Raw genomic sequence first — 264,849 nt, 5'->3', positions numbered from 1 at the left:
TCCGTCCCCCGTGTCCCCGTCTCTCCCTCATTATCTCTCCTTATCTCCTTCCTGCCTCTCCCGTCGCTCCCGCCGGCGCTGTCTCTCTCCCGGCGGGTCCCGAGACCCCGCGCGCCCCTCCCCGCGCCACCGCGCCCTCGGGTCTCCCTCCTCACTGGCTGCGTCCGGGCGCCGGTGTCACCGCCCCTCGCCCGGCCCCGCGCTCCCCCGCTTCCTGGCACTGCGGGCCAAGGAGGCTCCGGGCGGGGACGGGCTGGGGGAGTCGCTGGTCCCCTCCCGACGCCCTGGGCCAAGCGGTGGCCAGGGTGAGGGGCGGGCGGGCGCCCGGCCGGATGGGCTGCACGGTGAGCTTGGTGTGCTGCGAGGCGCTGGAGCCCGGGCCCCCCTGCGGCCCCCAGCCCCCGGGGAGTCCCCCGGCCCCCGCGCCGTGGGAGGACCGAGAGCCCCCGGGCTCAGTCCGAGCCCAGAGCAGACGGCTGCTGCTTCAGGTAGGGCGCTGTGCGGGTAGGTGGCAGGCACAGCCTGGTTCACCTGAGACAGGTAAAGAGCCTCGCAGGGAAAGCACCCAACATGGGTCAGGGCGCGCTGGAGCCCGGACCAGGTGAAGGGCAGCGTGTTAGGTCTCATCTGGCTGTCTTGTGACCCTGAGAGAAGGGTGATGTAGGACCTGACCCTTAAAAGGGCAAATAGTTCAGGTGAGATTTTAGGCGCCATGCAAGGGAGGCAGGGCTGGGCTTGCTGGGAAAGGCACTGAAAGAATGAATTTTCCCCAAGCTAGTCCAGCAGTTGACTGTGTGTCCCCACCCGTAGCTGGACTGTTGTCTCTGACCAGGGCTCCATAGTCAGGAGGGAGGGGGCCTTCTGAGTCAGGGAGGGTCTGGTTAGAGCCAGGACTGACTTGAAGATGGTGGGGGAGCTGGACCCTCACCTCTGCACTCTCTGTTCTGGGTAAGCCTTAGAGCCTTGCAAGTGGGAAGCTGACCCAGGTGGGTGGGAATAGGCCGGCATAGGGAGGCAGGTGTCTGTTCTGGATGAGGCCTCTGTCCCCTGAACTAGAAAGCTTGGTGTAGGTGTGGGCATTGGATTTCTCCAAGGAGGAGGAGGGATACTTGGACTCACCTGGGACTAGACAACCTTGCTATAGGCTTCCTGCACAATCCCAGCCTACCTCCCTGTTTGGGGGCTGTGAAGGCTGCAGCCTCCTAAGTTTCATTTGCTGTATGGGGTTTGGATTATGCTGGTGTCTTTTGTTCCTCCATCTGGGGCTCACAGAGTATGGGCAACTCAGAATGTATGGTGCGGGTAATCCCTGCTCCCTTATCCCCCTTTTTTGAGGCAACCAGTGAAGCCAGGTGTGTGCATGTGCATATGTGTGTGTGTGTGCACCAAAGTGACTCCTCTGCCTCACTTGACTGGATGCCCCTCCAGGTCTCAGATCTGGCATATTCGTGGTTTTACTCACAATGCCAGGCATAGGGCTGCGCTTATAAACCCTACTCTGTCCTTCCCAAACTCTAGCGCCAGTCATCACCGTAATGACCAACCATGGTGAGGGACAGGCTTGGTGGGGTGTAGATATTTTCTGGGTCCTACAGTGACTGGTGGCCCAGGGATGATCCTGTTGGAAGCCTGAGCCCAGCTTTGGGCCCTGAGGATAGGGTGAAGCCTGAGGGTGTGCTGGGCATCCCAGACTACCGCCTCTCTGTCCTGGAAAAGGGGCAGAAAGTGAAGGTGATGTGGCCTAATTTTTGGACTCTATATCCCCCTCCCCAGATGTCATCCAGTCTTGTCCTGGCCTCAGAGCCTCATGAACCCTCCTCTGTCCTTGGAAGGTTTCAGGGGAAAGTGAGTTCACAGTTTCCCTCCCCTGTCCGTTCCTATTGCAGACCCTTTCTGACTTTTCCCTCTGTCTCCCGTCTCCCTACCTTCTCTACTCTGCATGCGGTTGCAGGGTGGAGGGTGGTGGGTGGGAGCCAGGGGGCCACCTGAGGGTGGGCAGGGACAGGCAGTCAGGGCAGCTCAGATGAAGGAGCCAGGGGCACTAGAGGAGGGTGATCAAGGAGAGGGGAGAAGGTGGGGGCAGGGAGAGTGGGCTCATGGGCCTGTGGACGCCCACGTGTGACAACCACGGGGACGGGCATGGGGACGAGTGACTGTCTGCATTCGGATGAGCTGGTTTCTGAGTGGCCTCTTGAGAGAGCCTGGCTCTCACCCATGACTCAGCCTGCCTTCATCTGCAGGATGGAACTGTCCCAGTCCGAGCTCATGCCCACCGCTCCTCTGGCTCCAGCGGGTGGGGGTGGGGAAGGTGCTGTCGCCAGTGTGCTCTCCCCTCTCCAGGCGCCCCATTCACACTGCCACCCTCAGGAGACTTCGGTCACCCTGGAAAGGGCAGCCGGGCTGCTGATCGCCTGCCAGAGGAGGTGTTTTATCACGTTCCTGTGGTGGATAAACATCTCTCGGGCTCTCAGCCTCCCTTAGGAGTCAGGGCTTAGAAGCTACTCAAGCATTTGGGCTCCTGGCCAGGGCACTCCTACCAACGGTCTTGCCACTGAAATGCCACCCTCCCTGACACAGGACCCCCTTCCCCTCCACCTCCTTCTATAGACTGAACTTCTCTCCTTGGGCCACAGGCTGTGCTCACATCATCTGTCCCCACCCGCAGCCTCGCTCCTCCCCTCTCCCTTCTGGCAAGTTCCCTTCCCACCAGGCCATCTTGTCCTCTAGTTCCTGCATGCTGGCCACACTCACCCCCCTAAGCAGTCTGTCCTCTACTCAGGCCACACTGCCCTCCTCGCTCTGGTGGCCTCTTTGTCCCCCTCAGGCCCCATTGCCCGCACCTCTCTCCTCCCCTGGCCGGAATCTGTGACCTACTCCTCTTCTTGGCTTTAAGGAAGCTTGCCCTCGCCTTGGTACCCACAACTCTGAGCCTCAGCTCTGAATTAGTGGAGCCTGGCGGTGTAGGCCTTGCACCCTTCAGGCGGCCTCCTTGTGGTCCCATGACTGCCCTACACCGGGAGCCCTCCCTTAGTCTTATACAGCAGCCTGCCAGCCTCTGGAGAGGGGAAGGTGGGGCTTGGCATTCCTGCGGAGCATTCCCGCCAAACCTTCTCTGACCTGGGCGCCAAGGGGCCTGGAGGGCATCTCCAGGTGCCAGCCTCGCCTCCTCACTCTCTGCCATATCCCAAGACAAGTGGCTGCTTGTTGGATGCTGGTGGGAGTAGAGGGGAGGAGACTCTGGGCCGCCTCTGCCTCCTCTCTCTGGAAGCCGGCTCCTGGGGTCAGTTCATCCAGCCTCTGCCCAGTAGCTCAGAGCCCTACTGAGTTTAGGAGATCCCCAAGGGTAAAAGGTCCTGCAGCCCCCCTGCATTCCTGTTATGGGGTCCTACATCTGTGATGGAAGTTCTGGGGTCTCATCTAACTCCCTCTGCTCTGGGTTGAATTGCTTCCTCTATTTCTCTAGTCATATATACTCATAGACCCCACAGCTTGAAGGGGTTTGGTTAGTGGTTCTGAACTTTGAAAGGTCATAGATTCCTTTGAGAATCTGATGAAAGCTATGGATTCTCCGGCTAGGGAAATGTGCACAGGCGTGTGCACACACAGATACACATGCAGACATGCATGCACACACACACTGCACCACTGTAGGATCACTCTCGCACAATATCAGGTCCTGATCCATACCAACCCCAACCCTGCACTGCACAGATGAGCACACAGAGGCCCACGGAAGGGAAATGACTCGTCCAGGGCCACACGAGGGATAGCAGAGCCATAATAGAGGGATAGACAGGACCATAATCTGTGTCCTGACCCTGCATAAGTGGGAATTTGGTTCTCAGACTGCCTGCAAGGTAGGTGGGTCTGGTCATTCACCTATTTAACAAACTTTTTTTTCTTTAGTTTTGGGATATTCATTGCCCCAGTTTGTAGTAGAATTAACTTCACTGTAAGTGTATGCATTGAGCTTCCCAGGTGGCTCATTGGGGAAAGAGTCTACCAGCAATGCAGGAGCCGCAAGAGACCCAGGTTCGATCCCTGGTTTGGGAAGATCCCCTAGAGGAGGGCATGGTAACCCACTCCAGTATTCTTGCTTGGAGAATCCCATAGACAGAGGACCCTGGTGGAGTACAGTCCATGGGGTTTCAAAGAGTCAGACACGACTGAAACGATTGAGCACGCCTGCATCCAGGTTTATGTATTTCTTAAATTTATTTTTATTGAGATATAATTGACATATCACATTGTGTAAGGTGAAAGTATACAACATTTTGATTTGTTGCGTTTATATATTGTGATGTGATTACCACTGCTGTATTGGCTAACACCTCTATCATGTCACATGATTATCACTTCGTTTTTAGTGATGGGAGCAATGAAGACCCGGTCTCTTAGCCCGTGTGCACTTTTGAGCACCTGCAGTGAGCTAGCCATGGAGCTGGCAGCTGAGGCCAGAGCAGGAATGCAGGCAGTCCCTGTTCTTTTTTTTTTTTAACTTTTTAATTTTGTATTGAAGTGTAGCTGATTAACAGTGTGGTGATAGCTTCAGGTGAACAGCGAAGGGACTCAGCCACACAGATCCCTGCAGGCAGCCCCTGTTCTTGGCTTCAGAGTGGGTGTCAGTCCAAGAGGAGAGGGAGAACCAAGTGCAGACAAGTAATTGCACAAATGCATTGTTGGAAACAGTGCAATAGAGGTAATGGGGGCTACCAGAGGGATTGGGGTTAGATCAGGAAGGCGGAGGAAATAGCATTGAAACAAGGAGCTGACGTGCTGGTAGCAGTTAGAGGAGAAGCGTTCTAGGTGGTGGGACCAGCACACGTGAAGGTCCTCAGATGGAGGTGAGTTGGGAGCTCCTGGGGAATTCTACAAAGGCTTTCTCCAGCTGCTCCCCCTGAGCCCTGTGATCCATGCAGTGTGTGTGTGTGTGTGTGCGCACGCGTGTGTACTGGAAGCAGGGAGAGGCAGAGCAACAAGACCTGGGGAGGTGGTCGCTGTTACCTGGGGGAGAGATGATGGTGGTTTGGGTTAGAGAGGTGACAGGTCATGGGGAGGGGTCACGTGGGGTGGGTGAGGCCAAGACTGATTCCAGAGAAGGGACAGGACATGGAGGCTTGGAGGTGGGGTGAGAGGGAGCAGGAAGGAGGGTGTGAGGTGAAGATTCCCCTTATAATAATGGAAGGTGGTGATGTTCAAGCTGGTTTTAGAAAAGGCAGAGGAACCAGAGATCAAATTGCCAATATCCGCTGGATCATCGAAAAAGCAAGAGAGTTCCAGAAAAACATCTATTTCTGCTTTATTGACTATGCCAAAGCCTTTGACTGTGTGGATCACAATAAACTGTGGAAAATTCTGAAAGAGATGGAAATACCAGACCACCTGATCTGCCTCTTGAGAAATTTGTATGCAGGTCAGGAAGCAACAGTTAGAACTGGACATGAACAACAGACTGGTTCCAAATAGGAAAAGGAGTACATCAAGGCTGTATATTGTCACCCTGTTTATTTAACTTCTATGCAGAGTACATCATGAGAAACGCTGGACTGGAAGAAACACAAGCTGGAATCAAGATTTCCGGGAGAAATCTCAATAACCTCAGATATGCAGATGACACCACCCTTATGGCAGAAAGTGAAGAGGAACTAAAAAGCCTCTTGATGAAGGTGAAAGTGGAGAGTGAAAAAGTTGGCTTAAAGCTCAACATTCAGAAAACGAAGTCATGGCATCCGGTCCCATCACTTCATGGGAAATAGATGGGGAAACAGTGGAAACAGTGTCAGACTTTATTCTTCTGGGCTCCAAAATCACTGCAGATGGTGACTGCAGCCATGAAATTAAAAGACGCTTACTCCTTGGAAGGAAAGTTATGACCAACCTAGATAGCATATTCAAAAGCAGAGACATTACCTTGCCAACAAAGTTTCGTCTAGTCAAGGCTATGGTTTTTCCTGTGGTCATGTATGGATGTGAGAGTTGGACTGTGAGGAAGGCTGAGCGCCGAAGAATTGATGCTTTTGAACTGTGGTGATGGAGAAGACTCTTGAGAGTCCCTTGGACTGCAAGGAGATCCAACCAGTCCATTCTAAAGGAGATCAGCCCTGGGATTTCTTTGGAAGGAATGATGCTAAAGCTGAAACTCCAGTACTTTGGCCACTTCATGCGAAGGGTTGACTCATTGGAAAAGACTCTGAGGCTGGGAGGGATTAGGGGCAAGAGGAGAAGGGGACGACAGGAGATGAGATGGCTGGATGGCATCACTGACTCGATGGACATGAGTCTGAGTGAACTCCGGGAGTTGGTGATGGACAGGGAGGCCTGGCGTGCTGCAATTCATGGGGTTGCAAAGAGTCGGACACGACTGAGCGACTGATCTGATCTGAAGGCTTCATTGGGCATTCCTCCATTTTAGTGAAGTATTTCATAAATGCATTAAAGTGCACAAACTTTCCACAAAATGAACATACTCCTGTGGCCATGTAACCAGCACCAGTCAAGAAATAGAGCCTTGCCCACAACCAGAAGGTCCCCTTCCCTGTTCCCTTCCAGGTATTAATTGCCCTTTGAGGGTTATTCACTGTCCTGACTTCTACCAGCATAGATGTGCCTATTATAGAACTTCTCAGAAATGGAGCATGTGTGTTCTTTGATGTCTGACTTCTGATCAACATGATGGTTGAGAAGTTCATCCACGTGCTTGTGTCTGGTTGTAGAGCATTCCTTCTCACTGCTGCTTAGTGCTCCACTGTTTGAAGCTATCAATTCTGCTACTGACAGGCATTTAGCTTGTTTCTAGTTTGGGGCTATTGCACATGAACATGAACATTTTCACACATGTCTTTCGGCGATCCTGTGTTCTAATTTCTGTTGGGCAGACTCATCCATCTATCTTGATGCATGTCTCTTTTCTGTTGTTCAGTTGTTGAGTCATGTCTGACTCTTTGCAACCCCGTGGACTACAGCACACCAGGCTTCCCTGTCATTCACTATCTCCAGGAGTTTGCTCAAACTCAAGTCCATTGAATTGGTGATTCCATCCAACCATCTCATCCTCTGTCGTCCCCTTCTCCTCCTGCCTTTAATCTTTCCCAGCAACAGGATCTTCTCCAATGAGCTGGCTCTTTGCATCAGGTGGCCAAAGTATTGGAGCTTCAGCTTCAGCATTAGTCCTTCCAATGAATATTCATTGAATATTCATTGAATGAGAGTCTTTTCCAGCACCAGAGTTTGGAAGCATCAATTCTCGGCACTCAGCCTTCTTTATGGTCTAACTCTTACATTCGTTCATGACTACTGGGAAAACCATATCTTTGACTTTACGGACCTTTGTCGGCAAAGTAACATCTCTGCTTTTTAATATGCTGTTAGCTTAGTCATGCTAATGGTGTGGTGGTCCTGCTTGGAGCATTGGGCTGACTCTACCTGGCCTGTGACACTGCTCTCTGTTCCCCTCCCCATCTTCCCTTTCTGTTGAGGTCCCCCAGTGCTGATGGGGAACCTGAGGCACAGATCCACTGGGCTGGTGTGGGTTCCAGATGGTGGCACTCAGGAATCTGTATTGCACTGAATGGCCTCCCCTTCACCCCTGGATGGAGCCATCTGCTTCAAAGTTCATCCTAGGAGAGTCTGGGCAGCCTGTCTCTGCTTTTTATTTTTTAATTTTTTTTCTGCTTTTTAATACGCTGTCTCTAGAAGGCTCAAGTATCTCAAGAGTCTGAGGCATCATTCTATAAAGGGAGACCTTCACTGTCTTGACAATAGGCACGAGAGACATCCAGGGGAAGGGGAGAACATTATCTAGCTCCCTAATATGTCCCTTTGTGGTGACTCTTCTCATCTTGCCACCCCTCGCCCCCAGTGTGGGGCTCACGTATCAGAGAGGAAGGAGGAAGAAGCCCTGGAGGTCTGTATTCGAGTCAGGGTGGGTGGAGGGCAGCCGACCACCTCTTTCAGTTTCACCCGCTCTCTGGGGGCAGGCCCAGGTCCCTGATGGGTCAGGAGTATACAAGGCTGAGGACTGTGGCCTCTAGTCCTTCTCTCTTTGCCGAGGGCAGGAAGCCAGCCACTGCCTCCTTGTTTGATGTATGAACTTGCAGGGAGACCCTGGCACCAGTAGGGAGCACAGAACCAAGGGCAGGCAAGCCAAGGCAACCCCTGGAGGGACAGCAGCTGGTGAGTGGGAAGCCAAGGCTGCCATCTGCAGAGAAGCCCAGTGGTGGGGAGTGAAGGAGACCCAGGCGATGCCGAGGGTCCAGGTCTTCTTGCTGACTGTCCCAGCTCAGAGCCCTAAGTTGAACCTCTCCTCATCAAGATACCCCAGCCCTGGTGCTTCTGGCCAGCCCCCCTCTCTCTCAACCTGAATAGCCCTAGAGCCCACGTCAGGACACTGGATCTCCAAACAGACCCCAGGAAAAGAGGGTGGAGAGGCCTCAGCTTTAGTGCTGCTTTCTGGACAAGACAAGGGGAGTGTTGGGTGCTTTGGGTGATGTCTATTCACTAGCCAGTCTCCCCTGTAAGTCTGTGAGCCGGTGTTTGGTGGATTAGATATCCCAGGATGTAGATCAGAGAGATGCTCAGTAAGGGCTATTCAGTGGATAGATGGAGAGGGTGGGCAGGTGAAGACCCTGGAGAAGGAGAGAGAATCCAGGTGGAGGCCTGGCACAGGGGACAGTGATGGGCAGGTGGGCCTGCTGCTTTTGTGCCTGGAAAGCCACCTTCTCCCCTGGGTCGTAGGCTCCTCTGGACACCCACCGGGTGGTGGCTGGGGCTGGAGTGGGGACGGAGCTGGGATAAGACAACCTTGGTCAAGCTCAGACCTGATTGGGAGGGTCAAATAGGAATGTGTGCAGGGTCAGAAGAGCAGGAATTTTGAAGGTTTGGAAGGAGTGGGAAGGGAGCTAAGACCCTGGTGTTCGGTGGGACCAGCAGTGGGTGGCAGTCCCAAGGAGGCCGGTGGTGGTGAAGGGGTTGTCTTCTGCTGTCAGCTCAAGCTTTTGCCTCTGCCTACCTCCTCTGGGCATTCCTGCCAGGATCTCCCTCTCAGGAACTTCTAGGGGCCCCCATCAAGCCCCATTCACCCCCTTCTTCTTGCCGCAGCTGAAATCAGAGTTGTCAAGAATGGCTGAGTGGGTCCTTGGACTCAATTTTCAGAGCCTTCTGGCAAAGCTTGGTCTGATGTTCCATAGGCCTTGGTGCCCTGGATGTGACATGTTGGCCCTGTTCTTCCCTGTTCTCATTTGTCTTCTCACCTCTCAGCCCATCTGCCTCTCCACCTGCCTGCTGCTGCCTCCCTCTACCATCTTCTCTATCCCACCACCCTTTGTCCTTGTCACCCTTCTCTCTCACTCACCCACCCGCTGCCCGGGCGCACACACGTTGTCTTCCCCAGTGAGTCCTCACTCTGTGGTGGGAGGGGCCCTGTGGGGGTGGGGGCAGGTGGCGGGGGGGCCAGAATGCAAACACCTCATCCTGAGACAAGGTGCAGGCAGGCCTGTGCAAGCTGGCACCTGGCTGTAGGGCAGGGAGTGGCTCTTCTGCCGGGGGCTGTCTGGAAAGCTCTCCCAGAGGAGGTGACATTTTGACCTGGGTCTAGCAGGTGAGTAGGAGTTCACAGAGGGGAGCCAAAGCCACTTTTTGTCAGGCCTGGGGGTATGAAAGTGTGTGGTGTCCTTAGGGGGCTGGAGTAGAGGGGAGCGGAGGAGAGGCTAAGAAAGAGTGGGCCAGCATGGGAAGGGCCTTGAATGCCAAGCTAAAGAGTTTGGACCTTGGACTTCTGTGGGTCACAGAGAGCCTCTGGAAGTCTCAACCAAGGTTGGAGGGAGCCTGCATTTTAAACTACGGGGTAGGGTAGGGGATAGGTGATGTGTGGGTGTGAGCTAGCTGGTGGGTCATTCTCATGTGACTGTGGCTGGACCAAATGGGGCCGTGTGTGTGTGTGTGTGTGTGTGTGTGTGTGTGTGTGCAAGTGTGTGCATGTGCTTGTGTTTGTGTATGTGTGTGTGCTAAGGGGTGCCCCTGGAAGCTGCTCCCCTTCTTCGTCCCTGACTTCACCTCCACCCACCCCTTCCTCCCCTAACCAACAACCCCAAGAACTCGGATCTGGCAAACCAGGAGTTAAGCTGCAGGCTCACCTAGGGGAGGTAGTTCCTGGCTCTTTGCCTCATCCCTTTGGCTCAGTTTCACCTGCTGCCCAGCCCAGACGTCACTCCCACGGAGGCTGGGCAGGGGACAGGCCTGGCTTTGTTGGGACCCCAAGACCTGGGCTGGGCCTGTTGTGTCTGCCCTGGAAGGGCTGGAGGACAAGGAATGCAGGGGGCGGGAAGGGACGGAGGTGCCTGGACCTGGGGCTGTGAAGAGTCTGACTGCAGACTTCCTAGGCTGCCACCTCTGACATACTCTGGTCACGTGCCCGAGGGCGCAGTTGGGGGTGCTTGGCCAAGGGTGGCAAGAGGAGGGTGGGGTTGGAAAGTGCTCCAGGGCCGCCTTCTCCTTCCTCCTCCGTTTCTCTTGGTCCTACAGCCCAGCCCAGCCCTGCCCCGGGGACGTGAGGCACTGTTGCTTGTAGAATCAGGATTCTTTGAGGCCCAGCCCTGGCTCTCTTCCTGGTCTCCTCTGTTTCATTTCCGCCTTCTTTCTCTTCTTAAGTCTCCCTCAAGCTCTATCTCTCTGTTTTTCTCTCTGGCTCGTAACTTCCTTAGGAGTTTCAAGTCCCTTTCCCACCTTTCTTCCTCCCCACGGGCCGGAGATGGGGATGGATAGATGGCCTCTCTCTGACCGAAGAGGCACTGTGGCATTGTGGTTACACCAGTGGCCTTCTGGGGTGAACTAAATTCAGTTTTGGGCTTTGCCACTGCAGGGCTGTGCCTCCCCGAGTGACTATGTAGCCTCTCTGTGCTTCCGCTGCCCATAAGAGCACTTAGCGTGAAGCATATCGATAGCATTTAATAAAGAGTAGCTGTTGTTGTTGCTGTCGTTATGGTTATGGAATGATTGTATTAGCCCAAGTCCTCCGAGAAACAAGATGGGATTAAATGTGTAAAGATTTTATTAGGGGAAATGCTTGAGTGAGAGTAAGGAGCCAGGGAAGGCTGAGAGAGCCTTTAGCAGGCAGCAAGAGCCTGACCCCTGGCGAAGGGGAGACAGGGAGCTAGAGAGGGGCAGAAGTGTCCCATACCTCCCCATCCTCTCAGGACAGGGAATCCAGGAGACACAGTTGGCCGACAAGCCTTCTCATCCCCAGTAACTGATCGGCCTTAAAATCAACGGTGGGTAGCAGCCTGAGGGAGACGTGGATTTCAAAGCACAGCTGGGCCCCTGCTCCTCCCACGGGAGGCCTGCGAGGTGCCCCCTGAGGCCTTGCGACTCAGAGGAGGACAGGGCCTTTGGTTCTGGAGTCTGAGGTGGGGTGGGACAGGTGGAGGGGGTGACCCAAGGAGCTGGAAGGGGGCAGAGGCCTGGGTCCCAGGTTGCCATGGAGCATGAGCCCCGGGCCTTCTTGGCCTGGCTGCCAGGCCTCCTCACTCAGGGCCTGGCTTCAGGCTGAGTCCTGGGTGTTAGCTTCATTGTGCTAATGATGTGGTGGTCCTGATTGGAGCAGAGGGCTGACTGTACCTGGCCTGTGGCACTGTTCTCTGTTCCCCACCCAGTCTTCCCTTCCTGCTTGAGGCACCTCAGTGCTGAGGGGGGAAACTGAGGCACAGATTCACTGGGCAGGTGTGGGTTCCGGGCGGGGGCACTCAGGAATCTGTATTGTTCTGAATGGCCTTCCCTTCCCCATTGGACAGAGCCATTCACTTCCAGGTTCATCCTAGGAGAGGCTGGGCAGCCGGTAACTACCCCTACGCTAACCTTGAGTGTCCTCCGGGACTGGCCTGAGTGTGGCACAGGGGTGCAGACACCCGAGCCAAGCTGCGACACCATTAGGGGAATGAAGTTGGAGCAGGAACAAGCGTTTTTTGGGTATTGAGCTGAGGCTGTCTGTGGGCAGTCAGACCAGGCCCAGTCTGGCCAGACTGTCCCCCGTCCACTGCCCGCCTCAGCTCCCCGCCACTGCAGACTTCATTGAGATGCGTGAGCCACCCAGACGGCCTCTTGAACCCCAGCCACTGGATATGCTAAGCAGGGCTAATTTATTCCCTTTCTCCTTAATGGAACTGCAGCAAAGCCAGCAGGGGCTGAGTGTGTTGGAGGCGTCTGATGGGGCTGGGGGCGGAGGGTGGTTCTCCACAGTTCTGCTGTAAGACCCCAGCTCCCTGTGTGACTCAGCACTGTCCCTCTCAAGGCGGTCAGCTCAGAGAGGAGAGCCTGTCGTGAAGGGAGCAGGGACTTGCGGACAGGCACCTGAGGAGTCCTTGCTTACTGCTTCCTAGCTGGGAGCACTGGCCAACCTAGTAGCCTCAGCTTCCTCACCTGTCAAATGGGGACAATAGAGCCCACCTTGCCAGCTGTTGTGAAGAGTGTATGCCAAGCCCTGGGACACAGCGGGCAGAGGCACAGTTGGAGCCTGTCCACACTCGATTCTTGTTGGCCCCTCTTTCCCTCTTGTATCACCCTCTGCTGTCTGGACTCCTGAATTCTGAGGTCAGCTGGGGATGGGTGTGCAGGGAGGAGGCTGTTCTGGGAGCTCTGCTCTGGGGTTCAGGGATTAGAGGTGGGATGTGTGGGCTAAGTCGATTCAGTCATGCCCGACTCTTTGCGCCAGGCTCCTCTGTCCATGGGATCCTCCAGGCAAGAATACTGGAGTGGATTGCTGTGCCCTCCTCTGGAGTATCTTCCCGACCCAGGGATTGAACCCGTGTCCCTAACATCTCCTGTATTGGCAGGCATGTTCGTTACCACTAGCGCCACCCCAGATACCAACAAAATGAGGGAGGGTGTGTGGTGGGAAAGTGTGGAACCACTTTCAGTGGGCCAGGCTGATCTGGTTGCAAGTCTGTGCTCTGCCACTGACTAATTTTGTGAGCCTCAGTTTCCTAATCTGGGAAATGGGAATGATAACACCTACTCACAGTGTTAGGTAGGAGGTTAAGTTAGCTGATGTAGGTAAAGTTCCCAACACTTTGTAGGCCCTCAATACACATCAGTTTCCTTCTCCCCCTGGAAGGGGCCTTTGAATCATCTGGTCCACCCCTTCACTTGCTGGCTTGGCCAAGGGCCTCACGTCTGAGCCCATTTCAGAAAGAGGGATGGCTGGGGAGAGCCCTGGGCTTGGGGTCTCTGACTTGGCAGACAGGTCAGAGGTCATTTAGCAATAATAATAATAAAAAATGTCCTTCATACCAACCTCACATGATGCCACAACAACCCTGAAAAACAACGTGAGCAGGCATCATCACCCTGTTTCACAGGTGGGCATGCTGAGACCCAGTGAGTGACTTGTCCATGGTCTCATCACTGTCAGTGCGGTCTTAGGGTCCCTGGCTCTCTGCACTTGCCCTGCCACCTGCCTCTTACCCATTCTCTTCCTGCTGAGCAAGACAGCCCCCCTTAACTGTGCTGGGGAGGGGTGTGTGATACGAGTAGAAGGGAGGTTCCTCTTGTTCTCTGCAGTCTCTTGGGAGTAAGAAGTCAGTGTTCTGTTTGACCAGTCAGTCCTTCTGGGACAGACATGCCCCCACTTCCTGGTCTGGCCCTGAGCCTTGAAGGCACCCACCTTCCTCCCTGCCAGACCTGAGTCAGTGTAGGGGGTACGTGGGGGTTGGTCTGGTGCAGCGACCATCTTTGGGGTTGGGGTAGGGTTAGGCCTGTTGCCCCTCTCATTCAGGCTGGGCAGCCACCTGTCTCTTGATTGCCTCCAGCAGGCTGGCCAGCAGGCTGGCATTTCTGGCTGCCTCCTCCAGGAAGCGGCCTCTTGCCCCAGCTTTCTCCTCACCCTCTGGGCACATGAGCCCCACCCTCACCCCAATTCCCCTGCCCTCGGTGCTCCTCAGCGGCCTCCGTGGCTGTGAGAACAGCCCCCATCTTGCTTCCCAGACCCACTGACCGGGCATTTCCAGCTCCAGGGTCTCTCCTGTCCTCCTCTCCTCATTTATCTCCCGCTCTGGGAGCCAGAAGCCCTTTGTGAAGCTCTTTGTGTGGATCTGAGCTCTCAAGGCTGGGCAGGGGTGGGGGGTGTGGGGTGGACAAAGGGACACCCCTCTCCCCTCTCCATTGTCCTGTCTCTTCCCAGGAGGCTGTGTGTGTGTGTGTGTGTGTGTGTGTGTATACACGTGCGTGTGTTCACATCCCAGCTTGGCCTCTCTTATATGGGGTGACAGGGAGGAATCTTGAAAGGATTTAGAGATGCAAGCCTATACCAAGGCTGAGAGACCCTAGTGGGAGAAAGAAGACTGGGTGCCTTGAGGAGGGGGTGATTGGGCCTGGAGTGACCCTGGGTCCAGTTGGGTGCTGTCACCCCTCCCCACCCCGAGACCATCATTCGCCTCCCTCTTTTCCCTTCCCTGCTCCTTGTCTCTTCTTACAATCTCTCTCCATCCACTCCCTTATTCTCACCTTGGCATCTGCCCTCCTTGGCACTGACCCCCTTACTGAGGAGAAGCCAGGAGGGCACCCCACCCGGCCCCTGGATGTTAGTTCCAGGGAGACCCTGTCACCTGCTGCCATCCCAGTATTTTAACCTTTTCTTGACTTCTGTCCTGAGCTCAGCCCTTCTGGCCATGACTCCCTGCTCTGGGATCCAGCCCTCCAACCTACAGGGTGCCTCCTCCCAGGGGTGCTATTTCCGCAGCCTCAGCCTGGCTCCCTTGACCCTGGCTGGCCTGCTGACCCCAGAGTCTCGAATAACACTGGGTGGCTGGCTGCCTGCTGGGGCCTGGCTAAAAATACTCCCTTCTGTGGTGTGCTTTCGGGGCAGTCTGGGGCAGAGGGAGGGTCCAGCCCACAGGCCCCCTCATGCTGTCCTTGGGGAACTTATTCCTCCAGGGCCCTGGGGCCTCCCCACCATCTTGCTGCAACCAGAAGCTCTTGGGTGGAGGGCCTCAGGCCCCAGCGACACCTGGGAGGGACTTTCTGTTGCTGGTGGGTGACATGTGGGCAGAAAGAGGCAAGCTGAGTGCCGAGATCAAACCAAGATCCCCAGTTGGTAAGTGTGGGTGGTTGTGTGCTTCATAGCTCAGTTGTGTCCGACTCTGTGCAACCCTATGGACCGCAGCCCGCCAGGCTCCTCTGTCCATGGGGATTCTCCAGGCGAAAATACTGGAATGGGTTGCCATGCCCTCCTCCAGGGGAATCTTCCCAACCCAGGGATCAAACCCAGGGCTCCTAATTGCAGGTGGATTCTTTACTGTCTGAGCTACCAGGGAAGCTGGTTAGGACTTGAACCCAAGTCCAGGCTCTCAGACTGGAGGCAGTACCACTCTAGCCGTAGCTGGTTTTGTTCACGTGCGTTGAATTAAGACGAGTTCTCATGCCCAGCTTTTCACTTCTCTTGCTTTAGGCTCTGAGCGATGACTTGGGCTCTCCGAGCATCAGCGTTCCTATGTGGGTGATAGGGCCGTCACTAGGCCCGTGGCTACTGGCTCAGTGGTTGACAGGGCTCCCTGGGGATGTCCACAGGCTCACCAAGGTGGTGGCCTCTGTCCTTTTCAGCCTCAGCCCTGGGCCCTCCGTCTCCTCCTGGCCCTTTGGGTCCCTCCCTGTGTCCGGGTTTTCATTCCTTCTCTGGTCTCCAGATGGTTCCCATCCCAGAGGGCCCCTCCGGGGTCTGCAGAGCCGCTTGGAGAGGAGAGCCAGGCCCCTGTCAGTGTGTACGGAGTGGGTGAAGGGGCAGGTACAGGCCGGGCGCTCGGTGTGGGCCTCAGTCTGGGCTCCATGCTTTTAAATTTCTGAGGTTTTGTTATTCTTCTTCTTGCTCTCTGAATATTCTTTTTATGTTATTACCTGCTGTTCTTGTTTCACGGATGCATTTTCTTCTCTGATCTCCCTGAGGATATTGATAACTTTTTCTTACAGTTTTCTCCCCACTGAATTTCACTTACTTTCTCTCAGTTGCTGTTGGCCTCTGTTATTTCTCTGCTAAGCTTGCCTTAGGGAGGCTCCCCTGGTGGCTCAGATGGTAAAGAATCTGCCTACAATGCAGGAGACTAGGGTTCCATCCCTGGAGAATGTGGTGGTTCCATCCCACTCCAATATTCTTGTTTGGAGAATTCCACGGGCAGAGGAGCCGGGTGGGCTACGGTCTGTGGGGTTGCAAAGAGTTGGACACGACTGAGCGACTAACACTAAGCTTTCCTTAAATGCCTGGGAACCTGGGTTTTCCACTTCTATTTCAAGTGGGAGATTTAAAGGGTGGATCCTTTGCACTGGAGGTGAGGGTGGACACACCAAGGGCTTCTCCAGCTCTCAGGTGTCCGGCTGGGCTGCTATTTTGGGGAAACTGCTGTCGGTATCTTTGGGTTTCTCTTCCTGGGCTTGCCAGATCTCCAGAGAAGTTTTCACTTTTCTGCCTGGGGGCAGGTAAAGGCCTGACTGCCTGTTGCTCAGGAAACGCCCAGCTGACTCTGTCTTTCCTATTAGTACTTGTGTTCTTAACTGTGCCTGCTGGCCCTGGGGCCAGAGCTCACTCTCTTATCCTTTCCAGGGAATAAATCTGTCTTCTGCTGGGGGTCAGGGAGAGGATCTAGAAATTTAACCACTTCTTCGGTGTCCTACCAATCGGGTTCAGATTTACATTCACACCCTGCCCCTCCCGCCTCCCTCCCCCATCTCCTCCTTGGCTTGCACAGGGATTCCAAAGCCACTGATCCTGAGCCTTTGGGGGGTCTGCGCGGAAGAATTGGGTGGCTTCTTGGCTTTTTCTGCAGCCAGCTCAGAGTTTAGTTTTCTCAGGCTCAGGGTTCCCACGCATCCGTCTGCTGTCCGCCTCCCAGAATTTTGACACTGTTGTCAGGGGTGATAATCAAAATATTTAACACGAGATCCTAGGGACTGCACTGAGAGTCTGGAGAGGGTCCTGAGGCCCCTTGTGAGCCAAGAGTTAGCCCTTTTGGGTCCAGAGGAGGGGCTAGAGCTTTGGGAGGGTGGGTGCACTGTAACTACTCACTGGACTCATTAGTTTTTAGCAACCGCCATGGTTGTGCTGTGCTGAACATCGCTCCTATGGTCTTCTCTCCCCTGTTTTGGTCTTTTTTGATCCTCCAGGCTTTATGCTTTTAAAAAAAATTATTTATTAAAAAAATTATTTATTATTTATATATTTTTGGCTGCGCTGGATCTTTGTTGCTGCACACAGACTTTCTCTAGTTGCACTGAGCGGAGGACTTCTCTCTGGTTGTAGCGGGTGGGCTTCTCATTTCAGTGGCTTCTGGTGCTGTGGAGCACAGGCTGTAAGTGCGTGGCTCCATCGCTGTGGCCCACGGGCTTAGGGTCCCACGGCATGTGGGATCCTTCCGAACTAGGTATCAAACCCGTGTCCTGTGCATTGTCAGGTGGATTCTTAACTCCTGGACCACCAGGAAAGTCTCTGTACTTTCATTAAAACAAAAAAGTTTTCTGTTGCATTAGAGGCGTTTTGAGAGGAGAGCAAAAGTCCACAAGTATGTTCAATCAGCCAGCTTCCCCGGAAGTGTCCACCTGGGGTCCTCTGGGCGGGGGCCTCCCTCAACCTGCAGTGGAGTGAGGCTGGCAGGAAGGCTGAGCCTGGCGAGGAGGGCTGCAAGGTGCGGGACGCAGATACAGGGTCTCCTCCACTCTCTTCCTCCTAGATCTGCTGTCTTAGTTGTGGCCTTGAGGCCACTGACGGGATGTGAGGTGTGAAGCCACCAGCAGGTGTGAGAAGAGCAGCAGAAGGGCAGGAGGTCAGAGTTTAGGAAGCACTTCCCAGTAGTCAGGGCTGTGAAGCTAGAGAACAGGATGGTCTGGGGAGGCTCTGGAGTCTCCCTTCTGGAAGAACTTTAAGCCAGGAGGGCCCCTTATTGACCCTGGCTGGAGGGGATCTGCGGGAAGGCAGGGGGCTGACTGAGATGATCCTTGCTGCCTGTCCTGCCCCCATAATTTTTAAAAAATATTTATTTATTTATTTGGCTGCACTGGTCTGAGTTGCAGCACATGGGATCTTTGATCTTCAGTGTGGCATGCAAACTCTTAGCTGTGGCATGTGTGATCTTGTTCCTTGACCAGGAATCAAACCTGGGTGCTCTGCACTGGGGAGCACGGAGTCTTAGTCACTGGAGCACCAGGGAAGTCCCTCCTATGATTGTTGATTTCTTGACTTCCCTTTGCTGCCTTCCTTCCTCTTTTCATCAGTAGAAAGCTTTTATCTAGGGGAAGCAGAGTTCCCTCTTCTGCAGGGTTAAAGGATAAACCCCTTGTGGAAGAGGAAGTTTGGGGTGTGAGGGGCAGAGATATAAGGACGTCTGGGGATCTAGAAAGAGATGTAAGGGTAGGGAGAGGCCCCAGGAGGCTCCCCTCCCTGGGGCCCAAGGCTGGAGGGAGAGGGGCCACCTCCAAGGAGATGAGGGTCTTGAGGAGGAAGATTGGAGTGGTTCTTACCTCCAGGGCAGCCCTACATCAGCATCTCCTTATAGTGAAGCAGGACAGAGATAAAGAATTCTCTGTGAAGCAGCCTCGTTTGCAGACTCTCCTGTATCCAACTTGCATGTCATTTGGGGCCCAAAATGGCCAGAAGTTTCCACTGGCACCTACATTTCTCTTTCTGGGGGTTCTCAGCTCCATCCCCTTCCATTCTTTCCTGTCCCGGTCCCCCTGGCCCTCCTTGTCTACCGAGTTCCAGCCGTAGACCCTTCCTTCCAGCACCCTCACCTTGCCTGAGGTGTGTTTTATTTGTGTCTGTGTATGCTGTACACAGTTCCTCTCCAGGCTCATTTTTGCTTCTTTCCTTTGGCCCCTTAAACAAAACATACCCCATTTCTAACCAAGTCCCAGCCCTTACTTACAAACTTTCAGGAACAATAATGTGGTTCCATCAGCCTGTCTTGCAAGTTGCTTCACCACTTCTACCATCTCTGTCTCTATCCTCAGCCTCTGCACACCTTCCTCTGCCTCCCAGAGATGCAAACATCAGGAAGGGGATAATCTAGTGCTAGACAGAACCAGGTGTGAGTGGCCTCAGCAAGGCCTGATTGAGGAAGATGTTTCTGATGGATGAGGAGTAGCTGTCTGGATGGGAAGTGGTCCCCTGCCCCAGGGATCTAAGATGGCCAGGAATGGTGGGACTGGTTTTTGGTTTTAGCAAGAGAGTCCATACAGAAAGTGCTGGGCTGAGTAAGGCTGGAGATTTGGGGACCAGGGGAGCAGGGCAGGCCAGCTTTTTTGCTAAAGTGAACAGGAACTTTTATTTTTATTTTTATTTTTTTTCTTTAAAAAAAAAAAAAAAACAGTCCAGCAACAGTATTTACTGCCAACTTAGGTTGTTTATAATTTGATCTAGAATCACCTGAGTGCCGCCATCTTGCCCCGCTGAACAGGAACTTTTAATACTGAGGTTTCATGCTAAGTCATATGAAATTGAAGACTCAAACCTCATTTTAGAAGAGGAGAGTAGGAGAACAGTACGGTAAGAGCAGAGGCCTCTCTGGCAGTGTGGTGCCTCATTGGAAGTTCTGCCTGTTGTCTAACTCGAGTATCTCCTGACCACTTCTTCCTTATTATCTTCAGTGAGGGGCTTCCCAGGCGGCACTAGTAGTAAAGAACCTTCCTGCCAGGGCAGGAGGCTCGAGAGATGTGGGTTCGATCCCTGGGTAGGAAAGATCCCCTGGAGTAAGAAATGGCAACTCACTCCAGTGTTCTTGCTTGGAAAATCCCGTGGACAGAGGAGCCTGGCTGACTACAGTCAGTCCATGGGGTTGGAATCTCAAAGAGTTGGACACGACGAAGCACACACACACACATCTTCAGTGGGGACGGGAAGCTCAGGACCTCCCTGCTATGCTTTCCTTTCTGTCTTCTTTACTTGAGAGGCATCCTTCAGATCCTCCCTCTTCCTGAGTTCCAGCCTCTTCTGGGCTCATGTGCCCCCATTCTACCTCTCCTCTGGCCTGCTCCCAGCGTCTTCCTAACCATGCTGTTTTGGCTTCATCCTGCTGGGACTCCTGGCTCCTCCTCCTTTTGGTGTCCACTCCCCAGATGGCAGTGTGAACTCCATGTTCCAGACAGGGTGCTCTTGCCCAGGGCTCTGGCGGGGAGCTTCTGTCTGGTGGGGGCTGGGTGTGCAGTGTGGAGCTAGCAGACCCAGGAAGGGTTTCAGGGCAGATGAACTTGCTTTTACAGTCACCTTAGGGTGCCGTCCTGGTCTCAGGTTCTGAGATGGTTGTCCGGTAGCTCCTGAGGGTGTCTTGATGAGTCAGGTCTGCTGCCAGGCGTTTTCACAGTTAATTTAATCCTCATAGCTACCAGGAGGCTAGGATCCCTGTCTCCATTTTACAGAAGAGAAAAGAGGTTCAGAATAGAGAAATAATCTCTTCAAGGTCACATAGCTGGAGTATCAGGGCCAGGATTTGGACCCTGGTCTCTGCTGGCTTTGTACCTCAACCCTCCGCTTTGGCAGGTAAGTGTGGGAACGATGGAGGTGACACTTCGCATATGTGTCTCCTGGTGTGCTCTCAACTGCACTGGGAAGTCAGAAAGGCAAATGCAGTGGTGCCTGCTCCCCAGACGAGGACACGGGGGCTCCCAGAGGGACTGTGCTCCAACACTAGTCTGCAGTGCTCCCTCTGGCCCTCTGGTCTGGGTCCCTACCCCTTATGGCCTCTGTTCATCCATCCAGGGCCGGGCTGGGGCTGGGCAGGCTGCATCAGTAAGCTTGTTCTCTCTGGTCTGTCTGGGGCTGGGCCTGCCCTGCTCTACCCTGAAGCTCCCAGACGGAGTGAGAATAGAACATACCAGAACCAGGATCCAGGGGATCACAGAGGAGGCCTGGGACCCTTTTGGGGTTGGCGGGGGAGAGGAAGCCGCATGATACCATTCAGGGCAGGGGAGCAAATGGAAATCTGCCAGCCCAGGAGAGCTGCAGCCTTGATTTGAGGGGATACAGGGATTTTGCTTGGGCATCCCAGGTGACACCAGTGGTAAAGAACCCTCTTGCCAGTGCAAGAGATGTAAGAGACGTGGGTTCAATTCCTAGGTCGGGAAGCTCCCCTGGAGGAGGACATGGCAACCCACTCCAGTATTCTTGCCTGGAGAATCCCATGGACAGAGGACCCTGGTGGGCTACAGTCCACGGGATCTCAAAGAGCTGGACACGACTGAAGTGAGTTAGCACTCATGCAGGGGTTTTACCCACATCTGACACAGGGTCCATCCAGGGCACACAGTTGCTTCTGTGGAGGAGTGAAGGAGTCATGTCTGGAGGTGCTTGAGGCCCTCCCAGGAGCTTTTCCCCAGCCCAACCCCCTGGACCAGGCGTGCCTTTCTCCTAGTCTGGAAGCAAGTACCCTGAGAGCCTTGGTCCAGACCTGGCTCCTGACTGCAGGGGCTGCAGCCAGACACTTGCGGGTCAGCTTGGACTCGGCTCTGGGTCTGCCCTTTGGGTTTCTGAACCTGGGGTTGGGAGCCCCTGGAAGCCCTGGGCCCTGCTTGCTTCTGGAGCCTGGAGATGAGGCCGTGTCACTCCGTTTCATGCCTCAGTTTCCCTGGCAGCCTGGCTGGTGGCATGCCATGCTTTCTCTCCCCCTTCTTTATTCTTGCCCATCGCCCACCCCTTGCCTGATGCTGGCCCTTCCCTGCCGCTCTTTGTGAGATGGTTAGAGCTCACCACCTTCCTCCCGTCTCCTTGCCCCCATTTCCTCCTCCCTCTGTTTGCTGGCTTCCTCTCCACCCAGGCCGGCTTTCTCTCACTTGTCTGGTCTTTGGCAGCCTCGGCTCCACTGCTTTTCTCATCTTGGATGTCCCTTTTGGAGGCTCCATTTTCCCCCTCCTGTCCTCCTCTCCATCCTGGGGTCCACCTGGCATCTGTCTCAGTGCCCTGGCTCTTCCCGGCCCTCCTCCCTTCTCACACCATCCTGGATGCCTGCACGGCACAGGCTGAGGGCCCTGGGATGAGGGGGACCGGAGAGACTGAAGGTCCCATTTCCTGGCCTCTCTTCCCATTTCTTCACTCTGTAGGAATAACGTGGGAGGTGGGCCCAAGAGAGGAGCCCAGCGTGATGTCCTGGCTGGAGAGGGGCGAGGGGTGCCAGGGAGTGGATGGAGGAAGGTTGTCAGGTGAAAATGGAGTGGGGGAGTAGGAGGGGTTTGCTTATCTGTCTGTGTCCATCTCCATTTGTCTCTGTCTCTGATGTCCCTTGCTGTCTGCTGTCACTGTCAGTATCTTTGCCTTTCTGGGTCATCTTGGTTCCTTGGACTGTGGGCTTTAACCCAGCTCCTTTCCGTCTGTGCCTCCCATGCCCAGCTGCCTTCTCTGCCCAGTTCAGGGGCAGACAGTCAGTGGGCTGGTTTCCCAGGAAGAGGAGGGGGTTGTGTTTGGGAGGAGGGAGTGGGGTGGACAGTAATTGTATTAGGTGGTTCTGATGCAATTGGGTCTCCCAGATTGGACTCTCCCGGCCTGCCTGCCCGCTCCTTCCACCCTCTCCTCCTGCCCTCTCCATTCATCTCACTCCCCCTCCCAGTTCCATCAGAATCAATTAGACAGTCCCTGCTTTAATCTCATTGCTGGAACCTGGGCTCAGACCCAGCAGCCCAGCTCCTAGGTCTGCAGTCTCCATGATGGGCCCTGCCATGAACACTCTGGGGGCAGAGGGATGACCAGGATGACCTCAGAGCCCCTATTCTCACGTTTCTACCCCTAGATGCTATGGCTTGCCTGGAAAGGCAGCCCCCGGCCCCTGGGCTCCCTAATGGATCAATATGCACCATCACTCCAGATCTGTCCCCATCCCTCCCCCACCCATTTATCATGTCAGCTGCTGGGTGGTGATGGAAGTCACTTGGAAAGGGGCCCAGAGGACCCAGGATTCTCAGCCTGCAGAATAGAGAGGGCTGGGGGTGGGGTGGGGATGGGGGCGTGAATAATGAGTCGCCAATGTCTGAAGGCATTTATTGTGCAAAGAGAGTGATCAAGTTGTCCTTCCCCAGGCAAAGCAGTTTAAGAGGAAATGGTCTGGAATTTGAGAGTGGGGATGAAGGTTAGGTATCAGGAGGAACTTCCTGCCTGTCGGGGGTCACAGACCTGGGTTAGTAGTGGTAAAGAGGAGAAAGAGAATTTATGGACTCACCTCCTTGGGCTATCTATAAGAGGGGGGACCTTTCCTCTTCTCAGCCTCCTCCCCTCCATCCGCAATGTTGTGCTATGGAAAAGCAAAGAGCCGGAAATGTGTGTGGGGGAAACCTTGATTCATTCTGGGTCTGCTACTTCTTAGCTGTGTGACTCCTGGCAAGTCACTTTCCCTCTCTGGATCTCGAATCCTATTCCTAAATCACATGTTGGGCTTGGGGGAGGGAGCAGAGAAGGTGTTGGTTCACTCTCAAGTTTAACTGGAATCAGTACAGGATGTGGCGGAGCAGAATAAGGAGGTGCCCCCTGTCAGGGGTGGGTGGAGTGGAGAGGCACAAAGATCCTACCCTCCTGGTGCAGTAGCACTTAGAACCTGGAAAATGATACTGCCCACTGGCTGTAATCCAGGGCTGGGGCAGGGACTCTGGGTTTAGAAGAAGGGATGGCCTGCCTTCCTCCTCTCCTGTATTCATGCAGCCAACCAACCAATCTACCAAGTAACTCATGTTCATGGACCATGTGCCCTGAACCATGCTGAGTGCTGGGTGCCGGGTTCTGAGTGTTGGGAGTACAGCCCTGAATGACTGACAAGGTCCTCTGAAAGCTGACAATCTGGTGGGGAAGGGGGTGAGGGAGTGAGCGGATCTGTCAATAAGAGTGCTAAGTGCTCTGAAGACATGAACTGGCTAGGGGTCACACAGAGACTCGGGACTAAAGGGATGGAAGAACTTAGGTGGGGGCATCAGAGGAGGAAACCTTGGAGCCCATATGAAATGAGACTCCATCTCTGCAGGGACCGGAGTTCTGTGGCTATGTGGAAGTCCTGGACCTTGAATATGGTTGGGTAGTTTAACCATTGAGTGGGGCTGGGGAAGGAAACCCACCCTTGGTGAAAGTGCTGAGGCTCTGGGGAACCTGGTCTTGGAGGTGAGACCCAAGTGGGAGCCCCAGGGAGGAACTGCTATGGCTGGGAAGATTGTGACCAAGCACACGGAGAGCGGGGTCTGCTCCCATCTGATGGAGGAGAAAGGCTGGGGGCCTCCAGGGAGCAGCCTCTATGCATCTCTCTTGGTGTGAAAGCAAGACCCAGAGCCTCCGATCAGATGCCCAGGCCATTCTCCCCTCACAGGAGCAGCCTTTGTCTCCTAACAGACAAAACCAGTGGGGGCACTGTGGCCCTGGGGACCTGGGACAGAGGAGAATCTGTGCTTACCCTGTCCCCAGGGAGCTGGAGGCTGTGACCTGCTCTCTTGTTTCCCTGACACCTCCTCTGGATGCCGCTGGGAAGTTTCCCGTTCTTCTCCCGATTCGCAGGGAGTGGGGGTGTGGAGGCTGGTGGGGTGAGGGGAAAGCAGCCCCCTTTCTGTGAATGTGGCTTCTATCCTGCCTGGCTCTAGACTCTGGAATCTCCTCCCTGGCCTGGCCTCAGAATTCGGGTCTCTGGGCTGTGTAAATAAGAGTGGGGTGTGGAACAGAAATTTCTCCTCTTTCAAGCCATGGCCAGACCCACTTGGCTGTCTGGACTCTAGCTGAGGGGAGGAGGCAAAGGAAGGGTGGGCCCAGGGGCTGGGAGGGCTGGGAGACAGGCCTGGGGGGCTGTGGGAGCCTGCACAGGACAGGAGAGACAAAAAGTCCCCAGAGAGTTGGTTAACCCTCCAAGGATGGTGGCCAGCTTTTCAAAAGCTTCAATGTGGAGGCCAAGGTGAGGAACTGGGGGGTTGTTGTCAGGTATCCACATGGGGGCTGCAGAGAGGTTGGAATCTGATGTCAGGTCCCTTTGACAGACCAGGTCTGCCCAGGCTCCTCTTTATCTGTGGTCCCCTATATCCCCTGCCTCTGATCCATTCTGTGGAATCCTGCATCTCTATCCCTGACACTCGGGGGGCCTGGAAGGAGAGACGGGGGGGTGGGATACACATTAGAACCTACCAGATGCAGTTTCTGGTGCTTTGAGGAGAAATGGATTGAAATCGAGAGATGGATTGCTGGGATTGGACCCCTCCATGCATCCACAAAATTTGAAAGAGGAAGCATAGGGAATCCCTGCTAAAGCTTCCCGGGAGGTTCTGGGGATCCTGTAGCTGTTGTCCCTGGGGTTCTGATCTCCTTTGGTGATGAAAACAGAACAGAGGATGTGTGACTTCCCATGAGGCACCAAACCCCCAAGGACACATTTCTGTGTCTCAAGGGCACGCACAAGGGGGCAGGATTTCACTGACTTTCAGGAGCTGAGAAACCAGGCATGAAGCTCAGTGAGGTGTGGTGGAGCCAGGGGCTGGGAGGGGAGAGCTTGGAGATGCTCCAGGCAGGGCTGGGTCTGGCTTCTTATCCCTGTCAACCATGGTCTTTTCCTTCCTCTCTGGAGGGTCATTGGCTTAAGGACACCTCCTGCTGGCCGGTGGATGAAATTAAGGACTCTCCACTTTCTGAGCCCTATTCGTCAAGATCTCCTTGTCCAGAAGGGCTGAAGCTTAGAAATAGCTTTCTTTTCTTTCTTCCCATCCTCTCTTCTTTCCTTCTGTTTGATGAGTACCTGTCATGATCTTTGGTGTTGAGGTGTTAAGAATCCTCATAAGGAAAATCACCTTGTCCTCCTCTCTCAGTCTAGGCAGGGCCAGGCTTCAGCCTATCTGAAGAACTTCCTTCTGTTTAACAAATTCAACCAGTGATCCCTTTCGATTAAACTTAGCTCCACTTGCTCAGTTTCCTCACATCTCACAACATATCCAATTCCTTTGGCGCCAGGCTGGGGGGCCTGTGGAGATTATAGGACCCGTGCCCCCCCACCCAACCTCTGCCACCAGAGAGAAGGAAGGCCCGCTCTGCAGCCTGGCAGAGATTTCGACAGTGCCAGGCACTTGGCTGGAGGTCGTTGGCAAGAGCAAAGGCAGGGTCTGCTAGGGATGGGCTCATATGCTCTATTTCCACCTAACTTCCTTGGTACCCCTTCTCCAGCTTTCATCCAGGGCCTCCTTGGTGATGTACGCTGCGGGGGCAGGAGGCAGCTTGGGGTCCCCCCTTGTTTGGAGATTGTTGGGGGCTGAGGTTTGTCTTTCTTCTCTCTCTAGCCAGGCCGTGGCAGGGCCCCCTTCCCTCTCCTTCATTGTGTTCACTGTGCTCCTGCCAACCTCCCCCAAAGCGCTTGTCTCACAGTGGGGAGCTGAGCTGGGGATGTAGGGGGGCCTGACAAATTTGCTGAGTGGGGGAAAGCTTGGAGGCAGGAGTGAGCTCACTGAGAAACTCGGTCCTCAGGCCGCAGGCTGGGAAGGAGACTGTGTGATGTTGTTTCTGTGTCGCCATCCTCCCTTGAGGAGGAGGGGGCCAGAGAGACGGCATTGCCATGGGGAAAAAAAACCGGCCCTGAGAAGGTGCCTAGGGAAGCCCAGGCGGGGAGTGCAGGCAGCGGTGGGGTGCGGGGGCGGGCCCTTGGCTGGTGCTCCAGCGGCCTGTTACTGTGGGGAGGCCCTGGCAGGGTCTGCTCTCAGCCGCAGCTCTCCAGCTCTCCCACCCCTTTTCTTTCTGGGCTTGGCTGGCTGGCTCCCTTCCCAGTTTCTCTGCAGCGACAAAAACCAGGGGCAAAGCTCACTGCTGCCTCTCCCCCTCCCCGAAATCTGTCTGTGGGTCTCCCTCTGCCTTTGTCTCTCTGTCTCTTTCCCTCTCTCCAGAGTCCAGCACCTCCTTCTCACCCCCTCTTCTTCCTGCTGCCTAGTGCCAGGGACATAGTAGGGCGACCCCCCCACCCCAAGCAATATTCCCGAGAGGCCCCCAACCCCCATTCACATCCTCTGAGCACAGCAGAGGCAGAGAAGTGTCCCTGGTGGCTGATGGCGGCCATGTGACACTTGGCGATGGGAAGGGGCGCACCCTGAACCCTGAGGGGTGGTTCAGCCATAGCTGTGGGTGGCCCACCAGCTCTCATCCGTCAGAGCTGGTTCAGCCTGGGAGGCAGGGGCCTTTCCAACTCATGGGGGCGCCTTTGGATGCTCAGAGCTCCTTCCCTCCTGTAGTTGTCTGGAGAGGGATCCAGGCAGCGGAGTTGGGGTGTGGCCAGGGTCAGAGGTTGCTGAGTTGGAACAGCCCTGTCTGGGAGGTGTTCTCACGTGCATGCCAGGCCCACGGATGTTTCTGCTTCAATCAGGGCAGCTGGAGGCCTCCGTTTAAGTTAATCACATTATGCTCTGGGGAGCAATATGGAAATTGGAGTGAGGTCTGGAGGGAAATCCGCACACACAGGCACACACACGCACACTCACACACTCACTGCAGCTTGGAGCACAATGCTGCCGCCACCGCCGCCCAGGCTTGCGCCGCCGCTGCTGCGCCTTCCCCGCAGGTGGACGCTGGGTGCCTGGCACCGCCTCTGCTCTGCCCGCTCAGCCTCGCCTGCGGTCCTCTCCCCGAGCCTCCTACGAAGTTGCTGTGCCCGCCCCCCAGCCCGCCTGGGAGACCGGCAGGCGGAGGCCGTCAGGCCGAGGGGAGGAGAGAGGCAGCAGCTGGAGGAGTCCCCCAGGGTGGAAGCGCCCCGCAGCCCCCGCGCCTCCCATCGGGGCTTCCGGGCAGATGGACCTACGTCGGGGCGGCGCCGCGGGGGCCCCATCGAGCTCCTCCCGCTAGAGGGGCCGGGACACCCGGGCTGCTCCTGCGGGGCTAAGCGTCCCGGAGAGCCCGGGGCGGGGCTCTCGCCTTGCTCCTCACCGCCTCTCCAAAGCAGCCGGTCCTCCTCCCCCTCCCCCGAACCCTAACCCTCGTGCCCAGGGTGGGGGGGCACCCACCTCGGGGGTCAACATGACTCGACTGAACTGGTGCTTCTCTTGCGTGATTCGATGGAGCAAGTACCTCTTCTCCTGCTTCCTGCCCCTGCGCTTCTGTCTCCGAAGACAGGTAAACTCACCTGACACCTGCTCCACTCTTCCCTACCGGCACTCTCCTCGGGTTTATCACCCTCGTGCCCTTAGGGACACCTACCTTGAGTGGGTCAGTGTGGCTTTCGTGAGACTTTGGGAACTCCTGGGGAACCCCCTCCCACGCATGGATCCACGTCGGGGAGTGGACGCCCCTCTGCCAGGGGACAGCATCTGGGGTTCAGGTCAGAAGTCTAAAGGATACCACTGGAGTCTGTGCGAGGACGCTGGGGACCTGGGCACAGAGGAACACTTCTGGGGGTCGTTCCGCATCCCTCTGAAATTTCTGTGGAAAAGGAGGGCAAGTCCCTGGAAACGCATTCCCCCCGCCCCCGCACTGGACTCAGAGGTTTCAGAGTTAAGGCTGGGCCCTTAACAGAGTGAGGCTGTTAAGACTTAACAGAGTGAGACTTGACAGAGTGAGACTGTTAAGGCTGGGCCCTTAACAGGGCGAGAAATGAGCCTGGTGGATGTCAGGAGGGACTTCCTATCTCTTCAGGAGGATGGAGGGACCTGAACAGAGGTGGAAAGGATGGGGGCTGGGGCAGTAGCTGGGTTATTGAGGGAGGAGGGGAGTGGTGGGACCCGCAGTGCTGTGGGTGGGCGTGCCATGGCTGAGCATCTTTCTTCCAGAGATCCTTACTGTCTTCAGGGTGTGTGTGCTTGTGTGTGTGTGTGGGTGTGGGGTGGGGGGAGGCTGGGGAGAGGGAAGAGGTGGGGGCCTAGCTGGCCAGCAGAGTAGGGAACTGGTGAAACTGCCTATAACCTTAAATCCTCCCCTGGAAGCACAGAGAGGAGAGAATTCCGAGAACGTGACCTTGAGCCCCCAGAAAGGCTCCAGTGAGGGGAGGGATTTCAGGGGCTGGGGGTCTGGCTTTTGATCTACTCCCCTTTCCTTAGGGAAACTAGAGAGGGCCCTGTCATATGGGGGAAGGGGCTCAGTGGTATTCAGGTTAAGAGTCAGTAGAGCTGGTCTGCCTGGATTTGAATTCTGGGTTTACCATGTCTTAGCTGTGGACCTTGGGCAAGTGACTTACTCTGCCTGTACCTTAGCTTTCAAACATGTGGAATAGGGATTATAAAAATGCCTATATCACTGGCTTGTTGTGAGGATTAAATGATGTAGGGCATTTGGAATGGTTACCAAGTGCTTATTCCATAGTAGGTACTCAGTAAATATTCAGGGTTTATTCTTGTGCCTTTCCAGCAGGCTCTCCCTCCGTGTAGACCTTCAGGCAGGCCAGACATGGGATATGTGAGGATGGAGGGATTTATCTCTGCATCCACTCTTCCCATCACATGCATAGGGAAGGATTTTTCCACTCCATAAGAAGCCTGAATGTTCAGCTCCTCCTCCCAGGTGCTGCCTCTGGGACTCAGTTTCCCCCACTGCTACTCCGCAGTGAGGAAGAGGTGCCAGCAGGCTCCAGTCCCTCCAGTCACCCAAGGTGTGCTTTGAAATCTTCTAGCAAAATGCATTGTGTCCAGGGATTGGCTGGGAGGCACACGCTGCGGACCGCGGGGCCAGAGCCCCATCTACGTTCCTGTGGGCTCTGAGTTCAGATGCTGTGGAGTCCAGCTTTGCTGACTGGGGAAAAGGCAGCCTGCAGCAGGAATGGCCAGCCAAGACCAGGTCAGTTGGACCCCAGGCTACTTGGCAACTCCCCCTCCTCATTTGCAGAGGTTGAGGATGACCTCAGTGCTCCTGAGCTAGGATAAGAGTCGGGGGCTGGGGGTGCGGGACTTGGTGATCAGCTGCAGCTGTCTCCCTCCAGCCTCTGAGAGTCCGAGTCAGGCAGGAAATTAGAGCTGGGGAAGAGATCCAGATCACCAAGTCAAGCTCTGGGAAGGGTTTTATTAAAAATTGTTAAGATTTGGCCCAGACGCTGTCCCCACCCAGGGTGCTTGTGGAGGGGAGGTAGGGGAAGGGTGCTGGTGGAGGGGAGTGTGAGGAATGTTCCTTCCTAGGTCGGCTGGGCCCAGGCAGGGCCTGGTTGGAAACTCACTTTCCTTCTTAAAGAGCATTCTGATTTCTGGAGTGCAAGGAGGCAACTCCGTCTCATACTAGAGGGGTGGTGGACATGGGGGAAGGGGCTGGACGTCCCTGGCCCATAGGATACTTTGGTGGGCATTCAGATGAATGCTCCATTCTCCAGGCTGATGTGTCTCAGGTCAGGCTTGATGAGTAGAGCATGGCTGGGACTTCAGACCCCATGCACCCTTTGGTTGCAACCTAGTTCAAAGAACATCCTGTCCAGTGGTACATGGAGGCTCTGCTAGGGCCCTGAGCCCCCCAGGACTCAAAGGCCAATTTTTTGGGGGGTGGGGGCCAGGGAGAGGTAGTGTGGCTTATCTGAGCAGAAACCCTGTGGCCTCTGTTCTCACTCAGAACTCAGGCCCCAGGGCTTACCAGCTGTTAGTCACTCAGTTGTATCTGACTCTTTGCGACTCCATGGAATTCTCCAGGCCAGAATACTGGAGTGGGTAGCCTTTCCCTTCTCCAGGGGATCTTCCCAACCCAAGGATTGGACCCAGGTCGCCCGCATTGCAGGCAAATTCTTTACCAGCTGAGCCACAAGGGAAGCCCAAGAATACTGGAATGGGTAGTCTACCCCTTCTCCAGCAGATCTTCCTGACCCAGGAATTGAACCATGGTCTCCTGCATTGCAGGAGGATTCTTTACCAACTGAGCTATCAGGGAAGCCCCAGGAGCCAGTCAGTCTCATCCTGACCCAGGTGGCAGCACTGTCCTTGGCTTCCCTCTCTGTGTCCCCTTTTCCCCCAACCCAAGGTAGTCCTGGGCCTGGGCAGCTGACCTTCTCCTCGGCCAAGGAGTGGGGAGGACAGTTAACATAGGGACCATAAGCCCTAGTCTCTGGGTGACACCGTTGCTAGAGGAACAGCAGGAAAATTCTTGATACCCACAAGATGTGTTATCAGACGCCCTGGACTCCACTCTCACACATGGTAGCTATGTGATGCTGAGCAAGTTGCTGGATCTCTTTGTGCCTCAGTTTCTGCATCTGTAAAACAAGAGCTGGTAGGAGGCTTAAATATGATACCACAGTTACATGTATGATTAGTTAATATTGCTCTTTCCAGGGGCACGGAGCGAAAGGCCATTGCCCAAGGGGGCCAAAGGGTATAACGCAGTTACCGAGGGCTTTGGTGTCAGATTCCTGGGTTCTGTGCTGTTGGAATCTGTAGTTGGACGTTGGTGGAGAATCCCAGCACCATCTCTGCTCCTGTCTATTGAACGGGAGGCCCCTGGGACCGGCTGGGAGGAAGGTTGTGGTGTGTGCGGCCCCGTGTGGAGGCAGCGGGTTGCAGGGTTGGCAGGGGAAAGGCAAGAGCATGACTCTGGTCCTACAGTAGCTGGACAGCAGGTGCTGGGAGCCACAGCCCTGTGACACCGGGCGATCCCACCCCTCCCTCCGTTGCAGTGCTGTCCTCTCTCAGATGAGGGGGCTGCTTAGGTGAGCGGTGCCCGAAAGCCAAACCCTCCTGGCAGACTTGTTTAATTTAATCTGGCAGAACAGCTTTAAAAGAAGAAAAAGCCAGCTCTTAAAAAGTGCACTTTTCATATTTTGTAGAAAAGATTTTGTTAGATAATATAGATCTGGGGCTTCTCTTGACAGATCAAAAGATCTGACAGTGTGGGCCATGTCACTGATCCATAGCAGCTGTTGACGAGGAGCGGGGTCCCCTTTAGCTGAGCCTGCCAGCTCTCTGGGTCTCTGAGGGACTCCTTGCCTGCTCCTTTCATTTACCTTCTGTCGGGGCCCTTAAGGTTTTGATTGTGACCCCTAGAAAGGCTCCAGGTCTTTCCAGCTCTGACGTTCTGTGACCTTTGAATTTTGTGACCCATGGTGACCAAGAAAAGACTTGATGCTCCATTAGGAGATGGGCTGACAACAGGAAGAACTTTCTGATGGACAAGTGTGGAAGGAGAGGAGGAATGGGTTGGAGGGAGCGGGGATCTTGGCCTGGGAAATCGGTGGTCTCACACCGATTTGTGTGGTCTCACCCCACAGCACCTGTGGGGCCGGCAGGGACCTTTGAGACCATCAGCTCTGTCATTTTGCAGGTGAGGAAACAGGCTGGGATACAGGCGTGCCAGGCTCAGGCTTACGAGGCCTGTTAGCTCTATTCCTGCCCTCACTCACCCTTCCCTCTGCCTCAGTTCAGCGCCGGCCCCAGAGCCTGCAGTCCTGGCTCTTTCCTCAACTGACTGCTGAGCTAGAGGCTGGAGGGCCATGGGCAGCGAGCAGGAAGGCTGGGCCTGCAGAGAGGAGAGTGGGGTTAAACACCAGCCGCTGCAGAAATGGCCGGGGCAGTGGGTGTCATGGCACAGGGTGGGGGCAGGTGCTGAGGCTTCTGGGATCTCAGCCCGGAAGACCCAACCAGCCCACAGCTTCTGCCTGTGAGTCCCTGGTCCAGGCATGGGGTCAGGACCCCAGGAAGGGCGATACTGGTCCAGCCTCTGGAGACTCCCCCTTCTGGGAGAGCTCAGAGATCAGCATGTGGCAGGAAGATATGGTGCTGAGGAAATTTGGGTGTGTTGGCAAGGTATGCCAACATCCTTTCAGGGGGTGCTGAAGTGGACCAGGAGGAGGGTTTGGGAAGGGAACGTACATGTGTGTGTGCCAAGTCACTTCAGTCGTGTCTGACTCTGTGCGACCCTACAGACTGTAGCCCGCCATGGTCCTCTGTCCATGGGCTTGTCCAGGCAAGAATCCTGGAATGGGTTGCCATTTCCTCCTCTAGGGGAATCTTCCCAAGCCAGGGATCAAAACTATGTCTCCTGCAACTCTTAGATTGCAGGCAGATTCTTTACCACTTGTGCCATGTGGGAAGCCCCTAGGAAGGGGATGCATGCTTGCTGTGTGCGTGCTAAGTCACTTCAGTCATGTCTGACTCTGTGTGACCCTATGGACAGTAGCCTGTCAGGCTCCTCTGTCCATGGGATTCTCCAGGCAAGAATCCTGGAGTGGGTTGTCATGCCCTCCTCCAGGGGATCTTCCTGACCCAGGGATTGAAACTATGTCTCCTGCGACTCTTGGATTGCAGGCAGGTTCTTTACTGCTGAGCCTCCGGGGAAACCCTGGGAAGGGGATAGTAAGTGGTAGAAGTAGGAAAATATGTCGGGACCTATTGATTGGTAGATTGATCCATTGTTTCTACAATCATGTCTGATACCTGCTATATGCCGGGCTCTCAGGATACCAAACACAGGACAGATCCTTGCCCAAGGAACTCTCCTTGTGTGGGTGGAGCAGGGGAACCAGCTGGGAAGGATGAATAATTGGTAACAGGGTCCTGAAACAGGGTCATCACATACAGTTTAGAGACACTTCTGGTGGCAGAGTTGAACCTGCAATGGGGAAGATGGTGATTGGGTAGGAGGAAAGACTTTCCGACTGTGAGAGATTAAAATACAAGAGAGACCCCCGTAGTCTCAGAAAAGAGGGATGGGGGAATTCTGGGGGCCGGATTCTTCCAAGAAGACCCTCAGCACTAGGGTTCTCTACTCCTGTCTTTCAGTCCCAGCTCAAGGGACTGCAGAGGGAGCTGGCCTGGGGGCTGCAGGGTCCCCTTGGGCTGCGTGGGAGGCCAGACAAATTGGTGTCACTGTGACTTGGTCTTTGGCCTTGTTCAGCATTTCTGGGAAGCTGCAAGGTGATTTCTCAGAACTCTTGAGATAGCCGCCGGCAGGCACATCTAGTGATGCCAGCTGTAAAGGGCAGGGCTGTGGGAGCAGGGCGGGGGGAGATGGGGTGGGAATGAGTGCGGGGATGGCAGGGCTGAGCTGGCTGAACCCTTGGGAGGGCTGGCAGCGCTGGTGGTGGTGGCTAGGGGTGGGCTCAGGGGCTCCCAGAGAGGCCCCCTTCCTATATTGCCCTGAGCTCCAGCCAGTCGAGACGAAGGGTTGGCAGGAGTGTCTGCCTGTGGCCATCCCCAGCGGTGGCTGCAGGGCCCACTACATGTGGGACTCTGTTTCATTACAGTGTTGGCTAAACTGTCATTTGAGCCCTGGCAGGCTTGGGAGGGGATATCCAGGGGCACTGTGGTTCTGGAAAGGGATATAGGGTAGAGGCAGAATCCTTGATTGCTCCACGGCTCTGCAGAAGGGCTTGGAGAGATGTGAGAAGGGCCCTGATTTTTTTACCTTATCATGTCGTCATCAGAGCAAAGACTCTTAACTCAGGCACCTGCCCCAGGAGGGACCGGAATGAGACATCTTGCTATAGTGTCCTCCCCTGACCTCTCGGAATTGCCAAGGAATAGAGTCCTCTGTGCAGTACACAACCTGCACTTCCGCACATGGCAGCCCTTCCCCAGACAAAGTGTGAATGTTTCCCTCTCATTCTGGGGTTTCCTAGGTAGATGTCCTGACTGGACTGTGGGCTGGAAGCCAGTACACCTGGCTGGACAGGTCCACCTGAGGGGAGAGGCTGGTCGTATAGACGCTACGCTGGGATGGCACCGCGTGTGGTGCTGACAGAGAGTGGTGAAGGCATGTTCTTGGGTGAGTCGGGGAGAGAGGCAGGGGATGCACAACCTTTTTTACATGTGGCCCAGGGCATGTACCACACGCTGGTGTGTACATAAGTCCTCATGCAAGAGGACTTTCTTGCCAAGTTACTCAATCCAAGAAAATGGTCTCAGAGTGCCTACTCTGGGTGGGGCCCTGTCCTCGGCATTCTGTGTGTTTGTGTGAGTTGGACTGTGTGTCCTGGTGTGTGTGTGTGTGTGTGTGTATGTGTGTGTGTGTGTGTCTACAGAAGGGGGTGGGGCTGAGCCCTCTTTCCCTCCCCTGGAAGTCTCCAAAAAAATAGTGTGGGTGATTCACCAGCCCCACCCACCCTCGCTTGGTCCAGCTGTGGCCAGAGCTCAAAGAGGAAAGTTTCTGGGGGAACAGTGGAGGGGGGAGTTGAGACAATGAAGGCGCGGGGCAGATTTTGCTGGATTCCCCTGCAGCGAGCCCTGGGAATGCATTTGGAATCTGTACCCCTCGTCTTCCCCCCTACCCTGGACCCCAAACTCTAGTCCCTGGGCTAAGGTGGTGGGGGGCAGGGAAGGGCTGGCAGGAGTGAGTAGGGGGGACAGTGTTCGGGAGAAATAGGCATTGGAATGGTGGGAGGTGAAAACGGCCCTGGGAGGGGGAGCCAGGGAGGCGGAGGAGGAAGTGGGGAAATGCAAACCAAATGTTGGCCCAGGGCACAGTCAAGAAAAACAGACTCTCGCGGGAGCCTGGAGCGGGGCTCCTTTAGGAAGGGCAGGAAGGGCTGGGACAGATGTTTGGAGAAAAGAAAGAAAGAAGGGGAAGAAAAAAAAGTAGGAAAAAGTTGGAACGAAATTCACAGCCCCGAGGGCAGGGCCATTTTCCAGCCATCCCAGGCCTGGTTTCTCTTGAGTCAAGCGAGGTGCAGGCTCAGAGCTCACTGAATGGGCACCAGAGCCCGACCTAGCTAAGTGTGTGCAAGGGAGTGTGTTCCCAGGGCAGGAGGGCATGTGTGTGTCCTTGGAGATGGGACGGGCCTGAAGAACCACAGTTCAGGCTGTGCCATCACTTGTCTGTTTGTCCCTCCATCGGGGTTCTGGGGGTAGGGATCTGTGGGGAGTAAAGCAGACTCCTGGCCAGTAGTGCTGGATGGAACCAGAAGGCAGGAGCAGAAGGCAGGAGCAGCCCGGTAGCTCACAGGGCTTGGGTGTCTGGGATTGGGGGTACAGGGGAGGTTTGGGTGGGGAGGGGCCGTCTCCAGTAGCTGTCCCTTTGTTCCGCCTTCTGCTTACCCCTTGCAAAGCAAAGGCTTCAGACCCTGCAAGCCACCAGTGGAGCTGGGAGGCGGGAGGAGACAAGAGGCTGGGACAAGGGGTGGAGTGGGGGGAGGAGGGGGAGGGAGGGTGAGTTGGAGGCAGGCAGGGCGAGCGATGCTGACTGAGCCAGAGCCGAGGCCGCTGCGGACTCAGAGCTCCCTTCTGCCTGCTCTGTGGGGGCTGTGAGCTCGGGGGGGACCATCCGCCAGCCCCAACGTGGCCCCAGGGACAGCACTCAGCGAAGATGACATGGATCTGTCTATCCTGCATGCTCTGGGTACGTGTGGTTGTGTTAGCTAGGAGGTCGAAGCCCCTACCCTGGTCCCTTCAACCTTAGCCTGATGCTGAGAGCCTGGGGTGGGGGGAGTGCTGGCTGTGAAGGAGGGGGCCTTTCTGCCTCTGAGGGACCGAATTGAGTAGACTCTCAGCCTGAGTCCTTCCCCATCAGTGGGGGCCCCTCACCCCAGTTCTGCCGGTTGGTCCAGTCCCCCACCCCCCGCCTTCTCCCCCAGCTGAGCCCAGGAGCTGTGAGGCGAAGAAGCCATCACAAAGTTGGTTTCTTTTTGGAGCTTCTCCTGTCTCCATTCCCACTCCCACACTACCCCTCCCCTGCACTGGGGGCGAAATTAATCACCCCTCAAGTTGCTCAGCCTCAGAGTTTGAGGAAGGCGCGATGGTAGGGGGCCTGGGGAACAAGGGGTATTAATCTAGAAAATGAAATCTGGAGAAGCCCGGCTGGAGGGAAGTTCTGCTTGGATTCTGTCACTTTTACCCCAATTTCAACTGCTAACCATTGCCACTTCTTCCTCCACAGCCCTCCCACCCTTACCAAGAACCACCCCCACGCACCCCCTAGTCCCAAGGAGGAAGACAGGCCTTGTCTTTCCCCTTTCTTGGCCCCAGATTCGGGAAGGTGTGTGTCGGGCGAGTGCCTGAGGGGTAGGCAGGCAGGTCTGGGGCCACACGGTGAGGGTTAAAAGTCTTGAGGCCTGTCAGAAGGAGAGAGGGGGCTGACGGCTGCTGGAGGGGGCAGGGGCTGGAGACCCTTTCCTCAGAGGGGCTTGGCTAGGCTGTCGGGCTGGGCGAAGGCATGCAAGGGTCAGGAGGGCGAGGAAGTCTTCCCTGGCCGAGGTTAATGTTGGTCTCTGAGAGAGTGCCGGCTGGTTTGGGGGATGGCGCTTCAGTCCCGGGTCCAGATGTGGTCTTCCCTTCCCTTTCCCTGTTCCAGCTGGCCCTGGGGAGGACCCTCCTGAGCTTAGGCTGGAGCCCAGGCTGAAGGACAACAGCGGGACGTCAGACCTAGGCAGAGAGGGGAAGTGAGGAGCATTGGGATGAGGGTGTTTGGGTGGCGTGTGGGGCTCTCAGTAACAGACTGAAGGCGTCTGGAGCGTCCTGCACAGACGGGGTTCGCTGGGCTGCTGTCCACATCTGTATAATGGGAGCCATGGCCAAGTTCATCTCTCCAGGCCCTTCTGGCTCCCTGGGCCCAGCTCTGGAAGAGCTCTGTAGACGGTGCTGAGGATGGAGCCGGGCAGGGAGGGAGGCCTGTGGCGGGAAGGTTGGTGGTTAAACTTCCGGGGTGATGCTATTGTGGATGGAGACAAGGCCACGTCAGCAGAGAGGCTGTGGGAAAAGTGCCTCGTGGCTGTGAGCCTCAGTTTCCCTGGGGGGTGAAATGAGGGTGACGGAGGGGAGGTGCCAAGAGGTGAGCATGAGTGCCTTGTCCAGGTGACTCCTCTCCCCGAGAGCTGGGAGAGGGGACTGGAGACCAAGGGCTGGTGTGGATGCTACGATTTCTCTAAGGTTCTCCCCCCTCCTTTTCCTGTCCTCTCTCCTGTGACTCCCCGCCCCGGTCCCTCTCCAGCTTCATGGGACAACCCAGTGGGCACCTTTCTGTGGTGGAAGAGGCTGGTGGAGTGGACTGGGGAGGAGGATGTCTTTTCCCCATTCTGCTCTGGCATGGATGCCCATCGCCAGGGTGGGCCCAAGTCTGGGGGGAGCGGCGAGGACTGGTCCCGGGGCACAGTCCTGATCCCATCAAACTTCTTGTCCCGGATCCTCCCTTGCAGTTGTCCCAGCAACTTTCCTCTTTTTTGCATGGACCTCTGTGGGTTGGGGTATGAGTTTGTAGCAGGGAGGGGAGGACTAGCTGGTGCAAATTATGGAGAGGAGATACAGAGGTCTTGGAGACCTTGACAAGGGGGCTGCTCCCACCTTGAGAGGCACCTGCTGGTGGGAGGTGGGTGGCCTTTGTCACCAGGCAGGGCTGGGCTTAGATCCTCCTCCTGTCATTTATCAGATGGGCAGCCTTGGCTATCACAGTTCCCTCCTTGAGCCTCAGTTTCCTGATCTGTAAAATAGGGAGAAGAACACACACCTTGTTTGGCTGGGGTGAGGCCAGAGATGACATGCGTCAGAAAACCAGGTACCCAGCACATAGTAGCTGCTCAGTAAATGTGGGTCCCTCATCCCACTCCACAAGACCCTGCTTGGCTTATAGGATGCCCTGCATCCCAGGTCTGATATGTGTTGGCGGCGGGGAATCTCCCCAGGAATAGCTGCACACATTTCATCCACGGAGTCATCTGTCCATAACACATAGTTTTAACAAGCTGTAGGAATAAAAATCACTTTATTAGCTGAGGTGCGTAGCTGTATATCATGCGTAACTTGATTTTCTCATCAAATGCTCCCATTGTTTGCTATTACATATTCAAGTATGGTTTATTTAGAAAATAATTACATGCCTATTAATTGAGGTTTTTTGGTGTTAGAGCTGCAGGCCCTGGGAGAGGGCTTATTAGGTGGGGCTGAGAGAGCCACAAGGCACGGCGGCCAGGGGCCAAGTACAGCGCTGGGCCTGTGCTGAGTGAGCCGTGTGGCCTCTGGCTCATCAGTTGACTCTTCATCCTGAGTTTCTCACAGGAACTTGGATGCTGTCCTCTGAGGCTGCTTGCAGCTGCAGACAAAGAAGTGTTCTCTCTTCTGGAGCCCATGTCCCTCCCAGCGCTAAGCACACATTTTTGTCAGAGGGTCCTCGTGAGCTCCCGGTTGCCTGGCGTGCACTTCTGCCCTGTGAACCCGACTCAGATCCCTCGGTCCTGAACTCGCTCTCTTTGGAGTTTCATTGGCTTGTAGGGTTGTGCCCACCGTGGGGCCTCCTGACTGTGGGCTTGGGAGCTAGGCTGGGTGGTGTGACACTAACAAGGTCTGAAATAAAACAGACCCCTTTGTAAAATTTTTCAACATGACATTCGAGGCCCACAGTCAGGGAGCAATACGGTACTGTTTTTCTGTGGTGCTCAGAGGAAGGATGGCAGGCCGGCCAAGAGAGCAGAGCCTGGGTTTCATCCTGCCTTGTCACTTGGGAGCTCTGTGACCTTAGGCAGGTGACTTCAAATCTCTGTTTCTCCATTGGTTTCCCCACCTACCTATAGGGTTGTTAGGTTTTAAAGGAGCCAATACATTTTAGAATAGTGTCTCTCCCTCAGTAAGGGCTCAAGAAATGTTAGCTCCCTTTCTACGACGGTGCAGTTCAAGGCCGCACAAGGTTAGAGGCACAACCAGGGCCTGGCTCTCCCGCCTCCCCATGCAGGGCTTTCCATTCTGGGGATCTCCCGGGAAGGGCAGGTGGAGTGTGAGGACAGTGTGAAGGCTCAGAACACGCAGGCTTTCTCCTGCAGGCAGCATGCATAGTCAGAGCACGGATTCCGGGGACAAATCCTGGCTCAGCCACTTACTAGCTGTGTGGTCCGGGCAGCCAAGTAGCCTCCCTGTGCCTTCCTTGTCTCCAGGTCCTTGACTTACACTATGTTGTTTGAACCTCACTGTAATTCTGTGAGGTAGGAAGGGCAAGGATGGCTAGTTCCAGTTTCTGGCCAAGGCGAAGGGGTCCCACAGAGGGCAAGTGGCCTGCCCAGGGGGCCATGGTGGGTTCAGTGCTCCTGAAAAGTGGAAGGGTATGGGCTGGGGGTTTTGCACCTCTGGGTTGAGGGGTTGGTGGCCAGCAGCCCAGAGATGGGAAATGATGTTAGGAAAGCACTGTGCTGCCATCTAAGCACCACCCACCCATATTCCCTCCACCTATCTCGCCACTGATCATGGAGTGCCCACTTTCTTCAAGAAGCTGGCAGATACTGGACAAATGATTGCAGTAAGATGGATATTATCCAAGAGGGAATCTGTAAGGACATTTAAGGAGAGACCTCGCCTAGACTGAGGGAGAAGGAGGGACATATCAGGAAAGAGATGTTCTCCTCTTGGGAGGTGAACTTTAAACTAGATCCAAAGATGAAGCTGAGACTGCAGAAACCCAAGCGCAGGAAGTAAGGATAACTGAGGAAAGATAAGATGGGGTAAACTGGCCAGAAGATGGCCTTTGCGCAGAGGAGTCCTGACAATGTAACTGCCAAGGCTTCTCCAGATAATACAGGCGGCAGCTGTTGACACACCTTCGGAAGTGGTGGTACTGCCATGCTTAGGGACTGGGGACCCTATCTCAGACAGACATGAATCTGAATCTTCATTCCATCCTGGCTTCCCTGGTGCCCCAGAGCATCCTCAGCCTCACTAGGATGTTGCGGTGAGGAATTAGTGAGGGAAGCCGTGCCAGGCCCTCACCATCAGGCCAGGCCCGTTAATGGGGTTTCAGACCACCCACATCTCTGTGCCTGGTGTCTCAGATGGTAAAGAATCTATCTGCAATGCAGGAGATCCAGGTTTGATCCCGGGGCTGGGAAGATCCCCTGGAGAAGGGAATGGCAATCCACGCTGGTATTCTTGCCTGGAGAATTCCATGGACAGAAGAGCCTGGAGGGCTACAGTCCGTGGGGTCTCAAGAGTCAGACACGACTGAGCGACTAACACTTTCACCTTCACTGTGCCCTCCCACTCCAGGAGCTGATTTTTTTCAGGTTAGAGCACAAAAAGGGACCCGGGGCTTAATGCTCAAAAACGTTGGGACACGGTTTATAAAGCAGCCAAGTGGGGAGAGAGAGAGAGAGGCAGGCCAATGGTGAGAGATGGGCCAGCTCAGGAAGCCCTGTCAGGGGCCGAAGGCCACCAGGCAGAATCCAGGCTGCCCAAGCGTCTGCGTGCTCCTCTGTCACATGGGGAGCTCAGTTACAGCCATTCTCTGCATCTTTCCTCCCTTGGAGACCCAGGGCTGCTTGGCATAGGAGAGCTCGCTCCTCAGCTGTGAGGACCCCCTGAACCCGTGTTCTGTCCCCTGAGGGCAGGACAGTGGCAATGGGTGAAACCACTGCAGGGAATGAGGTCAGGCAGCAACTCCATTGGATTTGCTCCTTCTGACATGTTTTGGGCTCACATTGTTCTGGACACAGTGGACACGGAGCAGAAGCCCATGCAGGTGCGTGTGCCTGGTGGACAAGTCCAGTGCACACCCAGGCGTGACAACACAAATCAAGAGTCCACATCTAAGTGAGTGCTTACCATGTGTCAGGCGCTGTTCCGGTGGCTTTTCAGGCCTTGTCACAATCTATAGATGGTTGCTACGATTAGCCCACTTAACAGATTAGTAAAGTGAGGCAGACAGGGGTTAATTAACTTGCCAGGGGTCACCTTGCTAACAAGTCGGATTGAACAGGGCGCTGTGACGGGGCGCCAAGCACGAATGACTGAGGAAAGGAAGGGGTGCTGGGTGACCCTTAGCCCGAATCGAATCATGAGGAAATGATCAGACACATCCAGATACCGAGGGCCATTCTGCAAAACAGCCTGGGCTCTTCAAAAAAGTCCACGTCATCAAAGAGAAATCATAAGGTGGGGTCATGTGTCCACGTGAAAGAAGAGGAAGGAAACCCAGCAACTAAACGTAATACAAGATCCTGCCTGGATCCTGAGTCCAAAATAAAAACAAAGGCAAAGACCCAGCTCGTATGGGTGTCATTGTGGCAAAAGGGGAAATCAGAATATATTACTGAATGTTGGATAATGCTATTGTCGCGAGGTCGAATTTCCTGAGGGTGGTGATTATATTGGATTGAGGTAGGGGACAGAGACAGAGGGTGGATAGAAGTGGCAGAATGCTCACAAGCAGTGAGTCGGGGCCAAGGGCATATGCATGTCCATCTTTTCCAGAGCTTTTAAACTTTCCACAATGAAAAAAGAAAAGTAGTATGGAGAGACCGATTTTGAAAGGGATGGTGGGGACGTTATTTGGGAAGATTTCCCTTCGGGGATGAGGTTTGAATGAAGCTTTCAAGGATGCCTAGAAGCCTGACATGCTGAGAGGCAGGAAGGACATTCTGGGAAGAGGGAACGGCAGAACCAGGTCTCAGGTATGGATCCAAGGCAGGGAGTCAGGGAATGGGGCATGTGGACTGAGATGGCTGGGTGGGCCGGGTATGGACCAAGGCTGCTCCCTGCTGATTGGAGGGAACGCACGTTTTATGGTGGATGCTCGGGAAGGCATGGAAGCCTTTCGCAGTGAGTGGGGGTGACCCCAGAAAACTGTGTACCTTAGAGGCTGTGCAGGGCGGAAGGAGACCAGGAGGCTGTTGCCACAGGCAACAGTGCCCAGGCAAAAAAGTGACAGGGCCTCTAATAGGGCAAAGGCAATGGAATGAAAAAGCACAGGAGGGCCAAGAGAATATTTAGGAAGCAAAATTTACAGAGTCTGGCAGCTGGTTGGATTGGAGGGTGGAGGGCTGGGAGGCGTTGAGAGTGACTCAGAGTTTTCCACCCGGAGCGACCAAGAACACGGTCAGCGCATTAGCTGGCTAGGGGCTGGGGGGTGATGGTGAAGAGGAACTTTGGTGGGGTGGTGTGTATGTGAAGGTGAGATGGGGCTGGAGGGAGCTTGCATTTGTGGTGCTGGTGGTGGGGAGTGTCCCAGACTCCAGCCTGTAGCTCCACTGGGAGTCCCAGTCTTCCTCACAGAAATAAGCGCTGATGCCAACCAGGTCCTGGTGTCCCAGCCGACCGTGATGAGACACGGAGGGGTGGATTGCTGGGAGAGGACTGAATGACACTCCAGGTCTGTCCGGGGCCTGCTTTATCGTGATTTTCTTTCCCAAGGCTTACCGGCTTGCCGACTTCTGTCCTCTGGCCTCGTCATCCATGGCTCCTAGTATGGGGCCCAGGGAGCCCAGTGGGGCAGGGCTGGGGATGTTTTTGGGGTCAGGAGCTCATGAGCTGAGGACCTCTAGGGTTATCAGTCCCCTTTCATCACACCCCCACTCCACTGCGCTCTGCCCCATGGGGCCGGGAGGAGCCAGTAAACAGCCATTCCCAGCCCAAGGCCAAGAACTCCCGCCGAGGCTGCCCAAGCCAGATGTGCCACACCCCTCTGGCAGGCAGCTTGACTGAACAGTGGGGAGGAGGGCAGGGAGAGATTCCCCCAGAGGGCCAGAACAGCCCTCTGACGCTGGCTGGGCTTGTTGCCGGGCTAGGGCTCTGGGCTTGGAGAGGGGAGAAGAATGACTTCAGCTGGGACCCCTTCCCTTTCTGAGTTCTGGCTCTCAAGAGAGGTGGACTGGGGACAGACCAGGCAGCTTCTGCCATGGCCGGGCCTCTTCTGCTCTGAATTTTCCCTAGATCCGTTAGAAGCTAATCCGGCAAGGGAGGGGCCAGTGTGCTTTGTGAGGCTGTCTGCCACTTGTCAGGGAAAATGATGCTTATTGTCATAACAAGCCGTTACCCTTGAGCATGGTGCTTTATGGGCTCCGTTCTCATCCTCTGCCTGTACCTGGGGAGTAACCGTGGGCGGGGCAGGGGAGGTGCTAGACCCTCGTTTATCTTCTTCCTCTGGATTTTGACCTATGATTGTTTGAAAGTTCTTTTCCCCTTGTCTAATCATGAGTTCTGGCACCTTCTACCCACTGGGGTTTTGTTTTGCCTTTAGAAACTTCACAGCCATGACAGCTCCTTCAGATATTTGAAGATATTCTACCCTATACTTCCTCCTCCGTCATCCCAGGAAATCTTCAGACCTCTGTGGATGACTCTTAACAAGATTACCAGACACCCCAGTGTATATAGCCAGAGATGCTGGCAGAGTCAAGGTTATGACCTGGGGTCACTTTCCTGGGCATGGCCCAGCTGGTCTCCTCACTCCCACTGGGGTTGCCTAGCCCCTCACGGAGGGGTGATGCCCCATTAGACAGCTCTCTCTCTGTAAACGTCAGCAAGTCCCACCCCCTAGATCCCACAGTCCCTTCCTCTCAGACTGGCCCATTGTTTCCCGGATACTGTGTACACCCAGGCTGTCTTGTCCAAACCCCTCACTTCCATCTGGGGACTATGAGGCCCAGAGAAGGCCACTGATGGTCCTAAGACTGCCAGTCTAGAAAGCTGGTCTCTAGACTTCCATCCCAGAGATCCCAGAGATCCTTTAGCCAGAGAACCAGGATGGGGTGGATATAGGGGACAGGTGTGTGACGGACCATCACCCAGGGCAGCTCAAAGATGCCGTGACCAAGGCCGGAGAGCATGTTTTCTGAACCTCATGTCTGTTCTCCAAGCCCACGGGGGAGGAGATTTTGTAAACCAGACTTTATGGAGTTGTCCAAGCAGAGCAAGCAAGCCCAGGACCCAGGGGAGAAGCCTGGGTGTTTGCTGGTCAGCCTGGAAGGCCAGTCTGCTCCTCTTCTGTTTACTGGGCAGATTCCACTGCCCTGACTTTGCTTTAGTTGGGGGGGCCTCTTTCCCCGGGCTTTAGGGGAAGGGCTAGATTTGGGGTCGTAGGCAGATAAGGCTGGAAGATAAGCTGGTATGGGGAGCTCTGCTGACTTAGTAGGGTGGGAGAGGCAGGCTTCCGGGGGCAGAGTAGGCTTGAGATGACTGGGCTTTAGGGCTTCCTGCATGCCCCTTCAAACATGCCTTAAATTGAACCCCAAATCCCTTCCCTGTTTCTCCTCCCATCTAAGCCTTGGCTACTGCAGTTGACAAGGGACTGGGTCCCCTCCCTGGAAGGTCAGTGACAGAGATAATTTGGAAGGTCGCCAGCAGGGGGCTGAGATGGGAAAACACGGGAGGTGAGACCTCAGAATAGGAGAGGACTCACCTGCTCCTCCTGGTGTGGGATAAGAGGTACTGGGTCAAGTCCAGAGCTGGGCAGTGCCCAGCCCCCACTCTCAGTCCACCCCCTCACCCCCAACCTCAGCTGAAGCTCCCAGAATAAAGTGTCTGGAATATCAGAACCTGGGTCCTGCTGCCTGGTCCAGCCAACAGGGGCACGGCTGGGCTCCTGCACCTGCTGGCTTCACTACCCTCTGCTCTCTTTGTCTCGGCTCTGGGCTTTATCTCTGCTCCCTTCTGCCTCCCCACCATCTCAACATATAGTCTGTCTCTCTTTGAATTTTGAGACAATCTAAAACTTCAGAAAAGTGTCAAATACAGTGCAGAGAGCCTTCCCCGCTGCCCCTGAACTATTTGAGAGTAGCTGACCCATTGCTGTACCCTCTCTGAAGGCTATGCTATGCTAAGTCACTTCATTCGTGTCCAACTCTGTGTGACCCCATAGACAGCAGCCCACCAGGCTTCCCCGTCCCTGGGATTCTCCAGGCAAGAACACTGGAGTGGGTTGCCATTTCCTTCTCCAATGTGTGAAAGTGAAAGTGAAGTCGCTCAGTCAGGTCCGACTCTTAGCGACCCCATGGACTGCAGTCCACCAGACTCCTCCGTCCATGGGATTCTCCAGGCAAGAGTACTGGAGTGGGGTGCCATTGCCTTCTCCCACCCTCTCTGAATACGGCCCTATTTTCCTACAAGGACTTTTCCTACCTAACCCAGCACAGCCATCCAAGTCAGAAAATTGCCACTGATGAGTGACTACCTTCTCATCCTTGGTCTCCGCTGAAGATCGGCCAGTTGTCCTCCTGATGTCCTTTAGGGGAGTGGAAAGAATCCAGTTCAGAATCAGTGGTGGCATTTGGTTGTCAGGTCTCTTTAGTCTCCTTCAGTCTGGAAGTCTCCTTAGCCTTTCCTTGACTTTAGTGACCTTGTCACTTTGGAAGATTATAAGCCGCTTCACTGGTAGACTGTCCCTCCGTTGGGGTCGGTCCGATGCTTCCTCTTGATTAGATTCAGCTTGTGTGTCTTTGGCTGGAGTATCGCAGAAATGATGTTCTGTTCTCATTCCATCCCCTCCCTAGCGCACGATCTCCACTCATCCCCTTACCGGTGACGTTAGCTTTGATCACTTGATTAAAGCGGAGCCTGCCAGGCAGAGTTACTTTTTTCTCCTTTGTAATTTATAAGCATGATGTGGGGAGGTGCTCTGAGCCTCGTAAATGCTCTGTTCCTCACCAGCCTTTCAGTGTTTTCACTTATTTCACATATCAGTATGGACTGCCATTACTGTCAGCATGTATTTTGATGAATCACTACTATCATGATGTATTGATGCTCACGTCTTCCCAGATCTGAGCAGCCCCTTCAAGCTGGCTCCTGTGTCCTTTTTGTCTGTCTGTTCCCCTTTGAGACTCTGGTTCCCTTTATAGTCTCTGTGTTTCCATCTAATCATTCTCATTCTCTGTATGTGCTTGCTTGTCTCTGCCTTTGTTTCTGCCTTTATCTTGATCCTCTTTTTTTTTTCTTCTCCAACTGTTGCTTTTCTCTTTGTCTCTGTCTCTCTTTGTATTTTCCTCTTTTGTTTCTGTCTCTCTCTCCCTCTGCCTCTCTCTGTCTTTCTGCCTCTTTCCCTGCTGGCTTTCTGCCTCTCCTTTCATCTGTTTTTCTCTGTGTCTCTCGTGGCTCCATCTCCTTTACCCAGGACTCAGCACTACAGGGCTCTCAGCTGCAAGCCCTGGACATGCTGGGTTTGTATTCCAACCTACAGGCATTGCACACATTTATGTATGTCTATTTGCTATCAAAACTTTCTGGGACTCTGCCAGCCGTCCCCTGAGCACCTAGAGCTGGGAGGCTCAGACTGGGGTGCTGGGAGGGGGACTTGGAGAAAAAGAATCTTCTCCCTGGAATGGTGGGGTGTGCAGTCGCATCTGTGTGTGCCCATGCGTGTGCCGGGGGCTTTGGAAAGTTCTGTGCCTGGGGAGCCAGTGGGGCAGCTCAGTGTCTATGCTCTGCTGGCCCCTGCTGCCTGAGCCGGGGAATAAATCCAGTCAGACACCAGGGGGAGGTGCCTGGGAGAGGAGCAGCGTCTGCACTCAGGGCGTGGTTTCCTGGGGTGTCCTTGGAACAGCCTGTGCCTGGGCTGGGGGCTGCGGGTGGGAGGAGGGAGGGGGTCTTAAGCAGCGTGGAGGACTTTGTGACTTAGAGTGTGTTTACATCTGTGGTCACAAGGGGGTGTGGAGCCCAACCTCGCACTGTCTGGAGGGGGCAACTGAGGCCCCGTTAGTGGTCGGCTGGCGGCTGGCCCAGAGCTCACAGAAAGCCAGACATAGAGAAGGCTTGGACTGCCAGCCTGTCTCTCATCCCATGTGTGTGGTGGTGTCATTTTAAAAAGGATATTTAGGGACTTCTCTGGTGGTCCAGTGGTTAAGACTCCACACTTCCAGTGCAGGGTGGAGGTTCAGTCCTTGGTCAGGGAACTGAGATCCTACATGCTGCATGCAGCTAAAAGAAAATTTTTAAAAAAGGGTATTTAACCTATTGATATTTTCATAATGTAAAGAAGAGGAAATAGAAATAAAGATGGAAGAAGACTTCTGGGCTGAGGCAGGGAGTAATAATGAGGATTCGAGAGAGAACTGAGGGGCAGTGCACTCACAGGGGTGAGACGTTGAGGGCCGTCAGCAGGGGTGGATGAAGTTAGCTGCATGCGCACGGGGAGTACTATGCAGCGGCGAGAAGGAGGGCGCTGCTGTTCTGTGTGACCACAGGGGTGAATCTCACAGGTTCTTGCGGAGTCAAGGAAGCAGACAGAGGAGTATATACGGTGCCATTCTATCATATGAGGTTTAAAAACCTGGCAGAATGGGTCTTTGGTGACAGAAGCCAATAGAGCTTACCTTGGGGTGATAGTGACTGAGGTCACCAGGGAGCCTCCAGGGGTGTGAACCCAGGGGGCATACATGTGTCAGATTGTATTGAGCAGCACGCTTAAAATCAGTGCACTTTGCTAATACAGAAAGAGTGGTTAAGAAACCATGGAGGAGCCTGTGGTGCCTGGATGCTGGGGTTTTTGGTTGTCTGAGCCCCACTGCCGTCTGGGAGTCTGGGTCACACCCATAGCTTTCTCTTTCCATGGGCACCTCCTTCCAGAAATGGGCTCAGGCCCTTCACGGCTGAAGGGGCTCTCACTTCTCCTTCCCCCAGTGCTGGCCTGCTTCTCCCTCGGTCTCCCAGCTCTTTCCCCAGGAGCCCAGCCTGACCTCTGTGCCTCTCCTCCCACAGCCAGAGGACCTGGAGGCCCCCAAGACTCACCACTTCAAGGTGAAGACCTTCAAGAAGGTGAAGCCCTGTGGGATCTGCCGACAGGTCATCACCCGAGAGGGCTGCACCTGCAAAGGTGAGTGGCTGGCGGGGCCGTGGGGGAGGGGAGCGTGTCTTTGTGGAAATGAGAGGCTTGGGGCCCTGGCGGGGCTGGGATGTCCTTGGGGTTCCAAGTGGGTGCCTGGTTCTCATTTGGGAGGAGAGGCTGAGCACACGGATGGCGAGCATGTAGGTGTGTGTGAATGGCACATGGCAGGTGATGGATGGCATGGAAATAGCATGTAGTTTGTGTGTGGATGACATGAAGAAGGTATGTGGGTGGCCTACAGATAGCATGTGAATGGCATGGGGAAGGCGTTTGGATAGTACGTGGTGGCAGGTGGGTGGTGTGTGGCTGGTGTGCGGCTGGAGCGTGGAGGGTGTGTGAAGGGGTGTGGTTGGCCTGTGGATGTCATGTGGTTGGTGTGTGGCTGGTGTGTTCAGGGCGTGTGGAAGGTGTCTGGGGGTGTGTGCCTTGGCACTGGGAGTACTGCAAAGATGCCAAGCCACAGTCCTTCCCTTGTGGCAACTGAGGGGAGAGTCTAAGAAGCCCCCGGCTGGCCTCGGCAGAGGGCCTGCTGGCTGGCAGGCTTTTGCAGTCATTGTTTTCACATGTTCCTGGAACCGCCTGGGCTCGGCTGTCACTGCCACCAGAGGAGTCCGTGTCTTGTCTCAGATCACATGGTGAAATCAGCAGGAAGCCCCTGTGCCCGGTCTCGGCGACTGACACCATCACCCACATACTTGCCACCGGCTGCCTCCCTCTGTCGTCTCCCATCAATTGCCAGCACCTCTCCCCGCTCCCATACAGCTTGAGTCCCTGAGCTTCTCATCTTATGTGACTTCTCTCGCTTGGGTGACTGACAGAAGCCCTTCTGCCTCTCGCATCCCCACCCACCCTCTCAGCTCACCTCCATGCCAGCTTCCCTGGGACTCGGCGTCAGTTCCCTGGGTTTCGCCTCGGGAGCCCCCACGCCCTCAAGGCAAAGCGCAGACACCTTCCTGCAGCCGTGCAGTCTGGTGGACTCGCCCCTTGCCAGCTCCCCTGCCCCCCAAGTGCACAGTGAAACCAGCTGCACCTCTTGTACTTCCCGAGTACGCCAAGTATGTCAAACATGCCAAAGCGCCAGGCTCTTTCTTTCCTGGAGCCTTCTTTCTAGCCGGGCTCTCCCCCTCCCTTCCCTCCATGCCCGTGTCCCAGTGAGACTGGGAAGATGGGTGTCAGACCCTAGGGAACAGTGATGAAAACAGTAGTGAAGCACACAGACACGTGATTTCATGCAGGGCTCATGGCATGTGGGAGGTGATCGTGTCATCTCTGTGCTACAGCCGAAGGAACTGAGGTTCCAAGTAGTCAAGTCTCTTGCCCAGACACGCAGCTGGCTGGGTCGGAGTGGTGTTTCCAGCCTGTGTGCTCTCTGGGCAAGGAGCGCTTCCTAGATGAGGAGTTTCTGCTGGTGTTGAAGTTGGAGTGGATGGATGGAAGTGTGTGAGTGTGTGCATGCATTTGGGGTGCATTCCAGGCAAGCCTGATACAGGCCAAGGGCAGAGTTTTATGATCCTTAACTGCAGGATTGGGACACCCAGACTCTGGGGGCCAGCAGGAAGGAACATATGTAATACCCAAATTAGCCGCATGGTGGCACCCTCCTCCCAAGTGGTCTGGCTGGGATGTGTTTAGTCGCTTGGTGCTGTCCGACTCTTTGCAACCCCATGGACTATAGCCCACCAGGCTCCTCTGTCCATGGAATTCTCCAGGCAAGAATACTGGAGTGGGTTGCCATGCCCTCTTCCAGGGGATCTTCCCAACCCAGGGATTGAACCCAGGTCTCCCGCGTTGCAGGTGGATTCTTTATCTTCTGAGGATGGATGGTGCTTAAGAGTCAGAGCTGGGAGAAGTCCATCACCAGCTCCCGGAGCTTGCTCAAACTCATGTCCATTGAGTCGGTGATGCCATCCAACCATCGCATCCTCTGTCGTCCCCTTCTCCCATTTTCGATGCTGGGAAAGATTGAAGGTGGGAGGAGAAGGGGACAACAGAGGATGCGATGGGTGGATGGCATCACTGACTCGATGGACATGAGTTTGAGTAAGCTCTGGGAGTTGGTGATGGACAGGGAAGCCTGGGGTGCTGCAGTCCATGGAGTCGCAGAGTTGGACATGACTGAGCAACTGAACTGAACTGGGAGAAGTCAAGGAGGTATTGCCTAAGGTGGGGTCTTGCATGTTGCTTGCATCATAGCCCCCACCTCATCCTGTCTCTTGAACCTGCTCCTGTTAACCTCTGGCCCACCCCCAGTTCCCTCCTTCCTTTCCCAGTGCTTCTTCCCTTCACCCCAGTGACACACAACACTGCTCTGATAGGAGGCAGCACAGGGCTGGGAGTAGAAGAAGTCCTGACACGCTCACTGGATGACCGTGGGCACTCCGGCTGCATGTTCTGTGATAGTCTGTGGTCTTAGGTTCCCAGGATGACCTGGCTAGAGGGCCTGGGTGGAGCAGGGGCTTTGACCCCATGTGAATGGAAGGCTCCCACAGTGTGCAAAGATGTCCTGGGTCTCATCTGGTTTGGAGCCTGGCCCTGCCAGTGTGAACCAGACTGGAGGGCGGGTAGCCAAGAGGGCTGCCAGGCTGGTTTGGTAGCTCTGAGTGAATGAGTGGCGAGAAGGAAGAAGCCGGGGCCACTCTCCAGAGGCACCAGCAGGTGTCAGAACTGGGCCACGGAAGGCCCAGGGGCCTCCAGCCCTGCAAGGGAAGACAGAAGACTCCTCGCTCTTCAGGCCACATGTACACCCCCAGTGAGACAGGTGAGGTCACCAGGTTTGGGGGCAGGGTTGGGGCCACTAGGCTTAATGGCAGGAGATGCAGAAGTGGACCGACTGTCTGTGGTTTAGAACCAGGAGGTCATGGTGGCATGAGACTCACTTATCCATCCCTTTCTCCCTCCCTCCACCCACCCATTTATCCATCCACCCACCCATCCATCCAGGGTCACCAGAAACGGTTGCACAGGTCATTCACTGGCTGAGGGGTCAGTTCTCCAAGGCCAAACCAAAGGATTTGTTGTGCTCTCTAGCTCATGGCAAATAGATGGAGAAACAGTGGAAACAGTGGCAGACTTTATTTTGGGGGGCTCCCAAATTACTGTAGATAGTGACTCCAGCCATGAAATAAAAAGATGCTTTCCTTGGAAGAAAAGTTATGACCAACCTAGACAGCATATTAAAAAGCAGAGACATTACTTTGCCAACAAAGGTCCGTCTAGTCAAGGCTATGGTTTTCCAAGTAGTCATGTATGGATGTGAGAGTTGGACTATAAAGAAAGCTGAGAGATGAAGAATTGATGCTTTTGTGGTGTTGGAGAAGACTCTTGAGAGTCCATTGGACTGCAACCAGATCCAACCAGTTGGATTTAGGGTTGCATCCCTAGATCCAACCAGTCCATCCTAAAGGAAATCAGTCCTGAATGTTCATTGGAAGGACTGATGTTGAAGCTAAAACTTCAGTACTTTGGCTACCTGATGCGAAGGGCCAACTCATTTGAAAAGACCCTGATGCTGGGAAAGATTGAAGGCAGGAGGAGAAGGGGACGACAGAGGATGAGATGGTTGGATGGCATCACCGACTCAATGAAAATGAGTTTGAGTAAACTCCGGGAGCTGGTGATGGACAGAAAGGCCTGATGTGCTGCAGTCCATGGGGTCGCAAAGAGTTGGATATGACCGAGCAACTGAACTGAACTGAACTAGCTCTTCTTCCTGTCTTCAAGTCTCAGGCTGCAACACAGTGATTCTCTGGATTAGTGGTTAGGGGTTCAGGGTTGAGTGTCAAGGCCCTGCATGCACTATCTCCATAGGGCTTGCAATGTTGAGGGAACTTTTGCTGCAGGCAGGGGCAGTGAGGACACCAGCCCAGACCTAGAAAGATGGGGGCTCTGGGTCCTGTCTCCCACTGGCTGCCCTGCCCCATAGCTCCCCACACGCGCCTGCCTTTCACTGTTTAACAGACTATGGCTGAAGGAGGTGGGGTGGGAGACAAGGTCGGGAAGAGAGTCAGGGAACCCGGGGTCTAGTTCTGATTCTGAGAGGCTCAAAGGTGAACGAGGCAGACAGAATGGAGGTGGGTGGACATGTGAGTGCCAACATGACGGATATACAGGCAAAGTGGTGGCCATGAGACCGTGGCCGGTCTTCCTCCCAGGTATCAAAGAGTTAATAATAAACCCAGTCCTCTCTCTGAGGGGGTGATTGTGAGGAGCACTGAGATTCTTTGTGTGGCTGTAAAGGGAGGCCTGGCGTGCTGCGATTCATGGGGTCGCAAAGAGTTGGACACGACTAAGTGACTGAACTGAACTGAACTGAAAGTGACCCCTGGTGTCAGGACTAAGTCTCCCCATGGGGAGATGTAGGTAGATGAGACAGCGGGAGAAGAGGCCTCTGGGGCCTTTGTCAGTGGCCTATCCTTGACTTCTGGGGCTGGCCATGCGTAGGCCAGGTGAGCTCAGATAAATCTCTTCCCCTGTTGGGCATCAGTTTTGTCATCTTTAGAAAAAGGGTTGGACCAAGAATATCCACTGAGGCCCAGACCGTGGGAGGCCCTGGAGAATTCCCTTGTTGGCATCTGCAGAGTCTGGAAAACTCTCCCAATGTAGGCCGACCCTCCACCACCTGCGTGCAGGCGTGCACCCATCTGACAGTCGTGAACTGGGCCCCTCTGGGCTGTATGCCATGCTGGAGCCAAAACCCAGCTCCTAACCTGAGAAGACAGACGTGCTGTTGGGCAATTCCAGAGCCCAGTGTGTGTGAAAGGCTGCCTCTGACTTAGCAGATTTTCCTGTCAGTCTTCAGTAGGGAATCCATATGTTGTCTGGATCTTGAAGAATGTGTAGGAGTTCCTCAGTCCAAACAGAGGATTTCCCACAGGTCCCTGGGGGGCAGTGCTCTAGGGAGTCTAGGGCCTGGACCAATGGCCTCAGCCTCCCACCAGGCTGATATCCAAGGGAGGAGACCAGAATGGCAGCTCAAGAGCCCAAGACTGCCATCCAGCCTTGAGTGGGGCCCAGACTTAAGAGCCCTCCCCTTCTTCGTCAGCTTGCAAGGTGAGGGCTGTCATCTGCAGTGTCCCCGAGAGTGGGATGTACCTGGGGAAGATGCTTCAGCCCTTAATGGGACAAGTCCACCTAGATGCCCTCACTAGCTGGGTTTGGGGAAACCTTGTTTCAGGATTTCTCCTCTTTCCTGGGAATCCCAGCTTCCAGCCTGTGTCCCAGTCACTCCTTGGAGTCATTGGAAGCAGCCTGGTCAAGTGGGAAGACACTGGGTTCTAGTCCTGGCTTCCTCTTGCCTGGCTGTGTGACCTTGAGTGAGACGCTTAACCTCTCTGGGCCTAGTTTTCCTGGTTCTCCAAACGAGGGGTTGCACTAGATCTGAGGCTCTAAACTGAGTTCCAGAGGAACTATAAGGTTCTTCAGGGCCTGAGAAGGTGGGAAAAAGGGGGAAATCAAGGGTAGGCTTAAGGACCTGGGGCCCTGGAACCTCTGCCCACTTTACTTGGAGCAGCCCTGGTTTCAAGAGTTAAATATATCAGCGAGCAGAATGGTGGTGGTCCTGCATTTGATTCAGACATCCTAGATTCAAATCCCAACTTTTACTAGTGAGAACAGCTTGCTTCATCTTTCTGTGCCTCTGTTACCTAACCTTTCAAATAAGACACACAGCAAACCTTCCTCCTTGAGTTACTGTGGGAATTACCTGAGACAATATATGTAAAGTGCTCAGAACAGATCCTGGCACATAACAAGCATTCAATAAATGCCAACCAATATCATTGACTGCAGCCACTAAATTAAAAGACGCTTGTTCCTTGAAAGAAAAGCTATGGCAAACCTAGACAGCATATTCAAAAGCACAGACATCACTCTGCTGACAAAGGTCTGTCTAGTCAAACCTATGGTTTTTCTAGTAGTCATAGATGGACGTGAGAGTTGGACCATGAAGAAGGCTGAATGCCGAAGAACTGAAGCTTTCAAACTGTGGTGCCAGAGAAGACTTTTGAGAGTCCCTTGGACTGCAAGGAGATCCAACCAGTCAATCCTAAAGGAGATCAACCCTGAATATTCATTGGAAGGACTGATGATGAAGCTGAAGCTCCAATACTTTGGTTACCTGATGTGGAGAGCCAACTGATTGGAAAAGACCCTGATGCTGGGAAAAACTGAAGGCAGGAGAAGGGGGTGACAGAGGATAAGATGGTTGGATGGCATCACTGACTCAATGGACATGAGTTTAAGCACACTCTGGGAGATAGTGAAGGACACGGAGGCCTGGCGTGCTGCAGTTCATGCAGTTGCAAAGAGTCGGATACGACTTAGTGATTGAACAATATCATTGAGGGGGCTTCTCTGGTGGCTCAGTGGTAAAGATTCCACCTGCCAATTCAGGAGACATGGGTTAAAGCCCTGGGTGAGGAAGATCCCCTGGAGAAGGAAATGGCAACCCACTCCAGTATTCTTACCTGGGAAATTTCCATGGACAGAGGAACCTGGTGCGCTAGAGTCCTTGGGATTCAAGAGAGACAGACATGACTTAGCAGTTAAACAACATCATTGAGATTCCATGTAAGAGTCCAGCTGCATCAAGAGTTTGGCTACAAAAACAAAAACCACTGGATGGGGTGACCTAGAAGGTTTCTTCTTGCTTCAACTTCAGAGCCACACCATACGCACTCCCCCTACCACCCCAAGTCATCTTGCATTAGGGTTCTCCAGAGAAGCAGAACTAATAAGGTAGGTAGGTAGGTAGGTAGATATTTATTGTCAAGAATTGGCTCACGTGATTGTAGAGGCTTGGCAAGTCCAACATCTGCAGGGCAGACAGTCAGGTTGGAGACCCAGGGGAGAGTTACCGTTCAAGTCTAAAAGCCGGCAGAATTCCTTCTGTCTTGGGGAGCTCAGTCTCTGCCTTTCAAGCCTTCAACTGATTGGATGAGGCCCACCCACATTATGGCCGGCAGTGTGCTTCACTCACAATCTACTGAAAGCTGACACCTAATATAAACCATCACACACCTCCAGGCCACGCCACAGAAATAAGCAAGGCAGGGAAGAGCTGTGAGGCCTGGTGGGCAGGAGGCAGGTTTCTGCCAGCTGGGGAAGGAGCAGAGGCCTGCCGGGCACGCAGGCGTTTTATCGCCGGGGTCAGGTGCACACCGAGGCTCTGCGCTCATTTTCCGACCCGAGGCCAGGAGGAAAAGGCCATTTAGATCCCAACAATGTTGGCTTCCTGTGTTCCCAAGAGGCAGGAAGCCACCCCAGGACAGAGTCCAGGCCGCCCAGTGAGGCAGGAGTCAGCCAAGGGCTGGGGTTGGGGTGCTCCTCCCCACAGGTGACCTACAGACCCCTCCCCACTCCAAGGCTTTTGGCTCCATCTCAGGCTCTATTGTGAAGGGGCACTGTTGACACCCACTGGCCAAGATGGGGCTTCTGGGCTCCATGAGCTTTGGTTTGACAGGGTCCCTCCCCAGAGGTCCTCATCTTGCAGGGTCCCTGGCCTTCTCTGGGTGTGCTCAGGTGGCGTTGATCCTGAGATGTGTGTCCAGGATATCTGAGGAGTGCTAGGAGGGGGAGGTTGGAGTTCTGCCCTTGTTCCCCTGGAACAGGGGTCAGAGATGCAGGGGACTTCAAAGCAGGCAAGTGAGTGTGGACAGGTCATGGTGGGGCCACCAAGTATCCAGAGAGAGCTGTTCTGTTGCATGGCACTCCAGCTGAGAGAAGAAGCCTTTGTATTTTAAACATTGAGGCAGTTAATGAAGACAAGGGCCCAGGCCCAATCTGCCCTGGAGGCTGCTAGTTGGCTGCCTCATTTTCTGAGCAGAAGTCTGAGACTCAGAGAGGGGAGTGACTTGCTTTGGGTCACACAGCTGTAATAGCAGTCAGGACTAGAACCCAGTTCTCCTGACTCAGAGTTTTTCCATCTAATAGGACAAAGGTGATGGAGATGCTGCTGGTCCAACTAACCCTTATACAGAACAACCTCTGGGCTGGCCAGGTATATTAACTTATTTAGTTCTCACAACAACTCTGTGAGGTTGATGCTTTTATTACCCCCATTTTAGAAATGAGGAGATGAAGGGTCAGAGTGGTTAAGTAACTTGTCCCAGATCACAGAGCTGGTGCATGACCTGCGTCTGAGCTGAGAGTCAGTCTACATGCAGCCAGGTAGGAAAGTGGGTAGATAGAAAGCAGGAGCCCTGGGGGAGTAGGTGAGGATAAATCAACTCCTTCAGTGCTCTCACCCTTTGCCAGGCTTGATCGTAGGTGGTGTTTGCCCTGAAGCACTTAGGAAGACTGACTGTGGTCCCCACCTGCCTTCTCCCCACAGGGGGTGGAGCTGAAGAGTGAAGCTCCCTACCCTCACTTGCATGTTTTCCATTGCTTCAGAATGTCAGCCCTGGTCCCAAGGGTTTAGGCTGCAGAGAATCCTTCCAGTTTGAAATTTACTCCACATTTATTGAGGCTCATCTATGCCAGACCCAGTACTAGGGGAAGGGGCAGGACACAAAGCTACAGAGTTAAAAAGGACCTCCCTTTCTGTCTTAAAACAGTTGAATGTGGGGGAGAACAAATAATAACGGAATGCTTAGTCCTCCAAGGTGATAAGAGCTTTGTTGTGGGTTGAGGATTCTTGGAGCACAGAGGAGAGAGGGACCATCTTTGAATGCTTTATTATCCAGGGTGAGCATTTTGAACTGGGCCTTGAAGGATGTATGGGAGTTCACCATTCCAGACATAAGCCTTGTTGACTCAGAGTCTGTGGAGTTTGGTGTGGCAGGGACAGATCTCTTTATGGGCAGTGGCTGGAGGTGGAGGCAAGACGTAGGCTTAATAAGTGTGTTGAGCTGGACAGAGGGTTCTAAGCAGGGGTGTGATATGATCAGTTTGTTCCTTGGAATGGCCTGTGACTCAGTGAATTGAAGGGAGACAAGGCTGGAGGGGGGATGTGGCCCAGGGAAGGATAATTGGTCTGAACTGGTACAGTGGTAGAAAAGGAGGTTTGAGACTCAGCAGCCTCTTTGGATGACTGACTGCTTGGTAAGGTAATGAAAGGGAAGAAGGAATTACAGAGAGGAATATACATATAGTCAGGGAGCAAGGAAGGACCCAAAGGATGGCCTCTAGTACTAGTTCTCAGCGTCAGCCTTTGGCCTCTTGCTTTCTGAAGGATCCTGTGCTCTGGTATCTGTATTAGTTAGCTGTAGCTGTGTAACAAATCACCCTAAGTCTTAGCAGTTTACATCAAGTACAAAATTATTCTCTCACATAGATTCTGTGGGTCAGGGATTCATGAGTAGGGCCTCACCCACATACCTGGGTGGTTTGGACTTGGGTGTCTCATAAAGTTACTGTCAAGATAGCTGGGGCTGTAGTCATCAGAGGGCCTGATGGAGTAAAGATCCACTTCCAAGGTGGTTCAGTTGTGTGCCAGTCAACCTGGTGCTGGCTGGCAGCAGGAGGACTCAGTTGTTCCCCCACACGGCCCCCGCATTGGGCTGAGTGTCCTCATGACACAGTGACTGGCTTCCCCGAGAGTGAGCAATCCAGGAGACAAAGGCTGATAACTTAGCTTCAGAGGTTATACACTATCTTTTCTATAATATACGATTGGTCTATAAACCAGTTCATCGTGTGAGGGGACTGCAGAAGGGTGTGCTTACTGGGAGGTGATTCACACTGGGGCCACCTTGGAGGCTGCCTGCTGCGGTTCCCTTTCTGTGACCCATTTGAACGCATCATTGATCCGAGAAGTGAGAAGCCAGCTGATCAGCATATTTCAAATTACAGCAGGAGGGATGCAAGTTGGAGAGTAGGAATACTGCCCTATGGGAGAATACCGGAGACAGGTGACCAAGATTGTAAAGGCGCCTTCCCTGGAGGGGGCTCGGGGCAAGAGGATTTCCTTGGGTTTGGGATTTCCTTGGGTTTGGGAGCAGGTGCTTCTTAAGGCATAAAAATTCATCTGTGGGGGCTTGACCACACTGGGGCTGCCTGGAACGTGCCACTTGAATTCCATTTGCCAAGCTTTTGTCTTTTGAGCTGGAGGCTGGGGAGGTATTTCTTTGCTCCCCACTGTAGAGCTTTCAAGGACAAGCTCTTTGCATTCCAGCACGTAGGGAGCACTCAGCACATTGTACTGCAATTGCCCAACGATTTCCCCATCTGCCCTCCACTCAAGGGCATTTACTGAGTGTCTGCCCACTGTGTGACAGGCAGGGCTGCCCTGTATAGTCATGCAGGCCGCTCAGTGCCGAGGGTGCCTGCCCAAGAGAGTCCTGGAATTAGTCTGTGCCTTGTTCACCAAGCCATGCATCCAGGCACAGGGCTGGGCCCACCTGGAGAAAGGACATCTTTGTGCCATTCCCACAAAGACAAGGTTGTCAGTGTCCTGGGGGCTGGTCTGCCCAGAGGGTGGGACTTTTTCTAAAAGATGTTGTTTGGCACCGTGTGCTTGTAGCACACACTGATCTAGCTGCTGGGGATACAGGGTGAACAAGACAGACATGTTCCCTGCCCTCATCAGTCTAGTGTGGGGAGGTGTACTATATACAGGTAAGCAGGAATTCCCCAAGATGACTTCAGATTGTGAGCTGTGCTAAGAGGAGTTTTATCAGGGTACTGCTAAGAAAGAATAACGGGGAGCCTACTGTAATTTGAGTGGTCATGGAAAGACCCTTTGGAAGAGATAGCTTTCAGTGGATTCTAGAAGTAGAAGATGGATGTGGATCGGTGAACAGTGGAGAGCTGGGGTGAGGAAGAGCCTTCCAGGCAGTGAGGACAGCAAGTGCAAAGGCCCTGAGGTAGGAAAGAGCCTGATGCACGCTGTGAACGTCAGGAGTATGAAGTCTGATGCTGGAAGAAGATGGAGTCCTGGCTCTCACTGTGCTTCCAGTGTCTAGACTGGGCTTGGAGGCCTGGAGTGGACCCTTAGGGATGTCTTTAAAATTTTTTAACTTACTATTTTTGGCTATTCTGGGTCTTCACTGCTGCACAGGCTTTTCTCTAATTGTGGCGAGCAGGGGCTATTCTTCGTTGTGGTGCGCAGGCTTCTCTTGTTGTGGAGCACAGGCTCTAGGGCATTTGGGCTTCAGTAGCTGTGGCTCTAGAGCACAGGCTCAGTAGTTGTGGCACACGGGCTTAGATGCCTGAGGCATGTGTGATCTTCCCGGATCATGGATTGAACCTGTGTCTCCTGCATTGGCAGAATTCTTTACCACTGAGCCCATCAGGGTAGCCCTTGAGTTCATGCTCAGTTGCTCAGTCATGTCTGACCCTTTTCGACAACAGGCACTGCAGTCCTCCAGGTTCCTCTGTCCATGGGGTTCTCCAGGCAAGAATACTGGAGTGGGTTGTCATTTCCTTTTCCAGGGGAATCTTCCAAACCCAGGGATTGAACCCACATCTCTTGTGTCTCCTGCATAGGCAGGCAGATTCTTTACCACTGAGCCACCTGGGAAGCCTGGGGAGGGAAGCCCTACGGAATGCCTTTTTGATTGACTGTGAGATGCTGTAGGGAGGGTTGCTGCTGCTGCTGCTGCTGCTAAGTCGCTTCAGTCGTGTCCGATTCTGTGCGACCCCAGAGACGGCAGCCCACCAGGCTCCCCCGTCCCTGGGATTCTCCAGGCAAGAACACTGGAGTGGGTTGCCATTTCCTTCTCCAATGCATGAAAGTGAAAAGTGAAAGTGAAGTCGCTCAGTCTTGTCCAACTCCTAGTGACCCCACGGACTGCAGCCTACCAGGCTCCTCCGTCCTTGGGATTTTCCAGGCAAGAGTACTGGAGTTGGGTGCCATTGCCTTCTCCATAGGGAGGGTTATGGCTCAGGAAAAGACTAAGTGTTGGGTGGGGATGATTAAATGGGTGTGTGTGTTAGTTGCTCAGTCATATCTGACTCTTGGACTGTAGACCCAGGACCCCATGAACTGTAGCCTGCCAGGCTCCTCTGTGTGGAATTTCCCAGTCGTGAATATTGGAGTGGATTGCCATTTCCTTCTCCAGGAGACCTTCCCGACCCAGGAATCGAACCCAGGTCTCCTGCATTGCAGGTAGATGCTTTACCATGTGAGCCACCAGGGAAGCCCGATTAAATGGGGATGCACATAAATTCCAGGGGAGATCTTCAGTCAGGTCAATGCAGCAAACATTTATTAAGCCTCTACTCTGTACTAGGCACCACCGTGTCACATATGTGTGTGTGTGTACGTGTTTAAGAGAAAGAGACAGACAGAGAGGGAGAGACAGGGAGACGGAGAGAGAGAGGAGGTCCCTTCCTTGAAGGAGCCAGCAAGTGTAGGAAGAAAGATGGTCAGGAGAAGCACACTCTGTGGTGATGGCTTCAAGGAGGAGGGAACAGTGTCTGGAGAGGCCTCCAGAGGGCCCCAGCACTTATTCTTGTTGTTCAGACGCTAAGTCGTATCTGACTTTGTGATCCCATGGACTGTAGCACGCCAGGCTTCCCTGTCCTTCACTATCTCCCGGAGTTTGCTCAAATTCATGTCCATTGAATTATTATTCTTGAAGACCTGGCATTTGACTAGCAGAGGAGGAGGAGAGCTCCTTGGGTCAAGAGGCACTGGCCCAATGGGCGCCTGCCTGGCTGGAAGGGCCTTCAAAGCTCAGGCCACATGGCCTGAGGCTTTCTCAATTCCACATTCCAAGGCCAGGAAAGGAGGCTCAGGGATGGGAATGGGAAGGCTGCTGGTGTCAGAGTGGAAACACCCTCTGGAGGGGGTTGCCACTTGGGGTGGTGAGGGTGGAACTGAGAAAGAAGCAGAAAGGCTAGAAGGGTGGGCATGACTTGACTTGGGTGGCTGGGGGTGGAGAAGTCCCCGAGCTGGATTGTGTGACTGGTGGGGTCAGGAAAGCTTTGCTTAGCACTGGCTGAGTCACAGGCCTGAGCTGTGGCCAGAACTGGGTTCTGGGAGAACAAGGTCTGGCCAAGGTCACATCGCAGACTCCGCCCAGTGTCCTCCAACTTCTGCCCCACCCCCTACTACCGCAGACAAACCAGAAGCTTTCATGTGAGGAGCCATGGAGGCTTTATTGACAGCTCTGGGCCTTCATGTGTGCCTCGGTCTCCCCTCTTCACTTCGCTGGGGATCTGTTTGGCATGAGGTTGGAAAGGGGTGGGTAACTATAGATTCGGGCTTCTTTGGTGACTCAGCGGTGAAGAATCCGCCTGCCAATACAGGAGACCTGGGTTCGATCCTTGGATTGGGAAGATCCCCTGGAGAAGGAAGTGGCAATCCATTCCAGTATTCTCGCCTAGGAAATCCCACAGATAGAGGAGCCTGGGGGGCTGCAGTCCTTGAGGTTGCAAAGAGTCGGATGTGACTTAGCAACTAAACAACAACCAAACTATGGATCCAGGAGGAAAGGCAGCTGACTGAGACCAGGGCTGTGAGGATCTGGGGTCAGGGTGGCCCCTGGCTCCACGGCCCAGCTGCCTTTGCAGGCCTAAGTGCGTGCAGCAGCTCAGCTCGGGAGACCCCTCACCCCATCTCTGGGACCTGGTGGGAGGGGACTACCAAATCCTGGGTGGAGGGCCCTGGGGGGAGGGCGGGCAGGGCTGGGACATTCCAGGCTGAGGGAACCCCACAGGAAATTTGATTCCAACTTCTGGTAGTGGGAGGGCAGAGCAAGTCCTGGTGTGTGTGTGTGTGTGTGTGCGCGCGCGCGCATGTATGTGTGAGCGTGTGTGTGTCTGTGTGTGTTTCAACTCACATGTGTTTTCTCATAAACTTTGTGAGTTTGTGTCCACAGTCTGTCAGCCTGTACTCTGAGGGTCTCCCATGAAATTGTGTGTGGCTTGCCAGTGGGTGTGTGAGGCTGGCTGTGTGTGCTGCGTGTGCACGTATGCTGAGTGTCCGTGTGTAAGTGGTTATTGGTGTCTGTGGGTGTCAATGTGTATGTGTGCGTGCACAGGCCCTCTCCTGGACCGCGAATTGGGTCTGTATGTCTCTCTTTGCCGGAATGAGAGTGATGTGGTTCTGGGGTGCCGCCTGCTGCCTCGTGTGTAAGGCGAGACGGTCCTCTTATTCCTGGCTCGGCTGGCAAGGGGCCTGGGTGGCCAGGACCCAGCCACGGAGTGGGTCCCCTCGTCTCCCGCTGCTCCTCCCAACTTCCCGCGCCCGCCCGAGGGGCTCTAGGCGACGGGGGCCTCGGCGCCTCCTGGGCCGCGGGTCCGCAGTCCCGGGCGTTCCCGCCCCGCAGGCCCCGGGGAGCCACGGCAGCCCCCCGCCCCCTCCTCTCTCCGTCCCTCCTTCCCTCCGTCCCTCCTTCTCTCCCGAGCGCGGGTTGCGGGCGGGGGTGGGAGGAGATTTCGCCGGAGTTTCCATTTCATACCTCGCGGCTAAACTTTCTTTCTGTGTCTCGCCTTCTTGCAGTCTGCAGCTTCTCCTGTCATCGGAAATGCCAGGCCAAGGTAAGGGGGCTGCGGGCCGCCCGGTCCCGTGGGGGACTGGAGGGCCGGACGGGCTTGGGGTCCCGGGACGGGAGCGGGGGCGCCGGCGGGCCGGGGGCGGTGCCCCGATCGTCCCCTCCTTCTCTCTTTGTTTATGCAAAGCTCCTGGGCCCCTGAGCGGACTCGGGTCAAGGTGAAGGCGAGGACTGGGGGCGGGGGGCTGCGAGCGGGGGATGGGGGCGCGATGCGCAGGCTCGGCGGCTGCTGGGGGGTGGCTGGCGGAGACCGAGCTCCGGGGGCAGGGCCTTTGAAGGTATTTCCCCTTAGTTCTCCAGGGGGTGGTATGGAGGGGCAGAGGGATGCTTTACAATCACCCCGTGGGCCGCGCGTGGAGCTCTAGTCGGCCGGATTTGGCGGGATGGGGGTCACAGCCACAGGACCGCGAGGGCGGGAGCAGGGGATAGGTAGGGGGAGGAGGGGTGAGGTGGAAAAAGGTCAGAGCTCAGGGTCGCGACCTCTGGGCCTGGAACCTCCTGAGCGACCATCCTACTCTATAGGCGGTGTCCCACTTTTCGCCCTCGGTTTCCTCATCAGTGTTGCCTGGCTGGTCTTGGGGGAGAGAAAAACCAGAGGCAGGAAGACCAGAGGGTTTGCTTCGTCCTGATTGGCCGAGCTGGCTGATCCCTGGGCTGGCTGTATCCTCTCAGGCCCTGGCAGAAGAGTGATGGATCACCCGTGGCAGCCTTCTGGAGTCATGGGGGTGGGGGCGACACCAGGCTGGATTATGATGGATTACTTGGGAAGGAAATTGTTCTGTCAGATGCGCCCAGCTTTCTGGAGCTGGAAATGCCCTGCCTTAACTTTCCTAGGCAGCCAGTCTGCGTGCCTTCCTCCATTATTGTTAATATCCTCCCTGCCCTCTAACCCCTCCCTTTGCCATTCACCCTTGATCTTTTAGGAAGGAGTTCAGGGAATGGAAGGAGGAGGAAAGATGCTTCAAAAAGGAACTTTGAGCAGCGGAAGCCCAGCAGAGCATCTTCTGCTCTGCTTCTTATTAGCTGGGTAAACTTCTCTGAGCCTCTGTTTCATTTTTAAGGATGTGGGAATAAGAAAAGGCTATTGACGAGGATGAGATGGGATAATACGTGTGATGCCCAGCGCAGTTCCTGAGACACAACAGGTGCTCAAAACATAGCGGGTAATTGATGATTATCAGTTGGTAGCTCTGAGGGCCAAGGGTTACTTTGTAGAAAGGTGACACTTGTAGACCTTGTAGACTCAGCAGGTCTCTCTGAGAGGGGACCCACTTCCTCCTGAGGGACTTTTGCTCAGGCCTTGCTGAGGGCTGTTGTCCTCTTCATCTGGAAACTCCAGGCTCTCCCAGCACAAGTGTCAAAGGCCTGGCTTGTTCTTGCCATCTGGATGGTTTCTGCCTCTTCTGTTGTCTTCTGCTTTTCTGACTCCCTCAGCCTTTTCACTCCAGGTGTGGAGTGAGTTTTTGCTTCTCCTTCCATCTCCTTCCTTGATCTCTTCATTTAGAGCAGAGTTTTCCCACTCTTAATCCCAGAACTTTCTGGTGTTCTTGCTCCTCCCCAATATGCCCCCTCCTTCCTGCACGTGTTTCTCTCAATGACAGTGGACACTTACAGTGCTGTAGGCCTTACAAAGCACTTCAATGCATTATCGATACTGTTCTTTTAATTCTACCAGAGGATAAAACAGGCTGAAAGATCCTATGGTTTTACAAATAAGGAAACCGAGGCACCCAAAGGTTGAATGACTTTCCCAAGGTCTCCCAGTATAAACCCTCACCCACCTCTGTCTCCGGGCCCTTGTACTTCCTTCTAAACTTCCCCTCCTTGCCTATGGGCAGACATTCCTTGGTCCCTAGCTGCCCCTCCCTCTTTGCCATCCATCTCTTGCAGTTGTGGATGTAGTCAGAGAGGAGAAGGGGATGAATGCACAGTGAAGGGTCTGAGCAGGCTAATGGTGGTGGCTGGGGGGTCGGGGGGGAGTGTTCTGGAGAGGCTGAGAAGTATGATAGAAGATGGCTTCTTGTTGTACAGCTGCCTCCTGTGTGGAGGCAGAGGGATGACAAAGATGACTTCTGGGGGTGGTGTGCAGCCTGCTTGGCACTTCTCATATATGCTGGGAGTCAGAATATACCAGGCTGCAGCAGCCCTGCTCTGCCCAGCCAAAGAGGCCAACGTGGAGGGGAGAGGTGGACTGCCAGGGCAGCAGCCAGCCGGCCGGACAGATGGGCCTTTTGTAGGATTTTCCTCTGTAGGAAATGGGACCCACTGGTGCTGTGAGCTCCACCCAGCTGGCAAGCCTCTCCCCTAAAACCACAGTTCTTACTACCACCCTGCTGTTTCCTTTTGCTGGGAAAGGGTGATGTGAGCCCCAGAACACACAGCAGAGCTCTGTACTCCAGCTTTTATAACCAGATCAACTTGGAGGTCATCTCATCCATCCCCCTGCCTCTAGACAGGATTCATTAAATCAGTGTTTTTTGAGCTCTTTCCATGTGCCAGACATTGTTGTAGGTGAACAAGACCAAGAAAGCCTTTGCCCTCATGGGACTGACATTCGAACATGGGAGACAGATGATAAATAGGCAACCAAGTTATGAAGGAAATGAGCTAGAGTGGAGGTTAGAGGATGATTAGGCGAAGTGTCCTAGGGAGACTCCTCCAAGGGAGTGTTGTGTGAGGTGAGACCCAAATGATGTTACATGATGATTTGAGAGATGGAAAGAGCCAGTACAAAGTTCCAGAGGTGAGCTGAGCTTGTCACACTTCAAAGAGGGCTGTGTAGAGTAGAGAGCGCTGGAGAGGAGAGAGCTGGAGGGTTTTGAGCAGCAAAGACATAAGCCGCACTTCACTTGGAGAAGGCCATTCTCACCTTGAGCCGGCAAAAGGGCAGGAGCAGGGAGATGGGCCGAGGTGGCTGACGTTGCCCACGTGAGAGTGGCTGGCAGTATAGTCCCTGGTGCTTGAGGGAAAGACGGTGAGAAGGGACCAGACCTGGGGTGCATGGTGGGCCAGAGCCCAGAGCCTGGCTAGTAGAGGGGGTGTTGGCTGTGAGAGATAGAATGGGATGACTCCCAGGTTTTTGGCCGGAGTCACCGGGTACACGTGGTTCCATTTACTGAGACAGATGAAGTGTATGAGAAACTTCCAGTGAAGAGGGTGCCGGGATGTCTGCTTTGTTTGGTCTCTTGTTTCACAGTTCCTTTCCCACGCACTGGGGAATTCTTGCTGACGTTGATCCTCCTCTGTCCTCTCAAATTCAGCTCAGTCTGGCCACCCCTCTAGTAAGTGGCTGGCTCTGGATGCCTAAACATTCTTTCGCTCAGGCTGTTCCTGCAGCATGAACCCAGGACTCTGAGAGGTGCCCTGTTATTTATAGTCACAATACAATGTAACAAGTTACCCTCAAATTTAGTAGCTTAAAGCAGCCAACACACAGTTTCTATGAGTCAGAAACTTGGGGGTGGCTTGGTGGGATTTGGTTCTAGCCTGGGGTCTCTCCTGGGGTGGCAGTCCAGATGTCAGCTGGCGCTATAGTTGTCTGAAGGCCTGATGGACTGGATCTGTTCCAGGATGGTTTACTCTTGTGGCTAACAAGTTGGGGCTGGCTTTTGGCAGGAGGTCTGTTTTTTGCTACACAGACATCTCCGTAGGACTGCTTGGGTATCCTCACAACATGGCAGTAGCTGCCTCAGAGTGGGTGAATCAAGAACACAAGGCGGAAGACTTGAGTCTTGGAAGACGAACACCGTTTCTGCGATATGCTGTTAGTTAATGCAAGTCAGTCGCATTGAGAGGAACTTCCCTGGTGGCTCAGACGATAAAGAATCCAACTGCAATGCAGGAGACCGGGGTTTGATCCCTGGGTCGAGAAGATTCCCTAGAAAAGGGAATGGCTAACCACTCCAGTATTCTTGCCTGGAGAATTCCATGGACAGAAGAGCTTGGTGAGCTACAGTCCTTGGGATCACAAAGAGTCGGATACAACTGAGCAACTACCACTTTAGCCCCATTGAGTGTGGGAAGGGCCTTGGAGACAAGAATCATTGAGACCATTTGGAGGCTGACTTCCACAGATTTCCAGGAAGAGAGCAAAACTGATCTGGCTTTTGGAAGGTCTCAAGAGTGGTGGGAAGGGCAAGACATAGGAATTAGACTTACCTGGATTTGAACTCTACCTCTGCTGCCTTCCAGCTGTGTCAGCTGGGTTATAGAGGATTAGGTGCCCATTGGCACATAGTAGGCATCTTCTCCTTTCTTGGAACCATAGGCAAAAATAGAAAAAAGCCCGTATATTCTGTGCCTCATTCTTTGCAAATTGGAGCTGTTTGAGAGGAAATGCTGGAAGAGGGGCCCTAGTGCTCAGCTCAGAGTAGACTGAGCTGTTTATTACACTTAGAACTGTTGAGAGATATGATGCGCCCTCAACTTGTAGAATAGTGCCTGTTTGGTAGTAGAGGTTCCATGAAGAAATAAAGGAGTGGAATAAAGGAATGTTGAGAAACAAGAAGTTCCTACGTAGCGAGAGGCTGAGGGAGTAGATGAAAGCAGAAAAGAAGGAGCAGAAAAACCATTTTAAAACCCCTTCAAAATGCTCTCCTACCACTTGACACAAAGATGCTCCAAATAAAGAATTCCCTGGTGGTCCAGTGGTTAGGACTTGGTGTTTTCACTGCGTGGGCCTGGGTTTGATATCTGACTGGGAACTAAGATCCTGTAAGCTGTATGGTACAGCCAATAGAAGAGAGAGAGAGAGAAAAAAAAGATGCTCCAAATAATAAATCTAGTCATTTACATTTTCTAGTTGGGATACAACTCACATATCATCAACTGATAAATTTGTACATGTTTATAACCAGATCAAGAGCTAGAACATTTCTAGCACCCCAGAAGCAGTCCTTATGCCCCCCTCCAATCAGTATCCCCCAAAGGTAATTGCTAGTCTTACTTATAACATCAGAGATTAGTATTGCCTGTTTATGAACTTCATATAAATTGAATTATGCAGTATGTTTACTTTTGTGTCTGGCTTATTTCACTCAGCATTATGTCCGGGAGGCTCATTTGTGTTCTAGTGAGTTGCGGTGGTTCATTCTTTTTTTATTGCTATGTTGTATTCCAGTAGGTGAATAAACCACAATTTATTTATCCATTCCATTGTGTATTGCCTTTTGGGTTATCTCCAATTTGGAACTATAATGAACAGACCTACTACGAACATTTAATCACCTGTATCTACACTGAACTTTGTAATGCACAAAACATTTTCCCTCACCCTCTCAGTCCTAAGAGGTGGGCAGAGCTCATGGGAGCCCCATTTTATAGATCTGTTGTTGAGGCTCAGGGAGGGTCTTGGCTAAGGGCACCTTGATGTCAGTAGCTTTCTGGTACTGCCCTGGGAAAAATGGGTGGGAAGCAGGTGAGAAGGGAAGTGAGTTGAGAGCGAGCCAGAGAAACGGAGACAAATAGAAGGGGCTGATTCAGGCACTGGCATTTCATCGTGCTTCCTGGAAGCCCCACTCTCTAGTTGCCCCTCCAAATCTCTTTTTTAAAAAAGCTAGTTCCATTAAAAAAGAATATTTATATTTGGCTTTGCAGCGTCTTAGTTGGGGGTCTTAGTTTCAGCCTGGGGTTAGTTGCTCTGTGGCATGTGGAATCTTGGCTTCCAGACCAGGGATCGAACAAATTCCCTGGTCCTGCCTAGACCCCCCAGACCCCCCAGACTCCCTGCGCTGCCGCCCCTCACCCCACCTTCCCCCGCATAAATTTCTCCAGGGGAGCAAATTGTGAGTTTCCCTTAGTCCCCACCCTTAAGTCTCATAGGGGTCCTCGTCTTTCCCCATTGTTTCTCTCAGTTGAGGATTTAAAATGAATGGCCCAGGATTTGTCTTCCACTTTTATTTGAGCACGTGCACAGTGTGTATATACACAGTAGATTTTCTTCTGTTTTGCTTTTCTCCTCACTCGCCTGCTATAGGGTTCCACAGTCTCCATATACATTTGTTCATTTATGTATTTAATATTTTAAAGGAGATTTTCGGTTGGTTTTCTTTTTATTTGTCATTTTAAACATAGTTTGTCTTTTAAAAATTTATTTGTAAAATATTAGTGTATGATATACAATGTTGTGTTAGTTTCTGCTGTATAACAGCTATATGTATACGTATATCCCCTCCCTCTTGAGCCTCTCTCCCATCCGCCCCACTCTTCCAGGTCATCACAGAGCACCCAGCTGAGCTCCTTGTGCTATACAGCAGCTTCCCACTAGCTATCTGTTTTACACGTGGTAGTGTATGTATTCACATACATACTCTCCCCATTTGTCCCACCCTCCCCTTCCCACCAGGCTGGTTGGTTTACAGAAAAGTTGCAAAGATAACACAGAGTTCCTGTGCAGCCCACACCCAGGTTCCCCTAATCTGGATACAGTGTTTGAGAAAGCCTCTTTTTACTCCTGATCTGCCCCCTTGTTTTGAAAGCAGTTCTAGCAGACAAGAGAGGCTCCTTCCAGCAAAATGCTGGTTGTCCATTCCGGGTCTGATAAGAATTCAAAGAGCCAGGTAGCTGCAGAGCAGGCAAATTGCTGGGACCCACACCTCAGCCTCCAGGCAGTCCCTTCTCACCTTGCTTCCTTTACCTTCTCCTGCCCTTGGGCTTCCCTGGTGGCTCAGATGGTAAAAGCGTCTGCCTACAATGCGGGAGACCTGGGTTTGATCCCTGGGTCAGGAAGATCCCTGGAGAAGGAAATGGCAACCCACTCAAATACTCTTGCTTGGAAAATCCCATGGACGGAGGAGCCTGATAGGCTATAGTCCATGGGGTCCCAAAGAGTCAGACACGACTGAGCCACTTCGCTTCACCCTTGGGCTTCGTTGGTGGCTCAGTGGTAAAGAATCCGCCTCCCAGTGCAGGAGACCCTGGTTTGATCCCTGGGTTGGGAAGATTCCCTGGAGAAGGAAATGGCAACCCACTCTAGTATTCTTGCCTGGGAAATCCCACAAACAGGAGTCTGGCGGGCGGCAGCCCACGGGGTCGCAAAGAGTTGGACACTACTGAGCAACCAAACAACAACGATAACACCCTCTTCCCAGCCCTGGCTCCTCGTTTCCCTCTGCACCAGGGGCATGAAGGGAGGAGGCTGCAGCAATGACTTGGTCCCCTCCCCTGTACCAGAGGGGTTTAAATCCCATCCTTTAAGCTTGAAAGGAAAGGAAATCCTATAATTAACCCCCATCTTTCAGTCACATTATTCAATCACATTACATAGCACCTTTCCTGCTCTCTCATAAACACACCTGCAGCCTCCCTGCACAGTTGTTGGAGACTTGCTGTGTTTTCCTGCTACTGAGATAGCAGGATAGCAGGAGGAGGTTCATGGCTCTAAGACCCATCGATTGCTCTGAGTGCAGTGAGTGTTTTGGACTCGGATGTTGAGTTTAAATGTCTTCTACATTAACAACTGGCTGTGTGACCCTGTCAAGGGTTTTAACCTCTCTGAGCTCCAGTTTCCTCATCTGTAACATGGATTATAATAGGACCTGACTTGTAGGGCTCTGTGATACCTGGACTAAAATACCAAGCTCAAAATAAGTGGTCAAAATGTTGCTAATATTTATTTTGTATTCTTCTTGCTGCTTCTAACTCTGTTGTTGTTTTGTAGCTAAATTGTGTCTGGCTCTTTGCAACCCCATGGACTGTAGGCAGCCACCCTTCCCAGGCTTCTTTGTCCATGAGATTCCCAGGCAAGAATACTGGAGTAGGTTGCCATTTCCTTCTCCAGGGGCTTTTCCTGGCCCTGGGATCAAACCCCTTCTCCTGCGTTAGCAGGTGAATTCTTTACCATTGTGCCACATGGGAAGCAGAGAGTGAATTCCCTGGTAGTCCAGGGATTAGAACTCTGGGCTTCCACTGCAGGGGCCTAAAAAAAAGGTGGGGAGAATTTGAGGGACCAACCAAGGTTGCTGAGGCCACCGGTGTCAGGCAAGACTAGATGCTGACATGTGTTTGGCTTCTCTTTTCCCTCTCCACTGTCAAGGAAGAATGAGGAAACAGATGTCAGCAAATATAATTTGTCTTTTGCTTACTTGCTTGCCTCAGGGCACCGAGACCTGTAGTCATGGTTCCAGATCTTGTGGGTACTTTAGGATCACTGGGGTGCTTTAAAGATAGTGCTACCTGGGTCCTCCTCCCCAGGGAATCTGATTTAATTGGTTTGGGGCATGATCCGGGCATTGGGGTTTTTGAAAGTAGCCGCCAGAGTTGGGAGTGTAAAATGGGGCAACCATTTTGGAAAGCCGTTGACCATTCCCTAAAAAGTTAAACATGCATTTGCGTTATAACCCAGCAATTCCACTCCAAGATATTAACCCAAGAGAAATGAAAACACGTCCCTTGCACATAAATTCTTAGCAGCTTTATTCATAATAGTCCCAAACTGGAAAAATTCAATTAGTCAACAACAGCTGAATGGACAAATCGTGACGTAAAGTTCCCGTGGAATACTACTCGGTAATAAAAACGAATGAACTCTTATTATGCGCAGCATCGCTGATGAATCTCAAAAACACTGGGCTTAGTGAAAGAAGCCAGACACAAATGGAAAAAATGGTTCCATTTTTATGAAATTCTTAACAAGGCAAAACTCTCATGACAAAAAGCAGAGTGGTACTTTTCTGGATCTGGGGGGTGGTGGGAAGATTGTTTCCAAAAACGTGTGAGGGAACTTTTTTTTGGACGGTATATAGATGTCCTTTATCTCGATTGTGGTGATCGTGCTTACCCAGAGTACGTATTTGTCAAATTCACTGAACTATATTCTTAAAAGGGATGCCTTTATTGTATATAAATTATGTCAATAAAGTTGATTTAAATAAGTTTCCCAGCTGAGTCCACTGTGCAGCCAGTCTGGAGAATCGCTGGTCTGCAGCTTTTGAAGACCCGTCTCTGCCCTTGCTGTCTTGGTCAGCACCCAGCACAGTGCCTAGTGTATAATAGCGCTTTCAGCAGCCAAGGACCTCTCCTAGTCATCTTTTTTTTTTTTAATAGCAACTTTATTGAGGTGTAATTCACATACAATACAATTCACCCTTTTAGAATGTATGATTCAGTGGTGTTTTGTGTATTCAATGTTGTGCAGCCATCACCACAGTCAATATATCATCTTGAAACTTCATACATTAAATTTTTTTTTATTTTACTGAAGTATAGTTGATTTACAATGTTGTGTTGATTTCTGCTGTACAGCAAAGTGACTCCCTTATACATTTATATACATCCTTTTTCATTTGCTTTTCCGTTATGGTTTATCGCAGGATGTTGCGTATTGTTCCCTATGCCATACAGTAAGACCTTGTTGTTTATCTAGTCTCTAGATGGATTGTGTGTTTTTAGTCTCTCAGTCCTGTCCAACTCTTTGCGACCGCATGGACTGCAGCCCACCAGGCTCCTGTGTCCATAGGATTCTCTAGGCAAGAATACTGAAGTGGGTTGCCATGGCCTTCTCCGGGGATCTTTCTAACTAAGGGATCGAACCCAGGTCTCCTGCATTGCAGGTGAATTCTTTACCATCTAAGCCATCAGGGATGTCCATGAATACTGGAATGGGTAGTGTATCTCTTCTCCAGGGGATCTTCCAGACCTAGGAATCGAACTAGGGTCTCCTACATGGCAGGTGGACTCTTCACCAGCTGAGCCGCCAGGGAAGCTTGTTCTATATATAATAGTTTGCATCTGCTGATCAAAGCTCCCAGCCCACCCCTCCCAAGCTCCCTCTCCCACTTGGCAACCAGGTCTGTTCTCTGTGTCCATGAGTCTGTTTCTATTGCATAGATAAGTTCATTTGAGTCACATTTTAGAGTCTACATTTGTGATGGTGTATGTTTGTCTTTCTGTCTGACATTTCATGTAGTATGGTAGTTTCTAGGCCCATCCTTGTTGCTGCGAATAGCATCACTTCATTCTTTTTATGGCTGAGCAGTATTCCACTGAATGGCACCCCACTCCAGTACTCTTGCCTGGCAAATCCCATGGACGGAGGAGCCTGGTGCGCTGCAGTCCATGGGGTTGCTAAGAGTTGGACACGACTGAGCGACTTCACTTTCACTTTTCACTTTCATGCATTGGAGAAGGAAATGGCAACCCACTCCAGTGTTCTCGCCTGGAGAATCCCAGGGACGGGGGAGCCTGGTGGGCTGCCGTCTATGGGGTCGCACAGAGTCGGCCACGACTGAAGCGATGCAGCAGCAGCAGCAGTATTCCATTGCGTGTGTGTGTATGTACATACGCTGCCTCTTCTTTGCCCATTCATCTGTTGATGGACATCTGTTGATGGAAACAAACGTCCTTGTTTCCATGTCTTGACTATTGTAATTAGCGCCGCTGTTAACACAGGGGTGCGTGCATCTTTTTGAATTAGAGTTTGAGTATACAGTGGGATTGCTGAATGGCAACTCTTTTTAGCTTTTTGAGGAACCTCCATACTGTTTTCAGTAGTGGCTGTACCAACTTACAGTCCCACCCATAGTGTAGGAGAGTTCCTTTACCTCCATACCCTCTCCAGCATTTGAGAGACCCCATACATTTTAACTGTCCCTCAACCCCTCTCCTTCCCATACCCTGGCCCCAGCCCTAAGCAACCACTAATCTGCTTTTTATCTCCACGTTATTTCTCTATTCTGGAGATGTCATATAAATGGAATAGCAGAATGTATGTTCTTTAGGGCTGGCTTCTTTCACTTAACATAATGTTTTTAAGGTATATCCTTTTTATGGCCTAATAATATTGCACTGTATGAGTATACCACATTTTGTTTATCCATTTATCAGTTGATGGACTTTTGGATTGTTTCCATCTTTTGGTTATTGTGAATATGCTGACATGAATATTCATGAGCAAGTTTTCATGGGGATATATGTTTTCTTTTTTTAAAAAATTATTTATTTTAATTGGAGGATAATTACAATATTACAATGGCTTTTGCCATACATCAGTATGAATTGGCTCTAGGGGAAACAGTGTCAGACTTTATTTTTTTGGGCTCCAAAATCACTGCAGATGGTGACTGCAGCCATGAAATTGAGACGCTTGCTCCTTGGAAGACAGGTTATGACCAACCTAGATAGCATATTGAAAAGCAGAGACATTACTTTGCCAACAAAGGTCTGTCTAGTCAAGGCTATGGTTTTTCCAGTGGTCAGGTATGGATGTGAGAGTTGGACCATGAAGAAAGCTGAGCGCTGAAGAATTGATGCTTTTGAACTGTGGTGTTGGAGGAGACTCTTGAGAGTCACTTTTACTGCAAGGAGATCCAACCAGTCCATTCTGAAGGAGATCAGCCCTGGGTGTTCTTTGGAAGGAATGATGCTAAAGCTGAAACTCCAGTACTTTGGCCACCTCATGTGAAGAGTTGACTCATTGGAAAAGACGCTGATGCTGGGAGGGATTGTGGGCAGGAGGAGAAGGGGACGCCAGAGGATGAGATGGCTGGATGGCATCACTGACTCGATGGACATGAGTCTGAGTGAACTCTGGGAGTTGATGATGGACAGGGAGGCCTGGCGTGCTGCAATTCATGGAGTCGCAAAGAGTCGGACATGACTGATTGACTGAACTGAACTGAACTGATACATGTGTCCCCCCATCCTGAAGCCCTCTTCCACCTCCCTCCCCATCTATCCCTCCAGGTTGTCACTGGACATATGTTTTCACTTCTCTTGGCTCTATCTATCTAGTTATCTCTACCTATGAGTGAAATTATGGGGTTCTGTTTTAACTCTACATTTAACTTTTTGAGGAACTGTCAGGCTGTTTTCCAAAGTAGCTAATATTAGTTTTCTAGGTCTGCTGTAGGAAAGTATCACAGACTGACTTAAAACAACAGAAATTTCTTGTTTCACAGCTCTGGAGGCTTAAATGTCCAAAATTGGACCATATGCCTCTGAAAACTGTAGGGAGAAGCCTTCCTTGTGTCTTTGGGTGGGTTGCTGGCAATCTTTGATGTTTCTTGGGTTATAGATACTTCACTTTGATCTTTATCTTCACATGGTATTTTCTCCGTGTGTCCTCTTATCATCTTTTCTCTGTGTATGTCTGTCTCTGTGTCCAAGTTTTACAAGGACACCAGTCATATGGGATTAAGGCCCACCACAATGATCACATTTTAACTTGATGACCTCATTAAAGACTCTACTTCCAAATAAGGTCACATCTAAGGGATGAGGAATTAGGACTTCAACATACCTCTTTTGGGGGTGGGTACACAACTCAACTTATAACATAGCTGCACCATTTTATATTTGCACCAACAATGTATAAAGATTCTGATTTCTCTATGTCCTCATGAATACTTATTTGACTTTTTGATTATAGCCATCCTAATAGATATGAAGTGATATCTCACTGTGGTTTTGATTTGATTTCCCTGATGATGATGTTGAGTATTTTTTTCATGTGCTTATTGGTCATGGATATATCTTTTGTTGAGAAATGTCTTTTCAGATTCTTGCCCATTTAAAAAATTAAATTATTTGCCTCTTTATTGTTGAGTTATAAGAGTTCTTTGTATATTTAGGATACAAGTTCCTTATCAGATACGTCATTTGAGATATATTTTCCCCCATCCTGTGGATTGTCTTTTTACTTTGTAGCACACACGTTTTAAAATTTGATTTAGTCCAATTTATCTCTTTTTTTGTTTGTTTGTTTGTCTGTGATTTTGGTATCATCAGTCAGTTAGTCATTTCAGTCACTCAGTCGTGTCCGACTCTTTGCGACCCCATAAATCGCAGCATGCCAGGCCTCCCTGTCCATCACCAACTCCCGGAGTTCACTCAGACTCACGTCCATCGAGTCAGTGATGCCATCCAGCCATCTCATCCTCTGTCGTCCCCTCTCCTCGCCCCCAATCCCTCCCAGTATGAGTGTCTTTTCCAATGAGTCAACTCTTCACATGAGGTGGCCAAAGTACTGGAGTTTCAGCTTTAGCATCATTCCTTCCAAAGAACACCCAGGGCTGATCTCCTTCAGAATGGACTGGTTGGATCTCCTCGCAGTCCGAGGGACTCTCAAGAGTCTTCTCCAACACCACAGTTCAAAAGCATCAATTTTCAGTGCTCAGCTTTCTTCACGGTCCAACTCTTACATTCATACCTGACCACTGGAAAAACCATAGCCTTGACTAGACGGACCTTTGTTGGCAAAGTAATGTCTCTGCTTTTCAATATGCTATCTAGGTTGGTCATAACTTTCCTTCCGAAGAGTAAGTGTCTTTTAATTTCATGGCTGCAGTCACCACCTGCAAGTGATTTTGGAGCCCAAAAAAATAAAGTCTGACACTGTTTCCACTGTTTCCCCATCTATTTCGCATGAAGTGATGGGACCAGATGCCATGATCTTCGTTTTCTGAATGTTGAGCTTTAAGCCAACTTTTTCACTCTCCTCTTTCACTTTCATCAAGAGGCTTTTTAGTTCCTCTTCACTTTCTGCCACAAGGGTGGTGTCATCTGCATATCTGAGGTTATTGATATTTCTCCCAGCAGTCTTGATTCCAGCTTGTGCTTCTTCCAGCCCAGCGTTTCTCATGATGTACTTTGCATATAAGTGAAATAAGCAGGGTGACAATATACAGCCTTGACGTACTCCTTTTCCTATTTGGAACCAGTCTGTTGTTCCATGTCCAGTTCTAAGTGTTGCCTCCTGACCTGCATATGCTGCTGCTGCTGCTAAGTCACCTCAGTCGTGTCCAACTCTGTGCAACCCCAGAGACGGCAGCCCACCAGGCTCCTCTGTCTCTGGGATTCTCCAGGCAAGAACACTGGATTGGGTTGCCATTTCCTTCTCCAGTGCATGAAAGTGAAAAGTGAAAGTGAAGTCGCTCAGTCGTGTCTGACTCCTAGCGACCCCATGGACTTCAGCCTACCAGGCTCCTCCGTCCATGGGATTTTCCAGGCAAGAGTACTGGAGTGGGGTGCCATTGCCTTCTCCGACCTGCATATAGGTTTCTCAATAGGCAGGTCAAGTGGTCTGGTACTCCCGTCTCTTGAAGAATTTTCCACAGTATATTGTGATCTGCACAGTCAAAGGCTTTGGCATAGTCAATAAAGCAGAAATAGATGTTTTTCTGGAACTCTTTTGCTGTTTTGATGATCCAGCAGATGTTGGCAATTTGATCTCTGGTCCCTATGCCTTTTCTAAAACCAGCTTGAACATCTGGAAGTTCACGGTTCACGTGTTGCTGAAGCTTGGCTTGGAGAATTTTGAGCATTACTTTACTAGCATGTGAGATGACTGCAATTGTGTGGTAGTTTGAGCGTTCTTTGGCATTGCCTTTCTTTGGGATTGGAATGAAAACTGACCTTTTCCAGTCCTGTGGCCACTGCTGAGTTTTCCAAATTTGCTGGCATATTGAGTGCAGCACTTTCACAGCATCATCTTTCAGGATTTGAAATAGCTCAACTGGAATTCCATCACCTCCACTAGCTTTGTTCGTAGTGATGCTTTCTAAGGCCCACTTGGCTTCACATTCCAGGATGTCTGGCTCTAGGTGAGTGATCACACCATCGTGATTATCTTGGTCGTGAAGATCTTTTTTGTTCAGTTCTTCTGTGTATTCTTGCCACCTCTTCTTAATATCTTCTGCTTCTGTTAGGTCCATAGGATTTCTGTCCTTTATTGAGCCTATCTTTGCATGAAATGTTCCTTTGGTATCTCTAATTTTCTTGAAGAGATCTCTAGTCTTTCCTATTCTGTTGTTTTCCTCTATTTCTTTGCAATGATCGCTGAAGAAGGCTTTCTTATCTCTTCTTGCTATTTTTTGGAACTATGCATTCAGATGCTTATGTCTTTCCTTTTTTCCTTTGCTTTTCGCTTCTCTTCTTTTCACAGCTATTTATAAGGCCTCCCCAGACAGCCATTTTGCTTTTTGGCATTTCTTTTCCATGGGGATGGTCTTGATCCCTGTCTCCTGTACAATGTCACGAACCTCAGTGCATAGTTCATCAGGCACTCTTATCTATCAGATCTAGTCCCTTAAATCTATTTCTCACTTCCACTGTATAATCATAAGGGATTTGATTTAGGTCATACCTGAATGGTCTAGTGGTTTTCCCTACTTTCTTCAATTTAAGTCTGAATTTGGCAATAAGGAGCTCATGATCTGAGCCACAATCAGCTCCCAGTCTTGTTTTTGCTGACTGTATAGAGCTTCTCCATCTTTGGCTGCAAAGAATAGAATCAATCTGATTTTGGTGTTGACCATCTGGTGATGTCCATGTATAGAGTCTTCTCTTGTGTTGTTGGAAGAGGGTGTTTGCTATGACCAGTGCGTTCTCTTGGCAAAACTCTATTAGTCTTTGCCCTGCTTCATTCTGTATTCCAAGGCCAAATTTGCCTGTTACTCCAGGTGTTTCTTGACTTCCTACTTTTGCTTTCCAGTCCCCTATACAGTCTTAATTGTATTCCATTGAGAATGGAATAAGGGTATGTCTGTCCTTAACACCAGTACCATGCTGTTTTGATTACTACTGTTTTGTAGTAAGTTTTGAAATTGGAAAAGTGTGAGTCTTCCAGTTTCCTTCTTTTTCAAGATTGTTTTGGCTGTTTTGGGTCCCTTGAGTTTCCATTTGAATGTTAGGATCAACCTATTATTTTCTACAAAGCAGCCAGCTGGTATTCTAATAGGGACTAAATTAAATCTGTAGATCAATTTAGGGAGTATTGCATCTTAACAGTGTTGAGTCTTCTTATCTGTGAGCATGGGATATCTTTCCATTTATTTCTATCTTCTTTAAATTCTTTCCATACTGTTTTGTAGTTTTCAGAGTAGAAGTTTTATACTTTTGGGGAGCTAAATTTACTTCTAAATATTTTATTCTTTTTGATATTATTATAAATGAAATTATTTTCTTAATTTTATTTTCAGATTGCTCATTGTCAGTGTATAGAAATACAATTGATCTTTGTATATTGAAGATTTGCCCTAACCTTCATGAACTCATTTATTAATTCCAGTAGTTTTAAAATTGAATTCTTTAGGATTTTCTGTATACAGGATCATGTCATCTGTGAATAGGGATAGTTTTACTTCTTTTTTTCCAAATTTTCTTTCCTTTTTTTTTTTTTGCCTAATTGTCCTGGCTAGAACTAGAAGTGGCAAGAAGAGAAATCCTTATCTTGTTCTTGATCTTAGGGGAAAGCATGCAGTCTTTAACCATTAAGCAGGATGTTAGCTGTGGGGCTTTCATAGATGCCCTTTATCACATTGAGGACATTTCCTTCAATTTATGGTTTGTTGTTGAGTGTTTTTGAAATCAAGATTTTGTCAAATTTTTTTTTACATCTGTTGAGATGATTGTTTGCTTTTTTTCTTTTTTTTATTCTGTTGATATGGTGTATTAGAGTAATTGATTTTCAGATGTTAAAACAACCTTGCATTCCCAGGATATATCCCATTTGGTCAGGATGTGTAATTCTTACTATTATATGTTGCTGGGTTTGGTTTCTAGTATTTTGTTGAAAGTTTGTGCATCTTTATTCAGAAGAAATATTGATCTTTAGTTTTCTTTTTCTTGTATTGTCTTTGTCTAGTTTTGACATCGAGGTAATACTGATCTCATACAACGAGTTAACAGGTGTTTGCTCCTCTTCCACTTTTTGGAAGTGTTTGTGAAGAGATGATATCGATTATTCTTTAACTGTTTGATAGAATTCACAGGTGAAGTCATCTGGGCCTGAGCTTTTCTCTGTATGCAGTGTTGCTAGTTCGGTTTAACAGATACTTTGTTATATATTCAGATTTTCCATTTCTTCTTGAGTCGGTTTTGACAGTATATGTCTTTCAAGGAGTTTGTCCATTTCATCTTATTTACCTAATTTATTGGCATACAATTGTTCATAGTATTCCTTCATAATTCTTTTTATTTCTGTAAGATCAGTAGTAATATCCCCTCTTTCATTTCTGATTCAAGTAATTTTGTCTTCTCTCTTTTTCCTGGTCAGTTTACTAACAGCTTATCAACTTTGTTGGCCTTTTCAAAGATCCTATTTTCTCTCTAGCTTGAAGGGGTTTTCATCATAGTCAGTTTGTGTATAGCCACTGTTTATTGAGTATCCTCTGCATGGTGGCTGCTTGACACTCATCTCATTGAATCCTTGAAAAACCACACATGAAGTGGCTATAATTGGTCACACTCTTGAGTGAGAAAACTGAAGGGAAGCATTCTGCACCAGTCATATAGCTAGCAGGCAGCTCAGGGCTGAGTATCTAGCTCCATCGCTTGATGGCTTTTCACTACTTCCTTTCCCAATTTCAGCCTCTATTCTCTGCTGCTGAGGCTCTTTTTTTTTTTTTTTTTCTGATTTCTAAGGAGAAGAGCTGTGGCTCACCATTCTCTCACATCACCCATCAATGAGCCTCAGCCTCACCTGATGAACCCATTAAGCATATTCTTGCCACCCTCAGCTTTGGTTCAGTGGGTCTTGGCTTGGGCCCAGGGATATGCATTAATTTCTAAGACTCCCCCCGCACCCCCCAAGGATTCTGATGTTGGAGTCTCTTGATAGCACCTGACTAACATGTCTTTGCCTCTGGAAACTCCTCTTCAACTCCTCTGGGCACAGGCCTCTAGGGAGCTACTGGTTTCTCTGGCTTCTGTTCTCCTGGCTTTTGCTTCCCCCACAGTGGGGGTCAACGATGAGGTAGGTCTTGGGCAAGAAGCCATTTTATCTCCACTTTCTAAAAATTTTCAAGAAGCTGTAACAGGCCCTCTCACCCCTCCCCTAACAATCTTCCCAGAGTGCTCTCTGAGAGTATAGGGCCTTCAGGGGTTAATAAGTAGGCCTGGAGTGTGTTATAAGCAGTCAGCGTGCGCGTGCACACACACACACACACACACACACACACACACTCATCTGAGAGTATAGGGCCTTCAGGGGTTAATAGGTAGGTCTGGAGTGTGTCATAAGCAGTCAGTTAGTGTGCGCGGTCCCTCTCACACACACACACACATACACCCAAGGCTGGGGAGAAAGTGACACTGAGCTGTGACTGGCTTCTCATTTTCCTGGAATGTGGTTCCCAAAAGGTCTCATATTTTTCAGCGTTTCTGACTCTGGGACTGTGTAAACATCACATGGGGGTTTGCTGCATCTGAGAGACTGCAGGAGTTAGGAAGGGGGAGGGTGGGAACCCAGGGCAGGGAGAGGAGGGCAGATGGGAGCTGCAGAGTTGGAGCCAGAAAGGGAGACGGGGGTGGGAGATCCTGGGGTCCCATAGAAGCAGGACACGTGGTGAGATATGCAGGAGGGAACAAAGACCAGGGGTTCCTGCTAAAGAGGGATCTGGTGAGGGCCGGGGTCTGCGGGGCAGGGAGAGGGCAGGGGGGCCAGGGCAGGTTAGAAGGTCTGTCAGTAGCACGAGAGGGGAGGTGACTCTTGAACCCCTGGCCCAGGCCAGCTTCCCTGTCTGCTTCTGGCTTTCAACTTAGGGGGTTTGCAATTCACCTGGAGCTGGCTGAGCAGGGAGAGTGAGGGAGAGGTGGGGTTTCCCCTCCGGGGCATCTACTTTTGCCCAAGAGAAGCTGCTGGTCCTGAGAAAGGGCCCTAAGATGCTTCCTGAGGACCCCGCAAGCATCCGACCCTGCTTGGCTCTCCCTGGGGAGAGTCTTAACCTTCTGAGCCTCTGACCCAAAGCCAGTGCTGGAGCCTGCATGTGCTGGTAGAGTTGGAGCCCCTCTGGCCTTGGGCTCTGGTGGATCTTTTTTAATTTATTATTTTCTTTGCTATGCTCAATCTTGGTTGCTGTGCCTGGGCTTTCTCTAGTTGCAGAGAGCCGGGCTACTCTTTAGTTATGGTGCATAGACTTCTCATTGTGGTGGCTTCTCTTGTTGCAGAGCACAGGCTCTAGAGAACTCGGGCTCAGTAGTTGTGACACACGGGCTTAGTTGCCCTGAGGCATGTGGGATCTTCCTGGACCAGGGATCGAACCCACGTCCCCTGATTGGCAGGTGGATTCTTAACCGACACCCCCTAGCCAGCAGGCCTGGCTTGCTCTACTGGAATGACCATGGCCCACATTCCTTTATCCTCCTCCCACACTGATTCCTCTGCCTGTGGTCAGCTGCTGGTCCCCTGCGGTCACCTGCTGGCCCCGTGTCCTCCTGTCTGCTCTGCCCTGCTTAGGACCTACGAGGCCCCTGCTCCCTCCCTGAGGTTTTGGCCCTTGGCTAGTGAACGACTTGGCCAATTGTCATTGGCTAAGCTGGCAGGCAGCAGGCAGGCAGGGTGGGATGTTAGCGGGGGGCCATTAGGAGGAGAGGGGTATGTGTGCCCTGGGGCACAGTGAAGCAGAGCCAGTCACAGATTAACCTCCTGGCCTGTTTCCACCTGCTGGGCCTGGGCACCCAAGCGAGGGTGTCCAGAGGTGTCTGGGTTCAAACCAGGTTCTATTCAAGGAAGCAGGGAAGGAAGGTCACTTGTGGGTCATATGTGATCGGAGGAGCTGCGGAAAAGCTCCAGTGCCCTCTCCTGCACTCCGAAAATCACACTGGCTTGAATTCCACCATCAGTCTCTGTCTTATGAAGATCCTCTATGCCTGTACAGACAGGCTCATTTAATCTAATCCTCACACCGGCACTAAAAGATAGGCATTAGTATAATCCCTTAGGACACAGAGGAGGAAACGGGTTGAGACGGTCGAGCAGTGTGCTCACACAGCCAGGAAGGTGGTGGAACCAGGACCCAGGAGTTGAACCCAGACTCAGGGAGAGCCTCCAGGGGAGAGTTTGCCTGGAGGTGGTGTGATGAGAATCCTGACCTCCTGTCTGACTTTCCTTCTTTAATGCTCATAATTCTAATTGGGCAAGTTGTTTGTTTATGACTTGGGTTCCCTATCTATAAAAGTCATAAAAATAGTTCCTGCTTCCGAAGATTATTGAGAGAATAAGAGTGAATGCATCTAAAGTGTGCAGAGCAATAGATAAATACCAGCAATTATTGTCATTATTATTATCACGGCCCCCCTGTGCATGGGGTCCTAGGAGAGAGACAGGTTGGGTGGACAAAGTTCTGCTTTGCTAAGCCTGCCTGGACCTCCAGGGTAGGCAGTTGGAGTGGTCCATGCTCGAGTAGGCTGTCTTGTGAGATGGTGAGCCCTCAGCAGCCATCTTGCATTATGAGGAGGAGGTTGGACTGGAAGCAGTGAAGATCTCTTTTGTGCTAAGGCTTGGGAGCTTTGGAGACAGAGCTGGCTTGGTGTCCTGCTTTCCTTGCTTACAACTGGATGACCTTGGACCATTTTCTGAAGTGCTCTGATTCTTGGTTTCTCATCTACAAACTAGGGTCACAAAAACGTTCCTACAGGGTCATGCTGCTGCTGCTGCTAAGTCGCTTCAGTCATGTCCGACTCTGTGCGACCCCATAGACGGCAGCCCACCAGGCTTCCCTGTCCCTGGGATTCTCCAGGCAAGAACACTGGAGTGGGTTGCCATTTCCTTCTCTACCTACAGGGTCATAGGATTAAATTAGCTAGATATGGAGAGTGCTTTTCAGCTGCTGGTGCACAGTAGCCAGGGATTTGTGACAGCTGTAGCTGTAGTGGTAGCATCATGGTTATTATTAGATGTCGAGTCTGGCCCTCTCCAGGTGATGATTCCAGAGCTGGAAGACCTGTGTGTTCCACCTGTGTCACCTTATCCTGTTTGCTCTGCTCCCTGAGCAGTCTGCCTTCTTCCTCCTCTGCCCTCTTTTCTGAGCGTCTTTGTCTGATTCCAAGGTGTCTGGGGACCTTTTCAGGTTGAATTCACTTTCCCGTCTAAGGACTTAATTCTATTATGTTTTTCTGGCTCTCATTCTGACCCCTAATCTGTGTCTTTTTCAGGACCCAATTAAATTAAAAAATTTTTTGAGATAATTTTAAACTTCCAGAAGATTTGCAGAAATGGTACAAAGAGTACCAGTATACTCTTTTCTCAATTTTTCTGAATGTTGATCTCTGATGGAACTGTTACACAATTATCAAAACCAGGAAATGAAACACTGATCTGATGTTATTAACTAATCTACAGATCTTAGTAGAATTTGGCCAGTGTTTCCATTACCTCTTTTCAGATCCAGGATCCAGTTTCAGATCCCACTTTGCATTTATTCATCACGTCTCTTTAGCCTCCTCCAAGCTGGGACAATTCCTGTCTTGCTCTGTCTCCTTTGACTCTGGCATTTCTGAAGAGAACTGCTTAGTTATCTTAGTTATTGAGAATGTCCCTCAATTTTGGTTTATTTGATTTTCTATTTCCATCATTCCTTGATGGCTCAGACAGTAAAGTATATTCCTGTAATTCAGGAGACCTGGGTTTGATCCCTGGGTCAGAAAGATCCCCTGCAGAAGGGAATGGCAACCCAGTCCAGTATTCTTGCCTAGATAATTCCATGGACAGAGGGGCCTGGCAGGCTACATTAATGGGGTTGCAAAGAGTTGGACATCACTGAACGACTAACACTACTCCCACTTCTTTGTTTATTAATTGCAATTCTACTATAAAGAACTGTCCTGTACCCCACCCGCACCCCATTTGTTTACTTATTCAATTTTAAATTTATGAGTCTTTTCAAATGAGTCAGCTCTTCGCATAAGATAGCCAAAGTATTGGAGTTTCAGCTTCAGCATCAGTCCTTCCAATGAACACCCAGGACTGATCTCCTTTAGGATGGACTGGTTGGATCTCCTTACAGTTCAAGGGACTCTCAAGAGTCTTCCCCAACACCACAGTTCAAAAGCATCAGTTCTTTGGCGCTCAGCTTTCTTTATAGTCCAACCCTCACATCTATACATGACTACTGGAAAAACCATAGCCTTGACTAGACGGACCTTTGTTGGCAAAGTAATGTCTCTGCTTTTTAATACGTGGCCACCTGATGTGAAGAGCTGACTCATTTGAAAAGAGCCTGATGCTGGAAAAGACTGAGGGCAGGAGGAGAAGGGGACGACAGAGGATGAGATGGTTGGATGGCATTACCGACTCAATGGACATGAGTTTGGGTAGACTCCGGCAGTTGGTGATGGACAGGGAGGCCTGGCGTGCTGTGGTTCATGGGGTCGCAAAAAGTTGGACACAACTGAGCTATTGAACTGAACTGAACTGAATTTATGTCTGTATGGGATGTGGATATTGATTTTATTTTATAGGTTATAATCCAATGCTTTCGTTGTTTTTCTTGCGTCTGATTGTCTCAGCTCTGGGCACTGGGAGTTCCTTTAAGTTGGTAGGACCCACGGTTTGTGAGCTGTTATTTTCTCCTGGTAGCAGTGAAGCTTCTCCAGAGTAACAGAACCAATGGGATATTTAGATGAAGAGAATTGTTTTAAGGAATTGGCTCATGAAATTGTGAGGACTAGCAGGTTTGACAAGGGCAGTCTCTCAGACTGGCAGCTCAGGCCGGAGTTGATGTTGCAGCCTTAAGGCAGAATATCTTTCCCGAGAAACCAGTTTTTGCTTTTCAACTGATTAGATGAGGCCCATATTGGATCCAGAGTAATCTTTATTTAAGGCCTATTAACTTATCTACACAGAGAAGGCAATGGCACCCTACTCCAGTACTCTTGCCTGGAAAATCCGTGGACAGGGGAGCCTGTAGGCTGCAGTCCACAGGGTTGCTAGGAGTCGGACACGACTGAGCAACTTTACTTTCACTTTTTACTTTCATGCGTTGAAGAAGGAAATGGCAACCCACTCCAGTGTTTTTGCCTGGAGAATCCCAGGGACGGGGAAGCCTGGTGGGCTGCCGTCTATGGGGTCACACAGAGTCGGGCACGACTGAAGCGACTTAGCAGCAGCAGCAGCAACCTATCTACAAACACTTTCACACATACCTAGATTGGTGTTTGATGATGTCGCCAGGTACTCTTATCTAGCCAAGTTGATATAGGAAACTGCCTGTCACACCCACTCATCCTACAGGAAGCAGGAGAGTCATTTGGCTTTTCGTATGTCAGCATGAGTGGGTGGATGGACATCACAGGGCCCCTGTCAGGCTGGTTTGGGCTGGAAGTTTGCAGTCCCAATCCAGGTCCCTTTAGTTTCCAGATTTGACCTTTGATTCCTGTTCTTTGTGACAGCTTGGGGCAAATGCCTCCTTTCTTCTGTAAAATGGGAGAATCGCTGTTACTGGGCATGGGTGGATTCAAAAGGAGAATTATTTTGCAGCTTGTGGGATGTTAGTTCCCTGACCAGGGATTGAACCTGTGCCCCCAGCAAGTGGGAATGAAGAATCCTAACCACTAGACCACTGGGGAATTCTCATAAGAAGGATTTTTAAATGCCTGTCTTGGAAGTCTGAGTGAGAACATCCCAACACACACACACACACACACACACACACACACACACACACACACAAGGCTTCCAGTACCTTCCAGGACTTGCCGCCAACCTTCTGGGAATACACCTGGGGTACCCCTCCAACCCAGGAGAGGCTGAGGGGCTGTTAGCAGCAGCTGTTCCTCTCCTTAATCTGATCACTTTGGAAGAGGGTCCTCAGAGAATCCGAAGTGCATTAACCACAGAGCCCAGGCAGGAATTGTGGCTCCGGGCACACACGTGTGTGTGTATGTGCATGTGTTTAGTATCCTGAAATCAGATAGGGAAATACAGAGAGACCCTTGTGGGACTTGAGCCTGCGAGGGGCCCACAGGTGCTGAGCTCTCTAACTGGACAGGATTCCCTGAGGTTCTTAGACTGCTAGGGAGGTAGGGGTGAGGGGCCTGGCTTCTCCAGAACTGGAGAAGCTGAGGTGGAAACTAGTGGAAAAGGAGCTTTCATGCAAGAGGAAAACCCTAGCTATATCCCCAAAGACCTGCCCTGCTGAGAGGGTCTTGGTGTTCCCCCACCTCCCTGGGTATGAGTTACCCTCTTTCTTTCCATAAGGGGAAGCCCGGCCCAGGGCAGGTACCAGGCACAGTCACTGGGGGGAACCAGACTGTTCCCTTGATTTTCATGGAAGACAACCTAGGAGGAACAGGTTGACACTGCTGCTGGAAAGGGTTAGTTCCAGGGGCTGCTGGCGGGAGCCCAGGAAGGAGCCCCAGGGGACTGAAGGGGCAACTGGGGCCCCTTGACTGGAATCTCAAGGGTAGAGGTAGTTGTGTTCGGCTGGGGAGGGTTGGCCTTCTAGCACTGGAGTGTCTGTCTGTAAGGGCAGGATGATGAACCCAGGAGAATCCTGGAGTCCCAGCCTGCTTTGCCCTGACCTGGGGAGTACTGCACAGGCCAGCTGTGCCCCTTAAGAGCACATCTGTTCTCATGCCAGCCCTGTACCCCTCTGTGAGCCCAGCCTCTGGGGCAGTGACAAAAGCCAGGAGATGGGACTGGTGTCAGTGAGCATCCTTGGACCTTGAGCTGGACCAGCCTGAACCTCTGTCCATTTCTCCCTCTGGAAGATGGAGATCAGGAAATAACCTCTAGCTTGCTGAGTGCTGTGGGGAGAGCTTTGAAGATGCTGCACCTTGGGGGTCAGTGTCCTGTTCTTGGCTGGGGCTTTGAGTGGGGGCACACCCCCACTCATAGAATCTGGCGCTCCTCCTGCCCCCCCTCATTGGACTAGTTAGGAGGGGCAGGGATCTCCTGGGACTGCTTTGCAGGAGTGGTCCCTCCCCTACAGGGAGTCCTCCCCCTGCTCTCTGCAGCTGCCTCTCCTCCTCTCCTCCTCCTCCCTGCTCCCTGCTCCCTGCTCCCCCTCCTCCCCCACCCCCACTCCCCCCACCCGGGAGGATGATAAACAGGCTGCCAGCTCCGAATAGGGCCTGACCTCAGCGGCGAGGCATCTCCCCTCGCCCCCCACCCTCCCAGCCGCCAGCCCTGCATTCCTGGAGAGGATGAGGTTGAGCTGCGGTGCTCACCCCTCCTTTGTCCTGCCGGCTGCTGCCCACCGGCCACTTCCTTCCAGCTGGTCTCAGCAGAGCATTGAATACCAAAGGGCCCAACTGGGGGCCTTGGATAGTATAGTTAACAACAACAACAATAATATTATTATTATTAATGATAATAGTGGTTATTATTTATTAAGCAATTAGGTTGCATGCTAAGCACATTACATGGATCATGTCACTGGATTCTCAAGACAGCCCCATGAGGCTGCTATTATTATTCTTCCAGTTTTAGCACTGACAGGGAGGGGAAGGTGGATTGGAAGGGGGGGACTGAGGCTCAGAGAGGTCAAACTGCTTGCCCCACCCCACAAGCTAGTGAATAGGCGGAGCCAGAACCCCCCACCCCCAATGCTGCAGAGGTCCCAGTGGTCCCCTGCCTCCCCATCCTCTCCCCTTCACCCCCTTCCCCTGCCGCAGCGTTAGGCTCCAATCAGCCGGTCTGGTCCCTGGACACAGGACATAGTCCTGAGAGAAGATGCAGCCATGGGTGGCAAGACTTGCTCAGGGGACCGGAACTCCCTTGGGCATCTCACCTGCCAGGGAAGATGGATGGGGACCGCCTGGCTGCTGAGAACTTTGCAAAGGAAGGTTAGTGTCCCTCCTCATTCCTGCTCCAGTTCTTAGAGACGTGAAGTTAGGGATCTGGGCAAGCAGGCAACCCTCTCCAAGGTATTACTGTAATGCTTTTGTTTTCAGGCTCTGGTGGACAATGAAAGGATTCTTTTATTAGTATTTCCCCTGTGAACTTCACAATTTCAGAAATTATACTCATTTCCCCAGTTCTGTTAATCAGACCCATTTTCAGTTGCTGACTAGAAGTTCCAGGAGGTGTGGGGTAACCAAACTCCCCTTACTGAGTTGCAATAATTGCAAAGCTCAGAAGAGTTCTGAAATGTTGACCAAGGCTCACCATCTTCTGTTTTTACCATCCAGTTCCCTTAGTGGTCTAACCACCATTCAACTTGCTGCAGTCTCCCTTTCTGCCACTTCTGTGTGATAACTGTCCAGCCACCCAGACCAGTGGTGCAGGCCCTCCCTGCCTTCCTCTCCTTCCTTTTCCTCCCATGATCATACAGTTCTTGTCTTCCTTTCCAGCTCTTTCGTTGCTCCAGCTCTTGGTGGGGCTTTAGGCTCCTGCTGGGTTGGTTATCTGCTTGCCTCCGAGGTTCACCTAGCAGCCTTGAGTGTCAGAGAGATGTGGGTTCGAATCCAGGCTTTACCACCCAGTGACCTTGGGGCCTGTTTATTCTGAGTCACAGCTTTCCCATCTGTAAACAGGCAGGATATTGTCACTATCCAGGGATGGTCTAGAGGTTGGAGATTTTAGAAGTTTAGAGCCAGGCCTGAGCTGCCCTTGATAAACAAGCAGCTCTCCACTGTCTTACCATCAGCTACATCAACAGGGACTCCCAGCAGCAGCCCACTCCATCCTCTGTGGTTGACGTCCCTGGTGTAGCTGCATCCCTGCCGATAGGGTACAGACAAGAGCTTGGGCAGACAGCAAACGACGCCCGCGGTGGGACAGTTATCGGCTTCCCACGCAGTGGGTGAGCTCCTTGGTTTCCCAGCCGCTGTCAGGCTTGGTCTCCTTTCGTCTTTAGATGCTCCCTGGTGGTCCTGTGGTTAGGATTCGGTGCTCTCTCTCCTTTCCTCTTTTACCATATCAGTCATCACCATCCTGCACTATAACATCATTTTAAAAACCTGACTTGCTTTTTTAACCTTTTACTCATTCTAAGACTGGGCTTAATCTATAGTTATCTGTTTTAGCTTCTTGGTAAATTAAACTAAAAAATTAAAATAACATTGTTGAACCATGTTTCCAAGGAAAATCAGTAGTAATAGAATACTACATCTTAGGAATTTTGGATCAGGTAAACTTCTCTCACTCTTGTATGTGCTGGTTTAGTCGTTAAGTCATGTCTGACTCTTGCGACCTCATAGATTATTGCCTGCTAGGTTCCTCTGTCCATGGGATTTCCTAGGCAAGAGTACTGGAGTGGGTTGCCGTTTCCTTCTCCAGGGGATCTTCCTGACCCAGGGATCGAACCCAGGTCTCCTGCAGGCAGTCTCCTGCATTGCAGGCAGATTCTTTACCAACTGAGCCACCATATATATATATGTTTTTTTTTTTGGTCAGTTCTTTATTATGGGAGGTTTGAAACATCTACAGAAGCAGGGAGAATAGTACTATATAATAGTACCCGTACTCCTGCTTCAAAAATTGTCAGTTTCTTGCTATTTTTGATTCATTTGTCCCCCTTCACTTTCTTTTCTTTCTCTTTTTTTGCTGGAGTGTTGTTTTTTTTTTTAAAGCAAATCCCAGACATTATATCATTTCACTGTAAATATTTCAGTCCATATCATTAACAGATAAGGACTTTTAATTTTAACGTTACCATAATACCATTATCACCGTCAACATAATTAATAACATTTTCCTAAAAGTAGCTAATACCTCGTCTGCATTCAGTTTTCCCTGATTATCTCAAAAATGTCTTGTTTCCGTTGGTTGGTTTGAATCAGGCAGATGGACTTGAAAACTGTGCTCTAGTCTCTCTTTCTACTTCAGTAATAATCGTGTGTCTACATGTATTGTTGCCTGTGTCTCTTCACTAATCAACTGCTGATACATGATCCCTTTTTCTTATGGGTCCCTATTCTGTAGTTTATATTCATCTCCTCTCGCATCCCTCTTTTTCTGCAGTCTATACTGGAGATACCTATGTATCCCTGCAGGCTCTTATACTGGAGATACTCATGTATCCCTGAAGGCTCTTAAGTGGGGTCTCTGTCCAGCTGGCTGTGAAATCAGGAGTCCAGTATTTATTTCTCCTGGTCCCAGCTTCCGCTCCCTGGCATTGGCCTTGCTGACCTGCTGCCCTGTGCCCAGGAAGGAGGGGACTTAGGAGGGAGAGGCAGTGGGTGCTTCTTGGGTGAAGTTGATGGAGGTGGGGCTTAGGGGACAGGAAGGAGCCCAAGTGCCCATCTCCGTCGATGCCTCACCTGATGAATACTGTGTCCCTGAGATGCCCAGGGCTGCCTGGCTTGCTTGGAGTGGGGGCCAGTGGGCAGCACTGAAGGGTCTGGCCATGCGGATCAGGTGGCTCTGGGAAGCCTTACTGGGTGGCTGGCCTGGGGCTAGCCAAGGCCTTGTGGGAACACGCCTCTGCTTTCGGCCATGCTCCCCATCGTGGTCCCACCCCCCGGACCCCTGCCCTCTTGCTTTAATTGCCAGCCAAGGTCCTGCCCTCTCTGAGCCTGGTCTCGAGCTTGGATGCCGCTCTGCTCCTCTGATCCCATCTCCCTGGGGCTGGGAAAGTCGTGCCCCAGCATCCCCAGGGACTGTCCTTCCTCTCCCGCCTTTGCTTCCGAGGTCTCATGCTTCAGCCCTTTGCCTCCTGGGAATCTTGGGGGTATGGGGGTACTTGGGTCCTATTTCCAGATTTCTTCTCCTGATTCTGGGCACCTTGGGGGATACTGCAACCCTTCCCTGGATCTCAGTGCTGTCCTGTGACAAATGCTCAGAGCAACGCTTTACCTCTTGACCAAGTGGTCAAGAGGGACATTTGAGGTTTAGGCATGTGCTTGTGTGCATGCGCACACTTGTGAGTGTGTGCACGTGTGTGCACCCAGGCTTTAGAATTGCAGCCCTTGAGCATCCAGGTCAGAGGGAGACTGAAGTGAGGGCTGCCTGGCATCTCCAAGGCCCGACAGAACTTTCCAGCTTCTCGCCCCTGTGTATGGTCACGTCTCGTATTCTCCTTCTGCTGCGTCTTTCCTCTGGGGATCTCAGGTTCCACCTCCATGTATTTCTGTCTTCTGTCTCTTTCCTATCTGACTTTTCTCTCTGTGTCCATGTCACCCTCTCCCTTCTGCTGTGCCCCTCAGGACTCTGTAGGTACATGTCATCCTCAAGGTCCTGCCTTCGTCCCCAGCCCTTCGTCCTGATGCCCTGCAACCTTTTGTACAGAACCCCAGCCCTAAAAAACCGAGGACCCCTCCCTTTTGACTCCATGCACAAGGGGTCCATTTATCTCCCAAGTTTCTTCCAAAACTCTCTGTGACTTGGGGGTTTGTAGGACTCCCGTCCTCCTGTCGTCTGTCCGACTGATGGACACCCATCTGTCTTCCTGTTCCAAGGCAGCTACAAATGCCCAGAATAGCCCCCGACACTGGACACCTTTGTGGGGGTGTTGCTCTCCTGTATGTGTTACTGAGGGTGCCCTCTTCCTGAGCCTGTAATGAACGAGTCTTTTCTCTGAGAAAAGCGATCCCTGAAAATATGTAACTTAAGATTCAGCCAGGACGGATGATTGTTTGAGGTCCTAGAAAGAGCCCTGGCTTAGGAATTAGAAGACCTGGGTTCAAATTCTGGGTCTCTTCCTTCCTAGCTATGGGAGCTCAGTGAACCTAGGTCACTTCATCTGCAAAATATCAGCAGTATCACTGATGTCATTAAGTGGTGGAGAGAATGGGGTGAGATGAGGTGCCCTAGACACCCCTTGGCAGCTGGGGGGGTCCCGGTTGGGTGCTCTCAGTCCTGGAGGTGTGTGGGGTGCGTTTGTCCAGCTTGGAGGGACTGGAATGCGGGGAGGATGACCTGTAGTTCAGCCCACTTCTCAGGATGCATGAAGCCCTCCTCTCTTGCCTGTGTGGGGTGGGTGTTTCTGAGGGGTCCCTGGAGAAGGGAGCGTGCCAGGCCCCTGGCCAAGGCGTCTGTCTGTACTGGTGGCGCCGGCTTCTTGGGCTCCTCCAGCACGGCGCTGCGGGTGGGTGGAATCCAGAGGGGTGAGACACCGAGGCCGGAACGTGCCGGGGATGCTTGGGGCTGCTTATCTCTGGCCAGGAATGTTCTGCGGTATTATTAGCCGGCAGCCTTCTCGCCTTTGGAATAATCACCCGGGTGGCGTGGCAGAGACACCTGTCCGGCTCTGCCTGCCCAGACAGCCCTCCGGTGTCTGCACCGAACCTCCCGTGGCTGAAGCTCATGTGTGTGCCTGTGTGTGTGTGTGTGTGTGTGGATCTGTATGTACCAGTGTGAGGCACGTGCCTGTGTGGGTGCAAGTGTGCATGTCGGTGTGGATCTTTGGGTGCCTTTAAGTTTGGAAGTGCATGTGTAAAGAGTGTGCGTGGCTATCTGCAGTGATGTGTGCACGCCTGTGTGTGTGCACATGGGTTTAAGTGCACATGTTTGTGTGCGGTGTGTGGATACGTGTGCAGGCATGTGTGCATGAGTGTGTGTATGTGTGTGTGTGTATGAATGTGTGAGTGTTTGTGGTTACATGTCTATGTCTGTGTGTGATTCTACCTGGCGAAAGCAGGAAGCTCTCCCGAGGAGGCCTAGGAAGCAGAAGGGAAGTAAAGGACAGAGGGGAGACTGGACGGCACCAGGGAGTGGGGAGATGCCGGGAGGTGGATGGGGGAGGTAGGATAGCAGGCAGACGTGCAGGGCAGGCAGCAGGGGCTGGTGGGGCTCTCAGCACCTGAGGTCTGGGCCACTCCCCTAGCCTGGACTCTCCGCGGCAGAGTGGTAAAAAGCCCCGAGGTCAACTGGCCTGAGTCCAAGTCCTGCCTCCATCATTCACTAGCCTCATGAACTTGGGGAAGTGACTTAACCTCTTCAAGCCTCAGTTTCCTCCTCTGTATGTTGGTGATAATAGTAACCTGCCCAGTAGAGTTATTGGCAGAATAAAAAAAGCAGTGTGTGGTACCCACTTGATAAATGATAACATTGATAAATGATAACATTTATCAATAAATGCTTGATAAATAATCAATCAATCAATAAAAGCTTGATAAATGATAACATTATCACCATCATCATGATGACTGTGCACCTCCCTGTCTGCCCAGCATCTGGCTTGACAGCTCCTCTCTGGCCAGGACTTCCAGGCAGAATGTGGGACCCCCAGCTCATCTCACTCATTGCAGGCCATGAGAGGGAGGCCTAGAGAGGGCACGAGACTGGCCCAAGGTCACCAGGAAGACCGGCAGAGCCATAAACACACAGCTCCTTGGCTCCAAGGCTCTTTCTGCCTTGCTCGTGTTTCTGGGTTGGAAGCGCCTTGCCAGGAAGGAGTGGTCGGGAGAGTCTGGAGGGCTTTCTCGCCCAGGCCAGCTGCTTCAGGAAGCCCAGGGTGTTTCCGCTCACCACGCAGCTTCTTACAGGACGAGGTTTCCACTCTCTGTCCCAACTGCCCTCCGATAAGTCTTTGCTTCTGAACTCCCCAGGTCCTACTCCAAATCCTGACTCTTGGATGTCACTATGATTACGTTCTTTTTTTCCCCCTCATATTTCTTCGGATTTTTGCTTTATGTACCTTTGTTTCTTTGTCGTTAGGTGTCTAATGGTTTATGATATCTATCTTCTTTGTGAATTGTACCTTTTATCATTAAAAACATTCATCTTTGTTTCATTAAAAAAAATTAGTGACTTTTGGATGAAGAGAAACGGGCGTCCTTGGGGGCAGGCCCTAGGATTTTTGCTCCCTGGCTGACCTAGTCCGGTGCAGAAGAGCTGGGCATTTGGCTGTGGACTGAGGTCCTTGCACCTGGTTGGGCTACCCTGGCCCCACCTTCCGCCCCCAGCTCTGGCCAGACAGGAGTGGAATTCCTAGGAAGTGCTGGGCCCGTGGAAAGCTCGGCCCTCCACCTGCCCCTCCCCTGCCCCTGCCCGCACCTCCCACATCCTCTCCCTTGGCCCTCCTAGGCCTCCCTGGAACTCCCAGGTGCCAGGACGGCTGCCCCCCTGGGGTAGCAGGCCCAGGGTATTGCCAAGAGTGTGGAAGTGGGAGTGGGCACCCTGGCACCGCAGCGTGGTGGGGCACGGGTGGGCAGAGGCAGGTAGGATCTGCCAGGATCCCTGAGCCTGGTCGGCTGCGATTGCCCTGGACACCAGCCAGAGAAGACTTGTTTTTCATAACCACCACCAACTACCCGGAAGAAGAAAAAAAAACCCAACAACAAAAACAACCATCGAACTTTTTTTTGTTTGGAATCTGCTGTTAATGGCCCATGGCTGTACATTATTAAACAGGCAGCTGGAGATCTGCCAGGGTAGGGTGCTTGAGCCAAGACTCACAGCCTGAACACAATGTTCCTAGGAAAACAGTCACCCGTGGGGTCCCTGGGGAGGAGCACCCATGGGGAGGGCTTCCAGCTGTTGCCCCTTGCCCTGCTCAGCCTTCCCACTCCTGCTTTTGCTCTGTTTGTCTTGTGGGGAGCAGGGCCCTGCTGCACCTGGAGCCCAAGCATGCTTTATCCAGACCCTGTGGGTCCCTCACCACCCCAGGGGCCCAAGTTGCTCTTTCCCTTCTTATGGTTAAGTGGACAGGCTCCTGCTTCTGGTCTGATCTGGCTGGGGTGGCACTGGCTCTCCTGGGGGCTAGGCTGGGAGCTGGACACCTGGTTCTCTATTCAAGTCCATTGACCCTGTGGTGACGTTGGGATTCCCAACTTGTCCTTTCTGGGCTTCAGTTCCCACATCACTACAAGGAGAGGATTGGTCCCTGCACGTGTGCGTGCTGAGTCGCTCAGTCGTGTCTGACTCTGCAACCCTATGGACTGTAACCTGCCAGGCGCCTCTGTCCATGGGATTCTCCAGGCAAGAATATTGGAGTGGGCTGCCATGCCCTCCTCCAGGGGATCTCCTCCACTCAGGGATGGAACCCCTGTCTCTTGCGTCTCCTGCATTGCAGGCAGATTCTTTACCACTAGCGCCACCTGGGAATCCCCAGGATTTTTCTGGTCAGCTCTAGATTCTCACCAACATTTTGTGAGTCCTGATTGGGTGGCTTTGGGGAGAGCCTGGGGGGATTGATACCCAGACTTTGGAGTCCTTCTTGCTCCCTCCCTGATGTCATCGGTGAGACCAGGGGCCATGTCTCATGCAAGAGGGGCTGGCGACTGGACCTCTTCATGTCCTTTTGGACAGTCCTTCCAGCCACCTTGAAGCCAGCCAGGCTAAAGGTCAAAGGTGTGAAGGTGACATTAAGTGGGAGAAAAGCAGAGGGCCTGGCGTTAGGGTGACTGCTGTCTTGGTGAAGCCAGTGTTGCACTAGGGGCTCAGTGTGGGGTCTGGGACATGCCAGGGCAGGCCCACTGTCTTCTCCATGGTCAGCTGCTGCTGGGATGTGTGTGTGGCCGGGGGGTTAGTAGTTTGGGAATGGATCTTAAGGAACCTTCTCTGAACCTCTGGAGATAAGATGGTATCACCTCTACTTTGCCATCTTATCATGATTGACTTTGGGCAAGTGACTTCACCTCTTCACCTCTTGAGCTTCCTGCGCTGTTCAGAGCAGGCAGGGATTACACCTCCTACCAGGCCTGTGGTGCGGAGTGAGCGCGCTCCTGCATGGATGGCTTGGCGTGGGTGGAGGGCACGCCAGCTGTTGGGAGGGATGTGGTCCCTCCCACTGGCAACCCGCTCTTTCGCTCGTCACTGCATACTTGTGTCTGTGCTTTGGCTTGTTCCATGTCTCTCCTCCTCTAGATGTTGAGGGTAGGCCTTCCACCTGGCTTGGCTCCTGTCCACCCCACAGTGCTCACAAAACAGTTGTTGACTGAATGGGTGAATGAATGAATGAACAAATGAATGAAGGGCAGCTGGAAAAGGATCAGAACCAGAGAAATAGCTGAACACCTAGAAAGTGGAAAGATCCAGCAACTGAAAGAGTTGGTAATGTCCAGCTTAGGAAGTGACTTTTCTGGGAGATTGTGAGTGATTGTGTGTGTGTGTGTGTATGTGTATGTGTGTGTGTGTATGTGTGTGTGTGATGCTAAGTTGCTTCAGTCGTGTCCAACTCTGTGCGACCCTATGGACTGTATCCCACCAGGCTCTTCTGTCCATGGGATTCTCCAGACAAGAAAACTGGAGTGAGTTGCCATGCCCTTCTCCAAGCGATCTTCCCCAACCCAGGGACTGAACCCCAGTCTCTTACATCTCCTGCATTGGCAGGTGGGTTCTTTACCACTAGCGCCACCTAGGACTAAAGCCTTGAGGTTTGTTCTCTGAAGCGAAACCAGGCATCTCGGGGAGCAGGCGGCCTCTCAGCAGTGGGAGCTGCCTTGTGTGTGGGAGGAACTGAGGGCTGGGGGTGTGCAGGTAGGGTCTGGGGGTACGCCAGGCATAGGGGGAGCCCTGCGTCGTACAGGATGTCGACTCAAAAGGCCTTGAGGTCCTTGCCTGATGGATGCTGCTGCTTCAGCTAGAAGAGTAATCACAGTCATAGCTGATGTCTGTGAACTTCAGTTTCGTTGTCTATAAAATGGGATTAATAATGGTCAATACCCCTAGGGTTGTTAAGAGGATTAAAGCGAGTTAATAACCACAAAGCTCTAAGAACATGGAAAGCACAATAAATTTTGAACATTTATTAAACGGGACCAAAGAGTTTTATGGGAAGAAGAGATGAATCTTGATTCTGGGTGGGGGTGGTGATGGCTTCTCTGAAGGAGTAGGATGTGGGGGGAGCATAACCATACCGGGGCGTGAGTGGGGGGAGAATGCTGCTCAGGCCAGACTCTGCACTCAGCAGTGCCTTAAGTGGTTAAGTGACTTGCCTGAGATCATGCAGCCAGTGAGTGGTTGGCCAGGCTCGTGTAACTCCAAAGCCTGGACACTCTCTCCACTCCTGAGCCTTAGTAGGAGGGGGCCAGGTTTCTCTGATTCTCATATCCAGGGAAGGACATCAATTCATTTCAAGGTGGAACTCAAATGGTGATTATTATCTATAGGGATTATTGTTATCTATAGGAACCTCAGTTCTCAGGAAGGAAGTCTCCAATTCTGTCCAACCCTAAAAGTACTATGTAATTAAAAAAAAATCTGGGGAGAGCCTGAGAGTAGGACAAGGGCTAAAATTTTCAGCAGCTCATTGCCAGGGGGCCCAGGGCAAGGAGACAGTCATAAGAGGAACTCTGGAGACGTGTGTTTAGATGTTATGGAGAAGGAATGATGAGATGAGGGGCACCTTGAAATGGGGCGGGGGGTGTTTCAGGGGAGGGAAGTAGATGCCCTAAAGGGTGAGGCATGGGCGAACCCCATGCTGGTGATGAGAGAGGAGGGAGAGGAACCCAACCTCTCGCAGGAAGTGGGCTGCTGCAGGGCTTCAGACTCTGGGCAAAGGTGGCAAGCTAGTGCCAGTCCCTACAGAGCTACTGGGCAGGCAAGGAGGCAGTTTTAGGGAGTAGGAGGCTAGTTGACCAGTGAGCCAGCCTGGGATAGCAGGTCCAAGCTGGAAGTTCAGCCACCAGCCCGGATCCTTGCCTCTTCCTGCCTGGCAGCCGGCTTGGCTAGAGGTGGGTTCTCATGCTGGGGCCAGCGTTTACTCTGCTGATTGGCACCCGCAGGCCTGGCCTTGTCAGGATGCTATCCTGTCCTTAGCAACTGCTTAGCCTTGGCTGTTTCTGCCTCTTGGACATTCAGAGATGAATGGGAAGTGGTCCCAGGCTCAAGGAATTCACAGATGGAGGGGCAGAAAGACAAAGGGAGGTGTACATGGGCAGTGGAATTTGCGCTGGCTCACCTTCCCAAGACAGTTTTTCAAGTATTTGATGATGAATGTTGTATCCTTTCTTTATCATATGAAATAAAAATGGGGCCCAATTTCATTAACCTTTCTTGTGCTTTTTTAAAAGAAATATTTACTGAGTGTGTACTGTTGTCCTCCTCTGGATGCTCTTTGGTTTGTAGTGTGTGGAAGAGAACTTGACATTTCTGATGATGTCTAAGCTGTGTGGAGTTGAATGGAACTGTCCCTTCCTTTAATTTTGATTCCATACCTTTCTTCAGGCAACCAAAAGTTGCAAAAGTTCAGGGGTCAGCCATATCCTTCTGCCGTATGAACTGAATTTGTTTTCACCAAATCTTAGACCTTTTCCTACATGATTAGTTCAGTTTTTGAAAAAAAATGAACCTTTGAATCTTAGTTCAGGACTTCACTGCAAGAAAAATGTTTCCTTGCTAATTTTAACCTTTTTTATAGTTGGTTTTGCACTTCAGTTGGATACCTTAGCTTTTCTTTCTGCTTTTTGTTTTCTTTGTGTGCTCAGTAGCCTCCATTCTGAGTCTTCACCTTAGTTACTGATAAGTATTTCGGACAAGCCAGGGCAGAGGACAGAGCCCTTTGGCAAGTCCGGAAGTTGACATTGATCTATTAATCAACACTCCTTGGCTTGCTGGCTAGGAATCCACTCGACTTTCTATCTTTTCTCTAAGCATTTCAGCATGAATCCTGCCAACACCTTCCTGAGATCCAGATAATTCAGGTTAGGGGATTCCCCCACCGTCCAGTCCAGGAACCTTATAATAAAGGAGTTCTGGTAGTGGATGTGGCTCTGCTGGGGAGGGACGTGGGTCTCTGAAAGGATTCAGGCTGAGCCAGTAATCATCACTGGGGGAGGGCTAAGAGGAATCCTGCCTGGAGGCATCTGAATCTCAGAGTCCTTCATGCTTTAAAATTGCACTTCTCAGGGGAGATAGCGATTTGTGTACAGTCAACTGACACCAGCAGCCAGGGATCAACATCTGCCTGGAAACTTCCAAGGGACCTGAGGTTATCCGATAAGGAGATGAAAGCCAAGAGGGACTGGGAGTGACCTTTGGTCCCCAAGCCATTGGTGGCTGAGCAGGGCTGGAACTGACTCCCAGTGCCTCTCCTGGCTGGAAACTGAGGCAGGCTCCAGGGAGGGAGGGACTGCCAGCAGGTGTCCTGGGCACACATTGTTGGCAGACCGTTTTCCCCAGGCTTTCCCTGCCCTCTTGATCCTCCATCCTCAGACTGTGGTACAAATCTGAGAGAAGGAAGCCAGAATGTGGAAGCCTATTGCCTCTTCTCCCTGATCCATTTCCCCTGGTGGCTCAGACGGTAAAGAGTCTGCCTGCAACGTGGGAGCCCTGGGTTCGATCCTTGGGTCAGGAAGATCCCCTGGAGAAGGGCATGGCAACCCACTCCAGTATTCTTGCCTGGATAATTCCATGGACAGAGGAGCTTGGTGGGCTGCAGTCCATGAGGTCACAGAGAGTCAGACGCAACTCAGTGACTAACACATAGCACTTCATCCTCCCTGGGGGGGCCTGTGTGGCCGAGGGCCTGAGGCTGGGCTGCACGCTGAGACATGCTGGGAATGCATGCAAATGAGATGCAAATAGGGGAGTGTGGTGAGGAGGGGGCATCCCTCTCCTGCTTCAGTCTGGCCTGAGTGTTAAGGATGACAAATAGGAAAGGAAACAACCAGTGACCTGAGCTGCAAAGCCCAGGCTCAGGAAGGAAACGAGGGAGAAGGGGCTCTGTGGGGCAACAGGGCAGAGTGTGGCTCCTGGAGTCAGCTTTGGAGGGTGCCCTAGACAGGGGTCCCAGGGGTGGTCCTGGGATGAAAGCATTCTGGAGGACAGCCTCAACTCATCCCCAGCCGTGGTGGGGTGGTGTGGTCAGAAGCGGGAGGCTGCTACCCAAATGCACAGACAAACATGCCTAGGGCGGTCCCCCGGGGTCTGGCTCCCAGCCAGCTGTGTGTTGGACCCAGCGGGGTTCTGAGGCCCAGGGCCTCTCCCTTTGGGGTCCAGGCATGTGGCCCTGTCTTCTCTGTGGTGGAGAAGGAGGAGGAGAGTGGGATCCAAGGGTGCTGGAGGGGTTGGCTCCAGCACTTCCCCTGCAGACCACTCCCCTGCCCCCACCCTAGGAAGATTTAAGAAGCCAGTCCCTCCCTTCTGGGTGTTCTTAACTCTTAGCCCAGCTCAGAACTGTAAGAGGCTGGGAATCTGGCCTCTCAAGAGTGGGGGTTCAAGTGACATGGTGCCCTCCAGGGGGAGCACTGGGACCCAGAATGCCTGGTTGTGCTATATGGGGACTGAGCCTTCTTAAGCTGGAAGACCTGGATCCAGATTCCTTCTCCTTCATCAGCTGCTCTGTAATGTTGGGTGAATCATTTAACTGCTCTGAGCCCATCTCTAATTGTGCGATAAGAGTCACAGTCACTTCCCAGGTTTTGATGGGGGTCTGTGTGGATGAACACAAGGGAAAGGTTTGGTGCAGGGTAAGCATTTAAATAGTGATGAAAGTGAAATGAAGGAGCAAGTGAGATCAGCTCTGGCTCGACAGCCCCCCACTCCCACCCCACCACCTCCCAGGGAGCTGAGAGGCTGAGAGAATCTTGGGCCTTGACCTTCTCTTGGCTCTTTCTTCTCTGTCTCTCTGTGTCCTTCTGGCCCCATTTTTGTCCCATCCCCTCCGCTCTGCGTGGTAGCGTCTAACTCAGCACCTGGCCCCGACCATGAGCTGTTCATTTTCCCTCTCTTCTCAATGGCCTCTCTGTGGCTCCATGGGCACCCACCCCCCCAGCTCCTCTCCTTCCTCCCTCTGGGTCCCTATTCTTTGTCCCCCTATCTCCTCCTGGCTTTTCTACCCTCCGTGTCTCTAGCGTTAATCTGCCATTAACAAGCACCCATTGAACGCTCATTAGTTGCCAGGCACTGCCCTGCTCCTTTCTCGGTTCTTCTTGTCTCCTTGCCTCCCGGCTGCTGCTTCTTTCCCTCCCACTCCCTTCGGCCTCCTGCCCTCCCTTCCCCCAGCTGCACTGGGCTCCAACACTGGTATTATTCAGTTTTATGAGAACCCCCCAGGCCTGCCCCTGAATGGACCAACCACAACTGGAACCAGATGTGCGGGACTGCGCTTGGGGATGGGACGGGAGGAGGGAGGAGGGAAAGGGGGCATGGGCTGGCTCAGGAAGGGGGGAGGGGTCGGGGGATGGGAGATGGGAAACCCTGGGAATGCTGTCTTCCCCAGCCCAGAGGAGGAGGAGCTGGGTGGGGAGAGAAGGGCTGAGCAGGCTTCTTCGGGAAAGCAGTTCTGGCTCTTGTGTGTGTGTGTGCGCGCGTGTGTGTGTATGTGAGATCGGCTATGGGACAGCTTTTGGAAATACAGGGCAAGGCTGCTCTCCTTTGAAAACCTCTAGTTCCTTGATTTACTCTCTGTGTGGTTTTTAGAGACTTGCTGAATTCATGATTCTGTACCCAGGTGCTGGAACAGGAAGGCTGGGATAGAGGGAATGATGGTGGGTTGGGAGAATAATGGTGGGGCTCCGGGCACCACTGAAGGAGGGTGCTTCTCAGAGCACCCCCCTGCATCTGCTGCAGACCTGGGGAGGGTGGGATGCTCCTGGCACATCCACGTATCAGTCTGATGGTTCCCATGTCTTAGCATAGTCAGGCTTTCTGTCTGCCATCATATAACTTTGAAGATAAAAATCTGCATACATTTATCTTGATACAGCCTTGTGCAGAATTAAGTGTTTAAAAGAGCCCTTTTATTCAGTTTTTAATCCATCACCCATCCATCTCATCTCTCCATTATTCCATTATTTATTCCACATTTATTGAGAATCTACTAAGGGCTTCCCAAGTGGTGCTAGTGGTAAAAGAACTTGCCTGCCAACGCAAGAGACACAGGTTCCATCCCTGGGTGAGGAAGATCCCCTGCGGGAGGAAATGGCAACCCACTCTAGTAATCTTGCTTGGAGGTGTCAACATTGTGCTAAGCACTGGACACGGTTGGAAGGGAGAAAGAAAAGGACAAATAAATCTTTGCTCAACTATTGGGAGATACAGGAGTGCACCCAACAAGTGTCTCCCAGCGTTAGTATACGAGCAAGAGTGTCAGGTATTCAGAGGAGCGGTCAGTATCTGCCAAATGATTGGCGAAGGTGCATGGAGGATGTGGCTTTTGAACTCTTTCCTGAATGGTGTGATGGTAAGGTTCAAAGGGCAGGACCGCATCACAGAGGTTCTTAATGTCCTGCTGCAGAGCTGGGACTGGATATGTAGGTGGTGGGGAGCCAGGCACTATCTGATGTCAAGCAGGATGATAGTGGATGTGGGTTGGAAGGAGGCGATGGGGGAGGATGACACTTCTCTGACCAGGAGAGGGGTCCTCTTTTAAAGCAGACTCCCCCATCCACCTCTGGAAGAGCCTCAATGGCTGACACGGACCCCTCTCCCTTCCCTCCCCTGACCAGGGCTGGCCCAAGCTCCTGAGCAGCCCCTGGTCTGCAGCGGGTGTGAGGATCAGGCAGGACCAGGGTTGGAGCTAGTGAGGGCTGGGGGAGGCCTGAAGCCAGAGGCACGTCTGGAACGTCTAGAACGTCTCAGAGGCACGTTCTGTGGGGCCAGGACTTTCCCATCTCTGGTCAGTACACATGGGCTTAGATTGAGGCTGCTGTCAAGGCTGGTAGGTCCCGAGATGCTGAAATTTGGGACTCTGGGAGGCCAAACTCATCCCATCTGGGAAGGGATGAGGTCATCTTGCTCTGGAGACAGGGGGTGGATGCAAGGATTCCTCTGTCTCCGCCCTCCCCTAGCAGAAGGTCCCTCTCTCTCCTGCCTCCATTCTCCTGGCTTCACTGTCACAGGTGGTGACAGTGAAGGGGACATTAGAAGTGTGGTGACCATCTCTGTGACACTGGCCCAAGATGGCACCAAATCTTTCTAAGGCTGTTTGTTCCTCCCGGGCCTCCCCTATCACTTTACTCTTTGGAAAATTGAAGCTTGGGGAAGGGTTTGGCTGGATTCAAAAAACTACTGAGTCTCAGAGCTGGAAAAAATCTCAAAAACCTTCCCATCCGTACTCACTGGATAGCCGGGGAACCTGAGGAGGCTCCGAGGTTCAGGTCACTGGCCTGCTGGCCCAGGACCTCACAGGAAGGTGGCCCAGATGGCCGAGAGGAGGGCCTTTGAATCTCTGGAGGGCCTGAGTGGTGGGGTTGCTTGGCTTTGGAGCCAGCCCATGGGATCAGAGTTCCCGCTCTGCACCATCCTGTGTGGTCTTGGAGAAGTCAGCTAACCGCTTGGAGGTCACTTTCTTCAGCTAAAATAACAAGGGAGATTCAAAGACTTAAGTGAGAGAGAATATTCATTAAGTGCTGGGCATACAAACAGGTGTGCGGCAAATGACTTTTCCCTTCCCCTCAGGATAATCCTATCTGTTTCTTTTGTCATTTGTGTGGTACTCCAAGTTTCAAATCACATTTCCCTCCCATTTTTTTGTTTTGTTTTTTGGCTGTGCCACAGGGCATGTGGGATTTTAGTTCCCCAATCAGGGATTAAACCCGTGCCCCCTGCAGTGGAAGCCTAGAGTCTTAACCTCTGGACCACTGGGGAAGTCCCATTCCCCTAATACTTTTAATTGTAAGAAATCTTTTGCATGTAGAAAAGTTGAAAGGATAACATGGTAAACTCCCTGATTCTGTAATGGACACTTTGTGATATTTGCTTTATCTCATTTCTGTCTCTCCCTCCATCAATCCATCTTATTTTTTAAATATTTTTCAAAGAGAGTTGAAGCGTGCATTTCACTAACTAGAGTTCAATTCAAATCACTTTGAATATACAGTCATAAATGTCCTAACTCAGCCCAGAGGAAAAAAGCCAGGGTTGTTATCCCACATTTGACAGAGAAAAAAACAAAAGCTGGTTCAGAAGTGAGATTCTAGGTCTCCAGTCACAAAATGAGTTGGAAACAGTATAAAGCAGGGCGGTTTACAAAAGTTGGGAGTTGCTATTATTATTACTGTCTCATCAACCATCCTTTCTCCACCCAGTAGCTCTTGGGCCATTTGTCTGCTGTTGTGTCTCTTCCAAGGGGGAGGGGAGGGTGGGGTTTCTGGACTTCTTGGCATCTTGCCCCCTCTCCCCACCTCTGCCCCGGAAACCCCTCTGCCCCTCCCTGCAGGTCCCCAGGGAGACTGCTGAGCCGGCGGCTGAAGGAGGGGGCAGGCCACTCTTCTTGGCATCCCTTGCCCCAGGCATACGTGCCCTGACTCCCAGCCGCTCTGCCGGGGAGCTGGGCCTGAGTGTCCTGGACGAGTGCTTCAGGGGTTAAAGGAGGCTGCGGGCGGACCGCTGGCCGGCTCTGGGAAGGGGGAAGGAGGAGGCGGTGCGCCGGTAGCCCGCCCGCCTCCGCTGGGGGAGGGAGCCGGGCGAGCAGCGCCCTCGCTCAGTTGCTCCCAGCAGTGGCCCTGGGACCGGCTCCGCTCCCTGCGCCCGCTCCCCGCCTGGACACAAGGCTCACTCACGCCCTCCTCTCGGCAACCAGCTTCTTGCCAGCCACAGCTGCGGCCCCATCACTGCCCACCGCCCCCGTCCTGTGAGCCCAGACACCCATCCCGCCCAGTGACTCCTCTACCGGAAAGGTGAGCGTGGGGTGTGCGCAGTGTTTGTTTGTGAGTGTGTGCAGCGGGCTGCCGGCCCCGATGCTGTCAGGACCACCCGTCAGGGTACGAATTAGGGGAGCGGGGAGTCGGTTCGCCTGGTCACATGCCTCTGGGCTCAGTGGCCCGTCCTGGCCATCATGTCAGTCCCCTGCCGCCGTCAGTGTCTGGTTCTGGCAGGGATGTCTGGGGCGCGGTTGCCAGTCAGAAGGAGTTTTGTTTCCTGGAGAAGTTGCTGGTGTCAGTGGCTGCTTGAGACCGAGGCCAGCAGGGACTAGTGAGGAGGACTCGCTGACTGAGGCAGGCGGGAGGTCAGGGTATTCAGTCTCCAGGGTCCCTTCCCCTGCCTGCTTTCTGTCACGGAGAGGACTGAGATGTAGGCAGCTTTTTCTCTCTGTTTCTTCCCCTGCCACTGGCTGGAGCTGTTACTGGGTACCTTTTCCCCCCTTGGGGCTCTTCTTCCTCTCATATCTCATCCCCCGGGGGCGGGGCGGGGTGGCCACGGTGGAGAATGAGGGTCTGGCAGGCCCACATCTCATGGGTCACTGCTCCTTTGCCCATGGGCACAGCCTGGCATGAGTGCCCCCTGCCTCCCTCCCCCAACCAGCAGCTCCTACTCCTTTCTCACCCCTCTGGGCAGAAATAGCTAATCCAGGTGGTTAATGAACAGACACACACAGGTGCCTTTTAACCGCCCCCCCCCCTCCGCCTCCCCCGTCCCCACTGCTCTCTCTGGGCCCTGACCCTGTGTGCCACCCCTTCCCAAGCCCGAGCATCCATACAGAGCTAACTTCAGGGTCTGTTCTCCACCCCTCCTTCAGGACCAGAGCCAGGACTGCCTGCCCAGATGTTTTTAGGTTGGCTACTCTCTTAGAAGACGGAACTGGGAGGGTGGTGACCGAGGGGTGACCCACTGTGTTCTCAAGTCAGTCTCCCTCCAGAATGCGTGTTGGGTAGGAGAGGAGCTGGTTTGACCAGAGCAGAACAGACGGCTGTGGAGCGAGGCTAAGAGAGATGGCTGGAGATGAGGGTTCTATAGCCTTCGGGGAACAAGAATTTCTCTTCTGGGAGCCCCAGAGTGCCTTCTGTGTGGCCCAGCCAAGCCAGGGGTTCGAGAAGGTGGGGAGGGAACACCCTTGAGTCTCTGCTGGGCCCCTTCCTGAAGCTGCCTGGGTGGGGTGGGGACCATTGTGGTCAGGCTTGGCCTTAAGTTGCTTCCACTCCTGCCAGTGGGCGGCTGCTCCAGTCTCCCCCACCTTGGCTTTCCCCCCAGGACCTCAAAACTTGCTACATCTTAAGGCATCCTCTGCCCCGAACTCTCTGGCCTAGGGATGGGGGAAGGAGGCCCTGGGCCTGGCTCTGGATGGGGAGCCTGCTGGGAGAGCTGTCAGTGGGATCAGTGCTGCGGTTACGGCTTAGGGTTGGCCTTGACTCTGCTGTCCCGCAGAGGGTCTGGAGTGGAGACAGTGGGCTAGAGCCTAGGAGGGTCTCAGCCAGGCCAGTAGAACTGAAGCCAGGACTTTGATCTGGAGCTGAGAAGTCTTGGGTGGCGGAGGAGGCAACCTGGGAACCAACCTCTGTTTCCAGACCTCTGGCCTTGAACCCTCCTGGCCCTTCTTCCTGATCCCTCATCCCAGACTTCACACTTCACTTCCCCCAAAGCCCCAGTTCAGAGTCTCCCACGGCGGTGGGGCGGGGGGGTGCTATTGTGTCTGGAACTGTGAAAACAGGGGGCTGGAGTGGGGCTGGGGTATATGGGGAACAGAGGAGTTCAGAGACGAGGTTACTGTTTGGTGACCATCTTCTCATTGCTGAGGGACTGTGGCTGAAGCTTTGGAGTTTGGGAACTCTCAGTGTCCTGTTTCTTTTGAAGTAAGAATAGGAAGCAAGGGGGCAGAATGGATTTTTGTTTGGTGAAGGAAGCTTAGGTCTGTTTAACGTAGGGCTTTCCTAACAAGCTTAGCAGGTCAGTGGGAGAAAGGGCTGCCTTGTAAGGTAGTGAGCTTCCCGTCCGGGGAGGAGTTCGGACAGAAGCTGGACAACAGATTCCTGAGCTGGGATGTGGTTAGAAGGGATGACCTTGAAGGTCTCTGGGGATGCTGAGGTCCTGGGATCCTTGGAGTCGGGGAATTCTCTGACACTGGGGTCAGGGAGCAGGAAGGCAGTGGCCTCTGGCCTGGGGCGTGGGCACTGGCAGGACTTCTCAGGGTCCTCCTTCTCTCTGCCAGTGTTTGGGGAACAGCGAACCTGATGCTCTGCCTTCACACCCATTGCTCACCAGCCCACCATGTTGTCCCAGCTGCTTCCTGCAAAGATTCTGAGTTTCTTCCTATTCCTCGTGTCCTGCTCCTTGCCTTGCCCTGCCGGTTAATCCCACAAGGGTTGGAGCGGACCTGTGGGCTCAGGACATGGTGTGCAATGGAGGGGACCCGTGCCCCTCTGCAGCTAGAGCTCACTTCCTGCCCTGAGATCTAACTGGGGGCAGTGGAGGGGCAGAGAAGTGTGCTAGTATGGGTAGTTTGAGCTCCTCCCCAGTTTGTCCCCTACTGGAAAAAGGGGCCTCCCCAGCCTGCCTGGCGCTGGTAGGCAGTGGAGCCAAGATCTTGCGAAAAACGCAGGGGTTGTACTTCTCTGAGCCTCAGTTTCTGAATTTGTAAAATAATACCGGTTTGGGGTTGTCGGGGCAGCTAGAAGTGGTTTGTGTAACTAACAGCTGGAGGTGCAAGCCAAGAGAGTTGTTCTAGGGCCTCTCTGGGGTGTGGGAGGAACTGGCCACCTGCTCCCCCCACACCAGCCTCTCCAGACCTGTTTTCCAAGGTTAGGGGTGGCAGGGGGAGGGAGGTCCTTGAGAACAGAGAGGTGAAGTTCAGTGGGGGTGGGGCTCAAGATTTCTGAGCACCAAACCCTGGGAACCTTGGGCTTCCCCTGATGGAGTGTCAAGGTGGGCTTCTGGGCTGGGCTCTGGACCCACGCTGGGTGTCCCAGCCTGCCTCTCTTTGCAGCCCCTCCTCTCTGGATGGCCTATGAGCCCTTTTCTCCTTAGTGCGTGCATGCATGCTCAGTCCCGTCTGACTCTTTTTGACCCCATGGACTGTAGTCCACCAGGCTTCTCTGTCCGTGAAATTTCCCAGGCAAGAATATTGGAGTGGGTTGCCATTTCCTTCTCCAGGGGCTGAACCGGCATCTCCTGCATTGGCAGGCAAATTCTTTATCCCTGAGCCACCTGGGAAGCCTCTTTCTTCTTAGTGGGAGACTGAAGGAGGAGGGTCCTGGCTTTGACAGAGGATGAAATCCTTGCTAATGTCTGACTTCAGCACCTCGGGACCTGATGAGGCTGCTTAATTAGGACCCATCTTCCTCTGGTCTGATAAAGACCAATTCGAGGGGCAGGAGGTGAGGGGCTGGAGATGTCAGCTTGGAGCTGGGGTGGCTGTCAAAGGGTTTCAGGTGCAGCCGCTCTGGCTTCTTGGCTTATTTCTGGGGTCCCTAGTCTCTTTCATTCCAGAAAGGGAAACAGGCCCAGTTGAGGGATAGTGCTGAAGTGGGGCAGAGGAAAGCCCTCCCAATCACTAGACTCAGAAAAAAGCAAATCAGAAATGAATGCGGTGCTGCAGGAGGGAGAGAGTGGTTTGGGGAGACTGGAGGGACTTCCTGTGTACTGTCCCCACCCCCTATGGTGCTGGTCTTAGCTTTCAAAGTTATTAGGCTTGCAGAGGTGTGGGTACCAGTGAGCTGGAACGAGGGTAGTGGGGGTGGCAGGGCTGCCAGCCTTGCGGTCCATGCCACCCCCCAGGTGTCCCTCCATTATGCACGGTCACTCGTGCCCTCGCCTCCTTCCTAATCTTCAGTCTCCTGAAACTCTTTCCCGTGGGATGGGTTGGGGGACTGGTGGAGGCCTTCAGAAGGTGCAGCTGGGTCCCTGGCCAGCTCTCTCACCCAGGTTGGTGACCCTGGCCATCTTTCTTCTCTTCCACACTTTGGTTTCCCTCCGGGAGGGTGGTTGGTCTCCGTGGAGTGGGAACTTGGGTGGGGTGGGGGTGGTAGGTGGGCCCAAGCCAGTCCCTGGCGCTGCCTCCTCCAGGGTTTATCTGGTCGCTCTAATCCCTGCCTTTTTAGGGCTGGAAGCCTGTAGCTTGGGCCTGGGTGTTCTTGGAGGCAGACAGGGACTGGCCCAGGAGGGCGGAGTCCCAGGGAGCTGGTGAGGCACGAGGTGCTACAGGAGGGCCAAATCCTGTCCATCTGCCACTGTGGGGAAGGGCCCCCGTCCCAGGTCAGGTCCCCTGGAAACTTCCTAGGCGTTCTCCAGCAGAGAATACGGGGGTCCCCCAATTTCCTAGCCCTTGCAGGCTTCCTCTGTGCTCACCTGTCTTCCTGCTGATTACAAGCTCCTTGAGGGCAGGCCTGTGCCTTTTGCCTCCCTGGTGATGCTGGCTCTACCTGGCAGAATGCTGCTTAACATGAACCGATGGACTAATGGGCTCAGGGGACAGTTTTAGATAGCTTAAAACATTTTAAGTTTATTCTTTAATGTAATTTTTAAAGGTCACACTCCATGTACAGTTATTACAAAATAGTGGCTATTTTCCGTGTTGTACAATACATCCTTGTAGCCTACCTTACACCCAATAGCTTGTAACTCCCACTTCCCTGCACTTATTCTCTAGCACCCCCCGCCTGCCCCCTGGCCCCCGCCCCCAAACACACACACTGGTAACCACTAGTTTCTTCTCTGTATCTGTGAGTCTTGCTTCTTTTTTTGTTCTGTTCACGAGGTCGTTGCATTTTTTAGATTCCACATAAAAGTGACATCACACAGTATTTGTCTTTCCCTGTCTGACTTATTTCACTTAGTATAATGCCCTTGCCAGTTTTAATGATAATTTCTGCTCCATGGTTTGTTTGTGAGGATCAGATGAGTTAGTTTCTTGAAATCACTTTGAACAGTGCCTGGCACATAGTAAGTGCTCAATAAATATTAGTGATTATTATTATTATTATTGGTGGTGGGGGTGGTGGTATTATTCTAGGTGCCCAACTCTGGGTTGGCTCTTTTCTCTCCTGTTGCGGCTGTTCCAGCCCTAAGACAGGGAGGGTTATGGGCCCAGAGAGTGGAGGAGATAGTGGCACTGTTTTCCCTCGAGGGGTCCTAGCCTCAGAGCCTAGAGAAGAGATTTTCTTTCCCTGCCTAACTCTCTCTGTGTGACTGAGGGGAGGTGGGAGATAAGGGAGCCTCTCCAGGCTTTCTCTGCCCAGGGAGCTGTGTTTACGGAGGACTCTGAGAAAGCTGCCATCACTGTAAACAAGATGCGTTATTATAAACCAGCCCAGTTTCCCCTTCTTGGCTCCCATCCCATTTGTTGATGAGAGTCACCGGATCAGAGACTCCCAGGCTGAGCAAGGATGTGGCCTGGCCTCCAGGCAGGCTCCCCTTGACCATGGGCTACATGCATAGCGGTAGCATCTATATTTTAAAAGTGGGATTCCCCCAGTAATGCTGCAAGTTGCTGCGTCTCACGCCCTCTAAGTTGCTGTGTCTCACGCCCTCTAAGTTGCTTGTCTCATGCCCTCTAGGTCTCTCCGAGGTCTAACCTGCATCCCTCTCTCTGTAGCCTTAGTTCCATCCCCTGTTGGTAGGAGGTGGGGGAGAACCATGCCCAGCCCTTCCTGTCTGCCTTGAAGCTGGCAGCTCTGACCCCCTGGTGGCAGTTGCAGGCTCCTGGTCATGCTCTTTCTCCATCTCAGGCCTCTCTTGGGGTCATCTGCTTTCCGGCGCCCCCGATGTTCCTCATTAGTCAGGGTCAGCCCTCAAGACCTGCCACATACACCCTCCACCTGGTCCTGGTTCCCACCCAGGGAGGCTGAGGTTGCTCCAGGTCAGGGGGTGGGGAGGGGGGGTGTGGAGTGTGTGTGAGCTCTGTTTCCGGACCCCTGGCCCGCCCAGTTGCAGCTGTAAAAAGCATTAAGCAATTTTTTTTTTTTGAAGAAAGAATAGGCTTGGGCTGATGATGATGACAGCTGGGGAGGGTTTCTGAGTTCAGCCTGGCCCTATCTGTCTTCCCTGTCTTAGCCCCTGCTCATTTCTGTCCCATTTCTAGGCCATTGCTCATCTAGAGGAGGGGCTCACCGTTGACCTTTGACCTCAATCAGACCTGAGCAGTCACTTGGGCTCTGACAACCCTTTATGGGGAACAGCCTGTGGGTTCAGCATGGGGCTTGATCCTGGGATGGGGCTGCCCAGGGGCAGGCAGGGGGCTTCAAGGGACATGTAAGGAAGGGTTCCTGCCTTGGAGTTCCTGTGGCCGAGGGTGGTCGGAGAGCAAGGCACCTGCCTCTTCCTGCACTTGGGAGCAGTCCCTTCCCTTGCTGGGCCCGGTGTCCTCATCTGTAGGAAAGAGGGCTGGAGAGATGCTGGGCTGGAGGAGTCTGTGAGTCCACGTCCCTTCCGAAGCCTCCCCTGGTCCCAGGCTTTGAACTTCACCTTGGATTGACCTTGCTTCCCTCCCCCAACCCCCAACCCTGTCCCCACCTCTGGCAGTCGCTGGCAGGAAGTCCTGCTGATTAGGGCCCTAATCACCGTCTGAGACTCCCAGAAACAGCCAAGCTGGTAGAGCAGAGAGGGACCACCAGGCCAGAAAGGCAGAAGCATGGGGAGCAGCCCCCAGTCAGGAGAGACATGAACTGGGGTGGTGGCTGTGACTAGGGGGTGCTAGATGCCTGTGCGGGGTTGGGGGTTGGCTCTTTGGGCCTGGGCAGTGCCCTGGACTCTCTGCCAAGGCGGTGTGGCAATGGCTGAGTGCAGCTGGGCACACTTAAAGCTTTCTGGGTGTCAGCCCTCTACCAGGCAGAGTGCCAGGGATATGTGTGGGGCTGGAAAGGCCAGGGAGGCATGCTCTGGTAGGACGCAAAGGGGAATCGCTGGAGGGTCTCTGCAGCAGGCAGGGGGTGTATCAAGCAGGAAGGAGTGCACATGAGGTGATAGAATGGAGAAAATTTTGGAGAAGAGGTGCCGTTTGAGATGGGTTTTGAAGGTTGAGAAGGAGTTCTGCAGGAAGGAAAAGGGACAAAGGCTTCTTTGGGCATGAGGGGAGGCCTGCACAAAGGCACAGGGGCATGCTGTAATGATGGATGAAATAATCGCTCCAGCCGCGTGTCAGAGTCCGGCTTTGGTGTTCCTCCTAACTCTGCTGCTTACTAGCTGCCTGACCTTGGGCCAAGCCTCAGTATCTGCATCTGTAAAATGGGGTTAACATGCAATCTCATAGAGTTGTGGTGGGCATGAAATGAGATCGTACTTGTGAAGTGCCCGCTTGAGAGGCTCAGTGCCTGGCACAGGCCAAGCCCACAGAAAGTGGTTTGTGTGGGGAAGGCTAACTTTGGGGGAACCTGGAGGTGTTGCCTGGGGCTCAACTGTAGGGGGTTTACTAGGTGAGGTTAAAGAGGGAAGTGGCAGAGGGCTTTGACAGAGAAGAAACACAAAGAGATGGTGATTTGGGCACCTGAGAAGGCCAGACTGGGCCAGGGAGACTGGGGACAGGTCCCAAGGCCAGCCTCCTGGGGTCCCCGGGCTGGGAAACCCTCCCCTGAATCACTTCACGCCTCTGGGCTTCTTTCCCACGTGCTGTCTTCCTCTCCGGGGTCAGAAGGCTGGGGAGGCACTGAGGTCTTCCTGGGCCATCTTTCGGGCCAGAAGAGAGCCTGGGCACGGCTTCACACACGAACGGATGGACAGACTGCAGCAGGCGGGAGTGAGGGTAGACGGTTGGCAGCTCCCATTTCTAAAGAGTTATGCAAGAGAGACTCCTGTAGAAGGTGTTATTTACCCAGTAGGTGCTCACACATGACCAAGGGCGTCCCCTGGTCAGGTGGAGGCAGTGGTGTCCCATCTGACCGTCAGTGGACCGGTGAGTGTCTGATGGGCTGCCTGTCCAGAGCTAAGAGGAAGGTTGAGTGTCGCAGAGGCTGGGTGCTCTGCGACTGTGCGGAGGAGGTAGCAAGGATTTCAGGAGCTTTAACTTCCTGAAGTGAGGTCCTGTCCCTAGGGCGGAGTGGCATGGAGGTCAAGACCACATACCCTGCAGCTGCACTGTCTGGGTTTGAATCCTGAGACCACCTCCTGCAGGCTGTGTGCCTGCCGGCCACTTACCTAACCTGCCAGGGCTTCAGTTTACTTAACTGTGAAATGTGGGCACCAGAAAGATCTGTGTCCTATGGACATATTGCACGTGTGCATGCTAAGTTGCTTCAGTCGTGTCCAACTTTGTGTGTCCCTATAGACTGTAGGCTCCTCTGTCCATGAGATTCTCTGGGCAAGAATTCTGGAGTGGGGGACCTGTGGTTATTATTACTATTATTGTTATTACCACTTTTGGTGCAGAGGGAGGGAGTGGGGCAGGGGCTTCTTGGCAGCCATGAGAGGAACCACCCAGAGGGAGGTGAGGGGAGCGCAAGAGATAGATGGAGGCTTTGAAGAATCCTTGGTGCCTTGTGAGTTGCTTGTGATGCCACACAGGGCCCTGCTTGTGCTGTGGCCAGCTGAGCTGAGCAGAGCGTGGGAGCGGAGGCAGCAGCCAGGCCTGGATTCCCGGCTGTAGTTCTGGGAGAGCAGGGGAGAGCCGGGGCGAGGGGTGGGGGAGGAGAGGTGAGCAGAGAGGAGGCCAGGACTATCCCTAGTCCCCAGCTGAGACCCGAGGAATTCTTTCCATCATCTCTTGCCAGAGGTCCTGACCTTTTTTTAGCTCCAGGGCCTTTGGAAGGCTTGTGGTCCAGTCTCCCTGCTTCCTGGGCAGCCTGTTTCTGATGCCCCTTCCCTGTTAGAAAGTGATTGCTCTGCATGAACTACTGTCTGGCTGCAGTTCCTTTGGGCTGGAGGAGCAGTCTGGTGGGAGGAGCAGCTGCTTTGCAACAGGAGGGAGAGAGGGTAAACATCAGGGCCCTGCCCTGAGTTGGGGCAGGGGAAGGGTTGGCTGGAGGGACTGATGGCAGGGGGATTCAGATGGCCTGTTTCTAGTCCCTCTTTGGCACTGTGTGACTTTGGGGAAATCACTTCCCCTCTCTGGGCTTCAGTTTCCTCATTTATGAAAGGAGAGGGTGTAGCTAGAGTTCTTGATTTCTAATTGGTGTTGGAATTCTGCAAATCCATGGCTCTTTCTGAACAGAGAGGTCCTTGCTCTTAGGGCTCTGGGAAGAGCTGGCACAGAGGTGCCAGGGTCTGGCACAGAGGTGCAGGCCCTGGAGGGTCTTTAAGCATCTACTGAGAAGCCTGCTGAGATGCTGGGGAGGTCCCTTCCAGCCCTGGCATTAGAAGATTCTTTGCCCAGTGACCACTCCTCAGCTCCATTTCTTGGAACAGAGCAGAGGGCAACAGCTGTCTTGAGTTGAGGGGCCAGAGCTTCTGGGTCTCTGTCCCACTCTTTAAGGTAGGGACGCGCTGGCAGGATGAGAGCTGGTGGAGTAAGAGAGGGAGCTAGGCAGATCTGCCAGCTCCTCCTTGGTCATGCTTAGGGGACAGTGGGAGTAAGTGATGTGCTTAGCGAGGGCGTACAGAGAGGAGTGAGTAACAGTTGTGAGTAATGGCTGAGTGTGTCTGTTGGGCAGGTGGCTCTTAGACTGTACAGAGCTGTCCAGGGCTCCGGAAATGCTCTCTGGAGGCCCAGCCACTGAGTCACGGCAGCCTGAGCTCCACAGCCCCTGCCCTCCTTAGGAGCCCGGTGTCCCTCGTTTCCTGGAGCTTAGCAGCTGCAGGCCTGCATCCCCTGCCCCTTTGCCTCTCCTGTGTTTTTCTGCACTAGCCCCTCCCACCACCTATACCTCCACCCCGCTTTGACCCCATAGCTGCCCTGTTTTGTCTTCAAATCACCCTGGTGACTTGATCGCCTGAAGGAGTATAGATTTTTTATTCTAGCTGTCCTGCGTTTGAGTGCCAGCTCAACTGTTCAGAAGTGAGTGGTCTTGGGCAGCTTAACTTTTCTGGTTGAGTTTCAGTGGTCACATATGGAGGAACGAAGTGTTGCTTTTTGTGCATATTGCTGAAAGGGTTAAATGTGATACTGTGTCTGAAGTAAATGGTACCCGGTAGGTTTTCAGATAAAGCAGTTGTCCCATAAGCCCTGAACTTTGTTTTGCTCCTCCTTAGCACCTCCACCTCCAAAATTCCTGCTTCCACATCTTCATTGCATCGTTCTCAGGATGCTTATCTTCTAGTTGGATCTGCCCCATCGTTCGTACATATGCCGTCCTGTTTCTGCCATCTCGTATCCAGCTTCCATCAGTGTGCCCTACACAGCCCCTCGCCTCCCCACCCCTGCAACCTGCTGTAGCGGAAGGATGCCCAGGGCTCAGGTGGTCCTGGTGAGTCCGAGGGGAAAGTGTCACTTGTCCAGCCTCAGTGGGTGGGCAGGCTCCTGTGGGCACCTCACGCCGCCCACCTCTGCCGGTTCATGCTCGGCCCTCCCCACTGTCTGCCCACGTGGGTCATTTCCCCTTCTGGCTTCCTGAAGTCAGCTGAGCTCAGGGCTGTGCAGACTGCCCCTGCCAGGGGGTGTGTTCCCGTCTGTGAGGCTCTGCTTGGGGTGGGGCAGGGAGGGGGCACCAGGGAGTGATTCTGCATCTGGGCCTGGCAGTGGTCCTGTGACGTGTGGGTGCGCTGTGTGTGCCTCCGGGCATCTGAGCTCTGTGCAGTGTCTCTGGGTCCCCGGAGCCTCTATCTGATGTGGGCTCTCTCTCCTGTGTATTGAAAACCTGCCTGTGTTTTACCAGCCAGATAGAGCCCGGTCTTCCGCTGCCCCTGCCCCTCTCTCCACCCCCTCTTCCTTTCAGACCTGGTTTTGGATGCGGATGCGTGCATCTTGAAGGGCCTCCCGGGGAACAAGGAAACATTGAGGGGAGGGGGGAGTGGATATGCGTCAGATGGAGCCCGAACAATGCTGGTGACAGCCAGGCCTCCGCTGGCCTTCAGTGCTGGCCTGGCTTCAAGTCTCTGCTGCTGGCTAATTGGGATCGGTAAGGGGCTTCCTGTGACTGGGCCACAGATGGATTTAAAGGAGCTGCGGGAGCTGGACTGCCCTGCCCTGGGGACCTCCTGCCCCTGGGGCCCCTGGAGCAGTCCATCAGAGCAGATGGGGCTCCAGAACACCAGCCTTGACACGCACTAATTGTGCGGAACCACCACACCGGCTCCTCCTGCTGCTGCCATCTGTGGCCCAGGGGTTTTCTACATGAGTGAATTTTCAGATAGTTGAAGCTTAGGCCATGTAACAGTTGGACGTGCAAAGAAAAAAGTTGAATTGTTTTGATGGTAATCTTTTGCATTGTGTTATACTGCTCCGAGCTCTGACTTAAGGTAGATTCCTCTTATTCTGTTATTGTTCCTCAGTTTTGACCTCTATAAGGTGGGCCTATGAACAGAACCTAGGTCACAGGGTTCAAGAGAAGATTACGTGAGTTGCAACACATCAAATGCGCATGGTACACCCTGTACATTTGCTCACCTATAAATGAAGGCGCTGAGGCATGGAGAGGTGCAGGAACCGCGTCCAGCTCACATGGAAAGGGGCTAACGTTTTCCAAGCATGTGCTGTGTTCCAGGCATTTTTACTTGTGTCATCTCAGTCAGCTTTATTTTGTCCTCCCAACCAGTGGTAAAGAACTTGGCTGCCAGTGCAAGAGATGTAAGAAACATGGGTTCGATCCCTAGGTTGGGAAGATCCCGCTGGAGGAGGGCATGGCAATCCACTCCAGTATTCTTGCCTGGAGAATCCTGTGGACAGAGGAGCCTGGTGGGCTACAGTCCATATTATTGCACAGAGTCGGACACTACTGAAGAGACTTAGCACGAGCGCATGCAACCACTCTGCAAAGTAGGTCTCCTTATCCCCAGTTTAGCTCTCAGTAGCCGGTCTGTGGCAGATGGATATTTGAGCCCAGGCCTAACCCTCAGGCTCCTCGAAGGCAGCTGCGGGTTTGGTGCAAGAATCACCTGTCATTCATAGGCTGTGTGCATCTTAGAAAGTCACTGGCCTGTTTCACTGCTGTCTTGATGGTACTCAGACAATACCCACCCTTGAGCAGGGCCTGCATGTGGCAAGTCAGTGGCTCTTTAGGGACGGATCTTCAAGTTTTCTGTTTTTGTACCATGAGGTGAGTAAGCGTCCCCTTGGCTTCCCTTGTGGCTCAGCTGGTAAAGAATCCGCCTGCAATGCGGGAGACCTGGGTTTGATCCCTGGGTTGGGAAGATCCCCTGGAGAAGGTAATGGCTACCCACTCCAGTATTCTGGCTTGGAGAATTCCACGGATTGTATAGTCCATGGGGTCACAAAGAGTCAGACACGACTGAGTGACTTCCACTCCACTAACCCAGTCCAGGGCTTTTCTATCTTACCTCTTATCTTTTGGTCGGAAACTCATGCCCCTTAGTGTGTTCAGGAATTTAGAAATGAGGACCCACAAGCAGAAGGTGTTATGATCTTTTAGAATTGAACCCACTTCCAGTTACCACGTTTGTGTTAGGTTCAGAGCAGTTTGGCGTCAAGTGATGAGACAAAATGACTTTTAGTGGCTTAGGGAATGCAAGGCTACAGATGGGCTTGGAGAATACAGAATTTTCTCCTGTTTGCTTTTCTTTTGGCAAGCCTTAAATCTTTAAAGAAGGGGGTAGGCCTTCCTGATCAGCAGCAGCATCGAGCAGTGATGCAGGCAGCGTGAGAAGCCTGAATAACCAAAAAAGCTTTTGGCCATTTCTTCAAATCTGAGATGTCTTTTTTTCCCTCCTACATTCTGTTTAATGCTTTTGAACTTGGAATGCATCTTATGATTTTCGGGCAGACTTCCCTCCTCAAAAGCTATTGTCCAGTTGATGCTACCCCAGATAGTCAGTGGTATCATTGAGATTAAGAAACAGAGCCATGCACACCTGTGGTTTGCAAAGCCTCCTGAAGATGTGGCAGGGACTGAAGCCTGGAAGCTGTTGTCCTGTTGTCCTGAGAGCTGACTATGGCTGAGTTTAGGAAGGTACAGGGAACCTCTCTTGTCTGTGCAGGTTTGAGGGTGGCTCCCAGCCTTGGAATTCTCAGTTTGGGGCCTGGCTCAGCCCATTCTCTCCTCTACCCCTGCCCCAGCCTCCTCTGCGGGGGCCCCTTTCATGCTCCTTGGCAGGTCCTGACCCCTCTGGCTTCTTGGGTTTCCCCCTTGCTCTTATTAATACATTTTTTTTTTCTCCCACGCATCCTTCTTTTCTCACTGTTTTAGCACAGCTTAGGGTCAAAGACTTTGATCCTTCAAGTTTTCATCAGGGACAGAAACCCTCATGAGGAGTAAGGGGGCAGGGTGGGCAGTCTCCCTCTGGGTGTAATTTCTGGAAAACCAGATGGACTTGAATCCCAGTGAAATAATAGCCCTCTTATACCTCCATTACAGCAGTTCTTGGACTCGTTTATAATTCTCTGTTTACATGCCTGTCTCCTCCACTGGGCCACAAGTTCCCCTCCGGGTCAGGCCATCCTTATTCCCCTCTGGCTCTGAAGCCGGGAACGTGGCACCGAGGGCCCCGTTACTGTTGTTGAAGGAGTGCACTGCCTTGCTTGTGTGCCCATCACCTCCTCCCTGTCCCAGGTTCCACTAGAACCTTGACCACAGACCACAGTCCTTTCCTTCACCAGATTCTTCTAGGAACTTCCTAGAAGCAGGGTTTTCTGTGCTGGAGGCCATGTCCTCCAACCCCCTGCTCCAGAACAAATGGCTCTTCTCCAGGTGGGAAAGAAGAGCTGGGGTTTCCCTGCTCTTTAGATCTTAGGAGAAGGTGACCTTGGAGTCTGTTTGTCAGACCATCTGTTGAGTGCCTCCACTTATTAACAGAGGCCCTGCGTCCTCTGAGTGCTCCGGCCTGGGCTCCTCAGTGGTGGCCGGTTTCTCCTCAGGCTTCTTACATCCCCTTAGAATGTTCTCAGTAATCTCCCTACTCTGCTCAGAACCCCAGCTCAGAGTCTCCTTTCATTTTGGTCTCCCGTTCTGCCTCCACCCTCCTCTTGACTCAGACATCTTCCCAGCCCACCTGCCTTAGAAGCCATGCCCCCCATGAAACTCTACGTGTGACACCTGATTTGGGCAAAGTGCTGTGGTCCTGAGCAGGGCCAAGTCATGGGGTGCTACCAGGTTGGAACTCTGGTTCCATTACCTAGTGCAGGCTAAGGATGTGACCTCTCAGAGCCTCGTTTCCCCTTCTGTAAAATGGGCTGATAACCCCCACCTCACTGTGTACCATATGGGAAAAACAAACAAGCGAACTTGAAAGTGGTATTCTCTGGCTGGAGCGAGAGCTTCGAGGCGGAGAGGTGAGAAATGAGACTGGAAAGAGAGACACAGCCAGGTCCCGAAGGGCTGTGAGGACCATATTAGGGCATCTGGACTTTATCCCGTGGAGCTGGGCTGAGGGCAAGGAGGCGGATGTCAGGAGGCTGTTGTAAGAATCTCCATGATTTAAAGAGACTAGGGGTGAGGGAGTGGCTTGGAAGGATACTCTGGTGGAGGAATTGGCCAGGCTTGGGGGGGACGGGGGTGTAGGAAGAGTCCAGCTGACCCTCAGGTTTTTGGCTTAACAACCTTAGATGGTCAGGGAGTGGGGTGGTCGTCAATGGCAGTGAGGGAGCCAGGAGGAGGCAGAAAGGGGACAGGGCTGTGAACCCAGGACGCTGACCAGTGTCAAGTCCTGGGCCCAGCTCTGCCCTCTTGCCTCTGCTGGTACTTCCCTGTGCCCCCACACGCCCCACCCTTGTCATTGCCAGGCTTCCCCTGGACCCCTGGCTCCCCTCTTGTGCTCCCAGGACCTGGCATGTAGGAGATGCTTGGTACCTGTCTGTTGAACTCAACTTCTCTGACTTTCTTGCTCACAAGGGTTTGCTCATGAGAAGTCTGGTCCGGTATGCAACTCAGCCCTCCCAGGGTCACTGATGTTGGGTGTGGGCCAGTGTGGCCCCTGAGCTCGGCCCTTGGGGTCCCAGCTTGGGTCCCAGGGGAAACAGATCGTCAGAAAAGATGTTCTGCCACCAGCTAGGCATCCAGAGATCTGGGTGCTATCTTATGCCATCCTCCGGACAGACTCTGAAGGGGACCGGCTGCAGAGGGCCGGGCCTGCTGGCGCTCAGTGCTAGACCCACCTCACCTGCTTTGCTGCTGCCACGACCTTCTGGGGAAGTGTCTGCTCTGAAATACCACATTCCGGCAGGCTCAAGAGGGTCTGGCACACCCGGCCCTCCCCTTGTATGGGGTTGGGCTGTGCAGGTCAGGGCTGCTGTGTGGGGTGTGGCTAGAAACTTCCCTGTCTAGGAGGACCTTCTTGAGCGTGGAACAGGACTTGGAGGCTGGCAGGGGCTGGGGCGGCCAGTGAGTGGGGCCTGAGAAGAGGCTCCCGGGATAAGAGGGAGGGTTGGGGTTCAGGGGAGCTGCTGGAGCTGGCAGGGGGAATGACTGGGTCAATGGTCCAAGAGGAGCCTGGCCCAGGAGGATTTGGGGAAGGGATGGGCCTGGAACTCTGGGGACAGTGACTGGAGTCGGCCCTCTGGGTCGCCCCTGTGTCTTGTCTGCTTGGGGTCTCAGTTGGAGGCTGCTGGGCTTGGGGAAAGGGTCAGGCCCCCTCCCTGCCCCCGGCTGGCTCCCTGGCCCTGAAGGGGCACGGCCCCCCGCCCCTCAGCTCGAGGTGTCCCTGGGAACAGGCCCCTTCTTGCCTCCAGGAACTTGACGCAGTTCCTTTCCCGGTCGTGAGCAGAACTCTATATAAGGGAAGGAAACAGCAGAGCAGGTTGAGAGCAAGCTCTGGTGAGGATGGGTGGCCTGGAGGGGAGGCCCAGGCCTGGGGAGGAAATGGAGCCAGGGCAGGGGCCCCCTCCTTCTCGGGAACCCCCCTGCCCAGAGCTTGAGGCTTGAGGCTCAGTCTGGGAGGCCAGTGTCTTCGAGCTGTTCTGGGGTGCTGCCCTCTTCACCCTCGGGCCTTGTACTTGCCCAGTCCCCCGCATGGCTGGGCACTGTGTAGCTGTCTGACTGTGGGCATCCACAGTCACCCCTCACCCGGTTCCCAAGCCAAGCCCTGGTCCAGTTGGCGGGGGCTCCCAGCCTGCTTTGGTCTGGCTGGCAGGGGCTGGCTGGGGCTTTATAGAGCCCAGTGGGGATTCGTAATGTGAACTTGGAGGTGCTGGGCTCTCCACACACGGAGGTCGTCTGATTGTGTCCACACAGGGCACGCGGGCTGGGTCCCTCTGGGATCATTGTCTGCATTATTCTTGACTCCCTGGTGTCACCTCAGTGACCAAGTCTCGGAGGATGGCTGATTCCTGGCCACCACAGGTTCCTTGAGTGGGGCCCCGAGGATGAGCAGCAGGCAGAGCTGAGGGCGGGATCCCTGGCTCTGGAGGGCAGGAAGGTGGCGGTGCCCTCTATGCTCTGGGTCGGGGAGAGCAGTAGAGTCTGGAGGGGGCATCTATTAACATGAGGTGGGGATGGGGGCCCACAGACGTTCAGGTACCTGATGGTCCCTTAGGGCTTCCCTGATAGCTTAGTTGGTAAAGAATCCACCTGCAATGCAGGAGACCCGGGTTTGATTCCTGGGTTGGGGAGATCCACTGGAGAAGGGATAGGCTACCCACTCCAGTATTCTTGGGCTTCCCTTGTGACTCAGCTGGTAAAGAATCTGCCTGCAATGCTGGAGACCTGAGTTCGATCCCTAGGTTGGGAAAATCTCCTGCAGAAGGGAAAGGCTACCCACTCCAGTATTCTTGGGCTTCCCTTGTGGCTCAGCTGGTAAAGAATCTGCCTGCAATGTAGGAGACCTGCAATGCGATGGCCCCTTGTCTCTAGACTTCAGGGCTCCTCCCCATCTTTCCCCCTCCCCTCATTATTCTTAGTGTTACCGAACATCTCCTGCTTGCATTAAGCTCCGCATCCTTCATCTCCCCTGGTCCCTCTCCTACTCAGGCATCTTCAGTGGCTTCCCAGTGCTGGCAGCTGAAAGCTTTAACTCCTCTGCTGGGTGTTCAGAGTCTCCTATCATCCAGCCTGGAGGGAAACTTTCAGGCCAGTCTGCTTCCCTCATCTCCTACATGCCTTTCAATGCCATCTTTTCCTTCACCCATCCTGTGTCCCAGCCGAAGGGGATTCTTTTGATGTGGGAAGCGTTCCCACCTCCATGCCTTGTTTGTGTGGTTATTTTCTCCTGAAATGCCCTTTCCCCATCGCCACCTTCAAAACCTGCCCATGGACCTCGTAAGTTCCAGGTTCTGAGCAGAGCCCGAGCTTCTTGACAAAAATGACCTGTGGGCTTCCTGCCCTTCTGGGGCTCACAGGGGGAGCCACGCAGTAGACAAACAAAAGCAGTGTGTTCTTGAGGCCCGCCTCAGGTGCCCCCTCTTCCATGGAGTATGCCTGGGCAACCCCTCACTCCCCTCCAGCTTTCTCTGTGCTATTACAGCCCCGGATCCTCTGCCACAGCACGGGCCTCATCTGGCCAAGGGGACAGTGTGGCTTGCTGGGAAAGGCAGGTATTGCAGGCAGGCCGACCTGGTATCAGTCCTGATGCTGTTACTTGATAGATGTGCCATCTTGGCTCTCACAGGATTGTTGAACTGCCTGAGCCTCTATAAGATGAGGATGCTAAGGACCTACTTCAGGGGGGTCATGAAGAAGGGAGGGTGTCATTCGAGGTGAGTGCCTGGAGTTGTTGGGGGAGGCATGTGCAGTGGGTGTCAGCAAGAACTTCTCTGGAAGCAACCCAAGTGTCCGCTGATGGATGGACGGGTAAGCACAGTGCGGTATAGTCATCCAATGGAGTAGTATTCAGCCTCAAAGAAGAATGCAACTCTGATACATGCTGCGACGTGAAAGAGTCTTGAAACCATTAGGCAGAGTATGTTAGTTTGTTGGGTCTGGCATAGCAAAATATCACACACTCAGTGGTTTATTTATTTATTTGGCTGCCCTGGATCTTAGTTGCGACACACAAGCTTTTCAATCTTGTTGCAACATGCAGCATGCAAGCTCTTAGTTGTGGCATGTGGCATCTAATTCCCTGACCAGGAATCTCACCCAGGCCTCCTGCATTGGGAGCGTGGAGACTTCGCTACTGGACCACCAGGGAAGACCCACAAACTCAGTGCTTTAAACAACAGAACTTTATTTTCTCGCAGTGTGGAGGCTGGAGGTCATGATCAAGGTGCCGGCAGGTTTGGTTTTCGCTGAGGCCCTCCTTGGCTTGTAGCTGGCCACTTTCTCCTTGTGTCTTCACGTGGTCCTCCCTTTGCGCAGGTCCCCCTAGTGACTCTCTGTGGGTCTTGATCTTATCTTGTAAGGATACCAGTCATATTGGATTAGGGCCCACCTTAATGGCCTCACTTTAACTTAATCACCCCTGGGGCTTCCCTGGTGGCTCAGATGGTGAAGAGCCTGCCTGCAACACAGGAGACGTGGGTTTGATCCCTGGATCAGCATGATTCCCTGGAGAAAGGAATGGCTACCCACTCCAGTGTTCTTGCCTGGAGATTCCCACGGACAGAGGAGCCTGGCAGGCTACAGTCCATGGGGTTGCAAAGAGTCAGACACAACTGAGGGACTAATACACATATTTAAAGGCCCCATCTCTACATACAGTCATATTGTGAGGTACTGGGGGTTTGGACTTCAACCTAAGAATTTGGAGGGATACTTCAGCTTATAACATTTAGTGAAATAATTCAGACAAAAAGACAAATATTGTATGATTCCTCTTATATGAGGTACCTAGAATAGGCAAGTTCATAGGAACAGAAAGTAGATGAGAGGTTACTGGGGCCGGGGAGGGTTGGGGGGGAGTGAGGAATTATTGTTTGATGGGTGTAGGGTTTTTCTATTTTGGAATAATGAAAATGTTCTGGAAATGGATAGTGGAGATGATTATACAGCATTGTTAATATACAATGCCACTGATTTACACTTAAAATGGTAAATTTTATGTTATGTGCATTTTACCATAATTAAAGCGGGGGAGAGGCAAGCCAGATATGGGGGAGATCTCTTTTCTGCTCAGGATTATATGAAATGCTCAATTCCCAGACTCAAGTGGTTCTAGTTTGGCTGGGCTGTCCTCCAGTCCTGGGGACCAGGTGGACATGGGTGTGGGGACCCGTGGGAGGCTGGGATGTTGTGTAACCAATCCTGATTGAGGATGGGAGTGTCGCCCAGCTGGGGATGAGGTCCTGCCACTCGTCAGGTAGTGAGGTTCTGGGGGCAGTGGGAGGCAGGTGCCTGGGTTTTCACCTACGACTCTCCCCTTCCAGCTGGTTGACTCTGTTATGATCTCTTCAAGCCTCAGTTTCTTCATCTGTAAAATGGGAGCAGAATACCAACTCTGCAGGATTGGAGGGTCTCAGAGACAACACAAGCATATGGTAGATCAGCTCCCTTGAGTAGGTGCCTAACAGTCGTGGTAACTGGTGCCTCCTGTCCTTGGGCCTTGAGTCGCTTTCATCTTTCCAGAAATCTTTCGTGTGCACCTCCTGTGTGCTGGGACTAGCATGATGAACAAGGCATGCTCCTTTCCTTTAGGGCACTTGATTTCTCTAGTGAGTAACAGATTATAGACAAGGAAATAAACACATCTGTAATTACACGTTGTATTTAGAGCTGGGAAGGAGAGATAGGAATTCAGGAGAGAGAATAGCTATGTGTGTGTGTGTGTGTGTGTGTGTATGTATAGCTTAAGGGAGTCAGGGAGGGCTTCTCTCTAGGGTGGTAGCATTTAAGCCAAAGCCAGAAGAATAGGAAGGACCCAGCTGTGCAGACAGCTGGGCTAAGAACATCTGGGCAAGAAAACTGCATACTCAGAGGCCCTGAGGAAGAACAGAGCTAGGTGTGTCCCGAGGACTGAGAGGAGCCCACCCCTTGGGTGTGGCTTTGGGCCTGGACAAGGTGAATGGACAGAGTGACAGTGGGGAACCGGCCAGGGGGCGGGTTGTGCAGGGAGCCCCCTGACTGGGCTGCCTGCTCTCAGGACTCTCCTGTCCTGGGGGGGTCCCCAAGGCTGTGTCCTGTTGTTGGCACTGTTCCCGGGGACCTTTGAAGTTCAGAAAATACTAGTGGGTGGAGGGCTGATGAATGCCAGGCTTTGGCCCCAGTGCCAGGCTATGGAGCCTGATAACGCTCACATCCTGGCAGCATTCCTATCTTTCTACCTCCAGAGCTGCATCGTTCTACTGCAGTGGCCTTGGGCAAGTCGTTACCCTTGCTGTGCCTTAGTTTCTTCATCTGTGAAATGGGGATAAAACAGTATAACTCATGCATCTTTTTCCCTGTGAACTTTAAAGAAACTTTCCCTCCTGACCCTCCCACCCCATCCCGCCCCTCTAGGTCATCACAGAGCACAGGCTGGGCTCTCTGTGCCCATATAGCAGCTTCCCACTGGCTATCTATTTTACACATGATAGTGTATATATGTCAGCGCTACTGTCTCAGTTCATCCCACCATCTCCTTCCCTACCTATGTCCAAAGTCTGCATTTTTATTAGGATCAAATGAGTCTAGGGAAAGGGCTTAGGACAGTAACAGACACATAGGCACATCCCATAAACTTTCTGTTCCTGCTCTAGTTGTGTAGGGCTCTGGGGAAATTCATCTTTACCGGAGAGTCGGCACGGCAGAGAGGGCTGCGGCACAACCCTGTCTACAGCCAGACTGCTGGGGCTGCGTCCTGCCTTCTCTGCTCGACACTTGATTGACCTCTGTGCCTTGGTCTTCTCAGTCACAAAATGGGATGCTCAGGGTTGTGGGAATGAAGTGAATTAATTCACGCCAGGGACAAAGCAGAGTGCCTGGCGGGTAGCAAGTTTGATGGGAGTATTTGCTGCTGCTGCTGCTTTTAGTGTTGTTACAGTTTTCAGAATGGAAAGGCTGAACCTTAGGCCCACCAGCCCGCATCCTCTGTCTGCCGACGGATCATGGAGGGAGACTTGGGGAGAAGGCTTACCTGAGCCTGAATTTCTGGGCCTGAGTCCTGGAATCCTGTCCTGCCAGCCCTGGGGAGACAAATGACTGGCACCCCCTGTGTCTGCCCTCTTTGCATAGGGAGGGCTGCTAGCTGGAGTCCCCTGGGGCCAGTGGGAGTGGTCGCTGCAGACACCAGGAGTGTGGGGCCACAGGGCACAGGCCAGAGTGGCAAGGGGCTCTGGCCCTCCCTGGTACATTCCAGGCTCCTGAGGGGGTGGCCAGGAGCCAGGGTGCCGGAGGGAAGGAGAGAGCCTTTTAAGGAAACATTTCTCTGCTTTAAAAAAAAAAAAAAATAGAGAGACAAGAAACATTGAAACACACAACAAAGTTAGTGGGCTGGCTGGCGGGCCGGCCTGGAATGCGCAGCTGTGGGCAGTGGGTGGAGGAGGCCCTGGGGGGCAGCAGGCCACGAAGGGGCACCCCGGCATCAGGCCTGCAAACTGGGGGTCCACAGTACAGATCTAAGTCCTCAGAGAGGACAAGGACAGGACCTGGGGTTAGGTTCCATGGCTCCCCGCTGCTTCAGGGTGGTACTTGGAGAAGGGAATGGCAACCCACTCCAGTATTCTTGCCTGGAGAATGCCATGGACATAAGAGCCTGGTGGGCTACAGTCCAGGGGGGTGCAAGGAGTCGGACATGATTGAGCGACTAGTACTTTAGTCCTAGAGAAGAGGCTCTCCCTCTTGTCTCAGAGGACACCTGTCCGTCCTGCCTTTGCCTCATCATGTGTCCGTAACCCCCCTCACTTCCCTAACCCCCAGTCCCGAATGGAGACCAGACGCACTCTCGGGTACTGCAGGGGAAGACAGCGGCGGTGGATGGGGCTTGCCTGTGTCTGGGATGCCATGGCACTAGCCAGCAGCGTCCCGTCCTCTTGCAGCTGATTGCACATTTAGGTTCTCAGCCCTGTTCCAGCTCTAGCTCCGAGAGAAGGAGCAGAGCAGGGTGCTGATCTGTGGGTTGACCCACTCCCACCCGGACCTGAGGACCCATGGGTGATAGGAGGTGGGATAGGAGGGCCTGGCCCCAGGGGTTGAAACCTACAAGAGTGGGATTTAGGGCTGGGGTGCAAGGATCCAGGGAGGAAGGAGGTCACTGCTGGATGCTGGACTCCTGCTCTGAAAGGGCCTAGGGGACTGCAAGCGTCCCCGTGACTGAGAGCTTGTCTGATGGGCAGGGCGCCCTGAAGGCTGCAGCCACCTCCAGACTTTCCTGCCCTTCTGCCCTGTTCTCCTGGCATCCTCCACCCCACCCCTGGTCACTGATCAGCTGTGTGACCTTGGGAAAGTTGTTTAATTTCTCTGTGCCCCCTGTACCTCAACTGGTGGTAGGTGTGTGTGCTGTGCTAAGTCGCTTCAGTCGTGTCTGACTCTTTGTGAAACTTATGGATGATAACTCACCAGGCTCCTTTGTCCATGGAGTTCTCCAAGCATGAATACTGCAGGGGGTTGCCATGCTCTCCTCCAAGGGTGATAGGTACTGAGACTCAACCCAGGTCACTTTGCTGAGTTGGCAGGGAGCCTGCAGCGTGACTGCCAAGAACCCAGGGATGCCAACTCCTAGCCCCTCTACCTCTTCCAGAGCCCGGGGCACATGGTTCCACAGGTGTGGGCCCCTTCTAAGCTGGCATGTCAAGCCAGGTGGTCCCTGGAGCTGGTCAGATGATAGAACAGGGTCAGGGGACAGAAAGGCTCAGCTGAGGGTGACGCCCCTATGAACAGCCAGCTCCACCTGAGGCTGGGGGCTGTCACTGCTCTTCTGGGGATGGGGCCAGATCGCCCACTGTTGGAGAAGGTAGCCACCTGCCCTTTGGCGATCCATGGCTTGTGTCCAGACATCCTCATGCCTGGGGCTGGGGGACGTGGGGAGAGCTTCCCCCTCCGTCCCCTCTGTGGGCCCCTACGTGGTGTTCAGGTCAGGAATTGGAGCCAAGGTTGAGGTATGAGCTCCAAGAAAAACGTGTCCTGGCTAGAAAAAAAGGAACACATCGAGTCTCTGATAAAGGCCTCTGCTAATTGTCAGGGTAGTGGTTTGGCTGCCGGGCCCCTGGGGAGGGAGTGTTATCTCAGCGTAGGGAGAATCCAGCCCCCTCTCTCCGCCCATCTCCCTCTGACTTGAGGCCACGGGGCCACCCCCTCCCTCATCAGAGAAGATGAGGATGATGACAAAATAATAGCTCACCCTCGGAGAGTGTTTCCACCCTCAAGACCTTCCACGTGTATTAGCAGAGTGGCTAGTTTCTTTTGAAAGAGCCGACAGGCCCTTCCCCATGCTGTTTCCCCACACAGTCTGGGAAGCTTGGCCAGCCCTCTGCAGCTCTGACTTTGGAATGAGACACCTTGGCATTTGGGAGAATGGAGGAGGTGACCTTTCCTAGAGGTCTTAAACATGGTTTAAAAAAAAAAAAACACACACCAAATCTTACCATATTGCAGAAAATTTAGAAAATAGAGAGAGAGAAAAAAAAAAAAACCACCTTATTACCTTAATTCTGGTGCTTTGACCTCCAGTCTTTCTGCATATTTCTTTGTACAGAATTTTAAGAATGTGTCCATTTCACTTTTGCCTCTTCATCTGAGCACTGTTGCCTAGGCGTTTTCTCGTGTTGCTACACAGTCTTCCAATGAACTCTCCTACTGGAGGGTGTCAGTGTTTGTGAACTGAAGGGCGGGGTGTCTAGCCCCGGCTGGTGGGGGAGCAAAATGATTTCAGGAGGCCCTGGGTTTCTGTGGGGATGAAAGATGCTAACCTTGCCCTTTCTCTGTTCCTCCCACAGGTGGCTGCCCCCTGCATTCCTCCTTCCAGCCATGAACTGGTGGTGAGTGACAGTCCATTCCTGCCCCGCCAGCCCACCCTCCTCTCTTTCCGCAGCTCCTGCTTCAGCTTACTTTGCCTGCATGCATGCTCAGTCGCTTCAGTTGTGTCCGACTCTTTGCAACCCCATGAACTGTAGCCCTCCAGGCTCCTCTGTCCATGGGATTTCCCAGGCAAGAATACTGGAGTGGGTTGCCAGTCCCTTCTCCAGGGGATCTTCCAGACCTAGGGATCCAACCCATGTCTCATGTGTGTCCTGCATTGTAGGCAGATTCGTTACCGCTGAGCCACTGGGGAAGCCCCAAGCATCCTGGTAGCTCCCACAGGTGCTGGGCCATTAGGTAATGAGGAGGAAGGGGCCGTGTCCTGAAGCTGAAGCCCAACTAGAAGGAAATGAGTCATGAGGTCCCTTCGTGACTTCATGAGACTCGCGGCCTCTTGTTTCAATCTTGAGACTCAAGTCCTTAGAAAAGCCCATAAAAGGGCATCCTGCCTGTCTCTAGGCCTGGTCAGGTGCCTGTTGTCTTGGGGCTTACAGAACAGGGGGATGGCATCTCCTTTGACCTGCCTGGTCCCTGGTCAGGTCCCTTTTGGCTGAGCCCTTCTGTCCCCTGACTCTGTTCTATCATCTGACCAGCTCCAGGGACCACCTGGCTTGACATGCCAGCTTAGAAGGGGTCCACACCTGTGGAACCATGTGCCCTGGGCTCTGGGATGGATGGCATGACCCACAGAGTTCAGGTACCTGGGAAGTTAGTCACATTGAGGTGGCCTGCTGCATCTCCAGGCTCTTTGGCTGACTCTGCTTTTCTGCCCTCCCTCCATGTCCCCCAGTGCCGCACTGCTCCCTCTTTCCTCCAGTCAGGCTTCCAGAAAAGTGTGGATGGGCAGGACTCCTGTGAGTTACGGGCTGGGGAGAGGGGCCTGCTCCAGACCCATCCCAGCTGGTCTGCTTTGGAATGTTTCCCTCCCTGCCGTCTCTCTGTCTTCTTACCCTTCACAGCTCCCTTCTGCTCCCCAGCCCAGCACAGGAGGCAGGCGGGGGCCCTGGGGACTGGAGAGGGAGGGCCCTGCCTGCACTCAGGTATGTGTGTGCAGGCCCGCACCCATGTGTGTACTTGTTTGTGACTAGAGTTCGTGATGGAGGGCCCAAGTGGGCACCATCCCACTGATCGGTGTGGCGGTGCCTGTGGTGACATTGATGTGGGTGGGAGTCTTGGGGAGTAGGCAAGGGCCCAGTGGGGCCCAGGCAGTTGGAGGTGTCTGCACATGACTTGCTCAGCCTGGATGCTGGCATCTCACTCGGGTTTCCTGGTCTTTTCTCTTCTGACACCCACGTGCTGTGTGACAGTGGGCCAGTACTGCCCTCTTTCTGGGCCTCAGGTTCCCTTTTTGTCAAAGAAGGGGGCTGCACTCGAAGCTCCAAAGGCCTTCTCAGTTCTGATACATATCCGCCTCCCATCCTTCCCCTCCCTATTCAGGGTCATTGGTGGAATGAAATAAAGCATGCAAAAAAAAAAAAAAAAAAGTATGCAGAAGTGATTATGACTCTTAGATGTCTCTTGGATGCAGAGCAGAGTCACTGCCCTCTGCCCTCTCGGTCTAGGCCCTGCCATGACTTGCTCGGCCTGGGTACTGGAACATTCCACAACCTGGCTCAGGCAGGAGTCCCTTCTGGTATCTAATTGCAGTTCCTCCAGCTGGAATGCCAACCTGTTCCCTTCTGTTCCAACCTGTGACCCCTCCTCACATAAACAAAGCTCACAAGACTCCCAGAGGTCAGGCATTCCATGTCCTTTCCTCGCATCGGCCCCTCCTTCCTAATCTCACTGGGCTCAAATGCTTTTGGGCCTCACCTCTGCCTAGCTGTGTGTCTCCAGATGTGGAGTATTCTTTGCACAGAGCTCAGTCAAAGGTCATCTCACAACAGCAGGGCTTAGGGGTCGAATACTGTGGGGATGAGGCCAGAGTGCAGGCCTGGTTTGGAACTGCCAGGGAGAACTCTCTCTGGGATTGCGGAAGGGCAGGCAGGGAGGGGTGGAGAGGAAGGAGCCCACATCTCAGCATTTCAACCCGATTACTACTTGGCCACTGAGAACAGAATGTTCTTGGCTGGTTGAGGATAGTTGGGGGGCTCTGGAGTCTAGGGCTCTCCAGGCAGGAGCCAGACGCTTGACCTCCAGGAGTCTCGTGAGCTTTGTTTACATGAGGAGGGGTCAGGGATTGGAACAGAAGGGAATAGGTTGGCTTTCCGACTGGAGGAATTGCAGTTAGATACCAGAAGGGATGAGCTTCCCAGGTGGCACTAGTGATAAAGAACCCATCTGCCAGTGCAGGAGATACAAAGAGACGTGGGTTCAAACCCTGGGTCTGGAAGATCCCCTGGAGGAGGGCATGCAACCCACTCCAGTATTCTTGCCTCAAGAATCCCATGGACAGAGGAGCCTGGTGGGCCACAGTCCATAGGGTCACAAAGAGTCGGACACGACTGAAGCTACTTGCACAGCACAGCATGGTACCAGAAAGGACTCCTGCCTGGGCCAGGCTGTGGAATGTTCCCATCTCTAATGTGCCTGCCCGAGCAGAGGGGCTCTGAGTCTCGTGGACGTTGCATGAGCCAACTGGTGGAGGAGTGGTTGTGACAACAAAGATTTCCCCGCCTGAGTCAGGATACTCCACTTCCCCCCAGAAGTGATCAAGAGGGAGGGAGTTCCCCGAGGCCTGGGTCTGTGACCATGGACACGTTGGTTAACCTCTCTGGACCTCAGTTTCTCCTCTGCGGGTTGGGAGTTAGTAACAGTACCTACCTTATAAGGCTGTGAAAAGAATCAGTTCAGTCAGTTCAGTCGCTCAGTCGTGTCCGACTCTTTGTGACCCCATGAATCGCAGCACGCCAGGCCTCCCTGTCCATCACCAACTCCCGGAGTTCACTCAGACCCACGTCCATCGAGTCGGTGATACCATCCAGCCATCTCATCCTCTGTCGTCCCCTTCTCCTCCTGCCCCCAATCCCTCCCAGCATCAGAGTCTTTTCCAATGAGTCAACTCTTCACATGAGGTGGCCAAAGTACTGGAGTTTCAGCTTCAGCATCAGTCCTTACAATGAATATTCAGGATTGATTTCCTTTAGGAAGAACTAGTTGGATCTCCTTGCAGTCCAAAGGACTCTCAAGAGTCTTCTCCAACACCACAGTTCAAAAGCATCAATTCTTTGGCGCTCAGCCTTCTTCACAGTCCAACTCTCACATCCACACATGACCACAGGTGAAACAAATAAAAGGAACAAATTAGCTCACTGAATCAGTCTGTGTTCAAATCCTCCAATGGCTGCTCACCCCTGAGAGTAAAGGCCCAGGTTCTTCCATTGGTCTACACAGCCCTACAATGATGGGCAGATTTCCTTTCTCACCTCATCTTCTGAAAGCTCCCTCCTTCTCTCAGTCTGCTGTGACCACCTGGCCTTCTTGCTGGTCTTGAACATCAGGCAGATACTGCCTCAGGGCTTTTGCACTTGCTGACCTTTTCCCAAGGATACCTGCCAGGCTCTTTCCCTCCTTGAGATCTTTACTCAAGTGTCAGATTTCCCTTCCCCCAGCAACCCACTCTCCCTTCCCTGCCTTCTTTGCCCCTCAGCATGTGTCACCATCTTACTTGCTGATCTCCTTTAAAAGCCTCCCACCAACATGGAGAAGGCAATGGCACCCCACTCCAGTACTCTTGCCTGGAAAATCCCATGGATGGAGGAGCCTGGTAGGCTGTAGTCCATGGGATCGCTAAGAGTCGGACACGACTGAAGTGACTTAGCAGCAGCAGCAGCAGCAGCAGCAGCATGGAAACATACATTACCATATGTAAAATAGACAGCCTGTGAGAATTTGCTGTATGACTCAGGAAACTCTAAGGGGGCTCAGTAACAACCCAGATGGGTGGGGTGGGAATGGAGGTGGGAAGGATGTTCAGGTGGGAGGGGACATGGGTAAACTTATGGCTGATTTATGTTGATGTTTGATAGAAACCAACACAATACAGCAAAGCAATTATCCTTCAATTAAAAATAAATAAAAAAAAATAGCCTCCCACCACACCAGCATGTAAACTCTATGATGACAAGGGGTTTCTGTCCGCTGTGTTCACTGCTGTATTCCCACTATCTGACACACAGTAGGTACTCAGTGCATGCTTATTGTGTGGCTGGAAGAAAGGCATTCAGCCAGATGCTCAGCGAAGATTAGGTGCTCAATAAACAGGACTGTTGTCCTCTGACTCTTTGTTCTTGGGCCATGGGGGTCTATTAGGGGGGCTCTGATACTGTCCCTGGGGAGGGAAAGTGGCCCAGGGGAAGCTGGGAGAAAGTTTGGCTTCCCCTAGAGAGCACTCAACACCTGTTTCCTCACGGCAGGCAGGCAAGGGCTTTGAGCAGGTTCAGAAGAGGGAGGAAAGGGCGGGTCGTATTTTTCCTTCCTTTTCCCTTCCATGCCTGCCCTTCAGCCTCTGCAGGGCTGGTCTCTGGGCTCCCCGACTCCTCCCTCTTGCCTCACACTGTGTTCGTCTTTCTGTTGAGTTTTCTCCATGTCCCCAGCTCTCCCTCTGGCCTTCTCACCCATCTCACTTCCGTTCAGCCCCCACCCCGCTGCCCCAGGATTGGGACCACTCATCCTTGGGCCCGGGATCTCTGCCAGCCTCAGGGCCCTGCCAGCCAAACATTTTCCAGCCTGTGCCAGGCCAACCAGGGCAGAGTGGCTTAATCTTCAACCCGTATTTTCGTCTTACTCAACAGATGTTGCCCAAGGGCTTGAGGAGAAGGGTCCTAGGGTCACCTCCCTCCTGTGGGGTCCACTGCTGGGGGCAGGCTGGAGAGGGGTGAGGGGGTGCTTGTCGGGGATGCTCCTGATCCTTGGAAAGCGCTGAGGCAGCTCTTCTCAACTTCGGAAAAATAAGAGTCCAAAGGAATTTCCCCAGGGTGATGGCCAAGTGCAGTGGCCACCGAAGTGGGCTGGATCTGAGCCCTTCTGCACCCAAAGCCTGGCACCCAGGAGACCTGGGTGGGGGGAGAGCTGTGTGGGCACTGCTTCTCCTCTACAGGGCAGCCCCAAAACCAGGATGTGAAATGTCCTGCGGAACAAGTCCTATTGAATCACAGGTGGGGTGGAGAGTGTGTTGTGGGGGATGGGGATGCCAGGTTGATTTCAGTAATCAGAGCAAGTGAAAAGCTAACCCATGTATGGAATTTCCTCTTTGCAGACCTTTGTTGTGAGAGCTTTACAAAAATAAACTCATTTATTCTTCAGCACAGTGCAGTAAAGGAGGTGCTGTGATTACCCCAATGTCTCAGATGAAGAACCCTGATAAGACTTAAGGCCGCAGAGTTGTTTGGAAGGGGCCCTGGGGTTTCACCTCAGTAGCCTGGCACCAGGGTCCACACTCATAACCATGATTGTGACAAACGGGATTGGTTTATTACACAGCAGCTGCGGTTCTCAGAGCCTTTCCCCTGATGCTGGGCTCCCCGAGCCCACAGTGACTTGTGTGGAGGTCTGGACAGGTGTGGGCCCATCCTGGGGAGAGGAGCAAACTGGTGCTTAGAAAGACCAGGTGACTGGTTCACAGTCACACAGCAGTGGGGGGTAGGCTGGATCAGGAGTGGGGTTGTGGATTCCTAGGCCAGCTTTCCCCCCGATACCCTCAGTGATTGCTGCTGATGTCAATGCCTGCTATTGCCAAGTGGGCTTCTCCTGGATTTCTTCTTCTAAACAGTGCTAGTCACGAGCCAGAGGGCCTGGGATTTAGGGGCCAGTCTATCCATCCATCTGTCTGCCATCCATCTTGTAGCTCGCCAGGCTCCTCTGGCTATGGAATTTTCCAGGCAAAGAGTCCTGGAGTGGGTAACCATTCCCTTTTCCAGGAGATCTTCCCAATCCAGAGATTGAACTTGAGTCTCCTACATTAGCAGGCAGATTCTTTATCACTGAGCCACCAGGGAAGCCCCATAACCCACTCTCCATCCATCTATCTGCCCTCTGTCCTACCAGCTAACATCTCCCCAGCACCTCCCTTGTGCCGGGCACTGTTTTCATGCTGGTTCTTTTCTGCCGAGTGCCAGGGCTTCTGGAGGGCAGATGTGGATTCAGTGGGCATGGAGCCACAGAAGTGAGAGGACCACAGGACATCTAGTCAAATCCTGCTCTTTCTTAGGAGAAGAAACTGAGGCACCGACATTGTTTTTTTCACTCTGATTCACTTTTTTTTTTAATTGTGGTAAAATATGTATGTACGCACAAAGTCTCTTTGGTTATGTCCAAATCTTTGCAACCCCATGGACTGTAGACCTCCAGGCACCTCTGTCCATGGAACTCTCCAGGCAAGAATACTGGAGTAGGTTGCCATACCTTCCTCCAGGGGATCTTCTCGACCCAGGGATCAAACCCGTGTCTCCAGCGGCTCCTACATTGCAGGCGGAATCTTTACCGCTGAGCCACCAGGGAAACCTGTGGTAAAATACGCATAACATACAAATTATCATTTTAATCATTTTGGAGTCCACAATCAGTGTATTAAGTACACCCGATTCATTGGACAACCATCACCACCATCCACCTCCAGAACGCTTTTCATCTTGTGAAACACAAGGCTCTACACCCATTAAATAAGAGCTCTGTAGTCCCTGCCAGCCACCTTTCTACTTTCTGCCTCTGTAAGTCTGATGACTTAATGTACCTCATGAGTGGATTCATACAAAATCTGTCCTTTGTGACTGGCTTATTACCCCCAGAGTAATGTCCTCAAGGTTCATCCATGCTGTAGCATGTGTCAGAATGTCCTTCCTTTTTAAGGCTGAGTAATGGGGTCGCAAAGAGTCGGACACGACTGAGCGACTGAACTGAACTGAACACTCCATTGCATGGACTGTTGTTTGTTGTTCAGTTGCTATGTTGTGTCTGACTCTTTGCGACCCCATGGACTGCAGCACGCCAGGCTTCCCTGTGTATATACCGCATTTTACTGACTCATGTATCTGTCAGTAAACACTTGGGTCGTTTCCACGTTTCAGTTACTGTGAATGATGCTACTATGAACATGGTCATATAAATATCTCTGTCAGTCCCTGCTTGCAGTGCTGTTGGGTATATACTCATGAGTGGAACTGCTGGATTACATAGTAATTCTGCTTGTGACTTTTTTTGGAGGGACCACCATACTCGCCCACGGTGGCTGTACCATTTTGTATTACAACCGGTGGTGCACAAGAGGTTCTAACTTCTCCACATCTTTGCCCAAACTCTTTGTTTTCTTCTCCTTCTTCTTTTTGATAGTAGGCATCCTAATGGTTGTGAGGTGGTGGTCCTGAGATTTTCAGATGACTTGCTCAGGGTGTCCCCGTGTCAGATCTAGGGTGAGGAGGCACCAGGCTGCCTCGTGGAAGAGAAGAAGGCCCCTGAGAAGCACGTGGAGCCCCCCAGCCCAGCTCTGCCATCCTGCTCTCCATCAGGGAGAGTGGCTGGCAGTGGCTTTAGTTCGTCTGAACTCCTAACCTTGATGCATTTCATCCCAGGGCACTGAGTGGGCCATGGGGGGCCATCTTTTGGAGATTCTGGAAAATGGAGCAAAGCCAGGAGAGATGAACCCGAGAGAGTCCTGGTTTTCAAAGGAAAGGGCAAACTCTGAGCATTGCATTCCAAAGAGGATTCGCAGAGCCATGAGTGGGGATGGAAATGAGTTTGTGTGCCCCCTCGACTTGGAGAAGGCAATGGCACCCCACTCCAGTACTCTTGCCTGGAAAATCCCATGGATGGAGGAGCCTAGTAGGCTGCAGTCCATGGCGTTGCTAAGAGTCGGACACGACTGAGCGACTTCACTTTCACTTTTCACTTTCATGCATTGGAGAAGAAAATGGCAACCCACTCCAGTGTTCTTGCCTGGAGAATCCCAGGGACGGGGGAGCCTGGTGGGCTGCCGTCTATGGGGTCACACAGAGTCGGACACGACTGAAGTGACTTAGCAGCAGCAGCCCCCTCGACTGCCTGGTGTGGAGAGGGAGGGTATGGGGTGGGGAGATGGGTATAGAATGGGAGTGAGACCTTCCTGAAGGACAAACTGGCTTCCTTGCCATTGCTCTCCAGAGGAGCACCTCCTAGGTGGAAGGTCTCATAAAGAGCAGGAGACCTGGGTATAGAGATGAGTTTTCTAACACCTAAAATGGGCCGTCGGGGCTGTCTGGTGGAGTCACTGTCTGTCACTGGAACACATCACACTCACTGACGCCTATTATGGTGCAGATGGAAGGTTTTCTCGCTGTGGGGGGTGCTTGGGTGGAAGTCCTCAGGGCCCACTGAGGTCCCATCCTTATATTGGGCTATGAAGGGACGTGGTCCCCAGAGGGCAAGGCATCCATGAATGTACTAACCACATCCCCTTTGACTCCCACTGGGAGAGGGCCCAGTTGGGTGAAGGGCCTCGCCCGGTTTAGTGGGAGAGAGTGAACCCTACTGTGGAAGTGAACTAGTGGCTGTACTCAGGGGTTTTGACCAGAGGTAGCCTTGGGGTCCAAGGAGGCAGCCGTCACTCTGCTGCGCTGGGTGGGCAAGCCTGCCTCCTGTTTCACATCCAGGTTAAGACTTGAGCAAATGGACAAGAAGAGGGAAGGAGGGTGGGCCTTCCAGCAAGCAGCAGGGCTGAAACGGAGAGGGCTGAAACAAAAGACCAAGCTTGGGGGCTGGAGCAAATCCAGTGCCCTTGCTGGGGGGATGAGGGGCCGGGCCGTCTTGTTTCTTTGGCTCTGGCTGGGGTGCTGGTGGGAAGAGCCTGAGTGTGGGAAAGGAGGCGGGAACCCAGGTGGCATGGTGGTGGGCAGTGAGGAGAGGAGAGCAGAGGATGCAGATAAAAGGAGGGGGAAGGAAGTGGAGTCCACAAGGGAAAAGGGGCCAGATAAGGGAGAGGAATCCAGAAGCCAGGTTGGGGAACTTGAACTTGATGAGCCAAGCACTAAGGGCCATTGTGGGTCCTTGAGTGGGGAAGTGACCCAAAGCAGGAGTTGTGAGTGAAGTCTGCCGCCAGCTGTGGGGTGTGGCTCAGGGGCGAGGGGGCTGCCAGGAGGAGGGCTGGTAGACCAGATGACGCTGGCACAGTCGTTGGGTGGAAGACTTGCGCCAGGGCAGCCAGGGGGTCATGGAGGAAGGGCCTGGGGAGGTGCACACTTGCAATGCCCTGACCGAGAGGGAGGAGAACAACGTCCACAGGGAGGAGAGGGTCGCAGGAGGGGGTGAGAAATATTCCAGCCTGGCTCAGGGCCAGCCTGGTGAGCACAAGCAAGACAGGGTAGGGGGGTGGGGTCCACAGTTGCCCAGCCTCAACCACCTGGAGTCGGGTCCTGGGTCCCTCAGGGTGAATTGGGGGGACCCTGAAGACAGGTGTGAGCTTGCCTAGGCCCCTCCCTGGGTGTGCAGGGAAAAATCAGGCATCACATTCCATTTGTTCACATCCAGCGTGCTCTTTTACTCTGGTGGCCTTGGCCTGCCCAGGAGAGGATGTGGCCTCTGCAGCAACTTCACTCAAAGACTCATGGGCCCTGGGCTGCTGGTGCCCTCTCCCTTAGCCCCTTGCCCTCCGTTTTGATGACCGCCTCTTCCCGGGATGCTGGGAAATAACTAGAGGCGAAGGGCTGACCGGATCTCAAGTGGAGCTGGCCAACCACCCTGGAAACTCAGTGTCCTCATTGGCTGAGAGAGATTCAGAGTGCTCCCCTGCCTGCCGCTGCCTTGTTACCAGGTTACTGGTCCCCGACTGGCTGTGAGGCCTGCGAAGTGCCCTTCCGGCCACGCCCCCTCTAAGTGCCCAGTTAATGGTGCTTCCCTGCCCTTCCCTTTGGCTTTCAACCCCTTTTCTTCATCTGCTTAGGGCTCTATTTTGAGAACACACGAGCCTAGAATAATGTGGGTCCTCGATTCGCCTCCCAATGGGCAGGCAGCGCTGTCCCTGACCTCACAGTCTATCCGTGGCAGTAGATGTGATGTCATGGGGTCTTTTTTGGCCTGAAAAACTGTCCGAATTCCAGGGCTCCCAGGGGGCAAGAGAGGGGAAGCTGGAGGGGTGAGAGGGGGGAGGGTGTGAGGAATTTCTGGACGGAATGTTCCTCCGGAGGCTGAGTCCGCATTCTGCCCGGCCCTTCCTCCCCCCAGTCCGGGGCTTGGGCACCTCCCCCACCCGCCATGGCCCTCTGCCTTTTCCTTCCTCCAGAACAGCAGCCTACAGACACATTTTTTTCCCAGCCCACCCTCCCTGCCGGCCACCGACGTGTCTTCTTGCATGAACCTCGAGGCAGTCATCCCAGCCACAGCAGCCTTGGCAGACTGGCCCCTCCTCCGGCCCACACCACTGGGGGTGATTAAACCCAGTGAGAGGACATGCTTGTCTTTTTTTGGAAAAAAAAGAAAAAATTGAGCAAAGGATGTGCAGCTTCCCTTATCCATCCTGTGGTTCACAGCCCTTCGCATTCAGGAAGTTCTCTCTGATGTCTGATCCCAGTTTCTCCTGCTGCAGCCCATTTCCTCCTCTTCCTCTGGAAGTGTATTGAAGAAGCCTCATCCTCCTGAGGGCCCGAGACAATTAGTTTTTAAGCCGCAGAAGACTTGTTCCCAACAGGAGGGCAGTTGATTAAGAGTAAGAGCAACTGGATGAAGATTATACCCAAGAGGAGACTAGCATGAGGTGGATGTAAGGAGCCGCGTTCAAAAACCAGCTGTCTTTATCTACTGGCTATGTGACCTTGATCGGGTGATTTAATCTCTTGGCCCCTCAGTTTTCCTCACCTGTGAAATGGGATAATGCTTACCTGGTGAACATTGGTTGTGAGGACTGATAATCATGAAAGTGAAGAGCCCAGTGTTAAGCCCAGGACATCCTTAGTGCCTGCTGAGTCGTTCTTGTTACTGCAGTCACATTATGAAAAGGCACCTCCAGACCAGGACCAGGAGGAGGTCAGGCGAGTGAGGCACCTGGGGTGCAACATGCACCGTGAGACTTGGCCGTCAAGCAGTTCCAGGTCCAAACCCTTCCACTTGCTCCTGAGCTGGATTTGAGTTGTCTTGCCTGGGGGCAGGAGGCATTCCGGAAGACCCCTGGTGGGGCAGTGATTCGGCTTTGAAAAGCCTGGGTTTGTCCTGGCATTGGGCAGGGGGCGGGGCCAAGTGGGGGGGGTACCACCCTTATCTGGGTTCCATCTGCTTCATCCTTCTACTGCTGAACCTTGAAAAGTGAAAGTGAAAGTCGCTCAGTCGTGTCCGAGCTCTTTGCGACCCCATGGACTATACAGTGCATGGAATTCTCCAGGCCAGAATACTGGAGTGGGTAGCCTTTCCCTTCTCCAGGGCATCTTCCCAACCCAGGGATCGAACCCAGGTTTCCCGCACTGCATGTGCATTCTTTATCAGCTGAGCCACAAGGTACTGCTGAGCCTTAGGGGGAAGGAAAAGCAGAGTTGGCCAGCTGGCACCTGCTCACCCCGCCTGCAGGCCAGCTGGGAATTGGGGTGAGGGGCAGCAGGGGGCTCAGTGGTGGGCTTTATAAAACATGGGTGCCCACCGGAGTCCTGCTGTGCATCTCACTGTGAGAGGCTGAGCAAGTCATACCCGTACCTTTCTGTACCTCAGTTTCCCCATCTGTGAAATGGGGAGGGAGGAGATGGTGTCTGAGGAGTGGTGTGCAAAAAATAGGGTGTGTGTGTGCATGCTAAATTAAGGTGACAGCTGAGGCCTAGTGGGTCTCTGTCAGCCACTGAAGCCCTGATGGCCTGGGAGCTTCCTGTAGCATACCCAAGCCTCCCTGCAGGGCCTGGGACAGGGGTGGCCTGACGGGAGACCCCTCTTCTGTTACCAGTTCCCTTGCCTTTTTCATTCCCACTAGCCCCAGAACTGGCAGTGCCTGGGAAACAGGGAAGCAGGACTTCAATCCCAGGAGGCCTGGGTGGAGGCGAGGGGTGGAGGAGAGGGGAGGGGAGTGCAGTGTACATGCTGGGCTATGTTTGCAAACACTGCAGGAAAACACTGGGTGTTGAGATTGGAAGTGTTTTTTTGGAAATTTTTAGCTCCTCAGAAAGCCTCTTCACTAATGTTGAGGGCAGGCCTTTAATGGCTGGCCCTGTGGCTGGCCTCCAGCTGGCGTGGGAAGGGATGCGGGCAGAGGGGCTGGTGCTCAGATGATTGCTGGCAGGGAGAGAGGTTGCTCTTGCCCTGCTGAGGCCTGTGGTTTCTAATATTGCCTCCCTGGTCTGCACCGTGCCAGACCCAGGAGGGGTGGGACAGGAGGGTCAAGGTGGGGCAGGGTGGGGTGGGGTGGAGATGATAAACAACAGCTCACATTTATGGAGAGCTTCCTAAGGGCCCGGCCCTGTTCTGAGTGCTTTCTGTGCTTCATCTCATTTGCATCTCCCAGGATAGGACTGCGCAGTCCTGCCGGAGAGCAGCAAGGACACGGTGACCTACCTGAGGTCGCAGTTAGTAGCAGAGAGTCAGGACATGGTCTGGCCGGCTGTTGCCAACGCTGCCAGTCTAGATTGGTAGTTTTCATAGTGTCATTCCCGGACCTGGAAACCTGTTAGAAATGCTCGTTTTTGGATCCTTCCCTAGTCTGTGGGTTCTGACCTCTGGGGAGGGCCCAGAGGCCCGCCTGAGTGTCAGCAGCCCTCCAGGTGATTGGCAGGCACACTCCAGTTTGAGGCCCCCAGCTCTCACTCTGCTCCGCCCAGTCGGGGTCTCTTGGGAGGCTTTCCTCAGAGCAGGACGAGGGGCTCTTAGGGGACTGTAATGGACCTGAGGCAGGTATTCTGTCTGCAGCTTCTCCACCCCACCCCGTTTCTGTCCTTTTTCCCTGTCAGGGAAGCTGATTGTACAGACTGTGAAGAGTGAGGGCACTGAAGCTGGGAGATCTGGGTCCAGACTCAGTTGTGCTGTGTAGACTCTGCATGCAGAAGGTCCCTGTGAACTGCTCTCTAGGCCTTCTCCTACCCACAGGAGGCCAGAGCCACTCAGGGTGGAGGCACTTGGGCGTGCTGTGCAGCCCGCGGTCTCCACGTGAGCATCACAGAGCTGTGGACCAGAAGAGACGGCCAGGGGATCCGAGGGCGGGGCAGCCTGGCTCTGCCTCTGAGGACTCTGCTGGGTGGGGCCGGCTGGTGGTGGGAGGCTGAGGGGGACCCTGGTCCCGATTGTCAGGCACCTCCTAGAGCTCCGTCTAGGGCAGGGATCCCTGGGGATTTCTTGTGGGCTCATTTGCCTCCTGCCCCATGGCCTGTGGCTCAGGAGTGGGGACTCTGGGGGAGGAAGGGGGCGGCTGGGGGAGGGTTAGGGCTGGGCTGGGTGGGGACAGAATGTGGCATCTTCATTGCTCTGCGGAGTCATCCTCAGACTCCAGGTGGGTCAACCGAGAAGGCTGGGAGGGGCTGGCTGATGGACCTCCCCAGCTCCGACTCCGTTCCTGGACCCTGTGCTCCCTCGACCGTCCCAAGCTGCCTTGACCCTGAACTACACAGGAGGTTTTATTCACCTGGAAAGAAGTTTTGGCCTCAGCCTCCTGTCTCTAGTGTGTGTGTGTGTTAGTCACTCAGTTGTGTCTGACTCTTTGCGACCCCATGGACTGCAGCCTGCCAGGCTCCTCTGGCCGTGGCATACTCTGTCTCTAGTACGGTAGGGTAAAGTTTGTGCGTTTTTAGAAAGAGCACTACTGCCTTTAGCTCAGCCTGCTTCCTTCCTCCAAGCCTGAAAGTGTTAGTTGCTCAGTCATATCCGACTCTTTGCAACCCCATGGACTTCAGCCAGCCAGGCTCCTTTGTCCATGGCGTATTCCAGGCAAGAAAACCAAGTGGGTTGCTGTTTCCTTCTCCAGGGGATCTTCCCAACCCAGAGATCAAACCCAGGTCTCTTTCATTGTAGGCAGATTCTTTACTGTCTGAGCCACCAGGGAAGCCCTCCTCCGTGCCTGTCTTGGTCCAATTCTCTCCCCGATGCCAGAAGTCATTCTGTTCATTCCCCTGTCTTCAGACATGAACAGTGCATCCTCAGGTCCTGGGGATAGGGTTGGGGCCGATGTTTCCTATTCTGAGATCCATTATCTATATCTGGTCCATGGTCATCTCAGTGAAGACTTGTTTTCATGACCTTGACTCATGCCCACTTGCAAGATTCAAGTGCCCCTCTAACCACATCACTGAGTTGGAAACAGAGCCCTGGAGACTGTGGTCAGGAGGTGGCCCTGGAATGGGAAGCTTTTCTCTTGTGATGAGGGAGTCTGAGGAGCCCATGTTTCAGGATGCCTTTAGTGGGAAGCACTTCTGTTGGTCTGGGTGAGGGAAGGATTGCACCAGGATGAGGGACAGGATCAGTCCTCAGGTGTTTAGTGACTGCCCACTACACATCAACCACAGTCTCCAGCATGAGGGATGTGGCAACTGAGTTGGTTAAAGAAAAGCTGCTTTGAATCTGTTTTGGAGGAAAATGGGATAAGAATCACAAATAAAACAATAGTTGGAATGAGACCTATTCCCACAATGAGATTATTCATGCACCGAGGCCCAGATAAATAGCTCAGACAGTAAGGCTTACTGGAGTTCAGAGGTGGGAGACAGCCCGCCTTGCTGGGGTGTTCAGAGAGGGCTTCATCGAAGAGGAGAGCTTGCAGGAAAAAGGGAGAAGCCATTCCACAAGCCAAGTCCTGGATGTGGGAATAGCGAGGAGTCTGGATGGAGCAGAGCTTTGGGGCATGGAGACTGAGGTCTGCAAGGTGGGGGGCAGGGCCCGTGTGGGCTGGTCCTTGAAAGCCGGACCACTGCAGTTTCACACAGCTTGAGGCGTAGAGACCCAAGATGGGATCCAACCCTTTTGTTCCCCTTAGTAGTCAGTGGCTTTGGTCCATTCATCTGATTTCTTCTTATTGGTAAAGTAAGGCTCAAAGATGGTAAGGGTCCCTGCCCCACTGGGTTCTTATGAGTAGATGAAGCGTCTGGTGTAGGTACACACGCCTGGCAGGTAGGAATAGGAGTCGCTTACTCGCTCCTTGTTCCCTTTTGAGGGGTCGGGCTTAGGGTCCCTCTTGAGGTTTGTTGAGCTGGATGGTTCTAGGACCAATAGGATTGTCTTCCACTTTCCAAGTTCTGCCCCCAAGCCTCGTGTCAGCACATTGTGTCTGAGTCTTGGGTTGGCGCCATCCAAGCTGTCTCCAGAGGCCTCCTGCCCATCATGGCCTCCAGCCCGGGGGGGAGAGCCAGCCTGGGGCTGTTTGCCCTGAGGCCTCATGCTGTGCTGTCTCTCTGTCCACAGCCCGTCAACACTGAGACTGCTCCGAAGAATGTAGTGGACACGGTGAGTGATGGCAGGTGGGGCGGGGGGCAGGGAGCAGCTTGGGGAGGCCGGGAAAGCAGAAGGAAGATGGGGGGACAGTGAACAGATATGTCTGAGGACACCCTTCTGGAGTAGATTTGTGGAACTTGGGGAAGGGTAGAGACCTTGTGACATGGAGAGCTGGACATCAGACCATCCCCCTGTGTGTTGGGAAATGATTGCTGGGGGACGAGGCAGGCAGGGAGGGAGAGGCCAGTGCTAAAATGTGGTCTTCTTTATTAAATATGTAGCATGTGAGAGAGCCAGGAAGATCTTTCCAAACACATCTTTCTGCCTTAGCAGAAGGACAGATGGTTTCCTCAAGGCTGCATGGAGGAGGAAGGGAAGGAAGTGGGTGGATCGTGCAGTGGGGAAACCAAGGCTGGCAGCTAGCTGATGGGCTTGGAGGACTTGGGTTCATATCTCAACTCAGCCAAGGTTCTATTTGTGATACTGTAGCATGTCTCAAGCCTGTCTGTGCCTCAGTTTTCTAATCTGCAAAATGGGAATAATGATATCTCCCCAGGAGAGACACACATGAGTGGGTGCAGTTGGCTCCAAGGGGCCTTTACTGGACAAAGATGCTGCACAAACAAGCAAGCTCCCTGCCAGGCCCCCACTCCCATCACTGTCACACCCGGCAGTGAAAGACCCAGGACCTTTTGATGACTTTCCTCGACTCCCCTCCCTGACTGCCTTTTCTTTGTCTCCAGGGAGAAGCAGCCTCTCGGGGTGGAAACACACGGAAAAGCCTTGAGGAAGATGTAAGTATGGGGAAGGGGAGGAAGAGGAAGACGTGGTGGTTCCCTGGTGAGTGGGGGATGCGGGGAGGTGGATGACGTCTCACACCTGATTTGTTTGGTGGGGCATCCCTCACAATCTCCTATCTAGAAGGGCAGGCAAGGTTACTTAACTCAATTCCAGACTGCAAGAAAGAAAGTAAGAAAGTGAAGTTGCTCAGTTGTGTTCGACTCTTTGTGACCCCATGGACTGTAGCCTGCCAGGCTCCTCCATCCATGGGACTTTCCAGACATAAACACTGGAGTGGGTTGCCATTTCCTTCTCCAGGGGATCTTCCTGACCCAGGGATCGAACCCTGGTCTCCTGCACTGCAGGCAGACTCATTACCATCTGAGCCACCGGGGGGTGGGGCAAAAGGGTGAGCAGGCCCATGACTTAGCCTCAGTCTTGGCTTTAGCCTCCATCCAGCTCAGCTGGATTCAGGGCTCATTTGCCCATCACTTAAGCAGACCTCAGTAGGTGGGGAGGGAGGGTGTGCAAGGGCTGGCTGGGTGGTGAGCAGGGCCATGGGAATGGGTGTCACTGCAGCAAGAGGGACTAAGGGCAGAGATGAAGAGGGACTCCTAGGCTCTTGGGGATCATAGGCTCTGCTTCTTTGGACAGAAGAGGCTTGGAAAATGGCTAAATGCCACTGATTCAGGAGGAAGCTGAAAGATGGGCTGGTTCACCTCGCGGGCTTCTCCTGCTGTGTGGTTTTTTGGTGGAGGGTGACAGGCAAACTCCTTAAGTGGAAGGACCCCAGGGAACGAAGGAGGGGCTCCTTGGGTCCCCTGCTTTGAGCCCAACTCGTGCCTGGGCTTGTCCTCACACCCCAGGGCCAGATGCCCAGTGAAGTCGGACCTTCCCTTTCTTCCCTGCCCTTCTCTGACAATTCACCCCTCAGCGGGCCTCTCCATCCTCTCCCGCCCTGATCTGCAGAGGAACAGGGAGTGGTTTTGGCGGTTGGCACAGGGGGAGCTGTTGATGGCATGGGGCCGTATCATCTGACAGCTGCCTGACCCACGGCGGGGAGGGAGGCGCTAGGCTCCTGCAGGCAGTGCACGTCGGTGGGGAGCCCACTGCCACTCCACATTGCCCAGCCCCGCAAGGCGGAGGTGTCCCCAGGGCCACACGGGGGCTGGCCAGGAGGAAGAACATGCCTCTCAAATTAGTGGAAAAGGTATGCACGGGTCCTGTGGGTGCGGAGTACACATGCCGAGAGGGATCCTTGTCCACATTTGTGATGTTTCTGGGGCTGGGGTGCAGGGGGGAAGTAATGTTTTGTGTACCTACTACTAAGGATTAACCAGCTTAACGGACACAAAGTGAATTCTATAATTCACAAAGTGAATTCACAAAGTGAATACTGTATGCTCAATACATGTTAGCCATTCTTATCACTGTTATTTTGGCTAAGGGCCAGAAGCTGGCCTGGGTATTTTTTGATCCCCATGACATCCCACTATGGCAGATGCTATGAATCCATTTTATAGATGAGGAAACAGAGGCTTGGAGGAGCTCACAGATGCGATGAATATCTGTCTTCTCCATTCCGTCCTGGGACCACTGCCTGGATATGGTGTTTCCAGGACTCCTGACTCTTGCCCAGGGTACAGGGTGATGTCGTGTGAACCAAGCCTTTTAGCCAATGGTCTGGACGTTCTTATAAGTCGAGTCCTAGGGCAGCCGCTCCCCACAATGCCGTCCCAGGCCAGATAGATCCAACAAGGTAAAGGTGCAGCGGGAGAGAGTGAAGTTAGACATCGTGAAGAACTTTTTGACATGAGGGGGTGTCGGACCTTGGTCCTGGAGAAAAAAGAGGTTGCCGCTTAGCTGGGATTAGAAGTTTTTTAGGGGAAAAATCTGTTGATTGGGGATGAAAGTGTGTGTGTCTGTGCGTGCCAGGGGTGGTTAAGAGTGGTGTCTTGCCTTGATATGGGAGGAGGGACGTGATGAGTCTTGGTCTGCTTAGTCTAGTTAAAGGAGTTCATGAAAAGCTGAGCAAGTGAGCAGATTCTAGAATGACCTGTGTACTGTGAAGGAAGAGAGAAAACCTAGTTTTTGAGGTTCCCAGAAACCTGTCCCAGGTTGAGTGACCCCCAGGGTCCCCTGCCCAACCACTGAGCTCTCTTGCCCTCTCTCCTGGTGAGGAGACCATTTCTGAAGCGGCATGGCTGCTGCTCAGGGTCTTGCTGCTGTGATAATGTGCCTGTTTGTTGAGCTGTTTTCCTGTCTCTGGCCTGTGGCCCAGGACTCACAGGGCAGGCATGGCTGTTTTCCTCCAGCAAGGCTGGTGTGTTGCAGGGTTTGTGGATGGTGTGCTGTGTCGCACTTTGTTTTGGAAAAATCCAGGCGGGTGGGCAGGAAGGAGAGAGGAAGGGGTGTGGCTGGAGGGGCTGGTGCAGAGGGGAGGGGGTGGCCGCAGCCCCCAGAGGAGATGTCGGGGTGGGGAAGGGCCCCCGCTGTAGATTGGTCACCAGTCTCTGGCTGCCTGACATGGCTGCTGCTTACAGACCCTCCTCCCAACTGTGCCCCCTGGGGACCTGGGCTCCGGAAACAGCTTTCCCTTTGGTCCAGTGCTGTTGTGTTTGGTCTGTGGACCTCAAAAGAAGGCAGGACTCTTCCCACACAGTCTTTGCTCCAAACCAACCCCGCCCAGATCCTGGGGTTCCCACTCTTGCTGCATGGTGGGAAAGGAGAAGGCGAAAAACGGAGCCGAGGGTCACAGATCTTGAGCTGCCCCAGAGCATCTGAGCGGTGGTCAGCAGCCCCTGCCGGCATTGAGGACCAGGGTCAACGGTGCTGGCGGAATCTGCAACAGGAAGGGTGAGGGTTAGATACCAGGAGGAACTGGCTGATAGGAAGAGACATAAGACACGGTTTGGGGGAGGGTGTGGAATTTCCTTTTATAGTGTCCTTTAAGCAGAGGAGCGATTGCGTTTTGGTGATGATGGTAGGGGAGAGATCTTGGTGCCTATGGGAGTTGGATCAGAAGTTCTATTATGGATCTGTGTCTTGGGAGGTGCAGGGAAGAAGTTCAGAGCTGTGGATAGATGGCTTTGAGAGCCCCAGAGAGGAAAGGAACAGAATTAAAGGTGGATGAAGGGATGGGTGGGCAGACCGAGAGCTTATTTTTCTTTATAAAATAAAATCTTCGAGTATTCTTTTTTTTTTTTTTTAATGTATTTATCTATTCGACTGCATCAGGTCTTAGGTGCGGCACGCAGGCTCTTTGTGGCTGTACATGGGCTTTTCTCTAGTTGTAAGCATGCGAGCTTAGTTGCCCTGCAGCATGTGGGATCTTAGTTCCCCAACCAGGGATCGAACTCATGTCCCCTGCAGTGGAGGGGGAATTCTTAACCACTGGACCAGGAAAGTCCCTAGAGAACTCTTTGTAAAACCCTTGGGTAGTTTTCCCCAGAGGCTCTGGGTGGAGCAGGTAAATCACACCAGACTGTGTTGTACCCATTCTACAGAGCGGTCAGTGAGGCCAAACAGCTGCTTCTCACGTGGGCTTCATAGATGAGAGTCGTCTTTTGTAGGATGGAAGCTTTCTGAGGTCGGGGGCCTTATGCCCAGCTGGTGGCCCTCAGCAACGTTCACTGAATGAGGGAGGGGTATGATGATGGTGTGCGGAGAAGACCTCAGCCTTCCTGAGAAAGGCCCTGTGTGAGTCCCAGCTGCTGGAGGCTCGGTCTCCAGCCCTGTGTCTGTGAGGTCACTGTGTTTCTCAGAGCCCTCAGTTGTTTTGCTCACGTGCCCCGCCCCCGCCCCCGGCCCATCTGTGGTTCTCTAGTTCTCCCTGCGACTCGGCCCAGCCACCCCCAGACGTGTTACCTGTGCACGTCTGCTTTCCGCTACTGAGTGTCACATGCTTCCAAACTTTGCAGAAAACAGGAAGCCCCGTCAGTGAGAGGGCAGCCCAGTGATTCATCAGGGGATGACCGTCCAGCTGTTCGTCCCCATCCTCTGCACGAGGGTCACTGTCCAGGGCGGCTTCCTCCTCTGCCTCCCCTCCCCCCTCCCCTCCAACCGCAGAGCCGGCTTGGACTTTGTCTTATCACCTCTGGAGGCGGTGTGGCCAGACTCTGCTGGGGCCAAGTTTTTATTTATCTTTCCCGGCTTTTTGGGGTGGGGAGGCTGAAGAATGTGGAGTGTTGTAACTGGGGAGGGGGGTGGAGAAGCAGGACCTGGCTGTCCTGCTCTGCGCTTCCCTTTCGCCCCTGCGCCGGTGGAGGCTCTTGACTCCCCAGTCTCCCCACCAAACCCAGCTCAGTATCCCTGAGGCTCCTGGGGGCCTGGCCTCGCGGTCCTGGCTACACCTCCAGCCTTGGCTATAGTTGTGGCTTCCAGTTGTTAGAAGCAGCTATAGTGGCCTCCTCCAAACATGGCTGTGGAACAGCAGTCGACGGAACCCGAGGGGCTATTTATAGCAGGGTGGCCCTGGGGCCTGGAGCCAGGCCTAGGGCCTGGGGAGGTTCATCGTCTCCTCATCAGGGACCGGAGAAACGGAGACCGATGAAGTGTCGGGTTTCTGCGTTCCTCTGAGCGGGTCGTCTTGGAACAGCCTGGTTTGGGTCTTAAAAACCAAACACAACTCAACCCCTCCTTACTGCCCGCCCCCCCGCCCCACTTCCCACCCCTCAACTCCCCATGCCTGACTCATGCAAACCCAAGTCCTCGGGGCCAGGAGAGCTGTGGAGACAGAGAAACTTCCCGCTGGACAGCACAACTTGGCTGTTTCCTCCTGCTGCCTCTAGGCTGAGCTTTTTGGGGCTGTGCTGTAGCCCCAGGCTCTGGCTGCAGCCTTCTTGCGAAAGGCTGGATGGAGAGTCCTCTTCTTAAGGGGGCTGCCCTGACTTGGGGCTCAGCTGGGTGCGGGGTTGCAGAGCCCACCCACCCCCGCCTCGTTGGTGCTGCGTGGAGAGGGCTGAAGGGGGCTCCTCTTCTTGGGGCCCCAGTGGTCCAGCCCGGAGTCTAAGGATGAATCCTGCTGGTCGTCAGGACTTGGGGGTGAGTTGCTGTAGCCTTGGTTTCTCCTCTCCTTGGTGGACTGTGCTCCTCTCTCCTCCAAGCGAATACAGCTTGGTGGTCATGAAAGGCTGGTTTAGGGGAGGCTCAGGCATGTTTGGAAAGTGCCAGTGGGCTCAGAGGGCTCTGGCTGCGAGTGTCCAGGTAGGGCTTCAATTCTGCATCGAGTGAGGTGGATGAAGGGATGGGTAGCAGCTGGTGATGCAGGATTTTGCTTTTCTATAGAGGTAACTGTTTGTTTGTGTCTCTAACTATTCTTTTAATTGTACTCGATGTAATAATGGTAAGAATGTCTAAGGGCTGGATGTGCATAATTTCCTTTACTGTTCAAATAACCCCATGAGGATTGTTGCATCTTACTCGTGACATTGGGGCTTCCCTGGTGGCTCAGATGGTAAAGAATCTGCCTGCAATGAAGGAGACCTGGGTTTGATCCCTGGGTTGGGAAGATCCCCTGGATGAGAGCATGGCAACCCACTCCAGTATTCTTGCCTGGAGAATCCCTGTGGACAGAGGAGCCTGGAGGGCTACAGTCCACGGTGTTGCAAAGAGTCGGCGATGACTGAAGAGCAGCTAAGCACAGCACAGCACTCGTGACATTACAGAGGCTCAGAGCATTGAGTAGTGCAAGGCTGCCCATAGGATCCTGTGGGGGCTCTGATCCTGTACTTTCGTTGCCGTACCATACAGTTTCCCAGAGATGTTTTGGACACCAACTTGGGTCCATTTGCCTAATTTTGTACCAGTTGACAACCCTAGAGATGGGAGCGGATGAGGGAGGTAACAGACAATGGGCAGTGGGTCCTTAGAAGCATGATTTGCTGCCTAGCTCTGGTTGGTACACATCGTGCCTGGTGGCTTCTTGTCCCAAAACTTTTGACTGACCTGGTGTTGCTGCTTTAAAGGAGAGGCTTGCAGGCAGCTGGTGGGCAGAGAAGAAATGTTCAGAGCTGGACGGAGGGGTGCTAGCGCTCTCATCTTTCCTTCTTTCATGCTTGAATCTCTGTTCACCACTTGGGATTACTGTTTCGATATCCAGCACTTCCAGGTGAAATGAGTGTCCATCAATTTAGTAACTGCTTTATTGAGTGTGTACTCCATACAGGTGGCACCAGCCCAGGCCTGGTGCATTTCTGGGCACTGGGAATTTTTTCCTTGCCCGGAGGGAGGAAAGCGCTTCCCCTCAGGGGCTTGCAGGCACACAGGCACACTCACGTGGGGTTGGCATCGATTGCTTTTGGCTTTGAGTTGCTGTGTTGGTGGGGCTTTAGGGCACCTGGGCTGGAATGTTGGCAGAAGCAGAAGGAAATCTGTGTTTGCCCGTGGCCCTGACCACTTGTGTGGACAGCTCTCTGCTGCTCTCCTGCCGTCCAGCTGGTCCCCATCCTAACGCTGCTCCTCTCTTCTCTTTCCCAGAGTTCCACCAGAGTTACACCAAGTGTCCAGCCTCATCCCCAGCCCATCAGGTATGCCTGGACTATAGGGGGCAGGGGATGCGGGGCAGGCAGTGAGGTCACTGTGGGTATTCCCAGCAAGTCATGCCTTTGAGTCTCTAATGCCAAAGTCATGAAGCCACTGGTTGGGAGCATGGCAGACATGGAAGCTACAGCGAGAGGATGTGGGTAGATGGCACTGGGAATCAGTCATATTTTGAATTCTAGTTTGAAGCCAGTCCTTGAGCTAGATTCTTTATTTACCTGCATGATCTCATCTAGTCCTTGCAACAACCCTGCAGGGTAAGTATTTTATCCCCATTTGACAGATGAAGAAACTGGGTCTCAGGGAAATGAGGCAACTTGTTAAAGGTCACGCAACCACCAACAGGCAGCACTTGGATTTGCCTTCAGGACTGGCTGGCATTGAGGCCCGTGCTAGATACTGTTCCTTTCCATGAGCAGTGGCTTCTGATACTCGAGGATCATTTATAAAAGGAATGTTCTCTGGCTGGCTGGGCTGATGGGGGCTGGGGCAAGGGGATCATAGGGGACTCAGTGCTTTGCTCATCCAGAGTTACTTTGTCCTGGGTCCAGGTTCTCTGATTTTTTTGGCTTCCTCTGCCTCTCCTTCATCCGAGGCTTCTGAGATGAGTGAGAATCTGGCCCCAGGGATCTGGAGCCCCAGCCAGAGAGGGCTTGGTGTGTAGCTGAAGCTCCCAGTGGGCAGTAGTCCTACTGCCAGCTGTCTACAGAGAGTGGAGGGCCCCCTTAGCAGATCCCTCCTCCCTTGTAGCTGAGAATCGGTGGGTGCAGAGTTCGATGCTGATGTTGTCCAGGTGGTGGCGCTGTTCCGCCTTCAGTAGGAGCCCCACCCCCATAGGCTGCAGGGCCAGGAATGATCAGGACTCGGAGGCCAAATTCACAGTGGGCTCCCAGCACACTGGCATCTCTATCACTGCGTCCCAGTCACCGTCCCCATGGAGAAGCTATATGTCACCTTTGGCTCCCCTGTGTCCAAGCCCCATCTATACAGCTGGCTCAGAGCTAACCCTGGAGGAGATTTGGATTCTGCCCCGGTTCTTGGTGTCCTGGGGCTGTACACCCTACTGCCACCCCATCACTCTGAAACACCCCAGTGGTATTCCTCCCACTGCCCCTCCAGTCCCAGCTTTACCCGGAGGTAGTGAGAGGTTATCAACATGAGTGTGGTCCATCTTGGGTAGCGAGGGGAAGCAGGAGGCTGGTGATGGGGTAAGAACGGTATGAGGTGCCCCTAGAAGCCGCTGGGGGGCTTTGGAATGGATTACCAATTTCCCGAGACCCCTTTCCCCATCCCGTCAGCTCAGCCTGGACCCTCCTCTGGAAGAGCAGCTGGGTGAGGTGTAAAGGTGTGAGCCCTCGCTTCCTCTCACTCAGTGCCGGCCCAGGCAGCTCCCTACCTCTCTTAGAAGCTCAGATGGCACTGGGATGTCTGGGAGTCCCCTGCCACTGTGGCAGCATCCTCGGCCTCCTGGGCCCTTAGAAACCAGGGAGGTCACTGGCAGGAAGCAGCCCCGGAGGCGGTGGGAGCTGCCAGAGGTGGGGGGAGAGCCAGAAACAAAGGGCAGGAGTCAGCCTGCCTCCAGGGAGGGCTGGAATGTGCGCTGTGGTCTGGCTTACCTGGAGCCCAGGTGAGCGTGTCACCTGAGCTGCCCCTACCCCTGAGGGCCTCCCCTCCCATGCCACAGCTCAGAGCAAGCAGAGGGCGGTAGAAGGCTCAGCTCTGGGATGCAAGAGCCCTCGCTTCAGGCTCTCCTTCCTCTCTGGAGCTCTCCCTGGATCCTTCGAGAAGCTTCTGCCAGACCAGGTGGCTGCTGTATGTTGGGAGGCTGAGCTGGACTCCTGGGCCCTGGCTGGTTCCGGCCCTGGCTCTGACCTCTGGGATCATAGGTTGAAGGCGATGCCGACAGGACTGATGAACATGTAGGACTAGTGTCATTACTCTTTGTTTCTGAAACGGCTTGAGATCCTTGCCGGCTTCTGCGCAGCTCTGTTCTCCCCGGCTCTCCCAGACTGGCCTTGAGGGCTACACTGGCCTTGCCCCGGGGAAGCCTCTGGCCTTGGCTCAGAGTCAGGGAGCAGCCAAGCCCTCCTGGGTTAGATCTGGGGGCCATGTATGGTGTGGAGGGGTGCAGGTTCCTGGACCTCGTCCTGGGGGCCTGGATTCTGATCTGCTGCCTGCTGTCTCCCCAGAAACATGAGTACGAGCCGGACCACGGAGGACAGCTGTGAGCTGGACCTGGTGTACGTCACCGAGAGGATCATCGCCGTCTCCTTCCCGAGCACAGCCAATGAGGAGAACTTCCGGAGCAACCTCCGAGAGGTGGCCCAGATGCTCAAGTCCAAACATGGAGGCAACTACCTGGTGAGGATGGGCCCCCGCCCACTGGTCCAGGGCCCCATCCTTTCTGCGTGCCACCTCTTCCTGCTGGAGTCTCATCCCAGCCGCTCCTGCGCCAGCTCTTCTCCCCTCTTCTCTCACCTGCCCCTGACTTCGGGCGTCTCATGGTCTGAGTCCTCACTCACTGTCCAGCTGTCCTCTGAGGAGAGTCTCTGTGGCTGGGACACAGCATCTGAGCCAAGTCGTGTGTGTGTGTGCTTGTCCTGTGTGTGCATGTGTATGGTATGTGTGGTTTGTTTGTGTGCTCGTATGTGTATGTGTACAGTGGATTGTGTGTACTTGTCCTGTGTGTGCACATGTGTGGGTATGTGTGGTTTGTATGTGTATGTGTGCTTGTGCATGTATGTGTACAAGTGGGGTGTGTGTGTGCATGTGGTGTGTCTGTATGTGTGTGTGTGTGCTTGTCTTTATATGTGTGCATGTGTATGGGTATGTGTGGTTTGTACTGTGTGTGTGTGCTTGTGCGTGTATGTGTACAAGTGGGGTGTGTGTGTGCATGTGGAGTGTCTGTACGTGTGTGTGTATAGGTATGTGTGCCTGTGCATGTATGTGTACCGTGGAGTGTGTGTGCTTGTCCTTGTGTGTTTGCATGTTTATGGGTATGTGTGGTTCGTATGTGTGTGCTTGTGCACGTATGTGTACAAGTGGGCTGTGTGTATGCATGTGGTGTGTCTATATGTGTATGTGTATAGGTATGTGTGCTTGTGTGTATATGTGTACAAGTGGGTTGTGTGTGCATGTGGTGTGTCTGTACAAGTGTGTGTATAGGTATGTGTATAGGTATGTATGTTTGTGTGTATATGTGTACAAGTGGGTGTGTGTGCATGTGGTGTGTCTGTATGTGTGTGGGTGTACGTGTGTGTTGACCAGGAGGAGGGACGCTGATGGTGACGCTCATGTTATTGAGCACCTGTGATGATCCAGGCCCTGTCCTAACTCCTTCCCACGTATTTAACATCACTACAGCCCTAGGAAGCAGCTACTGCAGGAGCACAGAGAGGTGGGGTATTTGCCTGAGGTCACAGCGTCAGGAAGTAGCAGAGGTGTCACACTGTCAGCACCTCTGAGAAGTCTTAGGGCAGAGCTGTGGCAGGGTGTGTTTTGAGGGACCTCGTGTTGCTGAACACAGAATCGTACTTGGGACAGGAGAATCTCCCAACCAATGTGGAGGAGGTTATCCCCGACTCCTCACCCACTATGGGGGTCAGAAAGGCTGGCCAGGGGATTGGAGCTATCCTGGCCCCAGAGGAGGGCTCAGGCCCACTTTATAGGAAGGTACATGTGGGCTGGACTCATGGACCGGCTGTGCCACGGTGAGAGAGCAGAGGCAGGGTGTAGGGACTGTGTTAGGTCCCCAGGGCTGCTGTAACTAATTCCCACAAATTAGGTGGCTTAAGACAACAAAATTAATTTTTCCTCGGTTCTGGAAGCTAGGAGTCCGAGTCAAGGTGTCACTGGGGCCGTGCTCCATCTGAATCCTGTAGGGGAGAATTCTCCTTGCCTTCTCCCATCTTCTGGTGGCTCCTTGGCCTATAGGCGCCTTGCCCTAGTCTCTGCCTCCATCATCACATGACCGTCCTTCTTCCCATGTCTGTGTGTCCTCTACTCTTCTTATAAGGACACAGTCACTGGATTTGGGGCCCACTCTGAAGCCAGGATGATCTCATCACCAGACCCTTGAGTACTTACATCAGCAAAGGACCTGTTTCTAAATAAGGTCACATTCTGAAGTTCTGGGTGGACATGAATTTTTGTGGGACACCATTCGACCCTCTATAGAGACCCATCCGTCAGCTATGTTGGACGTTGTTAAGAGTGTGGCTTTAGGGACTTCCCTGACTGGCCAGTGGTTAAGACTGCATACTTCCACTGCAGGGGACATGGGTTTAATCCCTGGTTTGGAGACTAAGATTCCACATGCTGCATGGCGCAGCCAAAAAAAAAAAAAAAGACATCCAGCTTTAAACATCAGAAAGTTCTATGCTGACTCTGCTCCTACTAACTGTCTGATCCTGGCACTTAGCCTCACTAAGCCTTAGGATACCATCTGTAAAATGGGCCTAATGACACTATCTATTTCAGAGGTTGTGGAGAGAATTAAGGCAGCTTGTCAAATGTCAAGTCCTTAGTGTGGCCTGGCTGTCTGGGAACACCCAAGTGGTAGCTGTTGTTACTGGCATAAAGCATATTCCTTTATGGGACTCAAGAGTGATGTAATGTAGTGGTTTAGTCGTTAAGTCATGTCTGACTCTTGCGACCCCATGGACTGTAGCCCACCAGGTTTCTCTGTCCATAAGATTTTCCAGGTAAGAATACTGCCATTCCCTTCTCCAGGGGGTCTTCCCGAGCTAGGGATTGAACCTGGGTCTCCTGCATTGCAGGCAGCCTCTTTACTGACTGAGCCAACAGGGAAGCCTATGAAGAGTGGACCAGAAGCCATTTAAGATCCTGCCCAATTTCAGGAGTCCAGAGTTCCATGAGTCTCTGCTGTACTTTCCCCACTCTGTCCCACCCATTCCAGACTCTGTGGTCCTCTTCTCTCCCCAGGAGATATCACAGAGGCCTTTGAGTTTCCCAGGCCTTGAGCTGGATGTTGGGAGTTCTGCCTGCCTCCTCCAGAGATGGAAGACAGGAATTCAGAGACAGGGGGGTTCCCGTGGGATGTGGTCAAGTGTCAGGGGATGTCTCCTGGGAGGTCAAGGATCTGAGAGGGTCCACCCAGCATGATTTGCACCCTTTGATAGAGGGTGTCTGACCACATAGCAGTTGCATCTCCATGGGGTGGGTTTCTAAAGGCACCATGTGAAGTAGAGACCAGAGATGGCCAAATGCTTACCAGTTGCCACCACTGGATCTCCATACAGTGTGGAGAGACACCCACCTTGGGGGTGGCCTATGGGGCCCAAGACAGATTCCATCCCCTTCTCACCTTCAGTTCAGGATGTTTGCTCATCCAGGGGCGGGGCTGAGTGTCTGCATACCTGTCTCTGTCTCCCTGTTCATCCTGAGAACCTGTAGTTGGTTCCCATCAGTCTGTGTGTGTCTGGTGGGGCTTCATGTGTGTTCATGTAGTAGAATTTCCAGCAGGGAAGACAGAGAGAGAGAAAGGGCTGCCTTCTCACAACCTCTTCCTTTTCCTCCTTCTAGCTTTTCAACCTCTCTGAGCGGAGACCTGACATCACGAAGCTCCACGCCAAGGTGAGCCTGTGCTGTTTGGGGGTTTTTTGGGGGGAGTTCTCCTTGCCTGGGCTCCCTTCCTCTGAAGATCCCATGTTAGAATCTTGGAGGAAAGTGCTGTGACTGTTTGCAAAGCCTGTTCAAAGTCACTGTGCTCCCTTCTCTTTGGAAAATAGAAAAGTGCATAGTGCTTCTGTGATATGAATTACAGAAAGCAAAGCTCAGTACAGTCATTTCCACCCAGGCCTGCCTCTGGTGGTGTGCACACAGAGTTCCTGGGGCAGGGCTGCGGTTGTGGGATTTTCAGTCTTAATGACGAGTCTTCTGGATTTGCCCTGGCTGGGAATCGCCAGTGCAGGCTTCCGACAGCCAGCATTCTTTCACCTGCTGTTGAGTGAGCGTGTGTGGAGGGGCTCTGCGTGCCGCTCCAGCCCCTGGAGTCCAGTGACCGTCGTTGTGTGACCTTGGGTGGGCGGCAGAGTTCTCTGGGCCTTGGTTTGCCTGTCTAAAAGTGGATGGGCTGGATTAGATCAGCTCTCTGGGTCCTTCTGAACACAGGTTTTCTTGTACTTTAAAGTTCTGTGAGTTAAAGTTTGAAGGAACCTGATGACTGCTATTCAGGTCTACTCTCTGTCCCACTCAGGCCCCTTTTGGCCTGAAAACTTGATGCTTTGTGTGTCCAGGGCCTGGGAAAGAGCTGTGATCAGCCTTCCGCTTTCCTTCTTCCTCCCTGAGCCAGCCCCTGGGGTGTGTGGGAGGAGAGCTTGTCTTAAGGTCAAAGTTGTGTGAAAGGGACCTGGGATCTTCGGGGGTGCTAAGCTTTTGCATTATACACATGTGAGAAACTGGGGCTGGGGCTGGGGTAGAGGTGGTGACTAACCTGAGGCCCCACAGGGAGCGGTGTCAGAACAAAGTCTTGGACCAGTGTCCTCAGCCTCCACACCCCTGCCTCCGAGTAGGGTTGATGGGCAGGGCGGGAACTAACGTCCCCTCACCGTCCCCTACCCATGTTGGGTCTCTGCGCTTCTGCCACTTCTTACTCATGGCTTGGGCCACAGGTCCTGGAATTTGGCTGGCCCGACCTCCACACCCCGGCCCTGGAGAAGATCTGCAGCGTCTGCAAGGCCATGGACACCTGGCTCAATGCAGACCCCCACAACGTGGTCGTGCTACACAACAAGGTCAGAGCGGGGATGGCACGGTGCGTGTGTGCGATGAGTGCGTGTACCTGCCCGTGTCATTGGATTGTGTGAGTGTGCAACTTTGTGTGTATTCTCCTTCTTGGGGATAATGCATTCTGTCTGGGGCGGCACCCACGAGAAACGGGGTCTACCAGCCTGTGGGGCCCTCAGGTGTGGTGGATAATCTACTGTTTCTTCTTTTTAAGATTCAGCCCCACCTGCTTCCTCCCTCCTCCTTTTCTGTCTGAGAGCCACTCCCCCTCTCTCCAGCCCCTTTTCTTTAAGGCTTTTGGTTGGGCTCTGGGGTGGGAGGGCCGGCCTTAACAGTGAAGGCTTTTGTGTTTGGGGCTCTTTCAGGGAAACCGAGGCAGGATCGGCGTTGTGATCGCGGCTTACATGCACTACAGCAACATTTCTGCCAGGTAAGAGAACCCAAGTCTCCTGTTCTCTGAATGTTGACAGCAGGACCCCCTTCCCCACCCACCCAAGGCCTCGGCCTTCCTTGGAATTGGAGGATGAGGACAGAGGAGACAAGAGATGCTGAGGACAGGGTGAGGAGCCCCCAGAAAGGAGAAAGTCCCTGCCCACAGCTCTGGGGTAGGGGCCCTTGGACAGAGGGTAGCATAGAGCAGAGACCATCCTCCTATCTGGGGCCCCAAGGGTCGGGGGGCAGCTGTGGGAGGCAGACCCTGCATGGGCGCCCCATCCAGCTGGCTTCTTGGGGCCACTTTCCTTTGCCAAACTGCCTTCTATTTACCCCAAAGAGCAGCGAGGGAGTCACAAGGAAATGTTGGAACACATCTGGGTGCAGCTGAGCCACCTAGACGTTTTCTCATCCATGCCCCTGCCTCTGGCCATCACGGGCATCTTCCCACTTTGGAGTTTGCAGCAAGAACAGGAAACAGCCAGCCATGGGTTCCATTCTGATTTGGCTTTGCAGAGAGGCAGAGGAGTTGGTCCATTCATTCTGTCATTTGACAATGGTTACAGAACAGTCACTGTGCAAGCTGTTCTAGGTGCTGAGAATAGAGCAGTGGGCAAAGGTGGGCCACTGCCCTCGTGAGTGTTAAATAAGTGAACAAACACATCCCTAAGGGCAGGAGGCAAGTCCTTTGGGAACAGAGACTGAAGCACGACAGTGGGGAGGTCTCTCCAGGAGGTGATATGTGAGCAGAGACTGGAATTAAGTGGCAGGAGGCTGGGAAGGACTGACTCATATGTGGTCTGGGGGGTGGTGGTGGCAGAGGACCTTCCAGGCAGAGAAGAGAGTAGGGCAAATGCCAGCAATGGGAATACCAGGGCCTGGCATGTTTGGAGCCGAATGATTGAAGGGACAAAGACTAGGAAGTGAAGCTGCAAGGGGGCAGAGTCCAGGGGCCTTGCAACCCTTGGTGAGGACTTTGGGGTTTATTCTAAGAGGGACATTGGTGGAGAGTCTAGAACGGCGGAGCTATATGATCTGTCTCTTTATAAAGTGACCTCTTCGAGGATGAGTAGAGTGTTCTCTGAAGGGCTTGCCAATAGGACGGTAGTTTTATGACTTTAAGAAACCTGACCCGGCTTAATCTTTGCTTAATGGTGAACACTGCCTGTGCACCTACTGTGGGCCCACATGTGCCAAGCTCTTTAGAGATGTTATCTCTCTCAATTGCCGTAACAACATTCAAAGAAGGCATAGTTATCACCTCATTTGCCAGGAAAGGAAAATCAGGTTCAGGAAGGTTAAGTAACCTGCCCCAAAGACCAGGGGCTACTAAGTCAGTGGTAGACTTGAGACGGGCTCCCAGGATGTCTGGTTCTAAGGCCCCCGTGCTGAGTATTGCAGCACACAGGAGGGAGGGATGCTGGAGCAACCCTTTCTTGAAAGTATCTCAGGACAGAGTGCCTGGAGGGCTCTGCAGGTCTGGGGAGCAGGGGTAGGGGGACAGGGGGATCGTGGAAGTTGGCTCCTCTGACCACCTGTCTCTCCGCACAGTGCCGACCAGGCCCTGGACCGGTTTGCGATGAAACGGTTCTACGAGGATAAGATTGTACCCATTGGCCAACCATCCCAGAGGAGGTGGGTCTCCAGGGCTCTTGGCCCAGTACATACATGTGTGTGTGTGCGCTGTATGTGGGAACCAGCCTCGTGAACCCATGGGACTGCACAGTGTACCTATGTGGTGGTGTGCCAAGCATGCATGTTCAGGTCCAGCCTGGAGGGGCATGAACTCAGGAGCCTGTGGGCAGCTGTGTGTGCCCACAGTGGGGCACAGCAGTTGGCTCCTGAGGTTGGTGCCAGAGAGCAGCGGGCCCAGCAGTAGGGAGTCGGGGGTGTGAGAAGACAGCTTGTATGAGAAAGCAGTGCCGTTCTTGGTCCTGTGTTTGGATGGGTCTGCAGGAGGCTAAAGTTATTGCCATCTGCTCTAAGGAGGTGACAGACACTCATTCATGATGAGGGTCCCTTTCTGCTGTGAGAGCTTTAAAATTTTACGAAGGGCTCTCAACGATGTGGTCCACAACAGCCCATGCAGGAAGCAGGGTAGGAATGGATTTCTTCATTCGTCTGGTAAATTTTTGATACTCTAGTTAATGTTCCAAGTGCTGGCAATATCTACTTGAACAGGATGATCTTTAGCCCTTAGTAAGCTGATTATTCTGTTGAGAACTTTATACAATAGACCATCAGGGTCATTTTAGACAGTGATAAATGCTTTGAAGGGGAAAAAGCCAAAATAGAACATGATGAGCTAGAGAGTGTGATGGGGGTGGATGTGAGAGGCTGATTCCAATGGACTGACCATTCTGAGAAGATGCCATGTAAGGTGAGGTCTGAGAAGGGAGAAGGAAGCATATGAGTGAAGGCCTGAGGTAAAGGGTCCAGGTAGCAGGTATGAAGGCCGCGGTGTTTCGTTGACTTTTCCAGCCCCTTGGAACACTGACCAGGCAAAGCAGGACCTCCTAGCTGCAGGTCCTGGAGCTTTCCAACCTCTCCAGGCAGGGGATTCCCAAGTCACACCCCGTCGCCTCCATCTTGCCTGGCTAAAAGTGTGCTGGCTCCGCTGGGGATTGTGTTCCTGTCATTGTAGAGGAAGCCCAAGCAGAAGCGAATGAGTCCTTAGGCCACCAGAGCCTCACAACCAGCACAGGGCAGTGGGTAGCTAGCTTCTGGGTCAGAGATCGGAAAGGAAATATCTTTCTGTGCAGAAAATTCTGACTAGGCTGTCAGACACAGCAGCAGTGGGTCAGGGAGAGTCTTCCCAGGGAGGAAAGAACTGCTGGAGCTCTTTTTTTGAGTTCTTTTACTAGATTATCAAAAATTTGTTCAAGATCCTGGCTTGCTGCTACAGTTCTTTTTTTGAGTTCTTTTACTAGAATATCAAAAATTGTTCAAGATCCTGGCTTGCTACATATGGCTGGTGGCCTTGGTCACAAGTCTGGCCCTTGGCCTTAAAAGATTAAATTCAGATAAGAGGAGCATGATGTTTATGATGGTACGATGTGGCGTGGAGGGTGTGGGCAGGGCAGTCACATCTCTGCAGCTAAAAGCCTGGAGGACAGGGATTACTGTTACTCTCAGGAATAGGATGGTTCAAGGATTCCACCGTGCTCAGTGTGTGCTTACATAGCATGCCATTGGGGGGTGTGTGTGTCTGTGTTTATATTATCTGCCTTGTATCTGCCTTGCCGCTCATATCTGTAGCTGCATCTGCTCATGGGTGGGTAATTCTGTCTGTGCTCAAATGTGGAAGTGCGACCGTTGGGGAAGTGGCATTCATTGCCACTTTCCCGCCTTGTCAGTGTTACTTCCAGGGATTGGATCAGCTGGAGGAGCGGAGGGCAGGGAAAGAGGGAGGGAGGAGCTTTGCCTGCAGCTCCCCCATTCATTGTCACCCCACCCCCGGGTTCATTGTCCCCAGCACACAGACACATCCTGTTGGCACGATCAGAAGATCTGATAGGAACCTGCCATTCCAGGTTTCCGGTTTGAGCAACGGGGCTGGGGGCTGGGTAGGGGCTTGAATAGGAGCTGGTGCTGCCCATCAGATTATCTTGCTAGGGTAGTCCAAGGTGGCCCCACCCCAGCCCAGGGACAGAGGCCCACAGGCCTGGAGGTAGGCCAAGGAGCTGAGAGTCAGGACGAGACCATTGTCAAGGTCATGAGGGTTCTGGTCCCACTCACCTCAAATCAGAATACATTCTGATTGGTCCAGCTGACCCAGAGTGGCATCCTCTGGCCAGTCAGGAGAGGAGGAAGCACTGACCAAATGGACTGGCCCCTCCTTCTAGTAGATGCATCGGAGTCAGACTGGTTCCCTGCTCCTCCCACCTGCTCCCCTCTCACCTTTGTGCCCTCTTGCTGTGTCTTTGGGGAGGCTCATGACTCTTTCTGGATTAGTTTTCCCTTTCTTCTAGGAGTGCGGGTGGCTTTTCCTTCCAGTCTTCTAGCGAGATCCTTGTTAAGGGAATTGGGGAATGTTGACTCTAAAGATAGGACTACTTAATGGAAGTTAGATATCCTTCAGTATCAAATGAAGTGCTATAGAGTAACTTTGTACCCTTTTTGCATGAGTGCTAAATCACTTCAGTGGATGGATGACCACTGGATGTAGCCCGCCAGGCTTCTCTGTCCGTGGGATTCTCCAGGCAAGAAAAAGCGAAGGACTAAAATTATTAAGCTCTTACTATTTGCTATATTGTTATGTGGCTGGTGCGTCTGTAGGGACAGAACTGGGGCCTGTGGGTACAAATGTAAACTTGGTTTGGGCTGGGGGTCAGGGTGTCAGAGCTGTTTGATGGTTGATCATCCTGCCTTGTTCTGTAGTGAACAGCTAAATGATGCCTGTCAGGGATGTGTGGGAGGAAATTTGGTCCAGCTGGAGATTCCTGGGCCGGGAGTGAAGCAGGAAAGAGATGGCCACATTGACCACCAGGGGGCGCTGGAGAACCCCAAGTGGGAGGTTTGGCTGGACTCCACTCTAGGTGTATCGGTACCTGTACAGGCAGCAAGGGTGGAGAAGACCCCAGGTGCCAGGAGACCTGGGGGTTGATGGAGATGGTGGGAGTCGGCAGGGCCACCTAGGGCAGTGTGCTGGGGAGAAAGAGAACAGGATGGCTGTATTCTAGCACAGGCCTCCCTGGCTGAAGCCGCCCCCTCCCTGCTCCAGGTACGTGCATTATTTCAGCGGCCTGCTCTCTGGCTCCATCAAAATGAACAACAAGCCCTTGTTTCTGCACCACGTGATCATGCACGGCATCCCCAACTTCGAGTCTAAAGGAGGTAACTCTCTGAACCCCCTGGCTTCCATTTTCCTCCTGTCTTCCATCTCCTTCTCTGAGGAGGCACTGTTAGGTGGTAAAAATGCTGGCTAGCAGCCAAGTCTTAGGCTTGGCATCTCAACTGTACCACTTCCTGTTTCTTTGCACCCCAGTTGACTCATCTGCAAAGTGGGTTTAATACTGGCAGTGCCTGCCGGCAGGTGACGCTGGATATGACCACGTTCTTAAACTCAAAATGTCTCTATTATTTTACAAATATTGATTTATTTATTTAATTTTGGCTGCATTGGGGTTCCTTGCAGAATATGGGGTCTTTCGTCGCAGCATGCAGGCTTCTCTCTAGTTGTGTGCGGGCTTAGTTGCCCCGTGGCAGGTGGGATCTTAGTTCCCCGATCAGGGATCAAACCCGTGTCTCCAACATTGGAAGGCAGATCCTTAACCATTGGACCACCAGGGAAGTCCCTCAAAATGCCTTTAATGAAAAGTTAGCATTTTTTCCCTTGTTCTTTTCCCATTTCTCCTTCCTCTTTTCCTCCTTCCCCTGCTCACTCTTCTTCCTCCTGGTTGGTCCTTCCTTCCTGCATCTCTCCTCTCCCCCTTCCTCCTCTGGCTATTTCTGCTGTCTTGGCTAACACCACCCCTCCTTTACAGGGTGTCGACCATTTCTCCGGATCTACCAGGCCATGCAACCTGTCTACACATCTGGCATCTAGTAGGTATTCCGCAGGAATGAGAGGCCAGGAATGTTGGAGAACTGAGGCTGAGGACTGGGGACAGGGATTGGAGGGGTGTTTAGAACCTTTTCTAGGAGGAGGGCTGAGGGATGCATCAGTGAGCTTTCCCGACAGTCCCCTGGTGGAGGGGCCGCTGGAAGAAGGTACTGCTCAGCCCCCGTAGCAGCCCTCTGTCCCTCTGCCCGCCTCTCTCCCATAGCAACGTCCAAGGAGACAGCCAGACCAGCATCTGCATCACCATTGAGCCTGGGCTGCTCTTGAAGGGAGACATCTTGGTGAGTCGCTCCTCCGTCTCAAGCTCTCCCCTGCCCCCAACCGTTTATTTTTTTCTTTCTTTTTTCATCGTGCTCCCCTCCTGTCTCTTTGGATAAGTGTGTCCCTCCTGGTGGGCCACCAGCCTTGGGGGCGTTGACTGGCTCTCAGGGGCCCTGCAAGGCCTTCCAGCCTGGAAGGTCCTTGTCCATCCACTTCCTCACAGTGGGATATGCCTTGCCTGGGCTTTCCTCTTGTTCTGGAGCACCTCCAGGGAAATACGGCTCTGTGTGAGCTGTTACCTCCAGGCTTCCCGCTGGTGACCGGGACTGCCTCAATTCCAGCTTCACTCCTTCCACTTGCAATTTAAATCCACTTCTGCTTTCTCCATTTTGACTGTTGTGCAGGAACTTCTTTTCTAAAAAATTTTATTTTTAATTGATTGATGATTGCTTTACAATATGGATTTGATTTCTGCTGCACATCAACGTGAATCAGCCCTAAGTGTACATATTCCCCTCCCCCGAACCTTTCTCCCACCTCCCACCTGTTCCCACACCTCTGGGTTGTTCCAGAGCCCTGGTTTGAGCTCCCTGAGTCATACAGCAAATTTCCATTGGCTATGTTTTACATGCAGGAACTTTTCGGGAGGGTAGTTTTGTCCCCACAGGGCAGGACTGGCCTCCAACCTCTGCTGTTCTGGAATTTTCCCCAGAGAGCTCTGAGGTCCTGTTGGGGATGAGTGACCGCTCCCTCAGTGGGTTTGGGGCCCAGAAATGGAGCTGATAAGGAGGCACCCTGGGACTAACTTCCGACCTCTGGGCCCCTGATGGGCTCTGCTGTCTCTCCCACCAGCTGAAGTGCTACCACAAGAAGTTCCGGAGCCCAGCCCGAGATGTCATCTTCAGGGTGCAGTTCCACACCTGTGCCATCCATGACCTGGGAGTTGTCTTTGGGAAGGAGGACCTTGACGATGCCTTCAAGGGTAGGCTTGTTGAGTAGACAGGCAGCCGTACAAGGAATAATTATACCACTGGATAGAAGGACCTAATGGAGGGGCTGCGGCAGCAGTGAAGGGTGACCGTTTTCCCAGGGGAAGGGGGGTGATCAGGGAGCTGTCTCTCTTTGCTTCTTTCCTCTATCCATTAGGTTTTATCTGCATCATGTTCAGGTCTGGGACATGTCTACATCCATTCACCCATCTATTCATCTATCTATAAACCCACCAGCATCACCTGAGTGTCCGTATGTGCCCGGCACGTGCTAGACCCTGGCGATACAAACAGAAAGGAGTCAGGCCCTATCCTTAGGGAGCTCACAGTCTTACGGGAGGAAGAGACACACACACGTGATACTGTGAAGTGCTGCCTGCAGTGATGGAGATGTGCACGGGCGTGACAGGTGGTCCAGTGAGGGAAAGCCACCCCTGCTGTAACTTCCCTTCTGACAAGCAGAAGGGTGGGTGTGATCTGTGTCCAGACTGGGTTCAGGCAGAGATCAGAGCATGGAGCTGGAGCTCCGAGGAGGGGAGGCCTGAGCCCCCAGTGTGGTCTGGCTCACGCAGGGAGAACGATGTTTCTATGAAGAGGTTTCCCTGTACCAGAGCCAGGAGGGCAAACACAGAAGATGCTGTTACATTTGCAGAAGAGAATGTAAATGGTATCAGTCCTAACAAGGAAGGTAAAGGAATAACTGACAAGATAAAAGGGGTTGTGGGAAGGTGGGGGAAGGGAAGGGCAAAAATTTTCTCCCCCTGTAGGGAGGGAGTCAGGACACGATCAAAAATGGACAGATCAAGAAATAGAGGCTCAACTCCAATATTTAAAGTTTCAGAGGTAATCAGAAGGGTGATTAATAATCATAACAAGATTTAAGAAGGGAGGTGGGAATATTAAAAGTGGTCCAAATTATTTATCTTCATCGTGTTGCATCAATGAAGATTACTTAAAACTGATTAAAAATAGTGGCATAAAAACTGTGGCTGTTATATAGAGTCTTAGAGGTAGCTGCTAGTAGAACAGAAAATAGAAATGGTAAGAAGCGGTTACCTTAGGCACGTAGGACTGGACTAAAGTGAGCAGGAGACTTACCATCATCGTACATATTATTTATTATATTATCAACCGTGTATGCATATGTTGGGCTTCCCTGGTGGCTCAGTGGTAAAGAATCGGATGCCTGCCACTGCAGGAGATGCAGGTTCGTTCCCTGAGTCAGGGAGATCCTCTGGAGAAGGAAATGACAACCTATCCCAGTATTCTTGCCGGGAAAATCCCATGGACGGAGGAGTCTGGAGGGCTACAGTCCATGGGGTCGCAAAAGACTCAGACATGACTTAGTGACTAGATAACAACAATAAATACATATATTACTTTAATCCTTTCTAGAAGAAAACTTTGTGTGGAGTCCTTTTCTGGGAATTGACCGCCCATTTTTGTTTTCCTTCTCCTTTTTCAGACGATCGATTTCCAGAATACGGCAAAGTTGAATTTGTATTTTCTTATGGACCAGAGAAAATTCAAGGTAATAGCTGAGTTAGAACCCACTAATTCACTCCCTTCCCTCCATCCAGCCCTGCCCCACCTCAGCTCACCTTCACCCTTTCCCCACTGGTCTGCTCTACAAATATCAAGTTACCTGTGGTTGAGAGGCAGACCAGCAGAAGAGGATCTGGGTATCATAGTGGACCCCCAGCTAAACATGAACCAGTGACTTAATCTCTGGATAGTAAAAATAAAAAAGTAGACCAGTGCTGGGTTGGATAAACTATTTTGGCCCCATTAAGTCATCATCCTATTATATTCAGAGACTGAGGGCCGTGGTGGATGGAATGAGTGGCCAGGGGACACTCATAGGTGCTGGATGGACAATAAGTATTTATGAGAACTGAGGTGATTCAACCTGAAGATGAGAAGGGCAATTTAATAATAGCCGTTAAGCCTTTAGACTGGTTATATGTGGAGACCAGTTGTTCGCCATCTTATTTGGGAACCAAATAGGAAGAGATGAAGTCAGGTTACAGACAGAGGGACTCTGGGGAGATTAAAGAAGGGACTACTGGGTCAGAAGGGTAACTCACCCCAGAAGGCCGGACCTGTAGCTTTTCTGTCCACATCCTGGGCTTTCTCTGAAAGTGTAGGCGAGATTCTGCCTCTCTCCTCAGATTTCTGCCTAGAGGAGAGAGCCTCTTACGTGGAGGGGCAGGGGGATGGCTGGGATGACCTGTGTCCTCTCAGTGTCAAGGCTGTGACTTGCCTGCTGTCCCTGGCCCCGTGCAGCCCACTGCAAGTCTCTCCCACCCTCCCCTCTGACTCCAGGGCCAGCCTCTCTGGACTCTTGGCACTGTCACAAGGGCCCCTGGGGCACAGAAGAGAAAGAGGCAGCCACCCAGCCAGAGAGCTTCCCCCCAGCTCTGTTCTGGGGGGTCTTTGATGCTCAGTGCTGCTGTCCTGATTTACCCTTATGACCTGGTGAGAGCTTTTTCAAGAATGTAAGAAACCAGACTCCTGGGTTCTCCATCCAACTTAAGCCACTGGTTCCACCCCGCATGGTCAAGAAAATGAGAAGTCCCTTAGGGAGCATCCTTGGGGAGCTTGTTGGCTTCCTCTGTTTTTCCAGCTGCTGATCTGTTTTTTTTTTTTTTCTTTTTCTTTGCTATCTTCTCCTCCTTTCCCATTTTCTAAGGCATGGAACACCTGGAGAATGGCCCGAGCGTGTCCGTGGACTATAACACCTCTGACCCCCTCATCCGCTGGGATTCCTATGACAACTTCAATGGGCATCGAGATGATGGCATGGAGGGTAGGTGGGACCAGTGACTTCTAATCCCTCTGCAATTGCATAGCCCTGCTCAAATGGCCTTGGGTCTCTTGGTTTGCTGTGATACCGTACTGGGTTCAGAGGGTCGGGGGGACAGAGGAGAAGTCCAAGGCATTTCTGAGAGCTCACGGTTCAGTGAGGGAAGATAAAACCAAACACGAATGTGTTAAGCTAAGAAGGCAGAGCCAAAGAATGCAGCAAACCAGCCACAGAAGCGTGTATTCTTGGTGCCAAATGAGTCTCATAGGCAGCAAATGCTCTGAGATTGGCAGGGGAAGGATTCTTGAGATCTGGAGTGGTCTGGGAGGCCTCCTTGGAGGAGGTAGCCTTGCATGGAGCTTGAGATACCCTGCTGTGCTGCAAACACTGCATTTGTTAGGTTTCTTTTAACCCTGTTGTTGGATTTCTCCAGGCTCGCTGCCTGAGTTCTCTGGGGTCAGAGCACCAGGAATGTAGACACAGTGTTCAGGGCCCACAGGCTTTCATCAACAGCCAACGAAAATGTTTGTGAGCTGGAAACAAACTGGTAGGCTCCAAAATTTGAAAAGAAAGCAGCAGAAATGAAATTAATACATGTTTAATTTAGCAGCAAACCCTAGCATTATGTCATACGGTCATTCACAACTCATATCAGCTCTTGAGAGTTATGTATGAATTCTGTTGATTTATGTGGTTCATTTGAATATGCGGGGCCTCTGAAGTGAGCTTGTCTGGAGCTCAGGAACTCTTGAGACGCCCTGTCTGGGGTTTGGTCACAGGCTTATTTCCCCATCCCCCATCAGTTTTCAGATGGGGTAACTGAGACCCCCTTTGATTTATACCCATGACCAGCCTGTGTTCATTCAAGGACACCAGCACCCAGTCTCTGTGCTTCTGCACCTTGTTGACGCTGGTCCTTGGGAGGGGACCCTGGGCCATATGGCAGAGCTGGGTTAGGTAGCCCAGGGGCCCTCACCCTGCCTCCGTCTCCAAGGTTTTGGATTTGTTGACTCCACCCTGAAAGTCTTTTTGGCGTTTTTCTGCATAAAGTTTCTCTCTCTGACCTTGGACACTCCAGAATGAGCGATGGAGTTCAGAGGGAGTGCGATGAGGGTGATGGTGGGGCTAGAGTTTGGGGTTTGATGAGAGTTCACGTGCAGTGTTGCAACGGTCCAAGTTTGTCTTTGTACCTACTTAGTTCTTGCTCTTCTTTCTCCTGCCCCAGAGGCCCAGACACTAAGCCCTGCCCACTCTGCTGAAAGTGAAAAGTGAAAGTGAAAGTGAAGTAGCTCGGTCGTGTCCGACTCTTTGCGACCCCGTGGATTGTAGCCTACTAGACTCTTCCCTCCATGATTCTCCCAGCAAGAATACTGGAGTGGGTTGCCATTTCCTTCTCCAGGGGATCTTCCCAGCTCAGGGGTCAAACCGGCATCTCCTGCATTGCAGGCAGATGCTTTAACCTCTGAGCCACCAGGGACTCACTATGCTGAGGCCGCCCCCAAAGTTCTCCTCCCTCCAATCATGTCCGCTTGAACCCAGTAGCTGGGAGGAGGAAGAGGATGCAATGAATCAGTCCTGAGGTACCGGTGGCTGCCAACCTAATTGTTCATCATCCTGGGGATGTTTGCATTTTTAACAAGAACACTTGGCAGTCTGAAGGAATTTTCAATGTCTCTCCATCTCTCCCTGGTGTGGATTCAATGCGATGATAAATGTAAAAGCATTTAGTAAACTATAAAGTGCCAGGCAAACAGAAGGTAAAATAATTAAGGGGAAAGGAGGGGCTACGGGAAGGATGGGACTTGGGTCAGAGTCAGCCTGAGGGAAGGAAGTGGGCGGAAGGAGCCAGAGGCTGGTACCAGAGGCGGGGAAGGGGGAGGAAGAAGGGGGCGAGGGAGGCCCTGGGTTCCTCTCCCACCCACTTACCCATCCTCCTTTCTCCTCCGATCTGCTCCCCCAGGCAGGGGGATGGAACCAGTGGGACCTTCAGGCCAGTTAAAGGTCAGCCTGTCCTGTAGGGACAGAGGGGCTCCTGTCTGGAGGCTGAGATGCTGGCCTTATGCCCGAGGGTGGGAAGGGAAGGCAAAGGGAGTGGCTCTCAGCCCAGCCGTCCTCCTCCCTGGCCTGCTGGCCTAGGCTGGGGGCTGGGTGGCTGAGGGGGTCACTTCGCATGGTCTGGGCACACCCCACGTTATCCCAGTCCCACTGTGTGCTCCCCGCTGTTGCTGGGCTGCATGCCCCACAGGGACAGGAGAGCTGGCCGGGTGGCCTTGTGGTGGGAGCAGTGATTGTTAACCTCCATCCTGCTTTTCCTGGCTGGAGCATTTCTGGAAGGCTCTAGATTCTGGGCCTAGTTGTTGTTCAATTGCTGAGTCGTGTCCGACTCTGCGACCCCATGTACTGCTGCACGCCAGGCTTCCCTGTTCTTCACCATCTCCCAGAGCTTGCTCAAACTCGTGTCCATTGAGTTGGTCATGCCATCCAGCTTGCATTTTCTTCTGGCTAGTTCTCTGGTCTTAGAGGGAAGCAGGAGTCCTGTGTCTGTTTTCCTGGTTGTGGGCCTGGTTTCCGCACATGCTAGCTAGGATAAGGGTGCCTAACCCCCAAGACTCTGGGGGCACTCAAGAGATGGCTCACGCTGGAGCCTGGGAGGGGCTTGGCTATTCGGTGGAGCTGGGGCTTGGCCTTGTGGGGTGTGATGTGCTACCAGAGATGGCTTTGTGTGTTCCCCAGGGAGCCGCTGGGCCAGGAAAGGAAGGCTGACCCCGAGGTGCTGGAGTGCAGGGCTCAAGCATGCATGTCCACCCTGCAGGTGTCCCCTCCTCAGCTCTGTGACCTTGGTCAAATGATTTCACGTCTCGTGTTCCTCGTATCCTCATCTATAAACTTGGGATGGTGGCAGTACCCACGTCCCTGGGCTATTGTATCAGTTTTCGTGTGAGGCAGTTTGTACAGTGGTTAAGAGTGTGGTCCCTGAAGCCAAACTCTCTGGGTTCAAATCCTCTGCCAAGGTGTCATCCTCTGGGGCCCTCAGTTTACTCTGTTGTAAAACAGGGGTTTTGTCGACAGTTCATTTTGAGTACCTTTCAGGGAGCAGGAACTGTAGCGAGCCTGCCTGCTGTGTTTCCTTGTGAGTCTCTGCCATGTCAGTAGTGACCATGACCTCAGGGGTCTGCCCACAGGGCTAAGGGAGGAGGCCCCTTGGCCTTGGGAGTCAGCTCTGGCTTTGCCACATGCCGGCACGATGCCCAGCGCTTGATAGCCACCGTCTCATCTGATGCCCACAGCCACCGTGTGAGGTGGGCACTCTTCTCCTGCCTGGATGGGGAACTACATGCAGAGGGGTTAAGCGACCTGCCTGGGTTGCCTCACTAGTAAAGAGCACATCCCACGTGGAGCCCCAGTGCCGACCGCGGCTGGCCGTTGTCTGCAGAGCTTGTCCTGGGTGTGTGGTCTGTGGCGGTACCTGGGTCCTGCTGAGCCTGGCTGAGTGTTCTACTTGCTGTGCCCCCTACAGTCACCACCAGGCAGTCCAGGTCACGCCTGCCCTGCCTCTCAGGACAGGGGGCTACACGCAGGGCCACACAGAATGTCACCTGTGGCAGGTACTTAGCAGGGCTTTGGGGTCGGGAATAACTGAGGCACCTCCCTGAGGTCCCCCTGTCCCCCTTACGGGAGAGGCTGCTCACTCAGGACAGCCTCTGCTGAGGGACTGGCCTCTTAAAATACAGAGGCGGTGGTGTATGCAAGGTGGGGTGATGACATTTCTGGAGGCTGTCTGCCTTTCCTACGTCAGGCCCATTGGGGGTGGGTGTAGGAGGGGCCGGCCAGTCGCCTCTGGAGTCCGCTGGGTGACTCATAGTGGTGGGCGAGGGCACTGAGTCCAGGTCTTGGCGACAAAGGTCATCTCTGGCCTGGGCCCCACCTCGGCGTTCCCTGCAGTGAGAGGCGGTCAGCGCTGGGGTCAGAGCTCCGGCTCCTCCAGGAAGCCTTCCCGGTGACCCCGACTTAACCTTGCCTGTGAGCAACTGCTCTGTTTAACTCCTCCCTCGCTGCCTGCATTGCCACCCCCTGGACCCTCGTGCAGTTTTCCACTTCAGAACGTGTGACCCCGGGGCACTCAGCACGCTTGCCCCTTACCTCAGGGAGTCCTCCGTCAATCTCAGCGGCTAAATGAAGGAAGAAATCGTGTGAAGACTTCTGGTCCCTGAAGGCTGGTCCTCCCAGATCAGGCTCTGCAGGGGAAGGGACCTGCCCAAGGGGGAGGCATCCCCATGTGTGGAACTCCCTTAGGACCTCAGCCCACCCTGTGACCACTGCATTGCGTGATGACCACACCGCACGTGGGGAGGGCAGCGATCTCACCCAGGGTATGAAGATCAGAGGTGGGTTGGCATGTGGATCCAGGGATCAGCTCCAAATCCCTCTCTCCCTCTGGATCTCAGCTTCTTCCCGTCCTCACACCCCTCACTCTTCACCTTAGATGACAGGGTGCCCTGCAGGGCAGCCCATTTCCCTGGAGGACTGGGCCAGAAAGTAGCAGCAGAAATCAAGGGAGAGTGTACCTCTGCCTGGTGGACCGAGGCTGTAGTCACTGTGCTGCCTGGGGTCATTTTTGCTCCTCTGTACTTGAGCCAGAAGTGGGGTGTTTGGGAGGGTAATGATGAAAAGTGAAGAATCCAATGAAGAACCTTCTGGGAAGAGAAGGTTCCAGGCCTTGGGGTGGGTGGCTGGGGGGAGGAGGGGGTGCCTGTCATCTCAGGGACTCCTTCCTTTGGGAGCAGAGCCCTCTGGTGGACCCGAGGGCCTGATGTCCTAGTCTGTGCTGGCGGCCACAACAAAGTACCACGTCTGTTTACCTTAAACAACAGACATTCATTTTCTCCCAGTTCTGGGGCCAGAAGTCTGAGATCAAGGTGCGGGCAGGGCTGGCTTCTCCTGAGGCCTCCCCTTGGCTTGTTGACGGCTGACTCCTCGCTTGTGTCTTCACATGGCCCTCCCTCCGTGCGGGTCTGAGTCCTCACCTTCTCTTAGGGACATCACTTGTGTTGGGTTGGGGCCCACCCTTATGACCTCATTTAACTTAATCACCCCCTCTAAGGACTCTGTCTCCAAGTACAGTCATATTCTGAGGTCCTGGGGGTTAAGACTTCAACACAGCAATTTAGTGGAGGGTGGTTCAGTCTATCACATCTAGGAAGGGGTTTGCTGGGTTTTCTGTAGTTGGATGCCTAGAATCTTGGTCCCGAATGAGGAGCAAGTGAAGGTCTAGGGTGGTGGAGGCAAGGAGAGCAGTCTGGTCTCCCATGAGCCGCCTGCTGTCTTTCTCCGGTTTGGTCTGGAGCCTGCCAGTTCAGCACTCTAGCTGACACCATGTTTCACAGCCTCCAGCAGCCCCATTAGCTCTTTGGCCTGAGTGCTAAAGCCCCGTGCCCAGATCTCAGCTCGTCGTGGGTGGGAGCGGGGCTGTGTTTTTTGCCTATGGTGCACAGAGCTGTCTCCAGACTCCTCCAGAGTGTTCCAGGGCAGGCCTTCCTGGAAGCAAGTGCCAGGCCAGAGGGGTGTGGGCTGCCTCCCACTGCCGAGAAACTCACAGGTGGACGAGGCTTGCATTGCCTCTTTGCCCACCCAGTCCTTCCCTCCCTTCCCCCACCTCCTTGGACATTTCACTGATTAGAGTTTCTCAAGACTTACAAGAGGACTGAGGAAGAGGACTGGGGCTGGTAAGGCAGCAGCTCACTCAGAGCCAAACGGAAGAATGAAGGGAGAAAAGAAAAGACCGCTGTCCTGGCTGAAGATGGCCGGGGGACTGCTCACCACCCCTCTTCTGGGTTTTTCCTCCTGCAGGAAAAACCAGCGGCCCCTCTTTTGTTTCTGTGGGTAGCCCCACCGGAGCCAGGGGTTGGTGACAGGGGGCTGGTTTTTTCATCCAAGTCTCTTATCCTCAGGCTCCCTGAGGAGCAGAGGCCCCTTCCTTGGGGGAGAGCTTCTGACTCCATGGGACCCCCATCTCCTCTGCACAGTCTTTTGTCTGAGCTGGAGAAGAGCCTCTCCAATGGCAGCCAGGAGTCCCTGGTCTATAGTGACTTCTCATCAGCTGGGCTTGTCCAAGGATTCTGATTTGTCTTTGAGAGAAAGGAAAGAGGAAGGGAGAGACACACACAAACAGGGAGAGAGTGAAAAGGAGAAGGAAACAGTGAGAAACATGGAGGGGCAGACAGACCCAGACAGATGTTGGCCTGGGAGGCAGGAGGTTTGAGTGTCTTTGGTAACTCCTTTTCTTTAGACCTTTATTATTTCCTGTAAAATGAGGATGTTGGGGTAGCTAGCAATTCTTTCCATTTCATTGAGCTCATTGTTCCTTTTTGTGACTGGTGAGGAGCTAAGATGGATGTGCAGAGGTTCCCTCCCTTGAACTTGTACTGAGAAGCAGCATTGCTCAGTGGCTGTGTCAGTCAGGAGAGGCTTGGTTATGCTGCATAACAAACAGCCCCCAATTCTCAGTGGCTTAATCAATAGAAGTGTATTACTTGCTCATGATGCCAGTCCAGTGGGATTGGCAGGGGTCTCTGTTCATCTTTCTTCCTCCGGGCTGGTAGTGGCTTCATGTCACAGGCGTGTCCACTTCAGCTGCTAAAGTAGGTGGAGGACACTGGGACTTGCATGCTACTTCAGTCTGGACAAGACATGCTTTCCTTCTGCTCATGTTACATTGGCCAAAACATGTCACAGATCGATGCCTAACTTCAAAGAGGGTAGGGAATCTGTGCGTGCAAGAGGACAGAAATATCGTTGAACAGACTGTTGTCTACTCTAGGGATTAAGACTGTGAGATTGAGAATCAGAAGATCTGGTTCCAAGCTCTGTTTATAATTGTGTTCTTTGGTCAAGTCACTTTGCCTCTCTGATGTCTTATCTGTAAAATCAGTACAATAATAGCGCTTTCCTCCTAGGATTATCATTAAGACTCGGTGAGTGAAGATGTGCGGAGATGTGAAAAGTAGAGTGCCTGGTGTATACTATGCTGGCAATAATCGTGTCTGTTATTATTATTATTAAAGTACTGGGGGAAAGAAGATAGAGGTATGATTTTGATTGGATACAAGGTCTTTCTTCTTAGGAAAAAACATTCCCCTGGTCCCTCTACTCTCTGGGAACCATCTGTAGCTGGTTCTGTTCTGGGAGCCCCACTCTTGGAAATCAGGAGACTTGCCTCTGATACCAACTTGCTGGGATACCTCGGAAAAGTTACTTTCCCTCTCTGGTTCTCAGTTTTCCTTATCAGTGAATTGAGGCGGGTGGATTCCTAAGAGGACTTCCCCAACGATGACATTGATGATGACAAAGACAATGACTAGATGACAGCTGGCCTTGTGTGCCAACCCTGTGCCTGGCAACACTGCCTACGTGTTGTCCTCAAACGCCCACAGGCGGCTACTGTTTTGTAACCATTAGGCAGAAAAAGTGGCACTTGTAGGATGTGGTTTTAAAGCTCGCTCTGCCCCCAGATGACATTAGGGAGAGTCCCGTGTGCCTTTTCTAGTCACACTTGGGTAATACAAGAGCCTCTGGGCAGTAATCAATATGCCCAGTGCCAGTGAACTTGATGTTTCACCCAGAGTTAGTTCTTCCCGCTTGTCCACCCTTACCAGGCACCAGGTATGGGTGTGAGGGGTGGGGGTGTTTCAGCAGGTTTTCCTCTCTGTTTTCCTGACAGATGAGAAGAGGGGAAACAGGGAAGGGATGGGAGCCTTCTTGCCTGCCTGCACCACTGTGAGGTTGCTCTGTGTGGGGACACAGGTCTGGGTGATATGACGCCTGAGCTCTTTGCCAGAGCAAGATTCTGGAGGCATCGAGTGCTGTTTCCTCCTGCAGCACTTTTGTGGGCATTTTGGAGGACACCCCCCTCTCAGACCTTGAACTCCCGAAGAGTCTCTCTTCATGTTTTCCTTTAGGTGGGTGACTGCAGCTGCATCAGAGGCTCGGGACCCTTCCTCGGCCGAGCATCCCTTGCTCCCTCCACCTCCTTCTGCGGAGGTGGTTCAGCCCTGCAGGGGGCCCTCTCGGACAGGATCTGAGGCAGTCCGGGGGCTGGCTCTCTCCGCTGGGTCTGCAGGAGCCTTAGGCGCTCTTGGGCTCAGCAAAGCCAGGGACAGAGGTGGCCAGCGCATCCCCTGTCTGTTCCCTGGTCGGCTTCTCACTGTGTAGACTTCCGGGTCTGTGCCAGGCCTGTTTCTCACGTTTTCCTGCTCCAGCCGACTGACACTGAGCTGAGCAGACTCCGTGAGATGAGGGGAAAGCCCTGGCAGGTGGCATTTGCGGCAAAACAACTCTTCTCTGCAAGATGCCTGTTAGAATCCCCCACTTCCTTATCTTTTCATTCACTTGACGTGGATGTGTGTGTGTTGAGGGGGTGGGGTGGGGAGAGGGGTAGTTTAGAGCCACAAACAGTTTTCAGCCATCTCTGTCTTTAAAAAATTTTAAACAGCTAATATATATTTCTAATATAATATAATCAAATATAATGAAATGACATTACATTGATGTAATTTAATACCATAACTTCCCCTATTTAAAGAATACTGTTCAGTGGGTTTTAGTATATCTACGCTTGTACAACCATCACCATAATCTGATTTCAGGATAGTATCACCCACCTAGAAGAGACTTCACTCATTAATAGTCACTCCCCACATCTTTCCCCACCCCCGCCCTAATCTACTTTCTATCTCTATAGATTTATCTGTTCTGCTTATTTCATGTAAAAGGAATTATACAGTGCGTGATCTTTTGTGGCCTTCTTTCACTGAGCATGATGTTTTCAGAGTTGATCCATTTTGTAGCATGCATTGGTTCATTTTGATTTGCTTTGTAATACTCCATCGTGTGGCCATACCACACACATCAGTGGGTGAATATTTGCACTGTTTCCACTTTTTGGCTGTTGTGTAGAATGCTGCTGTGGGGATTCGCGTGTAATTTTTGCGTGTCCTTATGTTTCCACTTCTCTCAGGTAGATGTCTGTGAGTGGAATTGTCGTGGCAGATAGTAACTCAGTGTTCAGTTGTTTGAGGAACTGTCAGACTGTCTTCCAAAGTGGCTGCACCATCTTACATTCCTACCAGCCAATGTATGAGGACTATAATTTCTGTACATCCTCACCAACACTTGTAATTTTCTATCTTTGGAATTCTAGCCCTCCTGGTGGGTGTAAAGCGGTGTTTTATTGTGGTTTTCATTTGCATTTTCCTAGTAATTAGTGATGTTGAACATCTTTGTTAATTGGCCATCTTCTTTAAAGGGACATCTATTTACATCTTTTATACATTTTAAAACTCAGATTCTATGTCTTTTTGTTATCATTATAAGAGTTTTTTTTTTATATCTTGAGAATATGTCCCTTATTAGATATATGATTTGCAAAAATTTTCTCCTATTCTGTGGGCTGGCTTTTAACTTTCTTGATGTCTTGATGTCAGTCATCCCTTTTTAAAGCCCTGCCTTACTTTTGGAATGTGTTATTCATTTTCCTGGGGCCTCTGTCACAACTGGGACCCAAATACTTCCATATGAACACCTGCTTATGAGTGTTCCCATTTTACAGGAGAGGAAACTGAGGCTGTCACAGAGAGGTTAGGGACCTTGTTCAGACAATACCCTTAGTAGATGTTGAAGGCAAGATTCTGGGGTGGATGGGGGTCTGGAGCCAATCAGGGATACTGCTTCCTGTAATCCTAATCTGAGATTATACATCTGCAGCCTGAAATGCTTTAGGCTGCTTCATCTAATCTCTTTCCAGCCCTGGAACTGGTGCCTGTACTGGTCTAGATCACCTGCCCCATCACACAGAGAGGGAGGCTGGGTTTCAGGTCTTTGGATGGTGGGGCAACACCAAAGCCACGAGTCTTGCCTCCTGGCTGCCTCAGCCACCTACATGGCCCATGGCCCTGTATCTCCCAGGGCGAGGCAGGGTGGGGGTGGGTGGGTAGCAGAACGTGGCCCCTTTGGGTATGGAGTAAAGCAGTTAATGGGGACAACAGCCTCCATGCCCTCTTGGAAGAACACTTGAGCACTATGGTGAATGTTTGCCCTTGACATACTTTCACAGGGTGTGACATTCTTGCCTTCTGAACTCTGGGGTAAGATGTGGAAGAACCAGTAAAAGAGAGGAGGACAAGATTGCAGGTAGTCCCAAATAATTCAGGAAAAGGGTCCAAGGGTCCCAGAGTGGTACGTCTGCCCCTTGTCTCTGAGAAGGGGGTTTTAAGGGGTTTCTAAGCACAGGTGCTGAGAGCCTGATTTTATTTTATTTATTTTTTTCTCGTGCAGCTGGCTTGTGGGATCTCAGTTCCCCGACCAGAGTTGAACCCGGGCCATGGCAGTGAAAGTGCAGAGTCCTAACCACTAGACCACCAGGGAACTCCCCCAAGAGCCTGACTTTTGTTGGGAAGTCCTAACCTGACTGCTGGAGGGGGCAGCCCTTCTGGTTTGGTCAGGGTCAGGGGTTGGGGAAAGGGCAGGGAGAGAGAAATTCAAAGCTGTTATGGGAAGCTTCAACTTCTGTCGCTGTTCTATCACAGGGCTTAGACTGCAGCAGGAGGGATCTGAGTTAGCCACCTGGGAGAACTTCCGGACTGTGAGGGGGTCGATCAGCTGTGGCAGGGAGGTCAGGCCCTTGTCCTCCTGGCCTGTTTGGGCAGAGATGTCGAGAAACAAGGGACATGGGCCTCAGTGTGGGGTGGTCTCCATAGAGATAGTGACAGAGGCGGGGGGTGAGATGACTTCTTGAGGAGGATCTGGGTCCCTTCTACTCCCCCAAGAGAGAGTTCCCTCCTGGCCTGCTGGACCGATCAGAGTGCCAAGAATTTAAATGTAGGGCCGGCCTGACCTTGTGGGTAGAGAAGATGACTCCACCGCCTCAGCACCTGCCAGCCACCTGCTTGGCGCTGGCCTGGTCGGGTGGGGCGGGGCATGTGCTGATGCCCTCGGACCCTGAGCTGGCCCTGCTCTGCGAGGCAGCTGGCAGGCTTGGAGAGCAGTGTCTGCCCACGGAACATTCAGTAAACCAATACCCTCCTGACTGAATGTGCCTTTGGTCCTCGGTAATCTCTGCCATCGGGTGGAGGTTGGAAAACCGGAGCCACACTCGGAGCAGACGCAGAGCTCTTGGCCAGTGGCCTGAGCGGCACGTCTGCCCTCTTGCTGCGCTCAAATATCAAGCACCAGCCCCGGGAACAGGGGAATGTGCAGTCTTCCCCGCGCCCCCCCCCCCCCCCCCCAACCACTCTCCCTGCTTCCTCTCCTGCCAGACCTGCAGACAGGTGCAAGTTAGGTGGACCTGGTGAGACCCCAAGATCTAACCACGTCCAAGAAAGGAAATTCAAGCTTCCATTGATCAAATGCTTTTGATACCCAACGAAAGCTGCTTTTCACCCATCATTCCCTTGCTGCCCTGCCTCCTTCTGCTTTCCTTTGCTTCCTTCTCTCTCTTTTCTTTCCCAAATACTTAGAGGGCACGTACTAGATGGTGAGCCCTGGGCTGGCTCGGGTGCTGTAGAAAGTCCTCTCTCGGAGTTGCCTGCAGACAAGGGAGGGGAGGGGGTGCGGCCAGATCAGACAGGTGTGCCATCCTCCTTGACCCACAGTCAAATGCAGAAGATCTTGGCTAAAAGCCAGGCTTCTCAGGAGAGAAGTTTCTGGGGATGGTGATGATCAGAGGTGGATGGCTTTGCAGAAGGACTGTATCTGTCTTGGGCCTGAGAGCACAGATAGCATTGAAAACAGAATTGTTTTTCAAATCAAAAGTGGCCGAACAACATTGCTCAAAGGCTAGAAAGTAGAGGGAAAGAAAGTAATCAAATTGCTCCAGCCTCCTTGTCATGCTGCCTGGTCCCGTAGTGGGCTGGGTATTAGGAGATCAATGGGATGCAGGGGTTGGTGAGGGTGGGAATGTTGGAGAAGGTGGAGGGAGGGTGAGTGGAGCACTGAGGAACCATATGCATGGAATCCAGGAGGGGAGAACAAACCAGGAGATTAAGAGGAAAAGAGCACACAAAATCCCACAGTGGATGGGTCCTTGGAGCCTGGATCTGTTGTCCAGGCTGAGTGACATGGCGGAGTGATGGGCACTAGGAGAGAACAGAGCAGAACAGAGTTGTCTCTCTGGATTGTTCCTTGTTGTGCCTATTCAGGCCCTGGGTGCTTCTCCCTGCCCTTGGAGGCTGTGCCTGGCTTCTTTCTCCTCGCCCAGGCAGTTGGCCTGCGGCTGGCTCAGAGGTGCTGTCTGAGGCTGGTTTGCTTCTGGGCAAAGTTTAACTTCTTCGTTAGTGGCGCTGGTCTTCGGGCCTATCTCGCCATCAGCCCGTGAGGTTCAGCACCCTCCCTGGAGCTTTTGTGTGTCTTGCTCACCTCTCCTGCCTGCTAGCTGGTGTGCTTCTCTGCAAGCAACGGAGCCCATCCCTTTTGGCCCATCCTCCCAGGCCCTGCTTCCTGTCCAATGGACAGTTCTGGGGCCATTTGTGGGAAGAGGTTTCAGTGGATCTGGGATCCATAACGTGATCTGTCCTTTCTTCTTTCATGATTCCCCTTCCTCTACTTCCTCAGCTGCTCGTGGGTGATTTATCCCCTGTACATCTCTTTCTTCTCTTCGCTCCTCCCCCTGCCAAGTTCAGTTCAGTTCAGTTCAGTTGCTCAGTCGTGTCTGACTCTTTGCGACCCCATGAACCCCAGCACACCAGGCCTCCCTGTCCATCACCAACTCCCGGAGTCTACCCAAACCCATGTCCATCGAGTCGGTGATGCCATCCAACCATCTCATCCTCTGTCATCCCCTTCTCCTCCTGCCCTCAATCTTTCCCAGCATCATGGTCTTTTCCAATGAGTCAGCTCTTTGCATCAGGTGGCCAAAGTAGACCTTCTAAGATCCTGACAAAGTTGCTGAGCTCACAAACCTTCCATAATAGGCAGCCTCCATTGAGGTGAAGAAGGACGTGTCTTAGAGTGGTCTGAGAAGGGGCAAAACTCACATCCTTGGGAGGCAGTGGAGGCACCATAGTGGTTGACAGTGTGGGCTTGGGACTCAGAGCTGCCTGGGGTCAAGCCCTGGCTCTGTCTCTTGCCCTCTGTTGACCTCGGGCAAATCATTTAGCCTTTCTGAGCCTTTGTTCTACCTTGTAAAATGGGAACAAGGATATACTTCTCTCGTAGGCTCTGAGAGTTAACTGAGGTAATGGATGGGTGCTCAGTCCTGTGCCTGTTCAGAAGTCATCAGTCAATGTTAGTTGTCACTGATACCAGCACGAGGTCTTGGGTGGTACTGTACACAGTGCTTCTCTGAGTTCACTGATCCTGGAACAGCTGTAAAGATGCTTCTTTCTCTTTCGTTTGAGAAAAGACATCAGGATGTAGGAGAGTGAGAATGACGTGATTATGGGTGTAACCTTGAATGCACTGTATAGAAGAAGAAGAAATAAAGAAAAACACAAATCATTTGTTCTTTGTCACAAAGAACTGTCCGCGGTAACATTCATTTATTCAAGCAACAAATATTTGTGAAGTGCCTACTGTGTGTCACTATTCTAGATGCTGAGCATACAATAGTGAACACAATAAAGATCCTTGCCCTTGTTGTGATTGTATTCTAGTGGGAGAAGACAAAGAATAAATTTTTTTTTTTAAGGTATAAATATATTTGACGCTTGGATAACACAGATCTGAACTGTGCAGGTCCCTTATACACAACTTTTTCTCCACAAATATGATACCTGTATTTTCATTTTATGGATTTTTTTTTTTTTTTTGGCCACTCTTGGTGGCATGTGGAATCTTAGTTCCCTGATGAGGGATTGAACCTGTGTCCCCTGCAGTGGAAGCTTGGACCACCAGGGAAGTTCCCCATTTTATGGGGGACTTTGTGGCGAAAAGTTTGTGTTCAGTTGGAGATTACAATATGTGGGATCAAAAGAACTAGTCCTGATTCTACCCAGACTGTTTCAACTTCTTGCCCTTTGGTGAGTCATTTATCAATTCCTTTGTTTTGAGGGCAGAAAAAGCAGTATGTGGATTTTTGACTGTGGGATGTAGATGTTGTGTGAGTCAGTGCCCTTAACCCCTGCATTGTGCAAGAGTCAACTGGAGAATCCCAAGGACGGAGGAGCCTGGTGGGCTGCCATCTACGGGGTCGCACAGAGTCGGACACGACTGAAGCGACTTAGCAGCAGCAGCAACTGTAAGTAAGAGAGCATATTAGAAGGTGATAAACACTCTGTGAAAAAATAGAGCAGAGTAAGTGTGATTGGGAGCTGTTGTTGGTTGGGTATTGAAATGTTTTAAAATTTGAAAAATTTTAAAAGCTTAACAGCCTAGGCTTCACTGAGGAGGGGACATATGAACAAAGAATTGAAGGAGGTAAGAGAGTCATCCAAGCAAATATCTGAGGAATAGCATTCCAGGCAGGGGTGAGGCGGGCAGCAAGTGCAAAGGTCCTGAGGCAGAAACCCACCTGAGATGTTTGAGAAGCAGCACAGGGGCCAGTGTGACTGCGGTGAAGATTGTAATAGGAGTTGAGGTCAGAGGTAACCGGGACCAGATCATTTAGGGTCTGGTAGACACTGTAAAGATTTGGCTTGTACCTGAGCTGTTTCATCTAATGACACATAGTGGAGATCTTTTCATAATAGCACACAAAGAGCCTTCTCATTGTTTTCAGCTACATAATATTCCACTGTACATGGGTACTGCGTTTAACTAAAATAACATGGACAGTTAGGTTGTTTCCAATTTTTTACTGTTTTGAAAAATGCTGCAGTGAGTAACCTTTTTATTTGTGCATAACACCATTTCATTTGTGCAAATCTGTCTGTAGGACAAATTTCTAGAAGTGGAATTGGCTGGATGAATGTATGCATATATAATTTTGATAGCGTCAAATTGGCTTCCATAGGGTTGTATTAGTTGCCACTCCCAGTGAGCAATTTGATTAGGGACTAGGAGGAAAATTTCTCTCCCTTCTGCATGCATCCTCCACACGTGAGCTTCTATTTTGTGTGTGCTGTGGCCTCTGACTCTTTGTGACCCCATGAACTGCAGCCGACCAGGCTTCTCTGTGCATGGAATTTTCCAGGCAAGAATACTGGAGTGGGTTGCCATTTCCTTCTTCAGGGGATCTTCTGGCCCAGGGATTGAACCCGTGTCTCCTGTGTCTCCTGCATTGCAGTCGAATTCTTTACCACCCAGCCACCAGCGTAGCCGCAGGGGGTGGCTTCTATTAGGTGCCCGTTATTTTCTTTACTCCTCATGACCCTCCTGTGAGCTGAGTATTCTTGTTCCCCTTTCACAGATGAGCAAACAGGCAAGAAAGGTCAAGTAATTTCCCAATGCTTACACAGCCAGAAAGATGTAGAACTGGGGTTCTGATGCCTGCCATTCCTCACCATGGCTTCATGAGGATGAGAGTCTGAGCCACCCTGCCTCTTGTTCCTCTGCTTCCCTGCCCTGTGCACGTGGGCATGTGGACCTAGCACTCCTGCGCCTACATCCTGGAGACCCTTGCAGGCCAGCGGCAGGGTGGGAAGTGGCCAACCCTAGGGACCTGTGGTCACACTGGCTGAGATGGCCTCCCCTTCGGTCCCTCCCAACATCAGCCCCAGTGGTGAGACCTGGGATGCTGCGATCTAGCTAATTCTGCTCTGGGTGGGGAGCTCCCCGCTGTCGTCTGCTGGGTCAGCTTGTTCCAGGGATTGGGTTTCGGCATTTCACTGATGAAAATAAATCAGCCTCTTTACTGCTGTGCATGGCCCTCGGAACCTCTGCAGCCTGGCATGTATTTCCAGACTTCCTGTAAGTCACTGTTTCTGTCCTAGCCCCCAGGGGCTCTGTGTCTGCTGCAGAAATAGCCTTGGACGAGCTTGGAGCCTGGAGCCACCCAAGCAAGACCACACAGGAGAGGAGCATCAGGTTTACAGAGTCCAAGGGCTCTGGGACACAGACAGTGCCAGGCTGAGCATCTTCTCTGTGTTGGATCCTTGAGCATCTAAAATTGGCCAGGATTTCAGGGACCATTAGCTGATTGTACTCTTCTGTTGCATGGAGGAATAAACTGAGGCCCATCCTCAATCACTCCTTGGTACTCTAGCCCTTTGACTCCTACTCTACTACTGTTTGGACTTCCTGGTGGCTCAGACGGTAAAGCGTCTGTCTACAATGTGGGAGACCCGGGTTCGAGCCCTGGGTTGGGAAGATCCCCTGGAGAAGGAAATGGCAATCCACTCCAGTACCATTGCCTGGAAAATCCCATGGACAGAGGAGCCTGGTAGGCTACAGTCTGTGGGGTCGCAAAGAGTCGGACACGACTGAGCGACTTCACTTTCTTTCTACTACTGTTACTACCAGACAACGCTTTCTCTAGGCCTATGTATCATGCAGTGACCAGTTTGGATTTGGGGGGCTGAGTTGGAGAGAGTATGTTTTAGCTACAGCTGGCAGGATAGGAGTCTGGCATCTAGGAAATCTGTCTTGCTTTTGAGGGACATGAGAATGGGGAACTGGGAACAGGAATGGATTTTCTTGACATTGAGGAGAGTCTTCCACCTGCATACCTGTCCCAATAGGGTGAGTGACCAGGGTACATGAACAGGAAAGAGCAGGCAGCTTCTATAGATTTCTGATAAAGCCCCAGCAGGTTCTGCATGCAAAGGGGACCTGAGAGTCTTGACAGACTCCCCTTTCACCTGCCCCTCCTTTTTTTCTGTTCAAACATTATTTGCCCCCCAAAACCCTCCTGAAGGGACATGGGGCATCCTGCCCCAGATGGCAGGCCCACTGGACTGCCCTCTCACCCTTCAGGGCCAGGGCCTGGTCTAGCTCCAGCCGAGTTGTGCAGGTTGCCAGCAGGGCCCCTTGGTTCTGGGAAGCAGCGCAGAGCAGTCGGTGGATGGGGGCCAGGAGCTACTGGTGGCCTTTCTCATCCTTTCTCCTCCCGGACTGCGTCTTCACATCCTTACAGCTAGTTGATGCTGGTGCTCGTTGGTGTTGCTTTGATTACTTAAAAAACTGTTAGCAGCAAAGTGTTCTTTGATGTTTGTTCTTCTCCTTCTCCAGGGGCAATGAGATCAGATTTTGTTATGAAAGTGCAAAGCTTCTCAGATCCTTCCTTCTCCCTTTCTGCCTCTCTGTCCCCCTCTGTCTGTGTACTGCTTGACAACCTTGGAGAATCAGGCAGGCACTCTTTACAAGGATGAAAGAGACCTGGGGTGGGGCCCTGGCTCCTGTCCAGACCTGTACCCCGTGGTGCTGTCTCTTCTGTGGGTCAGGAAGATCACTCCCAGCTTGTTCCTCTTCACCAGGGCCTTCCTGCTTCTGACCCACACCTACTCATGTGTGTGAGCTATGACACGAGTCCTGGGAGACCCCTACGGAGATGCCTACTGAGCCTCCTTATACTCGTGAGTGCAGAGGGAAAGGAAGCAGAGACCCCACCCAGACCCCCCATCCATCCCCATTCCCACATCCTCTCAAAAACAGAATCACAGAGAACCCCCTGCACACACCCATCACTCGTGCATAGAATCCCACTGACCTCCCTGCCACTGCACACCCCCACAGAGTGAGGAGAGCTGTCTTTATAAAAAATGACCAATCTGGTAACCAATACTTATGTGAGGTACTTAAATGGGCCTGTTAAGTACCACTGACATGGGATTGACCCCGAGAGATGGGTGTCCATCAAGGGTCCATCAAGGACCCCCAAGAGATGGGTTCCTTGTGTCAGTTGTGAACCAACTCTGGGGCAGTTCCCTACGAGTTACCATAAGTGCTTTGAACCCTGGCAGCATCGTTCAGGTAAATGCCTAAAATTCCCAGGAGCCAGTGCATTGAGGACAGCGCCCACTTGGATGTTGTGGTTTGGGTTTGGTTGTTCTAAACCAGTGCTGTGATTTGATCCTCACTCTCCACTCCCTTCATCCCACTGGATCCTCCAAGCTCTCACTCTTTGCCCATCTCTCTCTTTCTTCCTTCCTCCTTCCTCTCTGGGAAGCAGAAAGAACTTGAGTGTCAGAGTCAGACTGGCAATGTAAACCACAAACCTCGAAGCCTCAGTTTCTCTATCAAGGATCTACCTTGAAGGGCAGTTGTCGAAGCAAACAGGAAAACGTCCATTAACGTGCAGGCACACACTTACAACTCGCCCGCCCCGTTCTGTTGCGCTGTCTCATCCTTCCTGGCTCCCCAAGCTCCACATCCCACTCCCCACTCTTCTGCCATCCTTCCCAAGTGAGGACTGCTACTGAGATGGTGTTGAGGCCTTGGGAGGTGATCCAAGTGCAGCAGGCAGGAGGGAGGTGAGTGGATCTACCCTGTCCGGCTCAGCTGTCTGCCTGGGAGTTGGCGATTCCCTTCCTAAAGGTTCTCGGGCGCTGAGGCTTCTGCGTGACTCTCAGGGAACATGTTTCTGAACCTGGCCCTGTCTGCCGCCTTCCTGGGGGACTGTGTGGAGACCTTGGAAAGCTGGGGCTGTGTGAGGGGTGCCCTGAGCTTTAGGTCTGCCTGTCTTCCCTCTGCTGTACTGAAAGGCAGAGAGGAAGTCCTGTGGGGGTGCTGAGACTTGTTCCTGTGCTATACCTCGCACCCGGCCCAGGCAATGGCCTATCGCCAGGGTCCTCCCTCTCCCCCAGACTTTCATACTGCAACCCCTGGAAAGTCCAGGCCTCTCTCCTCTTTGTTTTCTGCTTAGAACCGAAGTCTGAGAGTTCAAAGCTCATCTTGCTCTTATCTCTCATCTTACCCCTTTGGAAATTGAGGCCCCAGGAAGTGACTTGGCCAAGTTCTCATGGTGAGTTAGCGGCCCCCTGGGTTTGGGACCCAGGACTCCTGAGTCAATCCTGAGCTCTGTCTCTCACACCCCAGACTCCCTCTGCCCTCACTCTGGCTCAGCCACTCTTGGCTGTGGCACCATTGACATTGAACATGGGACTGTCCTGTGTGTGTTGGAGGGTGTTTAGCAGCATCTCTACCCACTGGATGCAATGGGATTTCTTCTGGATGAGTTAACCCTGAGTATTTCCAGCCATTTTCACATGTTCCCTGGGGAGCACACCACGCCAGGGGAGGACCACTGTCTAGGTGTCCCTTCAGCCCCTGTCTCTGAAACCTTACGTCTCTCACTAGGGAGGGCGTGAGGTATTCCTTCCCCAAAGATGCTCTTTTCTGCTTCCTGCTTCCTTTCGAGGATCAGGCTGCTGGGAAACCAGAGCACTCAGCCATTTTGCTCCTTAAATTTTTTTTTTTTTTTCCATACTGGGTCTTCATTGCTGTGTGAGGGCTTTTCTCTAGTTGCGGTGAGTGGGGGCTACTCTCTAGTTGGCGGTGCACGGGCTTCTCTTGTTGTGGAGCCTGGGCTCTAGGCATGCAGACTTCAGTAGCTGCTGCACACAGTCTCAGTGATTGTGGCTCACGGGCTCCAGAGTGCAGGCTCAGTAGTTCTGGCACACAGGCTTAGTTGTCCCAAGGCATATGGGATCTTCTCAGACCACGGATGTCCCTTGGATTGCAAGGTGGATTCTTAATCACTGGACCACCAGAGAAGCCCCATTTTGTTCCTTAAAAGAAAGAGCAAAAAGCCAGATCTGGACAGGTGCCACCCCTCCTTCCTCGTGGTCCTTGGTGTTGAAGCTGTCTCGGGAGGTAGGAGACAGGGTGGCATTTTCGGACATCCTGTTGGTAGTAACAGATGCCACGACATTTCCAGAGTTTGTTGATTGAGCAACATCACATCCTCAGAGTCTGGGCCGTTTTGTGAGACTCTTCTCTGCTGGACACTCGTTGCCATGAGTTTTGAGCAGAGAAAGGACAGGCCAAATGACATGTCCTGAAGCTTAAGCATCGGGTGTATTTCATCTGGGCCCAGGGAGCTAGTGTCTCTGAGGTGCTATTCAGGGTGGGGCTGGGTAGGGAAGGAGGACTGAAAAGCGGATGTCAGAGTGGTGCTTGTATATATGTGGTGCCTCATTTCGAGCACCGCTGTGTGCTTTTCTGCTGTGCTGAGCGCTTTACACACATTATTATCGATCTTTGCAATACTCTCTGAGATACTCATTTTATAAAGAAACTGAAACTCAAAAAATTAAGTAATTGGCCCAGGGCTGCACTAAGCTAGTTAAGTATAGTGTCTGTATTTAAGCCAGTGTCTACCTGATCCCTAAGCCTGTGTTCTTAGTCACTGTGTTCCTGGAAGATGCTGAAGTGAGACAAATCAGAAGGGCTGGGTTTAATTTTAGGTTGCATTACTAAAGGCATGTGTTCCAGAAGTTAGGAGGTGATAGTGGTGCCTCTCATAGGTCACATGGGTTGTCCCTTGCTTCAGAGTGATAAAAAACCTCTGGTAGCAAGTGCTCAGGTGGTGAGGAGAAGCAGAGGGAGGTAGGGCGGACTCAGGGGCTTTGGGGGCAGGAGTGGGGGAGGATTGTCTGTCAAAGGAGAGACTCAGGATGTGCACATCACATTCAGTGTCTGAAGCTCTCATGTGCAAAGATTTGGCTTGTCTGAGCCACCCCATTGGGTACCACAAACTTAGTGGAAAAGTTAAGGAGCTAAAATCTATCTGTTAGAGACACCTCATGATGCAATGGGCTTTGAGGGGTAGATAGTAAGATCTTTATAACTGAAAACAGTTTGGTATAGCTAGGACCTTTTTTTTTTTTTTTTTACTGCCGGGGGGTGGGGTGGTGGTGCAGGGAGGTGGTGGTGGTGGTCCAAACCTGTCTGCCTTGCATTCTCAACTGGAGAGTGTCTTACAATTCCAATTCCTAGGCCCTACCCCTGACAATGGGCTTCCCTGGTAGCTCAGATGGTAAAGAATCTGCCTACAATGCGGGAGACCTGGGTTTGATCCCTGGGAAGATCCCCTGGAGAAGGGAATGGCAACCCACTCCAGTATTCTTGCCTGGAGAATTCCATGGACAGAGGAGCCTGGTGGGCTATAGTCCGTGGGGTTGCAAAGAGTTGGACACGACTGAATGACTTTCACTTTCACCTTCACCCCTGACAATTCGGCCTCTGGAGGTCTGGGGTAGAGCCAGGAAGTCAAGGTTTTCACAAAACTCCCCAGAAGGCTTCTGGTGCAGCTAGTCCCTGGGTGGTAGCAGGGAACCATTGGATCGGATTGCTACTCACAAGAGATTGTTGTATGATGATGTTTCCAAAGTATGGTATATGGGCCAGACTGGTAATTATATATGAAATTATTTTAGGTGTATTTATTTTAATGCATATTAGAGGAGGAAGTATATAGCTTTTGCACCAAATCTGTGATATCATGGGTATTGATGCCTCAAACTACTTGAAGTTATATTTATTTTCAAAATTTTAGAAAATCTTATAAAATAATACTATTGATGGGGTTCAGGTATGCAGATAAAGGTGAAGAGTGTATGCAAATAAAATCTAGGTTAACACTGTTGTGGGGCAGGGATGAGAAAGAGGGTGGACTGGTTGACTATAATCCTTTCAAGAGCCTAGTTTGTCCATTAGTTCTAGAAGGTTCTATGGAGATAAGCAGGATAATTACAGTAGTTTGTCCAAATTGTCATCTGACAACTGTGCTGAGGAGACTGGAAATCCTTCTGCCCCCCAGTTTGGAGCCTGGGGCATGAAACCCCTCTTCTCTCATCCTCATTCTTGATGATTTCTATGAAGTCTTTTTCACTGGGCTGGGGGCCTCCTCATCTCCTCAGTGAAGATGCTCTTAGGATAGGGCGGGGGCCAGAGTACAGGGCACTGTTTTTGTTCTTCCACTTATTTTCCTTCTTTACTCTCAGCTCTTGCTGCCAGGGGTTTTTATCACTCTGAAGCAAGAGACAACTCATGCGGGCTCTCTGACCTATGAGGGGCACCACAGGCCTGTCACCTCCCGGTTTCTGGAAAACATGCCTTTAGTAATACAACCAGTGCAGCCAGTGATGCTGACAACGGGGAGGGGACTAGGGATGAGCTGTCTGCTCTGAAAAGGGAGAAGTAAGTGGCCTGCATCTGTTATGGCTCTCCCTCCCGGGCCTGCAGTGCCTGACCTGGCAGTGAAGGGTCTGGGCATCAGCATGGGGAGGCTGTAGAAGCACTTTAGGATGGCAAACTCACCAGGGCTCTGGCAAGGAGACACCAGGCCCTGCAGCTCCCACTGGCCTGGCTGCAAATCCCTGGCCTGTGGGAGTGGGGTTGGTACATTCAATTGATGTGCAGAGAAGAGGTGGGCTTTGGCATCCTGCGTCAGGGACTTCTGGTACTTTTAAAGGCACACCAGGACAGTGGTGGGGACTTTGGGGAGTCCCTTTGGCTTTTGAGGGGGCTGTTTTGGATCTGGGTGCCTGGGTGTGAGGGGAGATGTCACTGATTATTCCAGAAAGTTGTCCTTTCTGCCATTCGTGGTGGTCACAGGTGGGAACAAACTGCATATGAATGACCAGTCACCTGGAGGCCTCTCAGGTGGCCTGGCAGATCAACATCCTTGACCGGACATCCACTGGCCTTCCCAAAGTCAGGTTTCAGTGGTTGTGGTTCCTGGGCTAGAAGCCAAAGCTTTGCACTGAGAACTTCACTTTGGCGTTCCCTTCCCCTCCCATCAGCCTGCCTGTGTGATACCCCAGTCCCTCCATTCAGGCCCCGTGGTCACCCCTGGGAAATCCAGGAGCTCATGGGTTTTTTCCCCTTTTATAAGCCAAGGAAGTGTCCTGGCTCCTAGACTCTGCCCTGTGGAGGTGGGGGAACGGGTGGGATGGAGCGGGAGAAAGGAAAAAAAGACTTCCACCTTATTGTTCAGCAGCTGGAAAATTGTTGTCATCTGTTCTGCCTTTCATTTGCTGAGAATGGGAAAAAAATGTGGAAAAATTTGGGGAAATAAATCTCAATACCCTCGTAGGAACTCTCACCCTTCCCTCTACCTCACATCTCAGCCGTTTTGCTTCCACTTCTTCTCTGGGTCCTGGGGCCACAGTGGATTTAGGACTGGGGCTTGGCCGGGGTGGTACTGGGGCCATGCTGGGCTGTGCTGGGCAGGAGTGGGCTGGGGCCACTGCTGGACTAGGATGGAGCCAGGGCTGGAGCTGGGCTGGCCCGGCCACTTCTCACTCCGTGTGGAGGGCTTGGGAAGCCACTGTGATGTCATTCAAGAGCTGCATAGCTACAGGATGATAAGTGAAGCCCTGGGGACCCAGCTGGCTGAAATTACAGACAGAGTTTTATCCCACTGGCTTCCTACAAGCCAGAGTGAGGCAGAGCTGAGCGGAGAGGAGGAGAGAGCGAGTGAGAGCTGGAGGGAGGGAGTGTGTGTGTGTGTATGGGCAGGCAGGCGGCACTTGCTCCTCCCACCCCTGACAGTCCGAGGGAGCCTGAGTAGGACACAGACCGGGCGGCGGTGCTGGGAGCTGCAGCCATGGAGGAATTATTTGAAACTTGAGGGACGAGGGGGCACTTCAGAGCACGTCTTTTCCCTTCCCTCGCTCCCTCTGTCCAGAGGGTAAGTGTCTGCTGGGCAGGTGTTTCTCCTGTGTGGCTCCCTGCTGGACCTGGGGAGAGGGTGGTGGGCAGCTTCTGGGCGCAGGGGCCAGGGTCTGCTCTGGACCTGGACTGGGGAAGGGTGTGTGGCTTTGTGGGGCTGTGGCCAGCAGTGTGCTGCCTATGGGAGCAGATGGAGCCGACCTGGCCACCTCCCTCCTGGACTCGCTGCTCTGGGACACGGAGGAGCTGCCGCCTCAAATCTGAGGGGTGGCTGCATACGTAGGAGGGGGGCCAGTGTATCTGAGCCAGCCTCACTCTTTGGTGTAATGGTTCATGGTGGAAGAGGATGGGGTGGGCAGAAGGCATGTGGTGGAGGCGTTGACTAGCCCCTGAAACATTCCCACTTACTCAGGATAGCACTCCCAACTCCCCAGGTCTGTGACCTGAACTTTGTGGAACCCTCCCCACCCCAGGGCTGACCTCCTGTGGGCTGCCATTCATGGCTTTCTCCTAACTTTGCCAGGACTCTTGGCGGCTCGACAGTCCCCCTGGCCAGGGATCTGATCTGCGAGTGTCCAGGCGGGTGCCCTGGCCTGGCAGAGAGGGACCTGGGTCGCTGTGGGCTCGGGAGCTATTTTTACCATCCGGAGTGTGCCTGTGATAGCCGCTGCCTGGACAGGCCGAGGGCGGGGAGTGGGAGTGCCAGGCTCTGCCCCTAGTGCCTGGCGTGGGAGCCGAAGGCCAGGCTGGAGTCAGGAGGCTGGCCCTGCAAGTTCACTTTCACCTCGTGGAAGTGGACGGGCCTGTGACGGGGCAGGTCACTCACTCTGCAGGCCGGGTCCCTCGGGTCTGAAGTAAAGGCCACCAGGAGGTTTCCTGTCCCTGCTCCCTCTCTCTGGAGGAATTCAAGTTAAGATGGTATCTGTGTAAAGAGTGTGGGTCCTTCCTGAGGAGGGCCTGGGGACACGTCTATCATCACCGCTTGACCAAGTCCCGTGTCTTATATGGTGAGGCTCTTAGGCCGCAGTCACAGCTGTAGAGTACCCCCCGCCCCCCCCAGGCTCCTCCGGCCATCTTCACCTTGAAGCGCCATCAGGGGGAAGAGCACTCAATTTGGAGGCAGGCAGGCAGGCAAGTCTGTATGCCCTCTGCTCTGGGTGACCTTGGGGGTTTCCCAGAGCCTGTGGAACAAATGAGGGGGGCTGGGCAATGGATTAACTGAGCCTTTGAGGCCCTTCAGCTCTCCAGATCTCCTGGCTTTTAAAACGCTCTTTTGGCTCAGCCGACTTTCTTGATCCCTCTCAGACCTCCGTTCTGCTGCCTCTGAGCGCCGGCTGAGAGCCGTGGGGCAGTAGCCTCGGGTGGGAGGGGGCTCTAGTTTCTGTTTCTGCTTGAATGCTGGCTTTCTCCGTCTTCTGAGATTCGGATGGGACTGCGTTTGGACGCGGGGCTTAGCGCCTTCCTCGTTCTTTCCTACCTCAGCAGATTGGGGGGTGGCGGCCAGTTGTGGATCCGCCCTGGGTCCACAGAGGCGGGTTTGGGGGGACCTTGGTGAGGCCCCTTGTGCAGGGAACAGAGCCACATGTGAGAAAAGTGACAGAAACCCTGGGAAGAAGCTCGTTCTCTTCTCTCCACTCTCGGAAAGTGCAGTAGGTTCCCTGTGAGTGCTGCTAAGCGAGAAGAAAGACAGGTGTCTGTCTGGCTTCCTGGACTCATCTGTCCCTGCCCTCAGTGCTTGTCCCTGTGGCCCCCGTGGACTCTTCCCAGGGTGAACCTACGTCCCTCAGGCTGCACCTGTCGCCTGCCCTCTTTGTCTCTCAGAGGCCGTGCCTCCTTTCTATGGTTCCCCTTCAGAGACTCGGGTCTTCTCTTCAGCCCCTAATTCTGAAGCTCTTCAGATCCCCTGAGGAAGCCCATTCCCATGTAGGAAAGTTCCAGAACTCTCTGCGAGCTGTTTTGAACAAAGGGTGACCTCAGGCCCTGGCTGGCTCTGAGGGGTTGTGTGTGTGTCAGGGTGGGGTGGGGTGGGGAGGGGGAGTGGTCAGCATGGGTGGAGGCCAGCGCTGTCACAGAAGGGCCGCAGGAGGCCACACTTGAGCCATGGAGCTGAGGTTTCCCACAGCCCTCTCCATCGCCGGCCCTTCCTCACTCTCACATCTGCCCTGGGGCGGCTGCAGCTTGGCGTGTTGCTCTGGGCTGGGCTCCTTCTCCAGCTCCTGCCGCTAGAAGGTTTGCCTTTTTTGCATGTCCTCCCTTTTCTCCTGAATGGAGCCCGGTGTTCCCCACAGAAGTCCAGATGCTGGGGGTGGACCCCCAGAAGCAGCACCCTAACTGTCATAGGCATATGTCTTAATTTAAGAAGCGTGTATGGACTCTGGGGTGTCCATCACCCCCTGAAATGATGTGCAGAGTTTGTATTTGTGTGTTTTTTGGGGGGTAATTCATCAGATACCCCCAGGGGATCTTGATTAAGAAAGTGAATGTCCACTGGACAGGGCTGGAGTGTGACTGAGGAGTCCAGTGAGGGATTCTGTGGGGTGGGCTCTGGCTCAGCCAATTTGCAGGGACCTCCATGGGCGCAGCCTATGCTACCAGTTCTGTAGAACACCCTTCTCATGATATTTTTGCGGCAACGTGTCTCTTCCCGTTCAGGGAAGCTTGGGGTCCACCTTGAATCCATAATTTTCTACTTCTCTGGCTAGCAGTGGAAGAAGAGCATCTCAGTGGCTTACAGGGGTATATAAAACTTTAATGTCATGCATTGGTTGCTCAGATGGTAAAGAATCTGCCTGCAATGCAGGGGACCCAGGTTCAATCCCTGGGTCAGAAAGATCCCTTGGAGGAGTGAATGGCTACCCACTCCAGTATTCTTGCCTGGAGAATTCCATGGACAGAGGAGCCTGGTGGGCTATAGTCCATGGGGTCGCAAAGTGACAGACAGGACTGAGTGTCTGAGCATGAATGTCCTGCAAGAAGCACTGATGGAACCTCTAACGTGTACCAGACCCTGCATTCTGTAGGGCCATCCTGTATAGCTATGTGAGTTGTGCATTGAATTGTGTGCCTTCTTCACATACACCACGTTATGAATCGTACTGTCTGGGAACTAGGTACCGGAGGATGGAGGGAAAGAGGCAAAGGCCTTCCTCAAGGAGTTTAGTGGGGAAAACAAGCATGGGCAATAATATTGACCATCTGGTGTGACCAGTGTTACAGTCATGGGAACAGGGCAATGGGAATTTAAAAAGTTTATCTGGGTCTGGAGGACTGTAGGAAAGGGGGAAGGCCGAGGGAGGCTTCCCAGAGAGGTTCAAACTGAGCCTCCAGGAGGAAGAAGAGGTTTGCCAGGGAGGTTGACAGTTGTGGGAGCAGGATAGGGAAGGGACTTTTAGGAGAGCGAACAGCATGTTCGAGGCGCAAGGTGGGAAAGAACATATAAATAGTAAGAGTACCGTGGGGCGTGGTTGGAGTATCGAGGACAGTGAAGATGAGGCTTCAAAAGGCAGGCAGGGGCCAGATGATAAAAGGTCTGCATGTGTGAGGAGGCGGGGGGATTGGGCCTTACTTTGTGGGTGATGAGGGGTGTAAAACGGAGACAAGAGAGGTTAGTGTGCCTGGAGGTTTCAGGCCCAGCTCAAGGTGCTCAGTTCCTGAATCTTGTCACTCTGCAAACCTATCAGTAAGCCTCTGAGTCTTCACCTGATGGGCTGGGAGGCCAGGCTCCGCATGGTTTAAGTGGTTGAGTTGGCTGAGTTAGCTATTAAGATGGGGGTCTTCCTTCTGGGTGGTGGGTGTTTTTGGTGCAGGGGTGAGGAGGGAGGGGCTGCTTTTCCTCTGCTTTTTCTACAGAATCACATCCCTCTGGCCTCCCTGGTACCCTTCTTCTGGCATTCACGTGCCGCTTCTCAATAGCCCCAGCCCTAGTCCCGACCCACCTTCTCCTGTAGCTGGGGAAGAGGTTGTAGCTAAAGGGTTAACATGCCCAGAACTTGCTCCCCTGGCTACCTCCTGGCCAAGCCTCAGTGTTTGTCAGAGCTCACCTACCTCCCTGACACACATGGTTTTTGATGCCTCATTCCCACGTTTAAAGTGCTGAGTCCTCTCGGCTTGCTGGGGCCCCCGCCTGCCTCTAAACCACCTGTGTCTGGGGTGGGCACCGTGCCCCTTCCTGTTGGCAGCGCATTGATTTTCCTCCACGTTGGTTGGTCATCACTGCTCTGGGTAATGTCTTTTAATGAATTGTTCTTCTGCTGGATGTGGACCCAAAGGACTTCTTATCACGAAGGGCCCTGTCCTAAAGACCTTAATAAATCACTCATGGTGCACAGCAGGCTTGCTGTGGGACATGGAGGGGATCTGTCCTCGCTGAATCACTTTCCTGCAGTCCACTAGGCTGGTACCCTTTGTTTTTCCTGGTTGGCCTGTCTGTGCCGACATCTAAACAAATGAGCTCTCCCCACTTGACATTAGTGAGAGAAGCGAAGGTCCTTAACCTCAGGGCTCAAAACGCTGGCCACCTGGGTCAAGGTTACTCAAGAGGTGACCCAGAAGCTGCTGGGAGCTAGTTTTAATGCTGATTCTCGGTCCTGCCCTAGATCTATGAGTAAAAATCTTTGGAGATAAGGCCCTGGAATCTACGTTGTTTTTTGTTTTTTTTTTTTAACAATCCTCGGAGGAGATTCTTATGAACGTGAAAATCAGACAACTGTCCAAACTCTTATCACCTTAGCATCCTGTGTTGATTTCTTTTGTTCCTTTTGAAACACAACAGATGGACGCATCTTTCCTTTCCAGGGGACTGGCCTGTTCTGTGCATCCAGCCCCGCTCGAACTCCCGCCGTTCACTGGAGGGAGCCTGGGGAGTAGGGAGTAGTCCACGTCCAGATCAGCTGGGGATTTTCCTCAGAGCTTTCCAGAAGCATGACACGCACATCTGAATTACGGCTGCCGTGGAATAGGGGCCCCTTGGTGCAGCCGAGCTCAGCATTGAGGGTGGAGCCCAGGGCTTGGAGCAGCTGCTGGGCAGAGCGAGGTGTGGTCAGACAAAACAAGCAGGGCCTGGAAGGGACTGTGGACTTCACTTCCCTAGAGAAGTGGGCAGGAAGTCCAGTCTGGTCTGGGCTGGGGACCTGGGAGATCTCCCCTCTCTGGGCTGCCCATACCTTGTATTTCCCCCTTCTGCTCCATTGTCACCCATCTCAACACCCATGGGCCCATCTGTATCCCCTGTCCCCTCCCACTGCGGGTCCAACTCCCTCTCCTCTGAGATGCTTTTACCTGAGTTGGCCACGCCCATGACAGCTGCTGGGACTTGAAGATGCATCTGGTGGCTCCCTAGCTTGAGAGCCTTGAAGCCAGCTTCCCTCACCACTCCAGTTCCCTGTCCTCCTCCCCCACTATTTCAGTCCTCCCCTTTGCTCTGGCCGCCTCTCTCTTTTGCCCTTCCTGCCTTAATAGATTGAAACCGACATGTTCCGGCTCCTTGTGGTCCTGGTAAATAGCTCTTAATGTGGCCGTGGTCGATGGGGCGAAGGGGGTGGTGAGTGTGTTGTGGCAGGGGGACGGGGCACTTCCCTTCATCTCTGATGGGAGCAGCACGTGTTTGTGCCTCGTGGGTTGTGCTGGTGGTGCACTAGGGTTTCAGTTGAACCCTCCTGGGGCTGACAGACCTGGGTTGGGCCCAGGTGTCCTCTCTTAATTTGAAAAGGAAGATGACCCATTGAAAGTGTAGAACAGCCTGGAGCGTGCTGCCAGCCCTGGGCGTCAGGAGCAGCCAGCCCCTTCTTTGAGGACAGAAATAGACATTTCCATTTGTGCTTAGCAAATAGGATTCAATTAAACAGCTTCTACTTCTTCGATTTTCTTACTAAGCCCCAGTGGCCTGGCAGTTATCCTGTTGTTGTTCTTGCAAACAGTAGCCCACACTGGGGTAGATGACATGACAGAAGAAGTTTAATATTGGCATTTTCAAAGTCGGTGGAGAGTGGGGTTGGCCCAAATGGGCCAAGATATCGGGCAGTGGTGATCAGTGTGAATTCTCCCTTTCTGTCTTGGGAGATGCTTTCTTATCTGTCTTGCCAAAAACTCTTCTTTGGTGGAGCCTAGGGACATCCTGGACTGGGTGTGCTTTTTCCTGGAAGGAAAAAGCCTCAGGCCTGCACTGGTTTGCACCCAAGGGGTCTCGTTGCCTTCTGAGTGTAATTGGGAGGCCGTGGGACACTTCACCTTTAACTCCTCTCCCCCCTTCCTGGACTGTGTACATATGGACCTGGGGAATTAGGGGGTTCGGGGGATGGAAGAGATCTCTAGTCCAGGAGGAATACTCTGTCATCTCACAGTGTGGGCTGCAGAGTGGGGCCAGGGCTCAGGAAGGGGCCAGCAGCTTTCCTTTCCAGGTGAGAAGGAAGGACAGCTCTTCAGATTCCCAGTAAGTGGTGTGAGGGGCCCATCCTTGTGCGAACCTTCCCCTCCCCTGCCCCCAACCCTTCTCCACCAAGATCTGAGTGGATGAGAACCTTCTGTCTGTAATACTTTTGTCCTCTGGAAACAGCCAGCCGAGTCTCTGTTTTGTGAGTGTAGCACGGAGCCCGGTTCTTTGGAAGGACAGGGCACGAGGGGCAGCCTCTCAACTGCATTTCGGCCGGGTTAGGGATGATCCAGGGCTTCCCAGGTGGCTCAGCAGTAAAGAACCTGCCTGCCAATGCAGGAGACACAAGTTCATTCCCTGGGTCAGGAAGAGCCTCTGGAGGAGGAACTGGCAACCTGCTCCAGTGTTCTTGCCTAGAGAATCGCCTGGACAGAGGAGCCTGGCAGGCTGCAGTCCACGAGGTTGCAAAGAGTCGGACACGACTTAGCGACTAAACAACAACAACAGGGATGATGCCAGGCGAGTCGGGAGAGGCAACGTGTGCACAGCTGCGTCTCAGTAGCACTAAGGGCAGGCTGTTGGAGAATCGGACCTTTCTCTGCCGAAACCCCATGTTAGTTAAGACCAGTGCCATCCCCGTAAACCTTCGGCTGTGGCAGCACTCTGGCCCAGTGTCACTTGGGGCCTGCTGCTGGCTGAGGTCCCAAAGCCCCAGGGAGAACTGGGGGCAGAGAGACGCTTCTGGAGAGTTACGTGAACGGGCAGCGCCTCCAGCCCCCAGGGGTGTGTGTGCACGATGGGCCTCCTCGAGCATCTCAGTGCTGGTGCTTGGGTGACGTCATTTGGTTGGCCTGTGGTTTGTGTGTGTGTATGTTGATCAGGATGTTCCTGTTTTGTGGTCGTCTGATCACTTGTTTTTGGCCGTGGGCTTCTGTATGAGTGTTTATTTTTAGAGGTTGCCACTTCTGGCCTGAGGGCTAGTCCTTGGGCATGGTAGGAGCTTGTATTTTCTTAAATGTTTGTGGCTTTAAATTTAAGTACTTATTTTGGGGTTTTGCTGCTTTTTTGTGTGTTTTTTCCTAAGGGTGTGTTTGTGTGTGTGTGTGTGTGTGTGAGGTATAACAGTGTAGAATAATAAGTTATGTGGTCTTCAAAGTTCTGATTTACTTTTAATTTACTTTTATTTTAAATTTTAAATTAGTTCTGACTTAAAATCCCAGCTTTACCAGGTACTGCATGCATGCATGCTTAATTGTTCAGTTGTGTTGGACTCTTTGCACCCCCATGGACTGTAGCCACCAGGCTCCTCTGTCCACGGGGATTCTCCAGGTAAGAATACTGGAGTGGGTTGCCATGCCCTCCTCCAGGGGATCTTCCCAACCCAGGGATCGAACCTGCATCTCTTACGCCTCCTGCGCTGCCAGGTGGGCTCTTTACTACTAGCACCACCTGAGAAGCCCTGCCGGGTACTATGTTTCTGCAAACACGTGGTTTCACCTTTCCGAGTGTCAGTTTCTCCATCTTTAAAATAAGCATAACAGCCCCAATTCACAGGATTAGAAATAATGTATGTGTAAATGGAGCAAGGCGTTCCCTGCATGTTAGCTGATAATATTAGCATTTGTGTGTTTGTATCCACACTCGCTCTTTCTGACTGAGGGTGCCTGTCTGGTGCACTCCACGAGTGCCTGTGTCTGGGGGTTTGATTTGGGTGATTTCTGGTGGGAATGTGTGTCTCTGGATGTCTTTGTGTCTGGTTTTCTGCGTGTGACTGTTGGTGTCTGGGCTGGAGTCTCTGCAGTGTTTGGGAGGGGGCTTTCTTTTCTTGCCAGTTGAGGGCCTGCCTTGGAGTGGGGGAAGGGGAGGGGTGTGTGTGTGTGTGTGTGTGTGTGTCTGAAGGCTGGAAGCTGGGCTGCTAACTGTACAGGGTGTGAAATCACTGAGTTCCTCTGGGCGGGGAAGTTCTTCGCTCCTGAGTCAGCCCTTTGGCCTCCCGCCACCCAGCGCTCACTTTTTCCTTTCAGAGAAAGTATTGCTCATGGGTCCCCCAGAGTATCTGCGGACAAAATGACATAGGGGTCACCTCTCCCTGAAGAAGACCTCTGCCTTTGTGTTCTCCATCCCTAAGCTGTTCCCTCTACTCCTGGCCCCTGAAGCTCCTTTCCAGAACCCCCATGGGCCCTGGCATTCAGAGGGAAACTGTTCTCTTCTAACACCAGTCCTGCTGGCTTTACTGAGCTCCAGCCTGGCCCAGCCCCTGCGGGTCTTTGGGAAGTGAGTGCAATGCCAGAGCCAGGCTTTGAACTGGGGCATCTTGACCCCAGGTCTCCTGACCAATCTGGGGCTCCACTGCCTGGCCCTGGCCCTGGGTGCTGGGGAGGCTCTGCTCAGAAGCCTTGGGAAGGGGTCCGTTTGTCCTTTCTGCCACTTTGGCTCTATCTCTGGGGGTTGAGAGGATTCCCTTTGGAGATGCTGAAGGTGGTACATGGTGGGGGCTACCCCTACGAGTCTGCCAGCCTGGCTGGCGGTGCCTGCCCAGGCTGGCCACACAGCCCTCATGTGACCCTCCTACTCCGCACAGGAGGGTTTAGCGGCTACCGGTGGGAGGGACCCAACCCAGCCTGGCCGCAGTCAGCGACCACCTCCCACTATGGCCATGACCCCAGTGGTATGTTCTGCTCTCAGCAAATTCCCTTTGGGGGTCCAGGGAAGGGAAGCTCTCAGATGCTTTCCTTGGGAGAATGGAGGATGTCCCACCTCCCACTGATGTCTGCTCTCTGTCTCTCCTCTGGTCCCTCTCTTGTAGAGGTTGTGGGCCATACCCAGGGACCCCTGGACGGGAGCCTGTATGCCAAGGTGAAGAAGAAGGACTCCTTGCACGGCAGCACTGGGGCTGTCAACGCCACGCGGCCCGTGCTGTCAGCCACCCCCAATCACGTGGAGCACACCCTCTCCGTGAGCAGTGACTCGGGCAACTCCACAGCCTCCACCAAGACAGACAAGACCGATGAGCCTGCCCCCGGCCCTGCCAGTGCCCCTGCTGCCCTGAGTCCCGAGGAGAAGCGTGAGCTGGACCGCCTGCTCAGTGGCTTTGGCTTGGAGCGGGAGAAGCAAGGCGCCATGTACCACCCTCAGCATCTCCGGTCCCGCCCAGTGGGAGGCCCTGCTGCCCCTTCCTCTGGCCGCCACATCGTCCCGGCCCAGGTTCACGTCAACGGTGGGGCCTTAGCGTCCGAGCGGGAGACAGACATCCTGGACGATGAGCTGCCCAACCAGGATGGGCATAGCGTGGGCAGCATGGGCACCCTGTCCTCCCTGGATGGAGTCACCAACACAAGTGAGGGTGGCTACCCAGAGGCCCTCTCCCCGCTGACCAACGGTCTGGACAAGCCCTACCCCATGGAACCTATGGTCAACGGTGGGGGCTACCCCTATGAGTCTGCCAGCCGGGCAGTCTCTGCCCAGGCTGGCCACACAGCCCCCATGAGACCCTCCTACTCCACACAGGAGGGTTTAGCTGGCTACCAGCGGGAGGGACCCCACCCAGCCTGGCCACAGTCAGCGACCACCTCCCACTATGGCCATGACCCCAACGGTATGTTTCGCTCTCAATCCTTTCCTGAAACGGAGCCCCAGCTGCCCCCAGCTCCAGCCCGTGGTGGGAGCAGCCGGGAGGCTGTGCAGAGGGGTCTGAATTCCTGGCAGCAGCAGCAGCAACAGCAGCAGCAGCAGCAGCAGCCTCGCCCACCTCCTCGCCAACAGGAAAGAGTCCACTTGGAGAGCCTTGGGCTCAGCAGGCCCAGCCCCCAGCCACTAGCAGAGCCCCCCATGTCTGGCCTCCCTGAGTTCCCTCGCGCAGCCTCCCAGCAGGAGATCGAGCAGTCCATCGAAGCCCTCAATATGCTGATGCTCGATTTGGAACCAGCCACGGCGGGCGCCCCCCTACACAAGTCCCAGAGCGTGCCTGGGGCCTGGCCAGGGGCTTCTCCGCTCTCTTCCCAGCCCTTCTCTGGCTCCTCTTGCCAGTCCCACCCACTGACCCAGTCCAGATCTGGCTACATCCCCAGTGGGCATTCCTTGGGAACCCCTGAGCCAGCCCCCCGGGCCCCCCTGGAGTCTGTTCCCACTGGCAGGCCTTACTCACCTTATGATTATCAGCCATGTCCAACTGGGCCCAACCAGAGTTACCATCCAAAGAGCCCGGCCACCTCCTCCTCGTCTTCCTTCCTTCCAACCACCCAGAGCTCTGTGGGGCCTCAGCAGCCCCCAGCCTCTCTCCCTGGCCTCACCACTCAGCCTCAGCTTCCACCAAAGGAGGTGACTTCAGACCCATCCCGAACTCCAGAGGAGGAACCATTGAACTTGGAAGGGCTGGTGGCCCACCGGGTGGCAGGTAAGAGTCTCAGGGGCTGTGAGTGCTGGATGTCCCCTCTTTATTCCCTCTACACTTTCCCTCTTTGGTCTTGGTTGGCTTTGCTAGGGGGAGGCACAGCCATCATGCCTCAGTGAGTGCCATTTTGGCCTGGGGAAGAGGCTTTTAGGAACCTACGTGCCACCCATCCCTTCCTGCATTCTGTGCCTGTTAGACTCCAAGCCAGGCCTTGTGGTTCAAAGATCAGTGTCTCAGGAGTTTTCAATCTAGTGAGGAAAGAGGTACACAGACAGATTATTCTAACAGAGTGCAGTGTGTGCTACAACAGAGATGGGGACCAAAGCCCCAGAGCCTGGGAAAGGAAGGCTTACCACTTAGGACAATCAGGGAAAGCTTCCTGGAGGTGGTGACTCTCGGACTGAGTACAGATTTTTCTAGGCAGAGATGAGATGCTCTCTGTAGCTGCCTGTAGTGGAGAAGGTTGAAGGGAGGCCTCTGTGGACTCCAGTTCCTTTTTTGGCCCTCCCAGAGGCATAACAATGTCTGAAAGGGTGCCCCAAAGCCCTTGGACTGTATCTGAGTGTTTAACCCTAGTGGGTCCTCTCAGGATATTTATGTCTCCAGGGAGGCCAAGATCCCCCTTCTTGTTCAGCTATCCTGCTAGTCCTTGCTTTAGGACCAGCTCTGTATGGGAAGCAGGCACTGAGAAACAGATCTCTCACTAGATTGAAAACTCCTGAGACACTGATCAACCTTCTCTACCAGAGAATGGACTTATCTTTCTGGAGAGAGGAGACAGAGTGGGGCAACCAGACAGGTTTACTGGGGAGATAAAGGCAAGAAATGGCAGAGTGTCCAGGCCATGTTGCAAGGAACAGGAAGGACCTACCTTCACTTTGTCCGAAGCCTATAACCATTCCAGGGGGATAGCTAAACTGGGTCGGAAATCCTATGAGCCAGCTTTATCGTAGGGGTGAAGCCCAGGCGGGGGTGGACCAGAGCCTGGGGTGAGGGGGACCTTGGGCCAAGCCCCTCAGATGACAGGGTGGTAGGAGGTCAGAAGACGAGCCTGGGCAGCTGAGTCTGCCTTCTGTCCCTTTTCCTAAATTTAGGGGAAGCTGAGTCACCATGCCAGCTGCAAGGAGGGAGACGCCCTTCTTGGGGATGGACAGTTGGTTTAGGGAGGGAGCTGGGGCCAGGCCAGTTGGCTTTTGGGCTGAGTCCAGGATCTGGTGTGGGGAACATGGATGCCCTGCTTCTATACTTCGGAGCAGAACACAGCCCCCCGTTCAACTATGGGTAACTTGAAATTGGTCATAATGGCAGTATTCACACTATGGAAATTGGCAGTTAAGGGCTTCACCTTCCCTGGAGATCTGGTCTAGCAACACATCATCAGCTTTACCCAAGGGTCAAAGGATAAGATGAGTAGCTCTATAACCTGAGGGGCAAAATGCTCCTTGGGGTGGTCCCCAAGGGACCGCCATCTTCTATTTTTGTCCACATCCGGGCCACTAAGATAAGGAATACTTGGCTTGTCAGTAGAAACCATTTTATTCCTGGTTTTGTTGAAGGGAAAGGAATGGGCTCTCTCAATGTTTTACAGAGTTGGGGTGGTGGCCTGAGGAATAGTGACACACCAATCTAATGATGGGCAGTATCCAAAGAAATTTACCCTGATTCTGTGACTGGACTGGTCTTAGGTGTCTCTAGAGGTACAAATTTCAATGGGTTTTGGAAATCAGATGTGGATCTTATCCTTAAAGAGTCTAGAGTTTAGTAAGGGGAAAAAAGAACTAGAACTTTAAAATGAAGTTATTTATAATAAGAGAAGAAGAGAAGTATGAAGTATCTAAAGTGAGTAGGATGAGTTTCCTCCCCCTCCCAGAACCCTTCCGTGTAGCTCAAGAGGAAGCCATACTTTAGTGGTCCCAGAAGGATGTCCATCTTACAGTGGCTCTCCGCTCAGCCTTTTCTCTCCTACAAGTTTCTGAGGTCTTGCCTCTCAGCCTCCATATCCTGTAGCTGCTCAGCTTTTGGCTGCCAAGAAGTCATAGGGAAGGAGGGATATTACTGGCACAGTATCTGTGTCCCCCAACCCTACTGTCATCTCCACCAACTCTGAGTGACTCCATCAGGAGAAGGGCTAAGATGTATAGAAGGGACAGTTACATTTGGTCCCTAGGGCTTCAGAAAGGTCTCTTTGGTCCATGCCCTCTCATGACCAGTATTTCTTATGTCAGCAGATCTTGCTTGCACAACTTCTTCAGTAGCCCTTCAGGATATCTGCAGTGCTTGTTGTAGATAAAGATGCACCAGCAGGATTAATTTGTAAAACAGTCTTGGAGCCAAAGGATAGACTTTCAGCACTACCTCTTTCTTCTCATTCTGTATTCTTCTGCAAGGAGCTGGAGTATAAGCTTCCACATGAGTAACCTAGGAAGCTCAGATCCGAGCAGAACCTCTATATGGTCATGAATATGATCTAGTTTCTTCTGGCCGTTCACCCTCAGGTCTGCCTGTTACTCCTTGGCTGTCCTCTGTACTTCAATTCATGCCACTGTGATCCAACTACTACTTATGTCTTATTTCAGCTTAGCTCTCAGAGAATGTCAGAGTAGTTTTCTTAACTTGATAAACAGTAGATACCAGGAGCCTGAAGCACATATCACACTTTCTTGTGAAACATTAGAAGCATTCCCATTACACCAGGGATAAAATAAAGATGATTGTTATCACGGCTATCATTTAACATTGTATTGGCTATCCTAGCCAGTGCAATAAGACACGAAAAAGAAATAAGAGTCAGAGTTGTTGAGTCCAATCAGTTTTCATATGATCCCGATTCTGTGCCTGCACTGATCTCAGGTGTCTCTAAAGGTAGAGGTTTCAATGCATGTTGGAAATCAAATGTGGATCTTATCCTTAAGGAGTCTAGAGTTTAGTAAGGGGAAAAAGAACTAGACCTTTAAAATGAAGTTATTTGCAATAAGAGAAATATGAAGAAAAGTTCTGTGGGACTGAAGAAAAAAGAAAGATCACTATCAGGTAGAGAGACTGGGGAGGCTCTGTGTTGAGTATATATTTTAAACAGAGCCTTGGAAGATAGGAGTTTGAAATGCATGAGATTATTGGAAAAGGAAGGCTCATAATGAAGCTAGGAAGTCATAGGATGTATTTGAAGAATGGAGTGGATTGAAAGCAGATAGGCTGTGTAGTAGAGAGTCAAGAAAGGAGCCTGGGGCTTGCGTCTGGTTGGTTTTAAATGTCAGACAGAGAAGCTTGAATCTTAGCTAGTGGAAGTGAAGGAAGCCATTACTGTGTTTTAGGAAAGGATGCCATGGTCAGAGCTGTAGTTTAGGAAGATGTATCTGGTGGGTCTGGGGAGGAAGGATACAAAAGGGGAGAGACTTTAAGCTGGGAGATGCTAGGAGCTTATTGGCTAACCTAGGTGATGGGGACTGAATTAGGGTGCTGGCCATGGAAATGAAAAAGAAGAGCTGAGGGCAGGGATGCTGTAGTGGGATGAGAACCAACACATCTACAAGTTGATTGGGTGTAGTAAGTGAAGAGGAGGGAGATATCAAAGATAATTCTGAGGCTCCATAAATAGAAACAGAATGTTTGTTCCGTTAACAAGCCAGAAGTTAGGAGGAGGAGCAGTTTGGTGTAAGATGAAGATCTCAGTGTTACTTATGTTGAATTTGAGTGACAGTGGAGGCTCCAGATAGAGATGTATGGAAGGCAATTGGACATCTGGAATTGGACCTGAAAGAGTGGAAAGAGCTATAGATTTGGGAGTCCTCCTCGCAAAGATGAAGGTTAACGCTTTGGGCATGGATGAAATCTCTCTATATCAGAAGGCATGGAGAGAAAAGAACTTAGAATGAAATGGCTGTGAGGGAATGGAAGCCATGCAGGGCCTTGAGAACGAATGTTCCGGGCAGGGAGAAGACACTGAGACAGTGGGTCATCATAGAAGTCAGAATTGTAAAGGGTTCCCAGGAGGTTAACAACGTCACTGTGGAGCAATCACGAAGAGGAAGACTCGGGAAAACTCACTGGGCTTGCCAGTTAGGTGGCCTCAGGGGTTTCAAAGGCGTATTTTCAGTAGAGTGGTGATGACGGAAGCCAGACTGAGGGATTGAGGAGTGAGAGATGAGAGAGTGCAGACAGTACATCATCTATTCTTTTGAATGGTTTTGTGATAAAAGGGAAGAGGGTGGTAGCTAAAGAGGGTAGCAAGATACTGAGAGCTTCTTTGTGTGAATATAGGAGCCATGAGAGTTTTTAGAGGTGGAACAGAGAGAGGTTGAATACGGGGGAAGAGTGAGAAGAGAAAGATATAAGCGAGTGAGAAAGAAACTGATAGAGCAGGTCTCTTTACGTGAACCATGAACTTCCTGATGTTCAAGCTGGTTTTAGAAAAGGCAGAGAAACCAGGGATCAAATTGCCAACATCTGCTGGATCATGGAAAAAAGCAAGAGAGTTCCAGAAAAACATCTATTTCTGCTTTATTGACTATGCCAAAGCCTTTGACTGTGTGGACCACAATAAACTGTGGAAAATTCTGAAAGAGATGGGAATACCAGACCACCTGACCTGCCTCTTGAGAAACCTGTATGCAGGTCAGGAAGCAACAGTTAGAACTGGACATGGAACAACAGACTGGTTCCAAATAGGAAAAGGAGTACATCAAGGCTGTATATTGTCACCCTGCTTATTTAACTTGTATGCAGAGTACATCATGAGAAACGCTGGACTGGAAGAAACACAAGCTGGAATCAAGATTGCCGGGAGAAATCTCAATAACCTCAGATATGCAGATGATACCACCCTTATGGCAGAAAGTGAAGAGGAACTCAAAAGCCTCTTGATGAAAGTGAAAGTGGAGAGTGAAAAAGTTGGCTTAAAGCTCAACATTCAGAAAACTAAGATCATGGCGTTTGGTCCCATCACTTCATGGGAAATAGATGGGGAAACAGTAGAAACAGTGTCAGACTTTATTTTGGGGGGCTCCAAAATCACTGCAGATGGTGACTGCAGCCATGAAATTAAAAGATGCTTACTCCTTGGAAGGAAAGTTATGACCAACCTAGATAGCATATTGAAAAGCAGAGACATTACTTTGCCAACAAAGGTTCATCTAGTCAAGGCTATGGTTTTTCCTGTGGTCATGTATGGATGTGAGAATTGGACTGTGAAGAAAGCTGAGCCCTGAAGAATTGATGCTTTTGAACTGTGGTGTTGGAGAAGACTCTTGAGAGTCCCTTGGACTGCAAGGAGATCCAACCAGTCCATTCTGAAGGAGATGAGCCCTGGGATTTCTTTGGAAGGAATGATCTAAAGCTGAAACTCCAGTACTTTGGCCACCTCATGGGAAGAGTTGACTCATTGGAAAAGACTCTGATACTGGGAGGGATTGGGGGCAGGAGGACAAGGGGACAACAGAGGATGAGATAGCTGGATGGCATCACTGCTCAATGGACGTGAGTCTGGGTGAACTCCGGGAGTTGGTGATGGACAGGGAGGCCTGGCGTGCTGTGATTCATGGGGTCGCAAAGAGTCGGACACGACTGAGCGACTGAACTGAACTGAACTGAACTGAGGCTTAGGAGTAGATACCTGGGTAGATAATTTAGGCTCAACCAGGCGGTAAGGTAGGGGTTTCCCAGGTGGCACAATTGGTAAAGAATCCGCGTGCCAGTGCAGGAGATGCAAGAGATGCGGGTTCGCTCTCTGGGTCAGGAAGATCCTCTGGAGTAGGAAATGGCAACTCACTCCAGTATTCTTGCCTGGAGAATTCCGTGGACAGAGGAGCCTGGTGGGCTACAGCCCATGGGATTGAAAAGAGTCAGATACAATTGAGCACACATCTGAGCTGAGGAGGTAAGTTACCTCTTCATGAAATAAGAATAGAGAATGGATACACATATAGTCAAATATTGGTGTCAACTTTTGAGAGCCTGAATTAAGACTCAGTTTTTATATTTCATCATGGGAAAAGGAGACAAGATCAAGGTCCATTCTGTCATTCACTCAACAAGTGCTCCTTGTCTGTGCTACATGTTAGCCTAGGTAGGCTCTGGAGAAATGGTGGTAAACAAAAAAGATAAAGATTTTTTTTTTAAGAGGTAGAAATGGACAATAAACCAATAAGCAAATGCACATGTAATTTGTCAGATGGATGATAAGTGCCATAGAGATAAAGCAGTGAAGTGCCAGTGAAGGGTAAAGGGTGGTGGTGGGGTAGTTGGATGATCAGGGAGAAACTTTGTTGGGTAGGGAGGGAATGTGCCAGAGGAAATAGCAAGTGCAAAGCTTCCTGAGAGAAGGAAAAGTCAAGGTTTCTGGCTTGAGCAACTAAAGGATGGAGTGGCTCTTCTTTCAGATGGAGAAGAATGTGGGAAGAGCAGTCTTAGAGGTGATATCAGAAGTGTGATTTTGGCCACGTTACGTTTGAGATGCCCATGAACTGTTTAAGACAGTTGGATGCATGAGTCAGGAGTTTATGGGGGAGAGACTGGAGCTTAGGAATGTGGGAGATATCAGTCTGTGATGTCATGTGAAGTAAGAAACTGCATGATCTTACCAAGGGGTGAGCACAGACAGAGGGGAGGTTCTAGGATTGAGTTCTGGAGCATTGAGACATGAGGAGGAACCAGTAAAAACAAACAAACAAACTGATATGGAGCAGCTTTCGAAGTAGAGAAAACTCAAAAGGTATGGCTCTCTGGAAGCCAGAAAGAAGTGATACTGGCCACTGTGCAGCCCCTGGGGTGTGAGATGTATTGGAGTCAGCTGGGTTGAAGAAAAAGACATACCAGGTCCTTACAGTGCATCCAGGCAGGCTCATCTTAAGGACTTTTCAGTGGTGCCCAGCAGTTTGGGGCAGGAGTTGAAGTGGTTCCTAAGTGGCTCCCATGGAAGAGGATTACTAAGGAGGGTGTGATGGAAGAATAAAAGGCCAAGGAATGCCCTGATGCCTGGGGAGATGACTCTTGGACTGAGACTGGCAGGGTCACTGATGAATCCAGGGGGTGGGAGATGACCATGAGAGGAGGGAGGTCCTGGAACGAGGATGTGCTGACCATGAGGGTGGATGAGATGTGGAGCCAAAGGATTGAAATCTCCTGGTCCCAGGCTGGCACCTTCCTGCTCCACGCTGGGGTTAGGAAAGAGAGAGGTGAGTGGTGTCCTACTGGACTGCAGAACGTCCACCTGTCCTTTGGAGAAGTGAGACCCCAGATCCACCCTCTCTTCTTGTCTGACATCCTGCCTACCTTCCTCAAGTGTGTGGCCAGATTCTAGACTCAGAACACCAACTAATATTGATTTTTTTCTTTGTTTTTGTTTTGTTTTCGTCTTGTTAAATGCCTCGTCCCTGGCGTTCTTCGTGTGTTCCGTGTCCATCTGTCCCCTGTGCCGCGGGCGTGTTTCCTTCCTTGCCTGGTGTCCTCCTCTCCCCGCCTCCCTCGTTCCCCACCTCACCCCATGCTGCTTGCCTCCCCCCTGCCGGCTCCCCGGGGTGGGGGTGGGCAGCGTACAATGCCAGGCTGCAGGGCACTGGGCGGAGAGTCAGCTCCTGGCACCCTCCTCTCCACCGGCTCCGATCTTCCTCTCTCTCTGGTTGGTTCCTCTCCCTCTCCCCTCCTTTTATGACTCACCCTAACTCCCCTTTTCTCTCTCTTCCCTTCCAGACTTTGCCTACTTTCTTCCACCTCCTCATTTCCCATCTCCTCCTCATTTTCCCTCCTTTCCCTCTAATATTCTCTCCTTTCCATCTCTTTCTTCTCTTTGCCTCCGCTTTTTTTCTCACTGCCTCCCTCCTCTGTCCTTGCTCCCTTCTCCCTCCCTTCTCTCTGCATGAGTGAGTGCTCCCACTTCTGCATGGACACGGCCTGATGCTTCCAGCCTTGGCCTTCCCTGCTGGGAACAGGGTCTGGGGTGACTGGACCAACTTTCAGGCTCCTTGTGGGCATGCAGGTCTTTGCAACAAGGGTGCTCAGTGAGGGTTCGGGACAGCCCAGCTCTCCAGCCGCCTTGGCTCTTAGATCACCCAGGCTGTCCTGGCCAGAGCCTCTGCAGGAGCCAGGCCATGCTCAGTATGGACCAGCGGGCACAAGACACAGAGTGGTGCCCCGGCACCTGCTGCTCTGTCCATTCTGGAGTACAGCACTCGATGGGGCAGGGCACCCCCCTCTGACTCATCCTGAATCTCTGACCCCAGGACCCATGGGCAAGAGTCAGAAGCCCCGGGTGTGGTCCTGGCTCTGCCTGTTACCACCTCTGTGACACTCCCGGGCAAGTCTCTGAATTGCTCAGAGCTCACTCTCCCAGCATGACAAATGGAGGACTGTAGCCTGGGCATGTGCCTTTAGCTTGGTGACTTGATGTACTCCAATATGGTGGCCCTTCTATCCAGAGTCACACTGCTCTATTTGAGAATGATGTGGTCCACTGGCATCCTCCATCCCAGCTGGGGCTTTTAGTTCTGGGGAGGGAATCCCCTCATTCTATCCCAGCTCCTTGGAAGCCAGAAGCCCAGGTCAGGGAGATGATGGTGTGCACGGGTTTATCCCATGCCGTGGCCTTAAGCAGCTCTGGGAAAAGGCTTAGGAGGTGAAGGGAGCTGTTGACTCCCAGTGGCAATATCTGGTGCTTTCAGGGCCCTCCTTCTCCCAGTCCATGGACAACAGGGAGATGGCTCTAGCAGAAAGGCTCCCTGTCCGCTTCCTCTTCTGTCCCTCCACCTTCTTCTTGGCCCAGTGGTGGGGAGTGCAGTGTCCAGCTGGGCCTGGGGTTTGGGGGAGTTCTGAGGGTGGGCCTGTCCTGAGGGGAGCTGGCATGGCTTGCCCTGGGGCTGTTAGCTAGTGTGATTGCCGTGTGGCTTTCTGGTGCCCTGGCCCCAGCAGGTGGCCTCCTGGATCCCCTCGCTTCCGGAGCCCCAGGCAAGCAGTTGGACACCCAGCCCTGCCACCTGGAGCTGAGGAATCCAGTCTTTTGGAAAATGGAAGGCTGGAGAGAAGAGCTGGGTCTGTGAAGGTGGAAGCGGCCAGTCGGGGGGTTGTAGAGGAGGCATGTGACGAAGCCTGGCACAAGGACATTTGTCCACGGACGCCGGGGTGGTGGGCAGCCATGCTGTATCTGTGAATCAGGTGTATTGATGTGTGTTAGGGCGACAGCCTCTAGAACTGTGTGTGTGTGTGTGTGAGATGAAGGAGATTCTTGACCTCAGGTCCAGGCCACTTTAGGGGAGCCTTGGAGCCAGCTGTCCCCTAAGCACAGCACCATCCTGGGGGAGCAAGTGAGGGCCCCGGGAGATTGAGCTGCTCCAGCGCCCTGTGCCCTGCTCTTCAGGTCTGGTGGCCAATGTGGAGGCCCCGGGCTGAGGTGACCGCTGTCCTCCAGGAAGTGGGGAAGGCGTGATGCCCAGAGTGTGTGAGCAGCCCTTGAAGGACAACACATGGCTTCTTGTGTAGCGGGTCACTGTTCTAAAGGCCGCTTTCTGGCTGCTCCTTTGTGCTGCTGGGCTTAGAAGGCTGGACTCATCAGCTTTGCTGGGAAGACTTTGCAGAGTCCCTGGGCTGCCTGTCTTCCCCCTACTTTCTTCATAAACTTTCTCTGGTCCCCGGTCTCCTGCTGAGGGAGGGCTGACTGTGGAGGTTCTGAGCATGACTGTGACCCACTGCTGTTCCTGTCAGGCTCAGGCTGTGTGTGCCCACGTGTGTGTGTGTGTGTGTGTGTCTGTGTGTGCGCACATGCCTATGTGTATGCAGGGAGTGGGGCACGTAGACAGAGGCCCTGAGAGCGGGGGCGGGGCCAGGAGACTGAGAAAGTCCTGGGGTGGGGGTGGGGGGATGTGCTGGGTGGAGAGGAGGCTGGTGGGAGAGAGTGGGGCTATTTTTATTATCCGTCAGTCTCTGGGACGTGAGGGAGGGGTGTTCTCCCTCTGACACAGGCCGTCAGCTTGTGTCCAGACGTCCCAACTTGGCTGAGGAACAATGGGGCTCTCTTCTCTCCCTTCTCTCTCCCCTCTGCCATGGCCCGTCTCCCCTCCTGTAGAGAGGGACAAGAGAGAGGGAATATGGCTCTCCTGGCACTCGAGGGGCAGATCTGGGCCTGCCAAGGCGGACAACAGTGGCACACTGTGTTCAGAGAATGCGAGAGGCCCCGGGGCTGGCCACTGGGGCTGCGGGGGGCACTCCGCGGGAGAGGGTCTGTCCCCGTGGGAGTGGAATGTGGGGCTTCCCTCTTCTGCAGAGGGGGGCTGTGCCCTGCAGGACCCTATGCTTTGGATGGCAGCCTGTCCATCCCCCTGCCTCTGGACAGAGCTGGTCCCACTCTGGTGGTGGTGGAGAGGGGGCTTGAAGAAGAGGTGGGATTGCTCTCAAGTGTCTGACCGCCTTGAGTTAGACCTCACACCCTCCACAGCCTGGAAGCTTCCCCTCCCCACAATGGGCTAGCCTCCTCTCTGGGCCACTGCAACCCTCTGCAGCCCTTGAACATGGAGCTCATGTTCTGAGTGCATTCAGGAGAATGTTCTGTGTCCCTCCAGGAGAGTCAGGGCCCTGAGTTAAAGCAGACCTGTTTTTCAAGGGCAGACATCGGATCCCCAAACAAGGACATCAGCCGCCCCTTGCAAAGACATGGGCTCTGGCTGAGGGAGGCAGTGGGGCTGGGCGAGCCGGAACTCAGTGCAGCCCTAATGCGTTTCTTTTAACCTTGGGGCTGAACTTAGTTCCAAAGCCCCGGGAGCCTTTTCCGAATGTGCCTCCTTTGTCACAATTATTATTAGAAAATCAATGGCTACGTCTGTTTCTCTCTAATGTTTTTGCCAGGAGTGAAACTAGTGGCAGCTCTGGACCAAGCCGCTCGGGGAGGCTCGACGGGGAAGGGAGCTTGGTGGAGGTGGGGGAAGTGTGAGAGAGGGTAGGGGACCCCCCCCTCAACCGATTCTCTGAGGGCTGAGAGCCTGGGGTTGCCCCAGGGTCCCTGAGTGGGCCCTGCCCAGCCCTTCAGAGGTGTGCCCCGTCTCCATTCAGGTTGATCTTCATAGCAGCCCCTGGTTAGGACGGTGCGACCCCTACTTTTCTCTTCTGTAAATAAGGGTTCTTTGAGGCAAGGGGCTTATTTGTTTTAAGTAGGGCGGTTTGTGAGTCTGGTTTACGGTCTTTACCCGAGGCTCTTTTTTCTCTTGGTTGAGCTGGTAGGCAGGTTGCCTCTGATGAATGAAGAGCTGGCAGTGGAAACTCAGGACACCACCGCAACCGGGGACCTTCTGCATCTGCAAGTGCTCTCCAGACGAGGCTCCTAGTTATGGGCTGGTCTGAGTGCACGTCTTGGAGTGACTGTGTGTGTGTTTGTGTGTGTGTGTGAGAGTGTGTACATCCGTCCCTAGACTTGGCAGCTGGCAGCCTGCTGTTCATGACGAGTAGGTAGGCTTCTCAGCCTGTGCTTTTCATAGTGGCCTCAATGGCGGTGCCAGGCGGGAGCTAGGGATTCTTGGGGCCATGCAGACCCCCCCCGTGAAGGGTAGATGACAATGCAGTCTGATGGAGGGTGATTTCTGCTTGGCTGTGCTGGCTCGTTGCTAAGGCCGTCTGGTGTGTGCGTGTGCACGTGTGCCATGGGGTGGTCGGTCGGCCCACAAGTGCTGGCCTGAGGCTGGTGTAGCTAGGGTCTCACGAGACCTTTGATAAGTCCCAGCACCTCTCTTCACCTCGCCTGCCCTCTCGGGTGGTGGCGAAGGCAGGGCTGGAATTTCCTTCTTCAGGGTAGTGAGGATGAGGGGCCCACCCTCAGGCTGGGTCATGGCCTCTGGGCCCCAAGGGAGTAACTTTTCTAGGATTCTGGAGCCAGCTCAATGAGGCAATGGGTTTCGTGCTGCAGCCCAGCTGTGGGAAGAGGGAGTGGGAAGGGAGGATGGTGAGGTTAAGGCCTGGGGAATAGGAGGGAAATACACAAAAGCACAGGGAGCACTTGTCTGCAGGCTCTTTGCCTGCTGCTCTGGGGCAGCCTGGAAACCTGGGCCATCTTTGGGGCAAGAAAAGTGTGGGCATACAGGAAGTGGGTGGGAGGTTTCAGAGTGACACTGAATGGAGGAGGGTTGGGGAACCCCAGAGAAGGCCAGCAGTATTCCAGGGGCCAGCTGGGGCTGGGACATCGTGACAGGTCTTAGTCATTTCTTGGGTTTCTTCTCGGGAGCACCATTTGCAAGCTGATGCGTCATTCAGTCTTTCCAAGTCCTTCCCCATGGGCCTGGTGTTGCGTGTTGGTTGATGCAGTTGCCTTGGAGACTGTCTTTCCTCCCTCCACCTTCCCTCCTTTGCCTGGAAGCTCTGGCCCTCTGCCTCCGGGGCTTGGAAGAAGTTGACATCTGTTTCTTGTATCAGTCCTTTGTGCTCTGGGCCCCAACCCTGTGCAGAACAGAGATTCCTGCTGAAGGCCAGCTCAACCTAAGCAGATTCCCCCACCCAGCAGAGAAACTGGGGTGTGGGCAGAGGGAGTCTGGGGGGAGGAGGTGTGAGGGGAGGCAAGTCCAGCTCCAGCTTGGCCCCCCTGAGCTAAGATGCACTGCCTCCTCTAGGGGAGTTAGGCGGATTGATCCTTTCCCCCCACGTTTTGCTCATCGCCCTCTCTGCCCTGCCATTCCTCCCAGGGGTGCAGGCTCGGGAGAAGCAGCCTGCAGAGCCCCCAGCACCTCTCCGGAAGCGGGCTGCCAGTGATGGGCAGTATGAGAACCAGTCACCAGAACCCACATCCCCCCGTAGCCCTGGGGTTCGCTCGCCTGTCCAATGTGTCTCCCCAGAGCTGGCTCTTACCATCGCTCTCAATCCTGGAGGGCGACCCAAAGAGGTGAGTCCTGGGGCCACAGAGGGTAGCAGAGCCCACCTTAACTATTGAGGGACTTGATTGTCATCTGAGTAATGGTGACCTGTCAGTAAACTCAGTATTTTTTTCCTCCCTGCATCCTCAGCCTAGGGCTTCTCTTTGGTTTGTGGAATCAGGAGCCAATTTCCCTCTTTAAATAGCTTTTATTCCCCTACTTCTTCCATGAACATGGAGACTGAGGTTCCCTTCTTGAGTGGTAAAGGACCCTGGTGTGATGTAGGTGACCACAGACTCTAGACTCCAAGCCAGATCCTACAGACTGTTTTTGAACCCTTTCTGGATGTAGGGTTTACTTGGGAGATAGATCTAATTTCAGTGTCAAAATTTTTGTATTTTTGAGACAGTTCAGCAGTTTGAGGAAGTAGATCTTAAACGTTAGTGAGTGTAACAATCACCAGGGAGTTTGTTAAAAATGTAGATTCTCAAGTTCCCCTGTAAAAATTCTAGCCTGTTAGACTTGGGGTGGGACCCAGGAATCTGATTCTGGAAGATTCTGATGTGAGTGGTCCATATTTGGTAAAATCCCAGGTTAATGGGTCCTTCTGGACATAAATGGCTTTTGGACATCTTTTCTCTCCTGCCTTCCGTCCCTTCTCTTTGGCCCTGTTGTGAAATATTTCCAAGGCAGGTACTGCTGGACAGTTGCCTTGCAATCAGCCATTTTCTGTTCTCTTGGCTGCAAGTAGTCGCTGGGGCCACAGGTGACGAGGATCTGCCTCTGACCTCTGTGTTTACTGGAAAGGATGATTGGTTAGGCTGGTAACTGGAAACTCCTCCTCAGGCTTATGACTACGGCTTTGCTCCCTTGTTCTCCTTATGCAGCCCCATCTGCACAGCTACAAGGAAGCCTTTGAGGAGATGGAGGGAACCTCTCCGACCAGCCCACCACCCAGTGGGGGTAAGAACTCCACCCTCAGCCTTCCTTCCCTGGGTCCTTCTGGCCTGTGTAGGTTTCCCAAGTGTGGGAGTGCTGGCAGAGTTGGGTGGGACCAGAATCTGCAGCTTCTCATCCCTATGGCTCATCTTGCTTCTGCTTCCCTTCCTCACCTCTTTTCTCTTCACTTCTTTTCTGCTGTCCACACTCACACATCTAAGATGCAGCAGCTGCATCCTGGGATCCAGGCTGACCTACTCTGGGGTCCCTGGACTCCCATATTATGGTTTGCTAGTTGCTAAGTGGAAACAGTGTCAGACTTTATTTTTTGGGGCTCCAAAATCACTGCAGATGGTGATTGCGGCCGTGAAATTAAAAGACGCTTACTCCTTGGAAGGAAAGTTATGACCAACCTAGATAGCATATTCAAAAACAGAGACATTACTTTGTCTAGTCAAGGCTATGGTTTTTCCAGTAGTCATGTATGGATGTGAGAGTTGGACTGTGAAGAAAGCTGAGCGCCGAAGAATTGATGCTTTTGAACTGTGGTGTTGGAGAAGACTCTTGAGAGTCCCTTGGACTGCAAGGAGATCCACCCAGTCCATTCTGAAGGAGATGAGCCCTGGGATTTCTTTGGAAGGAATGATGCTAAAGCTGAAACTCCAGTAATTTGGTCACCTGATGCGAAGAGTTGACTCATTGGAAAAGACTCTGATGCTGGGAGGGATTGGGGGCAGGAAGAGAAGGGGACAACAGAGGATGAGATGGCTGGATGATATCACCGACTTGATGGATGTGAGTTTGAGTGAACTCTGGGAGTTGGTGATGGACAGGGAGGCCTGGCGTGCTGCAATTCATGGGGTTGCAAAGAGTAGGACACAACTGAGTGACTGAACTGAACTGAACTGAAGAGTCTTTGCATCCTATGTGTAAAACATCCCCCATCCTAAAGAAACATCCTAAAGTAACCCCTGGACCTTCTTGCTTCTGACTCCCATTTCTGTCTGCATCCAGGCACCTCTTCCACTTTCTAGTTTTCACCAAGGAAAGAAAGGCTCAGAACCCTCAGGTTGACCATATGCCCAATGCATCTCTTGGCCTCCAGACAGGAGCCTTTAGCCTGTGTCTTTCTTGATGTTCTCACTAGAGTGGCAGATCCCTAAAGGGCAGAGACATTTCCAAACAATGAGAAAACCTGAATGAGCCAGGAGAGAGGAAGTATTCCATTTCATGGTAGAAGAGACATGAAGAGGAGCTGGAGGAGACCTGGGAAAGTGGTGATGGATCAATACCAGGCTGTGAAGGACTCAGGGTTCCTGTAAGAGGCCTGAGTTGGCAGAGGTGAAGAGACTGGTGATGCTCCAGGATTAGACTGGGGGGGTGGTCCACCCAAGCTATTCGTTCATCCAGGTGAGACGGGTAGAGGGTGAGGACAGCAGAGTTGGAGCTGGCCATGTGTTCTCTGGTGGTTGGCTGTCCTGCCAGGGGGAGGAAGGTGGCACCAGTGCTTGCCTTCTGTGCCAACAAAATTAGGTTGGCCACCATCTTGGACACGTCCCGTGTACTCAGTCACTTCAGTCGTGTCCGACTCTTTGCAACCCCACGGCCTGTAGCCCGCCAGGCTCCTCTGTCCATGGGATTCTCTGGACAAGAATACTGCAGTGGGTTGCCATGCCCTCCTCCAGGGGATCTTCCTGACCCAGGGATCTAACCCATGTCTCTTACATCTCCTGCATTGGCAGGTGGGGTCTTTACCACTAGAGCCACCTGGAAAGTCCATCTTGGACATGCTGCTGCTGCTGCTAAGTCGCTTCAGTCATGTCTGACTCTGTGTGACCCCATAGACGGCAACCCACCAGGCTCCCCCATCCCTGAGATTCTCTAGGCAAGAATACTGGAGTGGGTATCTTGGACATACAGGAAGCTAAATTTGTGAGTGGATTGTCCAGCAGAAAAATAACATGAACTGTTTGCACTAGAAACTTTTCTAACAGCTCCATTAAAGAATATACAGGAAACTGGAGAAATTAATTGTGATGATTTTTTAATTTAACTCAAAATATCCACAGAGTATTATCATTTCTATAGGTAAGTAGAAATAAAACGATTAATGAGAATATTATCCTACAATCTTTTTAAGAAATCTAAAAAGAAGTTGGTGAAATTCATTCTAATAATAGGTATGATTTAGGGAGTTTCTTGGTGGTCCAGTGTTTAGGACTCTGTGATTTCACTACCGAGGGCCTGGGTTCAATCCCTGATCCGGGAACTAAGATTCCCACAAGCCTCACAGTGCTGCCAAAAAAATTTTTTTTGCTGTTATTTAACCCTAAGGATCTAAAGTATGATTTCAACATGTAATCAACATAAAGATATATTTTTCATTCTTGTTTCATACAAGTCTGAAATCCACTGTGTGTTTTTACACTCATATGGCACCTCAGTTCAGACTGGACACACAGCAGATGCACCATAGCCCCGTGTGGCTCCTGACTACCGTACTGGACAGTGAAAGCCCAGGGCAGTCTGTTCAAGACAGCTCTCTAGCCTTATAAAAGGCTTCAGACTCCTGGAATCTCTCTCCCTGGTCTTAACTCCCCAACCTGCATGTGTATGCATGCTCAGTCGTGTCTGACTCTTTGTGACTCCCTGGACTGTTGCCTGCCACGCTCCTGTGTCCATGGGATTCTCTAGGCAAGAATACTAAATTGGGTTGCCATTTCCTCCTCTGGGGGGTCTTCCCGACCCAGGAATCGAACCTGCGTCTCCTGCCTTGGCAGGTGGATTCTTTCACCACTGAGCCATCTGGGAAGCTCCCTGCCCCATCACCTTCACTCTTGCTCCAATTTCCTGTGGGTCCAAACAGCCAGGATTCTGGCCATCACCCTGTCTGGGATGAAGCCATCTGGGCTGGGCTAGAGTTGGTTCTACCACATGTTTCTGTTCCCATTCTTCCCTCCCTCCCCTGGGTCAGCCCCGGGTGCCTGGGGAGGAGAGAATAAGTTAGAGGTTTCCTCCATGCACAGGGTTGGGAGAGAAAACAGAGGCGGAGAAATGCAAGGAATTCTTCTCTGGGGAAGCCAAGCCTTGCCTAGCTTCAGGGCCACCCACATGTCTGCCTCAGCAGAAGGGCTGGATGCCTGGGCACTGAGGGCAGGAGTGATGAGAGAGCTGGAGGTGCTGAGGGAAGCCCAGAGAAACCTCCCACTGCCTCCGTCCCCTCGTCCCCTTCATCCCGTTCACCTGCACCTCTGCTGCACCCACTAGGCAGCCTTATGGGCCCAGAGTCTTCCTGGTCATTCCACGGACAGTGGTCTCTGAGGCTGGGCTCATTCTTCCATAATGAATTACATTCAAAATCATTTGTCTGACAAACATTGCTAAGTGCTGATAAACGTCTATTGTAAGATGTGTGTGTGTTTGTGTGTGTAAAGAGAGAAAGAGGAACACACACAAGCATGGAGGCCTAGACCTACCCCCTGCCTGGATGTGTGTGTTTCTACACACTCGTCCCCTCTGCTGTATCATCTGCTGGGCATCTCAGGGCCGAGTGAGGGTAGAGTGTAGGGCGGGCCGACCATCTGGACTCCTGTGATGCCTCTCTGTTCCCAGGGACGCCTGTGGATACCCCAGCGTGTGCACAAATGTGTATGTGTGCGCCTAGTCGCTCAGTCATGTCCGACTCTTTGTGACCCCATGGACTGTAGCCCACCAAGCTCTTCTGTTCGTGGGGATTCTCCAGGCAAGAATACTGGAGTGGGTTGCCGTGTCCTCCTCCAGGGGATCACAAATAAGCTATTTAAATTGCTTTCATTGGAAGATTATATTTTGGGAGTTTAGTTTCCTGTAGGTCTCACTGCCTTTTTGGGAAAGGGAGGAGATGCCAGGGAGGGTCCTGGAGTTGCTGTGTGGGTCCTGGGCACCCAAGGGCCACGGCTCATCTGTTGAGGCCACTGGGGTGGGGTAGGCAGCCTTAGGCTTTTGGTGGCCCTCTATGACCGCCTGTCCTCCACAGCTGTGGGCTCGTCAGGGTCCTGACAGCTGCAACAGGAGACACGGAGCTCATTTCTTTACTTCTCCTCAGAGGTGGGTTAGGAGACGTGGCAGCTGCCACTGAGAAATCTTATGACTGGGCAGAGCAACAACCTTCAGCTCAGCTTGGAGTCCAGCCACGTCCTTGGCTGATGGGAGAAAGCCTGACTGCTCTTTCTGACCTTGTGTGTTATGTGACACTTCCAACCCAGACAGGTGGCTTGGGAGGTGACCTGGGTTTGTGCAGAGTGGTCATGGTCTTGCCCACGTATTTTAGAGATGGGGCTTTTCCCTCTTCTAGAACACTGTGGTTTGTGGGAAGTAAGGGAGCTCCCAGCTGAGAAATTCTCTCTTCCTGGAGCTTGCAAAAGGCCTGCTCGGCTGGAGGTCAAAGACCTGTGGCTAAAGACTGGCCTGGGGTCTCAGGGTTGGTTCTGCTGGTGATCTCTTCTCCTCCTTCTGTCCTTTACAGGTTGTACCATCTTGATACTGCACTTTCTTTAAGTCCATCTCTGTGTGTGTGTGTGTGTATGTGTTTGGGGGTAGGGTAGGGAATGTGAGAGGAGAGGTTAGAGAGTGATACAGAGCAAGTCAGAGGGTGCCCAAGAAACTAGTGTGTGTGTTATAACTACGCAGTGTGGAGGGACCATATGGAAGAAACTCAGGGTCTAGGGATAGAAATGACTTTCTGGAGGGTGAGGGGCAAGGCTGTTTCCTGACTCCTTTTACCCTTCATCCTGTAGAGAAACACAGGAGACGGGAGTGGGGAGTGGAGCCGCTCCGGCACCACCAGGGCGGGGCTGGTTCCTCTGCTCTGCTTCCTGCTGCCCCCCCAACCCCGCTCCCCCACATGCCCTCACTCAGGAGGGGTCCTCTCCCCACACCTCCACCCGCACTCACTCCCAGCTCTCCTCTCTTATTCCCGGTGCAGTGCGTTCCCCTCCAGGTCTGGCCAAGACACCCTTGTCTGCTCTGGGCCTGAAGCCCCACAACCCAGCCGACATCCTGCTGCATCCCACTGGTGGTGAGTGACTCTGGCAGGAAGGGAAGCGGCTGGGGAGGCCAGAGGGTGGGGTGGGGAGCTGGAGGACGCCTGTGGTCCTGGGCAGGGCCCAGGCCTGGTGGGTTCTCGGGATTCTTCTGGAAACAAGGTGGCAGCCTGGCTCTGTGTCCATGATGAGGTCAGGCCTGGGTGGGTCTCTCTGTTCAGGGGTTGAGGGGGATGGAGACTTCCCGCCCTTGCCTTATGGAGTCAGCACCACTCCCAGCATCCTCTGACGTCGGGGATTGGAGGCATGCCCTGTTTCCCTGGAGGTGGTTAACTTTCTGCCGGAAGCCTGGCTCCCATGCCTCAGAGTCCAGGTGCTTGTGCGCGCGTGTGCACACACACACACATGCAGATATGCACACACACAGAGACATGCACGCACACACATACACACACATGCAGACACGCACACACACAGAGGCATGCATGTGCACACACACAGACATGCACAACCAGACATGCATGTGCATACACACGCAGACATGCACACACACAGAGACATGCACACACACAGAGACATGCACACATACACAGATGCAGACATGCATGCACACATACTCACACACACATGCAGACATGCACGCACACACTCCAGGTTCATACCTCGTCACATTCCCCAGCTCCTCTTCTTATTGGGAAAGGGAAAGCAGAGACCCTGGGCCCTTAGTGACCGTTTCCAACAGGCTGGGCCCAGAAACTTGCTCTCTAGACTCTGGTGTGGGCTGGACTGGGGCTCTGGGGACCAACTTTGCTTCTTTTCTTTAGTCCCCAGAAGACTGATCCAGCCAGGTAGGTGGGCAGTGGCATGACAGGTGTGAGCCACGTAGACACACAGTCGGGCACAGCCTCCCACTCAGGACGTGTCTGCATGGCCAGGGACACGGAGTCACCGGGTGGGGGGCTGCCTGTCACCAGGCCAGCACACTCCTGCTTGAGACGTGGGGGCTGTAACAGGGACATGGGCCTCTGCTCCCAAAAGCGAGGCCCTGTCTTACCTGTGCGCCCTGGAGGGCCTGCCTCTGCCTCGGCCTCACCCCTTTTCTCAACGAAGTCTCTGTCTCTCAGGAAATAATCCCTGTTAATCCATCTCTCTCTCTCCTTTTTGCTCTTCCTCTCCCCTCCGTCCCCTGCCTCTCTTTCCTGCCTCTCCTTCCTCCTCACCTCTCTTCCCATCTTCCCTCAGAGGAGGATGAGAGGAAGGTGCTGACAGAGCTTTCTGAAGGTAAGTGTGGCTTTGCTGTGTGACTGCTTCCTGCTCTCCGTGTCCAGGAATGGCCGTTCACTCCATTGGTTCTGCCTGGCTTGGGGGGGCTGTGGGTAGCGCTCTTCTCTGATCAGGTCTCATGTGACCCGGCGCATAGGCCACGCCCCCCTGATCCCCACCCCCTGATGGGTGATCAGGGGGGTGATGAGCTGTCACTCTGGTGACAGCTACCATTCTGGATACTGACTGAGGTGCCCATAGCCCCAGGGCACGGGTCCAGGCGTGGCCAAGGGTCCAGGCACGAGTGCGGTGCCGCCTTGCTGACAAAATGCTCCTCCCCGGGAGGCGTTCCCGCCCACCTGCCTGGGGTGCAGCAGCCCCTTCAGATGTTGGGGGCTCCTATCCCGTTTCCTGGGTGTGGCCCCACATGTACAGCTCAGAGCACAATTTCTCAGCCTCAGCACTACCGATAATTGGGCCGCACAGTTCTTAGTTGTGGGGACTGTGCTGAGCCCTGCAGGGTGTTTAGCTCCGTCCCTGGTCTCTACCTACTGTTACACATGTGGGTAGCACTCACCGTCATGACAATCAAAATGTTTGCAACATGACAAATGACCCTGGGGGGATGATTGCTCCTGGTTCAGAGCCACTGTCTTGGAACCATAAGCTGCCTTCTGGAAGCCCTTGCCCGGTTTCCTATCAGCACAGATAGTAGGATGTCTGTCTTTCTAGGATCTTGGATGTACTGGGGGAGATTTTAAAAAAGCTATGGATTTCGGCTCCCCTCCCCCCAGCTCCCCTGCCACACACAGATGCCTTGGGACATCCATGCACAGTTGTGACAGTATCTGGTTAGCATGTCTGTGTCCTGGCTTAACCCCTGATTTAAATGAACTCAGCCTTGTACGTGGAGAAGCAGAGAGGGGATGTAATCTGGTTGAAGGCCTTTAACTAATTAGAAACAGAATTCAAAGGATGACTCAGAGCAGCAGGTGAAAGGAGGGAGATGCTGGCCTGGGTGGCCTTGGCTTCCGTGTCCCCATCTCTACCCTGGTGAAGCGGGGGAAGGGGGTTGGACGAGGTGGTTGTTGAGCACTTCCCAGCTTGGATGTGTTAGATGTTCTGACTTCCCACCTGGGCCCTGGGTCCGTATGGCCTGGTTTCTTTAAAGACTCCATCCAGGTTTTTTTTGGCGCGTCTTGGCTTGTGGGATCTTAGTTCCCAGACCAGGGATTGAACCCAGGTCCTCAGCAGTGAGAGTGCAGAGTCCTAACCACTGGACCACTAAGGAATTCCTTCTTCCTGATTCTTAAGCCCATTTCCCACTTCCTTTGCACTCACTACCTTGATTTTCTATCCCCAAAGTGGGCATGGGTTGTACCCCTCTGAATCTGTCATCACCCATGTAAGATGGCTGGAGTTTTCCATAAAACATTACCCACTGCTAGCCAGCCAGAGTACTGGCAACAATGCCAGACTGCCTGGGGGTACAGAACAAGGCAGCCCCCCAGAACAGATCCCAGAATGGGATGAACTACAGTGGGCTCTCACCCCTGGCCAGCCTCACACCCGGGGGAGGACCTTCCCCAGGCTGGGGGTGGGCAGCTGGTTCTCGCCAGGAGCCTAGAATCAGCTGGGGCCCAGAGCCAGTGTTCATGTGCTGTGTTCCAGGAGCCCATCCACCTAGGAGGCTCTCAGCTGTCCTTGTGGCTGCTGACCTCTGCAGACTGGTGAGACCTATTTAGTCTCCAGTGGGAAGGTCTGAGGGTGACAGGCCCTGGCTCTGTGTTCCTCACTTGGGGATGACACTTCAACAGAATGGGACTGACACCTGGCCCTTGCTCCTGATGAGTGATGAGGCCCCACGTACAGGCCCCGAGCCCTCTGACCCTCCTTCATCTCTCCTGGAGGCATGGAGTCTGCAGGGAAGGTTCTTAGGGATCCACTCTACTGCAGCCATCGTTTTCAGGAATGTGGACCTGAGGTCCGTGTTGTGAGGTGGGGATAGGCATCTGCCCAAGGTCACAGTTAAGAGGCAGCAGGGCTAGTCTGGACTTACTGGTCTCCTGTTTCCTAATCAAGTGGCCACTTCAAAACCCTCCTCCCGCCTCCAGGCGCCATGCCCTGGGATTCCAGCGTGGGCATCGGAATTGTTGTCTTGACCTGGAGTGGGGACACGGGCCAAGGATGTGGGTGGCTGGTTCCATTTTTCCTGACTCATGCATCACCTTCTGGGTCAGACTAAAGCATATTCTTTGTTGACCCTCTGAAGCGCTGCTTGATTGCCCTGCTGATATGTGTGAATTCAGAAAAAATGCCTATAAGGAAAAATAACCAGTAGGCTTATTCAGGGGGGAAAAAAGACTTTAGGGAAGTGCTCTGTTCAAGGTGCCATGCTAAATGCTTTACATCTATTTGTTCTGTTCTTCATTGATTCAATAATATTTTGTGTGCCTACTATGTGCCAGGCACTCTGGGGATATAATGATAAGCAGTACTGTGGTTCCTAGTCTCATGGAACAAATGCCTGACCGGTGACATAATTAAATTATCACCAAGAATTCTTGAGATAAGTGCTCCAAAGTGAAGAGATACAGTTTTTATGAGACCCTGGCTGAAGAGGGTGAGTGACATTAACTCAGTGACACTGGGATGGGAGAAGAGCTTTCCAGGTAGAAGTAAAGGGCACTTGCAAAGGCCCTGGGGTGGGAGGAATAGCAGTTTTTCCCCCCATGAATTGCAAGGTCAGTGAAGTGAGAGCAGGGAGGAGCTGGATGCTGGAGCAAGGGGCAGTGTGGTACAGAGCGAGGGTCAGCAGGCAGGGATGCGACCTTGTGGGTCATTGTCACAATCATCTTACGTAAATAATCACAGAAGCGCTGAGAGGAAGGTGGTAGGAGCCCCAGTTTGCTGATGAGGAGATGACGTGTAAGGATGTCAAATGACTTGTCCATGCCCAGACAGCTGATCAAGGGCACAGCTGAGAGTGTATGCCGCTTTCCATTGATTGCACGGGGTATGACCTCTAAACATGAACAGTGTCTTTACTGGGTGTGGGTACAGGGTACCCTTCTCCATGCACAGCTGAGAGTGTATGCCGCTTTCCATGGATTGCACGGGGTATGACCTCTAAGCATGAACAGTGTCTTTACTGGGTGTGGGTACAGGGTACCCTTCTCCATGAAAGAAGCAGAGGAAGAAAGCCCATAGCAGTAAAGGTATGAGGTCAACATCAAGGATCTTCCAGTAGGGAAACAGGGAAAGAAATGGCTGAACCTTCTTTCCTAGAGGAATGGGAACAAGGAACATTCGGCTGAGGTTCTGTCTGTTCCGATGATTAGATGGGTGCATTTGGCGCAAAGGAAGACGGCAGATTAGAAATGGCCCCTCTGGGGATCCCTCCTGCTCTGAAATCCTCGGTGACAGTTGCACTGTGCCCTCTGGGTATTTTAAGAGGGTGCTGTGCAACACAGATTTATGGAGCACCTACTCTGTGCAGGTCCTGTGCTAGGCACTGAGGACATAAAGATGAGTGAGATAGGCTGGTCAGGATGATATTTCAGCACAAGGTAGAAATGCTGAGCTGGGGGAGGAACAGGGCATGATGGGAACTCAGAGGAGGGCCGTGTGGCCCAGTCTCAGAGTTTGGAATTCCAACTTTTGAGTTCCTGGTTTGGGCCTCAGAAGTTTTACTTCTTTCCTCTCTCCATCTGCGTGTCTTCATTTCACTCGGAGCAGGCAGGCCATTTCTCTCCAGGAAAAGACCTTTTCTGCCAGGCAGAGAATGCACTTGAGGGTGTGGGTCAGGAGCTGACAGCGCCCCCAGCCTGGTGGGGCCAAGTCACTTAGCCTCTAGTCCAGCTGCTCTCAGCCTCCAACAGCCTCTTGGAATGGGTTTGGGCTCCTGGAATGTTCTGCATGAAGCACCCTCCTGGCCCCACATCTCCTGCCCTTCCGAGTCCCCGTTGCCTCTGGGTCTAGTTGCTCCAGGATTGGCGGAGAGGAGAAAACTGCAGGAGAGAGTGTGCAAAACAGTAGGAGAGGGGGTAGAGGGAGGCAGACACCAGCAGGCAGCTGTGGGGCCCTGGTAAACTGGCGCTGGAGCTAGCAAGAAGGAACTAGGAGGGACTTTCTCGTCTCCTGTCACTTGATCCAGGCTGGGCAGGTGGGTGTTCTCATTCCTATTTTACAGACGAGAGAACAGAGTCCCAGAAAGGTTCAGCAGCCTGTCCCTGGTCACCCTTCCAGTAAGTGAAAGACAGGGAGCTCACACGTTGTATGTTGTACTAAGGTGGGGAGGAGAGGAAAATGGGAAGAGATAGGGAAAGAGGGTATTTTCAATACGGAATCTGAGTCTGAAAACTTGGGGGAAATGGACTATTTTGTCCTTCAAGGTTGGTTTTGAACAGTTATGAAGTTGGACTCAGAATCAAGTATCTTCCCAAACGGTCCCTCCTGCTCTCGGCTCATGAGGAACAGAGATTGAGGGAGTCTCTATCCTGATTTGGTCCTGGGAGGTCAGGAAAGGGCAGCCAACCAAGAAAGAGGATGGAGAGTAAAGTGACGGCAGGGCCAGGAGGGCTGGGTCTCAAATCCACAGGCTGGGAGCCCCTGAGCAGAGCCCCCAGGCTAGTTGGCCACCCAAACTCACAGAGCTGTTAACTGCAAACGTGGTGGGAACCGCTGTGGGTACTTCTCCCTGGATGAGTGGTCCTGTCTTCAAGTTCAGAGGCTGAGTCCTCTGAGAGCTCCTTTGTAAGCTGCTCTGTAGCTGAGGATCTGATGGGTGTGAGGATGGGGCTCCTGAGGCTGATGCTTTATGAATGTGGCTATCCTAAAGCCGTCTCAGGTTTTCTGATATCTCCAACTTTCTAACATACTGTCCCTTCAATGTTCTGTGCAAACTACACTCAGGCTCCTGACACTACGTTTGGGTCAAAAGCAGTTAGTGGGGACATGGCCTTGACTCCTGGTAAACAGGGCAGACGGGAGTCAGTGTCTGTGGTCCCAGGCCTGGCTCCGTCCTGACTCTGGGACGGGGTGGTGTGGGTGGCCTTACTTAGATTTTACCGATGGTAGAAGTGGTCTGTGTATTTGTTTTTTTTTTTAATAGGATGGGGTGCTGATCCAATAACGTGAGCTGCTTACCCACTGTATGGGTCAGGTCTTGGCAGAAAACAGCTCATTCCAATGGGGCAACTGAAGAGGGTTTAATGGACTATTTAGATGGTCTGGGCAAACCAACGAGGGATGGTGAAGCACCTCCCCCAGTGCTCCTGAGCAGGAGGCGGGAGCCATCCTCACTCCAGGCCTGAAGAAACCAGGAGGAGCTGGAGGAGAGGGCCCGCCCCTGGAGCTGGTATCTTGGGTGGAGGATGCGGCCCTGGAACTTTGACCCTCTCTCCCCACCCACCTCCATCTTCTGTTAGTCCTGCCTACCCGCCAGCTGCCAAAGGCCAGGGCCCTCTGGAGCCCTGAGCCTGGGAGTCCGGTGGATGCTGTGAATAAAAGCTGGCCTGCAGGGACACAGAGCAGGCTGGGGGATGAATCCGGAGGACACGGCGGGTGGAGAGGGCCACAGACTTCAGGGCTCGCCCTCGGGCATTTTAGCTTGAATTTTTGGGGTCAGCAAGAATTCCAGGGAAGGAGAGAAACGAATGTGTGCCTCTTAGGTCTTAGTCACCGTGTACCTCTGTGGTGGGGGGAGCTAGGGGGCAGAGGGTAAAGGTCATGCGTCTACTAGTTTGTGAAGCAGACACTCACTGAGGAGTCATGTGTGCCAGGCGCTGTGAGTACAGATCAGCGAGGAGCCTGGGGCAGCCAGGGGGCAGATGGATCCTCTTGCCACCTCTGGGTGGGAGAGAAGGGTGCTGGGCGCTGCGGGCACCAGCATGAAGCTGGGAGCCTGGAGGCGTCCAGGTGGAATTTTCAGAGTGACCCCGGGAGGTGAGGGATGGGCCGGAAGGTAGGCTCTGGCCTTGGGTCTCAGCTGCCATTTCTGTGGGTGTGAGTTCCTTTCTGAGTGTCCCTTTCTGTCAGTTCGAGTTGCCCCAGGGTGTGGAGCCGGCCCCCCAAGGCTAAAGACACACTGAAATTGTCGATCCCCCTGATTTTCAGCTGGCGGGATGTGCAGGGCCCAAGAGCAGGCTCTGGGCCAGACCACGGGGTTCTTAGGCCAGTTCTGTCACCTGCTACTGTGTGGCCCAGACAGGATACTTACATTCTCCAAATTCTACTTTCCATATGTAGTTGTTTGCTATTTCTGCTGTTATTGACAGTCTGTGGAGCTGGCTCTTCTCTGGCTGATGGGCTGGAGCTCTGAGTAGCAGCAGCCAGCTCGGAGTGTCCCATGAGGCTTGGTGGCCCCTCTCTCAGCCACCCAGAGCCAGCACCAGGAGTCGGGAGATGGTAGCTATGGCTGCTGTGTGTTCTGGGGCGAATCGCTCCACCTCTCTGGGCTGGGAAGACATGTTACATCAGGAACCAGTAAACTATGGCCAAATCCTGTTTTTGGAAAGTTTTATCGTAACACAGCCATGTTCATTGCTGTACTGTAGCTACTCTCGCAATAACAACAGTAGAATTGAGTAGCTGTGAGAGAGACTGGCCCCCTCCCTGCACCCCAGGGCTGCACGGACTCTGCCGTTCCTCCAGTTCTCAGGCTGGTTTCAGCGGTTGCCCTAATTGTGGTGGGCATAGTGTTGGTGTGTGCTCAGGTCACGTCCCTCCTGGGACGTCCTCGGGAACGGTGCCCGGTTTGGAGGTGGCAGGAACACCATCTGTCCCTGGAGAAGCCGAGAGTGTCCTGCTTCTTCTTTCTGTTTGATGGCGAGTTAGTTTGCAGTGGTGGGGTAGAGGGGCTTGCGGAGGGGCTTCCAGAGGCCGAGATGGAGGGCAGTTGGGGGCAGCATGGCAGTGGGGCGGGTGGCACAGGAAACCTGGGTCTGGTTGTGCCTCCAGCCCCTTCAGTCTCCTGGCCTCGGCGCCTTCACCTGCACTGTGACCTCTCTGGCACTTGCCGCCCTCTCCCCCATCCAGCCTTCCTCTCGGGCCATTCTGAACACCAAGCGGGATAATGATGTCAGTCTCGGGAGGCATGCTAAGTGTGTCAGGCAAGGTGGATGGGTGTGTCTTGGCACGCAGGGCTGGGTGTGACTCACCCGCACAGGCCTGTTGCTAGGCCAGCAAGCCTGTTTCTGGACTCTGGGTGTGGGGTGGAGTGAGCATCCCGAGACGCAAGGCTGGGCTGGATCTTGGGGTCCACGGAGAGCCCAGACCCCAGCAGTGCCTGGGAAGCCAAGAAGGGCCTGGGGACCTGCGTTGCAGGGTTGGGGAAGAAAAGCTCAGCTAGAGGGGCCACCAGTGAAGGAGAGTGTCCCAGCTCTAGGAAGGAGGACTCTGTGATGGCTGTATTCTGGGGTCCCTTTCTGGGAAGCTTCTCAGAACAAGGCTCTAGTTAAAGGTTCTTTGGGGGCTCTCATGGCTTGTCCATGATGCTGGAAAAAGGATGGACCTGGGCAGGCAGGAGCCCTAGAGACGTGCCCCTTGTCTGCTTGGCTGTCCTTTTGGGATTTCCCTCACAGGCTCTGGGGAGGCCGGTTCCCATGGGTTGGGTGGGGTCCACATTGCACCCCCTGGATCCATGCTCAGTCCTTGTCCCCTCGCCCCTTCCAGAGCCCCGGAGCTACGTGGAGTCGGTGGTACGAACGGCGGTGGCTGGGCCCCGGACTCAGGAACCTGAGCCCAAGAGCTTTAGCGCCCCAGCTGCGCAGGCGTATGGCCATGAGACACCCCTGAGGATTGGGACCCTGGGAGGCTCCTTTGTCTCCCCTAGCCCCCTCTCCACCAGCAGCCCCATCCTCAGTGCTGACAGGTAAGTGGGGAGGAGAATCCAGGCCCGGGGCAGCATGGATGAGGCCTCCTGGATCTGATTAGGGCATGGACGGGCAGAAGTCACATCCAGGGTGCTGCCCTTGGGAAACCATCTCATTGGGGTGCATGGCAAGAGCACCCCCTGAGTGCCAACTCCCCGGGGAGAGTATGAAGATGAACCAGGCACAGTTCTTCCCTCAGATGTATTACTTTTGTTTTTATTTATTTATTGGCTGCACCATGCGGCATGCGGGAGCCTTACTTCCCCAGAGATCACATCTGTGCCCCCTGCAGTGGAAGTGTGGAGTTGTGACCACTGGACCGCCAAGGAAGCCTCCTTTCCCCAAATTTAAAATCGAACAAGTATAGTTACTATGTTGTGAGTGCTTCCCATTTGCCAGGCGTTTTGCTAAGTGCTTTCTGTTTAAACTTCACAGCTGTCCTACGAGGTAAGTAGTAGTAGTAGTCCCACTTCTCAGAAGAGGAAACTGAGGCAGAGAGAGATTAAAGTAGTTTATTCAAGGTCCTACAGCTAAACAGTAGCAGAAATAGGATTTGGACCAAAGGTGTCTGGCTCCAGAGTCCACATCTCTATCCTACCCCCCATCCCCCCATCACAGAGCAGCAGTTAGAGGTGCTCAAAGCAGAGGTGTAAGCAAAGAGCTCTGAGCAAGAGGCCGTTATTTCTGGCTTAGTCTGCAGAGAGGGTCTCTGGGGGCTGGAAGTCCAGGAAGTATTTGTGCTAAGGCCAGAGGATGAGCAGGGGTTGAAAGGTGAAGGGGAGGGAGAGGGCCTTCACAGCACAGCAAGGACAGGACTGGGGTGTGGAGGTATTGGGCGTGGGGTCTGGGGGTCAGGTCACTGTGGGGTTAGAGGAGGGATGTCTTGGTGGATGGGCGGCTGACATTTTATGGAGTCAGACAGAGAGGACCCCAGAAAGGGAGGCTCCTGTGTTTGGGGTGCAGTGAGAAGCTGTTCGACTGGCGGGGTGGGGCATAGGCTTTATAATGGGGAGACAGGAAGATGATATAGGAGAGGGACTCTGAGATGAGCCCAGGTAGGGCACAGGGTGCCAGGTGGGGAGGAGGCCTGCACCAGCCAGAATTCCACCCCCCAGTAGGGGCGTCTTCCCCAACCATCCCTTCCCACGTCCACTCCCCTTCTCAGACTGGGTCCCCACGAGTCCGGAAACTATCCAGCCATGTGCTCCCCGACCCAGGTTGGGGCGGGAGGTTCGGGTGAGCAGAGGCAATTTTCTTCTGGACTCTAAGAATCTGAAACTTCAAACCAAGCACACACCCCGAGTCCACCTGGCCCCCTCCCCAGCCTCTTAAGGGCTCCACTTGGGGAAAGGTCTGCCTCTGGGCAGGAGCTACATTCTTCTTTTAAAGGAGAGGAGAGTTTCCTCACCTCTTGCCCCCCTTGCTGATATCCAAGAAGTCCTGACATTAGGGAGTTTTCACTTTTTCTCACTCAAATTCCTCCCACAGTAAGATTCAGGAAGCCTCCAGGATTAATCACCCAAAACGCCATTTCCGTGTCCCCATCTCCTCCCTCCCCCCATTTTCTCAGAATCCAGGTTATTCTGTACTGAAGTGGTGTTTCATTCTGGCCTCTTCTGGGATGTGTGGTAGACTTTGTCCTGGCCTGGCCCTGACCTTCTCCCTGCCCTTGGCTCTTGCCTGGCCCTCCCACCTCACATCACCCTGGGGACCTGAGCTTAACTGAGCCAACCCAGGGTGGGGCCTGCCAGCCTCCAAACTCCTTCTAGTCTGCGGCTGCAGGCTTTGGTGCATCGGCTTCTGTCAGGACCCTTCCACCCTGCTGCCCCACTGTCAGCCCCCACCCAAGGGCTCCTTGTGCGAGCCTGCCTGCTGCCTCCCTGCACCAAATGTTTGTGCACGGTCCCTGAGAACCTTTGTCTCTGCTGCCACGTCACTGAGGAAGTTTGGGTCTGGAAGGAATCAGAGCCATCTAACCCACCTGCCTCATTTTCTGTGTTGTTGTTCAGTCGCTAAGTCATGTCTGATTCTTTGTGACCCCATGGACTGGAGCACGCCAGGCTTCCCAGTCCTTCACCATCCCCCAGAGTTAGCTCAAACTCCTGTCTATGGAGTCAGTGATGTCATCCAACCATCTTATCCTTTGTCACCCACTTCTCCTCCTGCCCTCAATCTTTCCCAGCATCAGGGTCTTTTCCAATGAGTTAGCTCTTCGCATCAGGTGGCCAAAGTATTGGCGCTTCAGCTTCATCATCAGTCTTTCCAATGAATATTCAGGGTTGATTTCCTTTAGGATTGACTGGTTTGATCTCCTTGCAGTCCAAGGGACTCTCAAGAGTCTTCTCCAGCACCACAGTTTGAAAATATCAATTGAGAAAACTTTAAAAAACAGAATCCAGGTTTCCCAAACTTACAGGCCATTTCCTGTACTCCTGTATGGACTTGTACTTAATTTCAGAGGAAAACCTTTGTGGCCATTCTCCCAGGTACAGTGCCCTCTGAACTGAATTTCATCAGTCTTAGAATTGAGAGTGACTTCTGAGCTCATCTAATCTAACCTCCCAGTGGAGGAAATTTCCTCCACAGCATTCAGATTAAGAGGTTGGTCAGCCTCTGCTTAAATGCTCCTAATGATGGGAGTCTCAATGCCATGTAATGCACCCTGCTCCATTAGTGGCCAGATCCAATGACTAGAAAGCAGATCCTATAATGAGCTGAAATCTCCTGCTATGAGACTTCTTCATCTTTGTTTTTTTTTTTTTTTGAGCTACCCAGGAATGGATGCTCAGTTACACTCTCAGCGTGTAAATGTCAACTCACCTGGGGAAAGTGAGTCAGGGGAAGATGCTTCCAGGAGGACCAGGGCCCAAGTGGTTTAACTCCCTCTCCAGTGTTCAGTTTCTATGGTGCCGGAAGGGGCAACAGGACAGCCTCCTTCAGTTTTGATAGCAGAGATCTTGCTCTGACTTGTGGTTGAGCAGTCAGTGTGATGCTTGAGGGTACGAGGGCTTTGGAATCCGGCACTGCTGAGTTGAGATCCTGGTCTTTTGTGAGCTGTGTGGCTGTGAGCCTATTGCTTAACCTCTCTGAGTCTGAGTTTCATCTTCTGACATCTTGAATGTAGGGTGACGTTCAAAAGCCTTGACTTTTCTGTTCATGTGAGAGGAGCTAAGGACAGGGAAGCCTGGCATGCTGCAGTCCATGCGGTCACAAACAGTCAGATATGACTGAATGACTGGACAACAAAGTGGTTGAAGGGAGGGCTGAAGCTTCACTGAAAGCCTGTCCTTCATTAAATGCCGCCTGCTGACATCCGACCTGCCCATGTCTCTCTCTCTCTCTCTAGCACTTCAGTGGGGAGTTTCCCATCCGGGGAGAGCAGCGACCAGGGCGCGCGAACACCTACCCAGCCTCTGCTGGATTCTGGCTTCCGCTCCGGCAGCCTGGGCCAGCCAAGTCCTTTGGCTCAGAGAAACTACCAGAGCTCTTCTCCTCTCCCAACTGCAGGCAGCAGCTACAGCAGCCCCGACTACTCACTGCAGCAGTTCAGCTCCCCAGAAGGCCAGGCCCGGTCTCAGTTCAGTGTGGCCGGTGTCCACACAGTGCCTGGGAGCCCCCAGGCACGGCACAGGACAGTGGGCACCAATACACCCCCGAGCCCTGGCTTTGGCCGTCGGGCTGTGAACCCCAGCCTGGCTGCCCCCAGCAGCCCCAGTTTGAGCCACCGCCAGGTGATGGGTCCACTGGGAACCGGTTTCCATGGTAACACGGGCTCCAGCCCCCAGAGCAGTGCAGCAACCACTCCGGGAAGCCCCAGTCTGGGTCGCCACCCTGGGGCCCACCAGGTTTCCAACCTCCATGGCAATGTGGTCACCGCTCCTGGGAGCCCCAGCCTGGGCCGGCACCCCGGGGCCCACCAAGGCACCCTGGCCTCCAATCTCCATAGCAATGCAGTAGCCAGCCCCGGAAGCCCCAGCCTGGGCCGTCACTTGGGAGGGTCTGGATCTGTGGTTCCTGGCAGCCCCAGCTTGGACCGGCACGTGCCCTATGGTGGCTACTCCACCCCTGAGGACCGGAGACCCACGCTGTCCCGGCAGAGCAGCGCCTCAGGCTACCAGGCTCCTTCCACGCCCTCCTTCCCTGTGTCCCCCGCCTACTACCCTGGCCTGAGCAGCCCCGCCACCTCCCCGTCGCCTGATTCGGCAGCTTTCCGACAAGGGAGCCCCACCCCGGCCTTGCCGGAGAAGCGGAGGATGTCCATGGGCGACCGAGCGGGCAGCCTCCCCAACTACGCCACCGTCAACGGGAAGGTGTCCTCCTCGCCGGTCGCCAGTGGCATGTCCAGTCCCAGCGGGGGCAGCACCGTCTCCTTCTCCCACACTCTGCCCGACTTCTCCAAGTACTCCATGCCAGGTGCGCCTCCTTCCCCTCCACCTCTCTTGCTGGCAGATGACACCCGCCAGTCAGGCGCTCTGTCCCCATCTCTGTTCTGACATCTCCTTGGCAGATAGCCTTGGGTGGGTCACTGACTTCGGGTCCTCAGGTGTGTTAGTGGAGTTGGAGCTGTGCTCAGAGCAGATGTGCTGTAGTCTGGCAGCTGTGGGGGCAGGGATGTGGATGTGACGATGCCTGTGATGGCCCTGCTGTTCCCATTATCATCAGCATCTTCACAGCCACCACCCCTTGCTGAACACACACTCTGTGCCAGGCTCTGAGCCATGGTCTATCTTGTCAGTTTTCATGGCCCCCTAGCAAAGTGGGTGTCAGTCCCTCCATTTTACACATGAGCAAAGTGAGGCTTGGAGAGGTTCAATCATTTGTCCAGGGTCCCACAGTTAATAAATGGTTTAGCATCCAGACCCTTATGACCCTAAAACATGTGCTCTTAAAACCTGATTGGAGCTGTCTTACTGCCTTGTCTTGATAGTTTCTGTAATTTAGTGTATCCTTGAAAATATGGCTTCCAAGCCTGGACCACCTGCCCCCCACCCCACTTTTTGCCAGCCCATAGCACTGTTCCCGCCGTTTGATCCCCACTTTGCACACATCACTAATAATAGATCTGGCAGCCAGATGAGATATGGGAAAAGGCCAAGGGTTAAGCATTTTTACTGGAGTCTCATTTCTACCAGCTCGGCTTAACAGAAGCCCGCGCAGGTTTACACACTGAATTCTTCACTTATCACCAGAACTGGGCATCTTTAGCCGCCACTTAGAGGGCCTGTTATCTAAATGAAAAGGTCAAGGCTTCAGCTGATCTGCATCTTTTCAGCCAGATCTCCAATCTGACTTTGTCCAGAGTGACCCCAGAGTCCTGGGGCATTCGAGGAAGATGTAGAATGCAGCAGGCAGCCTGGGATGGGCCCAGCTGCCCAGAGTCTCCGTGTCACTCCCAGGTCCTGCCCTGAGCCTGCCAAGTGACACTGCACGACCTCGCTTCCTGCTGCCCACCAGAGACATCTGGTTCCCAGCCCCAGTTCTTGGAGGATGCAAAACTTCTAGTAGTTGGGACATTTCCTGTTTCCCACCATCTTCCTTGCTTAAAATAGCCATGGGAGTCAACACAGGAAGGCACATGGGGCTGCAGCCGCCTCTGACAGCTCATTAGACAGGCAGCAGCAGCCCTGGGGCCTGGGACTCTGGAGCAGAGAGATGCAGCTTGCAGAGCTGTGGGGCCCAGCTGCCTAGCCCAGAGGCCCTGCTCTGTGCACAGCTGCCAGGAAAAGGAGCTGACCTTCCCCCTGCTGTCCTCCAGAGACAGATCCCAGAAGCCTAACAGAATGTAAATAACAAGGTAAATTGACGGGACACACAGCCCAGCTCTCATCTCTGGTCTGTGCCCTGAACTTTTTATAGCACTGTGAGCACAGGGTCCTCTGCTTCAGCCCCTCCCTAGAGAAAGGAGAGGAGACCTACAGATCTGGAATATTCCTTTTTTCCCTCTTCCCCCCGTCCTCCGTTTTGTTTTCTTTGCTGTCAGAAAATGAAGGAAGAGGTTGGTGAGAGTCCCACATGTCCTTATTCCCAGCCAGGAAGATACGATGTAGCTGACCTGAACTGGCTATTGTGTCTTCTTACCTGGAAACATCTAACAAAAGCCTTTTAAGGACCATCTGTGTGACTTGGGCAAGTCGCTTCCCTTCCAGGAACCTCACATTCCTCACTTGTAAAGTTAAGCAGTTGGATATGATGCTCTCTTTCCAGAACATCCTACGAAAGCATCTGTAGTCTGCAAAGGGTCTGGTGTGGGAAATGTCTACCAGAGAAGTGGGGTGCGTGACACTCGGTAGACAGCTTCTTAGTTCCAGGCCAACCCTTCCTCTGTTTATCCCAGGCAGGACAGGAGTGATAATTTTGTTCTAAATGAGATTTTCCATATGGGGAGTGAGGAGGGGCTTGGGGAAAGTGGACAGAAATGTGTTTTTTTACTCTCATCCTCAAGGTTTTTATGATGAAGTGGAGAAATTGAGCCCATGGAGAAAGGGATTAAAAGGTGGGAGAGAAGCTTCAGGAAGGATTTAGTCTGACTGTTCTAGAGAAAGGGCAAGGTGGGCTGGAGTAGGACTGTCACTGGCTGGGGGAAGATGCTGTTCAGGCTTTTCAGCAGGAGGACAGCTGTGTGACCCACAGTGGTTGTTGGGAGATGGGGGAGGATAAGAAAGCAGCTCGAGGCCCCTTCCAGCAATGCTCTGACGAAGTCTGAGCAGATCATCTTCCTGTGTTAGTTTCCTAGGTCAGCCATGACAGAGGACCACAAACTTGGTGACTTAAGACAGCACAAGTTGATGCTGTCAGTGTAGCTGAGCTGGGAAGTCTAAAGTCAAGGTGTTGGCAGGACTGGCTCCATCTGGAGACCCTGATGGAGACTCTGTTCCAGGCTTTTTCTCTTTGCTCCTCATGGTGGGTGGCAGTCTTGGGGTCCGTTGGCTTGTAGACACGTCTCCCCAGTCTCTTCCTCCATCTTCCCATGATGCTCTCCCCTTTGTCTCCCTTCCTCTTTTTTTATTAGGACATAAGTCATATTGGATTGGGGTCCACTCTAATCTGGCATGACTGCGTCTTAACTTGGTTACATCTGCAAAGACTATTTCCAAATAAAGTTCCCTTCACAGGTCCTGGGGGTTAGGATTCTAACATATCTTTTTGGGGGGACAGAGATGGAGACTCATAACACCTCCAGTCCTCTTTTTCTTTAGACAACAGTCCTGAGACGCGGGCTAAAGTGAAGTTTGTCCAAGACACTTCCAAGTATTGGTACAAGCCTGAGATCTCCAGAGAACAGGGTGAGTGTTGGGCGATACTGAAGGTCCTGGGATCCATCCGAGGTCACACTGGCTGCTGCCCATCTTGTCTTCCCTGGGCAAGGGATATAAGCAGACTCACTCCTCTCTGCAGTAGGTGTTGGTCACAGAGAGGAACTGGCCCCAAGGTTAGACAGTAGGAGGCACCTTCCCAAGGCCAAGGGCAGGGAGCAGGAGTTGTGGTTGTAGCTAGTTCCTTAAAAGCCGCAAAGTCTTGATTTTCCAGGGCAAAATGAAAAGTCTGGCTGAGATCATATGGAACCTCCATCTGCATGCTGTGGGAGATTTCTGCACATTTTATAGAAAAACATAGTTGGGGCTGTGGAGATGGAGATGAGAGGCATCAGCTCCAGTGAAAAGTCTGTGCAGATGTAGGGCAGGGTGACTTCTAGCCATGGGTCAGATCCGGGCTGCTGCTTGTTTCCATAAACAGTTTTCTTGCAACGTTGTATGCTCAGTCACTCAGTCATGTCAGACTCTTTGCAACCCTATGGACTGTAGCCTGCTAGGCTCCTTTGTCCATGGGATTTTCCAGGCCAGAATCCTGGAATGGGTTGCCATTTCCTCCTCCATGGGATCTTCCCGACCCAGGGATCGAACCAGCATCTCCTGTGTTGCAAGCGGATTCGTTACCTGCTGAGTCATTAGGGAAGCCCCATCTATCTGATTACTCACTGTCTGGGCTGCTTTTGTGCTATGATGGCAGCCATGAATAGTTGCAGCCAACACTGCATGGCCTGCAAAGCCTGAAATATTGACTGTCTGGCTCTTTACAGAAAAATTTTGCTGACTCTAGTGTAGGAGGACCCTTAGGAGTGTTTACATTTTAACTTTAGGGACTCTCCTCTCATCTGAGAAAGAATGAGATTTGAGGCCTGATAAGACTTAAGTGAAGTTGTTGTTGTTCAGTCACTTTGCAACCCATGGACTGCAGCACACTAGCCTCCCTGTCCCTTACCATCTCCCAGAGTTTGCCCAAGTTCATGTCCACTGAATTGGTGAGACCAGTGCATCAGTTTCTCATTTCCTTTTCTCTCCTGATTTAGCCATCGCCCTCCTTAAGGACCAGGAGCCAGGGGCTTTCATCATCCGTGACAGCCACTCCTTCCGAGGAGCCTATGGGCTGGCCATGAAGGTGTCTTCGCCCCCTCCGACCATCACGCAGCAGAATAAAAAAGGTAAAGCTTATCCAGCGGGGCTCAGGACCAGGGGGTCCCTGCAGTCTCTTTAGATCCTGATCGGTTAGAAGGACCAGGGTTGGGGGTAGGGATGTGGGCAGGGGCGCTGGTAGGATGGGGTGTGCAGGTCTTCTAGTTCTCATGGGAGCTGGTCCCTGCTAGTCGGACTCTTCAGAAAGATGGGTCTTGAGCTTGGTGATGACCGGGGTCAGAGAACAGGGGAGCAAGATGACTGGAACCCTGTGACTGAGTTTCCTTGAGAGGCGGGCTGGCAGTGGTGATCTCTCCATCCCAGGGCTCTGGCCATATTATCGCTGTGAACCTTTCTCCATCACAGCCTCACTCACTGGAGAAGTTGGGAAGTGGTGCTGGCAGGTGGTAGGGGGGATGCCATGAGCAGTGACCTATCTGCATTTCTTTCTCTTTGTCCCAGGGGACATGACCCACGAGCTCGTGAGGCATTTCCTGATAGAGACCGGCCCCAGAGGAGTCAAGCTCAAGGGCTGCCCCAATGAGCCAAACTTCGGTGAGCCATCCTTGCCTCTGTCCCCACTGTCTCAGGCCTGTCCCGGCTTCCCTGCTGCAGCTTCTGTCTTGTCACCCTTGTCATAGACGCAGCAGGGAAATGCACTGTGACTCCCTTCCTCTCTACCGTGGTACCTTCACTCTGCCAAATTCCTTTCTGTTTTTGTCCTGCCCCACGGGGACCTGTTACTGTGATCAGTGGAATAACAACTATAACAAAGGCTGCCATGTGAAAGCCACGATGCTTGCTAAGTCGCTTCAGTTGTGTCCAACTCTTTGCGACCCCATGGACTGTAGCCTGTCAGGCTCTTCTCTCTATGGGATTCTCCAGGCAAGAATACTGGAGTGGGCTGCCACGCCCTCCTCCAGGGGATCTTCCCGACCCAGGGATTGAACCTGCATCACTTATGTCTCCTGCACTGGCAGGCGGGTTCTTTACCACTAGTGCCACCTTGGAAGCTGAAAGCCACCTTAGGTACTTTATACCACTTCTGGTCTCCTGACCATCCTGTGTGGTAGGTGTCATGGTCCCATTTCACACACGAGGAAACTGAGGTTCGTCGGAGTTAGACTTACCAGGGACACACCTCTTGTAAGTTCCTGAGTGTGGATTTGATCCCACCATCCTCTGACACTTCTGCTACACTCTCCTGAGAGGGGCCCTGGCAGCGGGAGGGACGTAGGAGGGATGCTGGGTGTAGCTGTCAATAAAGGAAAGCTGACCCTTCTGATGCCCAGAGTGAGCCTTTAGAATCTTCCCCCTTGGATCTTGCTAACCAAGAGAGAGTGAAGTTTCAGCTTTGTGGGTGGGATGAGGGAGAGGTAGTAAAGAAGTAGAGGATTATGGATGGTGGGGTGGGGTGGGTGGGCTGATCCGCAGTGCCTGCGACCTGCTCCCAATAACACTGCCGCTGCGGGGCTGTCTCTCTCTGCAGGATCTCTGTCTGCCCTGGTCTACCAGCACTCCATCATCCCGCTGGCCCTGCCCTGCAAGCTGGTCATTCCAAACCGAGGTAGGAACCTGAGACTCCTCGCCCTCCAAGCGCACCCTTGCGCTGGCCTCCTCTGCGTCTCAGCCCCCAGCCAGCTGCTCCAGAACGTGGGCCAGGCTTGGAGGAAACGGGTCATGCTGCCAATCTGGGGAAACTCGAAACCACTCTCTGCTTTATTTTTTCTAATAAAAAAAAGAAGAGAAAGTTCACTTAAAAGCTTAATTCCAGAAACATACATAATTGACTTGCCAGATTGTTCTGGAAACTTCTCTGGAGGTTTTAAGAATTCATCCCTGTGTCCTCAGAAGTAAGCCTCATCCCAGGGGAGGTGCTAGAAGCAGGAAACAGCCGTCGGGGGAGGACCGTGTTCGGCGGAGGAGATGGGCAGAGGAGATGGGCATCAGTGGGCAGGGCCGAGGAAGGGGGAGGGGAGGGCAGAGGTAGAACATGGGGCGTCCAGGTGTCTGAGTGGAGACGGAAACGTACACTCGAGGGATCACTTAGAGGAAGAGGTGGCTGCACTGTGTGTGGCTTGGGAAGGAAACAGGAAGCCCAAGATGTCCCTGAAGTTTCTGGTTTGCATGGCCAGGAGGGACGTGGGGCTGATGGGAGGAGCCAGCTCTCTTGACTGTGGGAAGTAAACATGGAACCCAAGAGCCTCCAGACATACAGGGCGAGAATTTGAGTGACACTGGGGCCGCCGAGGAGATTTTTAGTTTCTCTCAGAGAGGTGCCTCATCCTCGGAGGAGGGCCGATGGACACCCCAAACTCTTCAACGACACAGGCTTCCTTCATGCAGCCCCAGGTATGTGGGGCTCCCACGAGGGGAAAGGAGTATGCCTGGTCATGAACTTGAGCTCCAGGAACCAGTAACTGGGGTGTCTTCTCCCCATGCTCTCTGTCCAGTAATGGAATATTCAGAATTGTGCCTGGGATTTGCTTTCAGTCTCTCTTGGAGCTCCTGGGCTTATGTCCACACTTAAAATCTCCAATATTATTTGGCAATTTCTGTGTATTGAATCCAAATTCATTGAATTATTAATGATAATTGACTACTGTTATTAACTTAAAAGTTCAAATATTATTTAAATAGCCCTATTAAACACATGATTTAGACACTAATTAAATTGTATTTCTAAGGAATTTACCAAAGTAACTTAACAATTATATAACTGCTATTTATTTACATCATATAAACCAGTGGTTCTCATAATATGGTCCACAGAGAAGCAGCATCAGCACCCCTGGGAGATTGTTAAAAATGTAGATATTCTCGAGCCCCAGCTAATTAGAAACTCTGGAGTGGGGCCCAGAAATGCATGTTTTAACAAACCTGTATACCAAAGTCTAGGAAATGCCGGCATAAATTGCTTGCTAAGTTGCTTCAGTTGTCTTGGACTCTTTGCAGCCCTATGGACTGTAGCCCACCAGGCTCCTCTGTGCATGGGATTCTCCAGGCAAGAATACTGGAGTGGGTTGTCATGCCCTCCTCCAGGGGATCTTCCCAACCCAGGGATTGAACTCCCATCTCTTATGCCTCCTGCATTGGCAGGCAGGTTCTTTACCACTAGCACCACCGTATTCAGTTCTTATTACTGTTGAAATTATAGTTGTGCTGCCTTATGGTTTAATGAATTAGAGTGTTTACTAGTATACACAGAGACATGTTGATGCAAAGCAACCATATTAATGGCCACTTGAAGGCTTGCTTTTTGTTAATTAGGGACTAACACCGTTGATGGAGCATCTGAAAAACCCAGTGAGTGGGTATTCTCATCTTCACCTCTGTTTTGTAGATAGCTGATAATTGCCTGACCCTGGTTCTGTGGGACCCCAGAGCTCCCAACCAGGGTACTGAATTCTTAGAGCAATTGCTGCACGTTCACACTGGACACACGTGCCGACTGGCAGGGCTGGTTTTGAGAAGCAGTATCTGTTGCGGAAGTATTTGCAGAGCTAGCCTGAGGCCTGGCCAACCCTGTGCTTCTTTCCAGCTCTGGGGTTTTAATTACCAGCTGAATTAAATTTTTGTCTCAGACCCCACAGATGAATCGAAAGATAGCTCGGGCCCTGCCAACTCAACCAGTGACCTGCTGAAGCAAGGGGCAGGTGAGTGGGCACCCCAAATGGAATCCCTGCCCAGACCTTTGCTCCCCCTGGCCCTGGACCCTCCTGCACGTGCAGGCTGGATGTCTCTCCTAGACCCAGAGGTCACCAGGCAGTCCACATTTCTGTATGTGATGCCTTGGTCCAAGGCTGGCCTGAAATTCATCTGCTGCCTTCTCCCTGAAAAGAGGACCTGGGGATGGCCCCCACCCACTTTGGCCCCTGTGACTCCTCCTTGGGTGGGTTTTTTCCCCAGCCTGCAACGTGCTCTTCGTCAACTCTGTGGACATGGAGTCACTCACTGGGCCACAGGCCATCTCCAAAGCCATTTCTGAGACCCTGGCTGCTGACCCCACACCAGCTGCCACCATCGTTCACTTCAAAGTTTCTGCCCAGGGAATTACACTGACTGACAACCAGAGAAAGTAAGACTCTTCTACTTGCTTCTATGTTGGGCAACCCCACCGCCTTGTGACCCATCTATCCATACATGTATCAACCTGCTCACCAGCTGATTCATCCCTTCTGCCCATCTAACCACCCATCCATCCACTTATCCATCCACTCATTCACCCATCCATCTACCTGCCCACCCATCCATCCGCTTGCTCACCCACTCACTAATTGATCTATCCATTCCTGCATCCATTCATCCTCCATCCATCTTCCCCACCCATTTTTTCCCTTCATTCGTCTCCCCCATCTATCTATCCATCTGTTCATCCATTCATTCATCCATTCTTCCTTCCTTCTATAAACCTGCCTGCATTGGCCATATAGCTATAAATACAACTGGTAAAAGTCTCTGCTTTCTGGAGCAGAGACCCTTTCTCTCATGTTTTTTCCCCAGGTCCTTTTCTTCCTCCTCTAGGGTCTCCCCATTTCTCATTCCTCAAGGCCAGTTTTTTCCTTCTTTTCCTAGTCTCTAGCATTTGAGACACGTTTCTATGACACATCTCTCTGTCCCTGTGCATTGCTTTATGTCCCCAAGGGGAGTAGCCCAGGCCATCGTGCTCATCAGGGAGAGGTTGTGTTGACCTGTGACAGCCACAGGTGGTGGCCTGGCCTGCAGTGGGGGGCGGGGAAGAGCAGTCACTTCAGTGCTTACTGTTTATCTGATGTGTGTGCCACAGGCTTTTCTTCAGGCGGCACTACCCCCTCAACACTGTGACCTTCTGTGACCTGGATCCACAGGAGAGGAAGTAAGTCTCTGTGGACACCTGCCCTCCCAGACATCTCTCCAACCCTGGAAGTCTGTGTGTGTGCATCCATGTGTGTGTGTGCATGTGTGAGTGTGTGCACATGTGTGTGTATGCACTCATGTGTGTGCTGCAAGTGTAAGGGTGTGCATTCTTGGCTCAATTTGGAGATCTGCCCATGTCTGTGGGACCGTGAGTGGCGTGGCTGTGTTGGCATCTTTTAGCATTTTCCCCCACAAATTTGAAGCCCCTCCTGGGGACTCAAATGCCTGCTTCCACCCCTCTGACTTGAAGCTGCTTCCCTCTGCATGCTGGGGACAGCTCCCTGGGAAGCAGCCACAGTGCTCGCTCCATCCCTCCACTGTGAACACCCTCCCTCTGTGTTGTCTTTAGGGACCCTGGTCCCAGGCACCTTGGCTCTGTCTTCCCCAGGGGTCTGGGCGCTGGGGCTGGGCTCTGAGGGGGAAGTGGTGGTTTACGCTGTGTCCTCATTCTCTCCCTAGGTGGACAAAGACGGAGGGAGGTGCCCCTGCTAAGTAAGTGTCCTTCTCCCCCACCCGGCTGGCAGGTTGTTATGCTCCCTGGCTCAGGGGGAGGTGGGTGTGGGAGCAGGTTAAACTCCAGGACCAGGGGGCAAGCAAAAGGTGGCTCTGGAGAAAAGTTGGCCCAGGCAGCCAAGTCTGTGACCTCCTGCCTGGGACTGAAGGCCCAGCGTCCCGCCTTGTCCCCATCCTGCTCCCAGAACCAGACCAGCAGGGGCTGAGGAAGGGAATCGAAAACCCAGAGTTTTATTGGGAGGTGATGGCAGTGGGGCAGGGGTTGTTTAAACAATCTTTTCTTCCACAATCCTGGCTTCCTTAACTCCCATTCCTGCTTTCCTGGTGGACTAGGCCTCCTCATGGGACCACACAAGTCCGGGAGGTCTGAATTCCTTCCAGAATTCCAGGGATGGCCTTGTGGCCCTTTGGTTAATTTCCCATCCATTTCAGCATTTGTAAGTGTTTCCAGGGAACTCAGCTCTTGGAAAATTCAGACCAACCAGGAGGCTGGCTCTGCCCTTGGGTGCCTGACGTTGGCACGGTAGATGAGAGAAGTGTATAAACGGGCTGAGGTGCTGCGGCAATTTTCAAACTGTGTTCCAAGGAGCTCTAGGTTCCTTGGGTGTAACTGGGCTGCTTGAAGGGAGGAAAAACCCTGCTGTGATTTACGGTTATTTATCAGCATGAATCAGTTTTTCTCAGTAAAACAAAACAAAGCATGGGAATAAGCTGGCTACTAAAGCTGACGTAAGGCTCACTGAGGTCTGTAGTTCCACCTTGCGCTTTGTCAGGCATATCCAGACAGCCCCGTTTTTTCTGATCGATTTTATCATCGGTCCATGTTATGCTATTGAATTGTTACATTTATAGCCATAAATACTGTTGTCACCTTTACATATCCAGACTTCATATAAGATTGGCTTTGGAGAAAGGAAACTTTCACTGTTAAAAAAAAAACAAAACTACAACCACTGCTGAATGAGGCATGTCAGGAGGGGACGGCTCACATCTGTGGTATCATGAGGCGGAGTGCTTCCAGGCAGGGAGAGACTTGGGGAAAAGTGTTAGTAGCTTGATTGTGTCCGACTCTGTGAGACCCTATGGAGTGTACCCTGCCAGCTTCCTCTGTCCATGGGATTCTCCAGCAAGAATACTGGAGTGGGTGGCCATGCCTGCCTCCAGGGGATCTTCCCAACCCAGGGACTGAACTCATGTCTCTTACATCTCCTGCCTCCTGTATTGGCAGATGGGTTATTTTACCACCAGCGCCACCTGGGGAAAGAACCTGTATTTAAAAACAGGTCTTATAAGACGGGTAGAAATGGGTGCAGTGGGTAGGAGAGAGCTGCTTTCATGGGGATGGGAAAGGGAAGCCACCAGACTGCAAGCTCCTGAGGGCAGGACTGTGTCTACTGCATAAAGAAAGAAATGAAAAGATGGAGGCAGAGAGATGGAGAGTGAGGAGGAGGCCCAGTGAGGCCGCCATGGTCCAACTGAGTAGAACTGACCAGCATTGGCACGATGAATCTCCCTCTGGGGGTGTCCAGAGGGGCCGTGAGGGATGGAGGAGACCTCTCCTGGCCCACGGTCGCATACAGCTGCAGGAGGCCCCGGTGTCCAGTTCCTCTCGAAGCTTGCCTCCCTTCTGTCTCAGCTGCCTCTGAGACTCACAGAGTTATTAGGGTCTCTGAGTCCCTTCTGCCAGTAAGGAGGCCAGAGCTCTCTGTTTGAAGGGTCTTATCCTTACTCACCGCTGGGCCCTGCGAGTGGGAGATGGGTCAGGGGCTGAAGCAGGTTGGTCCCAGGTCTGGAAATTCTTTATTTAAAAGCAGGTTTTGTGTGGAGCTTCCTTATGACTCACCCTTGCTGAGGCCCAGGAGAGCTCAGGGCTGGACCAGGGTGAGGCCAGAGAGATGCCTCGGGCCCCGAATTTAAGGAGGTGCTTCCTCTTGGGTGCTTGTCATGCCCCTCTCTGCCTTTGGGGCTGAGGTTTCTTGCCTGCATCCACTCCTCCAAGCAGAGAAAGAGCTTGGGCTACAGTTGAGTTGGCCCAGGGACCTATGGAGCTGAAATAAACACCAGGGAGGGCAGGTGGGCAGTGTTCAGGCCAAAGAGGTTGACGGGCTCTCATCTTGGCAGAAGCGAGCTGGGGTTGGCTCGCTGTCACGCGGGCAGCTCGGAGCCCTCTGCCCTCGTCTCCCTCTACTGCGCCGAGGAGCGCCCCCACCCCCTCACCCCTGCAAGGCTGGGAAGGGACTCTGGGTGTGGTCCACAGGCCTAACCTTCCCCGCCTCCTGTGCAGATGATCACCCCAGGCCTCTGAGCTGATTGGGTTGATTCATCCCCTGAAACACATTTGGGAAGAGCAAAGCTGTGGGAAGCCCCCTGTGTGTGTATGTGTGTGTGTGTGTACACACGCATGTGTGCACGGGATGGCAAACCAGACCCAGCCTGGCTAATTTTAGCTGCTGTGTCCAGTCCTGGGCGAGGGGTTTCCATTGGAATCCCCAGCTGTCCTGATTTCCCCATCCAGCTCTAATTAGCAACGTGCCTACTGGGAGGGGACTTGAGCTCACATTCTGTTCTCTGCGCTCGTATTTTTAACTCTGTTTTGCAAAGAGAGAATGCTCGGTCACTCCAGTCCTAGTGTGGGGAATCGGGGTTGGGGAACAGGTGTGGGGTCCCGCCTCCTTCCCATTCTCCAGAGCACAGGAGAAATGTGTGTGTGTGTGTACGTGTGTGTGTATGTGGTGGGGGACAGTGGCCTCTCGTCCTTAGGTCTCCCTGACCCTCTGTGGTGTCTGAGGACGAGCCCTCTGACAGGCAGATGGTGTTTTGTTTATGTGTTGTGTGTAAGAACAGTCGGCCAGGGGTGTGGCAGGGACGGGCGAGGAGAAGCCGGTTTAGGAATGTTCCGTTTTATTTTTGGCGTCATCCCCACCTCTTGCTGTCTGGTCTTGTTGCTCGTTTGCCTCCAGCGCCTCCTCCTTCTCCTCGCCTACCCCCCGCCAGGGAATTTCTGCTGACCCTGAACAAGTGACATGCCATCTCCAGTGCTGGTTCCCTTGCTGGTGAAGGGAAGAGAGGGTTTCTTGTGTGCATCACCCTCAGTGCCCAGGGCTTGGGGAGGTGGGGAAAGACGGGGAAGGGAGCAGGGAGGAGCCTGCTCCCCGGGGTGCCTCTCCAAGGCCTGGGGCTCCTCCCGCTCCCCACTCACACCTGTTACCTGTCTCCTGCCCCTGCAGGCTCTTCGGTTTTGTGGCCCGGAAACAGGGCAGCGCCACGGACAACGCCTGCCACCTCTTTGCTGAGCTTGACCCCAACCAGCCGGCCTCCGCCATCGTCAGCTTTGTCTCCAAGGTCATGCTGAGTGCCGGCCAGAAGAGATGAGCCCCCGCCACCCCTTGCCCAGGGCCAGGGCAGTGGGGATGGGGCATGTGGGGAGGGGACCCATAAATCCTGACCATCCTTGAATCTAGAAGGAGGACTTTGGGCCATTTTGGAGAAGGAGAGAAGAAAGTGTCATGTGGGGAGAGGGAAGTGAATTGAGTGGGGAGGGGGAGAGAGAGAGGAAGAAAGAAAGAGATGGAGGAGAATAACTCAGATTCCCCTGGGGAGATGGATACTGCGAAACCCCCAGAGCCTCCAAAACTCACCAGGTCCACCAGAGTCCCCCTCCACCCTCTGATGGAGCTCCTTGGGGGAGACAGGACTGATCTCCTTGGAGACCCACATTTTGAATGAAAATGGAAAAGCTCTTCCTCCCTAACCCAACTGCTTTACAAGGAGAAATCCCGTGGAGAATCTTTCTCTGGCCACCTCTGGGGTAGATCACCAAACCAAAAAGAGCCCGCATGGGACATCCAGCGGCCGAACTGTTGCTTCTGAAAGTATCTCAGACCCCAGGCACCTAAGGTCTCTTTGCTCTGCCTCCGATGTACAGTTTGTGGGTGTGTTTATGGGGTGTATATATGGCCACACCCACATCCTCACTCACTGGTTTCTTTGCCTCTCAGCTAGAATTATAAAAGGTATACTTTTCCCCTGTGTTTGCACACACATGTGCACACCGTCCAAAGAAAGAAAGAGCTGGGGATGGGGTGACAGGGCAGCAAGGAGGGGGCATAAGTCCCCTTCCCCAGGGGCACCCAGCATTGTAGATCATGGACTTTCCTGGTCCCTGGACCTGCTCTAACAGCCTTCGGGGCCGCCAGCCCCTTCTCCTCAGCAGAGACCCCCACGGAGTGGGGCTGGCCACGCTGCAGCATTCCTCCTGACCTGCCGGCACCTGGAGGCTGGGGCGTTGGTTTGAGAAGATGAGGACAGATGTGTCCAGGGCTTTGGAGAAAAGACCCCTCAGGAAGGATGGCTGCCCAGCTCGGGGAGCCTTTCCCGAGGCGTATGGCCCAGCCTCGGGGCAGGCAGGGGGCTCCCATCGCTCCCAGTCCTCAGCGCCTTCTTCTCTTTCGTGCCCCAGATCAGCCATTCTCAGATGTGCCCCGTGTTCAGGATGCCATTAGGATGCTGGAAGAGCGAGCCTTCCTGCCCTGCCCTGCCCTGCCCTGTCCTGTGGGGTCCCCATGTTGGGGCTCATCCCGGGACCTGCTTCTAGAAGCCCTGCTTGGCGAGACCCGGGGAAGACCCCTGTAGTTCCTGTGCCCCCTCTGTAAGGGTTTAGGGGTCTGATTTTGCTGGGCTGTCCAGGGGAGCTGGCCAGAGCTCTGGGGGCTGCTCGCTGCATACCACATGGCCTGCTCTGATACCAAAGCCTTGCTCCCCACCCTTCTCCCTTATTTCTCCCCCAAAGCCCAGCTGCCGTGGACCAGAGGGCAGAAGGCACACATTTAGGTCAAAGGGCCGAGAGTCCAGCTGGGCAACTGGGGACCCCCTGACCACCACCCAAGCTCTCTAAGCCGGATGGAAAAATCCACCAGGATTCCATCCTTGAGTAGCTTCTTAAGCCTCTGGGTTCCCTAGAGAGAGGCACTGTACTGATATATAAATATATATAATATATATGTGAGACATACTGACAGAATCTGTAAGCTAATAAAATATAAGAAAAGGTTAAAAAAAAAAAGAATAGGCAAATTGACAAGAAGTATTTATTATTTTCCCATACTGCTTTGTTACCTCCCCAGCATAATCTGATCCCCGTCCCTCTCTGTACTCTAAGCAAAGCCTGAAAGGTCAGGGCCTTCATCCTTGGAGCAATCGGGGATCTCCTTGACCAGGCCTTGGCCTTCCCTAGACTCTGATGGGGGCTCAGCGGAGAGGGGGTGCACGCGTTTCACCCCCTTCATCCCTTCTCATTTTTGGCAAGCCCAGGCCCGGCTGTCAGACCCCAGAGATGCCGGGGGCGCTGCCCGCCTCCTTGCGGGCCCTGCAAGGGCAGGTGCGTGAGCCTGCAGGGACACGGGTGTGCGTGGTGGGCGTGGGTGACGTGTGCGTCTTGTAGTTTTTCTTTTCCAAGAAGCTGTATCTGTGTGGACGTTCTGTTTCAGGGAGTTGGAAAGGAGAGTGTCTGAAGATGGTGGGGAGCAGCCCCCTCCCCCACTTTCCAAAGATGGAAACCTTGTTCCTGGTGACCGAGTTTCATCCCAGGGGCTCCTCCTCCTGAGGCCTTCAAGCCAGACACCCTGATTTCCCCTTTCATTCCCTACCTAACCCCAACTCTCTTCCCAGACAGAAGATATTCCCACCTACTTCCTTTGTAAATCTCCCACTGGACTGCCCGGGGACTCTTTCCTCCTGGTCTGGATGGCCGGGCGGAGCGTCAGACCCCTCACACGTGCTTTTCCACCGCCCACCAGCAGCCCACCACCAGGCACGACCAGCCAGACCCCACCCCACTCAGGCCTGAACCGTGTGCGACTCTGGGAAGGCCCCAGGAGATGCTGGAAAGCCGATCCACCCCCTGCCCCACAGGCTTCTGGAAGGAGCCGGTTTCCTAGCATGTGGCCTGTCCAGAAGAACGATGGGGAAGGGTTACCCCAGTCTCCACTGCAGCCTCATCTGTGGGTCAGACAGCGCTTGGGAAGACACCGTAACCCTCCGTGTCTCACAGGTTAGGCCCATGCACCCTGCACACGTGCACACAACACGCACGCACACACACACGCACACACACACACACACACACACCATAGCATTGCAGTATGTTCTTGCCAAAGATTTCCTTTAAAAGAAAGCACTTTTAATGATTATTGTTATTATTGTGTAAATGTTTATCCTTTTTTCTCCCCACTCCTCCCCCTCAATCTTCCTTGCTGTTGTTTATTGTTGAATCTGTTTGTCAGCCAGGAGAGTGCCCCTTCTGGTCTTGAAAGTAGGCTGGGGAGCGGGGGATGGGAAAGGGGCTGGGAGGCGTAGGCAGGAGGCCCTAGTCAGCATGGGAGGCAGGGACAGAGACCCCAGGCAGGCTCGGGCTGCAGCCCCAGGCCCAGCCTGCAGCCCCAGGCCCAGCCTGCATCTTGCTGTGCAGCCAGGCCTCTGAGGCATTTGGGGCCTCGCAGTAGCTGCCCTGTATGGTATCTGGTGGGGGAGGGGGTGGGGCAGGGAAGTGACAGCCCTCCCATTCAGCAGGGACAGAGGCCCAGCCAGGTTCAGGCGGCTCTTCCCAGATGGAGCCTGAGGGGAGGACTGGGCATGGGAACAGGGGAGAGGTGATCTCAGAGGGGAAGTGGGGAGGAAGGAAGCTGCTGGATGGAGCCCCAGGGGTGAGCGATGCCCCTGCCCTGCGATCGAGGTGTTCTGGCTGCCCCTCCTCCAGCCAGGTGTTCCAGGGACAAAGACTTTGTGTCCTAGATTTGGGAAAGGCCCTTTGACCCCATAGTAGTTCCAGATGCTTGTGGACTGCCAGGATTCCTTCTCCCCTGGCAGGGTTTAGAGGGATCCCTGTGTGTGTCGGAGACGGACAGGATAGGGGTGGGGGCCCCGTGGTTGCGTGACTATAAGGGGGAGCTGGCGGAACAGATGTGATTCTCTGAAAGGGGGTCCCAGGAGGGAGATGAGGTGGGCATTCTTCTGCCCACTCAGATGGGCTGAGCAGAGGTTGGGCAGACCCCCCACACCACCCAGGGGTCTGTGGACAAGTCTGTACCTAGACTGCTGTCTCTGCTCCCCTTGCCTGCAGTGCCACCAGCTCTGCCTCCTGGGCACTCCCCCCTGCTTTGGTCTTTTCCGGCTTCAGAGTCTGGGCGAATCAAGGGGGCCAATGTCTTTTCTAAAGGCATCCTGCTGCCTCTACATCTCCCCACCCTTGGGGTCCTGGGAGAGGCTGGGGTGGGCAGCATCCTGGGGCCACTCTTCACCCGGGTCCAGGCCCCGGCATCCTGAGACTGGAGTGCCCTGGCCAGTGGTAACACAGAAAGTGTGTGCGCGCGTGTGCAAGTGTGGGTGTGTGTGTGTGCGCGTATTTTGCTTGTCTCTTTAGGGAACTTAGGAGTTGGGTTGGAGGTGGTGGGCAATGGGATGTCAAGTTCACTACCACCCAGTGGCGAGAGGAATCCGGAGGTGAGGCTTGCAGGGTCCCCCGACCGGGGGAATCTCAGTGTCAGTGGCGAAGGGGATCAGCCACACAGTGGTGCTCCTCTGTCCTCAGATGGCCGAAATGTTGGAGGGCCTCTGTCTACTTCCCACACCTGGGTGCTTCCCAGCGGCAAGGTTGATTGTAGAAGGACAGCCCACTTTTGTTTCTAATCAGTGTTCAGCAGCCGGAGACTCTCCTGTGTGCCCACGTGTGGTTCGTGTCTGTGTGAGAGAGAGCATGTGTGTGCGGGCATGCTGGTTCCCCACCTCTCTCCTCTCTGACATGCCATTCAAAACAGATGTAAGGAATTCCTTACCCCCACTCCTGCCCCTGCCTCCCAGACCCTCTGCGGGAAAAACCCAGCATCCTCCCATTCCCCTGGCTGTGTATTTATATAGATGGAAATATACTTTCTATTTTGTATCTTTGTGCCTGTAACCTCTGTCACCTTGTATAAACCCTGATGTACGCTACTTATCCTGGATATGAATGTATTGTACACTGAAGCTGTTTCACTCCTGTACAGCTGCTCTCTTTGCGATCCATTGTATGGCTTTATAAATGATAAAGTGAAAGAAAAATCTGTGTGTTGTTAACTAGCTCTGTTGTTGGGAAAGGGGCTCTGTTGCGCTTCCAGTGGGCAAAAGAGTGTCCCACTCAGGCTCCGGGCCTGTGGTGGGCTTCAGGGATGCTGCTGGGGGACGACTCACCCCAAGTTCTCCCAAAACTTCCCCACCAGCCAGGTCTTGGGTCTGATTACAATGAGTTTTTCAGACTCTCAGCTAGAAGAGAAACTCAACTCAAACTGATTTAAGGGAAAAAAGGTGTCAGCCGGCACACATGACCAAGAAGTCCAAGCACAGCTGAATCCAGGTGCTCAAATGGTAGGAGCAGGAATTTGTTTCCAAATTTGGCTTAATTCTCAGGCAACCTCTATCTCAGGGGTGGTACCATCAGATGCTCTAGAATATGGCCCCTCGAGGCCCCAGGCTTTCATCCTACCAGTGAAAAGAGAGCTCTTTTCTCCTGGTGTTTTCAACGACAACTTGGGACAAATGCTCACTGGCTCTGATAGACCCTGATTGGGTCACGTAGTTCTGGGTCATTGGGTTCTGAACCAACCTCTCCGCTGGGTCTGGGTCATGTGACTGTCTGTGGCGCCTTCTGAACCACTGGGGCTGGGAACGGGGCGGGGCTGGTCCCTGAAGGGGCGAGGTTGATCAGAGGATGCAGGAACAGAGGCTGCTAGGAAAAGCTCTGGCTGCCAATTAGATAGCAGGTGTGTGTCTCACTTGGACACCCAGCCTTGTGGTCCTGGGTCAATTCTCTGCAATTCAGAAGGTTTGCAGTGTGGCATGCTAGCACAGTGCAGCGCTCCTTGGGAGATCTCAGAGACTCATACAGAACATCAACTGTAGGTCCCTGTTGAGTTGATTTGAGCTTGGATGAGCTGATTTGGGCGAGTGTGTGCTGAGACCCCCATGTGGCCAGCACATGGCAGCCTTTTCAAACTCTGTGGTCTAAGGACTCCTTTACATTTAAAAGTATTACTGAGGAGGACTTCCCTGGTGGCTCACTGGTCAAGAATCCACCTGCCAATGCAGGAGACACAGGTTCGGTTCCTGGTCCAGGAAGATTCCACATGCTGTGGGGTAACTAAGCCCATATGCCTACTGAGCCCACGTGCCTTAGAGCCTGTGTTCTGCCACAGGAGAAGTCACTGCAATGAGAATCTCACTCACTGCAGCTAGAGAGTAGCTCCCGCTTTGCAACTAGAGAAAGCCCGTGTGCAGCAGTGAAGAGCCAGTGAGGCCATAAATAAATGAACAAACAATTTTTAAAAAATCACTGAGGACCTCAAAGAACTTTTGTTCACATGGGTTATCTCTTTCTATAGTTGCCATATTATGAGTTAAAACTGAAAACATTTAAAAATGTTTATTCACTTCCACAGCAATATTAAACTCACCACATGTTCCCATAAACAACATTTTTATGAAAAATGATATTCTCTAAAACTAAAAGGAGTGAGTGAGAAGGAAGACACTGTTTAGCATTTCTGAAAAGCCTCTTTCATGCCTGGCTTAGCAGAAGCCAGCTGGACTCTCCTATCTACTCCTGTACTCCCTGTGTTGTGATATTACATGTTCGCTCCCCTGGAAAACTCCACCATACACTCGTGGGAAAAGGAGAGTGAAAAAGACAAGTAGAAATTACCTTTGATAGTTTTGACTTTACAATACCTCTGAAAGGGTCTCAGGGAATCCCTGAGGTCCCAGACTAGACTTCGAGAACTGCCGCTCTCAGGGTCGAGGACGTGTGGGCACACAGATACCCCACCTGTGACAGGGGATTCGCATGCACTGCACCCCTACCCTGCGCTAGGCTTCATTCTGTCTCATCTTCCCAAAGGACCCACGTGGCAGGAGTTGTCACACTTGCACGCCAAACAAGGAAACTGAGGCTGCGAGAGGTCACGTAGCTTCTAACTGGGCAGAGCTGATGCTTGTCACTACTGGGGACGGCCAGCATTTAGCACACCTGCGAAGTGCTAAGCACTGTGTGTATTTCTCACGGGCACACACCCAGTGAGATAAGGGCTGTGTCCTTGTCTTCACTTTACAGAGAAAGAAACAGGTTCATGGGGGTTCAGAGAATGCACGAAACCATAACATTGCCAAGTGGCAGAGCCAGGTTAAGAACCCAGGGAGCTGACTTCCTGGCTCACACCTCTTCCTCTGCTCAGGGTTCTCATCAGAAGGAAAAGACGGAAAAGATGGGCTGATGAGCAATGGGCAGGCAGGAGAGCAGACTGATGGCACTGCTCAGGCAGGAGGAGGTCAAGGGCTGGGCAGTTGCGGTGGCTCCCCAGGGAGTGGCCCAGGGCTCCTGGTGTGTGATGGAGGGCACCCCCTGATGCTACCCAGCTGTGGAGCCATGTGGGTGCCTGAGGCTGGGCCTGGTACAGGGGACGAGAACCAGGCTTGTGCGCCTGGCTGAGCTAGCCTGGCTCGGAGGGAACTAAACGGTGAGCCAGGGTGGGGCCAGCTGTGCTCCTGGTGCCCCTGAGGACGGCAAAGGGCTGCAGCTGAGCGAGGGGTGGGGAGGTGGCTGCTCATGACCCACCTTAGTACATGGAAAACCTAAAGGACTTTCTCGCTTTTTTTTTTAATTTTTAATTTTTGGGGGAACTTTTTATTTTGTATCGGGATAGCTGATTCACAATGTTGTGATAGTTTCAAGTGAACAGCCAAGGGGCTCAGCCATGCAAATACATGTATCCCCTCTCCCCCAAACCCCCCTCCCATCCAGGCTGCCATGCAACATGGAGCAGAATTCTAAAAATCTCATTTCTTGTAAAAAGTGTAGCCCACGCTCTGTCAGCCTAAGCATCGGCTGGGAGCTTATTAGAAGGGTGGGAGCTCTTAGTCCCACCTCAGACCTGCGGACCAGAATCTTCATGTTAAGAAGACCCCCAGGAAGCCTGCACAGCCACTGAAGTCCGAGCACCACACAGCTGGGACTGTGTGATCGGTCAGCTGGTATCAGCTGGGAACGACCCCAGGGCCTGAGACACAGAGCCCAGGCCTTGCCTCGGCACCTCCTGAAACGTCAGGACTGCAGTGCTCCTGTTTGGGTCTCCACAGGGCTGAATCACCCTAGGCCTCACCCTGGGCCTGCCCTGCTGATGGGATTCTGGAGTCCCTGCAGAGACGGGGCCCTCTTTGGGGTGAGGCCCAGCCCCGGTGAGCAGGAACTCCTGTTGCAGCAGACGGTGCAGGGAGTTAGCAGAGTATGACCCGGGAAGGGCCAGGAATATCAGCTGAGGGGAGGGCAGGAGGGGCAGGGAGTGGGGCTGGGGACTGAAGGTGAGGAGTCTCGCACTCAGTGTCAGACTGGGCTGAAAAGGAGCAAAGCCTGGGTCCCCCCCAGAGGGTGAGTCAATTGGTCTGAGGTCCAGCAGGGGCGCTGGGGTCTTCGATCTCTCCCCAGGAATTCTACAGGCAGCACTCCTTCGGTGGACTCTTCCACGGCAGGTGTGTGTGCACTGGAGATGGGTTGGCGGGGAGAGAGCAGAGTGGGGAGAGGACCCCCTGGATGGACGTGGGCTTCCCACGGTCAGCCCTTCCCCACATCCCTTCTCCTTGGGGCAGAATGCCATCCAAGCATCCCTCCCCTGCACCCAGGCTGGGCTGTTCCCAACCCTCCTAAGGGCCAGTCTCTGGAGAGAATGTGCCCTCTAGGGCCCATAGACAGACAGTGATGGGGAGGGAAGGGCTTGGAGAATCGAACTCCAGGAGCCCTGGAGTTCCTCCTTGCTGGTACCCTGCCAGGTTCCTCTGTCAATGGGATTCTTCAGGCAAGAATACTGGAGTGGGTTGTCACGCCCTCCTCCAGGGGATCTTCCCAACCCAGGGATCCAACCCGTGTCTCCCATGGCTCCTGCACTATAGACAGATTCTTTGCCACTTAGCCATTGGGCAAGCCCAGATCAAAGTCGGCCTCCTTTTCAAGAACTAGAGTTCCCTCATTAATTGGTGAAAATGACTATTAGTCTCAACAGTTTCTAAACATTTCAAAATGTGGAAAGGATACACTGCTTCTAAAAACACCGACAGTAAGTGTAGGAACACACACACACACACACACACACTTAATAGACTTGGCCCCTTGGGCTGTGCTGAGTCTCCACAGTAGGCATCTCTATTCCTTCCTTCTTTCCAACTCTCTAGTGAGCGTTCAGGCCCAGGGGTACCAGGCCAGCGATGGGCCAGGGCCGCTCCCACCGTGAGCCCACCCCTTGCTGCGTTAATTAGCAGAGCCGGCACAATCAGAGAGGGGAGAGAGCACCCCGGGTGGGTTCGGTGGGTCAGACACACCGGAGGGCCGGGTGCGCACCGCACATGGCACCTGAGCGAGCTGCAGCGGGGGGAGAAGAGCTTGGCTGGAGAAGAGACGGCGTGAGGAGGATGGGGTGCTGGCTGTCCAGTGTGCAGTGGCCTCTCTTGGAGGAGACGGTCAGCCCTCGCTGGGCGTCCAGTGCCATAGGTGAGGGCCGCAGGGAGGTCATGGGAGAGAGGGCTGTCGCTAAGGGAAAGGATGCTTTGGGAGGGCTGAGGTCCGGGTTCCTGCGAGGGCGAGGGGCCCCCTCCCAGTCTCCATCCCCGGCCAGGCTGCGGGCTTAGCCTGGGAGCGCCCCCTCTTCCGGCCGGAGCCGGTAGTGCAGGTGTGGCAGGACCCTGCAGCCACTGAGAACCGCCGAGGTTTCCTGCCTCGGCGCCTGCTGGCCTCAGAGCCAGGCTCGGCTGGGTTTGGTTCCGGCTTTGCTGGGATCTCAAAAAGGTTTTTTTCCTCCTCTGGGCCCCAGTTTCCTCATCTGCAAAATGGGCTAGCACCTTCCCCGGAGGTGTGAGGACTGAGACTGTGTGTGGCGTGGAGCATGTCCCTTGGTCTGCTACTGGGCTGTTGGCCCTTCAGGAATATGCATTTCCCTGCCTTTTCTTGTGCCTCTTGCCTCCTCCACACATTTCCTCAGGCCTCTGGGGAGACTTGGCAGCAGAGAGGACTTGTAGCTGAAAGCCTCCCGAACGATATCGATCTCACCGTCTCCTGACTCCAGACCGCAGCTCTTAGGGGATGGTGGTCAGCCGCCTCCGTGGCTCCAGCTTTTATGGGGTTTTAGAGATCATCTTTGGTCATCTAGACAGGATGTCCGGGTTCTGTGTCCCTCCTCTCAACCCCCGCTTCATCCCCTGACTCCTGCTTGGTCCTGGGAAACCTCACATTCCAGGGTTAGGTCCTGGGAAAGTGTGAGGTGTCCGTACGGTCACCAGCCCCCCTCCGCCACCCTCCTCCAGCACCAGATCCTGCCTGAGCACAGTCTGATGGCAGCATCACAGGCCCTCCCTTGGGGACTCGGGTGTTTGGAGATTTCAGGAGTGGGGGCACGTGGTGGGGAGGCCTTGAGGAGGACAGGAGACCACCAGGAGCGATGAAGAAAGCCTTACAGCCGTGGAAACCTCAGGGCCACCTTGGGTAAGTCAGTCACTCCAATTCCTTAATTCACCAAATATTCATTGAGCATCTATATGTGAGGCGCTGAGCAATCCTGGGGTGTTTTTTTCATATTGTAGCATCCCAGCCTAGGGGCAGTGGGGAAGGGAGAGCAGGGACCACCTATAAAGCATCAGCAAACGTAGTATCACAATGTGATAAATGCCCTGGAGGGAAGGTACACCATGCGGCCAGAGTTTGTAAATAGATGTGGATGGTCTGGGAGAGCCAAGAAGGTGTCCCTTAGGAAGCGACAGTTTCTGAATGTTAAGGTCCAAAGGGTGAGTAGGAGTGGACTTGGGCAGTGAGGGGAGTAAGGTGTTTCAGGCGAGGGAATAGCACGTGCCAAGAGCACATCCAGGGGCGGGAGGGGGCGTGTGGGTCTGAACCCTTGTACCTCCCCTGGGGAATACCTTTGACAGTGTCACTTGCCACTTCTTTGGAGGCCAGGTAGACGAGTAGTTATGTGCACAGGCTGTGGTGTCAGACTGCCTGAGTTCAAATTTTAGCTCTGGCTGTACTAGTCAAGCAACCTTTGGCCGGCTCCTTGACCTTGCAGTTCCCACATTTGTAAATGTGGGATAGTAATAGTGGGAGGTTGTTGTAAGAATTAGGAGTCTATACTTGTAAAAACAGCTTGAAACAGCAGCTGGCCACCAGCAAATGGTCATCCATGTTAGCCAGGTTTATTATTTACGTATATATTTTCTCACTCCCTCATTGGACTATTAAGTCCCTAAGAGCAAGGACCCAGGGCTGTATCTAAAGGCCCAGCACAGTGTCTGGTACGCGGGAAGCCCTCTATCAGTGTTTGTGGAAGGAGTGAGGTGACGACACGGTCAGTGTAACCCTTGGAGCCGGGTGAGGGGGAGGTTGGATCAGAAAGGGTGGACGGGTGAGGCGGGGCTTATTCGGTCATGTGAACTGTTTGGTGTTTGTCATAAAAACAGTGGAAGTTTTTTGAAGGTTTTTAACCAACAGGGTGTTAGGATCAGGTTGGCATTTTGCAAAGATGACTGGGCTGTCTGTTTCAACATCTGTTGAACCCCAACTATAGGTTAGGTGTTTTATGAGATATTGTATTAGATGTTATCTCATTTATTTGTTGATAAAATGACCCGGGGGAATAGGTATAGAGCTAGGGAAATGAAAGCTTAGAAAGATTAAGAGGTTTGCGCAAGATCTCATAGCTGGAAAATTCTACATAAATGGACTTAAGATCTCTTTAGTTCTGTATCATTTAACATATCGGTTCAACTTCTAGAATAGATTTCAAATGAGCAAACACTTACATGAGATAAAAATGCATTTCTCTCTCAAGCAAAGGCTCTGGCTTGTATTATAGCTCCTGCCATGGAGCTGTCCAGGGATCCCAGGTCCTTCCGTTTTGTTGCTCTGCCATCCTCAATACATGGTCCATTATGGTCGCTCCAGCTCCTGCCATTGCAACCGCATTCCAGCAGTGGAAAGCAGGAAAAGAGGAAGGAAAGGGCATGCCCTTCTTCTTACCGACATAATACATTGTTTCCACCGTACACATTGTTTCCTGCTCAGTTGCCCCTGGCCAGTATTGTCACATGGATTCAACTAGCTGCTGGGAAATGTCACTTTTAAGCTGTGCAGGCATGAGCCCAACCAGGGGCTTATTCCTAAAGGAAGAAGAGGAGATTGGGTCTGGGGAGCAGCTCTTCTGACTCACATTCTGATGCCAGAGGGAAGCAGAGCTCCTCTGTTGTTTCAGCGGCAGGAGGTGAGGGGTGACTCCATGCTTCTTTCTAGGACCACACCCGGGGGAGGCTAAGCAGGTAGAAGTGGAAAAGTTCAACCAGTGATCAGGCGTAGGGGTGAAGGAAGGAGGAGGGTTGAGAACAGCTGCTTGAACCCTGATGACACCCCGAGCAGAGTGTTGGAAGTTGGTCACGTTGAGAAGAGCAGCTCTGAGAATTCCAGGTGGGAATGTTTACTGGGCAATGGACCTGAAGGGCAGGAGGTAAAGATTCAAAATCAGAGCAGATTCCAGGTGGGCTGGCTGTGCAGCCCAACGGTCCCCCTCTGTCACAAGAAGAGCCTGACTTACCGGGCTGGCCCCCAGCGGCCGTGTCTGTACTCGGACACCTTGACTGCTTCCTCCCAGGATGTAGCAGGTTGTGCTGCAGTGAGTGCCTGACACAGGTTGGGGACCATCCAAGTTCTTGCCTGGACTGGAGAAAGGAAAAAGAAAGGGCCTGGGGGAAGGGGGAGATTTGCTACATGGACTTCTCAACATTGTCCTTACAGAAGGGACAAGATATGAAGGATTAGGACTGGGACAACAGCATAGAGGTCCCTGTGCTCCACGTGTGGTGCAGGAACTACTGTAGAGAGAGCAGCCTGACTCCCAGGCCCCCCAGACCAGATGATGGACGTCTCAGGCTGAGCCCCTGGACTGGGGACTTGAAGTCCAGATGGACTTGTCTCAATGCCTGGGCGCTCTCGAAGCCCCAGGTATTGGACACAATTCACAGTTTCTCATCCTTTCGGTGCAGAGGGTTATAGGAAGAGGGTGCCATGAAGAAGGTAAGAGTTCTCAGAAGGAAGGCGGTGAGCCTGGATGGACTGCTGTCTCAGTAGGTGAAAGGAGTGAGAGCTTCTAGGAGGAAATGGCTGGTCAACAGTCCAGTTCTCCCTTGGAATCAAGTTGAAAGAGCCGCAGAGAAGGTTATTGATTGACGATGAGAAAGTCGCTTTTTTCCCTTGGGAAAAGAGCGACGGTCGGGTGGTGGGGCCGCGGGCTGAGGAGGAGGCTTAGCGTAGCACCTGGCTCAAAAAAGGCTCACAACAGGCGTAGAACTGGTGACCTGATTAGTGATTGCTGTTGTTCAGTCACTCAGTCGTGTCTGACTCTTTGTGACCCTATGGACTGCAGCAGGCCAGGCTTCCCTGCCTTTCACCATCTCCCGGAGCTTGCTCAACTCATGTCCATTGAGTCGGTGATGTCATCTAACCATCTCATCCTCTGTTGCCCCCTTCTCCTCCCACCTTCAATCTTTCCCAGCATCAGGGTCTTTTCTAATAAGTCAGCTCTTCTCATCAGGTGGCCAGGAAGAGGAGAAAAACAGGAAGTGTGGACGGCTTTGCAAAAACCTTGACTTTGACCCACTGCTAACTTCTTTTCCTGAGTGCTGCTCTCTGCTTCCAGCTGGTTCTGTTGGCCTGGCTTTCACCTGTATCAGAAGTCGAGGTGAGGCGGGTAGAGACGAGAAGGAAGGCGATTTGTCCTGGAAATCTGAAGCCCCCTGGGGGTAGCCTTTCAGGAGAGGCTTCCTGATACCTAAGCAGTGGTATCAGCAGGGTCAATGGGGGAAGGAGAAACCTGTACTCAATGATATGCCTCCAGTGACTAAAGCCCGCGAACTCTATCCCACGTGGAGATAAGAGAGGTGAGAACCAGGTGAGCGGCAGTGTTAGCCTTTGTGTGGGCTCGGGTGGCATTACAGCCATCTCACCCACTTCCTCTTCTTGGCTTCCTGCTCCAGGAGCTCGCTGGTCCAGCCTCTACTAACCCCAAGTCCTGGATTTCTGTTAAGGAGACTGGCTGGACCAGGTGAACAGGCAGGGAAGGAGGGGACACAGACACCAGAGGAGGGTGGCGGGCCCTCATCTGGATTCGCCCTGCCTGTCTAGCTCCTTCACCTATCCCTTCCTATCTGCATATTCTCTCTTTCTTGCGTTTCCCATCCCGTCCTCTGTTTCCCAGCGATCCCTCCCAGCCCCGACCCAAGGAGACAGACAGGGCTTTGACCCAAGGAGGTAGACAGGGCTTTGGCTGTTACTGCTGCCCATGCTCCCTCTTGGGGCGTGGAGACCAGGGGAACCTCTCTTCCCAGGGACCTTGGGGCAGGGGCAGGAGGGGCTTAGGCTTTGGGCAGGGAGGGCTGAAGGAGTTTGGAAAGTCCAGCCAGGGCTGGGATTCTTACGCTAGTCCACACTGGGCAATGACTTCTTAGTGCGGTCGCGGGCCTAGCGCTCCCTCCAGTGGGCAATGGGGGCACTGCAGGCACTCGGAGCACCTTCTGGAAGAGGTCACAGTGGGCTCCCAGCAGAGCCAACTTCCAAGGCTTAAGGGACACGGTGGGTTGAACGCTGGAAGCTGAGCATAATCGACCACTTAGAGGCAGGCTGTTTATTGAAAGCTCCAGGAGGTGGTGGGGATGGATAGCTGGTGGCCTCTGTTTCCAGCATCAGTCATCCCCCTCTCCTTCTCCACCCCGCAGATTGGAGTGGTCCCCAGCCTCATAACTTACCAGTGGCGGGACTGGAGACCATGGAGGTGGCCAGTGGTGGGAGGAGCCGGTGAAGTGTGGCCCCAGAGTGTGGCTCAGTGGAAAGGGCATTGGAAAAGCAGCCAGGAGATTTGGTTAGACCAGTGGCTGGCCAAGAGAAGTTCCTTCTCAGATCCTCCATGTCTTCTTCTTTAACTCGGCCCCCTGGGACAGATGACATCTCTGGGTGCCTTCACACAGTCCTGCATGACCCATCCTTGTGTTCTTACTCCCTAGGTCTGCAAGGCCAATCAGCCCATCCCCCTGCAGTCAGCCTGAAGTTTATGTCTCCATCAAGTTGTCAAGCAGATGAGTGTCTCTCCCAGGCCAACAATGCAATGTTCTGTTCCCTTGGCCCTTTAGAAGGATCTGACACTCTTGAAATTTTCTTCTGCTCACCCTCATGCCTCCTCCTTCTGTGCAAGCATTTTTCTGGAGAGTCCAGCCCTCACAAAGGCAGAAAACAGCTGCTTCCAGTCCTCAGGGGTCTGGATCTGAGAACCAGGAACAGGCATTGACATCCCCCGGGACTTGGTTAGTTTACTTCCCTCTTCTTCACAGTCAGTGACCCCCATGAAGACAGTGAGAATAAACACGAACATTTCTCTCCAGCGCTCTTAGGCCTCTGATCTCACCAAAGGGCCCCAGGTCTTCATGAAAGAGAAGCTGAATCTGATGGAAAAAAAATAAGTAAGTGAATAAACCTCTTTTCCTTAAAAAGGAGGGGTGGTGGGTGCCTCTACACAGGCAGGATCAAAGTTCTGATAAACTAAGTGCAAAACGAAGATGAGAGAACTCTTCTTTCACTGGCCTGTGAAATGTGGAGACAGAGTCAGGGGTTGAGGAGGACAAGCCTTCAGTTCAGTTCAGTTTGGTCGCTCAGTCGTGTCCGACTCTTTGTGACCCCATGAATCGCAGCGCGCCAGGCCTCCCTGTCCATCACCAACTTCCGGAGTTCACTCAAACTCATGTCCATCGAGTCGGTGATGCCATCCAGCCATCTCATCCTCTGTCGTCCCCTTCTCCTCTTGCCCCCAATCCCTCCCAGCCTCAGAGTCTTTTCCAATGAGTCAACTTTTCGCATGAGGTGGCCAAAGTACTGGAGTTTCAGCTTTAGCGTCAGTCCTTCCAAAGAACACCCAAGACTGATATTTAGAATGGACTGGTTGGATCTCCTTGCAGTCCAAGGGACTCTCAAGAGTCTTCTCCAACACCACAGTTCAAAAGCATCAATTCTTCGGGCGCTCAGCCTTCAGGTCCTTGTAATTAGGAGCTGAGTTTCAGCTCATGGTCCCTGGGCCAGGTTTCCCTCTTTGTGCCTCAGTTTCCTTGTCTATAAAATGCACAGTAATGACTCCCTGACAAAGGTGCATGAATATTAGTGATTCTGTATGTAGTGTCTAGCTCTGTGCTCATGTGGAATATTGAGAGTGAAGTGAAATTTATTGACTGCCTATGTTATGCCAAGTCCTGTGGGAGATGCACAGGATCTCATGTACAAAACCCTCAACTAGGTGGTCACTGTCACCCCCATTTCACAGATAAGCAAACCAAAGCTCAAAGAAGGTGACAATTGAATGAATAAAAACTCACCTCTATCTGTTCTAAAGACTATGGGCATATCTAGAAACGTATAGATAGGGTAGAGGCAGGATTCCTTTGAAGGCAGGGTCCTGAGAAGGCAGAAACCCTTGTGAAATCAGAGAAGAGTCAGAGGGAGGGAAGGAGGGAGGGAGAGAGAGTAAGGATAGACCTTGGAGAGAAGACTCAGGGCTCATGTGACCTGGTGACCATCTCATCTCACTGTGCCCTTTGCAAGCAAGACAGCCAAGCTCAGGGAGGGGAAGGGACTTTCCACAGGTCACTTGAACTCTGAGCCTGGCTGGTCCAAAGAGCCAGTGATAAAGACCCTACAACAGCATCAAGAGGCCGGCCAGACTTGACATGATCTCCAGGATGCATCTGGGAAGAATCCAGGCTTAACTATGCATGGCACAGGGAAGCAGGCTTACAGAGGGAGTGGGGTCATTCTCAAAGAGGGGATGCCAGAAGGTCAGTATGGGGTCTTCCTACCCTGCCTGAGACAGGAGGGCCATGAGACAGGGCTGAGGGGTGGGGTCACCTCTGCTGACTCCAGAGGGGCTGGGGATGCTCCTGGACTCGATAGGAGAGAACTGCCCTCATGGGAAGCAGGGAAGGTGAAGCCACAGGCAGGCAGCTTACGCCCGAGGACGTCACAGTTTAGTGTCTGAATCAGCCCAGCATCCTGTTGGGGGCAGTGAGGCCAGTTGTCTTGTCCAAAATCCTCTCTTTTTTTCCCAGAAGATGAAAGTGGACATTTGGCCTCCCTGCTGTCTCTGCCCTGATCCTGGGAAGACATTGGTTTTAAGAATGTAAACTTAAAAAATAAACTAAAAATGGATTAAAGAAAGATGGTTCTGATGATCCTATTTGCAGGGCAGCAAAGGAGACACAGACACGAAAACAGACTTTTAGTTTCAGACGGGGAGGGAGAGGGTGGGATGACTTGAGAGAATAGTATTGAAACATACATCGTTGTTCAGTTTCTCGGTTGTGTCCAACTCTTTGTAACCCCATGGACTGCATCACACCAGGCTTCCCTGTCCTTCACCATCTCTCAGAGTTTGTTCAAACTCATGTCCATCGAGTTGGTGATGCCATCCAACTATTTCACCCTCCGTTGCCCCCTTTTCCTCCTGCCCTAAGTCTTTTCCTGCATCAGGGTCTTTTGCAGTAAGTCGGCTCTTCTCATCAGGTTGCCAGATTATTGGAGCTTCAGCTTCAGCATCAGTCCTTCCAATGA

The 264,849-nt window shown here is 52.9% G+C and overlaps 1 protein-coding gene across 12 annotated transcripts; it reads left to right on the top strand.

Moving 5' to 3' along the window:
• The first annotated feature begins 36,013 nt into the window (after positions 1–36,013).
• TNS1 (tensin 1) lies at positions 36,014–252,253 on the top strand. 12 transcript variants are annotated; one of them, XM_070772002.1, is made up of 35 exons: positions 36,014–36,163; positions 48,205–48,319; positions 62,718–62,755; positions 128,661–128,702; positions 144,001–144,042; positions 144,774–144,824; positions 151,288–151,337; positions 153,540–153,711; positions 156,895–156,945; positions 157,983–158,105; positions 158,463–158,527; positions 160,081–160,164; positions 163,253–163,365; positions 164,016–164,076; positions 164,298–164,373; positions 165,206–165,335; positions 166,808–166,873; positions 168,035–168,151; positions 200,806–202,392; positions 209,915–210,001; positions 215,034–215,230; positions 216,089–216,164; positions 221,104–221,196; positions 222,404–222,442; positions 230,099–230,297; positions 233,645–234,711; positions 237,495–237,581; positions 238,646–238,777; positions 239,211–239,303; positions 240,238–240,315; positions 242,333–242,404; positions 242,658–242,826; positions 243,535–243,603; positions 244,104–244,136; positions 247,385–252,253. In XM_070772002.1, the coding sequence occupies exons 1-35, from the start codon at positions 36,131–36,133 to the stop codon at positions 247,527–247,529; spliced, it is 5,652 nt and encodes a 1,883-aa protein (XP_070628103.1). In that variant the 5' UTR covers positions 36,014–36,130; the 3' UTR covers positions 247,530–252,253. The 12 variants fall into 12 exon arrangements, with proteins under 12 accessions (XP_070628103.1, XP_070628081.1, XP_070628087.1 ...); XM_070771980.1 differs by lacking the exons at positions 36,014–36,163; positions 222,404–222,442 and adding an exon at positions 221,986–222,009; XM_070771986.1 differs by lacking the exons at positions 36,014–36,163; positions 209,915–210,001.
• The last annotated feature ends 12,596 nt before the right edge of the window (positions 252,254–264,849 follow it).

This window comes from Bos indicus, chromosome 2 (genome assembly GCF_029378745.1).
Source record: "Bos indicus isolate NIAB-ARS_2022 breed Sahiwal x Tharparkar chromosome 2, NIAB-ARS_B.indTharparkar_mat_pri_1.0, whole genome shotgun sequence".
NCBI classification, from domain to species: Eukaryota; Metazoa; Chordata; class Mammalia; order Artiodactyla; family Bovidae; genus Bos; species Bos indicus.
Note: the sequence above shows the minus strand (reverse complement) of the source record. Positions and strands in the feature narration are given on the sequence as shown.

What these genes read in the sequence shown, in the direction of transcription:
- TNS1 (XM_070772002.1), top strand. Translation starts at nt 36,131, where the DNA reads ATGACATGGATCTGTCTATCCTGCATGCTCTGG. An exon ending in AGAGGGCTGCACCTGCAAAG is followed by an intron (nt 48,320 to 62,717) that starts GTGAGTGGCTGG and finishes GCCTTCTTGCAG; the next exon opens with TCTGCAGCTTCTCCTGTCAT. An exon ending in CTCCAAGTACTCCATGCCAG is followed by an intron (nt 234,712 to 237,494) that starts GTGCGCCTCCTT and finishes CTTTTTCTTTAG; the next exon opens with ACAACAGTCCTGAGACGCGG.